Here is a 255,707-nt window from a genome sequence, read left to right as displayed (position 1 = left end):
TTAAAAGAAGTTCAGACAAGTAGATGGATGGTAGGGGTAGGGAGGGCTATGGTCCAGCTACAGGACAATGAAAGTAGGCATTTTCAATGGTTTGGCATGGACTAGATAGGCTGAAGGGCCTGTTTCTATGCTTTTTTTTTGTATGACTACAACTTTAAAAACCTCTGGACTGCAGATCCAGGTCTAGCCTACCCACTCCTGCGACGAGCCCATCTCCGTTCCTGTTCATGTGTTACCCCTTTATCACCTATTTCAGTACTCGCACTCAGGCCCTGTCGGGTTTGAAATGGTTTTCCGAAATTGCAGGCCATCAGACATGCTTGCGAGCCCTCATTTGTACCAGCCCGTCTACCCACCCCCTCCTCACTCATTCCTCGCGCTGATCATCCGATTCTCAACCCCCTCCACTGTCTTGCCTCTCCTGATTCTGTCACCCTATCCCCACTAGAACGGAAACAGAACAGCTCCCATTTGGGCCTCTTGATGATCCGCTGTGCATATTCTGGCTTTACATTCAGATCAATTTTCTTTCCTCCTTTAAATCTGCCTCTTTTGTGACGTTGGTCCTAAAATTTTCCTCGTGTTTCAGCGCCGATGAACGGTGAGAGACCTGAAATGTTCCCTGTGCACAGATACTGCCCTGACCTACAGTTTTCCTGCCCCTGGTGTGTGCATTTGGAAAACACATTACTTGTACGTTTTGAGCCTACATACAAAAGTACACAATCAAACTCCTGGCTCGAAGCCATCACCTGCTGCTGTGTGCGTGCTGCCTGCACATTCTCCCCCGACTGTGGGGGTTTCCTCCCGGTGCTCCTGTCCCTCCTTGTATCTGAAGATTGACAGGTTACTTGGCCATTGGTAATAACCGTTAATATGGAAATAAACTGAAATGGAAGAAGCTGGAAGGGGTGAGACCTGATGGTGAGAATGTGGGGAAAATGAAATGGGTTAGGTTAGAATCAGTGTACTGGTGTTTGACAGTCAGTGACCCAAATGGCCTATTTCTGTCTGTATTTCTCTGACTGAGTGCAGGTAGTGGAGACCCGTGCGAAAACCGAATCTTCACTGGACGGTTTGCGGCCATTGTGTGCAGTTCCGTGCCTCTCCGCCGTGACTCTAAACGCAAGGCTGAAGATGAGAGGAAGATCAGCCTGATAGCCTAGGATCAGCTTTGGACTCCTGGTTGTCCCTGGCGAGTGTCCGGCCCTCAACTTCCCTGGTTCCCTGAAAATGGCTAATATGAGATGACATAGTTTTAAGGAGATCGAAGTAAAGAAGGGTGAAAGGGTGGGGGGGGGGGGTGAACGTCAGCGGCAAGTTTTTTTACACAGAAAGTGTATAAAGTTCTTCCTGAGGCGGCAGTAGAGGGAGACCTTAGGAATGCTTAGATGGGCATATAGAAAAATTGAGAGCTATACAGGAGGGAAGGTTTAGATTGATCTTAGAGTAGGTTAAAAAGTCAGCACACCATTGTGGGCCGAAGGGCCTGTACTATGCTCTATACGCTAGCATGGACAATAAGTAATGCTGCTCAACTCGTGCCTAAGGGGCTGCTATTAAGTATTACCAGTAGCTCCGTGGCAACTCCCAGAAACTTGCTTGGGAATCTGGCTGGAATTTTGACATTTTTCTATCAGATCCTGTCAGACTATTCAAAAACAAAACCTAAATAAAAGTTTTTTTTAAAAACTCTGACAATGTCAGACAGCACCTGACAAGATAAAGCAGAGTAAAGTGAGAGATTCTTCTGATTATTTCTAATGGTATTGACAGCCCGTACAAAATCCGGTCCCCGCGTGAGGAACACAGGGAATGTCAGGCAGGGGAAGTGGGGTTGACATCTGCCCCTTCCATTCCCACACATGCTGCCTACGTTCCCTCTAATCTTCTTAGCAGCCATGCGGACCAACCACTGCTCTGAACTGGAAATTTTTATAAGGTCTGAAAGCTATGTGGCATTTTGTTTAAATGTTAAGATAATCCCAGCTTCATGGCAACAAAGGCTATGTACACGGGAGCATTTCAGCTACAGCACGACCATGCAGCAAAGAAGGAACAATGCCTACCACAGGCCATTCATCAGCCAATATGACGGAAATGAAAACAGATGTGACAAAAAATACCATTGGGTCCGAGATGGGAGAGTGTCAATGACCAAAGCAGATATAAACCAAAAGCCTTGTCCACTGGAGGTGGGGAGACAGGCTGTCCTGGGGCTCAGTGAGTGGGTGTGAAGGAGGAAAGGCGCTTATTTTGCTCTTGTCGTGTTTTGTGTTGTTCTGCCGAGCGTTGTGGGCGTGCTGTGTCCTGGCATGAGCGTGTAGCAACACTTGCAGGCTGCCCCCGGTACATCTCTAGGTGATGGCTGGTTGTTAGCGCAAACAAATTTCACTGTATGTTTATTTACATGTGATAAATAAATCAGAATCTGAATGTGATAAACTGAAGAGTTAGCTATCAGCGATGTTTGCCGCCTGGGTAAGGTTCAGAATATAGCAAGCCCGGCTCCTGAGAGCTTGTGTGGTGCGTTGTGCCCACAACGGTTCTTGCAGTGGTTGGTTCTGTGGAGTGCTGGTTCGATTAGATCAGGCACCGTTTTCAGACAAGTGCTGTGGCCTGAGTTGGATATACAACTGCCAAGATTCTCATATTCACCCCAAATACACTTGTACTCCCCCAAAGTCCTACGCTGTCTCTCTTCACACAACCCTTTCCACAGGCAGCTCTGAAGCCTCTCTAGCTGCTAACAAAAACACAAGGCCCCTGTACTTCAAAGTCTTCGCTAATCCCCACCCCACATCTTTTCTCCACCCTTGTGGAGTGGAAAACCCAAATGACAAGGTCTGAAAGCTGCGTGGTGCTTTAATGTTAAGAAAATCCCAGCTTCATAGCAACAAAGACTATGTGCGCGGGAGCATTTCAGCTACTGCGCGGCCATGCAGCAAAGAAGGAACAATGCCTACCACAGGCCATTCATCGGCCAATATGACGGCAGACTACAGGAAATGAAAACAGATGTGACAAAAATATATATCATTAGGCTCTAGAATGTTTGTTTACAGACATTTTTAGTCTCTCCCTCTCCCAGTGTAGAGTGCCCTCCTGCTTCAAAACATCCACCATTGTTCCTGTACCAAAAAAGACCAGGGTAACGTCTGAACGACTGGTATCCTATCACACTCACGTCAATAATAAGCAAATGCTGTGAGAGGCTGGTCAAGGACTACATCTGCAACGTGCCACCACCCAAACTGGACCCCCTACAATTTGCCTACCGACACAACCGATCGACAGACTATGCCAGAACTCTATATACACCCTCCTTACACACCTGGAGAAGAGGGATGCTTATGTGAGAATGCTGTTCTTGGACTACAGTTCAGCATTCAACACCAGAATTCCCTCCAGGCTCAACAAGAAGCTCAGAGACCTCGGCCTTGTGTAGCTGGATCCTGGACGTCCTGTCAGATCGCCGGCAGATGTTAAGAGTGGGCTTCCTCACCTCTGACCCTCAACATCTCTCCCTCAATGTTGCAAAAACAAAGGAGCTGTTTGTGGACTACAGGAGGAATGGAGACAGACTAACCCCTATTGACATCAATGCATCCGGGGTTGAAAGGGTGAACAGCTTTTAGTTCCTCCACATACACATCACTGAGGATCTCACGTGGTCTGTACATACCGGCTGGGTGATGAAAAAGGCACAACAGTGTCTCTTTCACCTCAGACGGTTGAGGAAGTTTGGTATGGGCCCCCAAATCCCAAGAACTTTCTACAGGGGCACAATTGAGAGCATCCTGACTGGCCGCATCACTGCCTGGAATGGGAACTGTACTTCCTTCAATCGCAGGACTCTGCAGAGAGTGGTGTGGACAGCCCAGCACATCTGTAGTTGTGAACTTTGCACTATTCAGGACATTTACAAAGACAGGTGTGTAAAAAGGGCCCGAAGGATCCTTGGCGACCCGAGTCACCCCAGTCACAAACTGTTCCAGCTGCTACCATCTGGGAAACAGTACCACAGCATAAACACCAGAACCAACAGGCTCCGGGACAGCTTCTTCCACCAGGCCATCAGACTGATGAATACAGTTGCAACTGTATTTCTATGTTATATTGACTGTTCTGTTGTTTATGGTATTTGTTACAAATTTCTATAAATTACACATTTAGACAGAGACGTAAAGATTTTTACTCATGTACATGAAGGATGTAAGTAATAAAGTCAATTAAATTAAATTCTGACAGAATTGTGTCAGTGACCAAAGCTGATATAAAACTTAAGCCTTGTCAGCTGAAGGTGTGAAGACAGGCTGTCCTGGGGCTGGGCGGGCGGGTGGGTGTGAAGGAGGAGAGGCCTCATTTTGCTCTGATGTTCTGCCGAGCATTGTGGACATGCTATGTCATGATAGATAGGCAGGGTTGCCCCCAAACTTGCTCTGGAGTTAAAAAGGCGGCAACAAAAAGGGTTTGAAATCTGCCATGGATCGGTGTTGTTAATTTACTGTAATCATTTTAATGGGGTCGGGGGAGGGGGTGAGACCATGTGCAGGCACAGGGTACAGTTTGCATTGACAATGGAGGGAGTTGTTTCTCTAGGGTTCTGAATTTTTGCCCGATGTCTGTAGTGAATGCAGCTTTACTACAGACTGCATTAATGGAAATCAGGATGGATTCAACGGCAATATTTATTTATCACATGTACATTTGAAACATACAGTGAAATCAGTCCTTTGCGTTAACAACCAACATGTCCAAGAATGTGCTGAGGGCAGCCCGCAAGTGTGCGCCTACACAACCTGCCCACCGTTCTCGACAGAGCAACAACAACGACACCAAAATAATACCCTTCTCCATCCACTCACACGTAGAGACAGGCCTCCAGCCCCTGGACTTCTGGATATCGACCCCGACACTCGCTGATTACAGATTTGATCTTCAAGCCTTAACCTCCAGACTCGCACTGACCCTTGTGATTCCTTCGGGTTCATCAACTTCGCCCTTCGACCTGCAGGCTTCTACCTCTGGGTGGGTTCGCTGAGCCCAACCCTCGGGTAAAAAAACTTCCCAGCTCTTTACTTCATCCCTCCCCCGCCTGGTTTCACCTATTACTTTGTGGTTCTCTCTCCGCACCTTTTAAATCTACTCCTCAGCTTGTTTTTCCTTCAGTCCTGCTGAAGGGTTTCGGCCCGAAAAGTCGACTGTACTTACTCTTTTCCATAGATACTGCCTGGTCTGCTGAAGTGTTTGTGTTGACTCGATAGTGAAAAAAAACAGCAGTACGAATGCCAGACATCCGAAATAGAAAATAGAGGAGTGAGTTAGGTCGGGCAGAAGGTGTGGAGTGAGGAAGAGAATGAACACTTAGGTTGATAAAAGATCACCAAACAAGACATTAACATTCTCTCTCAAGATGCTGCCTGACCTAAGGTCTATTTCCAGCAATTTGATTGTATTTGACATCGTTATTGTTATTAGAGGAGGGAGATTGTTCAAGAGATCCAAACAGCCTAGCTGGAATGATGGTTGAAATTGACACTTTAATGAATATAAATTTACGTTGAACTCAGTGGAAGAGGAATAGGAGGTTCGCCAGTTGCTGAACAACCATGGATCTACACATAAAATGGCTGTAAAAAATATAACCTGAAAAAGGGCAACCAGTTATTGACAAACACTCCTCACGCCTGGTAAAATCTGATCGTTTAGGCATTGATTCAAATGAATGAAAATTTCTAGGCAGGTGATGCGACTGATGAGATCATGGATCTCGGAAAATTCAAACCACACATACCACGAAACATGGAGATGTTGGTAAGACCTCACATGGGAAACTAACTTAGGAACCAAACTACTGAGCATGGTATGACTAGTTTCTTGAGCTGTGTATTTTTCTATGATAGATAGATAGATACTTTATTCATCCCCATGGGGAAATTCAACATTTTTTCCAATGTCCCATACACTTGTTGTAGCAAAACTAAGGGTATTGCAGGAAAGGAGGACGAGCTCAGGGCATGGATCAGCACACAGAATTATGATGTTGTAGCCATTAGTGAGACTTGGTTGCAGAAGGAGCAGGACTGGCAGGTTAGTATTTTGGGGTTCCGTTTGCTTAGACATGGCAGTGCAAGAGAGATTGAAGGAGGAGGAGTGGTATTAGTCAGGGAAAATGTCACGGCAGTTCTCAGTCAGAACAGACTGGAGAACAAGATTAGTGAGGTGTTATGGGTGGAACTGAGAAATAAGAAAGGTATGACCATGTTAATGGGTCTATATTACAGACCACCCAACAGTCCATGGGATTTAGAGAACAAATTTGTAAAGAGATCGCAGACTGTTGCAAGAAACATAAGGTTATTATAGTAGGTAATTTTAACTTTACACATATTGACTGGGACTCTCATACTGTAAAAGGACTAGATGGGATAGAGTTGTCAAATGTGTTCAGCAAAATTTCCTTCATCAGTATGTATAAGTTCCAATGAGAAGGCATGTGATACTGGATCTGCTATTGGAATGAGATAGGACAGGTGACAGAAGTTTGACAATAGACAATAGACAATAGGTGCAGAAGTAGACCATTCGGCCCTTCGAGCCTGCACCGCCATTTTGAGATCATGGCTGATCATCTACTATCAATACCCGGTTCCTGCCTTGTCCCCATATCCCTTGATTCCCCTATCCATAAGATACCTATCTAGCTCCTCCTTGAAAGCATCCAGAGAACTGGCCTTCACTGCCTTCCGAGGCAGTGCATTCCAGACCCCCACAACTCTCTGGGAGAAGAAGTTTTTCCTTAACTCTGTCCTAAATGACCTACCCCTTATTCTCAAACCATGTCCTCTGGTACTGGACTCTCCCAGCATCTGGAACATATTTCCTGCCTCTATCTTGTCCAATCCCTTAATAATCTTATATGTTTCAATCAGATCCCCTCTCAATCTCCTTAATTCCAGCATGTACAAGCCCAGTCTCTCTAACCTCTCTGTGTAAGACAGTCCAGACATCCCAGGAATTAACCTCGTGAATCTATGCTGCACTTCCTCTACAGCCAGGATGTCCTTCCTTAACCCTGGAGACCAAAACTGTACACAATACTCCAGGTGTGGTCTCACCAGGGCTCTGTACAAATGCAAGAGGATTTCCTTGCTCTTGTACTAATTCCCTTTGTAATAAAGGCCAACATTCCATTAGCCTTCTTCACTGCCTGCTGCACTTGCTCATTCACCTTCAGTGACTGATGAACAAGGACTCCTAGATCTCTTTGTATTTCTCCCTTACCTAACTCTACACTGTTCAGATAATAATCTGTCTTCCTGTTCTTACTCCCAAAGTGGATAACCTCACACTTATTCACATTAAACGTCATCTGCCCACTCACCCAGCCTATCCAAGTCACCCTGAATTCTCCTAACATCCTCATCACATGTCACACTGCCACCCAGCTTAGTATCATCAGCAAATTTGCTGATGTTATTCTCAATGCCTTCATCTAAATCGTTGACGTAAATTGTAAACAGCTGTGTTCCCAATACCGAGCCCTGTGGCACCCCACTAGTCACCACCTGCCATTCCGAGAAACACCCATTCACCACTACCCTTTGCTTTCTATCTGCCAACCAGTTTTCTATCCATGTCAATGTCTTCCCCCCAATGCCATGAGCTTTGATTTTACCCACCAATCTCCTATGTGGGACCTTATCAAATGCCCTCCGAAAATCGAGGTACACTACATCCACTGGATCTCCCCCGTCTAACTTCCTGGTTACATCCTTGAAAAACTCCAACAGATTAGTCAAGCATGATTTACCCTTGGTAAATCCATGCTGGCTCAGCCCAATCCTATCACTGCTATCTAGATATGCCACTATTTCATCTTTAATAATGGACTCTAGCATTCTTCCCCACCACCGATGCCAGGCTGACAGGTCAATAGTTCTCTGTTTTCTCCCTCCCTCCTTTCTTAAAAAGTGGGATAACATTAGCCATTCTCCAATCCTCAGGAACTGATCCTGAATCTAAGGAACATTGAAAAATGATTACCAATGCATCCGCAATTTCCAGGGCCACCTCCTTTAGTACCCTAGGATGCAGACCATGTCTCCGTTATCCCAACAACATCATAGTTACCCATTCGCACCTGAGCTTCAAGCTCATCCACCTTATTTCTGACACTTCGTGCATTCAGATATAGAAGTTTTAGCCCATTTCTCCTCTCTCTGTTTGAATCGCTGCCTATTGTGCATAACCAAGCTCCCCGAACTCCCATCGGGCTATATGCCCCTAGAATTTTGTTGTCCTTCCTAAATTTACTTATTCTTTCTGCACATTTAACTCCATGTTCCGTCAGACCATCCCTCTGTACATGTGTCCTCCTTATCACTTGTTCCACCTCACCTTCCTCTACTACACACTTAATATTCCGGAACCGTGTAGTCCCCACCTGTCCTTTATTCTTCCTCTCGCTATCCTCTCTCACATTCTGGATCCCTGCCCCCTGCAAATTTAGTTTAAACCCCCCCAAGAAGCACTAGCAAACTTCCCTGCAAGAATGTTAGTACCGCTCCAGTTCAGGTGTAAACCGTCCCTTCGGAATAGATCCCACCTTCCCTGGAACAAAGCCCAATTATCTAAAAACCTGAAGCCCTCCCTCCTGCACCATCCTCTCAGCCATGTATTAATCTTTATAATCCTTCTGTTCCTTGCCTCATTCGCACGTGGCACAGGTAGCAATCCTGAGATTGTTACCCTGGAGGTCCTGCTCTTCAGCTTCACACCTAACTCCGTGAACTTCCTACGCAGGACCCCCTCACTCATCCTACCCATGTCATTGGTCCCTACATGGACCACAACATCTGGATTCTTGCCCTCCCTCTCGAGAATAACCTGCACCCGATCTGAGATGTCTCGGACCCCGGCACCAGGGAAGCAACATACCATCTGAGACTCCCGATCTTCCCCACAAAATCTCCTATCTGCCCCCCTGACTATAGAATCCCCTATCACTACCGCTCTCTTCTCTTCCCTCCTCCCCTTCCTAGTCGAGGGTCCAACCTCAGTGCCAGAGACAGGACCACTGCAACTTGTTCCTGGTAGGTCATCCCCACCAACAGTATCCAAAACGGTATACTTATTTTTGATGGGAACGGCCACAGGGTGCTCTGCTCTCTTTGTCTGCTCCCCCTGCCTCTCTTGACTGTCACCCATTTGCCTACCTCCTGTCTTTTCAGTGTGACTACCTCCCGATAACTCTTATCTATCTTTGCCTCTGCCTCCCGAATGATCTGTAGTTCATCCAGCTCCTGCTCCAATTCCCTAACTCGGTTTGTGTAGGGGAACACTCTGCATCCAGTGACCACAACGCCATTAGTTTCAAAGTAAATATGCAAAAAGATAGGTCTGGTCTGTGGGTTGAGACTATAAATTGGAGAAAGGCCATTTTGATAGCATCAGAAATGATCTGGCAAGTGGATTGGGACAGGTTGTTCTCTGGAAAAGGTGTACTTGGAAAGTGGGAGGCCTTCAAAAATGAAATTTTGATAGTATATAGCTTGTATTCATCTGTCAGAATAAAAGGTAAAGATAACAAGTGCAGGGAACCTTGGTTTTCAAGAGATATTGAAACCCTGGTTAAGAGAAAAAAGGAGGCGCATAGCAAGTGTAGGCAGATAGGAACAAGTAAGATGTTTCTGGAGTATAAGAAATGCAAGAGAACACTTAAGAAATAAATCAGGAAGTCTAAGAAAGCATGAAGTTGCTCTAGCAATCAAAGGGATTCGTCAGGAATGTTAAGAGGAAAAGGGTTACGAGGGATAAAATTGGTCCTCTGGAAGATCAGATTGGTAATTCATGTGTGGAGCCAAAACAGATGGGGAGATGTTAAATGCATTCTTTGCATCTGTATTTATTCGGGAGTTGGACACAGAGTCCATAGAAGTGAGGCAAAGTGGCATCAACTTCATGGACCCTGTACAGATTACAGAGGAGGAGGTGTTGGCAACCCTGAGGCAAATCAGGTTAGATATATGCCCAGGGCCTGACAAGATGTTCCCTTGGACACTACAGGAGGCAAGTGCAGAAATTGCTGGGGCCCTAGTAGAGATATTTAAAACATCCTTAGTGACAGGAGAGGTATCAGAGAATTGGTAGATAGCCAATATTTTTCCACTGTTTAAAAAAGGCTCCAAACAGAAACCAGGGAATTATAGATTGTTGAATCTGACATCAGTTGTGGGAAAGTTATTGGAAGACATTCCAAGGGACTGGATACATAAGTATTTGGATAGACATGGGCTGATTAAGGACAGTCAGCATGACTTTGTGCATGATAGGTCATGTCTAACCAATCCTATAGAGTTTTTTGAGGAAGTTACCAGGAAAGTGGATGAAACAAGGCAGTGGTTGTTGTCTACCTGGACTTTAATAAGGCATTTGACAAGATCCCACATGGGAGGCTGGTCAGGAAGGTTCAGTCGCTCGGCATTCGGGATGAGGTAGTAAATTAGATTCAACATTGGCTTTGTGGGGGACACCAGAGAGTGATAGTAGAGGGTTGCCTCTCTGAATGGAGATCTGAGACTAGTAGCATGCTGCAGGGATCGGTGCTGGATCCTTTGTTGTTTGTCATTTATAATCAATGATTTGGATGATAATGGGGTTAACTGGATCAGCAAATTTGCAGATGATACCGAGATTGGGGTGTACTGGACAGCGAGGAAGGCTATCATGTCTTGCAGAAGGATCTACATCAGCTGGAAAAATGGACTGAAAAATGACAGTAGATGGAATTTTATGCCAACAAGTGCGAGGATTTGTACTTTGGTAGGGCCAACCAGGGTAGGTCTTTACACAGTGAATGGTAGGGACACTGAGGAGTGTGGTAGAACAAAAGGATCTGGGATTACAGGTACATAATTGGTTGAAAATAGTATCACAGGTAGATAGGGTTGTAAAGAAAGCTTTTGACATACTGGCCTTGATAAGTCAATGTACTGAAATTGTATAAGGTGTTGGTGAGGCCTAATTTGGAGCACAGTGTGCAGTTTTGGTTACCTACCTACAGGAAAGATGTAAGCAAGATTGAAAGAGTGGAGAGAAAATTTACAAGGGTGTCGCTAGGTCTAGAGGACCTGAGTTATAAGGAAAGATTGAACAGGTTAGGACTGTATTCTTTGGAACGTAGAAGACCGAGAGGAGATTGGTTGGAAGCATACAAAATGATGAGGGTAAATGCAAGCAGTTTTTTCCACTGAGGTTGGGTAGAACTATAACCAGAGGTAATGGGTTAAAGGTGAAAGGTGAGAAGTTTAAGAGGAACATGAGGGAAAACATCTTCACTCAGAAGGTCATGAGTGTGGAATGAGCTACCAGCACAAGTAGTGCATGCGAGCTTGATTTCAACATTTAAGAGAAGTTTGCATAGGTACATGGATAGCAGGGAGATGGACGGTGCTGGTCAATGGGAGTAGTCAGTTTAAATGGATTTGGCATGGACTCAATGGGCCAAAGTGCCTGTTTCTGTGCTGTACTTCTCTATGACTCTACATTGAATAAAGAGAATTACAGAGGCATGAGAGAGGAGCTGGCCCAAATTAATTGTAAGGGGACACTAGCAGGGATGATGGCAAAGCAGCCAGAACTGGAGTTTCTGGGAGCAATTTGGAATCTGCAGGATAGTTACACCTCAAAGAGGAAGCTAAAGGCAGGATGGTGCATCTGTGGTTGACAAGGGAAGTCAAAGCCAACATAAAAGCTAATGAGAGGGCATATATTAGGGCAAAAATTAGTGGGAAGTTAGAGGATTGGGAAATCTTAAAAACCAACAGAAGGCAAGTAAAGCAAACCATTGGGTGGTGGGGGGGAAGATGAAACATAAAAGTAAGTTATCAATAATATCAAAAATAATACCAAAAGTTATATAAAGAGTGAAAGAGAGGCGGGAGTAGTTATGGGACCACTGGAGAGATAGTAGTGGGGGACAAGATAATGGCGGACAAACTTAATCAGTACTTTGCATGTGTCTTCACTGAGGAAGACACTAGTATACCGGAAGTTCGTGAGTGTCAATGGGCAGAAGTGAGTGCAGTTGCTTTTACTAGTGAGATGGTGCTTGGGAAACTGAAAGGTCTGAGGGTAGATGAGCGAACAGGACCTGATGGAATATGCCCCAGGGATTTCAAAGAGGTAGCTGAAGAGATTGTGGAAGCATTAGTAATGATATTTTTAGAATCAATAGAATTCTAGTATGGTTAGGGAGGACTGGAAAATTCCAAATGTCACTCTACTCTTCAAAAAGGGAGGGAGGCAGAAGAGAAGAAATCATAGGCCGATTAGCCTGACCTCAGTGGTTAAGAAGATGTTGGGAGTCGATTGCAGAGGATGTAGTTCCAGGGTACTTGGAGGCACATGACAAAAAAAATGTCGAAGTCTACATGGTTTCCTTAAGGGAAAACCTTGCCTGACAAATCTTGTTATAATTCTTTGAAGAAAAGCAAGGAGGATAGAAAAAGGAGGATCGGTGAATGGTGCATACTTGGATTCTCAAGAGGCCTTTGGCAAGGTGCCGCACCCGAGGCTGGTAAACAAGAGCCCAGGGTATTAGAAGAAATATAAGAGCATGTGTGGAGGATTGCCTGATTGGCAGGAGGCAAAGAATGGGAATAAAGGGATTCTTTTTGGATTTGGTGCTGGTGACTAGTGGTGTTACCATTTCAGAGGACCTGCAATTACTAGGCCCAACACCTAGGCGCAATTACAAAGAAAACACTGCAGTGTCTTTCCTTCCTTAGGAGTTTGTGAAGATTGTTATGACATCTAAAACTTTGACAAACCTTCCATTGATGTTTAGTGGAGAGTATATTGACTGGCTGTATCACCACCTCATATGGAAACACCAATGCTCTTGAATGGAAAACCCTACAAAAAGTGGTGAATACAGCCCAGTCCAGCACGGGTAAAGTCCTCCCCACTAGTGAGCACATCTACATGGAATGTTGACACAGGAACAGCATCCATCATCAGGGATCCCCACCACCAAGGTCATACCCTCTTCTCGCTGCTGCTATCAGAATCAGGATACAGGAGCCTCAGAACTCACACCTCCAGTTTCAGGAAGAGTTATTATCCCTCAGCCATCAGGCTCTTGAACCAAAGGCAATAACTTCATTCAACTTTACTTGCCCCATCGCTGAAATTTTCCAACGACCTATGGACTCACTTTCAAGGACTCTAACATCTGATATTCTTGATATTTATTGCTTATTTATTTCCTTTTGTATTTGCACAGTTTGTCTTTTGCACATTGGTGCAGTCTGTAATGTTTATTCTATTATCAATTTATTATGTCTGCAAGAAAATGAATCTCAGGGTTGTATTTGGTGACATATATGTACTTAGATAGTAAACTTACCTTGAACATGGAGGGAGGCAGGATTCAGATTCTCAACTGTCTCTGCTGCAACTGTATGAAATGCCACAACTAAAGCTTGCTAGGATCACTGTTCCCAGTTCAATTAAAACACATCCATTTGGTTGAGCTATCAGAGGATATCTGCTGCCTAGAGTACAACCGTGGTTATAGAGGACACTGCATTTAACAGTGGTTAAAAGCAGCTCACAAACCCAAACATCACATGGGTGCACATTTCCATAATTATTTGGACATTAAGTTATGAAGCTTTAACCTCCTGCGTAGCCACATTCTAACTCAATGGGTTCCTTAAGGTTGTCATAAGCCGGGGGTGGGGGAGGGGTTGTTAATGGGGCCAAGCTCCCAATAGTGTGCGTCTCAGACAGCCTCCAACAACCGTCTGGCTCCTGACCGTCACGTGTGCCTTTGCTACTAAGCGGTGGAACAGTTTCTTCACATAGGAAAAGGCAGGTTACTGGTGCCTTAAAACCAGTTGCATCAGGACGATGAAGGCTTGTCACTGTGGTTAGCAGCTTATCTAGAAGAAGGAAAACTATGATGTCAAACCTTCCCTGCTTTGTGGTTATACCTACTCAAGGCTTTGGGCATAAAGCCCGAAGAAACACACAGAGCTCAAGTCCTTAAGTCACTTCTACGTTGACTAGCAACTCGTGTGACGTCACTGGTGCCAAACTTTATTTGGCTCTGCCATTACTTTGGATTCATCAGATGCGAGGGGAAGGGTAGCCTCCTGCATGGGCAACAGCTTACTCTTCACGTTTTACTGTGATGGCTTGCAATGACTCATTGGTCATCTCTGACCAAAAGAGGGACTCTCTCTCTCTACTTAGTGGCCACTTTATTAGACACCTCCTGTACCAAATAAATTGGTAAATTGCATGTTGTTTGTGATCTTCTGCTTCTGTTGCCAGTTGTAATGCATGGTTATTTCAAGAGAGCGTCTTCTTCCTGTCAGCTTGAACTAGTCTGGCCATTCTCCTCCGACCTCTCTCACTAACAAGGTGTTTTCACCACTGAACTGCTGTTCACTGGACTTTTTTTTGTTCTTCGTACCTTTCTTTGTAAATTCTAGAGACCGTTGTTCATAAACCCCAGGAAATCAACAGTATCTCAAACCACCCATCTGCTACCAACAATCATTCTACTGTTAAAGTCATTTAGATTATATTTTTTCCCTATTCTGATGTTTGGTCTGAACAGCAACTGAACTTGTTGACTATGTCTGCGTGCTTTTATTCATGGAGTTGCTGCCATATGATTGGCTGCTTAGATATTTGCATTAATGAGCAGATGACTGAATGTAGCTTCTACAGAAAACAGATGTTTTCACTGATGCAGTGCAAAATTACACTGGATAATTTATAATTAAAAGCTTCCTAACAAATCAAAGCAACATAAAACATTGGGCCAGGAGGGAGAAAACTGTATTGTACTGTATGTCTGCATTCACATTCTCTGATCAAAGGTGTTCGGTACCTAGTGGAACAAATACCTTGCAGGGTTCAGTACAAACTCAGAAACTTGGGGCCCAGTGGGGGGGTGGGGGGGGGGGGGGTAAGAAAATCAGGGATAAATTAGATCACAAATTAAACAGCACAGCACAATAATCTCAAGGGCGCTCTGGACTACTGAACAGCTAGAAATTGTGCCTAAAGATGAGTGTTTTTAAAATTAGGGCATTATCTGACTGGAGCAAATGTGGCCCATGGACAGTGGAGTCTCCAAGATGTTTGATGGAACTCAGCTGAGAGACATTCGGGATAAACAAGTCATCTTTGATGAAGTGTGAACCATCCAGTTGAGTGTGATGCTCTTCCAAGGGGATTCTGTTGGTGAGACTTCAGGTAGCTGAAGAGGCCAGTTGAGGATCCACATGCAGTGTGGGCTTCCAGACCTCACAATCCTGTCTTCTTCGCCGCTTGCTGATTGCCATGGGACTTAATCTGGGATGTAGGGTGGATTCCCTTAATGGAATATGCCTGTGTGTAACTTTGTTCAACATGGGAAGGCTGATACCTGAGCAGCCACCACATAGTCCTTTAGATGAGGACAGAGGGCCAGTTCTGACTGAAACTGAACAACACATACCTGAAGAACTCAGTGTGTTCTCATTTTTAATTATGCTTCTGCACAAAATTATCAATGGCCCAAGATACAGATATTGAAAACTGGATGTTTATTTTATACGCACACTATAAAGATGAAACTACAAGCAGAAATTTCCTGACAAAAATAAGTGGTGTGTTTACCATGAATTATGCAGCGAAGTACACAATTTACTTAGGAACATTCTCACACAGACACTTAGGTAAAGGATATCTCTACCAAAACACAATAGGCTCTAGACTTTATTTTTCTTTTTTTCCCCAATTTTAAAAAAACAGAACAAGAAGTCCATAGGCAGTTTACAGATTGGTAACATTTAATTACAAAAAATGGTCTCAATTTAAAAACAACAAAATTGGTTTTCAATTCATTTTCTGGGTGTGTGGTCAGTGGAAGAGATGGAGAAAAAGTGAATCGACTTGCAGTTTTATCTCCTGGCATGGGGCAAAACCACAAGGCACCATACACAGGCCTGCCTGGTGTAGCAACGGTACCATTGCACTCATTAATAGAAGAAATCTTTTTTACTTTGTACCCATTGCTCATACATGGACAGTAGTTTCCAGTAAAGTGGTTAGCAGCGTAGACTCCCTTAATTCCCAATGGTAACATTTGAATACAATGCAGCCAGACCTATTTCCACATTCAATAAAGAAAGGAAACAAACAGGCAGGGCTCTTGTCCACACCCTTATTTGTCAAATAGATGCAATACACCCAACCATTTAACAATGAAACACTAGAACAGTATGGACCAGGAATAAGTAACACATACTTAACACATACTCTGGGATGTCACCATTTCCTGCGGCAGCACCTACAAGTGTGAGGAGATAATGATATTTACATACCGCCATCTACCCAAGGCTCACCTAATAGTCTGCAGTATTTGCCTCACACTGAGCTCAGAAAATGCCTGTATGAATAACTTCCTAACACACAACCTGCAGTGGAGTTACACAGTCCAGAAAGGGAATGATGCCGTTCAGGAGTTAGTTACCCCGTGAGGATGTAACAAGGTGCCACTAGTCAAGTAACTCAGTAACTGGATTTGACACACATGACCATACTGGATGATCATAGAATGTAGCTATTACAAAGGACAACTAGTTTCCATAGTAGCAGAGAACTGCAGGCGCATACTCTCAGGACAGGCAAGCTTCCTGTGAATGACATGAGAAGTCTTTCTCTCTCGCTCTCTCTTACACACCACACACACACACACACACACACACACACACACACACACACACACACACACACACACACACACACACACACACACACACACACACACACACAGAGTTCTAGATACAACAGTCCACATTCACATCTCCAAAATTCACCTCCTGACCATGTGCTTTTGATATACTCTACAGATTATCTGTGACAGATCAACTTGAACAGTATAATGGGATAACAATAGTTTTAATGATGAAGGCAGAGTATGTTCAGAAACATGTGCTCATCATGAATTACACGATTGCACATACAAAAAGTTACTCGCACTATGTCAAAATAATGAAAAGATTAAGTATCATCTGACATCAGAACAAATGAATACACTCAGAACTCAGTGCACTGGCTGCTAAAATGAAAGATCAGCCAGAACCAAATCATGACGGGTTTCTCGGTCTCTAGAAAACCTGAACCATATTTAGCTATCAGTTTAACAAAATTGGGTGTGTCACGTGACTGTCAGGAATACAAAATGATTCACTTTCACCCACTCTCCACTGCCAATGTTTCCATTTTTCGTCTCACAACACAGGATACAATAGTTACAGGGGGGCCAGAGAGAAGGTAAAACCTTTCAAGTCTTTGGAAAGTTGATAACTTTACTACTTCTGGCCGACAGATGGTGATGCCTTCTCTAATGATTTGACAACTTATTAAAGGCCCCTTACTCATATTTGTGATATGCCTTAACAAAAAATATTTTTAAAATCAAAACTTGCATAGCTAATGTTTCTAAGGCTTCTATCAATTAATATTTATCTCATATGGCAATTCGTTCTAGGTAGGTGTCTTGGGATTTATGGAAAATTAATAAAGACAAAAATAAATACCTATTTGAAGTTAGCTTCAGTGCAGATCAGAATGATACACCATTAGATCAAACCACATTCTGGCTCCTTTGATCCTACTGGTAAATTGTTTAGAGTTGTTTCAAAGAACAGCAACAGATACATTTATCCTGAGTGCTCACATTCAGAAAGCAGACTTAGTTTCATAGGACCGTGGTTCAGTTATCTGGCAGAAAAGAGGGACTGTGAATGCCGTGGTTGTAAGAAGAGAGATTACTGTGGAAACTGAACAACCGGGGCAGAATTGGTGCATGGGCCAATTTCCAAGTCACCTCTGCTTTAATGGCAGTGTGTAAATGGTAAATTTTAGAAGTGGAGGGTCAAGGTCAGCATAAACAATGTTATTTTTAAATTCAGTCAGTTTCCAGGCTGTGCACAACAGTGCAAAGTCACTTGTCTCAAGTCCCACTACATCGCAAGAATGTACCTTGGCCAGTGCAAGGTTTCAGTCACTGCCTAGGACTAACCCATTCAGATGATTTTTTAAAACATTAATTTGGATTATCTCGCTCAAAAGTCTTGCATGTGCTGAAAGTAATTACCAACTAAATCAAAGTTTAGTGTTACAGCTCATTGTCAAATATTCTTCCTATGGTCATCGCAGGTCACTTATTGATAAATGCCAATTAAGTAGGGAATTGACTGCTACTAGTGCGCACACCATGTCTGTGGCATATACTGTGAATTAGAGTCGGGGGGGGGGGATGAGGGAGGCAGAATTCTTCTGAATGAAAAAAATGTGAAGGAGAAAACGCTTTGAACTAAAATCCAGGTTAAAATAGGGGGTTCAATGAAGTTAGGCTTCCAATTTGCAGTCTAAGTCACTACAAAGGGGCACTGTGTATAGTCATTTATTTAGTTTTGAGTGGGCTACACAATATCAACTACAGCCGCAAATTTCCCCCATGTCATCTCTCATTAACTTCTCTGAGAAGTACAAGCACTGAGTTATGGCTGAAACTAGCAAGACATAACCCAGGTGAAAGTGTACCAAACAACAGTAAACTGTAATCAGTAGCATTTAGAGCCATTAATCTAAGGAATGAAAGCTATGGCACTGTAGAAATATACAAAAATATCTTAAATTTAAGATAAACTGTTGGTTAATCAGATCCCCCTCCAGATCTTGAACTGGGTCAAGACTAGTGGTAGATGATTCCAACATGGTCAACTCTTATCCGTTGCATCATGTTTTAACCCCTGGAGCCAGAATATTTTTGGTCTACGTTGGTCCAAATGTCAGCTGAACTTTGGTCAGAATTATCAGCTCTGTTTCCATTTCCTTCCAAAACATATGCACTTTAGTTATGCTTGTGATAATAAATACCCAAGTTCATAAATAAGTTAAAGGTGTAATGTACTCCCAAGGAAAAAAGAAGCAATACCAAAGTTGGCTTTAAATTTTAAACCAAACCTCAAATTGAAATTTCTAAAAGTTGTCTTGTTTAATACTTCTGTATTTCAGGAATTGTCTGAACTTGACCCAGATGACGCAATTCACTACAGATATCCTACTGAGTCACAGTTCATACATTCCTCCTGCTGTACCAGTGCTGGTAAAACAAATATTCTGCATTAAACATCAACAGCAGTGCTTTAACACAAGTGTCCACCCCCTTTACAGCCAAGGAGGAACTTTGCCAAACAGTTAACAGCACTACATAAATCCAATCTGAGATAAGATCAAGTATCCAAAGTACTTTTGAATTTCAACTTTAACATTTCTGTAGGGACAAGATCTGGTTCATGGTAACCCACAGAACTCAAACAAGATGTCTGAGATCAAACTCAGTGCCATCTTCCACATTTAGGGAACAGCAAAAGATCCCTCTACAGGTTTTCAGATTAAAACGTAGCAGACATGGTCCTCTCAGATAATTCTCCACACTTCCGAGTTTTCTCCCCGTCATGTTTTGCACGGGTTTTTGACTGACTCAGAACCGGGAATGTGAGGCAGGAAAGCCATTTTTTACCCTCCTTTCAGATCCAAGGGGCTGAAACAACTGCAAGAGGCCATTTGGCCCTGTAGATTAGGCACAGAGCCTGTTAGGATCTCATCTACTTGGCTCAGTTTCGCACTGCCTGATGCATTCCTCCACTTAGCCCTCAAGGGCTAGTATCCAGTCAACTCTTTGAACAAATTCTGTCCAGTCACAGCCTGCTGCCTCACCATCTCCCCAAACCATGGAATTCTCATTCGTAATCTGAGGAAACAGCTCCTCCAATCCAGCGGTACCATTCCAACTTAATACTGATGATTTTCTTCCTCCCATTACTTGCTTGCTGAAAATATGCACTGCTCGCAGGGCAGATACACTCATATCAAAGCTTTAAAACACAGAAGGGTCGATGAATGTGTTATCAAATTTACGTGACACTGCCTTTCACCTGTGAAAGTCCCTTTTAAAAAAAACTCTTCCCTTTAACCAATTAAATATTGCTTTGCCTCTTTAAACAAACTCGCCCACAGAAAACAACTGCACTTCTCTGTTCATACCAGATTTTCTCATGCACAGGCAAAAACTTCTTCCAGGAAAGAAACAGAAAAAAAAAATCCAGCGCAAAGTTTTATTTAAAAAATATGAAAAACTTGGCCAATAATTTAAAAAAAATCTAAAAAAGCAACATTTACAATATGGTGGTCGTCGGCCATAAAATTCGGGAGAGTGACACGTTTATTTACTTATTTACTTTAAAAAGATTTGGATAACAGCCTTGTCCTTTCTGGGTTGGTCACCCCAAGTTACTGCTTGTGACTTCAATGACATCGTCATCGGAATTGCCCGTGGCGTCCAGCCCCGGAGGCGGGTCCATTGGTGCAGCCGTGGTGCCGAGGAGCTCCTGAGCTGAGTAGCCGGAAGATGACGAAGGCGGCATAAAGACTCTGCTGGGTTGGTCTGCGCTGGCTGGCAGACTGTTGGTGAGTAGGGGTACAGGATACGGAGCGAACATGCGGGGCTCATTCAGCGGAGTCTGGGTGAAGGGGTGAGGGAGGCCAGGAAGGAGGCCCCCAGGCACCGCTGAGGTCGGGCTGAGCATAAAGGGCACTGCGGCACCGGTCGCTGAGGTAGGGGCGGTAGGGCCGGAGGTGCTAGCAGCAAGACGCGGGTCAGTAGTCATGGGGAACATCAGCCGCGTGTCCCCCAGCAAGCCGGGCAGAGTGTAGTAGGGGCTCCCTGCGCCATACAGGGGGTTCAAGAGAGTCGGGCAATTACCAGGCAGGCCAGGTATCTCAGGGCTCAGGCCGACAGATGAAAGGTTAAACCCAGTGGGGAAGGAGTAGCTCTGCACCGGCATCGAGTGCCTTTGCTTCCAGGTGCGGTCCTCCAGAGAAGGCGAGAAAGACTTCCGCTTGCCACCCTTCACGTCAGACCCAAATGCAGCAGCGCTCCAGTCAGCATAGCGGCTCGCAGGTGGCATGTTCAAGGCCGCAGGGCGGGCCGAGGCGGGGCTGCTGACAGCCAGCAGCTGCTCCGAGGGCTGGGCTGGTCTCAGTTTGGGGTGATTGCTCTGCGCGTTGGTGACGGTCCCAGGCCGGTCTCCAGACTCTCTGGCGGCAGCTGCCTCGGCGTAGCGCTGGAGTTCGCTTATTATCTCTGGGCTGTCCGGGGAAAGAGGCCGTGCAATCTCTTCTGGGGAAAGACCCTTCTGCGACTGATCTGGGGAGGAGGAGCTATGACCTTTGTGGCCGGTTACATTAAGGGCAACTCCCTGGGAGCCTGGAAAGAATCAAACAAAAAAAAGCAGAACTGGTCAAAACAATTCAGTTTAAAGACTGCTCCTCACTGTAAAAGATGATAAGACACATAGATAGAGAGGACAGCCAGTGACTTCTTCCCAGGATGGAAATGGCTAATACAAGAGGGCAAAATTTTAACGTCATTAGAAGGAGTATAGGGGGATGTCAAAGGTTTTTTTTTAAAACAAAACACAAGAATGCCCTGCCGGGGTGGTGGTAGAAGCAGATATATTAAGAAGCATTTAGTTGGGCACATGGATGATAGAAAAATAAAGAGCAATGCAGGAAGAAAGTGTTAGACTGATCTTCAGAAGGTTAAATTATTGGCACAACATCATTGCTGAAAGGCCTGTACCGTGCTGTAATATTCTGAATCGTTTAGACTGCACCCGGGTTGAAGACTCTTTGGAACAGGCCCACAATATTATGCCAAACTAATTAAGCTAATGACACAGAACTAAACTAATCCTTTCTGCTTGCATGTGGTCCATACCCATCCATTCATTACATACTCAAATCTGTCTCCAGCACCACCACCACCCACAGCAGCACAGACTGTGGGGGAAAAAACTTGCTCTGCACATCTCCTTTGAACATCCCCGCTCACCTTAAATGCATATTCTCTCGTACAAGACATTTCACTCCTGGTAACTTTTGTCTCCCCTCAGCCCATATCACGCCAGAGAAAACAACTCCAGTTTGTTCAACTTCTCCTTACAGCACGTGCCCTCTAATCCAGACAGCATCCTGGTGAACCCTCGTTCCTCATTAATCTCCATTTGCTCCCTCTCCACCCATCTTTATCCACATTCACCTCACTCTCCCACCTGTTCACAGTTCCAATGCACAATGACAATTGACAAATCCAGTTCTGAAGTCTCTCAAATTCCTCCAGCCTTGCTCCATATTACCAATCCTTACATCTGTGCTCTTTGTTTCCAACAAACCATAAACTGTCACAATGTTTTGTAGGAACTTCTTGTGTCCTTATTGGCAATTTGTTAAAACAGCAATTGCACTCCTGATTGAAAAGTAGCAAAGAATGTCTTGAAAGTCACCTGTATTTTGTAAATAGAACAAATACTCCATGCTCCCCAAATTAAAAAGTCCCTAAAATCTTCCTTAACAACTACATGAAGTGCCTTCAATTAAAACAATGCTTCATTCTATCTGCCAGATGACTCAATGGGCAAATTGCCACACTTGGAGTAATGTGTTCATTTCTGGTCACCTTATTATAGGAAGCAGGTGGAAGCCTTAGAGAGGGTGCAGATGAGATTTACCAGGAATCTGCCTGGATTAGAGAGCATGTTTTATGAGGATAGGTTGAGCAAGCGAGGGCTTTTCTCTTTGGAGTGAAGGAGGATAAGAAGTGACTTGATAGAGGTTGTACAAAATAATATGAAGCATAAATCGAGTGGATAGCCAGAGACTTTTTCCCAAGGCAGCAATGGCTAATATGAAGGGGCATGAATTTAAAGTGCCAGGAGCGAAGTATAGGGATGATGTCAGAGGTAGGATTTTTTTAATACAGAGAATGTTAGGTGTATGGGACTCCCTGCCAGGGTGGTGATAGAGACAGACCCATTAGGGACATTTAGGAAATTCTTAGATGGGCACATGATGGGCCAAAAGGCCTCTACTGTGCTGCATTGTTTTATGTTCTGTTCTCCTCTGAACTGAACCATTCCCAACATTATTTTCCTTGTCACCGAATTCAAATATCCCTTCCCAGCTGTGAAAAAATGGAGCTCACCTCAGGGTTCCTGTCTTCTTCTCACATTCAGAACCAGAGCTTATCAGCCTTTCATTTATGAAAACTAATAAAATTAGTTTTCTTTCTAATTTTGATGACAATAGCCAAACCTGAGCCACGCTGGTTGAATTAGAGACAAGGCTGTACAGACCAAGAGCAACTGACAGAGATGCTGGAGGAATCTCAGTGTGTCAGGCTGCATCAATGGAGGGAAATTGACAGTCTCCCTTTTGGAGTAGCAACCATTTATGTGAACTGTGCATTACCCTCCATAGATGCTGCCTGATCCACTGAGTTTGTTGCTCAAAATTCCAGCATCTGTAGTCTCCTCTACTGTAAACATCAAGCCTCGTTACTCAAAGAAGCCCATATATTTGTCCCAATAGTACAGACTCGTTAACGTCATTGTGACCCCAGGTACGTCGCCGCTCTTTGGTTGGGTGAGTGTGCACGTATCCTTTCAATTCTGAGCTTGACAGGCCATTAGGTGGTTTACTCAGCTGGGTCCAGAGATACTCACCAGATGCCACTGCATGGTTTCCCTCTGTGACCTTAGGTTTATTGCCCATGCGCACTGCAAAAATCCTTCCATCACATGTGCGAATGTACATCCCTAAGAGAAAGGAAGGCACTGGAGTAGTTTAAGAAGCAAACAATCAAAATTACTTCAGCACATCTTCAAGATTTTGGAAATTTGCTTCTGTGAAATAAACTAAAATCAAGGACTATGCCGATAATGGCAAGTTGGTGCCTCTAGTCTTTCTTGGTCTCAGTTCAAAGCTCAGGAAGTTCAAAGTAAATTTATTATCAAAGTACATATATGTCACCATATGCAACCCTGAGATTCATATTCTTGTAGGCATTTACAGTAGAACAAGGAAATTAATGTAGAACTACACTTAAAGAACGACGGACAAACAACCAATGTGCAAAAGACTGAGTAAATACAAGTAAGTAAATAATGCTGAGAACATGAGTTGTAGTCATGTTGAGCCTCATTTGCCACTTGCATCTGGACTTCCTGCTTTTAGTACACTTGTAACGCTCACGGGATTTGGAAAGTTGTAAAATCAACCACACAAAATTCAGGCTGACACTTCAGCACCATTAACAGGAAACACTCTCTATTGAAGATGCCATCTTTGGACTGTGAAGTTAAGGACTAATTGTGCTTTAGGAAATACTTATGAGCCTATTCATTTTTTCAAAAAACACACTACGATGTGTTAGAATGATATGTTGAAGTTGTACAAGACATTGGAGAGACCAATTTGGAGTATGGTGTGCAGTTCTGGTCACCTACTTATTGAAAAGATATCAACAAGATTGAAAGAGTACAGAGAAAATTTACAAGAGTAATGCATGGATTTGAGGACCTGAGTTATAGGGAAAGGTTGAATAGGTTAGGACTTTGTTCCTTGGAGCGTAGGAGAATGAGGGAACGTTTGATAGAGGTATACAAAATTATGAGCAGTATACTGTAGATTCGGTAAATACAAGCACGCTTTTCCCACAGTGATTCGGTGAGACTAGAACTAAAGGTCACAGGTGAAAGGTGAAATATTTAATAAGAATATGAGACAGAACTTCTTCAAAGGGTGGTGAGAGCATGGAATGAGCTACCTGCGAAAGTAGAGAATGCAAGCTTGATTTCAATATGTAAGAGAATTTGGATAAGTAAATGGATGGGAGTGGTATGGAGGGCTATGGTCCAGGTGAGGGTTATGGGACTAGGCAGATTAATAGTTTGGCACAGACTAGATGGGTCAAAGGACCCTTTCTGTGCTATAGCGTGCTATGACTTGGGCATAAGCAACAAAATGACAAAGAACAAATAATCTACTTTAGTGTCTAATTAAGGGACAAGTAATAACTAGATCACCTAGGATCACATCAAAGCTGTTCTTTGAAATTGCATTATTATATCTTTTATGCCACTTCAGTTAGGGATGCTGCTTCTGTTTAATCTCATTTGATCTTTGGTAATACTCCAACCTGTAAATTTAGTAATTGAAAACTTTGAAAGGCAGGTAGGCAGAAGGGACTGGGTGTCTCTGTCGGAAGAAAGAGGTGACATAGGATGAGATGATGTAGAATCCTTGTGGATAGAATTAAGGAATGTAAGGGTAAAAAGACTGATAGGAGTTATGTACGGGACTCCAAACAGTAGTCAGAATGTGGGATATAAATACCAATGGGAAATTGAAAAGGCATGTAATAAGGGCCATGTTACGATAGAGATGGGGATTTCAATATGCAGGTAGCTTGAGAAAATCAGGTTGATGCTGGATCCCAAGACTGGGATGTTGCTGAATGCCTACAAGATGGCTTTTTAGAACAGCTTGTGGTTGAGCCCACTTGGGGAAAAACAATTCTGGATTGGGTGTTGTGTAGTGAACCAGAATTGATTAGGGAGTTTAAGGTAAAGGAACCATCAGAAACCAAGATATGATGAAATTCACCCTGCAGTTTGAGAGGGAGATTATAAAGTCAGATGTAAGATCCTTACAGTGAAATAAAGGAAACTACAGAGGCATGGGAGAGGAACTGGTTAAGACTGATTGGAAGAGGACACTAGCAGGGAAGACAGCAGGAAAGCAATGGCTGGAGTTTCTGGGGGCAATTAAGACGCAAGTACATCCCAAAGATGAAGTATTCTAAAGGGAGGATGAGGCAACCAAGGCTGAGAGAAGCATAAAAGCAGGTGTATGGTATAATACAGCAAAAATTAGTGGGAAGTTAGAGAATTGGGAAGCTTTTAAAAACCAACAGAGGGCAACTAAAAAACCATAAGGAGAGAAAAGATGAAATATGAAGGTAAGAAAGCCAATAACATCAAATAGGATAATTTTTTCAAATATTTAAAGAGAAAAAAGGCGAGAGTGGATATTGGTCTGCTGGAAAATGACACTGGAGAGGTAGTATTGGAGGACAAAGAAATGGCAGATGAACCTAATAAGTATTTTGCATCAGTCTTCACTGTGGAAGACACCAGCAGTAAGCCAGAAATTCAAGAGCATCAGGGGCTGAAGTAAGTGTAGTTGCTATCACTAAGAAGGTGCATGTGGAGCTGAAGGTAGATAAGTCACCTGGACCAGAAGAACTACGTCCCAGGGTTCTGAAAGAGGTAACTGAAGAGATTGTGGAAGCATTAGTAATGATCTTTCAAGAACCACTAGATCATGGAATGGTTCTGGAGGATTTTAAAATTTCTAATGTCGCTCCACTCTTTTGGAAGGGAGGGAGGCAGAAGAAAGTAAATTATAGACTAGACCAGTTAGACTGACTTCAGCAGTGTCTAAGGTGATGGGCAGCACGGTAGTGTAGTGGCTAGCACAACATTTTACAGTACAGATGAGTTCAATTTCCCCTGCTGCCTGTAAGGAGTTTATACGTTCTCTGCTCTGGTTTCCTCCCACAGTTCAAACATGTAGCGGTTTGTAGATTAATTGTTCATTGTAAGCTGTACCATGATTAGGCTAGGATTAAATTGGGAGATTGCTGCATGGTGTGGCTCAAAGGGCTTATTCTGCACTGCATCTCAATTAATACGTTACTAAGGGTGAGGTTTCGGGATACTTGGAGGTGTATGATAAAGTAGGCCAAAGTCAGCATGGTTTCCTTAAGGGGTTATCTTGCCTGACAAATCTGTTGGAATTCTTTAAGGAAATAACAGACAGGATAGACAAAGAAGAGTCAGAGGATATTGTTTAATTATCAGAAGGCCTTTGATAAGGTACATGCACATTAGGCTGCTTAACAAGTGCCATGGTAGTACAGAAAAGATACTAGCAAAGATGGAAACTAGGCTGACTGGCAGGAGACAAGAAATGGGAATAAAGGGGGCCTGTTCTGGTTGGCTGTCAGTGACCAGTCAATATTGGAACTGCTTCTTTCACGTTATACATCAACAATTTGGATGACAGAATGATAGCTTTACTGTCAAGTTTGCAGATGAAACGAAGATAAGTGGAGAGGTAGCGTTGCAGAAACAGAGAGTCTGAAGAAGGGATGGACAGCAGATGGAATAACGCATAGGAAAGCGTATGGTCATGTACTTTGGTAGAAAGAATAAAGGTGTAGACTATTTTTAAGTGGAGAAAATTCAGAAATCAGAGGTGCAAAAGGACTTGGGAGTCCTTGTGCAGGATTCCCTAGAGGTTACCTTGCAGGTTGAGTCAGTGGTAAGGAAGGCAACTGCAATACTAACATTCATTTCGAGAGGTCTAGAATACAAGAGCAAAATGTAACGTTGAGGCTTTAAAAGGAATTGACAGACCATATTTGGGAGTATTGAGAGTAGTTTGGACCCTAAAACAGAAAGGATGTGCTGGCATTGGAGAGGGCCCAGAGGAGGTTCATGAGAATGATGCCAGGAATGAAAGGGTTAACAAATGAGGAACGTTTGATGGCTCTGGGCCTGTACTCACTGGAATTTAGAGGAATGAGGGGGAATCTCATTGAAAGCTATCAAACGTTGAAAGGTCTAGATAGAGTGGATATGGAAAGGATATTTCCCACAGTGGGTGAGCCTCAGAATAAAGGTACATCCATTTTGAACAGAGTTAAGGAGGAATTCCTTCAGCGAGAGGGTGGTGAATCTGTGAAATTCGTTGCCACTGACGGCTGTGGAGGCCAAGTCATTGAGTATATTTAAAGCGGAGGTTGATAAAGGGCATGAAAGGTTACAGGAAAAGACTAAGAGCTGAGGGATAATAAATCAGCCACGATGACTGGTGAAGCAGATTCGATGGGCTAGGTGGCCTAATTCTGCTCCTCTGTCTTATGGTCTTATGAAAAGGAACATGAGCAGGAAAGTGATAGGTTAGAAACAAATTGCTTCCACAGAGAGAACTACCTTTGCTTCCCCTAATAACATGGATGCTTTCCCCAGCATTGATTCTCGCTTGGACATCAGTTGATGTATTTGTTCCAGGAATAATGATATCTGTAAAGAGATTGGAGAAAATAAATCACTAATGCTGAACTTGTACTGAATTCATGATACAGGTGTTTGCCCACTTGTCCTACTGTATCTACATCAGTTGAAATAGGCCTAAGTTACCCACCATTCAAGCACTGATTAAATCTGGTAATGGTTACCACTGCTAACCCACTTCCAGGAGTTTCCAGCTCCCTACCACCTTTGGGGTAGAAAAAATCCTTCTCCACTCCCCTGCCAATTACAGTACACGTCTAGTATTTATGCAGGCGTAATTGTCATGCATCCAGCAGAAATTAATATGAATTTAATAGAGGTATACAAAATTATGAGATGTACTGATAGGGGAAATACAAGAAGGCTATTTCCATTAAGGCTGAGTGAGACTAGAACTAGACAGTGAAAGATAAAATATTAAAGGGCAACAACTTCTCTCAGTGGGTTGTGAGAGTGTGTTATGAACTGTCAGTGGAGGCTTTGGATGCGAGTTTGATTACAATATTTAAGGGAAATTTGGATTTTATATATATATATATATATATATATATATATATATGTATATACATAAATGGGAGGAGTATGGAAGGCTGTGCTCTTGATGCACGGTGATGGGACTTGGCAGAATAATAGTTCAGCAAGAACTAGATGGCCGGAATGACCTACTTCTGAGCTGTAGTGCTCTATAATTCCAAAAATGTTAATCAGTTTGATAATGCTTTTCAAAACTAAAAATATATGTTTAAAGACATTTTTAGTTCTTTTATGTTTATGTACAGGGGCAGAACAGTTGATCAGCAACAACATTCTCTGAAGAGCTAGCACTTCTTGTGATGGTGAGTGCAGATATATTTGATTAGTTTTTGGTGTATTTTGTGAGTAATTCTAGTGCAATCAGCAAACTCTTTCCCCATAAATGCTAATTGCTCACAGTATAATATATTGTAATTTTAATCTGTTCCTCTTGTTTCTGGCCCTGCTAAAGGAACATATTCCTCGTAGTTATTCTATTTAAGCACTTCAAATTTATATAACTCAATTAGCCTTTACTATTTCAATGAAGACAACCCTTGCCTATCTATTGTCATAGCTACAATTCTCTATTTCTGGCAGCATCTTCATAGAACTCTGAATCCTTCCTTGCACGTTCATATCCTTCCTGTATTGTGAAGAACAGCTTGCCATTACTCAAGCTGTGACTCATCTACTGCTGAGTTCAGTTCCAGTGTAATGTCCTTGCCCACCAAAGTTAATTAACTGATTTGTAATTGCTTGGTTTACATCTTGCTCCATAAAAAAAAATGATAGAATTCCTCGTTGTTATCATTTCAGAGGGCCCGTCCTGGGTCCAACACCTAAGTGCAATTACAAGAAAGCATGACAGCACCTTTACTTCCTTAGAAATTAGCAAAGATTAAGCATGACATCTAAAGCTTTGATAAGCTTCTATAGATGTGTGATGGAGAGTATATCGACTGGTTACATCACAGCTGTTATGGAAACAGCAATATGCTTGAACAGAAAAGCCTACAAAAATTCATGGACACGGTCCAGTCGATCACAGATAAAGCCTTCCCCACCCACTGAGTAGATCTACAAGGAGGGCTATTGCAGGAAAGCAGCATCCATCATCAAGGACCTCCACCATCAAGTTCAGCAACAGTTATTACCCCTCAACCATCAGGGTCTTGAACCAGAAGGGATAACTTCACTTAACTTCATTCTCCCATTACCAAATTGTTCCCACAACTTATGTACTCACTTTCAAGGACTCTTCATCTCGTTTTTTATATTTATTGCCTGCTTACTGATTTATTTTATCATCATTATTTTTTATATTGTATTTGCATAGTTTGTTGTCTTTTGCACATTGGTTGTTTGTCTGTCCAGTTGGGTGTGGTCTTTTATTGATTCTATTGTGTTTCTTAAAACATTTCTGTGTATACCCACAAGAAAATGAATCTCAGTGTTGTATATGATGTATATACAAAGTATATACATACTTTGATAATAAATTTACTTTGAACATTTTCTACAGTACTTAGCAGTCTTCAAATCACCTTGCACACCCCAGCAGCTAGAGAGGATTGAAGCTTTGTTCCCTAGATTTTTAAAAAACAATAACCAGGGATATAATTCATCTGAGTCTGGCAATTTATCTATCTTCAAGAATGATAAACACTTTAATATTTCCTAATTTACATATTTCTATCAACCATTAGTTAATATTTGACTTAATTATGACACTGACATCATCCTCCGTTCTTGTGAAAAGAGTTTCAAAATATTCACTGAAAGCTTTAATCACATCCTGTCTCTACTTCAAATACAGCTCAACTTTCTAATCCCTAATAGGTCCCTTTCGAATCCAGTAATTAAGTAAGAGCAGTTTCAATTCTGTTTGCCAATTTGTAAAACTTCCTTTTTGCTTCAGTAATTTTAATGAAGGGGAGCATCCTGTGTATTCTCACACCACTGCCTTGGTCCTCCTGATGTCATAAGGAGTGGGCTGAGTCAATATTTGGGACTTTGCCAGGGTCTATATTCTCCATCAGAAAGTGTGATTATCACTAATCCCCACCCACAATAAATCACTACTGTAAAAGAAAAAAATCATAACCACAGGAGATTCTGCAGATGCTGGAAATCCACAGTAGCACGCACAAAATGCTGGAGGAACATAACAGTTCAGGCAGCAGTTATGGAGAGGAATAAATAGTCAACATTTTGGGCCAAGACCTTCATTAGGTCTTGGCTCATAACACTGACTTTTCACTGGCTTCCATAGATGCTACCTGACTTGCTGAGTTCATCAGCATTTTGTGTGTGTTATTGTAGAGGAAATAGTCAGGATAATACTCCATGTTGGGAATACTGGCAGGAATAAACTTCTAGTAGACAGTCTGGTGGGAATAATGTAAAGAAAGTTTCCCTCTCTGTACACCAACTGTTAGAATGGTGATTGAAGCCCACTTGTAGGAAATGTAGTGATTCATTTTGCAGGGGTGTCAAACTCATTTTAGGTCACGGGCCGAATTGGGCAAAATGCAGCTTCATGCGGGCCGGATCAGTCGGACGCGTGCGAACGCAGCTTTCGTTGCCTCCGTTTTTTCAGCCTGTTCTCATGTGTCTCAGTCTCTGCTATAACTACAAAGTGTTTCACTTCAAAAATTCCGTTTCTTATGAAGAAGACTGCTGAGCAAGCATTATTTTTATGATTGGTATTAACTTACAATCATAGGCTTCATATCGCCGGGCCATTAATAATTAAAATAATAGATCTATCTAAAATGATCTCGTGGGCCGGATATAATTGTACGCCGGGCCGGATATGGCCCGCGGGCCTTGAGTTTGACACCTATGATGTACAGCAAGGTCCCCAAATACTTCAGAAGGACAAAGACAATAACCCTCCCTAATTTCTTTCAAAATAGCTATAAGATCTTTTACATCACACGAATGAAGAGACGAGACCAAAGCTCAATATCTCATCTGGAAGACACCAACCCCAATAGCACAGAACTTTTTCACTACTATATAGAAATGTCTGACTGGGCTGTACACAAGTTTCTGTGACTTGAATAAATTCCAGAAGTTGAGGCTTAATGGCCAGAGCCAAGGTCTGTGAATCTCTGCAACTGCGAATCCATGGAGGCTGAAGAAGGCAGTCTGTCCTGGGGTTAGAGGACTGTGTAGGTGAGTGGGAAGGAGAAACGGCCCGTTTCACTGCTGTCACTTTGATGCTTGGTACGTTCTGTTTTGTCATGTTTGTTGTTGTCCTGTTGACCACACTTACGGGCTGCCCCCAGCACATCCTTGAGAGTGCTGGTTGTTAACACAAATGACATATTTCACTGTAAGTTTCAATGTACATGTGATAAATTAATCTAAATCTGAAGTCTAAAATCTTTTAATTCAAAATCCAAAGTTCAGCTGATCCATGGTTGACACTTAATGGTGGGTAGTAAAGCTGCTAAGGGCATCTATCCCACATCCTATCTATTCTTTGAATGTTGCTTTAACAGAAAGGCTGCCTTATTTCCATGGTTCAGAATGCCCACCTGTAGTAGTGACAATTTTCTGCACCACAACACCAGCCCGTTGAAGGTGACTGACGGGAAACATGGGACCAAATCCCGAACTAGGAATTCCCAATCCGCTTGGAACCTGCCGAGGCATCATGGGAATTGGTGTAGACTGTACAGGCCGAACACTGGCCACAGGTTTCTCGTCCAATCCCTTGACTGCGCCTCTCCTGCAAAAAGAAGAACTGTAACAAAAAATAACGCAAAGCAAACCCTGTACAGGTTCAAACAGCCTTCTGCTCAAGTAGCTTTTTGGGTTCATTTAAAAGTGATTTTTCAAGGCACAAGGTGAATTGTCAAATAGAGGTTAATATGGGGGTATCAGTAAAATGAGACTGAAACTAGAGGTCATGGGTTAAAGATGAAAGGTGAAATGTTTAAGGGGAACATGAGGGCAATTTCTTCACTCAGAGGGTGGTGATTGTGTGGAACAGGGTGCCAGCGCAAGTGGTGAATGCCTGTTTCCACTTTTCAGAGAAATCTGGATAAGTACATGGATGATGGGGCAATGGTCTGGGTGCAGATAGATAGGGCTAGGCAGAACAGATGGGCTGAAGGGCTTGTTTCTCTGCTGTAGTGTTTTATTACTCTAAGTTCCATTTTATAACGTCCTCGTGTGCCAACTTAGTTCTGAGCTTGTGCATGGGAAAAGGAGGGTGCAGGAGAGGTACTTTTAACAGACAGTTGGAAACAGTCGTCACTTTTATTGTTATTTCGACCATAACTGCTGGTACAGTGCATAGTAAAAATGAGATGTTTTTCAGGACCATGGTGTTACATGACACAGTACAAAAACTAGACTGAACTACGTAAAAAACAACAGAGAAAAAAAAACACACAACAACTACACTTTAACTAATAAACAGGACAACAGGGCAAGGTATCAGTCCAGGCTCTGGGTATTGAGGAGTCTGATAGCTTGGGGGAAGAAACTGTTACATAGTCTGGTCATGAGACCCCCAATGCTTTGGAGCCTTTTCCCAGACGGCAGGAGGGAGAAGAGATTGTATGAGGGGTGCATGGGGTTCTTCATAATGCTGTTTGCTTTGCCGATGCAGCGTGTAGTATAAATGTCTGTGATAGCGGGAAGGGAGACCCCGATGATCTTCTCAGCTGACCTCACTATTCGCTGCAGGGTCTTGCGATCCGAGATGGTGCAATTTCCAAACCAGGCAGTGATGCAGCTGCTCGGGATGCTCTTAATACAACCCCTGTAGAGTGTGATGATGATGGGGGGTGGGAAATGGTCTTTCTTCAGCCTTCGCAGAAAGTAGAGATGCTGCTGGTTTTCTTTGCTATGGAGCTGGTGTTGAGGGACCAGGTGAGATTCTCCGTCAGGTGAACACCAAGAAATTTGGTGCTCTTAACGATGTCTACCAAAGAGCCGTCGATGTTCAGCGGGGAGTGGTCACTCCGTGCCCTCCTGAAGTCAACAACCATCTCTTTTGTTTTGTTCACATTAAGAGACAGGTTGTTGTCTCTGCACCAGTCTGTTAGCAGCTGCACCTCTTCTCTGTAAGCTGACTTGTCGTTCTTGCTGATGAGACCCACCACGGTTGTGTCATCGGCGAACTTGATGATGTGGTTCGAGCTGTGTGTTGCAGCACAGTCGTGGGTCAGCAGAGTGAACAGCAGTGGGCTGAGCACACAGCCCTGGGGGGCCCCCGTGATGGTGTTGGAGATGCTGCTCCTGATCCGGACTGACTGAGATCTCCCAGTCAGGAAGTCTAGGATCCAGTTGCAGAGGGAGGTGTTCAGGCCCAGTAGGCTCAGTTTTCCAATCAGTTTCTGAGGGATGACTGTGTTGAATGCTGAACTGAAGTCTATGAACAGCATCCGAATGTATGTGTCTTTTTTGTCCAGGTGGGTTAGGGCCAGGTGGAGGGTGATGGCAATGGTATCATCTGTTGAGACGGTACACAAACTGCAGGAGGTCCAGTGAGGGGGGGCAGCAGTGTCTTGATATGCCTCATGACGAGCCTCTCGAAGCACTTCATGATGATGGATGTGAGTGCGACGGGACAGTAGTCATTCAGGCAGGACACTGAAGACTTCTTCGGCACGGGGACGATGGCAGCGGCCTTGAAGCACGTTGGAACAGTGGCGCTGCTCAGGGAGATGTTTAAGATATCAGTGAGAACATCTGCTAGCTAGTCTGCCCATCCTCTGAACACTCTACCAGGAATGTTGTCTGGTCCAGCAGCCTTCCGTGGGTTGACCCTACACAGGGTTCTTCTCACGTCGGCCACGGTGAGACACAGCACCTGATCATTTGTAGGAGGGGTGGACCTCCTCGCCGCCACGTCATTTTCCGCCTCAAAACGGGCATAGAAGTTATTCAATGCATCTGGGAGGGAGGAATCACCTGCACAGTCAGGTGATGTTGTCCTGTAATTGGTGATGTCCTGGATGCCCTTCCACATGTGCTGTGTGTCACTGCTGTCCTGGAAGTAACTGTGGATTAGCTGGGCGTGTGCACACTTTGCCCCTCTGATGGCTCGGGACAGTTTGGCCTTCGCTGTTGTTAGAGCTGCCTTGTCACCTGCTCTGAAGGCGGAGTCGCGGGTCCTCAGCAGCACACACACCTCTGCGGTCATCCATGGCTTCCGGTTAGCGCATATAGCGATGGTCTTGGACAGAGTAACATCATCAATGCACTTACCGATGTAGCTGGTCACTGATGCTGTGTACTCCTCTAAGTTGGTAGAGTCGCTATGGGTTGCAGCCTCCCTGAACATGTGCCAGTCAGTGTGCTCAAAGCAGTCTTGAAGAGCAGAGATGGCTCCTGCTGGCCAAGTTTTCACCTGCTTCTGAACTAGTCTGGAGCACCTGACGAGCGGTCGGTATGCTGGGATTAGCATAACAGAGATGTGGTCTGAGTAACCGAGGTGGGAAAGTAAGACTGATCAGATCCTAGACTGTTATATTCTGCCAAAATTAACATCCATAAAATGACACTGTGAAGACATTGCACCAACAATATTTTGTAAGTAGCACACGATGAAATACCTAACTTTGCTTAGCATTGTTCTAGATAACAGGCTGTAGCATGACCTCAGCACAGTAGCTACATTTCAGACTCACACTCTCCCTCTTTTGCACACACGAGGCCACTCAGGGCCCACAGGCTTTTACGTACCAATGCCGCTGGCTAAAGATGGGGATGTTGGTAAGGCTCTGGTCACTAGCTGGGTAATACTGGGCATAGGATGGTCTAGTGTATGGGACTGACGCTCTCTTCTCATCCTCATAACTTTTCTTTGCAGCTTTCTTCTCTGCCTTGGTCAGCTTGTACTCTTTGCGGTCCATTAGCAGGGATTCGTGCTGGAAGGGAGGCTGAGGAAAGATGCACTGGTTAGATTTGCCAGAACAATGACCTTGGTGTAAGGGATCAGAGAATAAATGCTTAGGGGCCAATTCTCCATCAGTTGTTGTGCTGAGTCTCAGAGAGGAGTGTGACCCCAGGTTTAAACAGAGTGAAAACTGTCATCATAAAAGGATGATAAAATTAGGTTTACATCCTACTTATTCACAAGTAAACAAATGGCTCATTCAGTGCTTGAATTTAGCCAGCAGTTGAACAGATAAGAAAGCAAACCAATGCCTTTATTTCCTCAGAAAGATGAGGAAATTTGGTATGTCTCCTGTGACTCACATCAATTTTGACAGTTGCACCCTAGAAAGCATCCTATCCAGATATATCACAGCTTGGTACAGCAACTGCTCTGCCCAAGACTTCAAGAAATTGCAGAAAATTGTGGACACAGCCCAGTCCATTAAATAGATCAGCCCCTCATCCACCCACTCCATCTATGCTTCCCACTGGCTTGAGAAAGAAAGCCAAATTATCAAGGACCCCTCTCCCATTGGTGGAAGGTACAAAAATTGGAAAGAGTGTACCACCAGGCTCTAGGACAGCTTCTATCCCATTGACACAAGACTCTTGAAAAGCCTCCTTATATACTAAAAGATCAATTCTTCATCTCCTACTTTTACTTTTGGTGATCCTCACTTGCACTTTCTCTGCAACTGTAACACTTTACTCTGCATTCTTTTTACCTTTTACTACTTCAATGTACTTACATCTGTGCAGATGGCATGGAAACAAAAGCTTTTCACTGTATCTCAGTGCATTAATAATAAACCAATCCTAATTAAGAGCTATATAACCTACTTGTTTACCCCTCCTCGGCTCAGCAAGGAGACCAACTGCCCTCACATAATTAATGAACACAGCAAAGACCAGCAATTAGCCTTTCTTACCTACATGGCTCAGTTAGACTATGCATTCAACCTAAAAAGCTATAAAACTAGTTTTACACAGGAAAGATGGTGGGTGAACTTGGACTCATAGCTGGGTGAAGTTGACATACCTTGGTGACGAGATGTTTATGTTTTGCACATGCTCTGTGTATCACTTCATCACATAATTTATCTGTCTCAAAGTTTGCCTCTGCTGAAACAGGCTCCTCCTCCACAAAATGCAGGAGAGATTCCACTTCCTTCCGGGTGAAATTAAGCATTGGGTTTAGATCATCAATAACACGGTCTAGGAAGTAAAGAACAAACAATTACTGCTCATTTAGCTTAGTTTTTTGTTAGTTATATGGAGTAATTGAGATGAGAGACTGAGGATGACTACATTCACAGCTAATCCTAAATTCCACACAACAATCAAGTAATAGAAAGAAAAAGCACTTCCATTTAGAGTCTTTCACAACTTCAGTTTGTAACTAACAATTTAAAAATAACTTTGAAAAGGTGACCATTGTGACACAGCAAATTAAGGCAATTTGCAGTTTTAACACAAGTTTCTACAAATGAGTAAAACGGCTCAATCAATTCCCCATGTCTCAGAATCATACAACAGGCAAACATGCTCTTAGACTGATTAGTCGATGCTGACAACCAAGCACCCATTTACTCTAACCCTATATAAACCCCAATTCATCCATGTGACATTCCAGTGGGCAATTAACCTAAAGAACCACACACCTACAGCATGTGGGAGGCAACTGAAGCATCTGGAGGAACCTCGTATCACAGGGAGAAACGTGCAAACTCCACACAGACAGCACTGGAGATCAGGATTGAACACATGTCTCTGGCACTAAAGATGAGAGCAACTGGGGAAAAAAAACACTTTATGTACATCAAAACATTGAAATGCACGGTGAAATGCTGTGTTTTGAGTCAACGATCAACACAGTCCAAGGATTGTGCTGGGGGCAGCCTGCAAGTGTCACCACGCTTCTGGCACCAACATAGCGTGCCCACAAACTCACTGCCCTCTATTCATCTTTGGAATGTGGGATGAAACCAGAGCACCCAGAGGAAACCCACACAGTCACGGGAAAACATAGACACTCCTTACAGGAAGTGGATTGAATAAGACACCAAAAGAACATCCTTTCAAGTAATACTGTGAGGTACTTTTAAATCCACCTTCGGGTTGGATGGAGCCCAAGTTTGATGTTTCAGCTAGGCAACTTGAAATTATGTTTGATGATTTTGGGAGATAAATAACTATTAAATGCAAGAGATCACAGATCCAACTATGAGAATACAATTAATTTCCTCCCATCAGCTCTCTGCTTCCTGGTATATCAATAGGGCTAGCTTAGAAGTTTGGGGAACCAGTTATACTGCAGCAGGGCAGGTAGAGCCTTACTATGAATGTGACTCAGCAAGAACTTGATTCTGACATTGGATATGTTAAACAAAAGTAAAGTTCTGTTGCCCAGCACTAAAATTCCTTGAGGACAGCAAATTTCCAATAAAAAAAACACAGTGGAAGAATGAAAAGCCACTGGATTCGATCTGAGTTCTGAATCTGAGAGTCAGAATACTGTGGTCATAATCTATGTCCTATGGCACCATGCATTGGAGAATAATCATGAGAATATACCCATTTTAAATTCTATGGACTTTAATCTCAGTTGACTCAAAAACGGTGAGGATGTTGTAAGTCTGCAATAAAAATAAACATCAGGTTTGGCAATGTAACAAGAGAACAGCAGAAATAACATTTCACACCCTCTATCAAAATGACTTGTTGATTTTTCCAAGCTAGCTGAAAAACCTAGCTCCCTTACCAGACATGCCCTGCTTGGAGATTTGCCGGTCATAGATCTTTTTCTCAAGTGTGTAGTCAGATACCAGCCGGTAAATATAACAAGGCTTCCTTTGACCATAGCGGTATACACGGCATACGGCCTGAGCATCATGACAAGGGTTCCAGGATGCATCAAACACAACCACTCGATTTGCTCCAACCAGGTTGATTCCCAAGCACCCAGCTCTGCGAAGAAATGGAACAGATCAGGCCAGTCAGATGTCACTGCCAAACTTAGGTCGATTCAAGGAGCGGTATCTCAGAAAGGCAATGTCCATTATTAAGGACCTACAGCACCCAGGGCCTGCCCTTTTCTCACTGTTACCATCAGGAAGGAGGTACAGAAACCTGAAGGCACACACTCAGCGATTCAGGAACAGCTTCTTCCCTTCTGCCATCTAATTCTTAAATGGACATTGAACCCATGAACACTACCTCACTTTTTTTTATACTGTTTCTGTTTTTGCATGATTTTTAATCTATTCTATACCTAGTATCTAATCTATATGTATATCTATTCAATATACGTATACTGTAATTGATCTACTTATTTATTATTGTTAGCTTTTTTTCCTTCTATATTATGTATTGCATTGAACTGCTGCTGCTGCTAAGTTAACAAATTTCACGACACATGCTGGTGATAATAAACCTGATTCTGATTACTAAATTGTGTCAACTAAGGCAAGAAGTGAAAATTGGGAAGAATAGACAGATGAATTCAACTGTAGTTTGGTGATACAAGTTTGAGTTTAAAATTCAGACTGGGAGGAATTCCATAGTACTTCTACCTACAGATCATCATGTTACACCATGTTCATGGTGCACAGTGTAAAAGAACAGGGTTTCCCCAATTTATACTTCACAGCTTCCTATAACATAGCTGAGCCTACACCAGATCTTGGAGCAATCCCATCCTCCCACCTTTCCCCCCTCGTAAAACATTCTCGAACTCAGGCGTGGTAACTTCCTCATTCTCCTTTCATCCATCTGCACTTGAAGTAATTTACAGGAGCCAGTTATCATGAGTCCCAGGGATGCAGAAGGAAACCCAATCACCCAGGGAACATTACACAATAGGGAATATATGCAGAGCCACACACACAGCGCCCAAGGTCTGTATTGGACCTGGGTCACTGTAGCGCTGAAACAGATACACCATCTGTAACACCATCGTACTATTTATGACACAATGACACCCAAAAATCTATAATAGTCTTCAAGGAGTCTGTAAAATTGGATTACCTAATTAGGTAGTGGCGTCACAAAGGATTTGACTCCAGCTGAAAGCTTTTAATTCTTTAAAACTGGATATACAATACGCGAAAGAGTCTTTGCCCAAAACGTCAACTCTTTATTCTTTTCCATAGATGCTGCCTGACCTAATGAGTTCATCCAGCATTTTGTGGCTGTTGCTCTAGATTTCCTGCATCTGTAGAAACTCTTGTGTGTACAATACATACATTGTATGCTTTGAAGACATCATATTGGACTCAGCAACCAACAGTGGCCTGCAGTCTGCCAGGAGGCACACCTACAGTACTGTGCACATGTAAAAAAAATTCTGTAAAGCAAAGATGCTTTCAAAAACAGTGAAAGTAAAAGTCTCTAAATATCAAAAATTTACTGTAAACAACAGCAAACAGTTAAAAAAATAAACCAAATGAATATTTGTTGTGACCACCATTTGCCTTTAAAACTGCCTCAATTCTCTTAGATACACTGTCGTGCATTTTTATGAGAAAATTGGCTGGTAGGTTGTTCCAGGCGTCTTGGAGAACTTGTCACAGTTCTTCTGCAGACTTTGGCTGTCTTGCTTGCTTCAGTCTCTCCAGGTAATCCCAGACAGCCTCAAGGATGTTGAGATCAGGGCTCTGTGGAGGCCATGCCATCTGAAACTATGTATAAAATCCAGGGTGCCTACGACTTTTTGACAGTACTGTACACTTTCTGAGTGTTGCACTGTGTGGTTGCCTAAGGCTGTCAGGAAGTATGGAATGGATAGACTGACCTTCGAGTAAGTTAAAATTTTGGCACAACATTGTGGACATTGTGTACCACGCTGTAATGTTCTATGTGTGGTTCAATCAGTGTATCTTAACAGCAGAGAACAATGTATATTCAAGGGGAATGATACTGATTGCAAGTTTTAGTGGGACTGGTTCATGAGGGGCTGTTTTGATCTGTTATATAGGATCCAATGCACATCTTTAACAGTAGGGACAGTGACGGGGAGGGGAGGGAGGGATATAAAATCAGAGTACAGGAGAAAATATAGAATTCTGATGTTATTAAGAGTAAGAGGTCTACAAGGTCTCAGGAAGATCTGGCGATGATCAAGCACAAATACATTTTTAGCACTAGTCAGAATGAAGTAGATGATTCTGAGGGGATGAAATGGGTAGGAAGGATGTGCAATTTAAAGCCAGAAAGCAGACTAGTAAAAGGACAGCTCCCAAGATATGTAGCTGGTGAGAGGCAAGGAATCCTGAACAAGTTGCTGGATGTACTATTCACTGACCCACAAAGCAAACCCAGACACAGTGTAAACTTCCACTCCCTCTCAAGTTATGACTACAGACTCAATGGCTTGATTATTATTACAGAAATGGAACCCAGTATAGCCTTCTGCTGCGGTAGCCCATCCTCTTCAAGGTTCAATGTGTTATGCATTTACAGATGATCCTCTGCACACCACTGTTGTAAAGCATGGTTATTTGAGCTACTGTTGCATTACTGTCAGCTTGAACCAGGCTGGCTGTTCCCCTCTGACCTCTCTCATTAACAAATCATTTTCACCCACAGAGCTGCCACAAACTGGTTGTTTTTTTGTTTTTCTGCACTGTTCTCTCTAAACTCTAGATACTGTTGCACATGAAAATCCCAAGAGATCACCAGTTTGATATAGACAATAATAGACAACAGGTGCAGGAGTAGGCCATTTGGCCCTTCGAGCCAGCACCACCATTCAATGTGATCATGGCTGATCATCCACAATCAGTAGCCCCTTCCTGCCTTCTCTCCACATCCCTTGACTCCACTATTTTTAAGAGCGCTATCTAACTCTTTTTTGAAAGCATCGAGAGAATTGGCCTCCACTGCCTTCTGAGGCAGAGCATTCCATAGGTCCACAAATCTCTGGGTGAAAAAAAGTTTTTCCTCAACTCTATTCTAAATGGCCTACCCCTTATTCTTAAACTGTGACCTCTGGTTCTGGACTCCCCCAACATTGGGAACATGTTTCCTGCCTCTAGCATGTCCAATCCCTTAATAATCTTATATGTTTCAATCAGATCCCCTCTCATCCTTCTAAATTCCAGTGTATACAAGCCCAGTCACTCCAATCTTTCAACATATGACAGTCCCGCCATCCTAGGAATTAACCTTGTGAACCTATGCTGCACTCAATAGCAAGAATGTCCTTCCTCAAATTTGGAGACCAAAACTGAACACAATACCCCAGGTGTGGTCTCACCAGGGCCCTATACAACTGCCGAAGGACCTCTTTGCTCCTATACTCAACTCCCCTTGTTATGAAGGTCAACATGCCATTAGCTTTCTTCACTGCCTGCTGTACCTGCATGCTTACTTTCAGTGACTGATGTACAAGAACACCTAGATCTCGTTGTACTTCCCCCTTTCCTAACTTGACACCATTCAGATAGTAATCTGCCTTCCTGTTCTTGCCACCAAAGTGGATAACCTCACATTTATCCACATTAAACTGCATCTGCCCACTCACCCAACCTGTCCAAGACACCCTGCATTCTCCTAACATCCTCCTCATATTTCACACTGCCACCCAGCTTTGTGTCATCTGCAAATTTGCTAATGTTACTTTTAATCCCTTCATCTAAATCAAACTATACTCAAACTACCCCATCTGGCACCAACAATCATTTCACAAAGTCACTTAATTACATTTCTTCCTTTTTCTGATGTCTGGTTTGAACAACTGAACCTCTTCATCACACCTACTTTAATGCACTGAGTTGCTGCCACATGATTGGCTATTAGATATTTGCATTGATGAGCAGGTGTAAGGTGTACCTAATAAAGTGCATCTTGTCATGTTTCTGCTGCACCTTACATTTGACATTATCACCCAGGATAGCATGGAAACAAAATGGATGACACAAAATTTATCCCGTCTTTGACAGAAGACAGGACGTGCTCACCGTGTAGACAGCAGGAAAAGACAGGCTTTGCTGTTGCGAGGATCATTGAACTGGTTGATCAGTCGTTCTCGCTCCAGTATAGAGGTGCTTCCATCCAGCCCTGCAAAAGTTGAGAAAGATGTAAATGTATACAACAAAACATTTAAAAACTACCGGTAGTGTTGATTGACTGGATTAATTTTTGACAAATATGAAATAGTTTCCCAACACTTGTCCTCACACAAAGGACAGGACCCTGCTATTGAGGTCACCATACGATCCATCCAGAGGTTCGTCAAAGTTGCTGCACAAGTTGGAGCAAAGGAGGAAGAGGGGTGACTTGATAGAGGTATTTAAGGTGATAAGAAGCATAGATTGAGTGGATTACCAGAGACATTTTCCCATGATGGAAATGGCTAATATGATGGGACTTAATTTTAAGGTGAATGGAGGAGAGTATTGGGGGGGAGGGGGCAGTGATGTCAGAGTAAGTGTGTTTTTTTTACACAGAGAGTGATGGGTGTGTGGAACACCCTTTTGGGAACTGTGGTAGAGGAATTTAAGAAATTCTTGGGCACACGGATGACAAAAAGAAAAATGGAGGGCTATGTAAGAGGGAAGGGTTAGACTGATCTTAGATTAGGTGAAAAGGTTGGCTTAACATTGTGGACCGAAGGGCCTGTACCATGCTGTAATGTAAATCTGATCCTATCACCATTCCACACTGTGTATTCAGATTTGTAAATAGTCTCCCCTCCCTGCTATCCTTTTGTTAATTGCCTTACATCTCTCATGCTGGTTAAATCTGTGGAATTTAGGTACGATTTTCCTTCAACATCACTTGTAGCAACAGTTTGTGCAAGCGCCCAAGAGGAGAAGGCAACTGGTTTAATTTAGACTGCCATTTACTTTGGGAAACTAAGTACCCTAGTACTCAGCAAGGGAATTCAGAAAGGAACCTCTCAGCTTTTCTGAATCTGATCAGTTCTCATATTCAGCTATCTTGGAGTTTGTGTCACTATGGGTGGAGGACATTGTACAAGCTTGCCATCTATTTCCTCCAACATACACGTGTCATGTTGGAAGAGATATGAAATTATAAGCAAAAATACACATGAATTTGAATGCTATACAAGTGAAGGACAAAAATAGAATGATCTAATTTACCTTTACCTTTAGATTCCTAATGCATTGTTTAATAGCAGTTGGTTGTTCAGACACACACTATCTGTTAAGCAATCAATGATATGAACAAATATGGAGATGAATATCGAATTTGAATGCAAAGGTCTGCAAGTTTGCTTTGGATCAACAGTGTTCACAAAAGAAATGGTATCTTGTATATGGATGTGCAAATATATCCACTAGATGGCACTGTTGCTTATTTTTAGTAAATACCTGTGGAATGCAATAAATTTTAGTGTTTTTATGTGTCAATTTAAATCTTCACTGATTTCTGATTTAATTTAATAAATCAGATCAACACACACTCCAGGGACTCTGCGATGCTTACTGTAATAGTTAACATTCCGGATCCAGGGTTGAGGGGCTTCTTCAGAGCCTACTTTTGCTGGTATTTGTCTCTTCCCAAGAAATTCTTCAATGACGGACAGTGTGGAAAGGCTCTGGCTGTAGCAGGGGAACACAAAAAGATACAAAAACAGTGAAGACCCATGGAGAATGAAAACCTTAATTACCATACTGACTGGGACCTCCACTGAGGAAGAAGGAAATCAAAAATCCAAAAAATAATGCAGCATTGGAGAGGATAAATAAAGCAAAATTCTAGTTACTTAGCATTTGAGGTGAGAGGAACAGTTCAGTGAAAAATTATCAAGCTGAAACATTAACTGTTTCTCCCTCCATTGATGTTACCTGATTTGCTGTGTTTTTTTCTGCTTTAGCTGGGAAGATTTGAAATGTTTGCATCAATACTTTAGCCAGTAACAGAATTAGAATCAGGTTTATTATGAAATCAAATCAAGTTTAATTGCCATTTAAACCATACATGGATACAGCTGAACGAGACAGTGTTCCTCCAGGGCCAAGGTGCAAAAAAAAACATACAAGCACATTCAAAATAGTGAGAAAGTGGGAAAAAAAGAACATAAAGAACTCAAGACATTTTTAGTCCAAGACCTTGAGCAACAAATCCCACAAATCGATGGTTCCGGGCAGCCCAGCCTGTACTTTCACTGATCCAACACTAGAGGACAGCACCAATGGGAGAGGCCACTCCAACTGAGCCTGGATGTCATGCTACAACACAAGCCCGGCGAGGCAACGCTGCTGTCTTGTCTTTCCACCGAACAAGGGAAGCAAGCCTGTGGCAAGTAATGTTCAACAGGGTCTTGCAATCGCAAAAGAAATGTCCAAAGTCACCCATGGTTCACTACACACTGACTTCATGCCAACTCGAAGGCACCAACTCCAGTGCCTTCGAGTAGCAGGCAGCAGCATGGTCTGCACCCAGGCCAGCTCTTCTACCGGCTCCTCCTGCGGACAGACTTGAATCCATTGGGGTGAGGAATTCGAGTTATGACACTGATGTATGTCATGAAATGTCATGTTGTTTTGGGGTAGTAGAGTGAAATACATAAAAATACTATAAATTAGACTGTATATACAGTGTGTATAAAATCAAATTAAAGAAGTAATGCAAAAAGAGAGCAAAAATAGTGAGGTTGTGAATATGAGTTCATTGTGCATTCAGGAATCTGATGTCAGAGGGGATGAATCTGTTCCTAAAACATTGACTGGGTCTCTTCAGGCTCCTGTTAACTCCTCTCTAATGGTGGAAATGAGAAGAAGGCGAGTCCTGGATGGTGGGGGTCTTTAATGATGGATGCCACCTTTTTGATATATCACTGTTTGAAAACATCCTCAATAGTGGACAGATTGCATATTTTATGCTGCAATAACTCTTCTGTTAGATTATCATTTCAAATTGTTCTCACCACCGAAGCACTGTACCTTTTGGTCTTGTTTCTGCCCTGTATCTTATTTTATAATGACAAATAGTATTCTAGGAACTGTTTTTCTACCTGGTCATCTGTATCTGACCATCTTAAATTCCTACCCATAGTTACATGTTAATTCTGTTACATACCTGTGCTGCCAATAATTCAGCAAGCAGTCTCTGAAATGAAACACTAGAAATGTGTGATAACTTTGTGTCATATTAATACTTAAACAAAGGCTGGGATCAGCACCATCACCAAAGAACTAGCAGCCCCAGCCTATTTAGCAATGCTCCAGTCTAAAAGGAAAAACTGTAATTGTGGCATCCAAGGCAATGTTATTTCAGTTAAAGCCAATCGACATAGGTCCTTTCCTCACCAACAAATAACCAAGGCCTGTTGTGAACCCTGACAGTTCAGGGCCGCATTCTTACAATTTTCTGCTGGGTTTGACTTAACATCAATTAGGCTGGTCTCAGCATCAGATGCTCTACATGACATGGTTATAGACATCAATAAACACATCACACTCCCATTCACACCAACCATTTCTTGCCATACTCATGTTAGAGTGCAATTGCTAATAAACACAGGAAGTTTATTTGTCATCTTCCTCCCCTTCCCCGCCGCACTGTTGATCATTAGATCAGTTTGGGAATGTGTCTGAGAAGGTCCCCTTTTAATTAGTCTAGGTATGGTGGAAAGCAAGATTATTACAGGTTCAGTAGCATATTTCACAGCAGAAACCAGAAACATCTCATGTTCTATTCCATCCATGTTAAATTATTAGCAGATCTCAACACTGGGAGCCGCTGGTTACAAATAACTTGACCTGGCAACCCCAGCCTGTAATAACAGGCAAGGTGAACAACATAATTACAATAATTAATGTTCCTGATGGTCACGTAGGGACAAATGCTATGTACGCTTGGCTGTCAGGTGAAGACTATATCAGACATGGCTGTGATTCTCCCGTTAATCCAGGCATTCCCAACCTAAGGTCCACAGACCCCTTGCTTAATGGTATTGGTTCATGGCATAAAAAAGGTCGTGAACTCCTGCAATAATCCTAATCCTATGGAGACAGTCTACTGCTGTCAACTGTCCAGGAGCAGAGGACACAGAATACAAGGACACCCCTTTAGGACAGAGATGAGGAGGAATTTCTTTTCCCAGAAGGTGATGTATCTATGGACTGTAAGTCATATGGTATATTTAAAGCAGAGGTTGATAGGTTCTTGATCTGTAAGGGTGTCAAAGGTTACGAAGAAAAGGCAGGAGAATGTGAAGGAGAGGGATAAAAGGTCAGCTATGATGGAGCAGACTCGATGGGCCAAATGGCCTATTTCTGCTCCTTTGTCTTATGGTCTGGGATCAGACATGAATAGTTACCTACTGAATTACGTCTCGACAAAACCCCACTTTAAGAAATGCAAATAAAAGTCACTTCCCTCGATAGAAGCTTCCACCCAACTTTCCCCATAAGCTTAAAGCTCTCTTACCTAAATACCAGGATTTTGTCCCCAAGTTTCACGCTCTCTTCAATTAGCTCAAACAAGAGCACCATTTTTGCAGAGTTTTCTAGCAAGCCAGGCTGATAGCTTGCCAATATATCCTTAGCCTAAAGACACAAATACAGCTCTATTATGCTCTGACAGATTGTACAGTACACAGTAAACAAAATAAACAGCCAGTTAACTGAGAACACGAAGGAAACATAAGCCACAGTAGGAGTCTTGGTCATCACAGAAAGATGCCTTGTAGAAGGTGATGGTGACAGTATGCCAAGATACATCCAAATCTCTTCTGTAGGAGATTCTAGACACTTCACCAATCATAGAAAGTGGTGGAGAGATTATGGAGGAATACAAGGCTGATTCACAGGAGCACCCAGAGGCAAGGTACAGAAAGGCATCAGGAAACGAGTGAGAGCAGCTCACTATAAGGAGAAGCTTGAATTACCAATGGGACTTTGGACTGAAGAAGATGATTGATGGCAAAGGCACACCTGACCCTGGTCTGCCAAACTTCAGCATAAATAAATTTACTAAAAATCCTAAATTCAGAAGTGAAAAGATACAGCACTTACCCAATCATATGTGATAACTTGATTGGCCTTTTCCTGAAAATGGTTGAATCCAACACTTTGGGTAAATTTGCTGTTTGTGGAATCTATGGTGGCAGCCACGCTCTCAGTTTTTCTTTTATTCACAACTGGCAGAGCTCGTGCATTTGGTGTGCCTGCATTAAGGTCATTTACTTCAAGGTCCAAATCTGGATCATTGGCCAGGTTCTCCTTCTGTAGTGCCTCATAAAGAACATCTGGGTGGTTCCAGATCTGGCAGAGATGGAGAAAACCAAATATAATCCAGCAATAAATAGCGTTAAACTTAAAATAGCTTGACAATTTAATGTAAGGTGAAAGAAGTCATTAACAAAGCAGTGGGTAAGGGAGTGGCGGTCTGCTCCGTGAGAGAGGGAAACAAACGTCTCTATGGTCAGGAAGCTTTGAATTTGCCATATTGCAGTAGTGGCACAATTTTTTTGGAAAGAGGGCCAGATTTACAATTCAAAACAACTTTCAAGGGCATGAAACAATACAAACATGTATAGATATACATTTTATTGTATACATAATTAACCTGGATGTCATCATAGTACATTTAGTACATTTTCAGATAATAAATAGATTGATGCTGGTGTGAGCATCATAGAAAACTGCCAAAGGATACAGTGCAATATAGATCAGTTTAAGAAATGGTCAGAGAAATGGTGGAGTTTAATCCGACCAGATGTGACGTATTACACTTTGGGAGATCAAATGTAGAGTTAGCACACTGTTAATATTGGAGTATAAAAGTTGCTCCAAAAGTTGTATTGTTTGCTGTGTGTTAATGAGAGGTAGCTAAGAGATGTTTTGCTTTGAACTTGTTTGCTGTGTAACCAAAACTATGTACTCAGCTTTGAACTTGCTATTTGCTTTGCATGTATCCAATTTAGTAGGAGAATGAAATCTTAAGAATGTACAAGACAATGGTGTGTTAATGAGAGGTAGCTAAGAGATGTAGATTAGAACATGATTAAGTCAATGGGTAGAAACAATAGCAGCAGATGTACTTGTGATACGCAACTGTAGACTCGATTGGATATGCTAATGCAACTAAACCAGGAGATTGCTATAAAAAATGCTATGTACAAGGATCGGTGGGCAATCAGCGACTAGCTCAATGACTGTCTCAGCTTTGATTTGCAAATTAAAGTTTAATACTTCTTGAAGAATCTTCTGCGTCTCCTGGTCGTTTGTGGGGCACGAGAAACCACGACAAAATTGGCGACCGCGGCAGGACCGGAAAGAGACCCGCGGAAAGGAAACGGCAGATTGGGGATACTTCCCAGTCCTCTAGGGACCCCCACAAGGCTAACAGAATTAAGGGTGCACCCAAACAAAAGGAAAGCGCTTTTTGCGACAATTTGGACTAAGAATTCTGTTGGTTTTGGGGAGGTCTTGGAGTCTCAGAAGTGTGGAACCACTGCCGAAGGGTCTCTCCGGTCCAAAGAATCTGGCAGAATTGGGGGTTAACAGGAGGCTCAGAGGATTGATCAAGAACACTGCAGTGAGGGTAAGTACAAATAAGCTAATAAGAAGTGAAGAAAAATTCCACGTGGTGTTGGTTAAGTCCCTGTGGATACCGCTTCGTATGAAACGAAGGTCTGAACAGGCAGGGAAAGGAAAATAGAGAAAATCCTCATAGATACCGCCTTAAGAAATAAGGGTCTGAATAGACGAGGTGCAAAGAGAAAGTTCTGTGGATACCGCTCTGAATAGAGGTCTGTACGGGCAGAACAGAATAGGAAACAAGGACAGTCCAATATATAGTTTAAAGCGCTGGTAGATGGATGATACACTTGGCATAGAATTAGAGTAAATATTATCATCCAGTAAACGAACTGTGAATCTCTGAAATACCTTAAAAAGAGAGAACAACATGACAGGTAAAGGAACGGCAGTAGAGATTCTGAGCAAAAAAATCCGGTAAATATATGAGATCACAAAAACTTCAGAAAAATGGGAAAAGAGAACCAAAAACCTGGTCACAAAAATGGCCAAGAGAAGGAATGTTTGATGTAAGCTTGTGCGAAGAAATGGAGGCACTAATTAAAAATTACAAACCAAAAGATAAATCTAAGAAAAGAGGGCAAAAAAGAGAACGAGAAATGGAAGTGCTAGAACTCTTCAGAACGGAGGGAGAAAGGCTGAGGAGGACAGGTAAGAATATTGATTACAAACGAGGAAGACACTAAGGTGCTGGAGAAACAGCCTGTTAGAGAGAGAGGGTACAGTGAGAAGCTGGCTTCAGCTTCATACCCGGATGCGAAAGAAACAGAAAAACCCCCTCCCTATAATGAGGAAGGAACCCCTAAGCAGTGCCCCCTGCTGACGGGAACAGTAAACATGCAGGGAGAAGTACAAGTTTGGGATAATGAGGAGGAAAAAAGACAATACGAGAAGGAAAAAGCAGCGATATGGAAGGAGATACAGGCAGAAAGGATAAAGGTGGAACAGGCAAAGAGAGAAATGAAAGAAGAGATTGAACGGATGAAATACTTGAGAGAGGAAAAGGAGTATTTCTATCGGTTATACCATAGAAATAAACAGACTAGAAAAGAAAGTGGCTCATCAGGGCAGGAAGAGATGAGGCATTCAAGAGGAAGTGGAAAAAAGATAGGAGATGAGAGTCTTGGAGAAACACAAGAGAGAAGGGAATCAAGCATGAGTAAGGATCATGAGGAGTCCCTGCCACAGGTGTACAGACACGGACAGGAAGAAAGAGAAGATGACTCATTGGAGGAGCAAGAGTTAAGTGGAGAGAGAGAGGATGTGAGAATTTGTGGGGAAGAGGTAGGAGGCAGAAGCCTAGAAGAGCAGAAGGAGGCAGTAGGGGAGCGACTTGCAGAAGTAGAGAGAGAGCTAGATAAGTTACTGACAGGAGATTGCCAGAGGAGATGCGAAAAATACTCCAGGGGCCAATCAAGACAGAAAGGAAGGACTCCACAGGGAGACCGAGGGAAGAAGAGGACCCCGGAGAAATTTGTGTGGGAGGCAGTAAAGACATTCCCTGTGACAGATGGGGAGTCAGGCGAGGAGGAGAGCCAGGGCAGGTGGGAAGAAGGAGGAAGAATGATGCCGTTGTTAGTTAAAGGATAAGGACAAGTGCAGTATATCCCTTGGGGATCCCAGGACCTAGAAGGGCTGAAAAACACTCTGCCTAATCCACATGAAGGAGCAGGGAAATGGATTAGAGCCTTTGAAGAAGAAACGGCGGGACAATTATTGGCTATGGGAGATTTGAAGGCACTATTGATAAGGTTGATAGGAACCTCCAAATTTAACGAACTAATGGAAATGGCTGGCATAGTAAACTCGAACAACCCGAGAACTGATGGAGGCGGGTTTGACAGAGTGAGGCAGAGGGTATGGTAGGCCCTCAGGAAGCTTTATCCACCCAAAGTGGACCCCAAAGCCTTAAAGGGGGACCACGTAGTCCATGCGGTTGAGAAATACCAGAAAGACAAACCAAGGTTGGCTGAGCAGCAGGAAGAGGTGCAAAGAAAGTTAATACAAATGCAGCAAGAAGAACTCAAAAAGAAGGAAAAAGAGAAAAGCAAAAAGATGCTGCCAGCAACCACCGGTCCGAGTACAGCCATCGAACTGGATGAAGCATCGCTATATGGAGGAACCGATCATACTGTAAGACAAGGGCCGGAAAACCCCATGCCAATAATCAACGTCTTTGGAGAAGCATTCCCACAAATGCCCTATCTGGAACAGACTAAATTCAAACAGCCCAGACAGGACTGGAAGTCAAAAGGAGGGGGACAGAAGAGCTATGGGCAGAGGGGACCAGTGAGGAAACAGGGGGAAAGAGAGGTAGAGAGACTGTGCTGGGGATGTAATCAGCCAGGTCACATGAGAAGAGATTGTCCGTTTACACCATGGCCTGTCACACACCAGCAGGAACCGATAAGAAGGGAACTAAAGTTTAGCCAAGGACCAACCCCCACAGGCCAAAGCGGACCTGTGAACCCCTATGCGAGGTATTAGGGGTGCCCCGAGAACTCGAGTGGGAAGGGACATTACCCAATGATAACAAGGGAGGCAGACGAGGAACCCATTGTTCAGGTTATGTTAGAAGGGCAACTGACACCAATGCTGATAGATACTGGAGCCACGTACACTTGTGTACAGCCACCTTCCCATGTCAGGAAAGTTTATTAAGACGGTAGGGTTCTCGGGGAAAACACAGTTGACACAGTGCATAGCTCCAGTGCAATTGAGAATGGGAAATAAAGGAATTGTTTTGCCGGTGCTAGTATTTAAAGGAACTCCAATTAATTTGTTAGGCAGAGATGCCTTATTGAAACTGGAATTAAAATTAGAATGCACCAGAAATGGGCTGAGTGTGGAAAGAGCAGGGGCTCAATTGATAGTGCGAGAAGACAAGAAGGCTAATGTCTTTTGGATAGGAGACCGCAGATCAGATTCAGGAAACCTGGGGGAAATGGTAAAAGGGCGTGCAGGCTGTATTACCCAGGGCTGTAATGCCCAAATCTCAGCTACATTGTACAGTGATTTTTGACGAGACTCAGAACAGGGAGTTAGAGGAGAAATGGCACCTGGAGGTATGTACCCAACAGCACCTGGAAGGGGAGGCTGTGATAATTGGAAAGCAAGGGGCAGCTTTACAAGTTAAGTGGAACACCTTTTTAGAAAAATGGTACAGGATACCGGAGGCTGCGCCCCACGTAACGTTGTTGGTAAACAAGGGATATCAGTCTAAAGACTTAGGACCTTTAGTTAAGAGTGCTGAAACCGTAACAGTGTGGAGGAAAATCACGCCAGAGGTGTGGATATCAGAAGACAACAATTGTATTAAAATAATGGTAAGTGTAGATATGGTAGGGACAGTGAGAGAGGTCGAAATAACTCCCCAACCACACATGCCATTTCTGGGAAAGGAAAGAGGCCAGTAGAAAGATAGAAGGTTAGATGAATTGCCGTCTATTCTGTGGTCACAGCATGACACGGACGTAGGGAAAATAAAAACAGCTAGTCCGGTGGAAATAAGGCTGAAAAGGGGAGCAATTCCACCCAAGAGACCACAATACCCTCTAAGACCAGAAGCAGAAGAGGGAATAGCATTGACAGTGCAGGGGTTGCTTGAAATAAGAGTGCTTAAAAGAACAAACAGTCCATGCAATACCCTGTTGCTGCCGGTCTTAAAAGCAGATAAATCTAAGTGGAGATTGGTGCATGATTTGCGAGTGGTAAATGATGTGGTAGAGGACTGGCCAGCGGTAGTCCCCAACCCACACACGCTTTTGACTAATGTTCCACCAGAAGCAAGTTACTTTTCAGTGATTGATTTGTGTTTGGCTTTCTTCAGCATTCCTCTAGCCGACCAGTGTCAGTATCTGTTTGCATTTACTTACAGAGGTGCTCAGTATACCTATACCAGAATGCCGCAAGGGTTTAAACATTCACCACGTTTCTAATCAGGTGTTGAAGGCAGACCTAGAGGGCATACCATTGGAAAGTACATTGTTACAGTATGTGGATGACCTGTTGATTTGCTCCCACAGTAAGGAACAGTGTGAGCAGGACACTATAACTCTGTTAGAGAAGCAGGCGCACGGAGGACATAAAGTATCCAAAAAGAAACTGCAATTTTGCACGCAGCAAGTGGAGTACTTAGGCAGGGTAATATCCAAGGGAATGAAGGCGATAGCACCAGATCAGATTGAGGCAATAACTAAGGCCCCAAAACCCCAGACTGTAGGGCAGATTATGACGTTTTTGGGAATGGCAGGGTACAGCTCAGATTGGATAGGAGAAAATGCTGAGATTGTGGCACCTTTGAGAAAGATAATGAAAGAAGCAGGACATACAAATTTGAAGAACGGCTTACAGTGGAATGGAGAGGCAGAGATAGCTTTCAATACTATTAAGCAGGAATTGCAGTCAGCACCAGCATTAGCTTTGCCTGACTACGAGAAGGTTTTTCATTTGTATGTATCCAACCGACAGGAGGGTTATGTCACAGCAGTTCTAACACAAGAGACAGGCACAAGAAAAGCAAAGCAGCCGATAGCATACTACAGTACAAGACTAGATGAGGTGGCTCAGGGTATCCACCCTGTTATCAGGGATTGGCGGCGCTGTACTATGCATATGAAAAGGCATCATCTGTAACCCTGGGCTATCCTGTGACTCTGTACACACACCACAAAGTAGCAGAATTGCTGGAAAGAGGGAAATTTGTGCTGACGCCAGCCAGGATAGCAGCGTATCAGATGCTATTGACATTTCCAGACATAACTATACAGAGATGCACTACCAGTAATATAGCTGATTTTGTCCCTTTGGGCTATGAAGGAGAACCCCATGATTGTGTAGGGAAGACGATGGCATTTGCCAAATTGAGAGCAGATTTACGGTCAGAACCACTAGAGGATGCAGATAAAAAGGTTCTGCTCGTAGATGGCTCTTGTTATAGGGATTATGATAGAAATCATGCAGGGTTCTCAGTAGTGCAGCAGGATCAGTCGAGCTATAAGATTATTAGGATGGAGTCCTGTCCCCAACGTGTTCCGCCCAACTAGCGGAAATCAAAGCCCTGACAGCTGCGTGTGAAATGATGGAAGGTGAGAAAGTAGACATCTATACTGATTCCGCATATGCTCATGGAGTATGCCATTTGTTCGGGGCAGTGTGGAAGCAGAGAGGTTTTAAAAAAAGCAGTGGAGATCCCATACAACATTGTCAGCAAATTCTAGACTTAATAAAAGCCATGATGAAACCTAAAGCATTGGCTATAGTAAAATGCCAGGCACATAAAAAGGGAAATGATGTAATAACAAAGGGAAATCAAGCTGCGGACGAGGCAGCCAGAAAAGCGTCCGGATGTAGATCAGCTGTCATTGCCCCCCAGGTAAGCCTAACTCCAGAACCTGTGGTAGAGGACCTAATTGAAATACAAGGTAAGGCAACTTTGGCAGAAGGGACAATGTGGAGACGAAGGGGGGTCAAGCAGAACCAGGAAGGCTTGTGGAGCACGGAAGACGGTTTGTTGGTAGCGCCCACCCCTCTACTGACGATTCTGATTTCAGAAGTGCATGGGATTGACCATTGTGCGAGGGGGGAAGTGATAAAGAAAATAAAGAAGGATGGTTTTTGGTCAACTTATTTACAGGCTTCAGTGGACTTTGTCTTGTGACAGTGTGAGGTATGCGCACAGAATAATGTTCGGAAGGGAATTACAACCCCAATAGGTCACATTCCTGTATCTGAAGGACCATTTAAACATCTAGTGATCGATTACATAGACATGATAAAGACAGTGAGAGGGAAAAGATACATGCTGGTAGTAATTGATCGATTTAGCAGATGGGTGGAGGCGGTACCTTCAAGAGATCAAGGGGCAAAGACAGTGGTAAAATTTCTGACAAATGAAGTGATCCCAAGGTTTGGAATACGTACAGAAGTTAGCTCAGGCAATGGTTCAGCTTTTATCCAGAAAGTGGTCAAATTGGTACTACAAGCGCTGAGGATAAAGGAAAGATTTGGATGTGTATACCACCCTCAGTCGCAGGGCATGGTAGAGAGAATTAATGGAACCCTGAAAGCCAAACTGAACAAAATTCGTGCAGACACTAAACTTAATTGGGTCGATGCTTTACTGTTAGCATTGATGAGTTACTGCATGCAAACTAATCGAATGACATGCCTGACACCGCATGAGATGCTCACAGGGAGGCCCATGCCAGTACCCCAGTGGAGAGGGCCGTATAAAGGACCTAGTTTGGAACAATTGGAAATAGAATTGAAACAATACATGCAGCAGCTAACTATGATACATAGGTCTATTTATGCACAGGAAAAACAGAAAGAGCCAGAGACCGTACAAGGGGAAGGACCGATCAAACCAGGAGACCAGGTTTATGTGCGAGTTTTTCAGAGAAATTGGAACGAGCCAAGAAGGGAAGGACCCTTTACGGTGACCAAGGCATCACCCACCGCGGTTCAGGTAGAAGGACGCTCCACCTGGTACCATCTGAACCACTGCATGAGGGCAGTCCCGCAAGGGCAATCAGGTGAGGTGCCCGAGGTAAGTGATGCGGAAGAGCAGTTAGCAGGAGACAGACAGGGGGAACAAGAAGCTGACACTGCACCTCAGGAGTTTGATCAATTAGTAAAGGAAATTTTTGATTCTGAGGACGAGCCTGAAGACCCTCAGGATGTGGTGGTGGATAGTAGGGCTTCTTCAGATAATGGGGATGAGCTGGGAATGACCAGTCGTGCCCCTGGGGACAAAGCACCCACATACTCCAGTGCAGACTTGGAAACCATTAGTGTGGCAGATATGGAATGGGACTGGTAAGTCCCCACAGAACCTACAGAAAAGAAGTAAGAGGAGCACAACACTTACCTCTTCGCCATGGTTACAGACACGTACTAATCAGTGGTATCAATGGCAACTTACACGGCAGGAATGATGGAGAGACAGAATTGTTACCTGTGCTCAAGGGAAAGCCCCACTCAGCATGTAGTTCCCATGCCTTATAACTCCTCCATCTGCACGTGGTGGCGAAGAGAGCACAGGGAACAATGTGAACGACAGTGTCCAGGTCCGGTTAGGGCTTGTTTCATGAGAATTTACGTTAAAGCAGATCCCTGCTATCAAAACTGTATGAACAATGCACCAATGTGCCCCTATTGGTGTATGTTATATCAGGCTTCCTCGCAGTTTGATCAAAGCAAGCTTGCCTCTGCATGCAATTACAGCAGACCACGGGCTATAAACAAAAGAAGCCAGACACCTACACTGCAACAGCTTATAATGCAGGACCATCTGAGTTATGAGTGTTTCATGCAGGTGGGCACTCACCCGGTTGGCCATTTCCGAGGCAACTGCACTCAGACGTGGGATGTAACCCCAGGTAAAAGACACTTGGTGGGTTCCCCTCCTCCTGAGGGTGCAATGGACTCTCAGACTATCCCATTAGCAGACACTTGGTGGCTGTGTGGACAGGAAGGAGGTCTGAGATCTACGCTCCCCCTCAATTGGGCAGGAACATGTACGCGTGTCATGCTGCTTCAGGAAGTTATAATGTCCCCTGAAATACAGTCCAACGCTAACTTCCCTGAGCAGTGGATACTGCTATGGCGGAAGAGAAAATATGAACCTGACCCGACAATCTGGATTGACAGTATAGGACAGCCGAGAGGTATACCTAACAAATTCAAGGCACGGAATGAGATTGCTGCAGGCTGGGAAGCTATCATACCTGTGATAGGGGTAAGCAAAAATGTTGAATGGATAAACTATATATACTACAATCAACAGAGATTCATTAACTACACCGATGATGCACTGGAGGCCTTAGGGCAACAGCTGGATGCAACTAGCAGGATGGCGTGGCAAAACAGACAGGTACTGGATTGGCTTTTGGCAGAAAAAGGGGATGTGTGTGTAATGTTTGGAAAACAATGCTGCACTTTCATACCAAACAATACTAGCCCAGAAGGGTCTTTCACCAGAGCAATGAATAAATTAAAGAATCTGCGGACGGAGGTCAAACAGAATGCAGGATTTGGACATCAGTTATCTGACTGGTTAGAAAGTAGACTCAGAGGATGGGGAGCATGGCTGACTAAAACGGCAATAACTGTCAGTGTTGTATTGTTGAGCTGTGCACTTGTGCTGTGCTGTTTTCTTCCTTGTCTCAAATCTCTTGTAGTGCGTGCTGCAACCAAACAATTTCCGATGCTCGTGGCAACTACTGAAGCAAGCTTAGTGGACAAAGAAACACCGAAAATGTATCGTTACAGCCTACAACACCTGCAGGATGAACAAGAGCAAAACGACAGTGTGGGAGTAGATTGTAAGGGCTTCTGAGTTTTTTTTCCCTGTCTCAGGTACAAAGGGACAGGTTTTTGGCTCAGCGGCCCAGGGTAACAGGGAGAGAATACTTTTGAGGTCTTGGCGCAGAAAATTATAGTTTAACCCGAGATTTGGGAATAAGTGCTTGAGTTTATTGGGGCTTTTGTGTGCATCTTAGTCTTCTTTCTCTGTGTGAGTCCCTATGGGTCTCAAAGGGGGATATATTGGGAGTATAAAAGTTGCTCCAAAATTGTTTGCTGTGTAACCAAAACTATGTAGTCAGCTTTGAACTTGCTATTTGCTATGCATGTATCCAATTTAGTAGGAGAATGAAATCTTAAGAATGTAGAAGATAATGGGGTGTTAATGAGAGGTAGCTAAGAGATGTAGATAAGAACATGATTAAGTCAATGGGTAGAAACAATAGCGGCGGATGTACTTGTGAGACACAACTACCGATTGGATATGCTAATGCAACTAAACCAGGAGATTGCTATAAAAAATGCTATGTACAAGGATCGGTGGGCAATCAGCGACTAGCTCAATGACTGTCTCAGCTTTGATTTGCAAATTAAAGTTTAATACTTCTTGAAGAATCTTCTGCGTCTCCTGGTCGTTTGTGGGGCACGAGAAACCACGACTTTAATGGCAAGACATTTAACTGTGTTGATGTTCAGAGGGACCATGGGGCTCAAGTCCATAGCCTTCTGAAGGTGGCTCCACAAGTAGACAGTGAAGAAGGCACTTGCCTTTATTCTCTGAGGGATTAAAGAGTTGGGAAGTTGTGTTGTAGCTTTATAAAACTATTTAGGCCACATTCTGGAGTACTACCAACAGTTCTGGTTGCCCCATTATAGGAAGGATGTCGAGACTTTGCAGATGGCACAGAAGAGATTTACCAGGATGCTGCTTGGACTACAGGACATGTGCTATATAAAAAAAGGTTGGACTCACTTAAATTTTTCTCCGGCACAACACAGGCTGAGGGGAGATCTGATAGACGTTCATAGGATTATGAGAGGCAAAGACTGAGTACAGTCAGTATCTTTCCCCCACTGTCTAATACCAGAGGACATGCAATTAAAGTGAGAGGTAATAAGTTCAGTGGAGATGTGGGACAAATTTTTTTTATATACAGGGGTGGTGGAGGAGGCATAGCCTTTCAGAAAGCTCGTAGATAGGTAAACAAATGTGAAGGAAATAGAAGGATATGGACATTGTGCAGGCAGAAGGTATTAATTTACAATGGTGCTAGAAAGTTTGTGAACCCTGTAGAATTTTCTCTATTTCTTCAAAATATGACCTAATATGCAATCAGATCTTCATGCAAGTCCTAAAACTAGACAAAGAGAACCCAATTAAATAAGTGACATTTTTAAAAAACTATACTTGTTCACTTATTTATTGAGAGAAATGATCCAATACTACATGTATTTGTTGGAAAAAGTATGTGAACCTTTGCCTTCAGTAACTGATGTGACCCTCCACCCCTTTTAAACAGCAGTAACTTCAACCAAATGTTTCCAGTAACTTTGATCAGTCCTGCACATAAGCTTGAAGGGATTTTTGGCTATTATTCTTTACAAAACCTCTTCAACTCTGGGATGTTGACGGGCTTTCTTGCATGAACTGTTTGCTTCAGGTCCTTCCCCTATATTTCTGTAGAATTAAGGTCAGGACTTTGACAGACATTCTGAAATATGAATTTTCTTTTTTTATATAACAATTCTGTTGTTGATTTACTCTCGTCTTTGTGCATTATCCAACTTCTATTAAGCTTCAAGTGATAAACTGCTACCCTGTCATTCTCCTGTAAAATGTTTTAATACAATTTTGAATTCACTGTTCCCTCAATGATTACAAGCTGCCCAGGCCCTGAGGCAGCAAAGCAGTCTCAAACCATGATGTTTCTTCTACCATGCTTCACACTTGGGATGAGGTTTTGGTGTTGGAGTGCAGAGTCCTTTTCCCTCCAAACATACCAATATGCATGTTTGTGAAAAGTTCAACTTTTGCAAACTCGAGACATGCAGCAATGAGACAAAGAGCGGTGGTTTCCTCCGTGGTGTCTTTCCATGAATACCATTTTTGTTCAGTGTTTTTCTTATAGTGGACACATGAACAGAGACTTTAGCATGTTCTAGAGATTTCTGCAGGTCTTTTGCTGTTACCCTCAAGTTTTTTTTCACATCCTTCAGCATTGCACATTATGCTCTTGGTGTGATCTTTGCGGGATGCCCACTCAACAGTACTGAGTTTCCTCCATTTGTAGATAATTTCTCTTACTGTGGACTGGTGAACACTTAGGTCTTTAGAAATGTTTTCGTAGCCTTTTCTAGCTTCATGCATCTCTACAACTCTTCTTCTAAGGTCTTCTGAAAATTGTTTTGATTGAGGCATGGTACACATAAAAAGATCTTTCTTGAGAAGAGCAGGCTCTGTCAGTAACCTGACTTTGTGTGGTTTTTTTTATAGGTCAGGTCACCTCTACAAACCACACCTCCAATCTCAATCTCATTGACTGGAACACCTGACTCCAAATAGCTTCTATAGAAGGTGTTAAACCAGAGGTTCAGATACTCTTTCCAAAAACTACATGTAATATTGGATAATTTTCCTCTGTAAATAAATTAACAAGTATAATGTTTTGTGTTATTTATTTAATTGGGTTCTTCTTATCTAGTTTTAGTACTTCGAAGATCTGATCACATTTTAGGTCATATTTTTGCAGAAATAGCGAAAACTCTACAAGGTTCACAAACTTTCCAGTACCACGGTAGTTGGACATTTCAATACTAATTTATCTAGTTTGGCACAACAGTGTGTGTGAAGGCCCTGCTTCTGTGCTGTACTGTGATACATGTACTTTATGCTGTCTGAGCCTTTCAGGAAAATACACAAGAACCAAGTGTTTTTTAAATAAATAATTAGCTTATCTTAAACAAGAGAAAATCTGCAGGTGCTGGAAATCTAAGCAACACACACAAAATGCTGGAGGAACTCAGCAGGCCAGGCAGCATCTATGGAAAAAAGTACGGGTGACATTTCGGGCCAAGGCCAGTCCTGCCGAAGGGTCTCGGCCCAAAACACCAACTGTACTGTTTATCATAGGTGCAGCCTGGCCTGCTGACTTAGCTTATCTGTCTTACTACTGGAAGCCACCATTAGCTGGCTAGGTTCTATCATTCATTCTATGGGGTCTCTTGTTTCGTGGTTGTCTGTGAAGAGTACGAATTTCAGGTTGAATACTGTATGCATTCTCTGATATTAAATGAACTGAAATGAATGAAAATATTTTTTTTTAAAAACTATAAATGTACGAGTCTTTTTCTGACTGGAAGGTTGTGCCACACGTGATCTTAATTTTTGACATTTTATATAAATGAAGACACTCGAGTATGATGTTCACCCAAGGGGTTGTCTAGCGGGTGGATGCAGAGGTTGACGAAGGATCCACATATTCTGGTGCAAGTGTGGAAATTAGTAAGTGGTGGCTGTGTTTACTGGCTAACATGTTCTCTGTGGCACAGTGGAGGTCAATCTCGTGTAGCACAGCTCCCTCTTGAACAGATTTCCTCCAGGTGCATCTATTGGGTGCAATGTTTTCCCAGTTTTTAGATGTAATGCTGAATTTCTTCAGACTGATGTTGATGTTATTTTTAAAGCATTTCCTTTGCCCACAAGGCCTCGCTGACTGTCCTTCAACTGGGAGGGAGTAAAGGATCTGTTTGGGGAGATGAGAATTAGGCGTTCGGATAACATGACTTATCCATCAGAGTTGGCATTACTCTATCATGGTGGAAATGCTGCTCATGTTGGTCTTCTCCAGTATGCTGGTGTTAGTTTGTCTGTCCTTCAGGCTGATCCTCAAACTCTTTCATAAGGATCTTTAATGATACTGTTCAAGGCTTCAGCTGCCTACTGTAGTTGGTCCATGATTCTGCTTCATACAGTAATGTAGGAAGGACAACTGCTTTATAGACCAAAATTTTTGTTTGGACCTGTAGGTCACAATCTTCAAAGACTCTTATCCTTAATCTTCCATAACCTTCACTAAGCACTACTCAGTCAGTGGTTGATCTTTCAGTTGATGTCTTTTTGAAGAGAGAATGCTGCCAATGTAGGGAAAGTGGTCTACATTTTTTTATATTCAAAACAACAGCCAGGGCCCTATACGCCCTGGCAAAGACATTCAGGATACACTGGAGGTCTTCTTCAGAGTGTGCTGCAATGGTGTTGTTGTCTGCATACCATGATAGTGGTGGTGCTGACCTTGTTCTTGGCCTTGAACTGGCTGAGGTTGAAAATCCAGTTGTGCATTCTATATACAAGTGAATTGAATTGATCTGACTTTATTTCTTACATCCTTTACATACATGAGTAAAAATCTTTACATTACGAATCCGTCTGAATGTGCAATGTGCAAATTATAGTAAGTTGTAATAAAATAGTGTGTACAGTGAGATACAGAACAGTCAATATAGCTTAGAAATACAATTGTGTCAGTGTGAATTAATCAGTCTGATGGCCTGGTGGAAGAAGCTGTCCTAGAGTCTGTTGGTCCTGGCTTTAATGCTGCAATATCATTTTTTGGATGGTAGCAGCTGGAACAGAGCGCAGAAGATTTAAAAAGGGAAGCAAACTTCAATGGTTCTTCTGAATCACAGCAAACAGGCAGAGGAGTAAGTCGCCGGGTTTTCGGGAAAAAGTTCAGATTTTTTTTCGAACTACTTAGGATAAAAGAGTCACGACTGCGCAGGCGCGTGACATCAGAGCACGGAAAATTTAAAAAGAACACCGCCATATCCAGCGGGCAGCAGAATGAACGGGTACAGAGTGATAGAACTTTGGCGAAATGGGAAGAGGCTTCCTGCGACGGTTGAGTCTTACAGTTAAGTGGTAGGTTACAGGTTTATTTAAATTAAATAAATTAACAGACAAGAGATTCTGCGAGCCGGACAAGGATACCCGAATGGTGTGTTGCCTCCCTGGTGCGAGGGTACGAGATATCCCGGATCGGGTCCAGAGTATTCTCAGGAGAGAGGGCGAGCAACCAGAAGTCTTGGTATATGTTGGTACCAATGACATAGACAAAAAAAGAGAGGAGGTCCTGAAGGAAGATTACTGGGAGCTAGGAAGAAAATTAAAAAGCCGGACCTCCAGAGTAATAATCTCAGGATTACTGCCTGAGCCATGCACTAATGATTGCAAGAATAGCAGAATTAAGCAGATGAATGTGTGGCTAAGTAACTGGTGCAGGGGGCAGGGCTTCAAATTCTTAGATCACTGGGGTCTATTTTGGGGAAGGCATGACTTATACAGAAACGATGGGTTACACCTGAACTCAAAGGGTACTAACATCCTGGTGGGATTGTTTAATATAGCTGTTAGGGAGGGTTTAAACTGAGTTGGCAAGGGGAAGAAAACCAGGGTGTTAGGGTAGAGGAAGAGGAAAATAGAAATAAGGAAGTCCTGCTGTTCAAGAGGATTTTAACTAATGTGGCAGGGGGATGGGAATAAGTGCAGAGAGACAGAGGGGTGTAAAATGAGGGTAGAAGCAAAAAGTAGTAAGGTGAAAAGTAAAAGTAGCAGGCAGGTAAATCCAGGGCAAAAATCAAAAGGGCCACTTTTCAACATAATTGTATAAGGGCTAAGAGTGTTGTAAAAACAAGCCTGAAGGCTTTGTGTGTCAATGCGAGGAGCATTCGCAACAAGGTGGATGAATTGAATGTGCAGACAGTTACTAATGAATATGATATAGTTGGGATCACAGAGACATGGCTCCAGGGTGACCAAGGATGGGAGCTCAACATCCAGGGATATTCACTACTCAGGAGGGATAGACAGGAAAGAAAAGGAGGTAGGGTAGCCTTGCTGGTTAGAGAGGAGATAAACGCAATAGAAGGGAAGGACATTAGCCTGGAGGATGAAGAATCAATATGGGTAGAGCTGCATAACTCTAAGGGGCAGAAAACACTGGTGGGAGTTGTGTACAGGCCACCTAACAGTAGTAGTGAGGTTGGGGATGGCATTAAACAGGAAATTAGAAATGCGTGCAATAAAGGAACAGTAGTTATAATGGGTGACCTCAATCTACATATAGATTGGGCGAACCAAATTGGTAAGGGTGCTGAGGAAGAGGATTTCTTGGAATGTAGGCGGGTTGGTTTTCTGAACCAACATGTCGAGGAACCAACTAGAGAGCAGGCCATTCTAGACTGGGTATTGAGCAATGAGGAAGGGTTAGTTAGCAATCTTGTCATGCGAGGCCCCTTGGGTAAGAGTGACCATAATATGGTGGAATTCTTCATAAAGATGGAGAGTGACATAGTTAACTCAGAAACAAAGGTTCTGAACTTAAAGAAGGGTAACTTTGAAGGTATGAGACGTGAATTAGCTAAGATAGACTGGCAAATGATACTTAAAGGGTTGACGGTGGATATGCAATGGCAAGCATTTAAAGATCGCATGGATGAACTACAATTGTTCATCCCAGTTTGGCAAAAGAATAAACCAGGGAAGGTAGTGCACCCATGGCTGACAAGGGAAATTAGGGATATTATCAGTCCAAAGAAGAAACATACAAATTAGCCAGAAAAAGCGGCAAACCTGAGGACTGGGAAAAATTCAGAGTCCAGCAGAGGAGGACAAAGGGCTTAATTAGGAAAGGGGAAAAAAATTATGAGAGAAAGCTGGCAGGGAACATAAAAACTGACTGTAAAAGCTTTTATAGATATGTGAAAAGAAAAAGATTGGTTAAAACAAATGTAGGTCCCTTACAGTCAGAAACAGGTGAATTGATCATGGGGAACAAGGACATGGCAGACCAATTGAATACCGTAGATTCCGGACTACAGAGCACACCTGATTAAAAGCCGCTGGCTCTAATTTTAGAAATAAAATCAATTTTTTAATTGTAAAGGCCGCACCGGATTTTAGGCCGCACCGGATTTTAGGCCACAGGTGTCCCACGTTGTAATATGAGATATTTACACAGAAAGATATTACACGTGAGGATTTTTTAACTTTTAATTAAATCCATATGGTAACAAACAAATATATATTGCAAATGCTTTTTTTCAAACCGTGCCTGTAATACGGCTACTTTTAAATATACATACGTATCGGTAACACAAATTACGTTGCATATACTTTTTTACTGAACAGCACGAACAACATTCCAATATCTCCTAGCGACTGGTAAAAATATATATACTGCAGCCTACCAGGAAAAGTTATTGATCGCCTTTAACTTAAAAGCAGCGTTTTCGCTCGGGTCTGATGAGCTCGCGTAACGCGATCGGGTCTAATCGGGTCTGATGTGCTCGGGTCTGACGCGCTCGGGTCTGATGAGCTCGCGTAACGCGATCGGGTCTAATCGGGTCTGATGTGCTCGGGTCTGACGCGCTCGCGTAATGCCCCCACCTTCCCGTATATATCCCACAAGACGCGGCGAAACCGGGTGTGACGTCATAGCATCCCGGGATGTAGTACAGAAAACAAATATAGTTAAAACACTTCTAACTTTAACTAACAAATGAATTACTAAGCGAAAATATTATAAACTAAGTAAATGCCATAAAGGCAGCACAATGCTTTTCTTCGAGTGTTTTCCATGTTGATGAGGGTGAGTACAAATGACTGATTTACAATAATTTAATTGTGAAAGTGCGCTTGATTTATCGTACAATTTCATTGGACCTCTGTGAACTACTCATCAATTTTATTGGTCTACTGTTACGAGGCAAAATGTTTACGAGGCGGCATGAAAAAAAACCATGTATTAGCCGCTCTGGATTAAAGGCCGCAGAGTTCAAAGCTGTTCAAAATGTGGGAAAAAAGTAGCGGCTTATAATCCGGAATCTACGGTAACTACTTTGGTTCTGTCTTCACTAAGGAGGACATAAATAATCTTTCGGAAATAGTAGGGGACCGAAGGTCTAATGAGATGGAGGAACTGAGGGAAATACATGTTAGTAGGGAAGTGGTGTTAGGTAAATTGAAGGGATTAAAGGCAGATAAATCCCCAGGGCCAGATGGTCTGCATCCCAGAGTGCTTAAGGAAGTAGCCCAAGAAATAGTGGTTGCATTAGTGATAATTTTTCAAAACTCCTTAGATTCTGGATTAGTTCCTGAGGATTGGAGGGTGGCTAATGTAACCCCACTTTTTAAAAAAGGAGGGAGAGAGAAACCGGGGAATTATAGACCGGTTAGCCTGACATCGGTGGTGGGGAAAATGCTACAGTCAGTTATCAAAGATGTGGTAACAGCACATTTGGAAAGAGGTGAAATCATCGGACAAAGTTAGCATGGATTTGTGAAAGGAAAATCATGTCTAACGAATCTTACAGAGTTTTTTGAGTATGTAACTAGTAGAGTGGATAGGGGAGAACCAGTGGATGTGGTATATTTGGATTTTCAAAAGACTTTTGACAAGGTCGCACACAGCAGATTAGTGTGCAAACTTAAAGCACACGGTATTGGGGGTATGGTATTGATGCGGATAGAGAATTGGTTGGCAGACAGGAAGCAAAGAGTGGGAATAAATGGGACCTTTTCAGAAAGGCAGGCAGTGACTAGTGGGGTACCGCAAGGCTCAGTCCTGGGACCCTAATTGTTTACAATATATATTAATGATTTAGACGAGGGAATTAAATGCAGCATCTCCAAGTTTATGGATGACGCGAAGCTGGGTGGCAGTGTTAGCTGAGAGGAGGATGCTAAGAGGATGCAAGGTGACTTGGACAGGTTAGGTGAGTGGGCAAATTCATGGCAGATGCAATTTAATGTGGATAAATGTGAGGTTATCCACTTTGGTGGCAAGAACAGGAAAACAGATTATTATCTGAATGGTGGCCAATTAGGAAAAGGGGAGGTGCAACGTGACCTGGGTGTCATTGTACACCAGTCATTGAAAGTGGGCAACCAGGTACAGCAGGCGGTGAAAAAGGCAAATGGTACATTGGCATTCATAGCAAGAGGATTCGAGTACAGGAGCAGGGAGGTTCTACTGCAGTTGTACAAGGCCTTGGTGAGACCACACCTGGAGTATTGTGTGCAGTTTTGGTCCCCTAATCTGAGGAAAGGCATTCTTGCCATAGAGGGAGTACAAAGAAAGTTCACCAGATTGATTCCTGGGATGGCAGGACTTTCATATGAAGAAAGACTGGATCAACTGGGCTTATACTCGCTAGAATTTAGAAGGTTGAGGGGGGATCTTATTGAAACGTATAAAATTCTAAAGGGATTGGATAGGCTAGATGCAGGAAGATTGTTCCCGATGTTGGGGAAATCCAGAACGAGGGGTCACAGTTTAAGGATAAAGGAGAAGCCTTTTAGGACTGAGATGAGGAGAAACTTCTTCACACAGAGAGTGGTGAATCTGTGGAATTCTCTGCCACAGGGAATAGTTGAGGCCAGTTCATTGGCTAATTTAAGAGGGAGTTAGATATGGCCCTTGTGGCTAAAGGGATCAGGGGGTATGGAGAGAAAGCAGGTACAGGGTTCTGAGTTGGATGATCAGCCATGAACATACTGAATGGCGGTGCAGGCTCGAAGGGCCAAATGGCCTAGTCCTGCACATATTTTCTATGTTTCTATGTTAACAGTTTGTGATTGGGGTGACTCAGATCCCCAATGATCCTTCAGGCCCCTTTTATGCACCTGTCACTGTAAAAGAATGATATGGCACTGTTGTTAAGTGTGCTAGTGGCAGCACAGAGGTTTATTTAGAATGGGCTGTCTTGTGACGAAAGATTGTATAGCCCAGGCTTCTATAAGCCAAAATTTAGAAGCATGAGGATCTGTGGAAACATCTAAGGTCCTGAGGAATGTTAATGGGATGGATTCAGAAAGGATGAAGTTAAGAGTTTTAAAAAAAAGCATGAGGAGGCCGAAAAGCATGAGAAGGATTAAGGAAAACTATAAGTCATTCCACACATATGTGAAGAATGAGAGGACAACTAGAGTGAGGGTAGGTACGATCAAGGATAGAAGAGGAAACGTTCTGCAGTCAAAGGAGGAAGGGGAGGTCCTTCAGTATTCACCAGTGAGGAGGGGCCTTGATATTTGTGAGGACAGCAGACAACAGGCTGACATGCTACAACATGTCAACTTTAGAAAAAGAATACATTAGAACTCTGAATAACATTGGTTTAGATAAACCCCTGGGGCTAGACAGGATATACCCCTTGTTACTATAGGAAGCAAGAGAAGAGATTATTGCACCTTTGGCAAAGATTTTTGCATCGTCACTGGCCACAAGAGTAGTACCAGATGATTGGAGGATGTCAGATACTATTTCTTTGTTCAAGAAAGGGAGCAGAGATAACCCTGGGAATTATAAAGTAGGTTAAAAGATCAGCACATTGTGGGCTGAAGGGCCTGTATTCTGCTGTAATGTTCTATGTTTTGTGTTCTAAAATGTATAATTAAGTAAATGATATAATTTAACAAAATAGTAAGAATTCTGCTCTTACTCCAATTTGCAGATGCAGTAGGTCAAATCTCAAATGATGCCTTGGAGTATAGGACAGAGTGAGAGAGTTTAATGGCATGGTTTAATAACAATAAACATTCACTCAATGCCGGCAAGACAAAAGATCTTGCGGAAGTTTGGGCGGGGGAGCTTGCGACATGGTTCACACATCCTGGTTACATCAATGGTGCTGAGGTTGAGAGCTTCAAGTTGTTAGGAGTGAACATGACCAATAGCCTGTCCTGATACAACCATGTTGATGCCACAGCCAAGTGCACCAGTTACTTGTACCTTCTCAGGGCACAAAAAAAATTGACATATCCCCTTTGCCCATTACTAGTTTTTTATAGCTACACTGTAGAAATCATTCTACCGACACATAGTAGCAAGGTATGGCAACTGCTCTGCCCGAGGCTTTCAGAAAGCGCAGAGAGTCGTGGACACAGATCAGCACATCAGAACCAGCCTCCTTCCCACAGACTCTATTTATACCTCACTGCCTCAGTAAAACAGCCAGCATCATCAGAGATCCTGCATACCTTGGACATTCTCTCTTTTGCTTCCCCCTCCATTAGGCAGAAGAGACAAAAGCCTGAAAGCGTGAAACCCCATGCACAAGGACAGCTTCTATCCTGCCCTGCTGTTATGGGCTAACCGAGTGGTCCTCCAATATAATTCAGAATCCCAGTCTACCTCATTATGATTTTGCACCTTATGTTCTCCCTACACTGCACTTTCTGTGCAAATGTAACTCTTTATTCTGCACCCTGTTATTGTCTTAACCTTGTACGACCTCAATGCACTACTGTGATGAAATAATTTGTATGAATGGCAAGCAAATCAAAGTTTTTCACTGTACCTTAGTATACTGTCCGTAACAATTATAAGCCAGAATAAATAAACCAATAGTAACTCATCTTCCATAGCACTTTGGGACGAAGAATTACAAAGATTCATAACCTTTCGAGAACTTCTCATCTCAGTCTTAAGTCTTCATTTGTCAATACATTGACCACTTTCTTCAATAAGAAAGCTGTACACATTTCATTGTCTACGACTATTGAAATTTGAGTGCACTTCTGATAAGATGAAAATCTGGGTGGGGGTGAATGGAAGGGTAGCATGTCAGAGACAGGTTTCAAAGAAGCAGAGTTCTGTGAGGCAGAGGTACTGAAGCTTGAAGTCTCACATCAGAAGGTTCAGGAACACTTTGCACCACAATGGACTTTGTGTGCTTTCTTATAAAAATTGTGTATGTATGTCTCCCATGCGAAATCCAACAATTTTCTACAGTATCACCATCGAGAGGGTGCTGTCTGGCTGCATGACTGTGTTGTACGAAAGCTGCAAGGTATCACAAGACCCTACAGAGGATAGTAAAAACTGCCAACAGGATCACTAGGGTCTCCCTCCCTCTACGGAAGGTGTTGTATACAAGGGACCTAAAGCATTGTTAAGGATACCTACCAACCACCCTACAATCTCTTTGATCATCTACTGTCAGGAAGGAGGAACAGGAACATCAGGACTAGGAATGCCAGACATGGTAACAACTTCTTCCCTCAGCTTGTGAGACTAATGAATACCCTGCCACCACCAAGGTCCCGTGAGTAGGAGAGCAAGCTGTAGTTTGCTCACAATTTTTGTACCATCAACAAACCTTTTGCTTTAAATACCCATATTATCTTCCTCTATATCGTTAATACAGACTGCCAACAGCCAATGCCGATTCCTGAGCACCCCACTAATTACAATCTTTCCAACATCCCCAGGCTGACTGCTACAGGTTACAGCTTTAAAAGCCTGATTGTCAAGAAAGGGCATGATTGTTGATAGATCATAATAAAATTTAGGATAGTATTTTAGAAAAAAGGCAATATCTCTTTCTCACTCTGATCTTTTTCTCTTTCACTTTTCTTTACATTCGTTCAAGCCTTATTACAGACCTATAAATTTTATTTTCTCCCTTTGCATCTTATTTTGTGTGACATTCCACCATGACAACGCAATTAATAATTTACTAGGATTAAAAGGTAGCTGAAAAATAAAATGTCAGCTGGGTTGAATCTTTTCTGATTGAACTCCAGTAATTATAGGCCAGATACACTCAGGTCAAGTGGAAGCAAATTCCCTCTGCACTGTCATATCAACGATACTTTTGAGGTCAGAATGGTAAACTAGTTGATAAGTAATAATAAGAGTATTACCGTACTTATTTTTTTGTCAGGCAGAATCAGCAGCAGCTTGTTATTCTGCTGTACAAAGATGTTAAACATTCTGACAAATCCACTGACATCTTTCCATTATACTGCCTGATTCTGAAAACACAGAGCCTTACCTTGCAGCAGACACAGAATGCTTTCAGGGGGTTGAGACCCAGCCAGCCACTGTTCCCTGCATCTCTGAAACGATCCATAAACTCTTTATACAGTAATCGCTGGATTTTGGAGAGACGCACAAGTAACACGTGTTCTTCTTTGTCAGGAAGGTGACCTCTTAAAACATCATGGCCCCGCCTGCCAAAGACAAAATGCAATTAAGTAATTGAAACATCATTCATAGTAAATATTTCAGATCTTTCTTACAAGATGAAATGAATTTTGAGGAACTGTTAATAAATTTTTAAAAATTCATAAATTATATTCAAACAATGCCTGAGGAAGAAGTTAGAAATAGCTGGTAGATGACATGGATGGGGATGGGGATGTAGAATTTGACAGAGATTGAATCAGGTAACCTTGTTGCTTTCACCGTGAATGACATCTATCTGGATGTTTACTATGCCAGTAAACATACTGGCATTGCGCACTGAATTACAAAATGACATACAGGTCAGTAAGTATGTGCCAGCTCTTTAAAAAGAGTAAATAATTAATCCTGTACCTTTCCCTTTCTCATTTTCCCGACATATTTTTCTTCAACTATTCACTCAACTCCCCCTTGAAAGTTATTATTAAATTTTCAAGCAATGCATTCAAAACCCCAACATTTCACTGTGTTAAAAAAAATCTCGTCTCATCTGTTTCTGGCTTGAGTTTGCTGGATAGTAACTCCTTTAATTCTTCAGAATTAGCTACATTACTGTACCTGCCTTTACAAAACCCCAACAAGTACACCACTCTGTGTACAGCTTACAGGATGCAAACCATAGAGAATTAGTTATGCAACCTTAGTCCTCTTTAATCAAAGTAAGTCATGTTTTAACTTCAAGGCACCATTGTCCATAACATTCAAACTTCACTTAGAATTTGACCTTAGATTGACTCTGGTGAATCTGTACTACATTGAGGAGAGAACCTGGAAGTGAATGCATTACTATGGAGTTGGTCTATCCGTAGTTTTACAGTTGGAGACCTCCCATCCAAGTTCTCACCTTTGTACAAACCCTTCCAGCAGGCTGTGTAAAACATGGCTGCGATACCGCATCAGGCGGACATCCTGAGGAGTCGAGTCGATACACTGCCCATTCAGGATAGGACGCTCAAACATGTTGCTGAACTCCTGCCTGGTCCCAAGGAAGTCAGGCCGGACAAAGTCCACCATGCACCAGTACTCCATAAGGTTGTTCTGAAGTGGATATCCAGTCAGGACCACCCGCCGCCGTGAACGGATGCTCTTTAAGGCCTGAGACGTACTGGCATGGCAATTCTTTATGCGGTGGCCTTCATCACAAATAACTATATCTGGTCCTGGTCTAGAAAGGGCTTTCTCGATGCCTAAGGTACAAATGAAAACTGATGAAATGACAGTAGAATGGAGTATGAATTTGAAACAATACTAAAAGACGTGCATATATGCATATTGTAGGGATTCTTTAATTTCATTAGGTAGAATTCTCCCATTGTGTTAAGGGTTAAGTTTGCTATGTATGTTACATGTTACGTTGTACATTATTATGTTTTGGGGTGGTTTTTCTCTTATATATGTAAAATAAAATGTATGTTTGATAAAATAAAATATAAGTTAGAAGTAATTACACTTGTATTAATTTTTGTCGACACTCCTACAATATCAGATAAACTCGTAACTAACTTGATTTTGCATGAGTCAATTACTACAACTGCAGAAATTCAATTTAAGTCACTATTTATCTCCTAAAACCATGATCGGTTTCCTCATTCTGGGAAAATAACCCTAACAGCAAATATATCATACCTCTCAGTACAAATCTAGTTGAACCCAAGCTAACAGGAACACTTTCCCTCTCACCTGGTTTTACCCATCACCTGCCAGCTTGTACTCCTTTTCCTCCAACCACCTTCTTATCCTGGGTTCGTCTCCCTTCCTTTCCAATTCTGATGAAGGGTCTCAACCTGAAACGTCAACTCTTTATTTCCTTCCATAGTTGCTGCCATACCTGCTGAGTTCCTCCAACTTATGCTTGTGTTGCTAATGGGAACTAATTTCTGTAAACTTGGTCAGCATGTGTTAATTCTAATTTCCTGTTGAAGCAAAGCAGTCAAAGTAGAATTTTAAGGTAGATTTTTAAATCATTAAATTTTTATGGAGTTATTAATGAGATTCCTGTTTTCTTTGGTTGGGTAAGGGATTTGAAATTCTCTGACAAAGCAAAATTGGAATCAAGGAAATTGGTTTGGGGTTGTGGGAAGCAAGGTCTCCAATAACTCTGCTTCACCCAAAAAATGACATAGAAATTACAAAATTCTCAAAAGAGAAAAATAAATTAAACAAGGTAAATAACATATACCACAGAGACTAGACTGTACCTCTCCAGTCAGGTGCACTGATCACATTGCCAGTGCTATGAATTCCTACAGTTTAATGGAATCACCTGGTTTGTTTAGTAGTATGGTGCCGAAGATAGATGAAATGTTAAGCCACAACATGACTCAGTTTAAAAGAAAGCCGGATAAATATTTGAAGCAAACAGTCTGTACAGAGCTGTAGGGAGATGGTCAATATCCAGGAATAGGTTTGCAGTGTCCTGGCAAACATTTCATGCCAGGATGTCAAGCAAAATGCTTTCCACCTATGCTCCAAATTCCTCTGACTAAATTCATCACTACTGAGGCCACTGCCTATTTTAAAGCACCATTTCAACTTCTAGTAATTTCTCCTTCCTTTCTCTATTTTTCCATTCCCCATTCTGACTCCCTTCTTATCCCTTCTCTTCTCCTCTCCTGCCTATCACCTCCCTCAAGTGCCTCTCCTCCCCTATCAGATTCCTTCTTCAGCGCTTTACTTCTTCCCCCATCACTTCCCAGCTTCTCAGTTCATTCCTCCGCCAACCACCCACTTTCCCCCTCACCCGGTCTCACCTATCACCTGCCAACTTGTACTCCTTACCCTCCCCTCACTTTCTAATTTTGGCTTCTTCCTACTTCCTTTCCGGTCCTAATGAAGTGTCTTGGTCTGAAACATCAACTATTTATTCCTCTCCATAGATGCTGCCTGACCTGCTGAGTTCCTCCAGCATTTTGTGCATTTGCTCTGGATTTCCAGCATCTGCAGAATCTCGCGTTACTACTTCTTAGTTGGCACTTTATACAGTTGAGAGAAGGCTTCTCTCCTCTGCACTAAACGATGTGGCAACAAGGGCCAGCTGGTAGGGATCCATAAAGTTGTGGATTCCAGCACCACATCCAAACATGAATGCCTTATGAAGCCAAAAAGAACGAACAGAGCATTTTTATTGTTAGAGTATTGTGTTTTGGTTCAAATATTGAAGTCCTATTTACAGATTCAGATTGGCATAAATATCCTCTTTTAAAGAACAGCACAATATTCTCAAAAATATGGCAATTTATCAGCCAATACCATCAACAGTGCTGTCTGACTGAACATGGGACCCTACTTCATGTGCACTAATTGCCTGAAGGTCAGCCTGTGAGTAGCTGTGGGACAAAATGTTTGAGGTTCTGAATGGTGGTATAAAATAGATTTTCATCATTACCTTTCAACAGTTCTTGCTGCCGATCTTCCTCATCCAAATCTATAATTACTGGTCCTGTCGATTTCTTTGTCTTCTTTCTCCTCCCACTAACAAAAGATTTTTTCAATGAAAGCAGGCGATACATCTCATACCCCATTAAGAGCATGCCACCGTCAGTTGACCATTCATTGATAACCTTGGCACGGGCCACAGTTGTTCTACAGGAGATGGAGAAAAATTATCAGAAAATGATAATGCATGTGACACTTCTAACAGTATAGCATTGTATCCATTGTAAGTAACATCAGGCTCCAGATCCAATAAAGTATCCAAATACACTGGGACTTCTGGCACTATTGTCAACAATTTAGCAACTAGGTATAAATTGTTTTATTTATCACATATACATCAAAACAATGAAATGCATCATTTGTGCTAGTAACCAAGGATGTGCCCGCAGGTGCCGCTACACATTCTGTCGCCAGCATAATGTACCCACAATGCTCGGCAGAACAAAGAATCTAATCCACAGTGTTCCAGCTTCATTCTCCAAGCTTTGGATGAGCCGTAGTCCAAGCAGTGGAAAAGACAGAGCAGGGAGATTTCTCACTGCAGCAGTCAGAATGCACTAAGTCCCATAATCAATCATTTATTACTTGCACAGTTCTAACGATATCCGTTCATATGGTTTTACAGTACTTTTACCTCCTCCTATTTGCCTGTCTCTCTCCATTATCTCATATATGGTTAGAAATCTACTTATAACATTCCTGCTGCTTTGAACGTGTGAATGAAATCCTCGTGTGTTAATGTTTTCAACTACAGTGGGGATAGAAGCATAGAAAATAGGTGCAGGAGTAGGCCATTCGGCCTTTCAAGCCTGCACCGCCATTCAGTATGATCATGGCTGATCATCCAACTCAGAACTCTGTACCTGCTTTCTCTCCATACCCCCTGATCCCTTTAGCCACAAGGGCCATATCTAACGTCCTCTTAAATATAGCCAATGAACCGGCCTCAACTGTTTCCTGTGGCAGAGAATTCCACAGATTCACCACTCTCTGTGTGAAGAAGTTTTTCCTCATCTCGGTCCTAAAAGGCTTCCCCTTTATCCTTAAACTGTGACCCCTCATTCTGGACTTCCCCAACATCGGAAACAATTTTCCTGTATCTAGCCTGTCCAATCCCTTTAGATTTTTATACGTTTCAATAAGATCCCCCGCTCAATCTTCTAAATTCCAGTGAGTATAAGCCTAGTTGATCCAGTCTTTCTTCATATGAAAGTCCTGCCATCCCAGGGATGTAACAGGTGAATACAAATAATTATTCACAAAAGGCATGGGCCTTTTTCATATTAATTGTCAGCAGGTGGGAAAAAGGCTGCATCAATTCAATAATATTAGCATGCTTTGGGAATATTACTAACACACATTATCTTGAAATATAGGGCAAAATCATGCATCATTCTGTGCACAGCAGAGTCACAAGCAGCTCTGATGTGAGCACATTATACACATTAATCGGTCATAACAGCCTTAACTAGGAGAGGAATGATGGCCAGAAGACTGGGAAAATCCCCTGCTCTGTTTAAAATTAATAAACAAGATCATTAACATTGAACCACACAAACAAAAAGGCCTCAAGTGCATTCTAAGAATGTAGTACTTAGTAGCATCTCAGGTAGTTAATATAGTGATGGGACAATAATTATTTGTAACTCAGTTTGCACAGGAGTTTAAGACAAACAATTTTCTTTGCCCCACTGAAGTTTGCAGATTTGAGCAAATTCCTTCTTTGGCCCAGATCAGGCAAGGATTTCCCTCCCTTTTTTAAGACATGCAACAGACATACTTGTGCTCATCATTTAGGATATGAACTTTGAAACTCCGGGGCTGAATTTCTTCAGGGTTGTAGTCTGCAGGAAGTGCTTCTTGGGCTGGAAGCCACATGTTAAACTCAGCCAACCAGTTCTGCAAAGTGTTTACCTGAAAATGACAAAAATGTTAACTAGCCAGCATTTTCTCTGCGCAGCGACAACCCTCCTCCCTTGTCTCCCAGCCCATACAAATTAGAGCTTCTCTACTCCCTACAGGTGCCTGTCTTTTGATCGGCTGCTCTGTACCGGAGAGGGGGGAGCTTGCCTTTGCGCACAGGGAATGTTGCCCAGGTTTTTTCTGCATTTTGGATGTGGACTTCAGGCTTTTTTCCAGTCTTATAGTTTTTAACCCGATCTTCTTGTTTTTGTTGCGTGGGGAGGGGGATTTGGGGGTTGATGTACCTGATCTGTCTTCTTAGTTTTTTTGTCTGGGGCCAATGTACTTTGTTCTTTTTTTTTTGTCTGGGAAAAGGGATTTGGGGGGTCAACACGCCTGATCCATTTTGCTCGTTTTTTGTGCAGGAGTAGTTTGGGGGTTGATGTGCCTGTTCCGTTTTTGTTTGTTGCTTTTTTCCAGGGAGGTGGGATTTGGGGGTTGATGATTGTGCTGCTTTTTTCTTTCTTGGTTTCACGGCTACCCAGAGAACCGAAGAATTTCAGAGTTGTATACTTTGATAATAAATGAACCTTTGAGCACTGAAGTCAACTATTATCTATCAGTTCAAAATACTTTCTGTTTCTTTAAATACTGGCTCTGATGATCCTACAGCCAATCCCCAATATACAATAATGGCATCAAACCCAGCATGTGGTAGAAAAATAGTGATCACCATTATACGACAATTCTGCAGATCCAATAAAAGCTAAGAACTGAAATCAGATTATTATGTAAGGTGTTGATAATATATACAAAAAAATCCTAATCTGCAGGTCATACCAACATGCACTTCTTTCAGACATGCTGACAATTAGTTCCATCTTTCTCTTCCCTCACAAACTATGACTTTTCTTTCACAAATAAAGAGAACAGTTAATAGATACTGACCGGTACAATAGCAAGGACAGTGCGTGCTTCTGTGTATCGGAAGAGTACATCCACGAAGGAGACCATTTGCAGGGTCTTGCCAAGACCCATACTGTGTGCCAGGATGCAACCAAAGCCGCTGCTGCTTTTAAACCTTTCCAGTGACTCCACCAAATTATCGTACAAGAAACGGATTCCTCCAATCTGCGTGTGAAGAAACAGAATGCAAAGGCTGAGAAACACACAGGAGGAACTCAGCAGGTCAGACAGCATCTATGGAAGTGAATAAACCATCAACCTTTTGGGCCGAGACCCTTCATCAGCACTGGAAAGAAAGGGGGAGAATGCCAGAATAAGAAGGTACTGGGAGGGGAAGGAGTACAAGCTGAAAGGTGACAGGTGGGAGAGGGAGGACGGACGAAGCACAAGCTGATGGGTGGAAAACATGAAGGGCTGGAACAAAAGGAGCTTGACAGAAGGGGAGAGTGAACCATGGAGAAAGAGAAGCACCAGTTTGGCAGGTAAAGAGAAAATAAAAGGGGTAAGAGGGGAGCCAGAAGAGGGAATGGAAAAAGAGAGAAAGGGAAGAGGGAAAATTACTGGATGTTGGAGAAATTGATGTTCATGCCATCAGGTTGGAGGCTATCTTTATACTTTACTTTATTGTCACCAAACAATTGATACTAGAGCGTACAATCGTCACAGTGATATTTGTTTCTGTGCTTCGTGCTCTCTTAAGTACAAATCAAAGTAAATATAACAAAAATTTAAATTATAAATCATAATTAGAAAATAGAAAAGGGAAAGTAAGGTAGTGCAAGTCAGGTCCAGATATTTGGAAGGTACGGCCCAGATCCGGGTCAGGATCCATTCAGCAGTCTTATCACAGTTGGAAAGAAGCTGTTCCCAAATCTGGCTGTACGTATCTTCATGCTCCTGAACCTTCTCCCTGAGGGAAGTGGGACAAAAAGTGTGTTGGCTGGGTGGGTCTTGTCCTTGATTATCCTGGCAGCACTGCTCTGACAGCGTGCGGTGTAAAGTGAGTCCAAGGATGGAAGATTGGTTTATGTGATGTGCTGGGCTATGTTCATGATCTTCTGCAGCTTCTTCCGGTCCTGGACAGGACAACTTCCATACCAGGTTGTGATGCACCCTAGAAGAATGCTTTCTACGGTGCACCTATAAAAATTAGTGAGGGTTTTAGGGGACAGGCCAAATTTCTTCAGTTTTCTCAGGAAGTAAAGGCGCTGGTGGGCCTTCTTGGCAGTGGACTCTGCTTGATTAGATCTAGTCAGGTCATTTATGATATTCACCCCGAGGAACTTAAAGCTTTTGACCTGTTTCACCTGCACACCACCGATGTAGATGGGGTTGTGTGATCCGCTACTCCTTCTGAAGTCAACAACCAATTCCTTCGTCTTGCTGACATTGAGGGATAGGTTATTGTCTTCGCACCATGCCACCAGGTTCTTAATTTCCTCTCAATACTCAGACTTATCATTACCCATGATACAGCCTACAATTGTGGTGTCATCAGCAAACTTATATATTGAGTTTGATGGAAACTTGGCTACACAATCATGGGTGTACAGTTTGAGTACAACAGGGGGCTGAGTACACAGCCTTGTGGGGCACCAGTGCTCAGAGTGATTGTAGAGGAGAGCTTGTCCCCTATTTTTACAGCCTGGGTCCTGTCTGTGAGGAAGTTGAAGATCCAGCTGCAGATCTGAGTGCTAAGACCCAGGTTCCGGAGCTTAGGAATCAGTTTATTTGGAATGATGGTATTAAGGGCAGAGCTGTAGTCAATGAAAAGGGGCCTTACATATGCGTCTTTATTCTCCAGGTGTTCTAAGGAGGAATGTAGTGCCAGAAAGATGGCATCTGCCGTTGACCTGTTGCTCCGGTAGGCGAATTGCAAAGCGTCGAGGTTGACCGGTAGGTTATGGTTGATGTGTACCATAACCAATCGCCTGAAGCATTTCATAGCAATTGATGTCAGAGCCACAGGTTGATAGTAATTCAGGCATGCCACCTTGCTTTTCTTCGGCACCAGGATTATCATTGCCTTCTTAAAACACGAGGGGATCTTAGACTGAAGCAGGGAGCAGTTGAAGATATCAGCAAACACTCCAGCTAGCTCGCTTGCACAGGCCCGGAGAACCCGTCCCGGGATGCCATCTGAGCCCGTCGCCTTCCTTGGATTTATCTTCAGGAAGGCTCTTCTAACATCTTCCTCGGTGACGATGAGTCTCGACACCACCAGGTCCGGTTCATCTAGATGGAATATGAGGTGCTGCTCCTCCAACCTGAGAGTGGCCTTGAACCAACATGTCAGAATGAGAACGGGGATTGGAATTAAAATGGTTGGTCACTGGGAAATCCTGCTTTTTGTAAATGCTGTTATCAACTGATGGGTGATCACAAAACATCAACATGACGTTACATTTTTAAAATATTGCAACAGAAATGTAGTGGATTCTGCAAAATCACCCCATGATAGGGTTAGAAACATGCATGTGTACTAGAAATGCATAAACAAAAGTTTCAAAGATGAATGGTATTGAAGAGGGTAAGTAAGAGCAAGGGTGCAAACAATGGGATGGGGGATAACACGGAACAATACAGTCCTTTCAGCCTCAATGTTGCAGTGACTTGTTAACCTAATCCCACCCCCAGAGTCCTGCGTTTTTCTTCAAGATGGCAGCGCATCCAGTCTCAACGGCCATTCCAGTTCCAACTAATGGTGTAATTGTTTGTCTTTCTTATGATTGCACGACATTGCTGCACTTTAAGAACACTGAGTACTGGAAGTCTACCTCACTAACAAGTTGTTGGACAGAGGTTGAGCTCTGCAGCATGGGCTTATTGCATTCTGTGTTGTAGCCTGCTGCAGCCACCAGTCAATGTGTCCACAGAATTTAGGCAGGACTGTTTTTAAGTTAGCTGTTGGAAGTGGTGCGCAACGAAACGGAGGCACAGAAGGCATGTTGGTACTCGTGCGAAACCCTGCATGCCAGCTCTCCTGTCGATTCTGCTTTCAAACGTTCAATCACTGGAAAATAAACTAGATCACCTGTGTCTGAGACTGAATCAGTGTGAGATGAAAGACCTGCACAGTTATTTGATGGAAATGTTACTCCAAAATATCTCTGAACAGCCATACAGCTAGAAGGTTTCACCTCTTTTCAGACTGACAGGATTCCCACGATCTCTGGTAAGATCTGTGTTGGAGGTGTACGTATCTATGTTGATAAGAACTGGTACGTGAACGCTTCGGTAGTGATGACGCACTGTTCATCACTGATATACGGTGAAGTGCAGGCCCATCCATTTACTGAGGGAGCCCACTGCTTCTGTGATTTTGTCTGCATACATCCTCCATGTGTAATGCTGGGGAGGTGCTGAGCTCTACTGCAGCATCAGTTACAGTTATAAGAAAAAGTTTGTGAACCCTTTGCAATTAGCTGGTTTTCTGCATTAATTACTCATAAAATGTGATCTGATCTTCATCTAAGTCACAATAATAGACAAACACAATCTGCCTAAACTAATAACACACAAACAATTGTACTTTTCATGACTTTATTGAACACTTTGTTTAATCATTCACAGTCCAGGCAGAAAAAAGTATGTGAACCCTTGTATTTAATAACTGGTAATCCTTTAGCAGCAATATCCTCCATCAAGTGTTTCCTATAGCAGCTGATCAGACTTCCAAAACGGTGAAGAGGAATTTTAAACCACTCCTCCCTACAAAACTGTTTCAGTTCATCAATAATTAGAGTCATAGAAATGTACAGCACAGAAACAGGCCTTTTGGTCCATCTAGTCTGTGCAAATCCATTTAAGCTGTTTACTTTTTATTGAACTCCATGATCCTACCATCCATGTACCCTTCCAAACTTCTCTTAAATTATGAAATTGAGCCTCCACAATTCCCATGCTCTCTGAGTGAGTAAGATTCCCCTCAATATTCCCTTAAATTTTTCACCATGAACACTGACGAACACTCAGGTCTTTAGAAATGCTTTAGTAGCCTTTTCCAGCTTCACGCATCTCTACAGTTTTTCCAAGGTCCTCTGAAAGTTGTTTTGATCAAGGCATGGTGCATATAAACAAATCTTTCTTGAGAAGAGCAGGCTCTGTCAGTAACCTGACATTGTGTATCTTTCTTTATAGAGTAGGACACCTCTACAAACCACACCTTCAATCTCATCTCATTGACTGGAACACCTGACTCCAAATAGCTTTTGTAGAGGCATTACTCCAGAGGTTCACATACTTCTCTGAACCTGGACTGCAAATGTGTACTCATTATTGACAAGTACAATTGTTTGTGTGTTAATAGTTTAGGCAGATGTTTGTCTATTATTGTGACTTAGATGAAGATCAGACCACATTTTATGAGTAATTAATGCACAAAGCTAGGTAATTGCAAAGGGTTCACAAACTTTTTCTTGCAACTGCACCTGCAAGCCACACGTCCCTTTATTGCTGCTGGGGATTTCAACGATGCTAATAGTCCTGCCTAAGTTCTACCAGCATGTTGATTTTTCTACCCGAGGTGAGAGCACATTAGACCTGAATTATAAACACAAGAAAATCTGCAGATGCTGGAAATTCAAAGCAACACGTCCAAAATGCTTGAGGAACTCAGCAGGCCAGGCAGCATCTATGAAAAAGAGTAAACAGTCATTGTTTCTGAGACCCTTCATCAGACCTGGATTATGCCAACATCCCTGGTGCACACAAAGCTGCTCCCTGTCCTCACCTCAGATTCTCTGACCACTTATCTGTTATGCTAATTCCTGTATGGAGACCACTGATTAAAGGAGTCAAACCAGTTCAAATGGAGATAAATGAAAAAATCTGCAGATGCTGGAAATCTACCCGCCACACCCCTCCCCGTTTCACCTATCACCTTGTGTTTCTCTCTCTCCTCCCTCCCCCCCCCCCCCCCCCACTTTTAAATCTACTCCTCATCATTTTTTTCTCCAGTCCTGCCAAAGGGTCTTGGCCTAAAACATTGACTGTACTTTTTTCCATAGATGCTGCCTGGCCGACTGAGTTTCCCCAGCATTTTGCATGTGTTGCAAAAGGAGATAAAGACCAGGGTAGATGGAGCAACCTCAGTATTGTAAGACTGTTTTGAAAACACAGACTGAAACTTGTCCATTAATGAATATACACGATCTGTGACTGGCTACATAGATAAGTACCTTGAGGATGTCAAAGCTATTAAATATATCTATGTGAGAACAAATCAGAAGCCATGGCTGACATCAGAGGTCTGGAAATGGCTGAGAGATGGGGATGCTGCCTTCAGATTAGGGGATAAGACAGCTCTCAGGCCAACAAGAACTGCGCTTTTCTGTGCCATCAGGAAGGCAAACTGGGATTATTCATAGAGAATAAAAGACATTTCCGTGACACCAGGGACATGTACCGTATGTGGCAGGGCGTTCAGAAAATAACAAAAGTATACCCTTCATATCAACGACAGTGACACTTCTTTTCCTGATAGGCTGAATGTCTTTTACATTCTGCCTGCCTGTAGCTGATGTGAGGAAGACCCTAACCAGGGCCCAATAATGTACCTGGTTGGGCACTGAGGGACTGTGCAACCCAGTTAAAAGAGATTCTAACAGACATCTTCAACATTTCTCTGGAACAGTCCATTGTCCCCTCAGGCTTCAAGATGACCACAATCATCCCAGCGCCCAAGAGGGCGACAGTAACCTGTCTCAATGACTACCATCCAGTGCCACTAACCTCAACAAAAATGAAGTGGTTTGAGTGGCTGGTTATGGATTGCATTAAATCCCATTTTTGTGCTACATTGGACCCTTTACAGTTCACTTATCACTCAAATCAGTCTACTGACAATGCCACAGGATCCGCACTCCACATGTTCTGTCCCACCTGTAAATGGTGCCTCATAAATCAAGATGCTGTTTATCAACTTCAGCTCAGCATTTAATATGATCATTGTTGCGAAACTTATTTTGTTGGGTCTCAACACCTCTCTGTAATTGGATGTTGGACTTCCTGACAGAAAGGACACAATCAGTCCATGTTGCTAAGAACATCTCTAGTCCCATCACATTGAGCACCTGTGCACTCAGCCGCTGCTGACACATGACTGTACTGCTAGATCCAGTTCAATGCATATCACCAAGTTCGCCGATAACACAACAGTGACTGCCTCATTAACAATGACAACGAGATAGCATACAAAGAGGAGATAGAGCAGCTGTGAAATCTAGGAGTGCACATAACAGACAACCTCACCTGGTCCCTCAACACCACCTCTTTGGTCAAAAAAAAAGCACAGGAGCTTTTCCACTTCCTGAGGAGACTGATGCAAGTGAGGCTTCATCACCTCCCTCTCCCCAACTTCTAACCAAGTTTTATAGGAGCACTATTAAGAATGCCCTAACTAACTACATCACCATCAGGTCTGGGAATTGCAATGTATCTGACTGCAAGTTCCTACAAAGGATTGCAAGGACTACTAAGATGATCATTGGGGTCTCTCTTCCAGCCTTCAGAGATATTTATCAGGAGCGCTGGATATGCAGGGCCCTTAGTACTGCCAATGAACCCTCCACATCCATCCAACAATCTCTTAGACCATCAGGCAGGAGGTACCGTAGCATTAAGACAAGTACTGTTAGGATGGGAAACAGCTTCTTCCCCCAGGCCATAAGACTACTGACCTTCCTGCCAACAACTGGGTCTCACAGAGCATGAAGCGCCCGTAGCATTATACTGTTTACTATTTAACTTGTGTCGTAAATCCACCTTTTTATTTGTGGTAATATTACTTATGTGTTGTGTGCGTTATATGAACTGCATTGAATGTTGTTTCATTTGGCGGTATGCATACGTATGGTTAAATGACAATAAACTGAACTTCAACTTGAACTTGATTCTTCTTTCATCCATGTGCCAAAAAGTCCCTTAATGATCCTAAGTGCCTCCACCACTACCCCGGCAACTCACTCCACACACCTACCATTCTTCTTTTAAAAATCTAATCTCCGAGATCACCACCTCTACTTTCCCCAAATCACCTTAAAATTATGTCCCCTCATATTACTAAATTCTGTCCTGGGAAAAAGTCCCCGGCTATCCATTCTACCTTATCATCTTGTACACCTCTATCAAGTCACCTCTCATACTCCTTCACTCCAAAGAGAAAAGCTGACTCAACCTTTCCTCAGAAGACATGCCCTCTAAAATCCAGGAACTTTGGTAAATTTCCTCTGCCCTTCCCCAAAGCTTCCATATCCTTCCTATAACGAGGTGACAGGAACTGCACACAATATTCCAAGTGTTGTCTAATAGAGCTGTGATTTTACCTTGCGACCCTTGAACTCTATGTCCCGACTAATGAAAGTGCTAGTCCTGAAGATGATTCTCGACCCAAAATGTAGACTGCTTGTTCATTTCCATGAATGCTGCCTGACATGCTGAGTTCCACAGCATTTTGTGTGTGTTGCTTTGGATTTCCACCTTCTGCAGAATTTCTTGTGTTTACAACATACGCCTTCTCAGCAACTCTATCAGCTTGTGCAGCAACTTCGAGCGATCTGTGGGTGTGCACCCCAAGATCCCTCTGTTCCTCCACACTGCTAAGAATCCTGCCATTAACCCTGTAACCTGCCTTCAAATCTGACCTTCCAAAGTGAATCATTTCACACTTTTTCTCGATTGAACTCCATCTGCTGCTTCTCAGCCCAGCTGAGCATCCTATCAATGTCCCGTTGTAAACTACGACAACCTTCAACACTATACACATCATCAACCTTTGTATCATCTGCAGACTTACTAACCCACCCCTCCCTTATCCAAGTCGTTTATAACATCATAAAGAGCAGGAGACCCAGAACAGATCCCTGAAGAACACCACTGATCACCGACCTCCAGGCAGAATACACCCCACAGCCACACAAAATTATAAGACAAACTTATACCCTTTGCTACACATTCCAGAGAATATCACCCAGCATTATTGTAGGAGAGTTAACACAATCTCACAAAACAGATTGTTGCATAAATCTTGTACGTGCTCTAGCCATTGCAGTTTGAGAGATTCAGGTAAGGTGCTCCTTATACAATTGAGAGAAAGACCAGAATCAGCTAGCACTTACATTTATTTTTTTATGTTTAGTGATATAGTACAGAACAGGCCCTTCCAGTTCAATAATCCCAAATAGCAACCCACCTACTTAAACCCAGCCTAATCACAGGACAATTTACAATGACAAATTAACCTATTAACCAGTACATCTTTGGAATGTGGGAGGGAACCAGAGCACTCATGGGAAGGATGTACTAACTTCTAAAGATGGCATGGAATTGATATCTGATGCCATGAGTTGTAATAGCATCGCATTAACCACTATGCTACCATGGCGGAACACTACGATGTAGTGCTTTGAACGGTTGGTCACAAAACATAATCAACTCTTGCCTGAGGAGTGACTTAGATCTGCTCTAGTTTGCCTACCATCACAAAAGGTCAACAGCAAATATCATTTCACTGGCTCTTCACTCAGCTCTGGAACATCTGTATAGTGAAGATGCGTACATTAGGATTCATTTAATTGACTACAGCTGCACATTCAATTATCTCAACTCTTCAAAACTAATCAATAAGCTTCAAGACTTGGACCTTGATAACTTTCTGTGCAACTGAATCCTCGATTTCCTCAGCTGCAGAACCCAGTCATTTGACTTGACAACAGCAATGTCCATCAGCACAGGTGCATCACAAGGTTGTGCGCTTACCTTGCTCTACTCGCTTTATAGGTTCTGGCATGCTAACAAATTGCAAATGTTACTCCACTCTTCAAGAATGGAGGGAGGCAGAAAAAAGGAAATTTGCCAGTTAATTTGACCTCAGTGGTTGGGAAGAAGTTGGAGTCCATTTTTGAAGATGAGCTTTCAGGGTACTTGGAGGCACATGATCAAATAGGCTGAAGTTGGCATTGTTTCCTTCAGGGAAAATCTTGTCAGACAAATCTGCTGGAATTTTTTGAAGAAATAGCAAGCAGGATAGACAAGAGAATTGGTGGATGTTGTGTGCTTGGGTTTTCAAAAAGCCTTTGACAAAGTGTTGTTCACAAGGCTGCTTAACAAAATGAGAGCTCATGGTATTACAGGAAAGATACTAGCATGGATAGAGGATTGGCTGATTGACAGGAGGCAAACAGTGGGAATAAAGGAAGCTTTTCTGGTTAGCTGTTGGTGACAACCTGTTCCTCCGTGGTCAGTGTTGGGAGCACTTCTTTTTATGTTATTTGTCAACGATTTGGACAATGGAATTGATAGCTTTATGGCCAAGTTTATTGTTGATACGAAGCTATGTGGAGAGGCAAGTAGTGTTGAGGAAGCAAGTTTACGTGGCTCTCAGCACTTTGCTTCTGTCCCGCTTGCTCACGTTTTTTCCACTCAAAAAACTCAGTGGGTTTGTCTTTAAGTGCAGGGTGCTTGGACTCAAGGTGCCGAAGCAGTTTTGAGTGCTTCATTGCCTCATTAGACAGCCTCCAGACCCGAACTCCAGCCTTCTGCCTGTCCGCCACCAGACACCTTGGCCAGGTGTGGCTGGGGTGAGAGGACAAGGTCAGGGCCGGAGGTCCCCCTGCCAGGGCCGTGGCGGTCGCAGTCTGGAGTGAGCGACCAAGCGAGCGAGGAGTGTGACAGGGCGCGCGCCCGCCCCTCTTGTAGGATCTATTGGCTGACAAATAGCCCTGCTACTTATGAAACCCTGAGCCCGAATTAGGTCGTCTGTGAATATTTTAGCACCGGGCTCCCCACAAATATTTGGTGTGCTAAACAGGTTTAGAGGCTCCGCCCATCTGTCCACGCTCCAGGCCAGTAGCAACGGCACTCCTACTGGCCGGTTACCTGAGGCCAACCAGTGATCCCTGGTGCAAGGGCATCACTGCGTTGAGGCGACTGATGACCTCGCGTGTATTCAAGTTCAACAGTGGGCGTGACAGGGAATGAGGGAAGGTGCAGCTGACTCATATCGTTTCCTCGCGGCCCGGTGGTTGGGGACACTAAAGTACACTGTAGTGCGTGGCGGGGGAGCTACACGCATGCGTACTGGGCAGAAAGAACGGAACTAAAACCCCGCAACCTTGAAACAATCTCTCAAAAGTATTTCAGTATTTATTTTTCTTTTTTTTTTGCGATCTACTGGGAAAGTCTCAAAGATCGACTAGTCACTCGCGATCGACGGGTTGGCGACCACTATACTACATTGACTCAATTCCAATCTACATCAATTAATTGATTTGTTAGTTTATTATTGTTATATGCACATACATAACATTTCATCACGTTAGTGTACTGAGTTAGTATGGAGAAAATAAAAACTGAATGTAGAATGAAGTATTAACAGTTATAGAGAATGTGCAGTGCAGACAGACAATAAGGTGCAAGGCCATAACAAGGAAGATTGTGAGGTCTTGAGTCTATCTTATTTGTTCAATACTTTATAACAGCATGATAGAAAGCTATAAGTACTAAGACTGATGTTCCAAGTCACAAATAAAGTACGCCAAGAAGGCTACTGAAGTTCACAATATTTGTGTCAGTTTCATTAGAAGTCTTCAGAAGGTTCAAAACTCCTATGATCAGAAACAATAAGAGTCATACCTATATATCACACATTGGTAAGATATGCTGTTACAAAGCAATCCTTAGTAGTACTGATAAAATTTGATCCCATTACCTGGTGTGATTTGACAGCACGTGCCAGTTGGGGTGCCAGGAAAATATCTTGCTCATTTGGAGGATGATTTATGTTGACAAGTACACGACCTAAATCATCTGGCTGGTTCAAGGCATCATTCACGTGAGCACCATTGCTTTCCTCGTTCACCTCCTCCTCTTCATTGCTGGATCCACTATCAAGAATTTGGAGTGAGTCATCTTCCCCTGAACTCAGCTCAATCACATCTTCCAAGCCAGAAAGAAAAATAAGGTGATATGTCAAATAAGGCATTACTACAAAATGGGAACTGTTTGCTGTAACAGTATGTAGATGCTAATTCAACAGATAATGCTGTTCTTTCAACTGAATCAAAGTAGGTTTAATATCACAGGCATATGTCGTGAAATTTGTTGTCTTTGCGGCAGCAGTATATTGCATTACATAATAACAGAAACAAGGTGAATTACAGAAAGTATATACAGTTGCAAGAAAAAGTTTGCGAACCCCTTGCAATTACCTGGTTGTCTGCATTTACTCATAAAATGTGGTCTGATCTTCATCTAAGTCACGATAAACACAGTCTGCCTAAACTAATAACCTACAAACAATAGTACTTCTTCTCATCAGTACTGAGTTTTCCATTTAAACAATCACTGTCGAGGTTCAAAAAAGCATGTGAACCTCTGGGTTAATGCCTTCTACAAAATCTATTTGGAGTCAAGTGTTCCAATCAATGAGATGCGATTGGAGGTGTGGTTGTAGAGGTGACCTGTGCTATAAAAAAGACACACAAAGTCAGGTTACTGAGAGTCTGCTTTTCTCAAGAAAGACCTGTTTATGTGCACTATGCCTTGATCAAAACAACTTTCAGAGGACCTTAGAAGAATTTTAGAGATGCATGGAGCTGGAAAAGGCTACAAAAACATTTTTAAAGACCTGAGTTTTTACCAGTCCGCAGAAGAGAAATTGTCCACAAATGGAAAAATTCAGTACAGTTGCTACTCTCCCAAGGGGTGGGTGGCCTGCAAAGATTACACCAAAAGCATTGCATGCAATGCTGAGGGAGGTGAAAAAGAAGCCAAGGATAACAGCAAAAGACCTGCAGAAATCTCTGGGACTTGCTAAATTCTCTGTTTATGTGTTCACTATAAGCAAAAAAGTGAAGAATGGTGTTCATGGAAAGACACCAAGAAGGAAGCCAATGCTCTCAAAAAATAAAAGCATTGCAACACCTCTCAAATTTGCAAAAGACCACCTGGATGTTCCGCAAGGCTTCAGAACAACGTTCTGTGGACAGATGAAACACAAGTTGAGTTCTAGTAGAAATGTACACTGCTATGATTGGAGGAACAAGAGCACTACACACTAACACCAAAACCTCATTCCGAGTGTGAAGCACGGTGGGAGGAATATCATGGTTTAAGACTGCTTTGCTCCGTCAGGGCCTGGACAGCTTGCAATCGTTGAGGGAACAATAAATTCAAAATTGTATCAAGACATTTTACAGGAGAATGTCAGGGTAGCAGCATCTGAAGCTTAATGGAAGGTGGATGATGCAACCAGACAATGATTGAAAACATAAGAATAATACAACAACAAGATGGTTTAAAAAGAAAAAAAATTGTATTTTGGAATGACCAACCTAATTGAGGGCTGTTCATCAAGGTAGACCAGAGATATTGATGAACTAAAATAGTTTTGTCTGGAGGAATGGTCAAAAAGTCCTTTTTGCCATTGTACAAGTCTGATCAGCAGCTACTGGAAACGTTAGGTGGAGGTTATTGCTGCTAAAGGTGGTTCTATCAGCTATTAAACAGAAAGGTTCACATACTTTTTTCCAGCCTGGACTGTAAATGATTAAACAATGTGTTCAATAAAGACATGAAAAGTGCAACTGTTCATGTTAATTAATTTAGGCAGATTGTGTTAGTCTACTTTTGTGACTTAGATGAAGATCAAACTACATTTTATGGGTAATTAATGCAGAAAACCAAATAATTGCAAAGGGTTCACAAACTTTTTCTTACAACTATAATTTATATAATTTAAATAGTTAAGTAGGTAGTGTGAAAGCTTGTAAGGAATGATTGCAGGTACATTGTCAATTGCCTATAGACACCACAACGCTTGTGCAAAAGATTGGATAAGTGGGGCAATAATTTCACACAAATAAACCTTGAGTTCCTTTCTTACCATTTTTCTTGCAGCTTCTTGTCATCTAATTCAGTAAACTGGAGCAGTTCAGAAAAATAGAAGTATCTTAGGGAAACAATGCAAGCAAGTTTCACTCATTTGATAACAAAATTTATCCAGACTGTCGTGGCTTTGAAACCATGCTCCAATGTGAGTTTGTATCTATTTTGTGGGAAGTACAAAGGTATATATGGTGCAAAGGAGGGGGAGGGGGAGAAATTATTAGCATAAAAAAATCCACTTATATTTGTGGCTCTCACCATCTTTTGCAGCTCTGTGTACTCTCCCTGCATCATCTTCACTCCCACTGCTTATGTCCACACAGATGACCTCCGATTTGGAGAGTCTTGGTGGGGCGGACAGAACCTCATCTGCTTTCTGAATAGTTTCCTCTGGAAGGACAAAGTTGTAGAGTCAATGCAACAGCATTTTTTCATTCCTATGTTGTTGAATTCAACATGTCAACAGATCCTGACCCAAGTACTCAACTTTCCATGAAGTCCATGCATGACCAATACTAGGAGAAAGTGCATTCATAAATGCCTTCTCAGTCTACAAAACTGATATTTCACTGATACATTGTCTCAAGGCTACATCTAGAGGCCATAAAATAGTAGGATACTTGGTTCCAATGAAGCTGACACCTTTTAATCACCTTTCCTAATAATGAACATAACAAAATATACTTCACGATTATTTCAAAAATGTTTATTGAAATGTGAGTAAATAAAACTAGTCAGTTTCACAGGGCATAAATATTTCAGTACCTTTGATAAATCACAGAGTCAAAGAGCATGGGAACAAGTCCCTCAGCCCAGCTGTTCCATCCTGAACAAGATGGCTCAACCATTGGTTGTAAACCTAACTAATCCATGTACCTCATTTTTTTTCTCCAGTCCTGTTAAGGGTCTCAGCCCAAAAGTCATTTGTACTCTTTACCATCGACGTTGCTTGGCCTGCTGAGCTCTTCCAGCATTTTGTGTGAGTTGCAATCCATATACCTGCCCAACTGCCTTTTATAAGCCGTTACTGTTCCTGCATCAACCACTTCCTCTGGCAGTTGATCGCAAATAGATATAACCTTTAAGTAAAATAAAAGTTACCCCTCAAATTCTTCTTAAATCTTTCATTTTTCATCTTGCACCTATGGCCTTTAGTTCTTGATTCTGTTGAAAAAGACTGTGTGAATTCACCTTATCTATGCCCCTTCTTGATTTAGTGCACTGTGTCGACCCACTTTCTGCACAGGTGAACCGGCTCACAAATAGCCAGCGCGCGGGGGGAGACTTTGGTAATGCACCTCTGACGTCATTTCCGCCTGGAGTGGGCGGGCGCCAGGGATTAAATGCCAGCGCCGCGAAGTTTGAATAAACTAGTCTCGAAATGACTTACTGACTGCGTGTCGTTATTTCAGTGCTGTGTGTAGCACATCGCTACATTGGTGACCCCGACAGTCCAAACGGGATTTGGACCAAAGATGACCGACTCTTCATCTGTTCACGCAGTTTCACCAGAACTGCTAACTTACTGGACACTGCGACCACGCGTGTGGTTTAGCCAAGCAGAAGCCCAGTTCCAGATTTGGCAGATATCTTCTGATTCCACATGTTACTATCACGTGGTGAGCGCCCTTGACCAGGAGACGGCCGCCCAGGTTGCGGATTTCATACAGTCGTCCCCGGAAGAAGGCAAATATGAAGCATTCAAAGCACTGCTCATTGGGACCTTTGGGCTCTCACGGCGTGAGCGAGGTGCCCGCCTGCTTCACCTGGACGGTTTGGGAGACAGACTGCCGTCAGCATTGATGAACGAGATGCTGGCCCTGGCTGACGGACACAAGCCCTGCCTCATGTTCGAGCAAGCGTTCCTAGAGCAACTGCCCGAGGACATACATCTGCTGCTGGCTGACGCAGATTTCAGCGACCCCCGGAAGGTGGCGGCCTGGGCAGACGTGCTGTGGAAAGCCAAGAGGGAGAGCGTGGCGTCCGTCGGTCAGAATACCAGGCCACGCGCCCAACAGCAGACCAGACCAGGCCCGGCAGGGGGGCGCACACAACACAGAGGCTGGAATGAGGAGGCCAGCGAACAGTGGTGTTTCTACCACCAGCAGTGGGGCACAAAAGCCCGCCGTTGTTGCCCGCCCTGCAAGGGCCAGGGCCAGCTGCCGCTAATGACTATGGCGGCTGGCCACCAGGACAGCCTCTTGTACGTCTGGGACAAACAGTTGGGACACCGCTTCTTGGTCGACACCGGAGCGGAGATCAGCATCTTGCCCCCGACGGAGTACGACACCCGCAACAGGAAGCCAGGACCCATCCTGAGGGCCGCAAACGGCAGCACGATACGGACCTACGCCACCTGCACAGTGCAGCTGCAGTTCGGCGCCAGCCGGTTCACGTGGGACTTCACACTGGCCGCCGTGGCCCAACCACTCCTGGGGGCGGACTTCTTGCGAGCTCACAGCCTGCTGGTTGACTTGCAAGGGAAAAGACTGGCACATGCCGAGACTTTCCAGACGTTCTCCCTGGGTGAAGCCAAGTTGCCGGCCCCACACCTGGACTCCATCATGCTGTCGGACAATGAATTCACCAGAATCTTGGCGGACTTTCCATCGATTCTGGCACTGCAGTTCACGGCAGCCATGCCCAGACACGGGGTACAGCACCACATTCCGACCCAGGGACCACCCCTCCAAGCCCGTGCACGAAGGCTCCCCCCAGAAAAGCTCTGCCTGGCGAAGGAGGAGTTCAAGAGGATGGAGGAATTGGGGATCGTACGGAGGTCCGACAGCCCATGGGCCTCCCCCCTGCACATGGTGCCCAAAGAAGCCGGGGGTTGGAGACCGTGCAGCGACTACCGCAGACTGAACGAGGCTACCACTCCAAACCGCTACCCCGTGCCGCACATACAGGACTTTGCAGCAAACCTGCACGGGGCAAGAATCTTTTCCAAAGTAGACCTCGTCCGGGGATATCATCAAATCCTGGTGCACCCTGAAGACATTCCCAAAACAGCACTCATCACCCCATTTGAGTTCCTCTGAATGCCGTTCGGCCTGAAGAATGCCGCACAGATGTTCCAGCAGCTAATGGACGTGGTGGGACGCGACCTGGACTTTGCGTTCATCTATTTGGACGACATCCTTATAGCTAGCAGTAGTCGCCAGGAGCACCTGTCCCACCTCCGCCAGCTCTACTCCTGCCTGGGTGATATCGGCCTCACGATCAACCTGGCCAAATGCCAGTTCGGTCTCGATACCATCGACTTCCTGGGCCACAGGATTACCAAAGACGGGGCAACCCCTCTGCCCGCCAAGGTAGACATGATCCGCCACTTTGCCCAGCCCAACACGGTCAAAGGCCGGCAGGAGTTCGTTGGTATGGTGAACTTCTACCACCGTTTCCTCCCCTCAGCAGCCCGTATCATGCACCCTTTGTACACCCTGATGTCGGGTAAAGGCAAGGACATTACTTGGGACGAGGAGGCCGCGGCCGCTTTCGTTAAAGCCAAGGAAGCCTTGGCAGATGCCGCGATGCTGGTGCACCCCAGAATGGACGTTCCGACTGCCCTCACTGTGGACACATCCGACACAGCAGTCGGTGGGGTGCTGGCAACCCCTGGCATTCTTCAGCAAGCACCTACGACCACCTGAACTCAAGTACAGTGCTTTCGACTGGGAGCTGTTGGCACTGTATCTGGCAATCTGGCATTTCAGGTACTTCTTAGAAGGCAGGCTGTTTACCGCATTCACGGACGACAAACCGTTGATGACCTTCGCATTCACGAAGGTGTCCGATCCCTGGTCGGCTCGCCAGCAGCGACATCTGTCCTACATCTCCAAGAACACAACGGACATCCAGCATGTCTCGGGAAAGGACAACATCGTGGCGGACGCATTCTCCAGACTAGCTGTCCAGGCCCTGTCACTGGGGGTGGACTATGCAGCACTGGCGGAGGCGCAGCAGGCAAGACGACGAGATGCCCAGCTACAGGACCGCAGTCTCGGGTTTGCAGCTGCAGGACTTTCTCGTAGGCCCAGGTGAGAGGACCCTCTTGTGCGACGTGGCTACCGGCCAACCTCGCCCCATCCTCCTGGCAGCCTGGAGGCGGCGAGTTTTCGACTCCATACATGGTTTGGCACACCCATCTATCAGGACTACCGTCCGGCTGGTCTCCAGAAAGTTTGTGTGGCACGGACTGCGCAAGCAGGTCAGTGAATGGGCCAGAACGTGTGCGCAGTGCCAAACAGCCAAGGTGCAGCGACACACTAAAGCCCCGCTGCAGCAGTTCGAACCCACCCACCCGAGATTCGACCACATTCATGTGGATATTGTGGGCCCCCTACCAGTGTCCCGAGGAGCGCGGTACCTCCTAACTATGGTAGACCAACCAGTTCATGAGGTGGCCAGAGGCAGTCCCGCTCACCGACACATCTGCCGCTTCCTGCGCCCGAGCACTGATCGCAACCTGGGTAGCACGCTTCGGGGTACCAGCCCACATTACCTCCGACAGAGGCGCCCAGTTCACCTCCAGCCTGTTGGGAACGCAGCTACACCACACAACTGCCTACCACCCACAGTTGAACGGACTGGTGGAACGCTTCCACTGTCACTTGAAGTCGGCTCTCATGGCCTGCCTGAGAGGACCTAACTGGGTGGACGAGCTTCCCTGGGTCCTGCTTGGAATTCACACAGCGCCCAAAGAGGATCTGCACACCTCGTCGGCCGAGTTGGTGTACGGCGCACCCCTGGCCATCCCAGGAGAGTTCATACTAGCCTCAAGGGGGCAAGAGGAAGAACCCGCAGCAGTCCTGGACAGGCTACGCGAAAGGCTCGGCAACCTGGCCCCTGTACCAACTTCACAGCACGGACGGACCCCGACCCATGTACCCAGAGACCTGCGGAATTCTAAGTTTGTGTTTGTACGAAGGGGCGGACACCGGGCACCGCTACAGCGGCCGTACGAGGGGCCATTCAAGATGATCAACAACAACGGGTCCACGTACGTTCTGGACATTGGGGGGAAGAGGAGGTTTTCACGGTGGACCGACTCAAACCAGCCCATGTGGACTTGGCGCAGCCAGTCGAGGTTCAGGCACTGCGGCGCAGAGGCAGACCTCCCAAACAGAGGCTGATCCAGACTGTGGACATTGGGGGGGTGTATCACCAGTTCTGGGGGGGGGGGGGGGGTGTTATGTGGCGACCCACTTTCTGCGCAGGCGAACCGGCTCACAAATAGCCAGCGCGCGGGGGGAGACTTTGGTAATGCACCTCTGACGTAATTTCCGCCCGGAGTGGGTGGGCGCTAGGGATTAAATGCCAGCGCCGCGACGTTTGAATAAACTAGTCTCGAAACGACTTCCCGACTGCGTGTCATTATTTCAACGCTGTGTGTAGTACATCGCTACAGCACCTCCATAAAAACATGTCTTAGTCTCATACACTCTAGAACAAAACCCTAGACTGTCTAACCTTTCCCTAAAACAGAGTCTCTCAAATCCTGGCAGCATCTCTGTAAATCTTCCCAGTTTAGTAACAGCTTTGCTCTATCAGTGCGACCAAAACTGAACACAAAGCTCCAAATGCAGTCTCACCAGCATCTAATAGCACTATACCATGACCTCCTAACCTCTATTCTCCATGCCCTGTCTTACGAAAACAAGTGTGCCTAAAAGCTTTCTTCAACACCCTGTCTGTCTGTGATTCTACTTTTGGAGAACCAAATAGTCCAAGATCCCTCTTTTCTACAAAATTTACCAGGACACTGCTTTTCACTGTAGAAACCCTACTTGGATTTGACTTTACAAAATGCAGCAGCATGCATCTATCTGAACTAAACTCAATTTGCTGTTCCTCCACCCACTTACTCAGCTGATCAAGATCCCCTGTAATTTTTGATAATCTCTTCATTGTCTACCATACCACTTACTTTAGGATATACTATCTACTTTCGGCCAGAAATGTCGGCTGTACTTTTTTCCATAGATGCTGCCTGGCCTGCAGAGTTCCTCCAGCATTTTGTGTGTGTTCCACCTATTTTAGTTTCATTTACAAACTTACTAACCAAACTTTGTTCATTCTTATCCAAACTATTGTTATCCAAATTCATGACAAAAACATTGGCCCTGCTCCAACCCCTAAGGCATACCATACTAGTCACAGGTCTCCAGTGCAAAAAAAACCTTCTAACATCACCCTCTGATTTCTACCATCCAATTGTATCCAGCACCTCCTGGATTCCATGCCATCTAACTTTATGGAACAACCTACCATGTGGAACCTCATCAAAGGTCATACTGAAGTCCATATAAACCATGTCCACTGTCCCACCCTCGCCACTTTTATCAGTCACCTCTTCAAAATAACTCAGTCAAGTTCAGAAAAATAATCCCCCATGCATAAAGCCATGCTGATGACCCCTAATCAACCCCACTCATTCCAGATGTACATTTATCTTCTCCCTAAAATACCACAGATTTACTGGCCTAGTTTTTCTTTGCTGCTGCTCTTAAATAAAGGCATATTTGCTACCCTTCAGTATACCAGCAGCTCACCCATGGCTAACAATTATCTCAGTCAGAACTCCCACAATTTCTTTTACAGCCAACTACAATGTTTGGATGTACCTGGGGGGTTTCTTTTAAGGGGATTTCTTCCCCTTAATAAGAAATACAACTCTCTCTTCTCTTTCCTCAGCCTCTATCCCTAAAGCACCTGTACCCTAGAATATTAAGCTTCTAGTCCTATCCATCCCATAGCCATGTTTCTACTAGTGGCATCAATTTCTTGGTCACACATAATGCTATCAATTTGAATGGAATGCTAGTTAAGTGGGAATATGCTTAAAGGAACTGCAAATCTGGCTTAAATAGAAAATGCTTATAGTATTGAATTTTACCATGCACTGGCACTTCTACCGAGCATATGCGCATGCATAGAACAAAGAGCATCACCTCACGACCCAACACCCATCTTGTGGAAAAATCAATTAAAAGGAACCTATTAATAAATATTCCAGAGAGGGACACAGCATAACCATTTCTAGCCACCTAACCATTTCTGTGTGCATAACTACAACAAGTGAAATGCTTTGTGAGGCCCAAGGGGTTTATTGTTTCGCTCTCCTACACTTCACTTCCTACGGACCTGACATTTTAAAATATGTTTTAACTGGCTTAACTGCAAAGGGATAAGAAAGAGTATCAAACTGTATAAAGAAGTCATATTTGTATAGTTTTGTTTTTAAAAGTACATTTGCTTACCTTCATTCCAAACAGGTTCATTTTTTAAAGTTTGGGCATTAGACTCTGAGGATGATTTAAAAAAAAATAGATTTTAGAAACATTTAAAACTTAAGCTGATTTAAGATTATTATTTTAACATGATTATATCCACCACTCAAAAACCCCTGGGCTCATGGCCCACACTCTCTGTATTATCAACCTAGATTGACTCTCAGAATTCTGTATTCTATTTCTGGCCCCATCCATTTCTAAATCTTTGACTATCAAAGCACACCTGGGATTACCTCCTGGAAAGCTTTCCCTTTTAACATCTGCTTGTCCTATCATCTCATTTAAAATAACAATAATTTTGCTTTAATACTGCCCCATTGAAGCACCTGGTAGAATTTTACTATGAGACCTTTATACATTTGTAATATTGATGATCAGGCATCTGTTTGAAGTAAATTTAGAACAAATTATCAAGTCAAGAAAAGTTGGATTTGTTCAATGCTCAACGCACACTGGTTGATAGGGACGGAAGGAACCACTGACCACCGCATGACACCTTCCTATGTGACTACAGGCGATGCAGAACCTGTCCTTGCATCTCTTCCCTCCCCATCATCAAGACCCAGTCTTTCCAGAAGCAGCAACTCTTCCAATCCAGTGAACTGCATTTCATGTTCAAAATATGGTCTCTTCCACATTGAAGAAAACAAACATAGGTTGCTTGCTTTGTGAACCATTGGTGTTCCACAGTGAATCTGAGTTTCTGTTTGCACAGCATTTGCATTCTCCATCCAACTCTGACCTGTCTGGAGCCTCCAACATTGCCTTCACCAGCCTTTCATCTAATCACCAGTCCTTCAGCATTACTGAATAAAATCCTGGAACTTTTTTAATACTTCATTTCTTATTTAGAGATACAGCATGTTAACAGGCCCTTCTGGCTCAACAAGCCCGTGCTGTCTAACTACACTCATATGACCAATTACTCTACTAACCTGCATGTCTTTGAGATGTGGGAGGAAACTGAATCACCCAGAGAAAACCCATATGGAGAATGTACACACACCTTACAGACAGTGGAAGAATTGAACCAGAGTTGCTAGTGCTATAATAGCATTACGCTACCGTGCCTCCCACTTAATATCCTCCAGCAGCCACAATATGGCCCACTGCAGGCATAAGGCAAAATACCTTATATGATTGGGTGGATGGCTGCTATCAGGATTCAATGTTGAATTTTCCAGATTTAGGCAATTTTCTCTTTTGCCTTTCTGCGTGCCTGTGATTTTGGGTAGTTTTTTGCAACTCACTTACACAACAACATCTCACATCCCTGCTATCAGCAACACAATGCAAACAAAATAGCATAAGCTGTAAGTCATATCTTCTCATTTGGTCTCATCCTAACAGAGATATTCCCTCCCCAAACTTCCTCTGAATCTAATTATGTTTCATCTCTTGCCAAGTTCTGATAAAGGATTTCAGATTGTGAATGTTAATTCTATTACCACAGGTGCTACGTGACCTGTTGACTCTTTTGGCATTTACTATAAGGTTAACATCTTAATCAAATTGACCAAGCATGAAACAAAACCTTGTCATCTGAAAATTTCCTCAGGAACACGCAAACAAGTAAATAGACTAATTTGGCAGTCATCATCCTAATCTTACCTTGTAATAGTTCAAATGGCAAGGTGGGTAACACAAATTCCTTCCTTTGTTGCTCGAGCCTTTTTAGGCGCTCTAATTCTTCCTGCTGCGCTGCTTTGGTTCCAGCTTCAAGTTGGTCCTCCCGTAGTAGCTTTCTGGGACACCAACAAAAAAAAAAAATCAGACATGGGTTCAGTGAACATAGTCCACACTTGACTTATAATCCCACGAATAACCAATACACATCACTGTAAAAGTGCATGTGGTTAAACAAAAACCAAAACCCCAATTAATCAATCTATGACTTCTTGATGTTGTTCCAATAAGGGAAAAAAGAAATGAGTGTTAAAATAACGCCAGCAATATAATCCACCCTGCTTATGGACTGTTTGCCCCACTCTCATCAGGGAAGAGGCTATATGGAGCACCCACTCCAGGACCATTAGACTCAAAAAAGTTACTTCCCCCAGCTGACAGGCTGATCAACACCTCCATCCATTAACCCAAACCACCACCATCACTACATACATATCACCGAGTGTTACTTTATGTACATCAATCAATGTATAAAACAGTTACTTGTACATTGTGGTTTATAGGATTGCTTTCATATTTATAGTTATTGTGTAGTTTTTTATTGTATTCTTTATGATTTTCGTGTTTTTTATGCTGTATCGGATCTGCTGTAACAACCACTTTGTTCTCCTTTACACTCATGTACAAGAGAATGACAATAAATAATCATGAATCTTGAATATCAGTTATATTGTTGTTGGACTTTATATAGAATTGGCAGGGAGGACACCAGGCTCATTACCTGTGTTGGTACCAACTGTTACTGGTTGAGTCCCATTAAGTACTCATTATCTGTGAGTACTTAATGGAGTAAATGCCTGATCTACATTTAGATTTTGTTGTGCCCTTCATATTTTGTCCCCTACATCAAATAAGAAAGAATATAAGCTTTAACAAGTCTGTATTTCCTTATTTTCCATTTATTTTACCTGCGTTTGCTTTTAATTTCCTTATATTCTGTCATCTCTATACATATACTTACGTAAAACTTTTACTGTCACCTTTAACATCTCTGTCAAGGCTTTGCTTATGTCCTTTTATCTTGATCCAATCTCTTGCCTTGTTCATTTATTAGAACTACACAAGTGGAACTGATGCATTTATGGGGTACGTTCTGGTTTTGTATTACACTACACATCTCATCGAAAGATTTCAATGAGGTGCTTGTTGTAACACTTAAATCTGGAGTCTCAGCTGTTCAGTATAGTTTAGTTCATTTGTTACCTCAAACAAGATTTGTTCATATAAACGATTCCCTTCACCATAGGGCATTTCAGATTCAGTACTATAATGGTCACAATTTGTAATCAATCTTTTTACTACTACTTTATTAACTAATCACTTGGGTGTCAGTTCCATTCCAGACTTCAGCCCATAACCATGCTACAAATTGTTAGCAGTACATAAAGAACATAAAAATAATAGCAGGGTAGGCTACTTGGGTGTCAAGGCTGCTCTGCTATTCAATTAGATCATGGCAGATGTGACCAAGGACTCGGTTCCATGTACCTGGCTTTTCCTTATAAATGTTAGTTCCCCTGCTACGCAAAAACCTACAGTATATCTTAAATGTATTTAATGAGGTATCCTCTGCTACTTGACAGATTCACTACTCTCTGGGAAAAGTAGCTCCTTCCCGTCTTCATTCTAAACGTACTCCCCAGAATCTCCTAGTTCTTGTCTCACCTATTAGTTCAATAACTTTCATGCCTATATCTCATCTATACTTTTCAGAATTTTACATGTTTCTAAAAAACATCTTCTGAATTCTAGTAAGTGTGGTTCCAGACAACTCAATCTCTCCTTGTAGGCTAACCTCTTCATTTCCAAAATCGAACTGGTAAACCTCCTCTGTACTGCCTCCAAATCCAATACATCTTTTCTCAAGTAAGGAAAGCACAAATACATACAGTACTCCAGGTGTGGCCTCACCAGTACCCTGTAAAGGTTGAAAACATAACCTTCCTGCTCTTAAATTCAATCCCTCTAGCAATGAAGACCAACATTCCATTTGCCTTGTAAACCAATCTTTGGCAATTTGTATACCAGCACTCCCAAGTCCCTCTGCACAACATCACACAGCAATCTTTCAACATTTAAATAATAATCTAAGATTCTATTTTTTTCCCTTCCAAAGTGGGTGACCTTGCATTTACTGACATTGTACTGCATCAGCAGCCCCCTGCCCACTCTCATATCCTATTTATATCACACTGCAGACTCTTCACATACATTGCACAATGTGCTTTTCCACTTGGTGTGGTGTCATCATGGGTAGCAGATTCCTCTTCCAAAGCGTTAATGTAAATTGTGAACAGTTGCAGGCCAAATACTGACTCCTGTGGAATCTCGCTCACCACTGACTGCCAACCATAGTAACACCCATACAGAACGCAGAATACATTAAAGATGAAATGCCATACTTCACGATTCATACAGCACATATTTTTAATTTTATCTATCATCCTGAGGCCACTTTCCTAGCAACTTAGTTGCACAGAAACTCACTAGTCCATCATTACTGAATAAAATCCTAGGACATTTTAACTTAATCATTGTATCAAAATATATCATGAAATTTGTTACTTTGTGGCAGCAGTACAGTACAAGGCATAAGAAATACTGCAAGTTACAATATAATACAAATGAAAGCTGTAAAAGAGTAACGAGATACCGTCGATGAACTTGTGGACTGTTCATATATCAGATGGCAGAGGGGAAGAAGCTGTTCCTCCATCACACAGACTTCAGCAATTCAAGAAAGCAGCTCACCATTGCCTTATCAATCCCGATAACAGAGGCAACATGATAGTCTTTCAGTAACACACAGATTCCAAGAATGAAGTTTAAAAACAAACAAGAGAAAATCTGCAGATGCTGGAAATCTAAGCAACACACACAAAATGCTGGAGGAACTCAGCAGGCCAGGCAGCATCTATGGAAAAGAGAACAGTCAACATTTCAGGCCCAGACCCTTCACAGGACAGGACTTCTCTAGTCCTGCTGAAGGGTCTCGGCCCGAAACATTGACTGAAATGAAGTTTAAAGAAGTGCTTTTCTACAATATACGGGTGCCCAAAAGTTAGCAAGTGTAGTCTAACCATTTTCTCTTCCAATTCAGTTCTATTCCTTTCATTGTTATGACTTCAATATCAATATTTTAGTACGTTAGTGCTAAATTTAATTTATTGCCTCTATTATAAAAAGCCTTCAATAGCCCTTTTCCTCGAGTTGTCCAACACCCGCTACTTACCTTATTTTTAGTGAAGTCATTGAACAGAAACAGGCCTCTCATTCCATATAGTCTGAGCTGAACTATTACTTTGCCTAGTCTCATCAACCAGGACCATATCCCTCCATACCCCTCCCATACATGTACTTATCCAAACTCCTCTTAAATGTTGCAATCAAACCTGCATCCACCACTTCTGCTCACAGCTCTTTCCACACTCACACTACGCTCTGAGTGAAGATGCTCCTGCCCAGGTTCCCCTTAAACATTTCACCTTTCACCCTTAACCAGTGACCTCTAGTTCTAGTCTCACCAAACCTCAGAGGGAAAAACCCTGCTTGCATTTATCCTATCTATACCCCTCATAATGCAGGATTACCTTGTACTTGGAAATCTACAATCTTGACATGGATCTAATCACAAACACTGAGCACCTTTTTCAGTCCCAAGTCTGAATGCATACATTTCTGTATCATTTCCTCTTTCTTACAAAATTCTCATCCAGCTCCACATTCTGGCCTGCAGCTTTCAATTCTACATCACCTCTTGAAAGGTATTCAAAACACTTTTGTTAGTTCAAAAATTCCAGTGGCTGTTTCACCATGCACTTTACCTGTACTTTCCTTAAAAGGCATCCTTATTTTACTATTTAGTTTTTTAGGATACTAGCATTATTAGCAAGCCCAGCATTTATTGTAACCCTAATAGATGATGGTGGACAACTACTTTCTTGAACCACTGCAGTCCTTCTGCAGAACGTACTTCCACTGCTGTTGAATGGAAAGTCCCGGGAATTAGACCCAGAAAACAATGAAGGGACCAAAAATTATTTCCAAATTCAAACAGTATGAAACTTAGAGGGAATTCAGAGGGAACTTAGTGTTGGTGTTCCGAAAGTACTAACTGCCTTTGTCCTTCACTGCAAATGTTATGGGTTTGGAAGGGCCGTTAAGAGTACCCTGAGCAGGCTCCAATCTGTTTTATGGATGGGACACTGTTGGAGAGGAAATAAATGTTTACAATGGTGAATGCGATGCCAACGCTGGTGGGCTGCCACGCCATATAATTGTGAAATTTCTCATTCACTCAACCAGGAAAGTGGCTAGAATTCCACCACGTCCTTGACTTGTGTTGGTAGAGTTAGAACACAGTGTACAGAACATTGCAGCAAAGCCCTTTGGCCCATGATGTTGTGCTGACTTTTTAAACCTACTCTATAATCAATCTAACTCTTCTCTGCATTTTTCTATCATCCATGTTGTTGTAATGTTAGTATTATTAAAAGTAAGTTAATACTAATCAGGAAGCTGTTGGTAGCAAGAGACGGGGTCTTTACTTCCGCTCTTTTTACTCCCAGTATGCACTGTATATAGTTCCTCCACCCATACCGCACGAGGTACCTGGAAGCCTCTGTATTGTAAATATCATTTGCCGTCCCAGATAAAGAAGCTCTTTTGGCCATCAAGTTGTTGAGTGGTCTTTTTGTAAAGTAGAAGTTACCACACATGTTTTTGATGTAGCTGCTTCTTCCAGCATCCCTGGCAGAGTGTTCCACACAGCCACCACTCACTATATTAAAATCTTACCTCTGACATCTCCCTACACTTTCCTCCAATCACCTTAAAATTATGCCCCTTGTATTAGCCATTTCACCCATGGATATTCACTCTATCTATGCCTTTTATCATCTTGTACACCTCTACCTAAAGTCACCTCTCATCCTCCTTCACATCAGAGAGAAAAGCCCTAGCTCGCCCAACCTATGCTCTCTAAGCCATGCTTTCTAATTCAGGCAGCATCCTGATAAATCTCCTCTGCACCCTCTCTAAAGTCTCCACATCTTTCTTATAATGAGGTGATCAAAACTGAACTCAATACTTCAAATGTGGTTTAACTAGGGTTTTCTAGAGTTGTAACGTTACGTCTTGAACTCAGTGCCTTAACTAATGAAGGCCATACACTTTCATTGAGTCTCACATTGCAGGATACCCCACCAGTGATCTACTCACACCCACACTATTCATGCAACTGATTCAGGGGAATTTCTGGTCAATGGTGATGGAGACTTTTGACCTGATCTGTCGGCTGTGGCACTGCTCACTTCGTCCACTAGTTCTTTTGTTGTCACGCATACACAAAGTGCTGTGATGCAGCTTTGCTCATTTTCATACATGCCTGGTGCTAATCCCCGACCACCTCATTGAATCATGCTTGACCTCCTACCTTGATCTCACACAAAATGCTGAAAAACTCAGTAGGTCGGGCAGCATCCATGGAGGGGAATAAACAGTCAACATTTTGGGCTGAGACTGTCAAGCCAGTCCTAATGAAGGGCCTTGGCCCAAAACATCAAAGCTAGTCCTGACGAAGGGTCCTGGCCAGAAACGTCAACACGTGGATTGATATCCAGCTTTGAGATGCCAGATCTAACCAGCATTTAGAATGGTTATCATACCACAGAGTGCCACACACACAGTACAGGTTGATACTGCCCAAATTCCATCTCTTTTGAAAACACTTCCCATAATTTCACATCATCAGGGAAATGGGCTCACTTTTACTTATAGGTGATTTTGCAACTTTAAAACAAACAAACAAACACACACACACAAAACTATTTGTTACAATCCAATGAAATTTAGGGCACTTGAAACATTGAGTACAAGTAGCAACTTTGTACAAGCATGACTCAAAGTCGATGGTTAAAATGCTTCCCTTTCTAATACGTGCTCTTCTGTTGGATTTCATATTCAATCATTCAGAACTTAAATCTTTTTGACTAACACACACCTGTACATCTCACAGGATAAACACAAGGACAATTCAATACTTGAACTTGCTCTGACATTCGTCTGACCTTGGATCATTTTCCTGCCTGTGATATAATTCACAGTGCCCTTGTAGCTGATAAACCTATCACAGCATTTACATGAGTCAGCATTCTCATCTCCTAGGAATAGAGAATTCCAAAGATCGACAACCATTTGGCCACACATTTACCATTTGTGATATTACATTATTTTTAACTCCCCCCCCCCCAGTATTTTTAAAGCCTAATACTAACAATGTTAGGAATGTTTTTAGTGTGTCCTACTGTGACGAATAATGCAAAATTTTAGCCTAAAAACTAACTGTTCATTAGTTACCGTTTCAGCTAAGGGACCACTGTTCACTCTCTTCCTCTTGACGTACAATCCTTTCAAGTTTACACAATATAACACGCACAACACACTGGAGGAACTCTGCAGGTTGGGCAGCATCCGTGGAAACAAACAGTCAACGTTTCGGGCCGAGACACTTTGTCAGGACTGAAGAGGGAGGGGAGGGTGGGTAGGAGTAGGCTGGTAGGTGCCAGGTGAAAAACCAGTAAAGGGAAAGGTCAAGAGTTGGGGGAGGGGATAGGCAGGAAAGGTGAAGAAGGAATGTAAGGGGAAAGCACTGTGTAGTAGGAGGTGGAACCATGAGGGAAGTGATAGGCAACTGGAGGAGGAGGCAGTGAAACTGGGATGGGGGAAGGGAGGGGCAGGGAATTAACAGCATGTTGTGCATGTTGCTTTGACTCCAGCATCTGCAGAGTATTTTGTGTTTACACTCAATAAATATACTTACGCCCACTCTTCCAATTTTGAAGCTAGCTTCTAAAAGTTGTCTCCAATGGACTGCCCTTGCTTAAATTCTAGCTTCTGACTTTGGCTTGTGACCTATAAATCTCTTGTGAAATTCTATTCTATGATCATTTGACCTCCTACAGAAATCCTTTACCAGCTAGTCCTGTCTCATCACACATGGTGTCTCTGAATTTGCTTATTCCCAGTTCTGTTCACAATCCTTTGTCCCAGGAAACTTGCCTTAAATGCCCTCAATGAACTTGTCCTCAAGACTGTATGAGTTTCCTAGTCTATATGGAATTAGTTCCCTTCAGTAATGTTGCATTGCCTTTGTTGAAGCTCCTAATATTTCCCAACTAGCATTCTAACTCTGTAGCTATTGTTAGAGACCATAAAGACTACTCCCATAAGGCTTTTCTAATCATTGTAATCTCCAAAGCAATACCACTACTTGATTTTCTAAGCCAAAATCATTTCTCCATGCAGTGATATTATCCTTTTCCAAAACTTGTACTCATAGTCAGTTCTCTGCTATACTATGCAATCAATGTTATATAAAACTATTAATTTCTATTTGTGATACTAACTTATCTCTTATAAATATGTCACACATTCAGACATTGGCAATTTTCTCTGGTTTTTATCATGGGCTTGTGAGAAAACAAAACAGGTCAGCCAGGATTCTTGCTGCTTTTTACTGCATAGTGATTAAAGATCACTTGTACTGTTCCAGATTCCAGTATTTGCAGTCCCTCGAGTCTCTTTGTGATTAAAAATCACACAGCTGTGAACAATGGATAGACAAACAATTTAGTCTGGTCACATATTATGACCAGTAGGAAACTCACTCTGGTGATCCATAGAATCACTTCCAGTTGTTACATTCAGCCCTTTATCTCATCCACCTATCACATCCCAGCTTCTTACTTCATCTCCCCCCTACCTCACCCAACTGGTTTCACCTATCATTTGCCAGTCTGTGCTCCTTCACCTTCCCTACCTTCTTATTCTGGCTTCTTCCCCCTTCTTTTCCAGTCCTGATGCAGGGTCGCAGCCCAAAACGTCGACTGTTTATTCCCCTCCATAGATGCTGCCTGACACATTCCGTTTTCCAGCATTTTGAATTTGTTTACTAGTGAAAGTAGTTTTGAAGTTGTGAATTTAATGTTCTGATCAGGTTCTACAACAAAACTGGTAATACTGCTCACTGTCGCTGCTGGATGATATGCATATATTCCTCATAAATTTTCATGGTATTTACCAGGTTCTATGTTACATATGACTCTGCTCTGATTCAAGCAGCAGAGGCCAACTTGCTTCATATTTGCTGTATCTAAATGGTTTCACATATTCACAGGACAAAGCATATGACTTCCTTGCTGTCTCATTGACACAGTGAAACTTCCAAGTTACACTGCTCAGTTACATCAGAGTTTTAAAGAAATGGCTTGGTGAAATCAGGGAAAATTGCAGGCAAGTTAAAATCAGGACTGATAAATGCAGACCCAACAATTCTCAACACAATCCATGACAAAGAAACCCATTTGACTGACATCGTAACCATTCATTCCTTCCACTCAGCTCTCAGTGGCCGCAATGTGTACCACCCTACATACTCTAGCTCCTTCTAGGCTACTTAACTAACTCCAACAACAAATCTCAAACCCACGACCACAATCAGTGAGGTCAATGCAGCAAATACATAGGACCTTCACTGTCTGCACATTCTCTGTCCAGATACACGCAATCCTGGCTAACAATACGGAAATATATCCCAGGCCCTTTGTCGTTGTTGGATCTAAATATTGGAACTCACTGCCCAATAGCACTATGGTAATAATGAATATAGAAAATGCTGGAAATAATCAGGTCAGGCCATTTCTCTGGGAGGAAAAACACAGCTACTGTTACAATTTGAAGACTCCTCATCAATAGGGTATTGTGGTAGAAACTTCACCAGAAGGACTGTTGCAATTGAAGAATTGACAATGGCAAAGTTGCTGCCCCACAAGCCAAGTGTTGCAGGTTCAATCCCAACTTCTGGTGTCACCTGCATAGGTGTCTGTGCTGTATCTGTGACCTTCTCATGGGCATTTAGAAATGGACAATAAATGCCCAGATCCCAAAACTAAGTATGAAAAATCATAAACACATACTGTGAAAGCACAAAATAGGTCAAGCCAACAATAAATTATTGCAAAAATTCCAAAATAATTTGCTCCTGCTTTTATGCTTACTATAAACAGAAAACAGGCAAAACCCTCCCAACCATTGAGCACATCTACATGAAACATTGCCGTAGAAAAACAGCATCCATCATCAAAGAGTCTTAACACCCACGGAATGCTCTTGGCTCACTGTTGCCATCAGATAGAAGGTACAAGAGCCTCACCACCAGATTTAAGAATTGTTACTTAAACAAAAGTTGTTCAAGAACAGCTCTGAACAAGAGGGGATAGCTACACTCATTTAAGTGCTCTGTTATATTATTTCATGCTCATTATTTATTGAAATTTATTTATATCTGCATTTGCATAGTTTGTTTACAGTTACTGCTCTATAGATTTGCTAACTATGCCAGCAGAAAAAAGAATTTCATGGTTGTATGTGGTGACATGTATGCACTTTGGTAATAAATTTTACTTTGAACTTTGAATCTATATTATTTCAAGTACACCTATAATAAATCCAGATTAAAGCTTTATCTAATGCTTTAAACATAGAACAGTATAGGCCCTGGAGCCCACGATGTTGTGTCAACCTTAAGCCTACTCTAAGATCAATCCAATCCTTCTCTCGTTCATGGCCCTCTGTTTTCCTATTATCCATGTGCCTAAGAATTTCTTAAGTGCCTACTGTATCTGCTTCTACCATCACCCCTGGCAGGGAGTAACACACATTTATCACTCTCTATGTAAGTACATTCTCCAAACATCTTAATTATATCCCTTTGTTTCAGCCATTTCTGCCCTGGGCTTAAAAAAAGTCACTGGCAATCCACTTGATCTACTGTATGCCTCTTATCATCCTGTACACCTCTATCAAGTCACTTCTTACCCTCCTTTATTCCAAAGAGAAAAGCCCTAGTTTGTTCAATATGCCTTCACAAGACACGTTCTCTAATCCAAGCAGCATCCTGGTAATTCTCCACTGCACACTAACGCTTCTGCATCCTTCCTGATCAGAAATGAATATAATATTCCAAGTTTTGACAAAAAGTTTCTTAAAGTGTTCTATATTTAGTGCATTACATAAGGGACCTTCAACCTTTACAGCTTAGTAATTTCTGAACACAGTTTGCTTTCCTAATCAAACTGCTTAATGTCTTCAGAACTAAACCTTCTGCAACATCTCCTATCCTGATACAAGTATCCGGAATAAAGAACAAGCTTGCACAGCTAGCTCCACAGAACTTTACACCAGAACCTGTGTGCATAACAGAAAATTACTGCCTGTGCTTTACCAGAACTTAAAGATCAAGGAGGCAGAACTTGCTGTACCGGATGTTTCTTCTCATGTGGACAGACTTTGTTGACCTTTTCCTCTTGCCATTCACTGAGCCCGTCTGTTTCTTTTCATTCTGTGATGAGGTAGTTGAAGTGGAACAGTTCCATCCCCTGGTATCAGGCTGTGGGGAATGCTCAGAACTGACAGGAGTGAGCTCAGAATCATCTGAAAGAAAGAATGGGAAGAGGAGCTGAAATCTATTAACAACACACACAAAATGCTGGAGGAACTCAGCAGACCAAGCAAAATCTATGGAAAAGAGTACAGATGATGTTTTGGGTCGAAACCCTATGGCAGGGTGGAAATCTATTAACTCAGAGTTTCTCTTTTCATGTGCTCAAGGAAAAAGCACAAATTTTCAAAGGGCTTTATGCTTTATCCACAGTTTACTCTGCTTAGTGGAAAAACACAATTAAAAGCAATAAACAAAGAAAATGCTGGAAATACTCAGCAAGTCAGGCAGAATCTGTAGAAAGAGAAGCAATTAATGTTTCAGGTCCATGCCTCTCCTTCAGAACCATTGACAACAAAACTGATTTCAGAAAATAAAATACCAAACCACGTTAGAAGCTTAGAAGCCTATGGCATTAAGATGTTTTGATGCTTTTGCACAATTTTCAAACAGAATTTTCTGAGACTAAAACAAAGTATCTTGAGATTTTTATTTGTGGAGCAATGGTGTTTTATTAGTCTGCTACAAGAGACCAAAACACGCATGAAAAAAAGTTAGATAGCTGCTAAGGTCACTGGGGAATGCAACAGTTACTGTATATCAAGTCAAAGTAAGGAGGTACATCATTCCAGTAAGGCAATGGGTAGATTGATCAGTATAAAAGGTTAAATTGCTAATGTTAAGAATGCAAACATATTAATAAAACATTGAAGTCACTTTCACTTCTGGTACTATTTTCCATTATACAGCAGAGGTACTCCACCATAAATAATCAAACCTGTGGAGGGAATGAACACTGTAAGTGTTGAGAATAATCATGGTGGAGATGTTCCTGCCTACCCTTACTGATCGCGGTCTACTGCTGCTAGAGGCATGACAGAGGTAAGCGATGACAGGGTGTGGATGTTTTTGATAAGGGAGTACTTAGAGATTACATTCTTGGAGGATTGTCCAGTGAGAGCATACGTGTAGGTTAGAAACAAAAAGGGGAGAGTCACTCTTGTGGGGCTGTATTTTAGAGACCCTCATAGTTGTAAAAATAATAGGGTTGTAATTGGTGAGAGATTTTAATTTCCGCAGTAATGACTGGGCCACCCAGTGCTAAGGGCCTGATTGTGACAGAATTTGTGAAATGTGTCCAAGAAAGTTTCCTCTGTCAATTTATAAAGGGCCTGACTCGGAAGGGTGCAATTTTAGACCTCCTCTTAGGGAACAAGGCAGGGCAAGTAAAACGGCAGTCAGGATACACTCCAAAGCATGGCTCCCAACCTCTTCTGTGTCATGGAGCCTTACCATTAACCGAGGGGTCAGTGCATCCCAGATTGGGAACAGCTGCTCTAAAGTGAGGATACACTCCTCATGGGATCAGCAATGGAGAAGTACTGCAGTTTAATTTGAGAAGGGTAGATTTAATCATGCTAACTATATTAAAGTTTGTTAAAGCTGCCTGACTTGCTGAGTTCTTCCATCATTTAGTGTGTTGCTCAAGCCTTCTAACATCTCTTGTGCTTAGCATATTTTGCAGGCTTTAGGTCATTGTATTATGAAAAACATTTATAGGCAACGGAGAGGTCACAGGAAGGATTTTCAAGAATGTTACCAAAAATGTGAGCTACACATATCATGAAAGGTTTAAGAGAAAAATCTCTTTTCTACTACAATTCTTTAAAATGTTTAGGAATTTTTCTGTGAGGAAGAACATAAGTGAAGGCCATCATTAAAGGAAAGTAATACTGATACAGAGAATTCACAATATACTCCTTTTGGAAGAAAACAGTGTAAATGTATTTGAGGGAACACACATATGAGGGATAAGGAAACAAATATGAAGACGAGGACAGAAGTTGTGTTGAAAGGCATATTTCTGCACTGTATACAAAACTATCTAGTACCTCCTTCCAACATACCAAAACTCGGGAAGAGACGATGTCTTAAACCTTCATACCTGGGTAAATAAGGGCAATACTTTCTTTCCTCATTCTCCCACTTAATTTTAAAACAAAGCTTTAAAATCAAATTTGTTTTGCATTAACAACACACTTCAAAATGATGCATATTACATAATCAGAAGGAGAAGCTTCATTTGCTTATTAGTAAATAAACAGTTCAATCCAGGTTACACTGATGGAATGTATTCAGTCCACTATTTTGTGCTCAATAAAGAGTCCATTTTCAATATTTAACTATTATATATTTGTCACTGCCCGATTTTGTTATTTAGTTGTTAAAACAAAATCCACCCAGAACAGCTGACAACAGCTTTTCCTCAGGTTAAGGTTTGGCTGGGCGAAGAGAGATCACTTTTTCTCATTTTAAAATCATTTTATTAATTATTATTGGAGATTAACAAAAAAAGATACATTAAGTCAATATGTCATTATATACAATAAGGAATTAAATTAGCAAATAACTGATTAACAAATCTAAGCAAATATCTATAAGTGAAAATAAAGTGTTAATAATATTTTTTTGAAAGAAAAAGGAAAAAAAACCCCTACTAACTAAAAAATACCCTACTAACTGAAAAAAAAACACAAAGAAAATAAAAACCCTATTGGGAGCACAACCCCAGAGCTATACGTCATACAAGCTTCCATAAAAAAACACCAATCTGCCAACTCAAATCCACTTAAAGAAAAATCGGAAGGAAACCATATCCAAGATGGCGGCATGACGCAGCTTGCAGCGGCCACTCCGGAACTGATTATCTGTTATTTGTGAAGTGGGGTGCCGTGCGCAATCATAAGCGATTGAAAATGGACATGGAAGCACGGAGAAACATCCGGAAATTCCAGGAAGACCTTCTTCGTTGCTGCTGCTGCTGTGAGGTTCGGGACTCTGCTGGGAAGAACAGGCCCCCAGTCCTCGGGGTCGCACTGCCGTTGGCGGGGCCATCCTAATATGCTCGGCAGAGGATGGTGCTCAGAGAAGCTGTGCCGGAGGGGATGGTCGTCGGCTCGGAGGTTCAACGGACTCGGAGTCCTTTCGACGGACTCAGGTTGCTTTCGATGTGTACTGCGTCTGTGAGGCAGGTTTCGACGGAGCTTCCATTATGTGCTGCATTTGCGAGGCTGAGTTGGGCGGCGCCTTGGAAGTCGATAGCGGGGGTATTCCCTTCTGCCACCGGCATGGGATGGCAAGTCTGTCGGGACCCTGGGGACTTGTGGAAACTGTGGTGATTTCTTTTGAACTTACAGTCCTTTAACATCTTGGACTATTTTTACTGTGCCCATAGTCTGTTTTTTTTTTATCAATTATGCTATCGTTTGCACTGTTGTAACTATATGTTGTAATTATGTGGTTTTGTGCAGGTCTTGTAGCTTTAGCTTTTGGTCTTGTTTTTGTCTGGTGGTTTTGGAGCTCCTTTCTGGGAAACACGCTAGACGGTAGCGCTATATTAATACGCAGCAGCCTCTTCGGACTCTGGATTGGGGATTGCCAAACGTTATGTGGATTTTCTGGTGTAGTCTGTTTTGTCATATGCTTTTGTGATATTCTGGGGGAACAATGTCTCATTTTTTAACTGCATTGCATTTGTGGTTTCTAAAGGACAATAAACTGAATCTGAATATTAATTAACTCAAATCAAATGATAGTCGCGGCCAAATGAACCCCACCTTTTCTCAAAATCAAATCGAGGATCGAAAGTTCGATTTCTGATTTTCTGCAAACTAAGACATAACATCACCTGAGAAAACCATTGTATCAAAGTAGGATCAGAAGCATCTCTCCATTTCAACAAAATAGCCCTTCTGGCCAATAATGTAACAAATGCAATTACATGTTGGTCTGATGGAGAAATACCTTGAATATATTGAGGGACTATACCAAATAAAACTGTCAATTTATTGGGTTGTAAATTCATTTTTAAAACTTTAGTTCACTTTTTCTGAGTTTCTGTACTCCTTACTTTAGAAACACCCCACCATCTTCAATAAGCAAGCAAGCAATTCAGTGATTGCAAAGGGATTAAGGCAAAAGTAAATTGAATTGTGTGCTCAGAAAGGAAGCGCATCATTGAAATCAGAAATGTTCACCATGATTAATCGCAAGACTGTTCTCTCGAAGATTTGACGATCATCAATTAAAAGGTTATTTTCACTTTATTATATTATTTTCTCTGAGTGAACAAGTCAAGCTCATATTATGTCACTCTTACATCTTGCGGTAGATTAAGGGACAGTTAAATGAAAACAGTGTAGAAATAAATTAAAAAACAAGAGTGCTAGGTGACGCCAAAGTTTGTTTTTAAATGGTTTCAATGAAAAGGAAGTAGTGCTGAGGCATTTCTAAATGGATTTCACTGAAGTAAGGTAAGTGAGGAAGAAATATTTTTTAAAGAAATATCAAACACGAACATTGCACTACCTTGTCCATTTTATCATCCACAGGGGATGTTTACAGAGAAAAATTAAAAGTGGGTGAGATCCAAACAAGATCATGACCCTGCACTCAATAACAGAAATTGCTTGAGATACTCAGGTCAGGCAGTATCAGCAAGGGAGAAATTGAGTTAAGGTTTCAGGTCGATGACCCTGAGAATCCAGTTGACAAATGCTGCTAGTGTTGAATGGTTGTTAACTGTAGATGATCTTTCTGGTGTCGTCTGAAAGCTCTTGGTTTTCATCTTCCACATACATTCTCGCCACCCATCCCATCTCACCTCAGCAGCTGAGAATACATTTATTCTCTCCACCTTTTCAAAACCGATGAAAGGTCTTCAAACCAAAATATTAATTCAATTTCTCTCTCCAGAGATATTACCAATCCTCCAGCAATACCTAATTTTAATATGAAATTTCCAGCATATACAAATTTTTTATTTTTGTCCTATCCATATGCATACCCAAAAAGAATGTACTGCATAAAAATAGTCTTGAACTTGATAGATGAAATCCAGCATAGCAGCAACACCTTCACTAACTCTAATCAGGTCATGGGTTAACCAGAATGAAGGTGTGGACAGAACTTTTAACAACATAGTTGTGGTCCTAGCTTTACTATCTGTTCTTTTATTTGATGTATTTGTGAATGTACTTGTATTTTGTGCACTGGGTCTAAGTCAAGAGCATACTCTCAAGCCAATTGCTGGTAAATTCCAGCACATTTATGTTCTACTTCTGGACTCCATGTAGGGTCCAAAAACAGAGCATAATGACTGATCCCTGATGGCATTTGCAGCTAGTTCAGGATTTCTGCATTTGAAAGTGTGAAATCTTGAATGATAGCATTATATGGCTGCAGATAATCTTTGATTTAAGAACGAACAATTAATATTTTTTGTTGCAACTCCATTGACCCTTTAGGATACATTTGTCATTTGAACAAATGGTGCAAGGGGGAGGGATTCAAATTTCTGGGGCATTGGAACCAGTTCTGGGAGAGGTGGGACCGGTATAAACAGGACGGTCTGCACCTGGGCTGGACTGGAACCAATGTCCTAGGGGGAGCGTTTGCTACTGCTGTTCAGGAGGCTTTAAACTAATGTGGCAGGGGGATGGGAACAAGTGCAGAGAGACAGAGGGGTGTAAAATGAGGGTAGAAGCAAAAAGTAGTAATGTGAAAAGTAAAAGTGGCAGGCAGGCAAATCCAGGGCAAAAAGCAAAAAGAGCCACTTTTCAACATAATCGTATAAGGGCTAAGAGTGTTGTAAAAACAAGCCTGAAGGCTTTGTGTGTCAATGCGAGGAGCATTCGTAACAAGGTGGATAAATTGAATGTGCAGATAGTTATTAATGAATATGATATAGTTGGGATCACAGAGACATGGCTCCAGGGTGACCAAGGATGGGAGCTCAACATCCAGGGATATTCAATATTCAGGAGGGATAGACAGGAAAGAAAAGGAAGTGGGGTAGCATTGCTGGTTAGAGAGGAGATTAACGCAATAGAAAGGAAGGACATTAGCCTGGAGGATGTGGAATCGATATGGGTAGAGCTGCATAACACTAAGGGGCAGAAAATGCTGGTGGGAGTTGTGTACAGGCCACCTAACAGTAGTAGTGAGGTTGGGGATGGCATTAAACAGGAAATTAGAAATGCATGCAATAAAGGAACAGTAGTTATAATGGGTGACTTCAATCTACATATAGATTGGGTGAACCAAATTGGTAAGGGTGCTGAGGAAGAGGATTTCTTGGAACATATGCGGGATGGTTTTCTGAACCAACATGTCGAGGAACCAACTAGAGAGCAGGCCATTCTAGATTGGGTATTGAGCAATGAGGAAGGGTTAGTTAGCAATTTTGTCGTGCGAGGCCCCTTGGGTAAGAGTGACCATAATATGTTGGAATTCTTCATTAAGATGGAGAGTGACATAGTTAACTCAGAACCAAAGGTTCTGAACTTAAAGAAGGGTAACTTTGAGGGTATGAGACGTGAATTAGCTAAGATAGACTGGCAAATGATACTTAAAGGGTTGACGGTGGATATGCAATGGCAAGCATTTAAAGATCGCATGGATGAACTACAACAATTGTTCATCCCAGTTTGGCAAAAGAATAAACCAGGGAAGGTAGTGCACCCATGGCTGACAAGGGAAATTAGAGATAGTATCAAGTCCAAAGAAGAAACATATAAATTAGCCAGAAAAAGCGGCACACCTGAGGACTGGGAAAAATTCAGAGACCAGTAGAGGAGGACAAAGGGCTTAGTTAGGAAAGGGGAAAAAGATTATGAGAGAAAGCTGGCAGCGAACATAAAAACTGACTGTAAAAACTTTTATAGATATGTGAAAAGAAAAAGATTGGTCAAGACAAATGTAGGTCCTTTACAGTCAGAAACAGGTGAATTGATCATAGGGAACAAAGACGTGGCAGACCAATTGAATAACTACTTTGGTTCTGTCTTCACTAAGGACGACATAAATAATCTTCTGGAAATAGTAAGGGACTGAGGGTCTAGTGAGATGGAGGAACTTAGGGAAATACATGTCAGTAGGGAAGTGGTGTTAGGTAAATTGAAGGGATTAAAGGCAGATAAATCCCCAGGGCCAGATAGTCTGCATCCCAGAGTGCTTAAGGAAGTAGCCCAAGAAATAGTGGATGCATTAGTGATAATTTTTCAAAACTCCTTAGATTCTGGATTAGTTCCTGAGGATTGGAGGGTGGCTAATGTAAACCCACTTTTTAAAAAAGGAGGGAGCGAGAAACCAGGGAATTATAGACCGGTTAGTCTGACATCGGTGGTGGGGAAAATGCTAGAGTCGGTTATCAAAGATGTGATAACAGCACATTTGGAAAGAGGTGAAATCATCAGACAAAGTCAGCATGGATTTGTGAAAGGAAAATCATGTCTGACGAATCTTATAGAATTTTTTGAAGATGTAACTAGTAGAGTGGATTGGGGAGAGCCAGTGGATGTGGTATATTTAGATTTTCAAAAGGCTTTTGACAAGCTCCCACACAGGTGATTAGTGTGCAAACTTAAAGCACACGGTATTGGGGGTATGGTATTGATATGGATAGAGAATTGGTTGGCAGACAGGAAGCAAAGAGTGGGAGTAAACGGGACCTTTTCAGAATGGCAGGCAGTGACTAATGTGGTACCGCAAGGAACAGTGCTGGGACCCCAGTTGTTTACAATATATATTAATGATTTAGACAAGGGAATTAAATGCAGCATCTCCAAGTTTGTGGATGACACGAAGCTGGGCGGCGGTGTTAGCTGTGAGGAGGATGCTAAGAGGATGCAGGGTGACTTGGATAGGTTAGGTGAGTGGGCAAATTCATGGCAGATGCAATTTAATGTGGATAAATGTGAGGTTATCCACTTTGGTTGCAAGAACAGGGAAACAGATTATTATCTGAACGGTGGTCGATTAGGAAAAGGGGAGATGCAACGAGACCTGGGTGTCATTGTACACCAGTCATTGAAGGTGGGCATGCAGGTACAGCAGGCGGTGAAAAAGGCAAATGGTATGTTGGCATTCATAGCAAAAGGATTTGAGTACAGGAGCAGGGAGGTTCTACTGCAGTTGTACAAGGCTTTGGTGGGAGGTTCTACTGCAGTTGTACAAGGCCTTGGTGAGACCATACCTAGAATATTGTGTGCAGTTTTGGTCCCTTAATCTGAGGAAAGACATTCTTGCCATAGAGGGAGTACAGAGAAGGTTCACCAGATTGATTCCTGGGATGGCAGAACTTTGATATGAAGAAAGACGTGATCGACTAGGCTTATACTCACTGGAATTTAGAAGATTGACGGGGATCTTATTGAAACGTATAAAATTCTAAAGGGATTGGACAGGTTAGATACAGGAAGATTGTTTCCGATGTTGGGGAAGTCCAGAACGAGGGGTCACAGTTTAAGTATAAAGGGGAAGCCTTTTAGGACCGAGATGAGGAAAAACTTCTTCACACAGAGAGTGGTGAATCTGTGGAATTCTCTGCCACAGGAAACAATTGAGGCCGGTTCACTGGCTATATTTAAGAGGAAGTTAGATATGGCCCTTGTGGCTAAAGAGATCGGGGGTATGGAGAGAAAGCAGGTACAGGGTTCTGATTTGGATGATCAGCCATGATCATACTGAATGGTGGTACAGGTTCGAAGGGCCAAATGGCCTACTCCTGCTCCTATTTTCTATGTTTCTATGAACAACATGCCAACTCAGCCCATAATGCTTTTCATTCTTTCTACCACACTTTCTGATTCCATCAAGATCAAAGTGTTCTGCTTGCTATTGGGATTCATAATTTATCTGCAATCTTTTAAGATGGTTTAATATCCCAGCAGCTCTTAAAACTGTCCCTCCAGTAAGAATTACAATAGCTACAACCATTAATATTAAACTGAATATTATGAATAGAAGTGAAAAATGTTTGGCATCACATAGCCGTTAGCACAATCACTATTGTAGCGCCAGCGATCACCAAAGTTTGATTCCAGCCACTGTCTGTGAAGAGTTTGTCTGTTCTCCTCGTGGCCGCATGCATTTCCTCCGGTTTTCTCCCATGTGCAGTTAGTGTTAGCGAGTTGTGGGCATGCTACGTTGGTGCCAGAAACATAGCGACACTTGCAGCCTGTCCCCTACACATTCCTCGCTGATTTGATTTAATGTAAACGACGCATTTCACTGCATGTTTCGATGTACGTGACATCTAAAGCTAATCTTAAAAATCATGATGGACAACCAGCTTCTTGTTAATTCTTGCAATATCAACAGTGCAATTAATCCTTAATTTGGACAAAATAAGTGCCCAAAATGTTACTTCCCAAAGGTTTGGATGTTTAGAAGGGTAAAGATATAAAAAAAGGGAAAATGATTGAGCATGTCCCTAAAGGTCAGAATCAACAATGTGATACAGTGTTTGATGATCAAGGAAAAAATGAGGTTGTGGCAAGCACAGAGAGATACATAGTGAGTTCTGGATGTTCTGCAACTACTGATACTTTCAAGGCCTGCAATGGCTGGTTTGAACATATAAAGCCTACATACTACTTGTCTATAATGGGAGGTAGCAAATACAGATAACAAGTCGGCAGAAAACTTTCAAAGTTCAATTTTATTGTCATTCAACCATTCTGTACATAAGCATACCGTTAAATGAGACAACATTCCTCTGGATCAAGGTGTACAATACAGTACATGTAACTGACACACATAACACAACAAATAATATTACCACAAATAAACAAACGAAAATTAAGGTGCAGATATGATACAAATTAAAAAGTAAATAGTAGAACACTACTGGTGCTTTGTAAGTGATGGGACTGTCTCCGCATTACATTTTATTAGTAATGAAGTTAGGCATTATTCAGTGGGCCATTTACATCTTGTATACTATTAGTGTTCTTTTTAAATGCAGAACCACATGCACAAATGAATTGACACTGCATTACTTGTTTGACACAGGTGTTTTATCATCAATGCTTGGGAGAATCAATCGGCCTCCTCCACTTTCTTCCAGATAACAGGGTGCCTATTACTGGCTACACAATAATTTCCTGTAACCATGACCAATATGCAAGCCCACTGACAGAAATTAAACAGTTTAGAATCTTTTCTTTCACATCCTTACATACTTTGGTCTTGTCAGTAATCATGATTTGCCTGAGTGTAGTGAAAACAGTGTCGGTGCTGTGCAATTGCTCAGCAAAAGGAGGTGTAAGGCGCTCCTTCCGTCCAATAGCCTACAGGTCACCCTTGGGCAAGGTGTAGTACCTGTTTAGCCTCCCAATCAGGGTCACATGAAGCCATGGTTTGCAGGTGGGGGATGGTTTTTACAAGCACATTCTACAAATTTGAATTTATGGTTGTAGAACTAAAAACGCTGGGCAGATGAATCTGATATCAATGGCCAGGGTTACCCGTCCAGTATGGACACTGCAACTGAAGAAGGCAACAGGAAACCACTTCGGTATTCCTCCCTTGTACAATCATGAACTCAAATTAACTACGGTCTCAGCTCAAAGATGTGAATGGAGCCTTCACTGAAGGAGCCTCATCCGGTAGAGGATCTCATGCGCCACAGGTGAACCTCGACCGTTATCCAGCGACTGTCGGCAGATTAAAAGCAAAGAAGATCAGACCAGCAACCTGGAATGTAAGAACCCTTAACCAACCTGGTAAACTAGACAACATCAAACAGGAAATGGAAAATGCCTGGGAACAAGATTTACAGATTTCAATTTCTGAGGAGACTTGGAATGAAATTCTTAAATTGGTTAACACCTCATCACTATGTGCTCACCACTCCGTCCTATAATTTAAAGTAGTCCACAGGGCCTACATGTCCAAAGACAAGCTATCTCGTTTTAATCCGGATATATCTCCCTATTACGATCGATATAACAATGGAGAGGCCTCACTAATCCACATGTTTTGAACATGCCCAAGTCTTGAAAAATACTGGAAGGAAGTATTCCAAACTTTTTCTGTACTTTTTAAAGTAAATTTTAAGCCTAACCCTTTGACTGCCTTGTTTGGTATTGTTGGAGAAAAAGGCATAACTTTGGAGACATCTGATTTGTATATATTGGCTTTTATTTCTCTTATAGCTAGGAGAGCGGTGTTGCTTAAATGGAAGGATGTTGCACCATCTACTCACACTCAATGGTTACGTGATGTTATGTCATGCTTAAATTTAGAGAAGATCCATTGTTCAATTTCTGATTCTAACCAAGACTTTCAAACATTGTGAGAACCATTCTTGAACCACTTTCGAAACCTTTGATTTGGTGTTAAAGTACAGATGTTGGCTTTTCACAATGTGATAAGGATTTTTTCTCGTCTTTTTTTCTTTACCATACAGCTTCAACTTTGGTAGTGGGTTTAGATTCTTTCTTTATAATAAAATTATTATAATTCAAATTACAATTTAATTAATGTATGTGTTTGATTATGAATATAGGGTACTGCTATTGCAAGTCTGATTTAAATATAATGTATTTGGTATTATTCAATCTTTTTTTTGATTCATCATATATATCCTCAAGTACACTGTATTCTTCTATGTGAAAATTAATAAAAATATTGAAAAAGGAAAAGAAAAGGAAATGGAAAGATTCAAAATCAACATCTTGGGAATGGGCCAGATGAGATGTAAAGGAGCTAGTAAAACAAGCTCAGAGGGATATACCGTCATTTACTCAGGAGGAGAAATACATGAAAAAGGTGTTGGAATTATGTTAGATGAAGAACATGCAAAATCAATAAAAGGCTATTGGACAATATCAGATCGAATGTTACTTGTGAAACTACATGCAAAACCTTTTGACATTAACATTGTTCAAGTTTATGCCCCAACAGCAGACAGCAGTGAAGAAAACATCGAACAATTTTATGACGAACTAGAAACAGCATTAAGACAATGTAAGAGCTCAGAAAATACCATTATTCAAGGTGACTTCAATGCAAAATTAGGCAAGACCAGGGATGAGAACGATATTGGGCATTATGGCATAGATGACAAAAATGAGAGAGGTGAACGACTAGCTAGATGGGTCACAGAAAAAGATTATCTAATTGGTAATACTGTCTTCAGGCAACACCTGAGAAAACTATGGACATGAAAACTATGAAGAGCCCAGGTATAACACCAGAAACCAGATTGATTATGTGTTTATAAGGAGAAGGTATAGAAATGTTCTGAAATCATGCAAAACATATCCAGGTGCAGACTGCTACAGTGATCATGTACCAATAATCAGCATGATGTACCTGAGACACAGAAAGCTTCAGAGACCAAGAGTAGAGCCAAAGCTGAATTTGGGACTTTTGAGAAAAAACAGTGATATCAAAAATGAATTCCAAATAACAATGAAGAACAAATTTGAGGCTCTACAAAACATCACTATTATAGAACAGCAATGTGAAAACCTCAGAGACAGCATAACACAAGCAGCACAAGAGGTGATTCCTAAACAACAGAAAAAAGCTAAAAAGAAATGGATGACAGAAGAAATTCTGAATCTTGTGGAACAAAGAAGAAAATGTAAGGAAAACGAAGAAGCCTATGTATTCTTGCATACACAGATAACAACCAAGTGCAAGGAAGCAAAAGAAAAGTGGCTTAAGGACAAAGGTGAGTTAATAGAACAAGATAGATAGATAGATAGATACTTTATTCATCCCCATGGGGAAATTCAACATTTTTTCCAATGTCCCATACACTTATTGTAGCAAAACTAATCACATACAATACTTAACTCAGTATAAATATGATATGCATCTAAAATCACCCTCTCAAAAAGCATTAATAGCTTTTAAAAAGTTCTTTTTAGAAAGTTTTAAAAAGTTAAAAAGTTTAAAAACAATTGCAGAAGACCAACAACAGCAAATGTATGCACGACGAGATCAAAAAGGTCACAAATCCCAACAGTGGTCCACCAACAAAAATCACTCCAAGAGCAAGATGTGTAATATTCCAGGAGCTACAAGCCTCTCTTACATTGGCTAATGTCAGTGTTCAAGAGTGTACCATCAGGCAAACACTGAACAACAATGGTGTGCATGGCAGGATTGCAAGGAAAATCTTGGGGAGAGTAACAGCAGTGTTGAATTTCTTCCATTTGTACACCATTTGCCTAAATGTGGATTGGTGAAGCCCAAACTCTTTAGAAATGGTTTTGCATCCTTTTCCAGCCTGGTGAGTATTAACAACTTTTTATCTGAGGTCCTCAGAAATCTCCTTTGATCGAAGCATGGCACACTTCCAAAAACCTGTGTGGTGAAAAAGAAAACTGCTGCCCATCTAAAGTTTGCTAAAGAACACATGGCCATAAGCCAGAAGGCTATTGGAAGAATGTTCTATGGACAGATGAGTCCAAAATCAAACTTTTTGGCTTAAATCAGAAGTGTTATGTTTTGGAGAAAAGCAAACACTGCATTCTAACAGAAGAACTTCATCCCTACTGTGGAACATGGTGGTGGATGTGCCATGGTTTGGACCTGCTTTGCTGCCTCAGGACCAGGAACTATGAATTCTGAATTGTACCAGCAAATTCTACAGGAAAATCTCAGGGTAACGGTCTGTGAACTGAAGTTCAAGAGAAAGTGGGTCATACAGCAAGACAACAACCCTAAATACACAAGTCAGCCTACCAAAGAATGGTTACCAGAATAAATTTCGTGTTTGGTACGGCTGAGTCTAAGTCCTGACCTTAATCCTACAAAAATTTTGTGGAAGGACCTGAAGAGAGCAGTTCATGAGTTCATGCAAGGAAGCCCATCAACATCCCAGAGATGAAGCAGTATTGTAAGGATGAATTGCCTAAAATTTCTCCAAGCTGATGTGCAGGACTGATCAACAGTTACCGGAAAGTTAGTACCACTGTAGAAGGCTCAGTAGATCAAAATAAAGTGCCCAAAATATGCAGACTTGTCATTTTTCAACAATGCCGCACAGACCAAAGTTTTAATGTATCATACAGAAATTTAAGTTATGTAATTATAACCTAGGTAATTCCTATAATGCCTGGCATGCAAAGTCAGCTTTGGCGCACCAGGTGGATGAGATCAGCAGTGAAATCCAACAGCCAGGAAGGTGCTACTACAACGCTCCGTAGAGAGCGAAGGGCATGACAAGGCACAGAAGTTGTCATGGTCATCCATGGCAACCAAGGAAGACCCCAGTTGTAACAACTACTCGTACCACTGACCCGGACTTCAGAAGTTGAGGAAGTGGAACTACTCCTGTTCAAACAGCTTTTCCACTTTTAAAACTCTCCCGTACAGGTTTCAGAAACTGTCATCACTGGCTATGATAGAGAATCAAACAATAAATCAATCATGTACAATACTTCCTAATGTAATCATTAGCCTTTTTTATTTGTGAATGTTATAGTTGAGCCATATTGGATATATGGCAAATCACAGAAGTTTCAAAAACAAAAGTGCAGAAGGCAAGTCAGCGAGAAGCGCAGCTCATAAAGTGTAGTCTTTGAAGAGATGTAGTAAAGGCCCATCATAGACAGATGATGGAGAGGCATTGTGCTGTGTTCCGATGGTCATTCACACTTGCTGATAAACAAACAGACTGCATTATGTAACACTAAGTTAGAACTGCATGTGTTTGATGAAGTTTGAGTACATGGTTTAGTTGTTCATTTCAGCATAGTCCTGAAAGAGTGCTACATTATAGGTTATATCACCTGTTGGATTAGACTATTAACCAGTTCGCCCCTCACAAAATCTCATGTCACTACTTTGAAGGATTATGATGCTCCCTAATAACCTGCCCAAAATGTACTTCTCTACCAGAAGTCACAAAAAAGATCTATTATTTATTTCATTATGTGAAACTTTATTGATCACAAATAAACAGTATGCTCCCATATACTGACTAGCAACTACATTTGCAAAAGTCCTGCATTGCTTTGGGATATTTAGAAGTTATAAACAGCATTTTGCAAATAAATACCATTCACATCAAATAATATTCTTTAACATGATAAACAAAATCCTAAGTCATTGAAGTGCTAATATTTCTAAATTACAGATGGATTCCTTCCATTTTAACATATTCAACAACACAAATACTGAATGCTTTTACACTACGTGAGAAAACTCCAAACTTAGAAAAAAAATTCCAGAGTACATGAGACATATTAAGCAAACATCCTAAATGTTTTTTCTTGTGAAAAGGTGTCAACAGTTGCTTAACTACTCAGTAAGATTGAAGAAAATAATGCACAAGGACAAAACAGAAGTTCACATTGTAAAACCTTCCCCTCATTGAACAGAAAATCCTACAAATGGCAGTAGATAAGGCCTAGTCCATCAAAGGTAAAACCCTCCCCATCATTAAGCCGTTGTTGCAGGAAAGCAGCATCCATCATCGGGGATGACCACCATCCAGGTCATGCTCTTTTCTTGCTGCTGCCATCAGGAAGAAGGTTACAGGAAGCTCAGGACTCACACCACCAGATTCAGGATTCACCTCAACCATCAGACTCTTGCGCCAAAGGGGATAAAAAAGTTCACTCAACTTCACTTGCCCTATCACTGAAATGTTTCCACAACCTATGGTCTCACTTTCAAGAACTCATCATCTCATGTTCTTGTTAGTGATTGCTTATTTTTATTATTATTATCACTTTCCTTTTGTATTTACGCAGTTTATTGTCATTTTGCATATTTGTTGAATGCTGTAGTTGGTGTGGTTTTTCATTAATTCTATTATGGACTTATTGAGAATGCTTGCAAGAAAATGAATCTCAGGGTTGTATATGGTTACATATATGTAGTTTGATAATAAATTTACTTCAAAATTGCTATCAATCCAAGCTCTTCTTCAATATTGATACATATAATAAGCAGTACAAAAGACAGAAAAGACGAGGATTCCTGGTATCTAGAATTGGAACGCTACCTATTAAATGTGCCTTACCTGTCAAATGTTGAGTATTATCTAGCATTAACATGCAGTCTGAAGTGTAACCTGCCAAGTCCATACTTCCTGCAGGTTGGTAGCTGCTTTAATATTTCCTCAAAGCAGGTAATTGAGCTGATCATTAGCCAGAACGAATGACTAAATAACCATTAAAGTGCTAGCTGAAATCCAGGAACATATTAATGCAGAGCAACCTCAGCCACTCGAACCCAACAGCTGCAATTAATTCAAGTAAACAGGAACAGCACGATGTGAACAAAAGGACTTATATAACAATTCACACTCAAGCAGGGCTCTGCCAAAGGAAATTCATACATATGACATGCATGGTAGATATTCTTGCAACAGAATTTTTTTCAATATCCCACAAGACCAAGTTTCTAATTGAATCACTTACCTGAGAATTCCATTGAAGTCATCCAAAAAATAAATTTATTTTAAGTATTTATCCCTTAAACAACCCTGTTATCCTATTGATATCACTGTGGTGTTCATGGAGGCTTGCTGTGTTCAATTTGGCAACCAGATTTCCTGCATTACACTTCAAATTAATTTCAAAGATATTTCAATTGCAGAGGGATCACCCTTAGACAACAAAAAGTACTATAAAAATGCACCCAAGGGAACAAACAGTCAAAAATCTCAAAAGTAAGTTTTTTAAAAAAGAGAAAAGCCTCAAAGCGTTAAAGATTCTCTGGAGGCTTAATGGTTGAAGTATTCAACTTGGTCTCAAGTCTTCACTTGCTTGAAGATTCAATTTACAATCTTTTTCTTCCCATGGCGATGAACTCTTATAATAAACAATACAAGTGCAGTATTAACACATTACTTTGTTGCTGTGTACTACCACTAATGTCACACAATGTACAAACTATTTAAAGTCACTAACAAGGCAAAATCCAACTCTATACCAATGTTCCAAGGTTGTCAAGCTGAGGAGTGTCAGTGGGGACAAGCTCCCACTACCTAAAAGTGCTCCTCACAGTGTGCCCCTCAAATAGCCTCTGACGACCAAGTCCAACTCCTGGCCTTCTCGTGTGGCTTAGCCTCTAAGCCCGGTGGAACTGTTTCTACTGACAGTAGAAGGGGCGAAGGCGGATCCTGGCGCCTTAAAACCAGTGCTTCGGGTAGCCTGGGAAGGCAGTCCGACATTGCCTTCAACTTCGCTCTGGCAACTCCTGCGACATCACTGGTGCCAAGCTACATCGGCCGTTGCCCTTTCCTTGGACAATATTGGTGGCATTGAGAGGGGAATCCGGTCTTCCATACAACCTTGCCGAGGCCTGCGACCTGGAGAGGCTGAAGCAAGACCTTCCAGGCGCAGATCCATGGTCTCGCAAGACTAATGGATGCCATCATCACCACCACCACCAATGTCTGGAGAGACTCTCTTCCAATACCAAACCCTCCTTATCCGCGAGCTCCGCATGTGTGAATTCACCCAACCGCGAATCACGAAAACCCAGAAGTGCTCTTCCAGCACTTGTCGTTGGAGCATGTACAGACTTCTTTTTCTTGTCATTATTCCCTAAACAATGCAGTATAACAACTATTTTACAAAGCATTTACATTGTATTAGGTATTATAAGTAACCTGGAGATGATTTAACGTATACGGGAGGATGCGTGTAGGTTATTGTGGATCGGGATCGAAAAAATCGGAAGTTCTCTTACTAAGTTGGAACAGGCACATCTGGTATTATTTAGCGTCAGTTAGTCAAATGATTGTCTTAGTATATAGTATGTATTTTACCTTTCTATGCATATAAAACACTTAAGAGCGTATGTTTCAGCGCCGGGCTCGGGAACGGAAGCTCCCGAGTTCGATCCAGTGACAGACCACTATCGAGTGCGCTCTCCATTCGTGCTGGGTTGATGTGGAGGATAGGATCAAAAACCCAAAACCCCAAAACCCAATAATTAAACCACTGCGTTGCTTAGTAATAATTGTAGCTTTCATCAGGGCAGAGCTTTTCTCACTTTATCCTTTAAAATTGTTCCGATCTTTGACCGACTGTAGCCTAACACTTTTCCAATGACTAATGGTGTTTTACCTCTTTCCAATTGCTTTATTATTTCCACTTTATTTTCAATCGCGATCGTGATTATTTTTGTGAACAGAAACACTGCAGATTCAGAGCTCCACCGCTGGGTCCTAATGTCCATCGCACTGAGACAGGTTAAATAAGGTCTGGGGTTCTGCTGGGTCCTAAGGACCAGCGCATTGAGACAGGTTGAATAAGGGAATTGAGCATCCGTGTTTTTTGGTATCTGCGAGGGGTCCCAGAAGCAATCCCTCACGGATAAGGAGTGCCAAATGTAATTCGATTTTGTTCTTGTTATTTTAGTGGATTAAAAATATGATAAAAATTACTTTTACAAATATTAAAATATTACTTCCTATAAAATGTTTAACTCTTAACCTGACAAACCTTAACTGAAATGAGTTTTGTTGGCTGCAAAATCTGGGTTGCAGCACAGTAGCATAGTGGTTAGCACAATGCTGTACAGTACCAGTGACCGGGTTCAATTCCCGCTGCTACCTGTAAGGAGTTTGTACATTCTCCCTTTGACCACGTGGGTTTCCTTCATGTGCTTCTGTTTCCTCCCACAGTCCAAAGATGTACCAGCTGAAGGGTTAACTGATCATTGTAAATTGTCCTGTGATTGGGCTAGGGTAAAATTGGGGGATTGCTGGGCAAGCAGCTCTAAGGGCCAGAAGGGTCTGTTCCATGCTGTATCTCAATAAGTTTTAAAAAAACTCACCAACAGAACCCAATCTTGATTCGCAATATAAACTCCAAGTACCACCACACATATTTGCCCTCCCTAGTAGAGACTTCTGTTATTTAAAAATGGGAATGACAGTACAGACAGTACTTGGGTCCAACTACATGAAGTCTGGAACCAGTTCACCAATCCAACACAACTTGATTGCTTGAAACAGACTTAAAGGATTCGTGGCTATAAAATTTGCAACTGTTTGACACAGTTAGAAAAAATAACCTTTCCCCTTTAGAAAAGAAAATATACCAGTGATATCAAATATGATTCCGATTCTGAGATTTTATGTTCACACTCAAAATGCTGGAGGAACTCAGCAGGTCAGGCAATAGCTGTTAAGATGGAGGTGCACTCAGAAAAGTGGCCTGAGTCCAAACAAAGGATTAATTCTTCATCATTTACTGCTTTTTCATGATCACAAGACACGGTTAGACATTAAGAACACCAAGTACTGTAGATCTACACCACTGTGAGTTGCTGGATAGTAGTAGAGCTGGACTGGATATGCATGGTGTTGCAGCCTGTTTCAACAACCCAGGGAAGAAGGCATCAGAGGCAGTGCGCGGGCCAATGGGTGATTGTTTTGGATGTTTTTCTTTTGCTGATCACATTAGGAATGTAGAAAACTGCGAGTCCGATTCACTGATTCATTAGCAAGATCAATGGCAGGGGAGCTGTGTTGCCCCATGCCTCAGAGTTGCCCGTTGGGGCAGACAGGGATGGAGAGGCCAGAGCTAGCTGTGTGCTACTGGATTGGGGCTGGCCCCTCCCAATGGAGCTTCCCTCCAGAGTTTGCTCAGTGGAAGACAAACTGGATTGTGTTTGTCTGTGGCTGTACTTACACAAGATGAAGAACTTGTCCTTGCAGAAACGTGGCTCCAGGGCAACATCCATGTACCATCAATCTAAGGCCATGACACTCAGGGACTTGGTCTACATTATTATTATACTTTTGTAACTTCTTTTTCTACTATCATAAATATATGTGCTGAGTGTGACCATTGTTACTGTGTTCTGCACCTTGGCCCCAGAGGAATGCTGCTTTGTTTGGCTGTATTCATATGTATGTTTGAATGACAATTAAACTTGATCAAATTAGCCGCATTTCTCCAGCATTTTCTGTGTGTTCCTCAAGATTTCTAGGACTTGCAGAATCTTGTGTAATATTTATTTTATCATGTTCAGCATTAAAATTCTGTTTTTTAAAAAAGATAACAATGACAGAACATTCTCAGACTATCACGTGTCTTCTCAAAAGTTTCCACTGTTTCATAAGCTAGGAAAAATTAACAGGGCCAACCTCTGCCAGCCCTTCCCTGCATCAGGGAGAGGGAAGAAATTTTTCTACAACGTAATCCATACATAATGATAGATTGTTTAGCACAGTGCTCTATCAATTCTTACATAACTCAGTTATGAAACAATGCAAACTTCACCCAAAATCAGAGCAGGAAATGAAAAATGCCAAAAACTGAGGCAATGAATTCTTTAAACCGTTCTGGATCAACTTTTCCTGTTGCCTCAGGTAGCATTCTGCAAGCTTTACTGTACATATTACAACAGTTCTCAGGATATGAAACAAATTACAGGTCGATGAGAAAAGGACTTCACACTTTGACAAAAATGGCAAAACAATTTAGAGCAATGAAGTCCAAGCAATGCAAGCTGATGGAAAATAGCAACTTTGTTTCTCCACAGATTATTTAAAGCATTTTTCTAAATACAACAAACACATAGGATTTGCCTTTTAAAGCACGATTTTCATTGATATATTTTAAACTTCATTCTCTTCTGATTTAATCTCAAGTTTTCCAAATCATTTTTCTTTTCTACTTTGACCAGCACTTTATGAAAAGGAATTAAAATAAAAGATAAATTAAAGCCAAAAGAATTTAATTATGGATTTAACACTGAAAATCATTCTGTAACCCCCAAGATCTAGAAAAGTTTGAGCTTGATTCAGTTTTCTGTGTGAAACTAGTTTATCACCAAAGGGTATTGCAAGACTTTTCACTTTTTCATGAACAGAAACTCTACCAGTCCTACTCTGACATCACCCCCACCCCTCCTTTGGTCCTACTCCAGATTATCTCCCTTATCTATTATTATACATAGACAACAACTGGAGCCACTTCATATTCTTTCGCAGAACTAAAAACTGTCATAGAACAAGCACTACAGCACAGAAACAGGCTCTTCAGCCCAACAAACCAGTGCCAAACTATTATTCTGCCTAGTCCCATCAACTTGCACCTGGACCATATCCCTCCATAGCTCTCCTATTCATGTACTTACCCAAAATTGTCTTAAATGTTGAAATCACACCCGTATCTACCACTTCTGCTGGCAGCTCTGGTTTCACCTCTCACCGCCTAAGAGAAGTTTTCCTTCATGTTCTTCTTAAATATTTCACATTTCACCCTTAACCCATTACCACTAGTTCTCATCTCATTGAACCTCAGTGAAAAAAGCTTCTTTGCATGTACCCTGTTATGAATGAGGAGCAATTCTGATGGGCAGAAGGGTGCAAAGTCACCCCCCCCCTTTTTGAGAATCGCAAAATCGCTATTATTTCGGGTCTGATACCCAGGAAATGAGAGAGATACACAGCATGTCAGTAATGAGAGAGAGACAACGCAGGGATACACAAAAGTTGGAATGTCTCCTATTGACAAAGAGAGAGATTACTGCTATTGTCTCTTGAAGAAGGAATTGTGTATTGAGTACTGTTCTATTCATTGAAACCCCTCAGGGGGCAACCAGAGTGGTCTGGTTGAGGGATTGCATCATCCCAACCTGATTGACACCTGAGACCCCGTGAGTGGGGATAAAAGTAGGGTCTGGGGAACACCCCTCAGACGCACCAGGAGAGACGCTACGAGACCGGTGGGGGTTTGTGTGTGTGTCCACCCTTGCCTGGGTGACTAGTCCTCCATGGAACGGTTTAGCTAAAGGACGCGGAGGGGTCATACGTGAATGGCCACAACAACAACGCATCGAAGGATCAAGATTGTAAAAGGAAAGTCGGCAAGTTAATAGCTGTTACTGCTTTTTCTCTCTCTCTCTCTCCAACAATTGCAACACAGTGATCAACAACTACCGCAGCCTGCATGAACTGAACTGAACTTTATATTTCCATCGGACAATTCATTATCCCCTAGACAACGATAGAGCTTATTTCTTATTGATTATTATTATACCCGCACTTTTAGGTTTAGTATTGATGTCGTATATTATCTGTATATTTGCATTGATATTATTTTTGTGTATTTTTACTAATAAATACTGTTAAAAATAGTATCATCAGATTTCAACGGATACTCCTATCTTTGCTGGTAAGATACCCAGTTACGGGGTTCGTAACAACCCTATCTATACCCCTTTTAACTCTGTATACTCTATCAAATCTCCCCTCATCCTCTTGCACTTCAGGGAATAAAGTCCTAACCTATTCCAGTGTTCCCTATAACTTTCATCTTTACTATCAGTTTCTAGTCTGTGCTCACTTTCACATGGTCTTTCTCCAACTATTCCAATCGGTTTTTCAACCAGCTTTTCAGGGAACAGCTGAGATTATCAGCTACAAGGCTACAGACTCCTACAGTTATCCAGATTAACCACCTCCTACTCAGTCTTCTGAAAGCCATTCCATTCTCCTACTTTGAGTCTCACATCCAGTCCAACAACTTACACACCACTACTTCCAAAATGTTCTCCTTTCTCCACACATGTTGGAAGAACTCTCAATGGTGTTTGTCTACTTACATTACTGTCTCCCAGGCAGAATAAGCACTGCCACCTGAAAGCAGCATCCAAGGACCCCCACCATCCAGGCCATGCTCTCTTCTTGCTACTACCACCGGGCAGGAAATATAGGAGCTGAAGGTCCCTCAACACCAGGTTCAGGAATGGTTATTATCAGACTCCTGAACCAGTATGGATAACTTAACTGACCTCAATGCTGAACTGATACCACTACCTAAAGACTCATCTTCAAGGACTCTACACCTCAAAGTTCAAATTTCAAAGTACTTTGAACTTCGAGTTGCAGAGTCCTTGAAAGTGACTCTTTAGGTTGTGGAATCAGTTCTTGACAGACTCACTTTCAAGGACTCCACAATTCATGCTCTCACTATTATTATTTTATTTATTTGTGCAGTTTATCTTTTGCATTTTGGCTGTTTGTCCATCTTTATTTATGTATAGATAGAAACATAGAAAACCTACAGCACAATACAGGCCCTTCGACCCACAAAGTTGTGCTGAACATATTCTTACCTTAGAAATTACAAGGCTGACCTGTAGCCCTCTACTTTTCTAAGCTCCGTGTACCTATTCAAAAGTCTCTTATCGTATCTGCCTCCACCACTGTTGCTGGCAGCCCATTCCACGCACTCACCGCTGTCTGAGTAAAAAACTTACCCCTGACATCTCCTCTGTACCTACTCCCCAGCACCTTAAACCCGTGTCCTTTTGTGGCAACCATTTCAGCCCTGGGAAAAAGCCTCTGACTATCCACACGATCAATGCCTCTCATCATGTTATACACCTCTATTAGGTGACCTCCCATCCTTCGTCGCTCCAAGTAGAAAAGGCCAAGTTCACTCAACCTATTTTCATAGGGCATGCTCCCCAATCCAGGCAACATCCTTGTAATATCTCCTCTGCACCCTTTCTATGGTTTCCATGTAGTGAGGCGACCAGAACTGAGCACAGTACTCCAAGTGGGGTCTGACCAGGGCCCTATATAGCTGCAACATTACCTCTCTACTACTAAATTTAATTCCACGATTGATGAAGGCCAATACACCGTACGCCTTCTTAACCACAGAGTCAACATGCGCAGCTGCTTTGAGCATCCTATGGACTTGGACCCCCAAGATCCCTCTGATCCTCCACACTGCCAAGAGTCATACCATTAATAATATATTCTGCCATCATACTCCACCTACCAAAATGAACCACTTCACACTTATCTGGGTTGAACTCCATCTGCCACTTCTCAGCCTAGCTTTGCATCCTATCAATGTCCTGCTGTAACCTCTGACAGCCCTCCACATTATATACAACATCTCCAACCTTAGTGTCATCAGCAAACTTACTAACCCATCATCCACTTCCTTATCCAGGTCATTTATAAAATCATGAAGAGTAAGAGTCCCAAAACAGATCCCTCAGGCACTCCAGTGGTGACCGACCTCCATGCAGAATATAACCCGTCTACAACCACTCTTTGCCTTCTGTGGGCAAGCCAGTTCTGGATCCACAAAGCAATGTCCCCTTGGATCCCATGCCTCCTTACTTTCTCAATAAGCCTTGCAAGGGGTATCTTATCAAATGCCTTGCTGAAATCCATATACACTACATCTACTGCTCTACCTTCATCAGTGTGTTTAGTCACATCCTCAAAAAATTCAATCAGGCTCGTAAGGCACGACCTGCCCTTGACAAAAACATGCTGACTATTCCTAATTATATTATACCTCTCAAATGTTCATAAATCCTGCATCTCAGGATCTTCTCTATCAACTTACCAACCACTGACTCACTGGTCTATAATTTCCTGGTCTATCTCTACTACCCTTCTTGAATAAAGGAACAACATTCGCAACCCTCCCATCTTCCAGAACCTCTCCTGTCCCTATTGATGATGCAAAGATCATCACCAGAGGCTCAGCAATCTCCTCCTTTGCCTCCCACAGTAGCCTGGAGTATATCTCATCAGCTTAATGCTTTCTAAAAGCTCCAGCACATCCACCTTCTTAATACCTACATGCTCAAGCTTTTCAGTCTGCTGCAGGATTTCTTACATTTAATTGTATTTCTTTATTTTCCTGTAAATGCTTACAAGAAAATGATGACATATACAAACTTGAATAATAAATTTACTTTGATTTTGACAATATTCTCCCTGTACTCACCTTCTAGCCCACATTTCAAACACTTCATGCACAAGGCCACCACTAACCTGATAAATCGGTTTATTATTGTCACATATACCGAGGTGTAGTGGAAAAAATCTTTCATTCATAATCATTTCATCATATCAGTCATGACAAGGTAGATTGTGAGGTCAAGAGTCCATCTTATTGTACTGCCTGATAGGAGGGGGAGGAGATAATGTCCAGGGTGAGTGGGGTCCTTGATTATGTTGGCTGCTTTACCAAGACAGCAAAAGACCGACTTTTATGATGTGCCAAGCTGTGTCTACAACCGTTTCTATACATCTTATTCTCCACCAGGCCAGTGCTGCTCAGAACTTTGACAGGACCATTATCTCTGGTAAATTCCTTAGCATCATTTGCACCTTAACATCAGTATTTATCTTTTCACAATACCTCCCTGCAACAGATATGCTTTTTCTCCTTTCCTACAATCCAAGACTTAAAATAATTTCCAAGTGGCAATTTACACTGTAAACCTTCAATCTGCTAAATAATGCAAAAAGTCTTCAAGTCAACTGATAGCAAAACCTAAGCTTGCAACCCAAGCCCCATCCTTCCTTCAATTTAGTAAACCATTCACTGCTTATATTAGATCCAGATCCAGTTTTCCCTCCGGCACATATTTGAACCTCCTTGTCATGCTCACCTAGGACAGTGATTGAGCTTAATTTCATTTGGAGGCTTGATGACTGGTCCACCCTCCACATATGCATATCCAATGCTATCACCAAGATTACAACCAGTTTTGTTGCAGGTCCTGAACCAACAAAGTACACACAAATCAAAAACTACTTGAACAATTTACATAAAATGTTTTTAGTACCCTTACAACCCACTTGATCAATATCAGAGACACCAAAGGATAATTACAAAGATCTGAATTGCTTCTCTGCTGGAAACTTAAACCAACACTGTAAACCTTTAATCTGCTAAATAATGCAAAAAGTCTTCAAGTCAACTGATAGCAAAACCTAGGCTTGCAACCCAAGCCCTATTCTTCTGAATCCAGCAGCTAGATCTACTTACCAGGCCTACAAAAATAAAGAATTTGAAAAATCAAGAACAACAATAGAAAATACTTTTACTGCAGCACCCAGCGCATACCCTTTTCTCACAGTTACCATCAGGTAGGAGGTACAGAAGCCCGAAGGCACACACTCAGTGATTCAGGAATGGCTTCTTCCCCTCTGCCATCCGATTCCTAAATGGACATTGAAGCTTTGGACACTACATCATTTTTATTAATATACACTATTTTTGTTTTTGCACATTTTTTATCTGTTCAATATAGGTATTTGATTTACTTGTTTAATTATTATTGTTTTATTTTATTTTTATTTTTTTCTCTGCTAGATTATGTATTGCATTGAACTGCTGCTGCTAAGTTAACAAATTTCATGCCGGTGATAATAAACCTGATTCTAATTCTTTTGGGAGGACTCTCTTCTGTTCTCATGATTCAGTAATTGAAGTGAAAACATTAATTTATCTGAGCTCATAACTTAACAGCCGCCAATGACCTTTGGGACAGTGAAACAGAAGGGTTCTATACCACCTTCATCAATGAAATGCTATGACAAAAACTTCCCAAGATTCACAAAATATAAATGTTGTTCAGTTGTGCAATTGAAGTGAAATCACAATGCTGGTAGTCCTCCTAAGTAATCACTTTAACACTTGCTAATACACTGCAGAATTGAGAAATTTTTCACGTTAGCTGTTGCTCTGTTGGTTGATGCTTGCTTCCAAGGGCCGAAATAAAAATACCTGAATTAATAGTTTTACAGAACTGATATGGTACTACTTTTGGACATTAGAGATATCATAGGACTGTTACAAGCAGCTTTCTCTTCTATACTATCCATTATCTCAACCAGTATAGATAACAGGAGCTGAGGGCCAGATTTTTCTTAATAAGAAAACTTGTGGGTGGGGCAATATGGGAGGGAGGAAATGGTCTTGTTTTCTGTTGTTTTTTTTTGTTGCTTGTTGTTTGGTGCTGTTCTGCCAAGTACTATGGGTATTCTATGTTGGTGCGAGAACGTGTGGCGACCCCTGTGAACTGCCCCCAGCACATCACTAGGGTGTATTGGTTGTTCATGCAAACAACACATTTCACTGAACCTTTTGATGTACACGTGATAAATGGAGTTGAATCTGATGAGATATCCAAAACATAAAGCTCATAATTCAAAGAGCTCTGGCCATTAGGTGCTGCTTAACCAATATCGCAAAAATAGACTAATTATCAAATTGTTCTGAGTGGGCGATTGCTGTCTGGACACTTACTGTATTATACAAATTATTAGGTGAATGTTTTTAAAAATGTGTGATGGTGGTAAAGGTCTCAGGAATGCTGCTAAATTTTGACAGCATTAAGAAATAAAGGCAAAATAAGCCCATGCTTACAAATGTTTGGAAAATATACTCACTAAACACCTATAATTGGCATGTTTATAGTTCATCTATGATAGTGGTTAAACCATTAGTGGTAGTTGACAATTGTTTTATGATGATGGTCACCATTGCAACTTTGTATCCTGCAAGTAAACTATCAGTATTCCAACTGGTACTGTAGTGAATAAACCTCTTTAAGCTCCAAAGACGTTTGAAATGGTCATTTATGACATTTTCAGAGGCAATTTAATTCTACCTGAAAACAGCCTTACCAAAAGGATCTCTCATAATCTGTGAGATAGATCCAAGTGTTCAATATTTTGCTGTCTTGGTTTTTTTATCTCCAAAAATAGCTTTGTTTGAAGTGAATATCAACCAAGCAAACCTCTAGGCAACATTACTTTTCATGATTATAAACATCATTATTTTTCCTTGGTTCTACAAATGAGCTTACTGAAGGGACAAAAACAGTAAAGAATAAGAGGGGCTTCCATAGCCTTTGGTAGCTTAATCACACTGTCAATAAAAACAATATGTCGTGTTTTTAGGAATAAAACAAATTAATAATTTATACGTCAGCTGACACTCACTAAATAGTAATGGACACATTGTCTCCATTATGAAACTGCAACTCAAGTTGAAGAGAGAACAAGGTAAATTAATGCGATAAAAAAAGATTATCGGAGAATGAGTCCATTAGGCCACATGGCCTATGTCATAAGAAAATATGCAAATCTCTGAAAAATCCAAAGGCAATTAGACAATTGTGTCTATTCATGATTTGTTTCATATGTATTAAGATTCTAATTGGTTGTTGTGGATACATTTGGTGCACAATAGTGCCTCAGCTTAAAAACTCACCTTAAAAATGCATGATTAATAATCTAGTAAACCTTGAGTAACTACACTGAACCATCAGCTCAGTGTCAAACACTTAACATGGTGTACAAACCCAGTCTCCTCAGTTATTTCTGCCAATAGCTAAACTGACACTCAAAATTAAAGGAACACAAAAGTACCTAACAGCATTACAAAAATTTTAATCAAAATCTCACAACAATCTTAACTTCTTTATGCTTAACTAGAATTGCAAGGGGTCACTGGCTGCTCACCATTTTCTTCCAGGTCATCCTCGTCATCACCATCATTGTCCTCCATCTCCTCCTCTTCCTCTTCCACATCCTCCGACTCCACATCTGGATCACTCCCTGAGATAGACTCGTCCTCCATGGCCCAGAACAGCAGACACTGTGCATTACAAATTCATTATCCCTCCTCTGTGGACCTGCAACAACAGCAGCACAAAGCATGGGGATTAATTGCATTCAAGATATCACATTTAGCAATTACAAATGTCAACATCATGTGATAATGAAATGTTACATAATGAAAACAATCTATTGGATGGAAACACTGACATTCAAAATCCATGCCCTCTTCCTGAAAGGGCTTACTGTGCTTAGAGAAAGAAATAACACTGCCAATTTGGCTGGTTATTATTAACTTAAAAGCATTTAAAGCTATGAAGCAATGCTGGATGTTCAAGGTAATACTTCACAGCTCTCAAAGATACTGGGCAGACAAAATTTTCATCCAAGGCTTACTAAGGAAGTTAAATTGAAATGAAAGTCCTGTTGCAATAATTTGTAGTAATCCAGAAGTCTGGGAAGAATTCAGAAACCAGAAAGACAAAAACAAAAAGGAAGAAATTGATTACAAGCTTTCAAAAAACATAAAAGCTTTAAAAAGCACTTAAAAGGGAAACAAGAAATTAAGGCAAACATTAAATCTTTAAAGGATGTGACAAAGGATTTAATAACAGGAAATAAGGAAATGGTAGAGACTCCAAATAAATATTTCACACCCATAGAAGACACTAAAAGCATCCCAATAATGGTAGAAACTCAGTAGCAATAGAGAGGGAACTACTTCAAACAACTTATAAAGAGGTACTAGAGAAGCTGATGGGCCCAAAAGCAGCCATCCCCTTGACCTGATAAGCTGCATTTCAGGGTCTTAAGTAGCTGCAGAGATGGTAAGTGCATTGTTTGAATGAAAAATACAAAGCAATTCAAGACATCACATCCTCCAACAACCACACAAAATGCTGGGGAAACTCAACAGGTCAGGCAGCATCTATGAAGAGGAATAAAGAGCTGATGTTTTGGGCCAAGACCCATCATCAAGACTGGCTTTTGGATTTCCAGCATCTGCAGTATCTCTTTGAGTTTTATGACATCCTCCAACATCAGTATTTTCTGACTGAAGCAAAATGTACTGCTGTTAGTCACCAAGACAATTCCAATAGCACATCACAAATCCATGAAGTCTACTGAATTGAATTGAATTGACTATTTCTTACATCCTTCACATACATGAGGAGTAAAAGTCTTTATGTTAAGTCTCCATCTAAATGTGCAATGTACAATCAGAGTAATTTACAATAAATAGAACAGTTATTGTAATATAAAGTATACTCAAATCACCGTAAGTTCATCAGTCTGATTGCCTGGTGGAAGAAGCTGTCCCAGAGCCTGTTGGTCCTGGCTTTTATGTTGCGATACTGCTTCCTGGATGGTAGCAGCTGGAATAGACTATGGTTGGGATGACTCAGGTCCCCAATGATCCTTCGGGCCCTTTTTACACACCTGTCTTTGTAAGTGTCCTGATTCATGGGAAGTTTGCAACTACAGATGCGCTGGGCTGTCCGCACCACTCTCTGCAGAGTCCTGCGATTAAGGGAGGTACCGTTCCCATACCAGGCATGCTCTCAAGTGTGCCCCTGTAGAAAGTTCTTAGAACTTGGAGGACCATACCAAACTTCCTCAACTGTCTAAGGTGAAAGAGGCACTGTTGTGCCTTTTTCACCACACGGCTGATGTGTACAGATCACGTGTGGTCCTCAGTGACGTGGATGCCGAGGAACTTAAAGCTGTTTACCCTCTCAACCCCAGATCCATTGATGTCAATAGGGGCTAGACCGTCTCCATTCCTCCTGTAATCCACAACCAGCTCCTTTGTTTTTGCGACATTGAGGGAGAGGTTGTTTTCTTGACACCACTGTATCACAGAGATGACTTCTTCCCTGCAGGCCACCTTGTTACTGATTGAGATAATGCCAATGAATGTAGTGTCGTCAGCAAAGTTAATTAACAGATTGGAGCTGTGGGTAGCGATACAGTCATGGGTGTACAAGGGGGTAAAGGAGGGGACTCAGTATGCGGCCCTGAGGGGCTGCTGTATTCAGAGTCAGATGGCTGGAGGTGAGGGAGTCCACCCTTCCTGCTGGTGATCTGACGGGAAGTCCAGGATCCAGCTGCACAAGGCAGGGTCAAGGCCAACGTCTTTGAGCTTCTTATTGAGCCTGGATGCAACTATGGTGTTGAATGCTGAACTGTAGTCCACGAACAGCATTCTCACATGAACACCCTTCTTCTCTAGGTGTGTAAAGACGGTACGTAGAGCAGTGGCTATTACATCATCTGTCAATCAGTTGCCTCAGTAGGAGAATTGTAGGGGGTCCAGTTTGGGTGGTAGCAAGCTGCAGATGTAATCCTAGACCAGCCTCTCAAAACATTTTCTTATTATTGAGGTGGGTGCGACAGAACGTTAGTCGCTCAGATATGTTATCTTGGTCTTTTTTGGTACAGGGACAATAGTGGATAATTTGAAGTACTGCTCGCACGGAACTACTGATCCAGGATTTCTGGTTCGGGAAGACCCTGATCAACTTTTGGGGGACAACATCATCGATGCACTTCCGGATGAAGCACGTAACTCCATCAGTGAACTCGGAGACATCCGCATCATGGAAGACATTCCGGTTAGCGTCAGTGAAGCAGTCCTGCAGCACGGAAGCCAACTGGTCAGAACAACACTGGAAGTTTTTAACTATGGTTGCCTCTTGTTTCAGCTTCTGCTTGTATGCCGGCAAAAGCAGGATCAAAGAGTGATCTCATTTTCCAAAAGCTGGGCGAAGGAGAGTTTTGCAAGCATTGTGGAAGGGAGGAAGGGAGTATAGCAGTGGTCAAGTGTGTTATCTCCATGAGTGCTCACTTGGACGCGCTGACAAGACTTCGGAGAGACTTTGCTCAGCGACGCTCGACTAAAGTTATCGGCGACAATGAAGGCAGCCTCTGGGTGTGCAGTCTCCAGCATGTTGATGGTCTCGTACTGTTCCTCGAGAGCCAGATCAGAGAGCCTGCGGCGGAAGGTACACCGCTGTGATGATAACAGCCGTGAACTCCCTAGGCAGCCAGTAGGGTCTGCACAGCAGCACCAGGTATTCCAGGATCTGGGGGTCACACCAAGCATTGGTGATCATGAACCATACCACTCCTCCTTTACTCTTCCCAGTGAGGTTTTACGACCTGTTTGCCCGGAACAGGGAGAACTCAGAGGGCTCAGTGTCTCCTCCGTCAGCCAGATCTCCACAAAGCACAAAACACTGCATTCCTTCGTTTCCTGCTGATAGGAGATTCTGGCTCTCAGTTCACGAAGCTTGTTATCCAGGGACTGAACATTAGCCAGGTGTATGCTTGGGAGCGGCGGTTGATTTGCACGCCGTCTCAGCATCACCAGGATACTAGCCATTCTCCCTTGCCTCCAGCACATCTTCTGAGGTGGTGGTGGTGTAAGAGATGAGTCTCCCATGGATCACGCAAGCAGGGGATCTCAGTGTAGGAAAAGTGGAACATAGTGGGTAAATGTCATCTTTCCGATGTTCAGAAGGGTCAGTCTATTGTATCTGATGTGACTATCAGCTACTTGAACAGAAAATGCTAAGAAAATGCAGGATTTAGCAGATATATCTAGGCCACCATTTGTTAATTCCCCTTCCAAATCACACACTAATTGGAGTTCAAAATATATTGCATTTCTGTCATCTTTAGTGGTACCAAATCCAGAACTTGCCCAACAGTAGGTTAATCTTCATAATCTGGATGCAGTAGTTCAAAATTACAGCTCGCCACCACCTTATTAGGAGAGTGGCAAGTAATATTGACTTTGTCTGTAATGCTTACAACCCTTAAATAATGTTACAAGATAAACAGTGGTGGGACAGACAGAGGCAGAATATACAAGACAGAGTTCAAATATTCAATCTTACATAGAGAAATGTCTAATCTACTTCCTCCAGCATTGTCATTTTCCCCATCCATTGATTACAGTTCTCTGCACCAAGTACTTATTAAAAGTATCAACAAAATGAGAAGGATTTACACTCTTCAAAATAACAAAAGCTTCCTCAGAATTAATCTGGTCTCTGAGGCCAAATGCACCTATCACTAAATGGTAATATCCATTTCAGATGAATGCCATCAGAACACAAGAATAGTAGAAGGCAATTGCCCCTCCCTGGCTCACCCCACCGTTGAACATGTCTGTACATCTTCCCCCAGGAATGTGTGGGTTTTCCCTGGATCCTCTGGCTGCCACCCACAGAACAAAGACATCCCAGATAGGTTAACTGGTCATTTTAAATTGTCCCAGAACTAGGTTAGGGTTAATCGGGCATGTTGGGGGTTGCTGGGTGGCATGGCTCGAAGGGTCTACTCCACACTGCATCACTACGTAAAATAAGTAAGCAAGCTCACGCAACACACACAAAATGCTGGTGGAACGCCGCAGGCCAGACAGCATCTATAGGAAGAAGTACAGTCGACGTTTTGGGCCAAGACCCTTCATCAAATAAGTTCACCTTTGATCTTCTACCTCAATGCCATTTTCTTGTCATAGACCAATGTCCCTCCATTCTTTAATGTCTAAAAATTAAAAAGATTCACCATTGCCTAGGCAATGAAATTTCTTCCCACATCTGTCCTAAATGATCGATCCCTGGTCTGAGGCACCCTGGCAAGGGAAATCATTCCTGTATCTATTATGATGATCTCAATATGACAGTTGTACATTTCAATAAGACAACCATTGTTCTGAACTCTATAGACCCAGACAGCTTAATTCTGCCTCCTTTCCTCACAAGGAGGATCTTATCACCCCACCACCCTCCCCACCAAAAATCCAGGAATCCTTAAGTCAAGCAAGCTAGACCTTACACATACTTCAGGTGCAGTCTCATTATGGCCCAATATAAGTGCACTAAGAGGTTTTGTTTTTGTACATATATCCTCTTCTGTTAAAGGTCATTATAACGTGAATGCAGGCCCTTCAGCCCAACCAGTCCAGGCAGCCACATCACCCAGTTGGCACAAATATCCGACGTTCAGCCCTCAAGTTCCACTCATCCATGTACAGTTGGCCCTCCTTATCTGTGAGGGTTTGGTTCCGGGACCTCTCGTGGATACCGAAATTCACGGATGCTCAAGGCCCTTATTCAACCTGTCTGAATGCGGTGGACCTTAGGACCCAGCGGAACCCCAGACCTTATTTAACCTGCCTCAGTGCGGTGTACATTAGGACCCAGCATCAGAGCTCTGAATCCACAGTGTTTCTGTCCACGAAAATAATCACGATCACAATCGAAAATAAAGTGGAAATAATAAAGCGATCGGAAAGAGGTGAAACGCCATCGGTCATTGGAAAAGTGTTAGGCTACGTCGGTAAACGATCGGAACAATTTTAAAGGATAAAGTGAGAAAGGCTCTGCCCTGATGAAAGGTACAATTATTACTAAGCAACGCAGTGGTTTAATTATTGGGTTTTGGGATTTTGATTTTCTACATCAACCTGGCACAGTGGAGAGAGCGCTCAGAAGTGGTCTGTCACTGGATCGAACTTGGGAACTTCTGTTCCCGAGCCCGGCGCTGAAACATACGCTCTTAAGTGTTTTATATGCATAGAAAGGTAAAATATATACTATATACTAAGACAAACGTTTGACTAACTGACGCTAAATAATACCGGATGTACTTGTTCCGACTTACTTAGTAAGAGAACTTCTGATTTTTTTCGATCCCGATCCACGATAACCCATGCACATCCTCCCGTATAGTTTAAATCATCTCTAGATTACTTATAATACCTAATACAATGTAAATGCTTTGTAAAATAATTGTTATACTGCATTGTTTAGGGAATAATGACAAGAAAAAGAAGTCTGGACATGCTCCAACGACAAGTGCTGGAAGAGCGTTGAATTCGCGTATGCAGAACTCACGGATAAGGAGGGCCGACTGTACTCATCCCACTTGTATTCCAAGTGCTTCTTAAGTGGTACTATTGTACCTGCCTTAGCCACATCCTCTGGCAGCTGATTCCACATATTCACCACTTTCTGTGTGGAAAAGTTGCACCTCGGGGCTCTTAAAATTTTTTCCCTTTTGCTCTAAACCTCTGCCACTGGACTTGTGGAAAAAACTGTTTCCATCGTATCAATTCCTCTTATAATTGTTAAGACTTCTGTAAGAGATTTGTATTCTCATATGTTCCAAGGACTAAACTGATCATAATTGCTTCAAAATTATATCAAGATATTCTGCAGGAGAACGCCAGGGTGCGGTCCATCACTTGAAGCTTAATGGAAGTTGGCTGATAGAACAAAACAATGATCCGAAACTCAAGAGTAAATCAACAACAAAATGGTTTAAAAAGAAAATACATGTCTTGTAATGGTCAAGTCAGATTCCAGACCTTAACTCAACTGAAATGCTGTGGCATTACCTGAAGAGGGCTGTTCATTCAAGGTATCCCAGAAATTGATGAACTGAAACAGCTTTGTATGGAGGAATGGTATAAATTTCTTCCTGCCATGTGCAAGTCTGATCAGCAGCTGCAGGAAACATTAGGTGGAGGTTATTGCTGCGAAAGGAGATTCTACTGGTTATTAAATACAAGGGTTCACATACTTTTTTCCAACCTGGACTGTGAATGATTAATGTGTTCAAGAAAGACATGAAAAGTACAATTGTTTTGTGTGTTATTAGTTTAGACAGATTGAGTTTGTCTAATATTGTGACTTAGAAGAAGATCAGACCACATTTTATGAGTAATATATACAGAAAACCAGGTAATTGCAAAGGGTACACAAACTTTTTCTTGCAACGGTGGGTAGGAAAGGTGAGGAGGTCCTGAAGAGAGATTTTAGAGAATTAGATAGAAAGCTAAAAAACACAGGAACTCAAGGGCAGTAATCTCTGGATTGCTGCCTGTGCCACATGCCAGTGAGAGTAGGAATAGGAGTATCTCTGGCAGATAAATTCATGGTTGAGGAACTGTTGTAGGGGGCAAGGGCTCAGATTTCTGGATCATTGGGATCTCTTCTGGGAAAGCTATGATCTGTACAAAAGGTTACAGTAGAAGATGAGGGGAGGGTGGGTGGCAATATCCTCATGGGCGGGTTTGCCAGAGCAGTTCGGGAGTTTAAATTAATTTGGCAGAGGGATGAGAACTGGAATGATAGGGCTGAGGATGGGGTAGTTAGTTTATCCCAATGTGTAGTAAGACTGCTAGCAAGGACAGGCTGAGGACAAGGCAAAACTGCAGTCAATGGGATGAGCTGCAATGTAAAAGGGGGACAAAATCAAAAAGGATGATGAATACAGGACTGAAAGTGTTATATTTGAACAGATGCAGAATACCGAATAAGGTACTATTGATGAATTCATAGCAAAGTTAATAGATTGCCATGCTTGAATGACGTTGTGGGCATCACTGAATCGTGACTGAAAGAAGATTATAGCTGGGAGCTTAACATCCGAGGATACATATTGTACTGAAATGATAGACTGATAAGCTATGGGGGAGGGGGCCGGCAGCATGGCTCCATTGGTAAAATATGAAATTAAATCCTTACAAATAGGTGACATAGAATCAGAAGGTGTAGAAAGAATCATTGTGGCTCGAGCTAAAGACCTGCAAGGGTAAAAAGATACTGATGAGATTTAAATATGGACCTCCGAACAGTAGCAAGTATTTGGCTGCAAATTAAACGGGAGGTAGAAAATGCATGTCAAAAGGACAATGTAACAATAGTAATGGGGGATTTCAATAGGCAAGTAGATTGGGAAAATACAAAATGGCTTTTTAGAGCAGCTCGTGGTTGAGCCCACTGGGGGATCAGCTATTTTGAATTTAGTATTGTGCAATGAACTGGACTTGATTAAAGAGCTTAAGTTAAAGGAACTCTTAGGAGACAGTAATCATAATATGATAGAATTTACCCTGCAATTTGAGACAGAAAAGTTCAAGACAGATTTATCAATATTATAGTGGAGTAAAGGGAATTAGAGCCATGAGAGAGGAGTTGGCCAAAATTGATTGAAAGAGAATACTAGCAGGGATGACTGCAGAGCAGCAATGACTGGAGTTTCTGGGAGCAATTCAGAAGGTGCAGGATAGATACATCCAAAAGTAGTAGTATTCTAAAGGCAGGGTGGCGCAACTGTGGTTGACAAGGGGATTCAAAGTCAACATAAAAGCCAAGGAGAGGGCATATAATAGAGCAAAAATTAGTAGGAAATTAAAGGATTGGAAATTTTAAAAAACCAACAGAAGACAACTATAAAAATAATAAAGGGAAAGATCGAATATGAAGGGAAAGCTAGCCAATAACATTAAAGAGGATACCAAAACTTTCTTCAGATATATAAAGAGTTAAAAAAAGAGGCAAGGTTAGAGATTGGATCACTGGATTATGATGCTGGTGAGGTAGTAAAGGGGGACAAGGAAATGGCAGACAGATTACATAAGTATTTTGTAAAGGTTTTCACTCTGGAAGATATGAGCAGTATGCTGGAAGTTCAAGAGTATTAGGAGGGAGAAGTGAGCGAAATTCCCATTACTAGGGAAAAGGTTCCAGGGAACCTGAAAGGTCTGATAAATCACCTGGATCAGATGGTGTACACCCCAGGGTTCTACAAGAGGTGGCTGAAGAGATTGTGGGGGCATTAGTAATAATCTTTCAATCAGATGCTGGCATGGTTCCAGAGGACTTGAAAATTGTTAATGTCACTCCACCCTTCAAGAAGGGAGGGAGATGCAGAAGAAAGAAAATTACTGGCCAGTTAGTCAGACCTCAGTGGTAGGGAAGATATTGGAGTCAATTGTTAAGAATGAGGTTTCAGGGTACTTGGAGGAACATGATAAAATAAGCCAAAGTCAGCATGGTTTTATCAGGGCAAATCTTGCCTAACATATCTGTCAGAATTCTTTAAGGAAATAACAAGGACAAAGAATTGATGGATGTTGTGTGGATTCTCAGAAGGCTACTGACAAGGTGCCACACGAGGCTGCTTAACAAGTTGGTATTACAGGAAAGATACTAGCATGAATACAGCATTGGCTGATTGGCAGGAGGCAAAGAGTGAGAATAAAAGAAGCCTTACAACACACACAAAATGCTGGAGGAATTCAGCAGTTATCTATGGTAAAGAGTACAATCAATGTTTCGGGCCGAGACCCTTGGCAGGACTGGAGGAAAAAAACTGAGGAGTAGATTTAAAAGGTGGGGTGGGGCAGGGTGGATAATAACACAAGGTGATAGGTGAAATCGGGAAGGGGAGGGGTGAAATAAAAGAGCTGGGAAGTTGACTGGTAAAGGAGATACAGGGCTGGAGAAGGGAGAGTCTGATAGATGAGGACAGAAGGCCATGGAAGAAAGTAAAGAGTGGAGGAGCACCAGAGGAAGGCGATGGGTGGGCAGGAGATAAGGTGAGAGAGGGAAAGGGGGTGGGGCACTGTTAAAGGGGGGGGCGGCATTATCTTTATTGAGGAACGTCCATTTAGAACGGAGATGAGGAATATCTTTGATCAGAGAATGGTGAATCAGTGGAATTCATTGCCACAGGTGGCTGTGGGTATATACTTAAGTCACTGGATATATTTCAGGCACAGGTTGATAGGTTCTTGAATAGTCAGAGCATGAAAGGTTACAGGGAGACAGGAAACTGGGGCTGAGAGGGAAATGGATCAGCCACGATTGAATGGCAGAGCATACTCGATATGCCAAAAGGCACAATTCTGCTCCTAAATCTTACAGTCTCCAATCTTCCTGAGTGAATGGTCATATACTTCTCCACTCTGTTTTCCATCTGTCACCTCTTTGCCATTTTCCTAATCTCGCCAAGTCTTTCTGCAAACTCCCTGCTTCCTCAAGACAACCTGCCTCTCCATCTATCTTTGTGTTACCTATAAACTCAGCCACAGAGCCATCAATTTCATTATTGAGATCAATAAAAAAAAGTAATGGACCCAACACTGAATCATGTAGGACAGCTGCTCAACAGCCTACTAGAAAAGGCTCCCTTTATTCCCACTCTTTGCCTTCTGCCAGTTAGCCAGACTTCTATCCATGCTAGTATCTTTCCTGTAATACCATGGGCTTTTATCTTATTTTAACAGCCTCATGTGTGGCATCTAGTGAACGACCTTCCGCAAATCCCAATAAACAACATCCACTGATTCTCATTTGTCTATTTGGCCCAGTATTTCCTCAAAGAATTCCAATAGATTTGCCGGGCAAGATTTTCCCTTAAGGAAACTATACTACCTATTTTATTGTGTTCCTCCAAATACCCTGAAACCGCATCCTTAATAATGGACTATCAGTGACTATCAGCCACTGAAGGCACACAAACTGGCATATAATTTCCAATCTTTTGCCTCCTTTCCTTCTTTAAAAATGAAATGACATTTGTGATTTTCCAGTACTCCAAAACCATTCAACCTAATGGTTCTTGAAATGTTACTGTTATGGCCTCCACAATCCCTTCAGGTAACTCTTTCAGAAACCTGGGACTGAGTGGGTTACTCACCTTCTAACTTTTCAGTTTCCAAAACATATTCTCCATAGTAACAGCAACTATATTCACTTCTGCCCCCTGACACTGACAAAATCTACTGCATCCTCATGTGAATACCTTGCAAACTACTTAATCAGTTCATCCAACTTTTCTTCTATATATATTCTATCAAATTATGATCCCTGTCTCAAGAGTTTCTTTATCTTAAGTTCCCTAATCAAACCTGATTCACTACACAAAATACAATTAAGAATTGCCTTTCCCCTGGTGGGCTCAATCACAAGCAGCTCTAAAAATCCATCCTGTGGCATTCTACAAATTCCTTCTCTTGGGATCCAGCACCAACCTGATTTTCCCAATGTACCTGCACGTTGAAATCTCTCATGACCATCATAACATTGGCCTTTTTATATGCATTTTCAATCTCCCGTTGTAATTTGTAGCCTGCATCCTGGCTACTATTCAGAGGTCTCTATATATCTACCATCAGGGTCTTTTTATCTTTGCAGTTTCTTAACTCTACCCAAGTATTCTACATTTTCTAATCCTATGTCACCTCTTTCTAAGGATCTGACTTCATTTTTCACCAAAAGAGACACACCACCCCTTCTGCCCGCCTGCCTGTCCTTTCTATACGTGTATCTCCCAGCTGTGATCTTCTTTCAACATGACTCAGTGATGCCCACATCATACATGCTAATTTCTATCTGCAGTACGAAATCTACCTTATTTCATATACTACGTGCAATCAAATATAACACCACCCTTATCATCAATTAAGTCTCCGTGTTGCCTGAAGTTTTTTCTTCTTTATTCTGGAAATTTCATTAACCTCTCCTGCATTCTCCTTCTTTCACTTTGTCCATATTTTTCCAAGTTGTTGAACCCACCTGCTTACTATTTAGCTTAAAGCCCTATCCACAGCCTTACTTATTCGCCAGAACCCTGTTTCAGCATGGTTCAGGTGGAGCCAGTCCCATTGAAATAGCTCCCTGTTTCCCCAATACTGGTTTCAATGTCCCATTAATTCAAACCCACTTCTCCCTCACCAACCTTCAAGTCACGCTTTTAACTCTCTGATCGTGTTAACCCTATGCCAACACAGGGCTCAGTTAACAATCTAAAAGATTTTTATCGTTTTGATTCTGTTTTTAATCCTTAGCAGCAGAGTCTCTTTCCTCATTCTTCCTACGTTGTTGGTACCTGCATGGAGCATTATCTACTGGATCTTTTCCCTCCTACTCCAAATTCCTTTTCAGGTGAAATGAGATGTCCAGACAACAGCACCTTCAGGACCCTTGATCCTTGTAACACAGAACTGTGTCTATAAGCATGACTATACTATCCCCAATTACAACTAGATTTCCTTCTCTCCCCCCCACTTGAATAGTTCTCTGGACTACACTGCCATGGTTCCTTCCTCATCCGTCCTACAGCTCCCAATCTCATCCTCACAGGAAGCAACAATCTTTGACCTGGTGGGTAAGCTCAAGGCTAAGGCTCCTCAAGCACTACCTCTTAGATCCTCCTACCTACCTCACTCGCAATCACACACCCTCTTGTCCCTGGCCAGCGTGGACACAGATTATGCTGCACCCAATCTTATGGACAACCAAGTCCCTTCAAATGCCTTACAATCTTTCACTGCTTCACTCAGTTTTTCTCTTTTTTTTCTGCTGCCATCACATTTTTCCATTTTCTATTCCATCTGTCACAGGCTCATCTGTTCACTTCATCTATCTGTATTCCTATGAAGTCTCCCTGCATTCTCCCAGCAACATATACTATCAACAAATTTTTCATCATCAGTAAACATGGATACAGTCTCTTGGGCCCTCATCTAAATCATAAATATAGATCATTAACAGCTGGGAGAAGAAAAACTGGACAATGAAAGAAAATCAACGAGATTCTGCTAAGCTACAAATCCCAAATAAACAATTCAACAATCACTTGCAGGATCTAAGCAACTATACTATCTGAGGTCCCTACTAAATATATCTGATGGCAAGAGGGCCATGGCATTTACATTTCACTCCGGAAGAGACATGAAGATAAAGATTAAGATTAGCTTTATTTGTCACATGTACATTGAAAAACACAGTGGAATAATTGCATCAAAGCAAGTCAGCAAGGATTTTTCTGGGGGCAATCTTCGAGTGTTTCCATGCTTCCAGCGCCACCCCCACACTACTATCCCTAAACATACATTATTGGAATGTGGGAGGAAACTGAAGCACCAGGAGGAAACCTATATGGTCATGGGAGAACATACAAGCTTCTTACAGAGAGCGGCAGGAAATGAACCTCGATTGGTGAATGCTTAAAGCAAATGCAATAACCACTGTGCTACCATGCCGTCCTTTGTAGGCAAAAATCTCCATTCTGTTGGTTAGAATTGCAAAGAACTCAATGGACCACTTTTGCTTGTGGTCTGGAGCACTAGCTGATGTACTGATTACCACTATCTCTTGGGAAGAAACACATGATCACTGAGAGATGCTTAAGTTATCCCCACTGCATAGCAGTGTAGAGTATAATGTGGGACTAACACAGAGACCTGGAAGTCAATCTTACGTGATTCTTGATTCCAGAGGATCTATAGCTACAAAGTCAGGTCAAAAATAAAAGACTTCACCCTCAAAAGGAAATAGAGTTTACACAGAATTGTATAATCAGTTTATATTTCCACTGCAACTTTTCTGAAGAAATTCTTAAATAATAAGTGTGTATTTATGAAGTACAGCTGCAGTGCTAACAAAATGGTGCATGGAATTTATTTTCAATACTTCTGGCCAAGAGGATATTTGCTGTTGTAATCAGAATTGATTCTCACGACTGAGTACATGCTTTGGCAACACTGTTTCAGCAGAGACTTCACAAGCAAACGTGGTCCACTGAGTTCTCCATTGGCACAGTGTTGCAACACTTTTTATCATCCAAGCTACAGCTGACCAATTAATTGTGCTCTCCAGTGTCCAGTAATCTACCAGAAAATTGGACAAAGATAAAAACTGATTGCACAAAGGTACAAGCAAGAAAATGGTTAAAAAATAATGTATTTAACAAGAGAGATGCAGAATATTGGGTCAATATTGAATGAAAGACTTATCAAATGTTGCAACGCCCAGTTATACCTTGTAGAAAGAACAGTTTAATTCCACAACAAGCAATACAGAATCACAAACTACAATTAAGTTCCCAGTTGGCAGGGAACAACTAACCACTGAAAGCTGCCTTTGGGAAGTTACTGTTTTGCCACTAATATTGAACTGGCTTTAGACTCACCGTAACATTGTTACAGGGGTTCCAAGTAAGGCTCTCTGTAGCATTTCAGGTGCAACCACACAATTCATCTGCCTGTTTACATGAATGTACACGTATATAAACTTTCAATTTATTATATTTTCCTTATAGTAGCACTGACTCCTTGTGACCTCATTCTACGAAGCTATTTTTCACCATAATAAAAAGAGAAAGAATTTGAGGAGATTTGCTGTGTCACCAAAAACTTTAACACATTTCTACAGATACAATATCCAGCTCTTGGCCTTCACGTGTAGCTTAGCTACTAAGCCCAGCAAAACCATTTCTACTGCCAGGACAAGGGGCAAAGGTGGGTTACTGGTGCCTTAAAACCAGTCACTTCGAGCAGATGGGGCTTACCAGCCGAGGTTGGTAGCTCACCTAGGAGATGGAAAACTCTGATCTCAAACCTCCACTGCCTTGCGGCTATACCCACTCATTGGAAAGGATTCAGGAGTAAACCAGAGGAAAAAATCCAGAGCTGGAGTCCCCAAGGCAATCTTGTGTTCAGAAAGAGTTCCAAGCACTTGCTCAAAGCTTGCCTCATCAATCTTAAAAGACAACCCTATTTTTAAACAATGACCTGTATGTCCAAGTTCTTTAGCAAGGCCATATCCTCTCCACAGTGGATCTATGGAACAGTTGTAGTGAGAATTTAAAAACATGCACCACACTTAACAAGTTTAAAAAATTATTTAAAAAATAATTTAATGAATATAAAATACATGATTTAAAATGAATGGGAGTAATGTAAATAAATGATACCTGAAATTGGATTTTGTGTTAAAAGATTATGAAATTTTTTTGTTTTGATGTGACGATTGACACCCAATATGCTTTTGTAATAAGTAAGAGGGGTAGGCAATATAAGCTGTAGCTTCAACCTGCACCCTTTCAGTCTGTTTTAAAGAATTTTATTATTTAATTTTGTCTTATGAAATCGTTATGAAATCATTGTTGAAAATGATGCTTTTGTTATGTTTGTACTGAATTTCATTCATTCATTCACATTCGCATTGTTAAGAACACTCAGGCCAATACATACTACACTTGGCAAGTACCCAGAATTATTAGTTTTATATCTTAATTTAAAATTCAATTGCTAATAAAATAAAATTTATTATTTCATATATTTTTCCTAATACGTAATTCTATTTTGACTGAAATTCTTGAACCCTGAAGTACAATGAGAATTTTTACATTTCAATAAATAAATTTTTCTTTAGTGAAATGCTTTCCATGAACACAACTCTTTTGTAAATTGATGCATCCCTGTACATACAAGTGAAGCCAAGGATTTTGTATAGTATTTCAGGTGCAATGTAATAGAGCTGTATGCTTTATGTGTATGCAAACAAACAGTTTCTAATTAATAATGAGGCCTTATGTACCCAGGAGCAAAATATATCTTTTATTATTTTAAAGCATTTGTACTGTCTGTTAAGCAACTCACACAAATCTCAGTTGAATCTGACAAATGTTAGTTTTAAAGTATAGCTGGTAGTATTCACATGGCAAAACTATCATTTGTTCCAAATTAATAGTGACACTACACTAACAATTATATATAATTTACATTACTGTGATTGTACTGACTATGCTTGTATTGTTTCACAAAAGCTGCTTCACAACCTAATCTTTAACAATGTGTAACAAGACAAATATTAAGGCGTAAGTTAAATGCATTGCTTCTGTCGCCATTTTCTTCAGTTGTAGTGGCTAGCCATCTGTCTTCCACTCTCTGCACCTTGCAACCTGTTCTGTACAGTCTCATCACTCCTGTATTTACTGATTTCTATTTGAAATGGCCTTGTCTTGGAAATTCTGTCAGAAGTTTGGGAGAGCTGTTCAAACTTCTCTCCCACAACCAGGCACCTTTATATCATCATCGTCGTTATTATGTGCCATGTCGTATGATGCAGGGAATCAAGTCTCATGATTGTTCTTGCCAAAATTTTCTACATAAGTGGGCAGTGTCTTGACCAGACGGGTGACCCCAGCCATTATTAAAAACTCTTCAGAGATTGTCCGCCTGGTGTCAGTGGTTGCAAAACTAGGACTTGTTATATGCACCAGCTGCTCACATGACCATCCATCACCTACTCCCACGACTTCACATGACCCTTCTGGAGGGGCTAAGCAGGTGCTACACCTTGCCCAAGGGTGATTTGCACGATGGCGGAGGGAAGGAGCACCTCACACCTCCTTTAATGGAGACATATCTCCATCCCGCCATCCAATCTTTATATCATCCCCAAAATACTTACTCAATTCCTATGTGGGAAATTACCCTTTTAGGTCATAACTGGCAGGTCCAAAGAAATTATTGAGTAAATTATTTTCAACTTCTATCTGGTTATTTTCACAATTACTTTAAATATAGTTGCAAACAGAAATGTGCCTAAATGTAGCACCTTTAACATATTAAAACAAGAGCATTATTGGGGGAAGAATGACAGTTATATTAGGAAAGAGGTCAAAGACGCCATGTACTTTAAAGCATGGCTGCTATTTATTGAACATAAAAAATTACAGGCCCTTGGACCAATGTTGGACGTTGTGCCAACCCTTTAACCTATTCCAAGATCAATCTAACCCTCCCCCCCCCAACATAGCTTTCCATTTTCCCATCACATTATCATTCAACTATTTAAGAGTCACTTAATTTGTCCCTAATGTATCACCTCTATCACCAACCCTGATAGCATGTTACACGCACCTACCATTTTCTGTATAAAAACACATGCCTCTGTCACCCCCCACCCATACTTTCCTTCCAACACCTTAAAGTTATATTCTCCACCCTGGTGAAAAAGTCTTTGGCTGCCCACTCGATCTATGCCTCTTAACATCTTGTACACCTCTATCAAGTCACCTCTCATCCTTCTCTCCAAAAGTAAAACCCTAGCTTCCTCAACAACCTATCCTCAGAAGACGTGCTTTCTAATCCAAGCACCATCCTGGTAACTCTCCAGTGCTGTTCACTCAAGCTTCCACATCCTTCCTATAATGAGGCAACCTGAACTGAACACAATACTTCCAAGTGTGGTCTAACCTAGGTTTTACAGAGCTGCAACATTATCTCCCGACTCTTGAACTCAATCCCCTGACAAATGAAGGCATGTCACATAAAACTCTGACAAACCTCTATAGAAGCAAAGTGGAGAGTATCCTAACAGGGATGGTAACACCAATGCCCAGTCCACCACAGGCAAAGTCCTCCCCACCATTGAGGTATTTACAATGAGAGCTGCCACAAGAAAGCAGCACCCATCAAGGACCTCCACCATCCAGGCTATGCTCTCTTCTCGCTATTATCATTGTGTAGGAAGTACTGGAATCTAAGCTCTCAAACCACTAGGTTCAGGAACAGTTATGCCCTACAACCATCAGGCTCCTGAACCAGCGTGGATAACTTCACTCATCTCAACTCTGAACTGATTCCACAATCTAAGACTCACTTTCAAGGATTTGCACAATTTGTCTTCATTTGCACATTACAACCCATTGGGAGCATAAATTGGGAATAGATCAAGGAAATGTACAGAAGAAATGTGGCGAATGTTCAGGGGATACTTGTGTGGAGTTCTGCACAGGTACGTTCCAATGAGACAGGGAAAGGATGGTAGGGTACAGGAAGCATGGTGTACAAACACTGTTGTAAATCCACTCAAAGAGAAAGGAAGAGCTTACGAAAGGTTCAAAAAACTAGGTAATGATAGAGATCTAGAAGATTATAAGGCTAGCAGGAAGTAGCTTAAGAATGAAATTAGGAGAGCCAGAAGGGGCCATGAGAAGGCCTTGATGAACAGGATTAAGGAAAACCCCAAGACATTCTACAAGTATGTGAAGAGCAAGAGGGTAAGACACGAGAGAATAGGACCAATCAAGTGCGACAATGGAAAAGTGTGTATGGAACCAGAGGAGATAGCAGAGGTACTTAATGAATACTTTGCTTCAGTATTCACTACAGAAAGGGATCTTGGGGATTATAGGGTAACTTACAGCGGACTGAAAAGCTTGAGGATGTGCTGGAGCTTTTGGAAAGCATCAAGTTGGATAAGTCACCGGGACCGGAAGAGATGTACTCCAGGCTAATGTGGGAAGCAAGGGAAGAGATTGCTGAGCCTCTGACAATGTTCTTTGCATCATCAATGGGGACAGGAAAGGTTCCAGAGGATTGGAGGGTTGTGGATATTGTTCCCTTATTCAAAAAAGGGAGTAGAGATAGCCAAGGAAATTATTTGCCAGTGAGTCTTACTTCAGTGGTTGGTAAGTTGATGGAAAAGATCCTGAGAGGCAGGATTTATGAACATTTGGAGAGGCATATTATTAGGAATAGTCAGTATGGCTTTTTTGTCAAAGGCAGGTCATGCCTTATGAGCCTGATTGAATTTTTTGAGGATGTGACTAAACACATTGATGAAAGAAGAGCAGATGTAGTGTATATGGATTTCAGCAAGGCATTTAGATAGATAGATAGATACTTTATTCATCCCCATGGGGAAATTCAACTTTTTTCCAATGTCCCATACACTTGTTGTAGCAAAACTAATTACATACAATACTTAACTCAGTAAAAAATATGATATGCATCTACATCACTATCTCAAAAAGCATTAATAATAGCTTTTTAAAAAGTTCTTAAGTCCTGGCGGTAGAATTGTAAAGCCTAATGGCATTGGGGAGTATTGACCTCTTCATCCTGTCTGAGGAGCATTGCATCGATAGTAACCTGTCGCTGAAACTGCTTCTCTGTCTCTGGATGGTGCTATGTAGAGGATGTTCAGAGTTATCCATAATTGACCGTAGCCTACTCAGCGCCCTTCGCTCAGCTACCGATGTTAAACTCTCCAGTACTTTGCCCACGACAGAGCCCGCCTTCCTTACCAGCTTATTAAGACGTGAGGCGTCCCTCTTCTTAATACTTCCTCCCCAACACGCCACCACAAAGAAGAGGGCGCTCTCCACAACTGACCTAATAAGGTACCCCAAGGCTTATTGAGAAAGTAAGGAGGCATGGGAACCAAGGGGACATTGCTTTGTGGATCCAGAACTGGCTTGCCCACAGAAGGCAAAGAGTGGTTGTAGACAGGTCATATTCTGCATGGAGGTCAGCGAAAAGTGGTGTGCCTCAGGGATCTGTTCTGAGACCCCTGTTTTTCATGATTTTTATAAATGACCTGGATGAGGAAGTGGAAGGATGGGTTAGTAAATTTGCTGATGACACAAAGGTGGGCGATGTTGTTGATAGTGTGGAGGGCTGTCAGAGGTGACAGCAGGACATTGATAGGATGCAAAACTGTGCCAAGATGTGGCAGATGGAGTTCATCCCAGATAAGTGTGAAGTGGTTCATTTGATAGGTCAAATATCATGGCAGAATATAGTATTAATGGTAAGACTCTTGGCGGTGTGGAGGATCAGAGGGACCTTGGGGTCCAAGTCCATAGGACGCTCAAAGCTGCTGTGCAGATTGACTCTGTGGTTAAGAAGGCATACGGTGCACTGGCTTTCATCAATCATGGGACTGAGTTTAGGAGCCAACAGGTAATGTTGCAGCTATAAAGGACCCTGGTCAGACCCCACTTGGTGTACTGTGCTCAGTTCTACTCGCTTCACTACAGGAAGGATGTGGAAGCCATAGAAAGGGTGCAGAGGAGATTTACAAGGATGTTGTCTGGATTGGGGAGCATGCCTTATGAGAATAGGTTGAGTGAACTTGGCTTTTTCTCCTTGGAGCGACGGAGGATGAGAAGTGACCTGATAGAGGTGTATAAGATGATGAGAGACATTGGTCGTGTAGATAGTCAGAGGCTATCGTGTGGATAGTCAGAGGCTTTTTCCCAGGGCTGAAATGACTAGCACGAGAGGGCACAGTTTTAAGGTGCTTGAAAGTAGGTCCTGAGGAAATGTCAGGGGTAAGTTTTTTTTTTTTTTTTTACACAGAGAGTGATGAGGGTGTGGAATGGGCTGCCGGCGACAGTGGTGGAGGCAGATATGATAGGGTCTTTTAAGAGACTGTGTGGCGCATGGCCAAGTGGTTAGAGTGTTCAACTAGCGACCTGAAGGTTGTGAGTTCGAGCCCAGCCAAGGCAGCGTGTGTGTCCTTGAGCAAGGCACTTAACCACACAATGCTCCAGTTTACCCAGCTGAAAAATAGGTACCGGCAAAAAATGCTGGGGATAAACCTTGTGATAGACTGCCATCCTATCCGGGGGGGGGGGGTGGAGTCTCGTACTCTCAGTCGCTTCACGCCACAGAAATCGGCATAAGCATCGGCTTGATAAGCACATAAGCACAGGACTCTGACTTTTAAGAGACTCCTGGATAGGCACATGGAGCTTAGAAAAAGAGAGAGCTATGGGTAACCCTAGGTAATTTCTAAGGTAAGGACACATTTGGCACAGCTTTGTGGGCTGAAGGGTTTGTATTGTGCTGTACGTTTTCTGTGTTTCTATTTGTTTTGTCAGTTTTTATTTATAGTTTTTGATAAACTCTATTGTATTTCTTTATTTTCCTGTAAATGCCATCAAGGTAGTATATGGTGATAAATAATAAATTTAATTTGACTTTGAGAATTGATAGGTTACACAGTTACAAAAGCTACAAAGTAAATTTATTATTAAAGTACGTATATGTTGCCATGTATCTTGTAATCCTGAGATTAGTCTTCTTGCAGGCATACTCAGTAAATCACAAGAACCATAAAAGAATCAATGAAAGACAGTACGCAACAGGATGGACAAGTGACTAATGTGCAAAAAGACAACTGTGCAAATACTAAAGAAATATTATTAATAAGCAAGCAATAAATATCAAGAACATGAGATGAAAAGTCCTTGAAAGTGATGCCATAGGTTGTGGGAACAGCTCAGTGATAGGGAAGTTGAGTGAAGTTATCCCCTTTGGTTCAAAAACCTGATGGTTGAGGGGTGTTAACTATTCCTGAACTAGGTGGTGTGAGCTCTGAGGCTTCTGTACCTTCTTCCTGATGGCAGCAGCAAGAAGAGAGTCCCTGATGATGGATGTTGCTTTCCTCCTGAAGCCAATTATCAGCTCCTCCTTGGTCTTACCGACATTAGGTAAGAGGTTGTTGTTGTTGTGGCACCACTCAGCCAGATCTTCAAACACTCTGCTATATGCCCATTTGTCACCACCTTCGATCCGCCCAACGAATGCAAACATTTGAGCTGTGCTTAACCACACAGTCATAATGTAAAGCACGTAGAGCAGGAGGCTAAGCACGCAGCCTTGTGGTGCACCTGTGCTGATGGAGATCGTGGCGATGTTGTTGCCAATTCAACTGACTAGGGACTGCAAGTGAGGGAATCAAGGAACCAATTGCACAAGGAGGTATTGAGGGTAAGGTCTTGAAGCTTATTGTTTAGTTTTGAGGGGATGATTGTATTGAACGCTGAGCTGTCGTTGATAAAGAGCATCCTTATCTTTCCTGTTGTTCCGGTAGACAATTTGGAGTGGATTCAAGTTGCTTCTCAGGCAGCGATTGAAATGTTTCACCACCAACCGCTCAAAACACTCTTCAGCACAATGGATGTAAGTGCTTCTAGGCAATAATCATTGACGAAGCAGGTTACCATATTATTCTTAGGCATCATTATAATTGAAGCAGGTGGGTACCTCAGACTGCCGAAGCGAGAGCTTAAAGAGGTCGGTGTGCACACTGATCAATTTATCAGCACAGGTCTTTAGTACTGAGTTTAAATTCAAAATTTAAATACAAAATTTAGAATTTATACTAAAAATTTGCAAAGCTACTCTCCCCCGACTATAACATACCTCCAGCGAATCAGTTCTAAGTATACACAGCAAGGCTGATTGATCAGTCTGTTGGGTTTTAATCAAATACCAACTTCTCCAGCTGATATAATTATTGGGCTTATACTGACCCTGCAATCCAGCCCAATGGTTTTTAAATCCTTACAAAATCAAAAGTACTAATCTATTACAGATATTGAATTTCAGCTCACCGAAGGCACAGTTCACACGGACACAAAAACATACTGTATTCAATTCACTCACTATCTGTTGGGTTCGGAAGACCAACAGCTGCAGAAAGAAAAGACCATTAAATCATTCCAGTTTTCAATCCATGCTGTGGGTCTATGGAGACCGAGTTTCACTGTCACTTTTTAACTTGCTTTCTGAATGTTTTTCGGTTGTACTTATTTATTTAATAGGTACTGATATCAGAAAACCCCAGATAAACAGCTCCCCAGGTGATTCCAGAACTCAAAGAACAGTGAGTTACTGGAATAGCTGACTGCAAGATTAAATGCATCATTTAAAATGAAGCTGTTGTTGTCATCTGATGACTCAATGAGAAGTGGTCCTGCACCTGTGCCAGAGGCAACAAGATCAGGAATCTCTAGCAAGAGAGACTTGGAGAAGGGGAAAATGAATGGAAAATAAAACAAAAACTTTTTTAAAATACTTTATTTTTGCAGAATCTGAGCATTAGTGACAGGCCTGTATTTATTGCTCATCCCCAAAAACCTTTGTGGAACTGTCTTCTTAAATTGTTGTACTCCCTTTAATGAAGGTCTTCCCACAATGTTAGCAGCAGGGACATCCAGTATTATACTGGCAATACATTTTAAAATCAGCTGAGAGAGGAACCTGCAGACAGTGGTTCCACACTCCTGAAGGCTCTGTTCTTCTTTCTGATGGAGGCAGCAGGTTTGGAAGATATTGCTGGTGTAATCCAGACAAATAACTGTACTGTTGTTTGCAAACATGCAGTAGCTATTGTGCCCTGGTCATGGAAGGAAGAATGTTTAGGATGATGATAGGGTGGCAAGCCTGCGTCCTGCATCTGAATATGTTTAGGGCAGCCCTAACCTAAGCAAGTGTAAAGTATTCCATGTTCCTGGGTTTATAGCAAATTTTAACGCCAATTGGAGGTCCAGAAGTCAAAACTGTGGATCTCTGTGAATCCACTGGGGAAGTCAGCCCAATGTCTGTAAATCCATGAATCCACTGGAGGTCAAAGATGGCCTGCCCTGGGGTTAGAGGACTGTGTATGTGAGTGGGTGGGAGGGAGAGAGAAACGGACTTGTTTTGCCATTGTTGCTTTTGTTGATTAGTACCTTCTGTTTTGTTGTGTTGTTGCGCCAAGAGTTGTGAGTAAACTCTGTTGGCATCTAATACGTGGTGACACTTGCAGGCTGACTTCAGTACATCTTTGGATGTGATGGTTGTTAACACAAATTATGCATTTACTGCACATTTTGATGTGTGTGAGAAATAAACCTGAATCTGAAATGCCTTGTAGATGATAAAAGGTTTGAATGTTATGAAATGATTCACTTTCCACCGAACATCTAGTCTCTGACCAGGTCTCACAGCTTTTATGTGACCACTCCAATTCAGTTTACTGGCAGGGGTCTTGTGAATACTACTTGCCACTTATTCACATATATGAATGTTGTCTGGTTCGTGCACACAAAAGGATCCTCACTTATGACTTTATGAAGGAAAGAAAGTGGCTCATTGGTGAAGCAGATGAAGATGGTTAGGTCAAGGACATTGCCCTGAGCAACTCCTGCAGTAATTTATCGAAGATGAGATGATCGATCTCCAGCAATCACTTGCTCCTTTGTGCATGTTATCACTCCATATAGGGGAGCATTTTCACCTTTATACCCAATGACTTTGGTTTTAGCACAGATCCCTAGTGCTTGCAAATTCAGAGATGCCTACTACAGAAATAGAAAGCCATACTAAAATTGCTTGGGCAATGAGATGATCATGAATATGGGTAGGAGTATACAATTACTGAAGGAAGTCAGGAAGGAAGAAACCACAAAAGTTAGAGCAGACAGCCAGAAGAGCAATGAAAGTTAAGATGACAGGTCATTCAGAGCTGATGGAAGAAACCGAAAAAAATCTAAGAAATTTATGAAAATGTTGTGCTTGACAAAGAATAAGGAATTTAAAGGACAGCACGAAATGTGCTCAATGATGGGGAAGGAGATTTGCTGCCTTGTGAGCATCAGTACCACAGTGCTATAAACTCCAGTGCTGTGAGTTCTTTCTGTGACTGGACTTCCTTCTGGTAGTAGTTTCCCCCACAACCCCAGCAAGTGTACTTATCTGTATAGGTAGGTTAACTGGCCATTGCAAATTTCCCCAGTGTGTAGCTGAGTTGTGGAACCTCAAGAGGTCATTTAAGGTAAAATTGGATAGGTATATGGATAGGAAAGGAGTGGAGGGTTATGGGCTGAGTGCGGGTAGGTGGGACTAGGTGAGATTAAGAGTTCGGCACGGACTAGGAGGGCCGGAATGGCCTGTTTCCGTGCTGTGATTGTTATATGGTTATATGGTTAAGAGAGTTAATGGGAATACTCTGAAAATAAAAAATGATTAGTGTATTGGGTGCCTGATGGTTGATATGAACTCGATGGACTGAAGGGCCTCTTTTGTATAAAAATGTGAGACAAGCAGTAAAGATAAGGTGTAGGATGATTCAGATTTGTGGATGTAGGTGTTTGGAAAACATAAAAATTGTAGGAGTGGTATTCATAAGAAAATTAAGTAGTGAAATTTTTTAAAAATTGGCAAGGGAAGTGCAAAGTGCATTTTAAATACATAAAGAACAAATGGATAATGAAAGAATTAGCAGAACCTATGAGGAATCAAAAAGGTATTGACAGAGTTGACTTCTTTGGTCAAGAAGAAAAAGGAAAAGTATATAAAGCTTAGGAATCTAGAATCAAACAGAACCCTTGAAGACTATAAAGAAGCCAGAAACGAAGTTAAGAAGGGAATTAGGAAAGCCAAGAGCGACCATGGCAAGTAGGATTAAGGAGGATCCCAAATATTCTACAGATGCATCATGAGCAAGAGGGTAACTAGGGAGAGGGTGTAAAGTACTCATGTAAATGAGTACTTTACATCAGTGTTAGCCAAGGAAAAGACTTTTGAGGATAGAGAGATCAGTTTCCAGCATATTGATATGCTAGGGCATTTTGAGGTATAGGAAGAGTAGTGCTGGGTCTCTTACAGAGCATTAAAGTGGATAAGTCTTCAGGGCCTGATGGGATACATCTCAAGTTATTGAGAGGGGCAAGAGAAGAGATTGCTGGGGCCTTGACCAATATCTTTGTGTCCTTTTTACCTACAGGTAAGGTCCCAGAGGACTGACGAGTAGCTAATGGTGTACCATTATTGAAGGGAACTAGATATAATCCTGGAAACAATAGACCTGTGAGGCCCACATCAGCACTAGGGAAGATATTGAAAAGAATTCTTTGGGATAGGACGTGAGTATTTGGAAAACCATGGCCTAATTAATATGAGCCAGCATGGCTTTGTGCAAGTCAAGTTGTGGCTGGGCTTCCTAACAAAATTGAATTTTTTGACTAAGTGTGACGGATATCGATGGCAGTAAAGCTGTGGATATTGTCTGCATGGATTTTAGTAAAGTCCCTCGTGGGAAGTTCATCTAGAAGATTAAAATGCATGGGATCCATGGCAAAATAGCTGTTTGGATTCAGAATTCGTTTGTCCATATAAGACAGTGGGGTAGTGGTTGAAAGGACTTATTCTAACTTGAGGTCTGTGATTAGTACTATCCTGCAAGGATCTGTACTGGGACCTTTGCTGTTTGTGACGTATATAAATGACCTGGAGAAAAGTGTAGATTAGTAAGTTTGCAGATATTGAGGATTGATAGTGTGTATAGCATAGAGGACTGGCAAAGATTACAACCGGATACAGATCAGTTGCAGATATGGTCGGAGAAATGATGGATGGAATTTAACTCTGCCAAACCTAATGTGTTGCACCTTGGAATGTCAAGTGTAGAGATGGTACACTGTTAAAGGTAAAACCCTTAATGTTGATGAGCAGAGCGATCTTGGGGTCCATATTCATAGCTCCCTGAATGTGGCTACAGAGGTTGATAGGGTGGTTTCGAAGGCATATAGCATGTAGCATGCTTGCCTTTAGTAGTCAAGGCACTGAGTTCAAAGAGCAGGAACTTATGTTGCAGCTTTACAAAACTCTAAGTAGGCCACATCTGGACTGATGCATGCCATTCTGGTTGCCTCACTATAGAAAGGATGTTGAAGCTTTGGAGAGGATGCAGAAGGTTTACCAGGATACTGCCCGGATTAGAGGGCATGTGCTATAACATGAGGTTAGACAAATGTGGGCTGTTTTCTCTGGAGCAGCAGAGACAGAGAGGAGATCCCTGATGATGGATGCTGTCTGCCTGCAACAGTGTTTCATGTGGATGTGTTCAGTATTTAGTATGTGGATGGTGGGCTTTGTCTGTGATGGATGAAGCCATATCCACCAGTTTTTGTAGGATTTCCCATTTAAGGGCACTAGTGCTTGCATACCAGGCTGTGATGCAGCCAGTCAATAAACTTTCCACTTGGCATGACATGTTCACAAACTCCTATGGAAGTAGAGGTGCTGTCATGCTATTTTTGTAATTGCACTCATGTACTGAGCCCAGGACAAGTCCTCTGAAATAATAATGCTTAGAAATTTAAAGTTGCTGACTCTCTCCACCTCTCATCCTCTGAGGACTAGCTCATGGACATTTGGTTTTCTTCTGGGTGTCAATAATCAGCTCCTTGGTCTTGTTGCTATTGAGGGAGAGATTGTTATGACAGTACTGAGCCAGATTTTCAGTCTCTCTCCAGTATGCTGATTCATCACCACCTTTGATTCAACCTCTGACAGTGGTGGCATCAGTAAACTTGAATATGGCATTAGAGCTGCACTTAGCCACACAATCATAAGTGTAAAGCCCATAGAGCAGGAGGCTAAGCATACAGTCATGTGGTGCACAGTGTTGATGGAGATCCTGGAGGAGATGTTATTGCCAATCTCAACTGACTGGGGTCTACAAACCTTTCACTGCAAAGGCATTAGAGTAGGGGTTCCCAACCAGAGTTCACGGACTCCTTGGTTAATGGTAGGGATCCAAAGCATAAAAAAGTTGGGACCTTTGCACTTGAGGCAGAAACCCTAAACACATTTGAAGTGTACTCAGAGAGCCACAACTTTCAAGGTTGGAAGATAGGTTTTGGCTACTATTTGAATGACAGAGACGATTGCTTCCTGTTTTGTGAATTTCTTCTGTTTCAAAAGAATCCAAAACACAGAAAAGAGGAAGACACAATTGCAGAGGTGAGAGGAGAAAATACAGAATAGGAAGAGGTTACCAAAGAGGTCAAGGATAGAGCAGCTGTCAACTGTGCACATGACTAAACCCAGGGCAAAAAAAATTACCTACAAATGGTCACATGCTAAACTCAAATACTATAGCTGTAGGAACAAAACTAAGTTCCAAGTCAATGGTCTAAATGTTGACAGAGGTTACAGACTCAACCAGAGAACTATTAGACATTAACTTATGTGGTCATCAACACTCCCTCTCATTTCCTTTTTTATATATATGGCAGTGCGGACCAACCATTACTCTGAACAGGATTTTTTTTTATATACACGGCCTGAAAACTGCATGGCACTTTAAATGTTTTGTTTTGTAACATGCATATTATAATTGAGGTTTGCAAGTGAGGAAGTTGAGATCCAATTGCATAAGGTGGTATTGAGGCCAAGGTCATGGAACTTATTGTTTTGTTTTAAAGAGGTGATGGTTTTAAATACTGAGCTGTAGCTGATAAAAAGCATCCTGATGTATGCATTTTTGCTGTCCAGATGCTCCAGGGTTGTGTGAAGAGCCAATGAGATGGCATCTGCTGTGGACCTGTAAAGTAGGCAAATTGGAGTGGATCTTAGTCACTTCTCGGGCAGGAACTGATACGTTTCATCACCAGACTCTCAAAACACTTCATGATTGTGGATGAAAGTGCTACTGAAGGGAAGTCATTAAGGCAGATCATCATGGTCTTCTTGAGCACTGTATAATTGAAGCCTGCTTGAAGCAGGTGGATACCTCAGACTGCCAAAGCGAGAGGTTAAATATCTCAGTGAACACTTCAACCAGTTGATTAGCACAGGTTTTTAGGACTTGTCCAGGTACCTCGTCAGTGCTGGATGCTTTTTGTGGGTTCGCCCTCCTGAAGGTTGATTGCATGTCAGCCTCAGAGACTGAAATCATGGGATCGCTGGGGGCTGTGAGAGTTTCTGATGATTCCTCAAAGCAAAAATTGAAGGCATTGAGCTCATCTGGAAGTGAAGTCTTGCTGTTGCTTGTGTTGTTTGATTTATAAGAGGCGATAGTATGCAAGACCCGCCATAACTTTTAAGCATCTTTCACTGATTCAAGTTTAGTCTGGAATTACCACTTCACCTGTCAGATGTTTTTCTGGAGATCATACCAGGATCTCTTGTAAATTTCTTGGTCACCAAACTTGAAAGGCCTCTGATCTGGCTCTCAGCAGATTGCAATACATAAAATATACTATAAATTATAATAAAACATGTATGTAAAAAATTACATGAGTGTGCAAAAATGCAGCAAAAAAAAAGGTACTGTTGTTGAGTTCATTTTTTGCTCAGAAATCTGATAGTGGAGGGGAAGAAGCTGTTTCTAAAATATTGAGTCTATCTTCAGGCTCTTGTACCTCCTCTCTGATGGTGACAATGAGAAGAGGGCTTGTCTTGGGTGGTGGGGGTCCTTAATGATGGAGGCTCCTTCTTGCGGCATCACCTTTTCAGGATGTCCTTGATGCTGGGGAAGCTAGGGCCAGGATGGAGCCAGCTGAGTTTACAGTCTTCTGCAGCCTTCTCCGATCCAGTACAGTGGCCCTTCCATACCAAATGGAGATTCAAACAGTTAAAATACTCTCCACAGCACATCTGCAGAAATTTGCTAGAGTCTTTGGTGACAAACCAAATCTGCTAAAACTCTTAATGAAATTTAGCTGCTGGCTTGCCCTTCTCACAAATGCAATAATATTTTGGACCCAAGACAGACCCTCTGAGATCTTGATACCCAGGAACATGAAACTGCTCAGCCTTTCCACTGCTGACCCATAGATAAGGACTGGTACGCGTTTCCTCGACTTTCCCTTCCTGCAGTCCACAATCAATTCCTTACTCTTACTGATGCTGAGTGCAAGGTTTTGTTGCAATACCACTCAACCAGCCAACCCATCTCACTCCTGTGTGCCTTTCATCACCATCTCAGATTATGCCGACAAGTTGTGTCATAGGCGAATTTATAAATTTTGCCCAGCCATATCAGCATTGGTGTAGAGAGAGTAGAGCAGCAGGCTAAGCATACAGTATCTGGCAGTGTTAACTGTCAGTGAAGAGATGTTATTTCTATTTGGCACTGACTGTGGTCTCTCAATGAGAAAGATAAAGATGCAGTTGCAGAAGAAAGTACAGAGGACCAGGTTTAGAAGTTCATTGACTAATTCTGAGAGGATAATTGTGTTGAACACTGAACTGTAATTAATAAACAGCAGCCTGACATATGTATTGCTGTTGTCCAAGTGGTCCAAGGGCAAGTGGAGAGCCAATGAGATTGCATCTGCTGTAGACGTATTGTAGTGGTAGGCAAATTGCAGCAGATCCAAGCCCTTGCTTAGGGAGGAGTTAATTCTAGCTATGACCAACTTCTCAAAGCACTTCATTACAGTGGACGTAAGTGCAACTGTGTGATAGTCAGAGACAGCTCACCCTGCCCTTTTTGGGCACTTGTGTGATTGATGCCCTTTTGAAGCAGGTGGGAACCTCCAACTGCAGTTCGTTAGCAGAGGTTTCCAGAGCCGTAACAGGTACACCATCAGTGCCTGACTTTGCAAGGGCTCATCCTCTTGAAAGGTGTGCTGATGTTGTCCTCCAAGATAGCTATTAGAGTCAACATGCTACAGGGATTCACACAAGATCAATGATAGAGGTGCAATACTGCTGTTGTAGTTAGGGTAAACAACCAGAAATATCGCATGTGCTAAGCATAATAAAAGCTTTATCTTTGGAAATGGTAACTCACTAGTCCTGGGTGAAATGCACTGAATATTTTAAAAGGAACAAGGGAAGAATTGTGGTAACTGACTAATTTTTCCATCTTCTGGTTATAGGAGTGGTGCAAGGAGTTGGAGAGCTGCTCACGCTATATAGTTGCTGAAAAGGTAACAGCTAATTACAAGCCAGTTACTTTAATTTCAGTGATGGTCAAATTATTGGGATCAGTCAACGTATTTATTAAAGTTTGAACTAACTTGACAATTTTTTAAGGAGTTAACAAGAAGGCTTTTGGGAGTAGTGTATTTATTGTAATCTACGTGATTTTATTGAATGGCGGTGCAGGCTCAATGAGCCAGATGGCTCCCATTTCTTATGCTCTTATGTTATTATAAAAGCCTACGGGATCCAAGAAGGTGGCAGATTATGGATCCAGAATTGACTCAGTAGCAGGAAGCATAAATTATGGTAGGTGGATGTCTTTCTCACTGAAAGCCTGTTACCAGTGGGGTTCCACCAGGTAGATAATCATCTTGTTGCTTTTTGTATAGACATTAATAATTGAGATGCAAAATCAGAAGGCAGTTGAAAAAAGATTTTTCTGATATAATAATTAGCTGTAATAATTAGAGGATAATATAGACACCCTGGTCAATCAGACAGGACAATGACAAATGGATGGAGACATGCAAGGCTGCAACCCCTCATCTTACCTGAATACCATCAGTGTCCTGACCAGCTATATCACTGTCTGTTATGAAAATTGCAAGGCATCTGACTGCAAGAGCCTGCAATGGATTGCGAGAATCCGCTGAGAGAATCAGAGTCCCTCTCTCACACTCTATCCACGACATACACCAGAAGTGCTGTGTTCACAGAGCACTCAGCATCGTCAAGGACAGTTATCAAAAATATAAGAACAGGGATTGCTAGGCTGGGTAATAGCTTTATCCCCTAGGCAATGACAATTCTGAACATCCTGCTACCACCCAGTTCACATTTATTTAGGACAGCGCCAGTAGTATTATACTTTTGTATATTTTACTACATGTTGTATATGCACCTTAGGTCAACTTGTGCATCTACAGAATACTTTTTATCTGTTGATACTATTGTGTTAATATTATGTTATGTGCTATATGTGATATATAGTGTGTTTTGCACCTTGGTCTCTGAGAAATGATGCATTGTTTAACTGTATATATGTGTATAGTTGAACAACAATAACTTAAACTTGAAACTTAATTCAGAAGTGTGAAGTAACACATTTTGGATGGCAGCAATGTACAGCAGGTTGGAGGAACAGAGTGAACATATCCTTAAAAGCCAAAGAGAGGACATAAAATAGAGCAAAAAGTAGTGGGAAATTAGAGGATTGGGAAGGCAACTAAAAGAAGGTAAAGATGGAATACGAAAGTAAGCTAGCCAGTAATATTAACAAGGATACCAAAAGTTTCTTCAGAAACGAAGTGTAAAAGAGAGGCAAGAGTGGATATCAGACTGCTGGAAAACGATGCTGGTGAGGACGTAAAGGGCGACAAGGAAATGGCACGTGGACTGAGTAAGTATTTTGCATCAGCCTTCACTGTGGAAGACACTAGCAGTATGGTGGGAGTTCCAGGTGTCAGGGGTCATGAAGTGTGTGAAATTACCATTACCAGGGACAAAGTTCAGGAAAACTGAAAGATCTGAAGATAGATAAGCCACCTGGACCAGATGGTGTACACCACAGGGTTCTAAAAGAGGTGGCTAAAGAGACTGTGGAGGCATTAGCAATGATTTTTCAAAAAATACCAGATTCTGGAATAGTTCCAGAAGACTGGAAAATTGCTAATATCGCTCCACTCTTCACGAAGGGAGAGAGGCAGAAGAAAGGAAATTATAAGCCTATTATAAGTTATTCAGTGGTTGGAAAGATGTTGGAGTTGATAGTTAAGTATGTGGTTTTGGGGTACTTGGAGGTACATAATAAAATAGGACATAGTCAGTATGATTTCCTCAAGGGAAAATCTTGCTTGACAAAACTGTTGGAATTCTTTGAAAAAATAACAAGCAGGATAGACAAAGGAGAATCGTTGATGTTGTGTACTTGGATTTCAGAAGGCTTTTGACAAGGTGCTACACAAGGCTGATTAATAAGCTATGATTATGGTATTACAGGGAAGATTTTAGCTTGGATAAAGCAGTGGCTGATTGGCTGGAGGCAAAAACTGGGAATAAAGGAAGCCTTTCCTGGTTGGCTGCTGGTGACTAGTGGTGTTCCACAGGGGTCCATATTAAGGCTGATTTTTTTTTACATAATGATTTACGGTAGATGATGAAATTGATGGCTTTGTTGCAAAGTTTGCAGACGATATGAAGACAGGTGGAGGAGCAGGTAGTTTTGAGGAAATAGGAGGTACAGAAGGATTTAAGATTAGAAGCGGCAGGTGGAACACAGTGTTGGGAAGTGTATGGTCATGCACTTTGATAGAAGGAATGAAAGGGTTGACTATTTTCTAAATGGAGAGAAAATAGAAAACTCTGAGGCGCAAAGGGGCTTGAGAGTCCTTGTGCAGGATTCCCTAAAGGTTAATTTGCAGGTTGAGTCTGTAGTGAGGAAAGCAAATGCGATGTTAGCATTTATTTCAAGAGGACTAGAATATAAAAGCAAGGATGTAATGTTGAGGCTTTATAAAACACTGGTGAAATCTTACTTGGAGTACTGGGAGCAGTTTTGGGACCCTCATCTTAGAAAGGATGTGCTGATACTAGAGAGGGTTTAAAGGAGATTCATGAAATGATTCCAGGATTGAACGGCTTATCATATGAAGGGATATAGAGGGAAGGCAGGAGATTGACACTGAGAGGGAAAATGGATCAGCCATGATGGAATGGCAGAGCAAACGCAACGTGCAAAATGGCCTAATTCTGCTCCTGTATCTTATGGTCTTAAATGAAATAAGGCAGGTCAATAAAGAGTTCAAACATATTCTGGATGCTCTCCTTTAATAATTGAAAAAAGCAAGGACAGAATAGACGCTACAACTAAATGCAGCATAAACTATTTACTGCATACAATTCTGGTCACTACATTGTGGAGAACTGTGATTGTACTGGAGAGCATGCTGGAGATTCATACAGATATCACTGGGACAGGAACATTATAGCTGAAGAGAGATTGCACATGCCACAGCTTTCACCCTTTGGAATAGAAAAGACAAGGGGAAACTTAAATGAGGTGTATAAAATTACCCAAGGCCTACATAAACAGGAATAGCTTAATTCTCTGAGCAATGGGGTCAAAGATCAGGGAGCACAGGTTTAATCTGTAGGATAGAAGGGAAATTAAGAAAAAGTTCAAAGTAAATTTTATTATAAAAGTACACGTCAACATATACAACCCTAAGATTTTTCTTGTAGAAATACTCAGCAAATTTATAAAATGGTAATTATAACAGGATTAATGAAAGATGAACCAGAGTGCAGAAGACAACACACTGTACAAATATAAATAAGTAGCAATAAATAACGAGAACACGAGATAAAGAGCCCTTGAACGTGAGTTCTTTGATTGTGGGAACATTTCAATGATGGGACAAGTGAAGTCAAGTGAGGTTAAGGATACCTTCTACCTGATGACAGCAGCGAGAAAAGAGCATGGCCTGGGTGGTGAGGATCTTTGATAATGGATGCTGCTTTCCTATGACAATGTTGCATGTAGATGTGCTCAATGGTTGGGAGGGCTTTAACTGTGATGAACTGGGCCGAATTTTCTGCTCAAAGGCATTGGTGTTTCCATACCAGGCCGCAATGCAGCCAGTCAGCACACTTTTCACCACACATCTGTAGAAGTTTGTCAAGGTTTTTGATGCAATGCTGTATCTCCACAGACTCTTAAGTAGAGGCACTGTTGTGTTCTCCTTGCAATTATATTTATATGATGGGTCCAGGGCATTTCCTCTGAGATAGTGACAGTCAGGAATTTAATGTTTCTGACTCTCTCTATTTCTGATCCTCTGATGATTACTGGCTCATGGACCTCTGGATTCCCTCTTCTTAAGTCTACAATCAGTTCCTTGGTCTTGCTGACATTGAGCAAGACTCAATGTTTGTTTGTTAAGGCAATACTCAGTCAAATTTTCAATCTCCCTCCTGTATGCTGATTCATCACCACTTTTCATACAGCTTACAACAGTGGTGTCATTAGCAATCTTGTGGAGCTGTACTTAGTCACACAGTCATAGGTATATAGCAAATAGAGCATGGGGCTAAGCACACAGCCCTGTGGTGCACCTGTGCTGATGGAGATAATGGATATGTTTTTGCCTATCTGAACTGACTGGGATCTGCAAGTGAGGAAATCCAGGAACAAATTGCACAAGGGGGTATTGAGGCCCAGGTCTTGGAGTTTACTGATTAGCTTTGAGGGGATGATAGCATTAAATGCTGATATATGCATCTTTATTGTCCAGATGTTCCAGGGTTGTGTGAAGGGCCAACAAGATAGCATCTGCTATGGACCTGTTGCTTCAGTAGGCAAATTGGAGTGGATCCAAGTCACCACTCTGACAGGAGCTGATATATTTCAACAGCAGCCTCTCAAAAAACTTCATCACTGTGGATGCAAGTACCCCTGGGTGACAGTCATTGAGATAGGTTACCATGCTTTTCTCGGGAACCGGTATACTTGAAGCAGGTGGGTACCACACACTGCCGGAGAGAGAGGTTGAAGATAACTGTGAACACAACAGCCAGTTGGTCAGCACGTCTTCAGTACTCAGCCAGACCTGATGGATTTCCTTAGATTCACTCTTAAAGGCAACCCATGCGTAATCTTCAGATACTGAGAACAAAGGAGCATTGGGAGGCATGGGTGCGGGGAAGTCTATAATCAGTACCTTGGTCTTGCTGCATTAAGTGAGAGGTTATTGTTATGACACTACTGAGCTAGATTTTCAGTCTCTCCTATATGCTGATTCATCACCATCTTTGATTCGCCCTACGTCAGCAAACTAGAATATGGCATTCGAGCTATGCTTAGCCACACAGTCATAAGTATAAAGCCTAAGCGCATAGCCTTGTAGTGCATCTGTGCTGACAGAGATTGTGAAGGAGATATTGTCGCCAATCCGAATTGACTGGGGTCTACAAACCTTTCACCAGGAAGGTGATAGAGCAGGGGTTCCCAACAGTGGTTCACAGACCCCTCTGTTAATGGTAGGGGCCCAAAGCATCAAAATGTTGGGAATCCTTGCACTCACGGCAGAAACCCTAAACACATCTGAACTGTACCTAGACAGCAATGACCTTCTAGGTTGGAAGATATGTTTTGGCTACTATTTGAATGGCATAGAGACAACTGCTTCCTGTTTTGTGAATTTCTACTGTTTCGAATGAGCTTAAGGTACAGAAAAGAGGAAGACAATTGCAGAGGTAAGAGAAAAAATAGAACAGGAAGAGGTTACCAGAGAGGTCAAGGACAGAACAGCAGTCAACTGTGCACATTATTGAACACAAGGCAAAAGAAATTACAAGTGATCAAATCAAATACAATAGCAGTAGGAACAAAATTAAATTCCAAGTCAATGGTCTGAATATTTTTTAATTATTTATTTATTAAATTTGAGAAATTACAAAGGATAAATGTGATGATAAAATAGTAAGAAAAATAATATTAACCCTCCCCCCCTTAACCCTTATCTAAAGAAAGAAAAAAAGGAAAGAGAAAGATTGCCTGGATATCGGAGGATCCCCACATGCTCCATGGAGTTCAAAATAATTTTGATATTTATTTTTACTTTCCCCAATTACTTTATAATTTTATCTTCAAAGGACCTATGTATTTAATCCTATCTTTTGTAAGTATGGGAATCAAATTTTCAAAAATATATCATATTCATTTCTTAGATTATACGTAATTTTTTCAAGTGGAATACAACTATGTATTTCATTATTCCAATGATCCATAGTTAAATATAAATCAGATTTCCAAGTAACTGCGATAACTTTTTTAGCTACTGCCAATGCAATTTTTATAAATTTTTTCTGATACTTATTCAATTTAAGTTTCGGTATCGTCCCTTCAATGTCTCCTAATAAAAATAATAGTGGACTATGTGGGAGTTGTACTCCAGTAATTTGTTCCAATAAAAGTCTTAAATTTATCCAAAATGGTTGAATTTTAAAACAAGACCAAGTAGAATGTAAAAAAGTACCAATTTCTTGATTACATCGAAAACATTGGTCAGACATATTTGAATTTAATCTATTTATTTTCTGTGGTGTTATATAATTGATGTAAAAAATTATATTGTATTAATCTAAGTCGAACATTTATTGTATTTCTCATACTATCAGAACATAATCTTGACCAGTTTTTTCCATCAATTTTAACATTCAAATCAGATTCCCATTTTTGTCTTGATTTATGAATTCCTAATTTAATTGTCTGTTTTTGAATCACATTATACATACAAGATGTAAATTTTTTAATTTTTCCTTTCTGAATTAATATTTCTATTTCACTAGGTTTTGGTATCAACATTGTTTGACCCAGCTTTTCTCGTAAATAGGCTTTTAATTGAAAATAACAGAAAAGAGTGTTATTTGATATTTTATATTTATTTTTTAATTGAACAAACGACATCAATATACCTCCTTCAAAACAATCACCTATATATTTAATCCCCTTTTGGAACCAATTATGTAAAACTTTATTATCCATTGTAAAAGGAATAAGCCTATTTTGAATTAAAGTTCTTTTTGCTAATAAAGATTTCTTTATCTCATCGTCCATATTTACCTTATTCCAGAAATCAATCAAGTGTCTTAATATAGGAGATTCTTTTTTTTCCCGTATCCATTTGGATTCCCATTTATATATAAAATCTTCTGGTATGTTTTCTCCTATCTTATCTAATTCTATTCTAATCCATGCCAGTTTTTCTTCATCAAAAAGACACAATAAATCTAAGTTGATTTGCTTTATAATAATTCTTACAATTTGTAAGTTGTAACCCTCCTAAATCAAATTTACATGTCAATTTTTCCAATGATATTCTTGACATCTTTCCTTTCCAAAGAAATTTCCTTACATATTTATTCAGTTCTTGAAAAAACTTCTGAGGTAATTGTATTGGTAAAGTTCGAAATAAATATTGCAATCTAGGAAATATATTCATTTTTACAGCATTAACTCTACCTATTAATGTTATTGGTAACATCATCCATTTATCAAGATCCTCTTTTTTTTAATAATGGCAAATAATTTTGTTTATATAAATTTTTTACATCATTATCAACTCTAACACCTAAATATTTTATCCCATTTATTGACCATTGAAATTGAGTTGCTAATCGACATTGATTATAATTTCCTTTGGTAAGGGGTAAAATTTCACTTTTATCCCAATTTACTTTATACCCTGATACTTTCCCATATTCTTCCAATCTAAAAGATAATCTTTGCAAAGATTGCAATGGGTTTGTTAAATAAATCAAAACATCATCAGCAAATAAATTAATCTTATATTCTTCTTGATTAATTCTAAAGCCCCCAATATCTGAATCTGTTCTAATTAATTCAGCTAATGGTTCTATTGCCAATACAAATAAAGCAGGTGATAATGGGCAGCCTTGTCTAGTTGACCTCGTTAAGCAAAATGGTGTTGAAATCTGACCATTTGTAACTACTTTAGCTTGAGGATTAGTATTTAAAGTTTTAATCCATTGTATAAAAGATGTTCCAAACTCATATTTTTCCAATACCTCAAATAAAAAAATCCCATTCCAATCTATCAAATGTTTTTTCTGCATCCAAAGCAACTGCCACACTCATTTCCTCTCTTTTTTGTGCCAAATGAATTATACTAAGTAACCGGGTTATATTATCCATTGATTGTTTTTAATAAAAACCTGTTTGATCCATATGTATTAATTTTGGTAAATATTTAGATATTCTATTAGATAAAATTTTTGCTAGTATTTTATAATCTGTATTCAACAAAGAAATAGGCCTATATGATGTTGGTTTTAAAGGATCTCTATCTTTTTTTGGCAATACAGTTATGATTGCTGTTAAAAAAGATTGTGGGAGTTTATGCAATCTTTCCAATTGGTATATTAATTCCATAAAAGGAGGAATTAATAAATCTTTAAATTTTTTATAAAATTCAGGAGGAAAACCATCTTCTCCTGGGGATTTATTACTCTGAAGTGATCCTAAAGCTTCTTCAACCTCTTTTAATGTAAAGGGCATATCTAATCCTTTCTGTTCTTCCAAATTTAATTTTGGAAGGGTTATTTGTGATAAAAATTTATCTACCTCAGCAATCTTATTTTGTGATTCTGATTGATATAGTTCAGTATAAAAAAAATTTTAAAGTTTCATTAATTTCTAAAGGTTTATAAGTAACCTTATTTACACTTGTTCTAATTGCATTTATTGTTTTAGAAGCCTGTTCTGTTTTCAACTGCCAAGCAAGAATTTTATGTGATCTTTCACCTAATTCGTAATATTTCTGTTTAGTTCTCAAAATTACTTTTTCTGTATATGTCTGGAGTGTATTATATTGTAGTTTTTTATTAACAAGTTGTCTTCGTTTTTCTTCTGTCATATATCTTTGAGATTCTTTTTCTAACTTTATGATATCTTTTTCCAATTGATCCATTTCTGCTGTGTATTCCTTCTTAATTTTAGATGTATAACTTATAATCTGACCCCTTAAATATGCTTTCATCGTTTCCCATAATACAATTTTATCCTCAACTGAATGTAGATTTGTATCCAAAAAAAATTGAATTTGTTTTTTCATAAAATCACAAAAATCTTGACGTTTTAATAAAATTGAATTAAATCTCCATCGATAGATCGATTCCTCCTTATCCATCATTATCACTGTCATTATCAAGGGGGAATGATCTGACAGTATTCTTGCTTTATATTCCACACTTTTCACTCTATCTTGAATATTTTTTGATAATAAAAAAAAATCAATCCTTGAGTAAGTTTTATGTCTATTTGAATAAAATGAATAATCTCTTTCTCTTGGATTAATTTTTCTCCATATATCAATCAGGTTTAAATCTTTCATTAATGATAAAGTTAGTTTTGTTACTTTTGATTTTGTAGCAACTTTAGTTGACCTATCCAAAACTGGATCTAAACAAAAATTAAAATCTCCACCTATTAATATTTTATCATGTGCATCAGCCAAGTTCAAAAACACTTCTTGTATGAATTTTGCATCATTTTCATTTGGTGCATAAATGTTCATAAAAGTCCATAATTCTGAAAAAATTTGACAATGTATAATCACATATCTCCCCCAGAATCAATTATTACATTTTGTATTTTAATTGGTAAAGATTTATTAACCAAAATTGCAACTCCTCTCGATTTTGAATTAAATGAAGCTGCAATGACATTTCCAACCCAATCTCTCTTTAATTTATGTTCTGTTTCTGTTAAATGTGTTTCTTGTAAAAAGCTGCATCTCCTTTCATTTTCTTAATATATGTTAAAACTCTTTTTCTTTTCACAGGTCCATTAATTCCATTAACATTAAAACTTTAAAAATTAAGTAAATTAATCATTCATAATACCTTGGGAACTCTTTAAAATTCTCCATGTTGCTATGAGTCTCTCCCCAACCAACCAGGCAAAAAAGAAAAATAGAAGATAACTAATATATAAGAAAAAAAACAAAATACCCCCCCATTAATGTTGCGAATAAAAAGAACACAACATTATCCCCCCCCCCATTTTACGGGTCATGGCAATCGCCATGATTGTACACGTGAAACTCGCAGCCATCGATCAGGAGCTCCTCCAGCTCCCCCGCAAAAACAAAGAAAATATATTTGTGAAGGAAAAAAAGAAAATAATTAATGTCTCTACTCCCAATTAATACTCCTCAACTATTTTTTTTTCCTTATAAATGTCCATCAAGTCCAACCTTGTTTGTCTTCATCATTAGTCCATTTCATTTCTATAATTCTTTACTTCTCTTCATGGACATCAGGTAATTCTTGTACAAATTTCTCCGCTTTCCGGTAGTCAACGAAAAAACTTATTTCTTCGTTATCCAGGAAAATTATCAATTTTGCTGGGTAGCTCAATAAAAATTTATAGCCCTTTTTCTGTAAAGATTTTTTCACTGGATTAAATTCCTTCCGCCTCTTCAAAAGATCGTAACTTATGTGTGGATTAAAAAAAATCTTTTCCCTTCTATGAAATGGCCCATTTCTCTTTTTAGCACCTTGAGTAGCTGCCTTCAAGATCATTTCTTTATCTTGGTACCTTAAGCATTTTATCAAAATTGATCTTGGATTTTGATCTTGTTGAGGTCTTGGTCTTAAAGCTCTGTGTGCTCTTTCAATTTCAATTACCGTAGATGCCGGATTATAAACCGCTACTTTTTTCCCACGCTTTGAACAGCTTTGAACACTGCGGCCTTTACTACGGTGCGGTTAATGCATGGTTTTTTTTCATGCCGCCAAAAACATTTTGCCTCGTAACAGTAGACCAATAAAATTGATGAGTAGTTCACAGAGGTCCAATGAAATTGTACGATAAATCAAGCGCACTTTCACAATTAAATTATTGTAAATCAGTCATTTGTACTCACCCTCATCAACATGGAAAACACTCGAAGAAAAGCATTGTGCTGCCTTTATGGCAGTTATTTAGTTTATAATATTTTCGCTTAGTAATTCATTTGTTAGTATTTTCTAGTTAAAGTTAGAAGTGTTTTAAGTATATTTGTTTTCTGTACTACATCCCGGGATGCTATGACGTCACATCCGGTTTCGCCGCGTCTTGTGGAAAAATACCGGTTTGCAATAAACGGAATGGTGGGGGGGGGAGGGCATTAGACCCGAGCGAAAATGCTGCTTTTAAGTTAAAGGCGATCAATAACTTTTCCTGGTAGGCTGCAGTATATATTTTTTTACCAGTCGTTAGGAGATATTGGAATGTTGTTCGTGCACTGTTCAGTAAAAAAGTATACGGAACGTAATTTGTGTGTTACCGATACGTATGTATATTTAAAAGTAGCCGTGTTACAGGCACGGTTCGAAAAAAAGCATTTGCAATATGTATTTGTTTATGTTACCATATGGATTTAATTAAAAGTTAAAAAATCCTCACGTGTAATATCTTTCTGTGTAAATATCTCATATTACAACGTGGGACACCTGCGGCTTAAAATCCGGTGCGGCTTGTACAAGTACAAAATTGATTTTCTTTCTAAAATTAGAGCCTGCGGCTTTTAATCAGGTGCGCTCTGTAGTACGGAATCTATGGCACTTGACTTCCTTCTTTCATTTCCAAAATTTTCGGAATCCATTCTTGAAAGAATTTTATTGGATTTTCTCCCTCTGTACCTTCCATAAGACCAACAATTTTAATATTATTTCGTCTACTAGAGTTCTCAAGTGCATCCATTGTTTCCAACATCCATTTTCTTTCTATTGTCCAGGCAAGATTATTGTCTTCTATCTTATCTATTCTTTCAGTGTTTTCTTCCACTTTTACTTCCATCTCTTTAACTGTTATCCATCTTCTTTTGTTTTTCCACCACATTATCGAGTGTATTCTGCATCCTTCTTATATCTGTTCTTATAGCTTTTAATTCATTTGTCATATATATCAGGATATCTTTTATGTCTCCTTTAATCTCTTCCTTCTTTTCCTCTTCTTCTTCCTCTGAATTTCCCAATGAGTCTGTTTCTATTTCCGATCCACTTCCAATTTCACTTCCAGCCGTAGTTGGGATTTGTAGTTTTGTTAATATCTGTTCATGCATACTTTCGCGCATGCGTTGTTCTTGCCGTTTCTTCTTAGAGACCGCCGACATTGCTGCAACTTCCTGTCCCGCATCATCAGAAGTGCCATGCACTTCGCCGGGAGGAGATCCAACTTGAGTCCGAGGCTTTGCCGAGACGGTTAGGCCTTTTTCCCCGCCGATTTGCGCAGTCTTCGAAGTAGTAGCTTTCTTCTGTTTCAGTTTAGGAGCCATATCAAAAGATAATCCTGAGTTGCTTATAAATAGTTTCTAGTAGATATTTGTTAACTCTTCTTCATTTAAACCCTATTTCATTACTTTTTACGAGGGAGCTGGATTCCCAACGTCTCGATCCTACGTCATCAGGTGATGCCCCCCCATGGTCTGAATATTGACAGAGCTTACAGAGTCAACCAGAAAACTGGTAGGGGTCATTCTCTTGTGTGGTCAGCAAATTCCATTTTTTTTTAATATAAAAACAGCTGTGCAGACCAGACCAGTCAGATTTTTACACGACCTGAAAACTGTGTGGCACTTTAAATGTTTTGTTCTGTAATATGGATACTATAAATATTTATAATGAAAATTGAAAAATCACATACTTTTGATTTTATTAATTGAAGGGTATAATGAAAGACAGTACAAAGAAAATCTTTCACATCTCAAACTTCTTCTTGTCTGCCTTTATTACACATCTATTTTCTATAAACACTGTGCTGATTAATTTCACATCCAGATGAAAGATGCATCTTAATCCTCAATAGATCATCCAAACACAAAATGCTGCATTCCACCAGCTTTCCACCAGCATTTTGTGTGTGTTGCTTGAATTTCCAGCATCTGCAGATTTCCTCGTGTTTGCGTAGATCCTCCAAATATTCCACTTCTGGTCTGTTTCTGGATTTACTTTGATTGAATTCATAAGACTGAATCCATGTTTGCAGTCAGCACCAGAAGCTTGAAATGATTCAACTATGTCAACAAGAACTGACAGCTCTTTTTTAAATTAATTTTTTTAATCAGTTTCTACACTACAACAGAAAAAACCCAACAAAATGGAGATTTATACAGTGTAAAACAAACGTGTCTAATATACAATTCATAACAATACAGAAACAGCACCCAAAATAAAATCATATAAAGTTAGTATCCTCCCCACCCTCCCACTACAAACCTCCAGGCCAACCATTAAAATGTAAAGAAAAGTTAATCAAAGCTTTCATCACCACAGAGCCGTAAATATAAAAGTATAATGCCTACTACCCAAACTATAATGTACTTCACATCAAAAAAAGTCAAACTTAACCAGAAAAAAAACTGAAAGGGATTGTAGCACAAAAAAGGATAAACCTTTATTCTAAAGAGGAATTGTGAAAAAATTCAAGAAAAGGTCCCCACACGTTATGAAACTTTTTGTCAGAATTAAGAAGTGAATAATGAATCTAAGCAGGACATAATGTCTCTAAGCCATTGAACATGAGTGGGTGAGGCAACATCCTCTCTACCTAAGAACTAACCGTCTAGCCAAAAGAGATGCAAAAGATAATGTTCTACGTTTAGTCGGACTCAATTGTATGCCAACTTCACCCAGGGTACCAAAAAGAGCAATCAAAGGGTTAGGTTCTAAATGGCAATTAAGAATATGGGATAAAGTTAAAAAAACATCTCTCCAAAATTTGTCCAAACTAGGACAGGCCCAATACATATGAATAAGAGAAGCCTCGCCCCCTATACACTTATCACAAAAGGGACTAATATCAGGATAGAACCGCAATAATTTAGTTTTAAACATATGAGCCCTATGTACAACCTTGAACTGCAAAAGACAGTGGCAAGCACCTAAGGAGGTTGAGTTAACTGATTTAATAATTGAATCCCAAACCTCTTCACATAGAGAAATATTTAAATCATACTCCCAAGGCAGTTCTGATTTTATCGAAGGAGGCATGCCTCAAGGTCACTAACTTATCGCGAATAGTAGATATTAAACCTTTACCCAATGGGTTTATACAAAGAAACAAGTCCACAACATTTTTCTCAGGCATCTCAGGAAAGTTTGATATTAATGGGTTAATGAAATGTCTAATTCAAAGATATCTAAAGAAATGAGTATTAGGTAGGTTAAACTTCACAGACAGTTGAAAAGTTGCAAAACGATTATCTATGAAAAGATCTTCAAAGCGCCTAATGCCCTTTCTGTACCAATCATGAAATGGCGAGTCTTGCATAGGTCGAAAAAGATGGTTATGTAAAATGGCACTAGAAAGACAGAAACTGTGAAGGCCATTATATTTTATGAACTGAGCCCATATTCTCAAAGTATGTTTAATAAGAGGATTAACAATTAGTCTAGGCACATGACAAGGAAGTGCGAATCCAAGAAGTGCAGAAATGGAAAAATCCTTACGAGAGTTCAACTCCATTGCCACTCATTTTGGGCAGTCAGGCTGATTATGAAAGAAAGACCAAAAAGTAAGTCAGCGTATGCTGGCTGCCCAGTAATATAAAAGAAAATTGGGCAAGGCCATACCACCTACCCTTTTAGGTTTTTGAAGGTGAACTTTAAGTCTGGAACATTTGCTCTTCCATAGATAGGACAAAATAATAGAATCTAACGAATCAAAAAAAGCTTTAGAAATAAAAATTGGTAAAGACTGAAATAAGTATAAAAAAATTTAGGAAGGATATACATTTTAACAACATTAATTTGACCTACCAGAGACAAGGCCAGATTAGTAAAATTTTCTCGAAAAAGACTCTTGAAGTTCCTTGATACTGTAATGCCGGGGTAAGTAAATTTATTATTTACTACTTTAAAAGGGAGGTCATGAAATTCTAATATTTGTGTTTCTCTATTAATTGGAAAGAGTTCACTCTTATGTAAGTTAAGTTTGTATCTGGAAAGCTGGCTAAATTTATTAAGTAAAAACATTAGGGGTAAGGAAGTAGTCAGATTTGATATAAAAAGTAAAAGATGAATTGACAGCTCATCAAATTCTGTTTCTAATCGCGTAGTTGAATGTCTTAATTGAAACAGTCTTAACTTTCAGAGAAACAAATTCATAATCATAGTACCACTGTGATATTTTTGAAACAATGATTTTGTTGTATATAAAAGAAACTTCCAGCTGTGCTGCAACAAAGACTATGTACGTGGGAGCATTTCAGTTACTACTCGGTCACACAACCGTGCAGCTTAGAAGAAACAATGGTGGTCAACATTTAAAGACTGAACACTAAATTGCAACAGCTTTGGAAATTAGGAATTGCTTACAATATCTTTAGCAGGAATTCTTTAGAATACAGTCGGCCCTCCTTATCCATGGGGGATTGGTTCCAGGACCACCCCCCACCCCCCCACCCACCACGGATATCAAAAAACGCGGATGCTCAAGTCCCTTATTTAACCTGTCTCAGTGCGGGTGGACTTTAGGACCCGGGGGGAGCTCAGATCTACCGCCCACAGCTGCTGCTGAATCCGCAGTGTTTCTGTTCCTTTGACGGAAAACGATCACAATTGAAAATAAAGTGGAAATACCGACTGGAAAGAGGTGAAACGCCAACGGTCATTGGAAAAGCTTTAGGCTACAGTCAGTCAACGATCGGAACAATCTTAAAGGATAAAGTGAGAATGGAGCATGTGAAAGGCCCTGCCGCAACGAAAGCTACAATTATTACTAAGCAACCCAGTGGTTTAATTATTGAAATACATATGTTTCTTAAGTGTTCTATATGCAAGGTAAAATAAATACTATATACTAAGACAAACGTTTGACTAACTGATGCTAAATAATACCGGATGTACCGGTTCCGACTTACGTACAAATCCGAATTAAAGACTGCCTGTACTTTAAATCATCTCTAGATTACTTATAGTACCTAATACAATGTAAATAGTTGTTATACTGTATTGTTTAGGAAATAATGACAAGAAAAAAAGTCTGTACACGCTCAAACAATGAGTGGTGGAGAGAAAATTACAGGCTTTTTTTTCCTTCGATCCCCGATCGCACATCCTCCTGTATACTTTAAATCATCTCTAGATTACTTATAATAGGTAATACAATGTAATGCTACTTAAATAGTTGTTATATTGTATTGTTTAGGGAATAATGACAAGAAAAAAAGTCTGTACATGCTCAAACAATGAGTGGTGGAGAGAGAATTTCCAGATTTTCCCGATCAGCAGTTGGTTGAATCTGCGCATGCGGAACCCGCGGATAAGGAGGGCCGACTGTATATAATTTCAATTAGACTATTCATTCCTCCCAACTCCAGTGCATTTCAATCTTACTCAATCTAAAAATAATCAGATATTTATAAATTATAAATCCAGGATATTAGGTGATAGAAAATAACCCTTAGTTATTTCTGCCAATAGTTCAAAACTCAGTTTCAAATGTTTTGTTACTAAAGTTCTCTCAGAATGACCACACTGAGAGTCAACCTGAGACCGTCAAACCATCTTAACCTCTGCAGTGAGCAGTGAACCAACATGGGACAGTCTGAAGCTCAAGCACATGAACAGAGATAAATCCAGATGCCCATTGCTGCCATGCTAATGGAAACAACCAGAATGTTACTTCCTAAGTGCAATAAGAACAAGGTGAATGGTATGGTAGCAGGGAAATACTGGCAACTACCAAATCTGAAGCAGACGCAGATATCACAGATAATCAGACTTGAGGCTCAATGAGCAGAGAAATTTAAAAACCATCGTAGGTGCTGACTTAACACAAGGAATCTCAAAGCAGAAGCATGGGAATATTGATGTCTAATGATATTGTGTTCAGAAAACATATTATAAATCATCTCAAAGAAAGTACAGGATTCCCCCGATATTTGAAGGTACAGCGTTCCTATGAAATGGTTTGTAAGCTGGAATGCCGTAAAGTGAAGAAGCAATTACCATTTATTTATATGGGGAAAATTTTTGAACGCTCGCAGACCCAAAAAATAACCTACCAAATCATGCCAAATAATACATAAAACCTAAAATAACAGTAACATATAGTAAAAGCAGGAAAGATCAGATAAATACACAGCCATATAATGTAGGAATACTTTTCTACAATTATTGCAGCACTGTCCACCGCAGTGAAAATTTCACGCAAACGCTCTTGGCAGCACTCACGGCAAAAACACACAGCACCAGCACTCCCAGCAGAAACACTCTTTCCAGTAACCTTTGAGCTATGAAGCTACCAAGTAACACATAAAAATACACAGCCTATATAAAGTAGAAATAATGTATGTACAGGATGACAGTGATCACACTGATGATGATGTTTTAGGCTGAGTCATCGGAGGTTGGGGTGGTGGGAGGTAGAGGAGACTGGGGTGTCATCTCATCATCATCTGTTTCCATCAGGACAGGCAGATCATCTTCTAGGTCTGCCTCTCGATGTCGAAGGTCGAGTTTTGTCATCTGCTCTGGCTGATGTAGAAGGCTTGAAAAACAACAGTGTGCTTGATTGCTTAGCCTCGCGCATTTTTCTATCACACAGTTCTTCATAAGCACTCTTGCAAATAAGTCCTAAACCTACGTACCCCTTCAAAATTAAAGTCATACTTTTCTGCAATCATTGCAGCGTTGTCAATCGCAGCGAAAATCTCACTCAATTGCTTCACGTTCAGTTCCTGGACAACTTCACTTTCGGGCCATTCGCTACTGTGTTCGGCTTCAATTGTTAACCTTTCCTCTTCATCAGCTCTTCATCTGTCAGTTCTTGGTCATGGGATGCCAAAACCTCTTCAGCATCATTTTCGTCAACTTCCACAAACCCTTAGCCAAACTCACTATGTCCTTACTTTGTTCATCACGATTGAAACGCTTAATTATGTCTAGTTTTACGCTGTGTAACACCCTTACGCGCTCTTTTAGGCTTTTCCAATACCGTAGAACTCATCTTGCTAACAGATGCACAAAATAAATGGCCATAAAGCACAGATGCTCACAGGCACGAGTTTAAGCAATGCCGGCTAGAATGCAGTTCCGGGGGAGGAACTTGGCTGCTTGGCGCGCGTGCTGCCTTTTTTTGTAACAGTGAAAACACCTTCTGTTAGCGAAAACAGGTAACTAATGTAGGCCCTTCGTAACAGCGAGGTGTCGCGGAGCGAACGTTTGAAAAATTGGGGACACCTGTATCACAATCAGGGATTGGTGTAGGAACATTAACCACATTGAGAAAAGAACATCAGTTTAAAGATCAAACTTTTAAAATCACAAATATAATGTGGAGAAATCTAATGCAGTATGAATCCTAGTTACTCATGGAACAAGTACAGCAAGGTTGGTGATTGAGGAAAATAAATAACAAGAAATCAAATGATGTTAACAATGAAGAAAATACCTCAAAAGATACTGGTGCATAATGTCAATGTGGTTTATTACATTATTGTCAAGCAGAATTAAATTCTAGAAAATGGACACAAATCCAGATGAAGTGTGTCAGCCCAAAATGTCAACTATTTGCTCAGTCCATAGATGCTGCCTAGTCTGCTGAGTTCCTCCAGCATTTTGTGTGTGTTGCTACAAATATGGTGGTGGCAAAATATTAGATGATGAAAGCTGAGAAATACACCATTGCAGGAAACCACTGCTATTTAAAATTCTTTACTAGATAATAATTCTACCAATAGGAGAGATTGACATATGTATACTCAACAATATGAAAGGTGCAATCACTATGATGGGGTTACACTACGGGCCTCCCCACTAGTCAGCAGGAGCTAGAGGAAGAGATTGGCAGATCACTGAAAGATGTGAAAAAACAAGAGGGTTATTGTAGTGGGTGACTTTTAACTTTTCCAATATTGACTAGGAGTCTTTGTGCTAGGGGCAGATTTAGTTAAGTGCATTCTTGAAACTTTGTAGATTGCCCAACTAGGTCAGATCATGCTCTCATCAATAGACTGAAGCCTCTCTCTAATCAGGGACTAAGGAACACAAGTGAAAGATAAGGAACATGAAAATGGCAAAATAAAGGCAGGCTTGTGGGAATGTTCAACTTGCAGAAGCAAAAACGATGTAAAAACTACAAAACAAAAAAGACATCATCTGTGACCAAAATCAAGTGACAAATGACACAAAACAAATGGAGATAAGAATTCAAAAAAAATCACAGGATAAAACAACCTCTGACAAAGACAATGAAATATCTGCCCTAACATTAAAATGATAGTATCACTGATGCCTTTTTATGAGAGAATTGTGGATATTGGAAACTAAAATGGACTTGAACCAGAATAATGTAAAATCAAATCAGAAGCATTCATTGTGATTTATGTGTTGTTGTTCGCCCTTCGGAGTCGATGACGACCACGACTTCTGTCAGGTGGAGGGTTTGTGACTGTGGGTCCGGAGGTGACTGGTGAGGCCAATCCAGGCCCTGAAAGCTCGCCCACATGTGGGACACATGAGGGTAGGTGCTGCAGTGGAAGTGGAGTTAGTTCGAGCGCGTTTCCTCTGAGCCTCTGCAGTGCATCTGATTTCTGCTGCATACCTTTAGACCTTTAGTGGTCCTGCTCCACCAGGTTGGGCGGTCCAGAGCAAGCGATTCCAGCTACTGGGATTGACGTTGAGGTCTTTGAGGGACACATTGAGGCAGTCTTTGAAACATTTCTTCTGCCCTCCAACTGAGCACTTGCCCTGGCTCAGCTCTCCATACAGCAGCAGTTTTGGTAGTCGGCTGTCAGACATCCTGACGACATGGCCAGCCCATCTGGCTTGGGCTTTCTGTAGGAGGGTGTAGACGCTGTGGGTGCTAGCCCGCTCCAGGACCTCCGTGTCTGGGACTTTGTCCTGCCATCGTGCGTGGAGAAGTCTGCGGAGGCAGCTCAAGTGGAAGTGGTTGAGCTGTTTAGCGTGTCTGCTGTAGACAGTCCAGGTCTCGCTGGCATAGAGGAGGGTGGTGAGAACCACTGCTCGGTAGACCTTCAGCTAGGTGGTAAAGCTGAGTCCTCTCCGCTTCCATACATTCTCACGGAGTCTCTCAAAGGCAGCACTGGCTTTGGCAATTCTGTTGCTGATCTCTGCATCTATGTTCACCACTCGTGATAAGAGTACTGCCCAGATAAGTAAAGCTGTTGACTGCCAGTAGCTTCTGCCCCTTTACTGTGATGTGTGGTTCCTGGTAGGGCTTTCCGGATGCGGGCTGGTACATAACTTCCGTCTTTTTGGTGCTGCTTGTAAGTCCAAAGTTGTCACAGGCTCGTGAGAAGCAGTCCATTTCTCGCTGCATCTTCTGCTCTGTGCTGGCGTTGAGGGCACAATCATCAGCGAATAAGAGGTCTCTGACGACGGTCTCCTTTACCTTTGTAACAGCCTGTAGACGCCGGAGGCTGAATAGCCCACTGCCAGTCCTGTATCTGACGTGTATACCATCCTGACAATCGTGGAAGGCATCATTCAGCATAGCAGAGAAGACCATGCTAAAGAGTGTAGGGGCGAGAACGCATCCTTGCTTCACACCGTTTGTCACTGGGAAGGCTTCTGACTTGTCACCGTCATCCAAAACTTTCACCATCATGCCATCGTGGAACTGCCGAACAATCGTTATGAACCTGCTAGGGCAGCCAAACTTCTCCATTATCTTCCATAAGCCATCTCTGCTGACCGTATCAAATGCCTTGGTCAGATCAACAAAGGTCATAAAGAGGCCACTGTGCTGCTCTTGACATTTTTCCTGGAGTTGGCATGCAGCAAATATCATGTCGACAGTTCCACGCTCTGCAGAAAAGCCACACTGGCTTTCTGGGAGGAGACCTTGCTCAAGGTGTTGGAGAAAGTGATTAAGCAGGACGCGAGCCAAGATCTTCCCAGCTATGGACAGGAGGGAGATGCCTCGGTGATTGTCACAAGACTGGCGGTTGCCTTTCCTCTTGTAGATGTGGACTATACTGGCATCATTAGGGTTGCACAACAGATTACAACAGGGATTCAAGTAAAATTCTTAGCTAGAATGGTAGTTGGAACAGTCCCAGGCCAATTTAGATATTGTGCCTTCCATTAGGGTTGAAACTATTCATATTCAACACAACTTGACGGTCGAAGCAGACTATATGCAATGAAGGAACAATCCAAAAAAATGACATGTCACAAATACATTAAATGAAAATTTCAGAGTATAAAAGTAGTATCTTTATAAAAATATATATCCACAGGGTCATAACATAAATCGTTACAAATGCCTTTTCTTTCAGGCAGACCTTGTACCAGCCAAGGGGTTTGAAATCAAAAACAGGAAAATGATAAATTTGTTTGTACACAGCTTTGTTCAGATTCTGGAAATCAAGTCTGATCTGAGACAAGGGTCAGTACAGATTCACCAGGAATGAAACAGGACGAATTTTAAATAATCGGCTAACTATTCCTCAAGTTTAGAAAAGTCAAGAGCTGGCCTAATTAATATATTTGAAAAGACAAATCTAATAGAATTAAGAGGAGTGTGAAGTAAAGATTATTTGAATCTGTTAAACTTTAGTTTCAAACAGATTAGAAAACTGAACTGCAGTAGAATAAAGAATATGAACAAAGTAGTTTGCATGCACATACACAACTGATGGAAATGCTCAGCAGGTTTAGACAGTGCCATGGTAGCACAGTGACAGTATTACAGCTCAGGATGTTCTGGAGTTCAATGCCAGCGCCATCTGTTAGGAGTTCATGCGCTCTCCCTGTGAGCCACATGGGTTTCTTCCAGATGCTTCACTTTCCTCCCATAATCCAAAGGTGTAGGTTAATTGGTCATTGCAAATGCCCTGTCATTAGGCTAGCATAAAATAGATGAGCTGCTGGGCAGTACAGCCCATTGGGCTTGAAGGGCCTGTTCCATGTTGTGTCTCTAAATAAAAAATAAACATCCATGGAAAGAGAAACAGAAGTAATATTTTTGGTTGAAGAACCTTTGTCAAAACCTAAAACATCAACTCTGCTTCTCTTTCCACAGATCCTGACTGACCTGCTGAGAATCTCCTGCTTTTTCTGTTTGTCTTACAGTTACAGCATCAGCAGTGTTTTTCTGATTTTCGTTTTCAAAGCAATACATTATCGAGCCAACCCAAGGGAGAAGGCAATTTTTATCCACATTGTGTAGTTAGTGAGGAAGGGATCTCCTCTAGAGAAAATTGATCACAGTATGCCACTTAAGTCAGAATACAGAACTGAATTTTAATAAAGCCAATTATGTAGGACAGAAGAGTAAATAAGTTAAATTAAGCTAGAAAAAAGATACTTTAAAGAATTCAGTAGGTGAAAACTAAGAGGAGTTTAAAGAACTATTTCAAAATTCTCTAAGGATCCATCTACTGTCAAGTAAAATTAGATTTAAAAACATGTCTATGGAGGGTCTCAGTCATCCAGGCTTTTTCCACTGAAGTTGGGTGAAACTAGAACTACAGGTCATAGGTTAAGGGTGAAAGGTGAAGTTTTTAAAAGGAGGGTGAGCCTCTTCACTCCGGTCAAGATGGCACCAGCGCACAACACTCCCTCTGTCGACATCTTCCAGATAGTTTACAAAAATGTCATTTTTGCTTCCTTTACATCTGTTTTTCACCTTAAGTGTGTTTCTGCAACTGATAGAGCCTGTGATTTACAGTTTGGAGACTGTATGAGTGACCCAGTGCTTCGCTGTCTCCGAGAAGATTCTGGGAAGCGATCACGTAATCAGAGAGCCTCGATGTAAAGAAACTTGATGTTCCACTCCATTTCACCAGTTAAAGCGTCCATCAATCAATAATTAAAGCGCTGAGGAAGATTTAGACAACGTGGAAGGCAAGCAGGAGTTCAGCACTGACTGCCTTTCTTTTGATCGCTGCCAGAGAGGATTGGCTGTGTGGGTCACTATGGCAGGCAGATAAGCCTCTGCCTGATGTGGTGTCCCTCCCTTTCGATGAATGCTGGTGATATCGTGCTTCTGTATTTGTGGTTTGGATTATTACATTTATGGACTGTGGACTTTTTCAGAAATATGGTTTTTATATTCTGTGTTTTTTAATCGCCGTTCCTTTTCTGTTTTGTTGTGTGAGAGGAGGGTATTTGTGAGTTGATGTTCTCTTAATTTTTTTGTGCAGGGGGAGGGGGGCTTTGATGTTTCTCTCAAAGACTTTCACGTTCTTTCTTTGTTTCATGGCTATCTGGAGAAGACAAATTTCAGAGTTGTACATGGATACATGCTTTGATAATAAATGAACCTTTGAACTCAGAGGCTGGTGAGTATGTGAAATGGGCTGCCAGTGGAAGTGGTGGATAATTTCATCATTTAAGAGAAATTCAGATAGGTATGTGGACAGGAGGGGTATGGAGGGATATGGTATGGTTGCAGGGCGATGAGACTAGGCAGCATAATGGCTTGGCATTGACTACATGGGCCGAAGGGGCTGTTTCTGTGCAGAAGAGTTCTATGACTCTGTGTGGTTTCCAGATGCAATATATAAAAAAATAATCTCAGTATACAGAGGGAAATAATCAATTGAATACATCCTCATTACAGTTGAAGCTCATCATGTGGCAACCACTGACTGTATGGTAGATAGAAATCAAAGGGGAAAGTGGCTCTTTTTGATGCCTGGCACACATACTGTCAATCTCCATGTATGGAAGAAATGTGGCAGAATGGACCATAAGCAGCTGTCAAACAATATTGATGTGCTTTACATAGAAAACAAAGTTGCACTGACGTTTTCTAGGACATAATCTGAAAACTTCGGAGATTGAACAAACTTAATACTAATTATTAATAAGAAACCAAAAATAGATACAGCAGACAAATCTCAAGGTTGTATAATTTATACATACTTTGATAATAAATGTACTTTGAATCTTTGAGAATAACCCCTTTGAAAAAATAAAAGCTGCAAATTCTTAAATCTAATAAAATTTGCTGTAAATGCAGGTCAGGTAGCATTGTGGAAGACAAAAAGAGTTAACAGTTCAGATGACTGACCTAACATCAGAACCAGACAGTGTCAATAATCAAATATGTATTAAACTGTACTGGTACGCTGACCAGAATTGGATGCAAAACTCGAAACCCAATCAATGTTTCCCTCAAATTCAACATAACATTCCTGTTTTTGTACTCTATGCCTCAATTTAGCAATCCCAGTGTCTCATAAACTTCACCAGCCATTTTCTCAACATGCCCTATTAAACTAAAGATTATGAACAGATATAGCTTTGTCTGGTACAGTCATCATGATTACATGGAAAAATGTTTCTTTTTGATAGTCAAGAAGATAGCTAAGGAATGTAGCAGATCCGGATTTTCAAAAGAATATTTGATACATAAGCTGCACTGTACCTAAAGTAAGGAAATAAAAAGATGATTTTCAGGCTGGACCTACAGGTGTGCCATCAGGCTTGCTGGTGGGTCAATAGTTCTTTATAATCTATATAACAATGCAAATAAAATGTGTTACACAATGGAGTTTAGGAAGAGAGTGCCAATTTTATCAAAACATTAGAGTTGGAGAAGGATTGAGACTGGTTTCCTGACTGGTGGGATTTTATTACCAACTGGAGCACTGAATAAAACCATCCTTTAAGAATTTATTTATTTATTAGAGGATGTATTTATTAGAGGACTGTAAATCTCTAGAATTCTCTACCTTAAAGTTGTAGATGTTTATACTCTGAGAAACTTTTTCAATAAGCGATTTAAGGATTACGTGCACTTTGCTAGAACATGGAAAAAAATCTTATTGAAGGATAGACTTGGCTCAATTGCCTTGTAAATCTTGAAGTTAGCTAGTGGAGTTAACAAATCGATGAGTGAGTACCAAAGGTTCCTCATGAGGAAAACCTGTTCTCAATTGTCATGGCCTGGTCATCCCCTACATGCTTAATTCAAGGAATATGGAGATACTGACTGATTATCACATTTAAAGTGTCCATTTGCATCCACTCTTGTGACTGGATATTCCAGATTAGTTTATTTCAAAATATTTTTCATTGAACAGTATTAATTAAATGCATAAGAGAACGAATCTTGAATTTTAAATGGGTGCCCTACATAACCTCTTGTATTCTTGGGACTATTTACAGATTCGTGATCTACTCAGCCAGTAGAGACAGGTCTGAACCTTCAGATTAAGCACTGGCAGACACCCAGCGCCTACTACTGTGTGCATTAGAGTCCAAGGGCCTTTGTGATAAAATCAATTTGAAATTCTGCTGGTAAGAAACTTGGGCAAACCTATCCTACGAGCATCTGATTAGCAGGGAAACATTTGAATCATTTTATTTTCCCAGCAGTCCAAAGCAGTCATTAATTCACTGATAGTTCCCAAAGGACAGGAGCAAACAAAACAACCTCCCCTAATTGAACACTTCCTCAACATTCAACTGAAATGAAAGCATAGATTACCAGCTGCAGTAGGGTTTGAATTCCTGACTTCCTGACTCAGGGACACTTAATTATGACGAAGCATCTGTTGTCATGTTTACACCTGTTTTTACACAGTAGTTTTGCATTAACATAGTATATAAAAAAGCAGCACACCACCAGAAAATTGGACTAAACTGGTTCTATTGAATAAATTCATCATCTATACTATAAATGTTGACTTGTGATCTGACAGCAACTCTCATGATACCTTAATTGCCATGGGTAATTCACAGCTACATTCAAGGCAATTCCTTGAAGTTGTAAAGCTCAAAAATATTTGGATTTTAAATGATGCTTCTTATGTTCTGGGACCACCTTAAGTATATAATTTAATAGATTAATATTTCAAGTGTACTTACGGTATGTGAGGTAGCATTTAAAAGGATTATGATGGTGCAATTTAAAACATAGAATCAACAGGCACTCTGGAGCAGCAATTCTTCATAAGTCAGTAACAAGAGGACACAGACTTAAGAGGCTCAAGCTGGGAACTCCTTCACTGTAGTAGGTCATGAAAAGTAGCTGTAAAAATTGATATAATTTCCTGAAGGAGGAAAAACTGCATGGATGAGAAGGATAGATCTGGCAGCTCAGTAGTCATCAAAGACGTGCTGCCATAAGATCCTGTGATTGTGTCTTTCTAAAGTCATGCTGCCATAAGATCCTGTGATTGTGTCTTTCTAAAGTCTCCTTCCATCACTAAAGATATTTCCATGTCTTGGTCTTTCTCTGGTTACATTTTTGATTTCTCTGGCCTTAAATGGGCAACAACTGAAACTGAAACAGAGCTGGCTAACAGGATGCCAAAAGGCTGAAGGTGAGAACCACAAACCAATGGAATGAAAACTAGGGAAAGCGTCAGTACTGTTATGCAATTAAACACATTATATTCAATAAAAGTTAATATGTTTCTCCAAAGCTTGTTGATCAGTGTTTTCAGAGTTGGTCTATTGCTCAAACAATGGATGTGCAATAGACAATTTGTGCAAATAAAATTAAACAAATAATGCAGAAATCATGAATTACAGTCCTTGAAAGTGAGTCTGTAGCCATGGAATCAGTTCAGAGTTGAGGTGAGTGAAGTTGTATGAAGACAAGAAAAGCTTGTCTTGCATACTGTTCATACAAATCAGATCCCATTACACAGTGCATTGAGGTAATGCAAGATGAAACAATAACAAAGATTCAAAGTACATTTATTATCAAAGTATGGATGCAGTATACAACTCAGATTCATCTTCCCAGACAGTCATGAAACAAAAACATCATGGAACCCGTTCATAGAAAACATCAAATACCCAGTTCCTGAAAAAAAAATCACATAGACAGCAAAAAGTGAATAACACATAGAATATGAAATATTAAACTGCAAAGTCCTTAAAACAGTCTAGTAATGTTCAGTGTAGTTCAGTTCAGTTCAATTCAGCGCTGTGTTGTTCATTGACTACAGGCCATAGTGCCCTGATCAAAATTGTGCAAAATAGCAATAAAAGTGTAACCAGAAACATATGTAACATGAACTGCAGAGTCCTCTAAAAATGAGTATTATCCACAAGCCATGCTGATCAAGCCTTGCTCACACCCAAGACCCCTGAACCTTCTTACACAACAGGGAGCAAGAGGGAGACAAATCAAACACAGGCAGACTGCACTGAACACCTACTCACTTTTTGCTCTCATCTTCATTGATTTCAATCTTATGTGACTCTTTGTGAGATCGGAGAGTAATGGAGCCAATCATGGGTTCACGCTCCACAATTAGACCACATACTCCATTCTCAACCATGTCGAATACCCTCAGAGATAGCAAAAGCCCCAACACATTAAGAAAGTGTGAATGACAGGCTTCAATCGCACACAGATTAGTAGAAGCATATTTAAAAGAAGTAGTTTTGTGCCGTGTCTGCAGGACATTGCTATTAATTGCTGGCAACATCTTGCATTTTTGAATCTTTGAATAGTCTTACAGCAGCAAGAATAACTCTTGCTATGACTGTTAAGGAAGTAGATCTTCCAAAGGCCAATTGCAATCTGGCGTGTGATAGAAAAATTATAGAAAAAATACTTTCTTTAATGCTTTACTAAATTCACATCTTTCAATTAGGGACAACCCCAGAGCAGCTCATCCAAAAGAATTTACTCTACAGCTTGGAGCTAAAGAAAGTACTAGGTTATTTTAACTGCTTTATACTATTATTCTCCAATCTTGGAAATGAAGCTAAGGTTATCAAATGGAAAAGGGAGGGAGAAGCCTCTGAAACATTTGTAAATTTGAAAGGGATAGACTGCTCCACAATTTAACATTATTGAAAGACGTGAAACTGTCATTGTTTGGTGAAACTGGTCACAAGTATATTAAACGACGCTACTTATCACAATATAAAGGTATCGAAAGGAGTGGAACCTGTCATTTAACAGTAGTCTATGGGGTGAAACCTGTCATTATCAATATACTGTAAAGGGTGGATTCCATCACTTTTTAAGTTATCGTAAGAGATGGAATGTATCACTATTTAGAGGTGGTGTCAGAGAACAACCTGTCATTATTTAAAGACAATGAAGTGAACTGAACCTGTCATTTTGCCTTTATTACAGCAGGATGTAATTACATGGGGCCTTAGTGAAGCTGCACCTGGAGCATCATGTACCACTTTGATTTCTTTACCTAAAAATAAGATATACTTGCCAGAGAGCAAGCTCAGCAAAGATTTCATAGGCTGATTCCAGAATGACAAGCATGTCACAAAAGGAGAGATTTGGTAGGCTAGGCTTGTTCTCTAGAGTTTGTAAGAATGAGAGGAGACCTTGAACTTAAAAAGTTCTTACAGGCTAGCTGACTCCTCAGACTGAGGAGTTTTGAACCAAGGATTACTGTCTCGGAATAAGGAAAACGACATTTAGGAGATGTGGAGAAATTTCTTCACTTGGTGAATTTTTGGAACTCTTTAGCCCAAAGGGTGCTATTATTGAATTCATTCAACAAGGTGATATTAAGAGATCATGTGGGGACACCACAGAAAAATGGCACAGAGGTAGAAGGCAGACCACAACCTTAATGAATGGTAAAGGAGGCTTGAACAGCAAGGTATCCTACACCTGTTGCTGAATCATATTACTTAAATTTAATATACAGCATTGAACTGGCTCTGTGAGTGAATGAGGCCTCTGTCGGTCAGGGTCAAGCATGGATATCGCATCCTATCTATCTAGTACATCAGTCAGTGAAAGCAAGCATGCAGGTACAGCAGGCAGTGAAGAAAGCTAATGGCATGCTGGCTTTTATAACAAGAGGAATTGAGTATAGGAGTAAAGAGGTCCTTCTGCAGCTGTACAGGGCCCTGGTGAGACCCCACCTGGAGTATTGTGTGCAGTTTTGGTCTCCAAATTTGAGGAAGGACATTCTTGCTATTGAGGGAGTGCAGCATAGGTTCACAAGGTTAATTCCCGGAATGGCGGGACTGTCATATGTTGAAAGATTGGAGCGACTGGGCTTGTATACACTGGAATTTAGAAGGATGAGAGAGGATCTGATTGAAGCATATAAGATTATTAAGGGATTGGACACACTGGAGGCAGGAAGCATGTTCCCGCTGATGGGTGAGTCCAGAACTAGAGGCCACAGTTTAAGAATAAGGGGTAGGCCATTTAGAACAGAGATGCAAAAAACTTTTTCACCCAGAGTGGTGGATATGTGGAATGCTCTGCCCCAGAAGGCAGTGAAGGCCAAGTCTCTGGATGCATTCAAGAGAGAGTTAGATAGAGCTCTTATAGATAGCAGGGTCAAGGGATATGGGGAGAGGGCAGGAACGGGGTACTGATTGTGTACGATCAGCCATGATCACAGTGAATAGCGGTGCTGGCTAGAAGGGCCAAATGGCCTACTCCTGCACCTACTGTCTATTGTCTAGATGCACAAGCCTCCTCAGTACAATATGGAGAGCAATCTATTGCCCATATACCAAGCTCCTCCTCTCTGACAAACACAAAGGAACAGCAGACCGATACAATTTGGTACCAGCAGTGCCTCAGGAGTTGCCAGTAAGGATTGAATTCAATGTAGCACTGCTTTAGGAACTCCATCTCAGGATTTTTCCCCCTCGGAGTTTACCCATAAGCCTTCCCCATGACTGGGTATAGCTGCAAGACAGCGGAGATTTGAGATCAGTTTTCCTTCTCTTAGATGAGCTGCCAACCATGGCTGACCTGCCTGAAGCAACCTGGTTTTAAGGCTCCAGTAACCCACCTTTGCCCCTTCTATCAATAGAAACTGTTCCGCCGGGCTTAGAAGCTAAGCCACACGTGAAAGCCAGGAAGTGGACTTGGTTGTCAGAGCTATTGAGGCGCGCACCTTCGGGAGCATTTAATACGTAGTGGGAAGTTGTCCCTATTACCATCCCCAGCTACAACAACCTTAAGCAAGTCACTCACTCAGGGTTCAGCCTATCACCATTGGAAGGAATGACAGAGATAAAACCTCTCACTCTTTAAGGTAATGGGGTGGGGGGGGGGGGAGCTTGTCTCTATTTGAAAGACACAATTAAGGTAACTAAAAAACTGGGCAGATGATGGGAAAAAAATATTCCTAATCAGTGAGGATTATAATTTTGTTTCCATTGCCTGCAAGAGTGCTGAAATCAGATTCAATTTTAACTTGAAAATTTGAAGATAGGATTGAATTGTTTAGTTTTAAAATTTTGTATTCGCCTGACATTTTTTTAAGTCTTTAATAAGACTTGCAAAATGGATTAATTTTGGTTTATTAACTCCATCAATGATATACATCAACATCTGGTCTCTGCAAACACAATTTAACTGAAATAATTGACCTAGGCTGATACGATTATGCCTTGGCACACAATCTACAAATTCTATAGTGAAACTGTTCTATGATTTGAAATTAAATAACGTTGTCGTAGGAGCCATGTATCTATTTTCTGCCTGTATTGTACATTGTGGCATGTTTATTATGGTGATTTGTCACATGGGTTGGGGTGTAGTAGAAGCAAATGAGTACAATTATGTATTCCTGCTTTGTCTGGTCCAGCTTACAGGGGTGAGCCACAGGGAATGGTACTTTGTGTTGATCGCTAACTGCATTTAATTACATGAACGAGATCACTAAATTTGATTGAATATGTTAATGCATTAATTGAAGCGCTCACTTTCTTCATATCATTGAGATCATTATTAGACCGTTATATCACTAATTTAGTTTGTTAGGTTTTTAAAAAATTGCTGTAAAGTCGTTCGTCTTTGCTGGTTTTGTATAAAGGATTGAACGTACTTTTTTGGATTCAGAAATTTGTTATTCGGAAGTGCCAATTATCAGTGACAAAAATCACTGTTTTTGAACACAAGCACAAACAACTGAAGCCATTTAAAAATTTTGTGCTCTAAGCATGGTATAGTATCTAATGACCACACAAGTGCACATGACTGACGGTAGTTAGAAACTACTTAGCAACAATTTGCTGTCTCAATTAAGTGGCACAGTGTCCCAAATAAACAAAGGGAAATTCCAGATATTTTCTTGATTACTTTTTGTTCTTTAAGAGTTCTCCCAAAGAAGCAGCTAATCAACACAAGAAATTCTGCAGATGCTGGAAATCCAAAGCAACACACACACAAATGCTGGAGGAACTCAGAAAATTAGGCAGCAACTATGGAAATGAATAAACAGTCACCGTTTCGGGCCAAGACCCTTCCTCAGGACTGATTAATTGGCGACTGCCCCGATTAACCGATGGCCCAATCAACCAGAATCCACCCTATACAGAGAAAGATTTCACATGTAGCATTCAGAAAGGAAAATGTAAAAGCCAATCATACAGGGTTTACAAGCCTGTACAGAATTTATGAAAAAAAATAAAAGTAACATTTCAGAAGCCCTATTTGGAAATTTTACACCAAAATTCAAACCCCAATGATAAACATCTTAAAGGAAAACTGAAGAGCTTTGAGAAAAGAGTGGGAGCAGAACTAAGTGGGATGCGATTTCAATCAGCAGGCAGAATGAAGTGAATGGCCCTTTTCTGCAATTTAATTTGCTCACATCATAGCTATTTTGATGAACATTTGAAAATATAATATATACACGTACTCCACAACAACAACCTGGGCAGTTACAAAATTATTCAATAAATATAACCAACAGCCATTAATGCCACAACTCCCAGTCAAAGGAAACAGCCATTCCAAAATAAATCAAATTCAACTTGTGATTCACTCTGATGATACAACTCTTGGCCATGGATATTAGGTTTCCACACAGTACATTCAAACCTTGCAGCTTGCATGGGAAACAGTGACAGTCAGAGAATAACAACAACTCACTTAGCAGAGCCTTGTCAAATTTCTCTACCAAAAGCTTTATAACATGTTACATATATCATCGATACTACGCTTATTCTTAACTCTGGGCTCATTCTCATTGTCGAGTGTTTATGTAACATTTATATTTAGTACACAAATCTCTGATAACTTTCGAGCAGTATTACAAAAGCTTTCTTTGGTTTATTTGTGGGTGGGAGGGAGGAACTGGGCTTACTTTGCTGCTGTTGTTGTGTTGTTTGTTATGTTCTGCCGAGCATTGTAGGCATGCTATGTTGGCACTAGAATGTGTGATGATACTTGTGGGCTGATCCCAGCACAGCACTGGGTGTGTTGGTTGCTAATACAAAGCATTTCCTGTATTTAAATAAAACAAAATCTTGAATGGACTTAGTTGATTTTGCTGACCACCTCTTCCTCGGTCTCCCTCATGTCCTCACTCTTCTTTGGACAATCCCCTGGCTTCTTCCCATTTCCCATATCACTCCCACCTCCTTGTATGCCCCACACACAATATTATGACTGACGAAAATCTTGGGTAAAATGATTGGCTTTAAGGTGACGAGGTAGACATAGATTTTGGAAGGAAATTGGGCAGCTGAAGACATGGTTACCAATGGTAAATTAAAATTGGAACATGCAAGAAACCACTATTAGAACAGTGCAAAGTTCTCAGCAGTTATAACATTGAATGAAAGTGAAGTGGTAGGTAAGGTAGCAGGAAGGAAAACAGAGGTGCACATCATGTGTCAGGGGAGAAAGATAGGCGTGGGGTTTTAGGAATCAAATTGAAAGAATTTAATGGAAAACGTGACTGGACTGACGCTGATAGGATGGCAAATCAGAATGACACTATAAAAATTACAGAATAAAACTACAGGAAAAAGTCATCTACAATTTTTTCAATTGAACAGACAACCTAGCTACAAGTAGGGCCACAGACGCACTGAAGAGATCTTGGCACAGCCATAATAGCAGGAAGTGCTTACTTAGGGGACCAGATGGTAAAGATGAATTCTAAACTGTTGAAAAAGAATTCAGCTGTCCCATGAGCATGGGGGTCAGGTAAAGCTGGAAAAACAATCTGAACATGTGTCACTGAATTTATCATTTATTAAACAGCCAAAGCTTTCCACAAAAAACACAAATACTGGGTTCACCACATTTGTCTTATTAATCTGCACAATATTCATTTCACACCATCATTCCTTAAAAACAATTCCTTCCACAGAGCGCCAGTAATTTCTAATTGATAAATATTCACATTTGCAAATTTGTCCATTGGAGTTCTTTCAATAAATATCTTATGTTCAAAACCATCACCTGATTCCTGCTGTTACTTTCCCTAGCACCCTACAAGCCCACATCACCCAATTACACCGATGTGACTGATTAACCTACTAATCCATACACCTTTGAAATGTGGGAGTGAACTGGAGCACCTGGAGGAAAGTTGCATGGTCAAGGGAAGATCATATCTACTCCTTACAGACAATGGCTGGTATTGAGCCTGGGCTACCCGTGCTATAATAGTGTCACTAACTGCTGTGCAACCATGCTGCCTCTGACCTTTGTCTTGAGAATTTTTTTCCTGTCTTCACCGATTTGGTATGTACTCTGGATACATAATACCTTTAATGGTAGCTCATCTCCACTGTGTACTCAGATACTCTTCTCGGACTGTCCCTGCTGGTTAGGGATGATTTGTCTCCACGCCAGTTCTGAGGAGTGCAAGATGCTTGTGGGTGGATTCTTTAAATATGAGATGCCGTTGTCCACCAGTGGCTTGACAAATGACATCTCGGTACAATGACAAGGAGAATCCGGATGTTTATAATGCAGACTCTGTTGTTCAGAGTTTATATACACATTTACACTAAGCACGTACATGCACTCTAGCTTCATACAGTTACATGACCTTGGACAGCCCTCCTTCTCCGCGAGGGATTGGTTCTGGGGCCCCTCGCGGATACCAAAAAACGCAGATGCTCAAGTCCTTTATTCAGCCTGTCTAAAACCTTAGGACCCAGCAGAACCTTGGACCTTGTTTAAACTGTCTCAGTGCGGTGGACATTAGGACCTGGCGGCACAGTTCCTAATGAATCCCTCAACACCCTTCTCTGCTTTGTTCCACCATCAATCCCTGCCCCTGTCCCTTCCCCCTCACCTCGATTTCCTCCACTGTTTGCTCCATGCCCTGCAGGGCTTCTCCCCCCCACCCCCACTTAAATGCTGCTGGCTACTCATGCTCTCCAAGAGCAAGGCTCCTCTCCTGACTGCTCCTGCGTGCCTTTCTGACAAAGGCACTATCGATGCAATGCTCCTCAGACAGGATGAAGAGATCATTACTCCCCAATGCCATTTGGCTTTACAATTCAACCGCCAGGAGTAAGATATGTTAAAGTGCCGGGGTTAGGACTGAGCTTAAGTTACCATTCAATGTATTTTATTTTAAGTATTTTATTTTATGTATGTATTTTAAGTATTGTATGTAATTAGTTTTGCTAGAATAAGTGTATGGGACATTGGAAAAATATTTAATTTCCCCATGGGGATGAATAAAGTATCTATCTATCTTCATGTTCCTCACGTTGGCAAGAATTCCTCCACTGCATACCCTGATATCAGCAAGAGCTCCAGGTCCTTAAAGCATAGTCATAGAGGACAACAGGAGAGAAGCAAGCCCTTCTGCCTATTCTACCTAGTCCCATCATGTCCCTCATATAAACCAGCAACAAATCCACAGATTTGGACTACATATTCTGTATTATTCTCAGTAACTTCCTTGTGTACACCTGTCCAAGCAGGAACCTTACAGCCATATACCTTGATACTAACAGAGAAACATGTGCCTTGGAGTATAATACATCACATACCCCGATACCGATAGGTATGATCTCCTGTGTACCCTCATGTTATTTTGAATTTGGAGCAGGCTGACACATCTGGACAGCCTATTTGTAACATTCTAAAAAGGATTTCTATTTATTCAGCTCTAGATTCTTAGAACATTACAAAGCTGCTTTGATGGCCTCTGTTGTGATGAGATTTTCTGCATAGTTATAGTTATTACCGGTACTTCGTGCCTTTTGTTTTGGTGACTGCTGCAGCAGAATTTCACTTACCTCAGGAAGTTGTGTTTCTATACCATATTTATCGAAAGTGTCATGAACCTTCAAATTTAAGGACTCACTGCACTTGACAAATTGTAAGCTTAATCAAATGTTAAACCTGGATTTGTGCCCCAGCTGTTCAAAACTTAGTCCATTTTAAGCAACTGAATGAGCACAGTTAAGAGGACAAGTTAGGAGTTAAGCAGCCAGAACAGGTTAGGGCTTTTATTCCTTGGAATGTAGAAGATTGAAAGGAAATTTGACACAAAATTATGAACGGTATAGATAGGGTAAATGTAAGCAGGCTTTTTCCACTGAGGTTGAGTGGGACTACTAGAGGTCATGGGTTAAGGGTGAAAGGTGAAAAGTTTAAGGGGAACATGGGGGGAAACTTCTTCACTGTGGATGTGAGGATGTGGAATGAACTGCCAGCACAAGTGGTGCATGCAAGCTCAATCTGAATGTTTAAGAGAAGTTTGTATAGGTACATGGATGGTAGGGGTATGAAAGGTTATGGTTTGGGCAGGTGGATGGAGTAGGTAGTTTAAATGGTTCAGCATGGACTAGATGGGCTGAAAAGCCTGTTTGTGCTGTACTGTTCTATGACACTATAACATGGTAATGTAATGGCTAGTGTAACTTAAATACACGACCAACAACCAGGTTCAATTCCTGCCACTATTTGTAAGGAGTTTGTTTCCCCTTCGACCACACAAGTTTCCTCCAGGTGCTTTGGTTTCCTCCCATATTCCAAAGACATATAGTTTAGTTGGTTTATTACACACAGTGCAGGCCCTTCAGCTGCAATGTTGTGCCAACCTCTTAACCTACTTTAAGATCAAATCTAACTCTTTCCTCCTACGTAGCCCTCAATTTTTCTATCATCCACATGCCTAAGAATTTCTTAAGTATCCTTAATGTATCTGCCTCTACCACCACCCTGTGTAAGAAACTTACCTCTGACATCCCTTTTATACTTCCCTCAAATAATGTTAAAATCATGCTCCCTCATATTAGCCTGGGAAAAAGTCAGATATCCACTTGATCTATGCCGCTTATCATCTTGGACTTTTCTATCAAGTCACCTCTCATCATCCACTACTCCAAAGACAAAGAAGCCCCAGCAATGCTCAACCTAGCCTCATAAGATATGAAGCATCCTGGTGAATCTCTTCTGCACCTTCTCTAAAGCTTCTCCATCCTTCCTATAATGAGGTGCTCAAAACTGAACACAATATTTCATGTGTGTTCTAACCAGGCTTTCAGAGCTGCAATATTACCTCTCAACTCTTGAAGTCAATCCCACTGACTAATGAAGGACAACACATCATTCACCTTCTTAACCACTCTATGGTTTTAACAAGTTATTCCAAGTGTGCCAGATAAGCATGATAGAAGTTGATTTGTATAATAATACTCGATTTGAGCTGAACAGTAGTTTGCTCTGGAATCAAGATGCTATAGTATCACAGGGCACCACAGTATTGTGGACCAATAAAAAAACTGCCAAATGATTTACGTGCACAGAATGCCATGTGGATCATTATCAGGCTCTCCGCTCCCAGTCTACCTCACTCTACCAGGGCCTGCAACAGGTTTGAAGGTACAATTCTCGCTTCACTCTGCCAATGTAATTGTGTGTAATCTCAGTGCCAAGAGAATGTTAGTACAGTGAAAATTTCCTTTGAACCACTTAACATTAAAACCTAAAAAGTGTTTAGAATCACAGGAATAAAACAGAAACACTAAATGTTTCAAGGCTAGCCAAGGGTTAAGGATATTGGAACAAGTTTGATTTTCTGCCATATTTAGTGCAGCTCCCTGAATGCCAGAAAGGAAAGGTATGATAGGTAAATCTTACAAACGTCCACCCACATTGATGACGTGACCTTCGGCAGAAATCCAAGCTTCCCAGAAACTCAGGCCTATTGAAAGTTACTAATCATCACTAGAGTCAAATAATCAAGTTATCGCCTTGTGGAAAGCAAAGTTGCCTTGCATCCTTTTGATTTCTTTTCTCTTCATTCTAAAAGCCAACAATGGATCAGAATGCAAAAATGAGCACTGAATCATGGGCTACAATTTTGCAAATTACCTGGTTCATCAGATTTTAGATAGAATCTCTTATTGTACAAAAGATCTGAACTTCAGTTTTTTCTAAAATATTTACAGATTTTTACCACTTTGTAATGAAACTAACACGCAATTCCAATGCAACACGAGTGAATCTGCAGGTGCTGGAAATAAATAAAAACACAAAATGCTGGCAGAACTCAGCAGGCCAGACAGCATCTATGGGAGGAGGTAGTGATGACGTTTCAAGCCGAAACTCTTCATCAGGAGTCACTGAAGGGTTTCGGCCCGAAACATCGTCACTACCTCCTCCCATAGATGCTGCCTGGCCTGCTGAGTTCTGCCAGCATTTTGTGTTTTTATGCAATACCGATATAGACTTTATTGCAAACCTTAAATATCAGTTCAAATGCTAGGCAAATCAACTCTGACTTAAATGAAGGTAAACTATCAAGTCTAAGAAGATGACATAAATAATTGATAATGAAAACAGCTAAGAAAAAGGCAAAGCTAATAATTAGCAATCGATTTGTCGTACCATAGGACCTACATCTGACCACGTGTCAGACAGAAGTCAACAAAATGGACACAATACACAAAATAAACATGAGCAACACACACAAAATGCTGGAGGAACTCAACAAGCCAGGCAGCATCTATGGAAAAAAGTACAGTTGATGTTTTGGGTCAAATCCCCTCGGCAGGATACCTATTCTGGGTTTAAACAGGCAAGTCCATAACACACATTTGAAAAAAAAACCTTGTTTTTAAAAGTAACACCTTGCAAAATTGCCTGTGAAATTTGATGGAAATACTTGTAAACATGTATTCTCTCTCAGCTTAGCTTCTGTGATTGCTGATTGATCAGTTTCTTTTGCTATTTTTCTTATGGTGATGTCATAAATAAAGTTCTTTGCATCTGTCACCAACCAACAGGTCACAACTTCAACAAACATTAACACTAGTGTCCAATGCAAATATAACCCAGTCATGGTCAATGGCAACTGCGTATATTTGCTGTGTAGCACTGAATTCTCAGTTCAATCTCTAATGCTGTGACAGAGCTTACCCTTGTCAAATCTCTTGTACAACGATCAAGAAAGCATTTATCCAATTTGTATGAATAGTATTATCCACTGGCAACTACTTTCCTTCAACCATTCAGTTACTGAAAACCCCAATTACTACCATTTACAGCATGGACAACCTTGACCACTTTGTAGGAAAAAAATAGGCTTACTGTTCTAATTGTGTTCCTTCTTGTAAAAGAATTCAAATAACTAGTTTTCATTAAGAAAACTGTTTCTATACTACATGGTTGTAATGTCACAAGTTGTTCTTTTGCATTTGTGCCTATATGTAATTACATATGACTAATGAACAAAACTCTGATTTTATTGCCCGTCTAGATTTAGAAGCTTGAATCCAGTCAACGCTGCGTGCACCATGGCATCAATGGGTTTACTTGGTCTCCAAGTACTTTACGAGTTCTGTTCCAGTGACATCCAATGCCAAACAATTTGTAGCCCAATTCTGACATTTCAATATGATGCCAGCTTCTTCCTTTCTGCCATCCAATTTCTAAATGGACATTGAGTCCATGAACACTATCTCATTTTTTTTTACTTGTTTTTGCACTTATTTTAACTTTAATTGTTTAATATAGATATATATTTTCAGTAATTCAGTTGATTTCTAAATTTATCATGTACTGCATTAAACTGCTGGTGCTAAGTTAACAAATTTCACAATATATGCTGGTCATATTAAAGCTGACTCTGATCTCCTTTGAACAGAGAATAGCAGTTTTGGTTATGTAAGACATTCAAATGAGAAATTAACTGATACAAGGATGCCACTAAAGTCCATTGGGAACAATGTAAAATAATGATCTTCAGATATTACAGAGTACAACATTTTTCATGTCTTCCTAAAATCAAAGTATCAAGTGTCAGCTCTCATGTTGAGGTTAACAGAGATACAAAGAGTCAAAAGAGAGGCAGAGTACAAATTGAGTTGTTACCCAGTAGCAATTCTCTAGACTGTAAGCTACCTGTAAATTATTATTTTCTGCCTATGATTCTCAACCAGAATATCAAAGTCAAATGTAGACACAAAATAGCTTGTTATTTAATAGAACACTTAGTTAGTATTACTGCTTTTTTTAAAGCCTGATCTAGGCCTGAAGAAGTCTATTCCTCTGAAGAACCATTGTTGAGATGAGTCTTCAAAGTACCAGATAAACATTAAAAAGCCCAATGCAGTATTCAAAGAAGAAATTTATTCATCTTCAGCAAACAATGAAATACCATATCTGGTAATCTCATTGTAGGATGTTCCTACTACACAGAGGGATGCAACTTCTACGCTACAATAATGACTACAATTCAAAATGAATTGCATGTCATTTGAAGTGCCTCAAACACATAGCATGGACAGCATCAATGAAAATTCACCCACAAGTGTAACACACAAATATTCACATCAATAGATGCAATGACTTTCTGGTACTACATATGCTACACTATACAGATACTTGAAAAGAAAACAGAATGCCGATAAATCAGCTGATTAAGTTCAAAAACACATGCAGCACATCATAAAACTATACGACACAGGTAGCACCATTTGGCCCTTCAAGTCTGCTCTACCGTTCAATCATGGTGCATTTATTGGCCCTCACAGCTCAAATTTCCTGCAGGACAGGCAGGAGAGAGGGGGAGCGAGACTGGGAGAGGGGGAGCAGGACCGGGGGGGGGGGGAGGAGCAGGACCGGGGGGGGGGGAGGAGCAGGACCGGGGGGGGGGAGGAGCAGGACCGGGGGGGGGGGAGCAGGACCGGGGGGGGGGGGAGCAGGACCGGGGGGGGGGGGGGAGGAGCAGGACCGGGGGGGGGGGGGAGGAGCAGGACCGGGGGGGGGGGGAGGAGCAGGACCGGGGGGGGGGGGGGGAGCAGGACCGGGGGGGGGGCAGACAGGGTGGTTGGAAGGGGAAAGAAGAAGGGGAGAGAGGAAGGGGAAGCTGTACCGGGGGTGGAGGCCGGACAACGGGGTTGCGGGGAGGAGGGGGAGCCAGGGAAAGAGTGGATAGTTGGACTTTGGGGAAGGTGAGGGAGGGGGAGAGCGCAGGGTGGAGGGTGGGAGGACTGAGGTGGGAGTAGAAGACCCGGGATGGGGGGTGGGGGGAGGGCCAACCAGACAGGGGGAGGGATGGGGGCGGGGACAGAGAGCCGGACGGGAGGTGTGCAGAGTCGGGGGGAGTCGGGAGGGGTAGTTGAACTGTGGGGAAGGTGAGGGAGGACTGAGGTGGGAGTAGAAGACCCGGGGTTGGGGGTGGGGGTTAAGGAAAGGTGGTAGAGCAGAGTGGAAAACGCCAGGCAGCGTATCGGGGAAGAAAGGAGTTAACCGTCGCCCTTCTTGCGATCTCAGGACTGGTACTCGCCTGTCAAATTATTAAATAGTTTCCTGTAAAAACCACCCCGCCGCCTCCTTCTCGTCTAGGCCCTCTCCATTCCTCACCCCCAGACCCGTCCACTCCTCGGGCCCGGCGCCGCCTCCTTTGTTCCCCTCTCTACCTTTGTCTGCAGCAGGGGCCGCTGCGGGTTGGCGTTCCCCCACGTCCGCCAGTTTTGCGACTCCATCCCGGCCCCTTTCACCACCCCTGTCGTAGCCCGGTACCCGCACACCTACCTCAGGCCCAGGACCAGTTTCCTTCGGCAACAGAGACGCGTTAATCGATCACAAGATACGGCTCCGGTGCCAGCCTCAACCTCCCCGGGAAACACTGAACTCGGACAAATGGTCCGGGGCTGCGAGTGCGCCGCCAGGCGGGCCACCATAGGCAGGTAGGGCACTTCCCGCCGACACCGCCCCCTGCCGGAGCCTGGGTGCAGTGCCCAGCGAATCCGCCATCCGATTGGGACCTGCGACAGTTCCCTCAGCATCGGCAGTACCTCCTTCTGACACTGGAGCCCATGAGCGCTCCCCAGACCCATGTCATCATTCAAGAATCAGTGGGATACACCCATGGTTAACCCATGCAACATTCCCTTGCACTTTCTCCTTCCAACTAACACCTTCTCTCACCTTCATATTCGCCCTGGACATCGACACCCACTGGATATACAAAGCACATGGCTTCAGTTTCTAAGGAGGTGGGTGATTGATTTGAAATGTCAACTGACGGATCTACTAAATATTTACAGCAACTATTCGCTTCAGTGTCCAATATCTGCATTTTTTTTTGTTTTCTGCAACCAATGCAATACTCATATAGACTAACACTTACTGGCTTTACAGGGATACTCTCCCTCGCATCTATTGGAAACAATACCCAACTCTCCCAAGATATCGACTCCTACTGGAAATAAATTAAAATTCATTCAGAAGACGTAAAGCTGCTGGGAACAAAAATATCAAACCACAGCATTAACCCACAGATACAGACTGCCCCGGCATACATTTTAGGTTTCTAGAAAACGCAGTTGGTAATGTTCTTTAAAACACAACTGTCCCTCGACACTGGCAGCAAATAACCAATATTAAGCTCTCCCTGGTCTCTAACTCCTACTGTAAATAACGCCTTAGGTGCTGATTCTTACTGGAAAAGAAATTAAACTCTCTCTGGAGAAAGTCACTAATGGAAATATTTCGCAATATTCCCTCAGCACCGAGTCCAACTGCAAACACAACGCAAACTCTCTGGACACTGATACCTTCTGTTACCAAAATACAGTAAGTGTTCACTCCAGAAACAATGTATGTGTCGTTATTGTCTACCTGGATACACTTTCTCTATAACTGCAACACTTTAACTTATATCTCATTTACACCCTGTTATTGTCTGTCAATGCACTGCTGTGATGAAATGATCTGTATGGATGGCATGCAAAGTTTTCCACGGTATCTCGGTACGTTTGACAATAAGTGTAACCAACGTCGAACACATCTGAGGATGGGTGTCTAATGGAGCAGCAAACAACCTGCTGGAGAAAGTCAGTAGGTCAGGCAGCATCTGTGGGAGGAAAGAAGTCATTGACATGTTGAAATCCTGCATCAGGACTGAGGGAGACCAGATGATCTGCACAGCAGGTCCGATGGCCACCCCACATCTCCACTCAATAGTTCCATTTAATATCAGAGTATATTTATATATACGACATACATCCTGAAATTCTCGTTCTTCGCAGACATCCACAAAAACAGAGGAGTGCCCCGAAGAATGAGTTACAGTTAAAATGTTAGAACCCCAAAGCCCCTCCTTACTCCCCCCTCCCATGCACAGGCAGCAGCAAAGCAACGACCCTCCCTCACCCCCTTCCACAAAAAAGCATCAGTGCCCTCCACCCTCCAAGCAAGCAACAGCAAAGCCCCCAGTAAAGACCATGATCCGCAGTACTACAATAAAAGATCATCCACCTGACAATCTGACATGCCACAGGCGCTCTCTCTTTCTAATAAAGGGGGGAAAAGGTGTCCCCCTTTCTCTGCGACAGGGGAGACATAACAAAACAACTCGCTAATTTACAATGTTAAAACCCCATTGCGCTGTTCCCCCTCCCGTCCCCTCGAGTGCTCTGCCCAGAGAATCGGTAAAAATCTCTCAGAGAGAGAGCACAATTCACCGAGCACGGAGCCTCCGACAGCTGATCCGATATTCCATCCTCTCCTGTCATGCTTCAGTCAGCAGCACTTCCTTAGAATCAGTCCGTCCCCGGGGCCGTGAAACCTTGGAACCTCATGGTTTCCTGATGTGGGGTTGCAACCCAGAACATGAGCGGTTTCTTTTCTCCCAGAGATGCTGCAAGTCCTGCAAGTACGATGAAAAAGTTGCTTCAGCAGGATCATAGGCATGTAAGTACAGACGTGATAAACTAGAGGTGCCATAGATCTGTACCACTATAGAATACAGAATAGTACAGTACAGGCCCTTCAGCCCACAATGTTGTGCTGACCCTTAAACCCTGCCTCCCATATAACCCCTCACCTTAAATTCCTCCATATACCTGTCTAGTAGACTCTTAAATTTCACTAGTGTATCTGCCTCCACCACTGACTCAGGCAGTGCATTCCACACACCAACCACTCTCTGAGTGAAAAACCTTCCTCTAATATCCCCTTTGCACTTCCCTCCCCTTACCTTAAAGCCATGTCCTCTTGTATTGAGCAGTGGTGCCCTGGGGAAGAGGCACTGGCTGTCCACTCTGTCTATTGCTCTTAATATCTTGTACACCTCTATCATGTCTCCTCTCATCCTCCTTCTCTCCGAAGAGTAAAGCCCTAGCTCCCTTAATCTCTGATCATAATGCATCAGAGATACAGTGTTGGCGCATGGCCTAGTGGATAAGGCATCTGAAGGTCACTGGTTCGAGCCTCAGCTTAGGCAGCGCATTGTATCCTTGAGTAAGGCACTTAACCACACATTGCTCTGCGACGACACCGGTGCCAAGCTGCTTGGGTCCTAGTGCCCTTCCCTTGGACAACATCGGTGGCGTGGAGAGGGGAGGGCTTGCAGCTTGGGCAACTGCCGGTGTCCCATACAACCCTGCCCAGGCCTGCGCCCTGGAAACTTTCCAAGGTGCAAATCCATTGTCTCATGAGACTAACGGATGCCTATAATGCATATATGTCAAACTCAAGGCCCGCGGGCCAAATCCGGCCCGCGGTGGAATTATCTTTGGCCCGTGAGATAATATCTAATTACTATTAAAGCTGGCCCCAGTAATCAAAGCACCTATGGCGTATGATATGGCTAATGCTGAGTTTATTCAGGTACCAGGTTTTCAGGGTTTTTAGTGTTTATTCGGCAGTCTTCATAAGAAACGGAATTTGTAAAGTGAAACACTTTGTAGTTATAGCAGACTGAGACACATGAGAGCAGGCTGAAAAAACGGAGGCAACGAAAGCTGTGTTCGCACGCGTCCGACTGATCCGGCCCGCATGAAGCTGCATTTTGCTCAATCCTAAAATTTGCCGTGACCTAAAATGAGTTTGACACCCCTGCTAATGCATACTCTCTAAACCAGACAGCATCCTGGTAAATCTCCTCTGTACCCTTTCCAATGCTTCCACATCCTTCCTGTAGTGAGGTGATCAGAACTGGACACAGTACTCCAAGTGTGGCCTAACTAGAGTTTTATAGAGCTGCATCATTACCTCGTGACTCTTAAACTCTATCTCTTGACTTATGAAAGCTAACACTCCATAAGCTTTCTCAACTACTCTATCTGCCTGTGAGGCAACCTTCAGGGATCTGTGGACATGTAACCCCAGATACCTCTGCTCCTCCACACTACCAAGTATCCTGTCATTTACTTTGTACTCTGCCTTAGAATTTGTCCCTCCAAAGTGTACCACCTCACACTTCTCTGGGTTAAGTCCATCTGCCACTTCTCAGCCCACTTCTGCATCCTATCAATGTCTCTCTGCAATCTTTGACAATCCTCAACATTATCCACAACACCACCAACCTTTGTGTCATCTGTAAACTTGCCAACCCACCCTTCTACCTCCACATCCAGGTCGATAATAAAAATCACGAAAAGTAGAGGTCCCAGAACCGATCCTTGTGGGACACCACTAGTCACAACCCTCCAATCCGAATGTACTCCCTCCACCATGACCCTCTGCCTTCTGCAGGCAAGCCAATTCTGAATCCACCTGGCCAAACTTCCCTAGATCCCATGCCTTCTGACTTTCTGAATAAGCCTACCGTGTGGAACAAGGGGTCTGTGGGAAACCCCTGTTATAAACAATGTATTAAATAATAAATAAATTAAATTCAAAATATTCCTAATATTAGACCATGCAGTGCAAAAAGACCATATGAAAACAAGACATCAGCACAAAACAAAGACACAACTGATGATCTCCACGATTTATTTTCATGTTTCTGATTGTAACATAGTAATTTTTATGTATTGCACTGTACCACGGCTGCAAAACAATAAATTTCATGATGATAATAAACCCAATTCTGTTTCTGGAAGAGCTGTGCTCCATTGCTGAGGCAGGGTAAGGGTTGTGCAGCTCAGTTCATGAACCTGATGGCTGGACGATGGTGTCTATTTCTATTCCCGAACTTGGTGGTGTGGGACTTCAGGCCTCTGTAACTCCTGCCTCACGGCAGAAGCAAGAAGAAGGCGTGACCCGGGTGGTGGGAACCCTTGATGATAGATGCCATTTTACTGAGGCAGAACTGCATGGAGATTATGACAGAGCAGTTCTGCCACAAGTAATTTCTTCCTCTTCCTCCCCCCTCGCTTGCCCTGTAGTTCTCATTACCCTTGTCTGGCAGCGCTGATGTTATGCTTACCGGGTGCACACACGAGGCTAACGCACAGCACGGACACTTTGGTTTGGACTTGCAGACTCCAGGACAGTGGCATTTTTTTAATGTGTCCTGTTTGTTGTTGTTTTCAGTTTCGGGGGGGGGGGGGGCTTCAAAAAAAAAGGCGCCTGTTTGTGGCACAGGCTCAGTGGAAGAGTTCACTTTGGGGGATGGGGGACAGTGTGACTGGTTTGAGCTCACTGGTGATGGATCTGACGACGAGTGATGGGACACGGTAGAGTCAGAGAAGAGGGGTTTGCGGTCCCTGGTGTCCCTTGCTGACCCAGATGTCCGATCTCATGACTCTCCTGGATAGCCTCCCATTTGGCTAGCAGGAACGGGAGGAAAGGCTGATCCAGGAGCCGAATACCCGTCTAACGCCGCCGCCCCAGCCAGAGGATGTGAGGAGAACCATGTAGTCACTGCTATGGGGACACCCAGCTTTCGCTCAAGATCAGCAGCAAGTTCCAGCAACCCCTACCAGGTCCTGGGTGCTCTCTACAGGCAGGCGGAGGTGCAATGCAGGAGGCCATTGTGAGACCCACAGACCTTTCAAGATGGAGAGGACACTGAAAACTATTTGCTGTGCTTTGAGTGCCTGGGCATTGCCCAGAGGAAGACTGGGCCTGTTGGCTCATCCTACTGCTGATGGGGAAAGCACTTGAGGCCTACTCTGCAATGGATGAGGAGGTATCCAACCGTTACCCTCAGCTGAAGGAGGCTCTCCTTGCCAAGTTTGACATCTCTCCAGAGAGCTACCAGTTGAAGTTCTGAGCCCAGTCTGCACCACCAGGGGAGTCAGCAAAAGAGACGTACCACTGCCTGAAGGGATGGCACTGACGCTGGGTGAAGCCAGGGCTCTGGTCAAGTGCTGCCAGGAGATGTCCGTACATGGGTGAAGGAATGTGAGCCTGCAAATGGCTTAGCTGCAGCCCTGCTGGCTCAACAGTACCTGAATGCCCGGTGAGGGTTGGTCCAGCCAATTTCGATCCAGCCACAGGAGCAGAGGGCAGCTGCTGTAGGTAAAGGTACTCCGGGATCTATGGAAGTTACACCTGTGTCTACACAGGAAAAAAGACAGTGGGAAGACCGAGCCTTTAATTTGCTTCTTCTATCAACAGCCAGGCCACAAAGCTTCTAGTTGTCCACTTAAGCCCTCAAAGCTGTCCAACTACTTTAATGTTCCCCCGGGGGGGGGGGGGGGGGGGAACAGAGCTGAAGGCTTGTAAACGTTCTAAAGGGAACATAAGAAATAGGAGCAGGAGTAGGCCATTGATGATCAGATCTTTCTTTTGTGGGTGGGAGTATTCAGCAGCTTGCCCAAAGATATGGTCACTGGGCGGGATTTGCCTGTGTTGTCTGACTTGATGCAGCAAGTTTAATCTGGTAGCACAGTTAAGCTTTCATGTCCTGTGTTAACCCAGGTTCAGACAAGGGCCGGACTTGAATCTTTACCTCTTGTTTGTGTCAGCTTGTTTGAGGGAGGTTGGAGGGGCACTCGGAAAACATGTAGTCAGCACCAGCTGGAGAAAGCCTTTGGTGCACTCTCCCTATGCCAAATACCACCCTCCCTACACCAGATACCACCCTCCCTACGCCAAATACCACCCTCCCTACACCAGATACCACCCACCTCAGCACTGGTCCATGTCAGGTTTCCAGTAACTGAACTCCAACAAGAAAGGTGGGGGTGGAGACAGTAAGGGACATTGGCTGTTAATGACAACAACATACTCAATTTACCTAGCTCCCCTGAAAACAGCCTGGTTTTTCCAATAATGTGCAGACTCCTTGTGCTCCAGCTAGCACATACCCATCTGGGTCAACAGAAGACCTACCTGAGAATTAGGTGATGGTGATGGTTCCACCGTGTCCACCATGGACACATAGAAAACCTACAGTACAATACAGGCCCTTCGGCCCACAAAGCTGTGCTGAACATTAGGGTTAGAACCTATGTAGGGTTACCCATAGTCCTCTATTCTTCTGAGCTCCATGCATCTGTCCAGGAGTCTCTCAAAAGACCAGATCCACCACGGTCGCTGGCCGCCCATTCAATGCACTCACCAATCTCTGCGGAAGAAACTTACCCCTGACATCTCCTCTGTACCTGCTTCTGTCGTGGTTTCTCGTGCCCCACAAATGACCAGGAGACACAGAAGATTCTTCAAGAAGTATTAAACTTTAATTTGCAAATCAAAGCTGAGACAGTCATTGAGCTAGTCGCTGATTGCCCACCAATCCTTTGGACATAGCATTTTTTATAGCAATCTCCTGGTCCAGTTGCATTAGCATATCTATAGTCTATAGTCTATAGTTGCGTATCACACGTACATCCTGCCACTATTGTTTCTACCCATTGACTTAATCATGTTCTAATCTACATCTCTTAGCTACCTCTCATTAACACACCAATGTCTTCTACGTTCTTAAGATTTCATTCTCCTACTAAATTGGGTTACTTTTATACTCCAATACTTCCAGGCACATTAAAACTGTGCCCTCTCGTGCTAGCCATTTCAGCCCTGGGAAAAAGCTTCTGACTATCCACATGATAGCCTCTGACTATCCACACCATGTATACAGATGTACTGCCACACTTGCCCAGAGTATCAGAAGACAAGTCTAGTCTTGAAGTCTGACCAAGCACCTCCGACCGGGCACCAATTTCACTTCCTGCTGACGTCCCAGCTACACCAGCAGCTTGGCATTCGTGGCATCTGCACTAGTCCCTACCATCCCCAGACTGATGGACTTATAGAAAGGTTTGACCAAACCTTGAAGTCCATGTTGAGGAAGTTTGTTTCTGACACTGGAAGGGACTGGGACAAATGGGTCCCAATTCTCCTTTTTGCTTACCGGGAAGTTCCTCAGACTTCCACTGGGTTTTCACCTCTATGGGTGGACTGTCCAAGGTCCTTTGGATCTGCCCTGCAGCAACTGGGCAAAGAGCCAAGATAAAGCAGGAGAAACATTATCTCCTACATTCTACAGATGTGGGATGGTCTTGACCAGTATCGTGTAGAAGTCTACCAGATAAAGGCACAGAAAAAAACAGAAGCTCTGGAATGACGCTAAAGCCTGACAGAAGGGGCTCCAGCCATGTCCAAAGGTCCTGCTTCCTGTACCCCAAGGTCCTTATGAAGTTTTGAGGAAGACAGGTCCTGTGATCAAAGAAGTATCCCATCTGGAGAAAGGCAAAAGGTCCCAGGTCTACCATGTTAGCCACTTGAAGAAATGGAAAGAGAGGGAGGAGGCTCAGATGTCTCTCATAATCCAGCGGGTGGAAGCGGAGGAGGACGATAATCAAGATCTCCAGCCATTGGAAACTTCATCTCAAGCTCATCTCACCTTGAGCTTCACCAAAGACAGCCTACAAGGTTTAAACTGCAGTCTGGGTGTACCAACGTGATCAAACACACCATCCAGGTAAAGGACGACCTGGATGTGTCAGAGAGACTACAGAGTGCTTGAGTGTCTTGTCAGTGCCTTCAAGACAGAGATTTGCATCATGTCAGAACTGGGCATCACCAAGCTGTCAAAATGTAAATGGTGCAGATCAGTTGTTCATGTGCCTAAACCTGGGAATCTGTATCAACTTTACAAAGATTAGTTTGATGCTTATCCTGTGCTAGGGATGGATGAGCTACTGGAGAGGTTGACCTCATGCTCAGAATGTCACCACACTGGATCTATATAAAGGGTACTGGCAAGTTCTGCCGGATGAAAAGTCCAAAGGATGCACTGCTTTCCGACCCCACGTGGCCTTTTCCATTTCACGGTCATGCCATTTGACCTGCATGGAGCTCCAGCGATCTTTCAGCTCCTCATGGTCTGTGTAGTGAGGGCCTATGAAGAGTTCAGTGCAGCCTGCCTCGATTTTCAGCACGTTGGGAAGAAAATCTCCAGCATGGCAACTAAGCCCTGGGTCAACTAGCCTCAGCAGGTCTTACGCTCAACCTACGGAAACGTGAATGGGTGAAAACAGAGACCCTTTACTTGGGATATCAATTTGGGAATGGGCTGATATCAGACATCCCACCCTGAAAACTCATTTCAGGGAGGTAGCACTCCCGTCCCCCCCAAGTCGACCTCCAAAGGTGTATGTAGTACTTTGTTTAGTGATTTTGTCTAATCTGTAAATCAAGTTGGGTATATGCAGAAATATTGACATTAAAATATGTACTTATGTTATTTTTATTATATTATCATGGAGTTGGTTTTTTTATTCTATTACAACTTTAAGCAAACCTACAGGGAGTTTGGCCTCATCACACTGGACATCAATAGAGTAGCTCCTTAGCAGCTAGCCAGCTAGTTTAAATAATGTTAGCTATGCTAATAAATGAAAGACACCTGTTAAACTCACCTCAACATGTCTTTGACATTTAACCCACCATGGGCAATAGAAAAGTCACAGTTGCAAACAGTGCAGTGAGCAACACTGTCATTATTTTTGAGGTTGACTGTAAAGCCCGCCCACAGAGAAAACTGATAGGTCTACTTAGCACAAAGAGAGACCAATCAGGATGCTCTCCGCCCCCCTCCCCCTCCAAAAAAAATCGATTTTCAGGATATTGTATATAATTTGTGGGCATCAGGGAGCCGCTATCAATATGCGGGAGACTCCCGGAAATTCCGGGAGAAGTGGGATGTCTGTGATATGCCCTTGTGGACAAGGTATAAACAACTTGGGACAGCCCCCTGTCCTCACACAAAGAAGCAAGTCAGGTCTTTTCTTGATGGTATTGATGTTTCATACTATGGTTTGCTGAAGTGGTAGCTCCTCTGACCAGTTTGACCTGGTCTGCAAGGAATCCTGTACGTTGGACAGAAGATTGTGAGCGGACTTTCTTAAGTTTAAAGGGGCACTCTGTGAAGGAACTGTACACATTACTCCCGATTTCAACAAGCCCTACCTGGTGTAAGTGGACACTTCAAGAGTAGGAATAGGTGCTGTCTTGGCCCAAGCAGAAGAGGACAACAAGAAGCCTGTGTTAACCCCGAGTAGGAAGCTACTACCTAGGGAATCTCAGTATTTGACTGTTGAGAAAGATGACACTAGACAGTCTATGCTATTACCTCCTTGGCCAGGAGTTCGTTTTGATGAACAACCACTATACCTTGACCTGGATCCACACCAGGAAGGATCAAAATACTCACATTACCAAACAGTATCTAGCCTTTCAGCCCTTCCACTTCACAACCCATAACAGAGCAGGCAGCCAGAACATCAGGGCAGAGCATCTCTCCTGTATACCCAGCTTGGGTAAACTAGAAGAGAGAGGAGGGCAATGCGACAGAGTGGGTCTGCCACAAGTGATTTCTTCCTCCACCCCTCCCCAGACAGGCCCATAATTCTCATAATCCTTGTCTGGCAGGGTTGATGTCATGCTCACCAGGTGCACTCGACAGGCAAACACGCAGCATGGACACTTTTGTTTGTACAGGTCCACAATCCCTTATCCGAAATCCTTGGGGCCAGTTGTATTGCAGAATTCAGAATTTTTCCGATTTTCAGAATCCCTCCTTATTGGTTCACACCTGAGTGACGTCAGCTGTTGGCAAAAAAGACTTCAGTTTTCATAGCTTTTTGGATTTCAGAATTTCGGATAAGGGATTGTGGACCTGTACTTGCACGCTCCAGGAGAGTGGCATACCTTGACATGTCCTGTTTGTTGTTGCTTCTAGTTTCAAGAAGGGGATTCAACTAATGGGTGGGGTGTCTAAAGAAGGGTGCCTGTTTGTGGTGGCACATGCTCTATGCTGGCTCAGTGGGAGTCTTCATTTTGGGGGATGAAGAAGAGTGTTGGCTCCTGGAAAATGGTTAGTGTTGTTCGATTTTGTTGCACAATGCCACGGTGATCTTATTGTGATGAATGTATTTGTTGATGGTTGTGATTGTGAAAGAGGATGTGAATCTGTGTTTTGGTTTTTGTGTAATTGTTCAGACTTCCCCCGCATTCCCACGAATGGACTATCTTTTCTCTGTTAGAGTAAAGAGATGCTTACTTCAAGGCCCACTTTGGTGTGAATGAAGAGAGAGAGAGTGTGGTACTTCAGAATGATGTTTTGGAGCTGTAGTCCTAAAAGTCTGATGGTATATATCCCCATTTTCTCTTTTGTCATTTTTATTACTTTGCCCCTTTTGAGCTGTAGTTTTGCACTTTTTCTAGAAGTTTACCACCTCTGATACACATCTTTGCACTGAACGTATGACTGTGGCCTGCTGTCTGATTTTTAAAGTTCACACTTTCATAAGTCTCACCATTAACTCTCACCAAAACACAACCATATGACAAGATGCTTTCAAATGTGGGGAGGGCTGTGCCCATGATGAACCAGGCTGTGTCCATTACTCTCTGCAGTCTCTTGCATTTGAATTGCCATACCAGACCATGTTGCAACCAGTCGGTATACTTTCAACAATGTCTCTCTGGAATCTTATTAGAGTACACACCAGTGTAGAAATTCTAGCATGCCTTTTTTGTTATGAATTACTGTACTAGATTTTTAAAGTTTAATAGCCTTTTCACAGTCTCCGATTTTTTTTTCAGTAAGTAGTTAAATTACTTCAAAATGCATCAGTGGTAAATGTAAAAGTTGAGATGATGCTATCCAGATTCGAAATGTGGTTTCTGCTATCCTGAATCAAGCTTAGAGCTAAATCCTGGGATTGAAAGGAAGGTGCTTAAGGGCTGGAGAAGAAGGAATCTGGTGAGAGAGTGGACCATGATAGAAAGGGAAGGGGGGAAGACCGGGGGGGGGGGGGGGGGGGGAGGTGATAGACAGTGAGGAGGAGAGGTAAGAAGCCAGACTGGGGAATAGAAGAAGAGAGAAGGGGGGGAGGGAATTTTTTTTAAACCGAATGTAGAAGGCACTGTTCGCACCTTCAAGCTGGAGGCTACCCAGACGGAATATGAAGTGTTGCTCCTCCACCAAGAGTGGCCTCATTGTGGCAAAAGAGGACTGACATGTCAGAATGGGAATGGGGATAGGAATTAAAATGATTGGTCACCAGAAAATTCCTCTTTTGGTGGATGAAGCAGAGGTGCTCGACAAAGCAGTCCTCCAGTTTATGATGGATCTTACCAATGTAGAAGAGGCTGCATCGGGAGCACCAGAAACTATAGACAACCACAACAGATTTGCACGTGAGGTGCTCCCTCACCTTGAACAACTGTTTGAGGCCTTGAATGGAGGCAAGGGAGAAGGTACGTGGGCAAGTGTAGCATTTCTGTTGTTTTCAGGGATATGTGCCAGGAGGGACGAATAGTTAAGAGTGCGATCCCTGTGGAGAGTGGGGGAGGGGGAGGGGGAAGATATGTTTGGTGGCAGAATCCTGTTGAAGATGGCTGAAGTTGCAGAGAATAAAAATAAATGTGGTGAAGAAATGTTAGCATTAATTTTGAGAGGACTAGTATATCAAAACAAGAATGTGATGCTGAGGCTTTTTAAGGCACTGGTGAGGCCTGACTTGGAGTATTGTGAGCAGTTTCAGTCCCCTTATCTAAGAAGGGACATGCTGACATTGGAGAGGGTTCAAAAGAGGTTTGTGAAAATGATTCCAGGAATGAAAGGCTTATCATGAGAAGCATTTGATGTCTCTTAGTCTGTACTTGCTAGCATTTAGAAGAATGAGATGGGATCTCATTGAAACCAATCGAATATGGAAAGGCCTAGATAGAGTGGATGTGGAGAGGATGTTTTGTATTGTGGGGGAGTCTGGGATCAGAGGGCATCATCTCAGAATCGAGGGATGTCTATTCAGAACAGAGATGTGGAGGAATTTCTTTAACCAGAGGGTGGTGAATCTGTGGAAGTCATTACCACAGGCTGCTGTGGAGGCCAGGTTATTGGGTGCATTGTGTTTTGTGTAATAATCCAGATCTTATTCGGGAGCTTAATGTAAAGGAATCTTTAGGAAACAGTGATCATAATATGGTCAATTTCATTCCGCAATTTGAGAGGGAGAAGCACGTCACGTGTATCAGTATCCTAATGATATAAAGAGAATTAGAGGCATGAGAGAGGAGCTTGCCCAGGTGGATTGGAGGAGGATACTGGCAGGGATGACGGCAGAGCAGAGATGACTGAAATTTCTGGGAATAGTTCACAAGGCACAGAATAGATATGTCCCACCGAGGTAGTAGTAGTTCTCAAACGGCAGGGCTAGTCATCCGTGGCTGACAAGGGAAGTTAAGGACTGCATAAAAGCCAACAAAAAGGCATATAAGGTAGCAAAAGTGAATGGGAAGATATATGATTGGGAAGATTTTAAAATCGAACAAAAGGCAACTAACAAAGCTATAAGAAGGGAAAAGATGAAATATGAGGGAAAACTAGCCAATAATACAGAGCAGAATACTAAAAGCTTTTCCAGGTCTATAAAGAGTAAAAAGGAGGTGAGAGTTGATATTGGACCACTGAAAAATGTTGATAAGGTAGTAATGGGGGACAAAGAAACGTCAGATGAATTCAGAAAGTGCTTTACATCAGTCTGCACTGAAAAAGACACGAGCAGTGTGCCAGAGGTCCGTGAGTATCAAGGAGCAGGAGTGAATGCCATTGCTATTACAAAGGAAAAAGTGTTAGGCACACTCAAAGGTGGATTGTATCCCAGAGCCCTGAGTGAGATTGCTGAGGAAATATCGGATACATTGGTCATGATCTTTCAAGGATCACCTGATTTTGGCATGGTCCCGAATGACTGGAGGATTGCAAATTTCACTCCACTCTTTAAAGGAGGAAGGCAAAAGAAAGGTAATTATAGGCCAGTTAGCCTAACCTCAGTGGTTGGGAAAGTGTTGGAGCCTACTATTAAGGATGAGGTTTCGGGGTTCTTGGAGAATAATAATAAGTCAAAGCATGCTTTCTGTAAAGTGAAATATTGCCTGACAAATCTGTTGGAGTTCTTCAAGGAAGTAACAAGCAGGGTGGACAAAGGAGAGGCAGTGAATGTCACTCATTTGGATTTTCAGAAGGCATCTGATAAGGTGCCACACATGAGGCTGCTTAACAAGATAAAATCCTGTGGTGTTACAGGAAAGATACTGGCATGGATAGAGGAATGGCTGACAGGCAGGAGGCAGTGAGTGGGAATAAAGAGGGCCTTTTCTGATTGGCTGCCAGTGACTAGTGGTGTTTCTCAGGGGTCAGTATTGGGACTGCTACTTTTTGCATTGTTTTTCAATGATTTGGATAATGGAATTGATGGCTTTGTGGCAAAGTTTGCAGGTGATATGAAGATAGGTGGAGGGGTAGGTAGTGCTGAGGAAGCAATGTGATTGCAGCAGGACTTAGACAAACTGGAAGAATGGGCAAAACAGTGGCAGATGGAATAAAGTGTTGGGAAATGTATGATAATACATTTTGGTAAAAGGAACAATAGTGTGGAATATTATCAAAGTGGGGAGAAGGTTCAAACATCAGAGGTGCAGAGAAATTCGGTGCAAGACTCCCAGAAGGTTAATTTACATGTTGAGTCTGTGGTAAAGAAGGCAAATGCAATGTTGGCATGTATTTCAAGGGGAAAAGACTATAAAAACAAGCAGATAATGAGCCTTTATAAGACACTAGTCAGGTTGCACTTAGAAAATTGTCAACAGTTTTGGGCCCCAATTCTCAGAAAGGATGCACTGTTATTGGAGAGAGTCCATAGGAGGTTCACAAGGATGATTCTGGGAATGAAAGGGTTAACATATGAAGCGTGTTTGGCAGCTATGGGCCTGTACTCACTGGAATTTAGAAAAATGCAGGGGGATCTCATTGAAACCTACCAAATGTTCAAAGGACTAGATAAGATGGATGTGGAGAGGATGTTTCCTTTGGTGGGGGTATCTAGGACTAGAGGACAACCTTTTAGAACAGTGATAAGGAGGATTTTTTTTTAAGCCAGAGAGTAGTAAGTCTGTGGAATGCTGTGCCACAGACCGTGGTGGAGGCCAAGTCTGTGGGTATATTTAAAGCAGAAGTTGATCGTTTCCTGATCGGTCAGGGCATCAAAGGATGTGGCAAGAAGGCAGTATGGGGTTGAGTGGCATCCAGGATCAGATTTGATGGGCTGAATGGCCTGCTCCTGTGTCTTATTGTTTTATCTGCTGTCAGGATGAGGCTTTCCATTACAGAACAACTGAGATGTCCTCTTCCCTCAAAGAAAAGGACTCCCCTTCCTCCACCATCAATGATGCCCTCACTCGCATCTTTTCCATTTTGCGCACATCTGCCCTCACTCCATCCTCCTGCTGCCACACCAGGGATAGGGTTTCTTTTGTCTCCACTTACCACCCCATCAGCCTCTGCATCCAGCACATAAATCTCCATAACTTCTGCCATCTCCAACAGGATCCCACCACCAAGCACATCTTTCCCTTGCCGCCACTTTCCGATTTCCATGGGGATCACTTCCTATGAGACTCCCTTGACCAGTCGTCCCTCCTCACCGACCTCCCTCTTGGTACTTATCCTTGCAAGTGGAACAAGTGCCATACTTGCCCCTACACCTCCTCCCTCACTACTTCTCAGAGCCCCAATCTGCCCTTCACCTGCAAGTCTGTTGGGGTCATCTACTGTACCTCGTGCTTGTGGTGTGGCCTCCTGTATATTGGTCATCATCATGGCTTGTCACACCAGACAGCCAGCCACTCTAGTGTTGTTTGGTTGATGTTGAGCAGGTCAATGTCAGCTAAATCAGGTGAGAGTGGGAAGTTGCGCAGTAAGTGTTCAATGTTCTGCACCCTTTCGCCACACTCACAGGATTCGCTGGTCTTTAAACCCCACTTCACCATATTGTCTCCCGTCCTACAAACTCCCGCTCTCGCTCTGTTGAGAGTGCACCACTTCCATCTGTCAAGCAGTGCCCCCGGGGTCTGGCAACGTTACTGTGGGTCTTGCACTGTATTGTTTGTTGCCAGAGGTCAATCCTGTATGTTTGGGGGGATGTTCCGTGTGGTAGTCCCTCCACTGTAGCAAAGCTTTTCCTTGATTTTAGGTGGTTGCAAACTGGCACATGATGATGTAGTGGGTGCCGTGGATCCGAGTTCTGTTTACCTTTTTCAATTTTTGTTGTAGTGTGTCTTCAGATCTTTGAAGGAGCAATGCCTGCAAGAGTTTAAATGATGTTAGTGGGTGTGGGGCGCGGTGTGCTCGCGATTATTCAGCAGGCTTTGTTAAGCAACGGGTCTATTTTCTTCGCATGGGCTGATCTGCCCCACACAGGTGCACGGTATTCTGCAGGTGCATAGCAGAGTGCTAGGACAGTTGATCTAAGTGTGTGAGCATTAGCTCCCCATTTTGTGCCTGCTAATTTTTTCAAGAGAGAATTGTGAGAGCCAACTTTCCCTCAGAGTTTTTGGATGTGGGTGGCAAATGAGAGCATCCTATCCAGTGTCACGCCCAGGTAAGTTGTTGGATGGTGTTCGAGCTCCTTCCCACACCAGAAGATCTTGAGTTTCCGAGCTGCTTCTCGATTCCTCAGGTGGAATGCACACACTTGAATTTCTGATGGATTTGGGTTCAGAGACCATTTTTCATAATACTGCTTCATTGCTTTGAGGACTGCTGTAAGTCGTACTTCAACTTCTTGGAAGGAGTTGGTTGGTCGTTTGTGTAAACATTAAATAGTAGAGGTGCCAGGACTGATCCCTGTGGTAGTCCGTTCTTTTGTGGACACCACCTACTCTTAATTCCATTCAATTCTACGTAAAATATACAATTTTCTAGGAGGCTTATTACTTTGACTGTGGTTTCATTCTTTAACATTTTAAATAATTTCAGTAGAAGGCCTCTGTGATTCACAGTGTCGTATGCTGCTGTTAAAGTCAACAAATATTGTCCCTGTAATTTGTCACATTTCAAAGCCATCCTCAATATACTGGGTTAAGATCAGGACTTGACTGCAGCAAGAGTGTCCTGGCCTGAACCCAGCTTGGTCTGGTGATAGAAGATCTTCGACTAAGGGGGATATTCTTTTCAGTATGAATCTCTCGTAGAGTTCATAGAGGGTGCAGAGCAAGGAAATCGGTCCGTAGTTTTTAGGAATGTTGGGGTCTTTATTGGGTTTTAGGAGAGCAACAACTTTGGCTCTTCTCCACTTTTTAGGTATCTTTAATTATCTTAGGCAACAGTTAAAAAGGGACAGAAGCCAGTGGAGTGCTTTAGGTCCAGATGTTTAAGGAATTCATTAAGAATCCCATCTATGCCAGCAGCTTTGTTGGATTTTAGCTGTGATACTTCATCCTTTAATTCTTCTAGGGTGAGAGGTGGGAAATTGTTATTCCCGTTTGAGAGAACGAACTCCATCTCCTGATGTTGCTTTTTCTTTTGCCTCCATTCCCTATTATTTGGTCGACCATTTAGTATTAGTCAGTGGGCAACCTGATTGGGTGTTACGTCAGCAATTCTCTGTGATGGTCTATTGTCTGAGTTGAGTTTCTGAACAATTGCCCAAGCCTTCTTACTGTTCTTGGTCATGTCTGTGTTTTCTATCGGTTCCTGCCAATGCTGTTGTCTCTCTTGGCTCAGTAGGGACAGAACTGACTCTCAAGGGTCTTGGACCGAAACGTTAACAGTACTTCTCCTTATAGATGCTGCCTGGCCTGCTGTGGTCCACCAGCATTTTGTGTGTGTTGTCTCCCATTTCAACTGCGTCTTAACCAAACACATCTTGGTCATATAAGTTGACATACTCATCATAACTTTGCTTGATATCACTAGTCAATCCCTGAATATATTTGGTTCTGCAGCCTCTAGGTATGTTCTGCTGTACTACTTTCCAGATTAGTCAAACAAATTCATCGTAATGATCAGGTTCTGGTGGTATGGTATCGAAAAGTTGATCAGGGGATTCTGCAAAATATGCCCAATTCGCTTTCCTCAGGTTAAATCTTGGTAGGTACTTTGATGGTACAGATCTCAGAACTGGAAGGGATTCTACCTGGACTGGATGGTGGTGGGATTTGGGTATATATTGGAGGACTCTTCGTGTATATTGGTGAGATCAGATGTAGATTGGGAGATCGTTTTGTCTGGTTCCGTCGCTCTGTCTGCTGCAAAAAATGGGATTTCCTGGTGGTCAACCACTTCAATTCTACTTCCCATTTCCATTCTGACTTGCCAGCCTATGGCCTCCTCTACTGCCACAGTGAGACCACACTCAGGTTGGAGGAGAAACACCTTATAATCCATTTGGGTAGCCTCCAACCTGATGGCATGAACATCGATTTCTTGAACTTCCCTCTCCTCCCCCATTCTCCATTTCTGTTTCCCTCTCACACCTTCTCTTCCTACTTGCCCAACACCTCCTTCTGGTGCTCCCCATCCTTCACTTTCTTCCATGGTTTTCTATCATCTTCTTTCAGAATCTCCTTCTCCAGCCAATCTCTTTCACCAATCTCAGCTCCCTACTTCACCCCTCCTCCTCCCAGATTCACCCCTCACCTACCAGCTACACCTTTATAGCTTTACTATCACCGGCATGTGTGTGAAATTTTTGAACTTAACTGTAGCAGTTCAATGCAATACATAATATAGAAGAAAAAAACAAATAAATCAATTACAGTATATGTATATTGACTAGATTAAAAATCGTGCAAAAACAGAAATAATATATATTAAAAAGTGAGGTAGTGTTCATGAGTTCAATGTCCATTTAGGAATCGGATGGTAGAGGGGAAGAAGCTATTCCTGAATCGCTGAATGTGTGCCTTCAGGCTTCTGTATCTCCTACCTGATAGTAACAGTGAGAAAAGGGCATGCCCTGGGTGCTGGAGGTCCTTAATAATGGACGCTGCCTTTCTGAGACACCACTCCTTGAAGATGTCCTGGGTACTTTGTAGGCTAGTACCCAAGATGGTGCTGAGTAAATTTATGACCCTCTGCAGCTTCTTTTGGTCCTGTGCAGTAGACCTCCCCCTCATAACAGACAATGAAGCCTGTCAGAATGCTCTCCATGGTACATCTATAGAAGTTTTTGAGTGTATTTGTTGACAATCCAAATCTCTTCAAACTCCTAATGAAGTATAGTTGCTGTCTTGCCTTTTTTATAGCTGCATTGATATCTTTTAGGACCAGTTTAGATCCTCAGAGATCATGACACTAAGGAACTTGAAACTGCTCAGTCTCTGCACTTCTGGTCCCCCTTTGAGGATTGGTATGTGTTCCCTTCATCTTACCCTTCCTGGTTCTTCTACCTCCCTTCCTCCCACCTTCTTAGTCTAACCCCTTCCCCCTTACTTTCCAGTCCTGATGAATGGTCTCGGCTCGAAACCTTGACTGTTTACTCTTTTCCATAGATGTTGCCTGACCTGCTGAGTTCTTCCAGCATTTTGTGTGTGTTGGTTTGGATCCCTGAGATGTTGATACACCCTTGCTATTCCTGATCTTTTAATGAGGACTGGAGTGTCTTTCCTCAACTTTCCCTGCCTGAAGTCCACAATCAATTCCTTGGTCTTGCTGATGCTGTTGTTGTGATACCACTCAACCAGCCTATCTGTCTCACTGCTGTGCACCACCTCATCACCATCTGAGATTCTGCCAACAAAAGTGGCGTCATTGACGAATTTGTGGAAATTTACAGAAGCTCGGGTTTTGAAACGTTGATTAGTACTAAGGGGGTGATGGTGTTGGATGCTGAGCTGCGTGGGATCTGGTTATTTTTCCATCCCCTGGTTCTTTCAGGTGTCCAAAAATGAGTGAAAGCTTGCTGCTATCGTGTACAGAATTGGATTTGAGTTCAATGAAGGTTCTTCTTTATGGTAATCTGCATCTTCTTGGCATGTTATTATTCTTGCACTGTCATCATCGTCATGGTCTTCCATGTCCACTGGCAACAGTGCAACTGGATTTGCAGGACTTGCTCGTTGGATGATGATATTAGATGCCTCAAGAACAGTGGACCTCTTGACCACCAAGCAGGTGTCACTTGAGAGGCTCTGCTCACAGTCAGTGAAGTATGCAATGAATGCGTACGTCTGACCCAGTACGATGTTAGAAACAGCTATGACTGCCAGGTAGGTTGCCTTCACTGCTTGTAAACATGAAACCCATCCTAAGGCTACATTAAAAACACAAAATGCTGGCAGAACTCAGCAGGCCAGACAGCATCTATGGGAGAAGCTAGTGACTACGTTTCGGGCCGAAACCATTCATCAGGAGGGCTACCTAAGGCTACATTGTCCAATTTGGCAGAGTGATAACCGAAAGGCTGCCGTTGATCTCCATGTTCTTGAGTTAAAACTGCTGTCATGTAGCCACACTTCTTGTTGGCATACAGGAAAAAGGCAAGTCTGTGGTAAAGAAGGCAAGTAAAACTGGCATTTATTTCAGGGGAATAGAATATAAAAGCAAGGAGATAATGCTGAGGCTTCATTAGACACTGGTCAGGCTGCACTTGGAGTATTGTCAACAGTTTTGGCCCCGTATCTGGGAAGGATCTGTTGTCATTGGAGAGAGTCCAGAGGAGGTTCACAAGGATGATTCTGGGAATGAAGGGGTTAATGTAACACCTGTGTAGTACCGTCTTATGGTAGTCACTGCACTCTTTGAGAAAATCAAATTACACTAGGTGCTAGTAGGAAATCAGAAGATTCTAGGTGTGGGAAGGAGGCAGTGAATAGAAACCCTCACTTCTGGAGATGAGTTTTGTTTACAAGAAAAAAACAAATGTACTAAAATACTTACATGAGCAAGAACAATTCAAAATTCCAGCATTCTGTTTAGGTTCCAAATCTTAGACACCAAACTAAAACAAATTTCTTTTTAATTAGAATCAGTGAGATTCCTTTACTACTCTAATCTCTTTAATTAGATCTCGTGTTGTTTAAAAGTTTACAGACTAAACTTTCCTTTTTACTTTTCCCTAGTTAGTTAGAAAACCAAATGTAATTCCTATTCTCAAGTATTATAGTTAACTTCAGTTTCAGTTCCAGGCAGTATATCTACAAATTTAGATTCAAATTTAAAAATTATGTATGTACAGTTTAACTTTCATGACAATTCTCTAACATCACAACTTTTAAACAAAGTAAATCTCATTCAGTAACTTACCAAACTCTTTGCAAAAATAATTAGTTCTTGCCGAAAATCAAATTTGGATCCTTTGAATGAAAATAAACTGATACATCCAACCGTATTAAATCCACTGCGTCATTACACATTTCATTCCCGCGGTGGTTCTTCAGCTTGGGTGGCTCTTGGTTCATTGGATGAAATAGTTGATCATCCGCAACAAGTCAATTCACAAACTTGTACCAAAACTTGACCAAATTCCTTGGTATGATTTTACAGAAGTAATTCCCGACTGCTCTTAACAGTTCATGTCTAATTGTCGCTGTGTTTCTCTCTTTGTCCGCACTGCGTCAGCCACGTCTCTTCTCACATAGCGTTTTTTTCAAATTCTTTTTAATTGGTAGACCTTATTTTCATCCCCCCCTGGGTGGAACTTCCTAACATTACATCTTTGGGTTTAATGAACCTGGGTTACATTAACATATGAGAAACATTTCGCAGCTTTGGGTCTGTACAGTACTCAGTGGAATTTAGAAAAATGCAGGGGCATCTCATTGAAAACTACTTAATGTTGAAAGGACTTGATAAGGTGGATGTGGAGAGGATGTTTCCTGTGGTGGGGCTATCCACAACTAGAGGGCACAGCCTCAAAATTGAAGGGACACCTTTTAGAACAGAGGTAAGGAGGAATTTTTTTTTTAGCCAGAGTGGTGAATCTGGAATGCTCCGCCACAGACTGCAGTGGAGGCCAAGTGTGGGTATATTTAAGGTGGAAGTTGATCATTTCCTGATCAGTCAGGGCATCAAAGGACATGGAGAGAAGGCAGGTGTATGTGGTTGAGTGGGACCTGGGATCAGCGATGATGGAATGGCAGAGCAGACTCGATGGGCTGAATGGCCTAATTTTGCTCTGTCTTATGGTCTATTCCTAATGCATGCGCAGTACTTAAGAAATAGTATTTTAAAATTTGGAAAGCTTTCATCTGTTCTTCATTAAGAGTCACTGGGTCATCAGAGTGCTTGCTGCCTTTCAGCAGACTAGAGAAGTGTAGACGCTCTGTTGTAGTTAGAAACGTAGAAAACCTACAGCACATCACAGGCCCTTCGGCCCACAAAGCTATGCCGAACATGTCCTTACCTTAGAAATACTTAGGATTTAACCATAGCTCTCTATTTTTCTAAGCTCCATGTACCCATTCAGGAGTCTCTTAAAAGACCCTATCGTTTCCGCCTACACCACCGTCGCTGGTAGCCCATTCCACACACTCACTACTCTGCGCAAAAAACTTACCCCTAACGTCTATTCTGTACCTACTTCCAAGCACCTTAAAACTATGCCCTCTCATGCTAGCCATTTCAGCCCTGGGGAAAAGCCTCTGACTATCCACACGATCAATGCCTCTCATTATCTTGAACACCTCTATCAGGTCATCTCTCATTCCCCGTCTCTCCAAGGAGAAAAGGCCAAGTTCACTCAACCTATTCTCATAAGGCATGCTCCCCAATTTAGGCAACATCCTTGTTAATCTCCTCTGCATCCTTTCTATGGTTTCCACATCCTTCCTGTAGTAAGGCGACCAGAACTGAGCACAGTAATCCAGGTGGGGTCTGATCAGGGTCCTACATAGCTGCAACATTACCTCTCAACTCCTAAATTCAGTCCCATGATTGATGAAGACCAATGCATCGTAAACCTTCTTAACCACAGAGTGAACCTGTGCAGCAGCTTTGAATGTCCTATGGACTCAGACCCCAAGATCCCTCTGATTCTCTACACTGCCAAGAGTCTTGCCATTAATATTATGTTCTGCCATCACAGTTGACCTACCAAATGAACCACCTCACACTTATCTGGGTTGAACTCCATCTGCCACTTCTCGGCCCAGTTTTGCATCCTATCAATGTCCCGCTGTAACATCTGACAGCCCTCCACACTATCCACAACACCCCCAACCTTTGTGTCATCAGCAAATTTACTAACCCATTCCTTCACTTCCTCATCCAGGTCATTTATAAAAATCATGAAGAGTAAGGGTCCCAGAACAGATCCCTGAGGCACACCACTGGTCACCGGCCTCCATGCAGAATATGACCCATCTACAACCACTCTTTGTCTTCTGTGGGCAAGCCAGTTCTGGATCCACAAAGCAATGTCCCCTTGGATCCCATGCCTCCTTACTTTCTCAATAAGCCTTGCGTGGGGTACTTTATCAAATGCCTTGCTGAAATCCATATACACTACATCTACTGCTCTACCTTCATCACTGTGTTTAGTCAATCAGGTTCATAAGGTACGACCTGCCTTTGACAATACTGACTGTTTCTAATCATATTATGCCTCTCCAAATGCTCATAAGTCCTGCCTCTCAGAATCTTCTCCATCAGCTTACCAACTACTGAAGTAAGACTCACTGGCCTATAATTTCCTGGGCTATCTCTACTCCCTTTCTTAAATAAGAGAACAACATCCACAACCCTCCAATCCTCCAAAACCTCTCCTGTCCTCATTGAAGATGCAAAGATCATTGCCAGAGCTCAGCAATCTCCCTCATTGCTTCCCACAGTAGCCTGGGGTACATCCCATCCGGTCCCGGCGACTTATCCAACTTGTTGCTTTCCAAAAGCTCCAGTACATCCTCTTCCTTAATATCTACATGCCCAAGCTTTTCAGTCCGCTGTAAGTTATCCCTATAATCCCCAAGATCCTTTTCCATAGTGAATACTGAAGCAAAGTATTCATTAAGTACCTCTGCTATCTCCTCCAGTTCCATACACATTTATCAACTTGTCACACTTGATTGGTCCCATTTTCTCACATCTTATCCCCTTGCTCTTCACATACTTGTAGAGTGTCTTGGGGTTTTCCTGTCTGCCAAGGCCTTCTCATGGCCCCTTCTGGCACTCCTAATTTCATTCTTAAGCTCCTTCTTGCTAGCCCTATAATCTTCCAAATTCCTATCATTACCTAGTCTTTTGAACCTTTCATACGATCTTTTTTTCTTGACTAGATTTACAACAGCCTTTGTACACCACGGATCTTGTACCCTACCATCCTTTCCATGTCTCATTGGAACGTACCTACTCAGAACCCCACGCAAATATCCCCTGAGCATTTGCCACATTTCTTCGGTACATTTCCCTGAGAATATCTGTTTCCAATTTATGCTTCCAAGTTCCTGCCTGATAGCCTCATAGTTATCCTTACTCCAATTAAACGTTTCCCTAACTTGGCTGTTCCTATCTCCAATGCTATGGTAAGGAGATAGAATTGTAATCACTATCTCCAAAATGCTCTCCCACTGAAATGACCAGGTTCATTTCCCAATACCAGATCAAGTACAGCCTCTCCTCTTGTAGGCTTTTCTACATATTATGTCAAGAAACCTTCCTGAACATACTTAACAACTCCACCCCATCTAAACCCTTCACTCTGGGGAGATGCCAATCAATATTTCGGAAATTTAAATCGTTCACCACAACAACACTGTTATTATTACACCTTTCCAGAATCTGTCTCCCTATCTGCTCCTTAATGTCCCTGTTACTATTGGGTGGTCTATAAAAACACCCAGTAGAGTTATTGACCCCTTCCTATTCCTAACTTCCACCCACAGAGACTCTGTAGACAATCCCTCCATGACCTCCTCCTTTTCTGCAGCCGTGACACTATCTCTGATCAACGGTGCCACGCCCCCACCTCTTTTGCCTCTCTCCCTATCCTTACTGAAACATCTAAAGCCTGGCACTTGAAGTAGCCATTCCTGCCCCTGAGCCATCCAAATCTCTGTAATGGCCACAACATCATAGCTCCAAGTGCTGATCCACGCTCTAAGCTCATCCGTTTTATTCATAATACTCCTTGCATTAAAGTAGACACATCTCAAACCACTGGTCTGAGCACGTCCCTTCTCTGTCACCTGCCTATCCTCCCTTTCACACTGTCTCCAAGCTTTCTCTGTTTGTGAGCCAATCTTCCTTTCCTCTGTCACTTCAGTTTGGTTCCCACCCCCCAGCAATTCTAGTTTAAACTTTCCCCAATAGCCTTAGCAAACCTTCCTGCCAGGATATTGGTCCCCCTGGGATTCAAGTGCAACCCATCCTTTTTGTACAGGTCACATCTGCCCTAGAAGAGGTCCCAAAGTCCAGAAATCTGAATCCCTGCCCCCTGCTCCAATCCCTCAGCCAGGCATTTATCCTCCACCTCATTCTATTCCTATACTCACTGTCACGTGGCACAGGCAGTAATCCCAAGATTACTACCTTTGAGGTCCTGCTTCTCAACTCCTTTCCTAACTCCCTGTCATCTTCTTTCAGGACCTCTTCCCTTTCCCTACCTATGTCGTTGGTACCAATATGTACCATGACCTCTGGCTGTTCTCCCTCCCACTTCAAGATATCATGGATGCGATCAGAAACATCCCGGACCCTGGCACCTGGCAGGCAAACTACCATCCACGTTTCTTTTCTGTGTCCACAGAATCGCCTGTCTGACCCTCTAACTATAGAGTTCCCTATCACTGCTGCCTTGCTCTTCCTTTCCCTATCCTTCTGAGCTACAGGGCCAGACTCAACACACCTGGTGCAGATGTGGTTGTCTGGGAGACCGGGAGTCTCCAGGACCTCCCACATCTGACACCGAGCACAGAAAACCGGACTCACACACATTCCTTGTCTATATTCTAAACAGATAACCTACCTGGTCTCGACCCTTTATCACCGAAGCCCTGTTGAGCCAAAACCTTCCTACTCTGTCTCCCGCTCCTCTGACGCTCGCTCTGTAAATCTGTCTTCTTTTTAAACTCTTCCCACTGTTCTCACTGGCCGACCTCCACTTGCTTGCACAGTCGTGCCCTGTTCAAAAAACTGAAGAAATAGTTGCACAAATCCAGAAATGACTGAAGTTGCTGAATCGTTGTAGTGTAGTGATATGCTACACACAGCACTGAAATAACAACACGCAGTTGGTAAGTCGTTTCGAGACTAGTTTATTCAAACTTCGCGGCGCTGGCATTTAATCCCTAGCGCCCACCGTCTCTGGGTGGCAATGATGTCAGAGGTGCATTACCAAAGTCTGCCCCCGTACGCTGGCTATTTGTGAGCCGGTTCGCCTGCGCAGAAAGTGGGTTGCCACATAACCACCCCCCCCCCCCAGAACCGGCGATACACCCCCCCAATGTCCACAGTCTGGATCAGCCTCTGTTTGGGAGGTCTGCCTCTGCGCCGCGGTGCCTGAACGTCGACTGGCTGCGCTAAGTCCACATGGGCTCGTCTGAGTCGGTCCACCGTGAAAACCTCCTCTTTCCCCCCAATGTCCAGAACGTACGTGGACCCATAGTTGTTGATCACCTTGAACGGCCCCTCGTACGGCCGCTGTAGCGGTGCCCAGTGTCCGCCCCTTCGTACCAATACAAACTTACAGTTCTGCAGGTCTTTGGGTACTTGGGTCAGGGTCCGTCCGTGCTGTGAAGTGGGTATGGGGGCCAGGTTGCCGAGCCTCTCGCATAGTCTGTCCAGGACTGCTGCGGGTTCTTCCTTTTGCCCCGTAGGGGCTGGTATGAATTCTCCCGGGACGGCCAAGGGTGCGCCGTACACCAACTCGGCCGACGAGGTGTGCAGATCCTGTTTGGGTGCTGTGTGAATTCCAAGCAGGACCCAGGGAAGCTCGTCCACCCAGTTAGGTTCCCTCAGGTAGGCCATGAGTGCCGACTTCAAGTGACGGTGGAAACGTTCCACTAGTCCGTTCAGCAGTGGGTGGTAGGCAGTTGTGTGGTGCAGCTGCGTTCCCAACAGGCTGGCCACAGCCGACCAGAGGCTGGAGGTGAACTGGGCACCTCTGTCGAAGGTAATGTGGGCCGATACACCGAAGCGTGCTACCCAGGTTGCGATCAGTGCTCAGGTGCAGGAATCGGCAGATATGTCAGTGAGCGGGACCGCCTCTGACCACCTCATGAACTGGTCTACCATAGTTAGGAGGCACCGCGCTCCTTGGAACACTGGTAGGGGGCCCACGATATCCACATGAATGTGGTCAAACCTCTGGTGGGTGGGTTCGAACTGCTGCGGTGGGGCTTTAGTGTGCCGCTGTACCTTGGCTGTTTGGCACTGCGCGCACGTTCTGGTCCATTCACTGACCTGCTTGCGAAGTCCGTGCCATGCGAACTTGCTGGAGACCAGCCGGACAGTTGTCCTGATAGATGGGTGTGCCAAACCATGTATGGAGTCGAAAACTTGCCGCCCCCAGGCTGCCAGGATGATGGGGCGAGGTTGGCCAGTAGCCACATCGCACAGGAGGGTCCTCTCACCTGGGCCTACGAGAAAGTCCTGTAGCTGCAAACCCAAGACTGTGGTCCTGTAGCTGGGCATCTTGTCGTCTGCCTGCTGCGCCTCCGCCAGTGCTGCATAGTCCACCCCCAGGGACAGGGCCTGGACAGCTGGTCTGGAGAGTGCGTCCACCACGACGTTGTCCTTTCCCGAGACATGCTAGATGTCCATCGTGTACTCGGAGATGTAGGACAGATGTCGCTGCTGGCAAGTCAACCAGGGATCATACACCTTCGTGAACGCGAAGGTCAACGGTTTGTGGTCCAGGAACACGGTGAATGGCCTGCCTTCTAAGAAGTACCTGAAATGCCAGATTGCCAGATACAGTGCCAACAGCTCCTGGTCGAAAGCACTGTACTTGAGTTCGGGTGGTCGTAGGTGCTTGCTGAAGAATGCCAGGGGTTGCCAGCGCCTCTCGATGAGCTGCTCCAGCACCCCATCGGCTGCTGTGTCAGATGCGTCCACCGTGAGTGCGGTCGGAACGTCCGTTCTGGGGTGCACCAGCATCGCGGCACCTGCCAAGGCTTCCTTGGCTGTAACGAAAGCGGCCGCGGCCTCCTCGTCCCACGTAATGTCCTTGCCGTACAAGAGGCTGTCCTGGTGGCCAGCTGCCATAGTCATTAGCGGCAGCTGGCCCTGGCCCTTGCAGGGTGGGCGACAACGGCGGGCTTTTGTGCCCCACCGCTGGTGGTAGAAACACCACTGTTCACTGGCCTCCTCACTCCTGCCTCTGTGTTGTGCCTCTGCTGGGCCTGGTCTGGTCCGCTGTTGGGCGCGTGGCCTGGTAATCTGACCGACGGATGCCACGCTCTCCCTCTTGGCTTTCCACAGCACGTCTGCCCGGGCTGCCACCTTCCCGGGGTCGCTGAAATCTGCGTCAGCCAGCAGCAGATGTGTGTCCTCGGACAGTTGCTCTAGGAACGCTTGCTCGAACATGAGGCAGGGCTTGTGTCCATCAGCCAGGGCCAGCATCTCATTCATCAATGCTGACGGCAGTCTGTCTCCCAAACCGCCCAGGTGAAGCAGGCGGGCACCCCGCTCACGCTGTGAGAGGCCAAAGGTCCCAATGAGCAGCGCTTTGAATGCTTCATATTTGCCTTCTTCCGGGGGCGACTGTATGAAATCCGCAACCTGGGTGGCCGTCTCCTGGTCAAGGGCGCTCACCACGTGATAGTAACGCGTGGAATCAGAAGATATCTGCTGAATCTGGAACTGGGCTTCTGCTTGACTAAACCACACGCATGGTCGCAGCATCCAGAAAGTCAGCAGTTTCAGCGAAACTGTGTGAACAGATGAAGAGTCGGTCATCTTTGGTCCAAATCCCGTTTGGACCGTCGGGGTCACCAATGTAGCGATGTGCTACACACAGCGCTGAAATAACGGCACGCAGTCGGTAAGTCGTTTCGAGACTAGTTTATTCAAACTTCGCAGCACTGGCTTTTAATCCCTAGCGCCCGTCTTCTCCGGGCGGAAATGACGGCAGAGGTGCATTACCAAAGTCTCCCCCCACACGCTGGCTATTTGTGAGCCGGTTCGCCTGCGCAGAAAGTGGGTCGCCACAGTAGGTTATTTTGCTGATATAATGGCCTTTGTACATTCTTCAGTGACTTCTCGTTTCCCTCTGGAAATTTTCTGTCCCAAGTAAAGCTCTTCCTCTTATTTCAGTTGTGCTTTGTCAAAATTCACTTGGTGTCCAGTGAAGGCCTGATAATTGAAATAATTGCATCATGTTCATTTCCAACTAGTAAATTAACATATTGCTGCGAATGCCAGTTCCACTTATTCTGTTGGTGAACAGGTGTAGATAGTTGGTCCATCTGTACTGATCTTAAGCGGACGTTGATATCTCGCTCCACTCGTTTGGCAGTTTGCACCAGATCACTGTAGGAAAGGGCAGATTCACTCCAATGTGCTTTTGTTAGCTTCACCACTTTGACAACATCTAGTTTCAAACAATCCATGAAGGTCGACCTGAGGGGGCCATATGTGTATTCTTCAATTATTCCTTGAACTCCTGAGTAGCTGTTCCAAACTGCCTTGTTATGGTCTTCATATTCAGAAACATCCTGGAAGCCTTTGTCTGCAGTCATCCACTTTCCTCCAATCAATCTGTTTTGGGGATTGTCATTTTAACCATTTCTTAACTGCATCCCAACCACCTGATTATTCTCTCCTATACCATCTTCAACTCAATGTGTTATCTGTCTTATTTGTTGGGAAAACAGCATGGTAGTTAAAATTTGGATACCGTTATGTGGATGTAATTTGTAAATATTCTTAATTCATTGAAGTTCAGCCCAAATCTTTAAGCTTCCTTTTCTAGGATGTGGTATTTCTTTGAACAAATGGTTCAATTTGTTAATTTTTCCCAGTTCTGGTGGACCTCCTGTCTCCTTTCATAATCTCTGTTTTCATTCCCTTAATTTTTATTGGGACAAATCGTGGCATGGCTGTCAGACCAATTACCTCCTCACTGTCATCATTACTTAAGTCTCTGTTCAGTCAGTTTTGTATTCGTTTTGGAGTTCCTTGGCGTTCCCAAGGTGTCGTTGTTTCTAGGGATTATTCAGTATTGGCTGCTTTCCAACAAAGGGGACAGAATTGTTAACACTGGGCACTGGGCTGGCAGAACCTCCCACCAAAAGCTGTTAATGCACAGTGCAAATTTGTGTCAGATTGCTCTCTAAACCGATTATGGACTCATTCTTCAAGGACAACTTGCTCAGTTAACAAAGAGATTCATTTGCTAGTCCTTTTACTGTTTCTATCATACAGTTCCTTCACCATGTTACACATTTCTCCCTTTTAATTAGGTAAATTATTCCCGGTCCTCAGTTTACCGTGATTTAGTTCACTTTTATTTCCTAATTCAGCACATTCACGGTTAAATTCTTGTAGCTTGGCATGTCTACTTTTTTTCAGCTTTGACAAGTCTACTGGCTTACAGACTTTATTTTTCAACAGCATTAAGGATCTTACTCTATATTTTCTCAATTTTGGTTATTGTTTTAACTTTGAGGACACTTCACCAACATCAATCACAGTCGTTAGACAATATAATTATGGGGTTATAAGTTAAATAGAGCTTACAGCCTGAATATTTTTATTAGAGGTTACAGACCAGCTGCACCTAAAATTAAAGCTTATTAACCCAAAAATTATACTCGACCCAAAGTATTTTCAATAGCTTATGAGCCGAGAAGAGAGTTGCAACCCAGAATATTTAGCACAGATCCTCCACCAACAAAACAGTAAAATATAGTTTTCTTCTCACTCTTAAACTCCCTCTAGATGGTGTACTGAAGCAAAATCAGATGATTTCTCTGACAATTCAGGAATGGTGAAACTTCTTACCTCCACCAGTTAGGTGCACAGTAAAACTTCCTCTTTGAATTCTTCAAACTCTGTCTTTCCATGTAACCATCTCATGTTTGGATACCAAAAATTGAGGGAACTAGTTATTTTTTATTCCCTGGGTTCCTTTAGGAGTCCAATACTGAGTGAAAATTTGTTGCTTCATGATTGTTTATTTTAAAGTTTAAACAAAGGAGCAAGTACAGTGCATTTGAAAACGAGTGAGGAGGTAAGAAACAAAAATGGTGCCTTTACATAGACTGCCACTTTTATACTCAGAAAACACAAATTCCTGCGATAAGGAGGGACTAATTAAAAGGTGTCACAGCACTTGTGTAATGTGCTGACACATAGCCAATGAAATATGAAAAGGTGGTAACCCAATATGTAACTGCTATACTGCCTTTCCACCAATAGGTGACTAACATCATATATTATGAAAATATACAAGTTTCAAAAAGTGCAATTTGTGTGTTTTTCCCAGCTCAAGCTGGTTAAACATGAAGCACAGGCAGAGCCAAGCAAACTCATTTCTCAATTGCTAGGAACTTTTGGGCTATTCTAGCTGTGTTTAGCATTGTAGCTTTCTTGAGATTTACATAAACACTGCTGTGTTGGCCTAATTGTTTACTGCTACTCTGTAGTGCCTTTGGGATGATACCAGTTGCAGATATTACTATTTGGACTATGTATAACCTGTTCATGTTCCATAGTCTTTCAATTTCCTCATTTAATTCAGCATATTTCGGGTTTGCTGCTTCCTTTTTGACATCTAGTCTATTCAAATCGTGGGGATGTTTTCCGTGGAGGGTCATATTCTTTCATTGGTTAACTTTCTCTACTGTAGTGATGATTTCTTCATTTTTCTAGGTAGTGCTGTCATTTAAATTTTAGTGGTGTGCACGTGTGGAGAGCTGAATCCTGTTTTTGTTGATGAAAATATATCTTCAGAAGTTTTATCTGAATGTTGTGTAAATCTTTTATGTCTGTTATTCCCTCCTTCTGTGCTAGGTAGAGTTACTTTAAATGTGTTCAAGTGTACAGAGTATTTTCTAAAATTTGTCATTTCAGTTGTTATTTTTTTTTGTAAGTTTTCCAGATTGGTTTCGAACGAAGGCATTATGCCAAAAGAATACATTAATATAGGTATAGTGAAAGTGTTTATTGCCTTTGTTATATTTTTACTGTTCAGCTCTGTTCTTAAGCCTCGAAGTAAATTCTGTCCAAAGTTTTCCCTTTATTGCACTTATGATCTATTTTCTTTGCTTGTTGATGTCCCAAATGTTTGTATGTTCCATATTCAAGCAACACACACAAAATGCTGGTGGATGAAGGGTCTCTGCCCGAATCATCGACTGTACTTCTTCCTATAGATGCTGCCTGGCCTGCTGCGTTCCACCAGCATTTTGTGTGTGTTGCTTGAATTTCCAGCATCTGCAGATTTCCTCGTGTTCCATGTTCATCCAGGTTTTGTATTTTATTAGCCTATTGCACCCAAAGTTCGTGTTTATATATTTTGAAAATAATTCTGTTATTTTAATTGTTCTAGCTTTACTGATGAATGAGCATATAATTTCAAATTGTCCGTATATAGAAAGCGTGTCAAGGTATAATTCATTTTGTTGTTTCTGATTTGATACCCAATTTATTGTTGTTATTATTATTATTATTATTATTATATCGAATCTGCTGAAACTCCCAACAAAGTCTTGCTACTTTTGAGTGCATGGTTGTCATTCTACACAGAAATTTGGGAAGAGAGCATCACCAAAAAATAAAAGTGAAGTTATCTACTGGGTTAGGTAAACAGAAGGATTCAGGTTCAGATTCGTCGTAGTCATAGTACACAACAGCACAGAAACAGGTCCTTCAGTCTATCTGGTCTGTGGCAAACCGTCATATTACCGAGTCCCATTGATCTGAACCTGGACCATACCCCTCCAATCTAGATACGTATACAAAATTCTGTTTCTGATTTGATACCCAATTTTTGTCCGGTTCAGTAAATTAGTCTGTTAAAGCTAGACAAATCCATAGTGGGCTTACAGTCCTCCTGGAAATTATTAATTTTTATTTAATGGGGAGAAAAGTGGGCGGAGCTACGATGGCACTAGAGAGCGGCTTCTTCAAGTGCATCTGTGGAAAGAGCTTAATTTCTTCCTTTTAACGTCTCTTTTTTACCTTTTCAAGGTGGATGGGGTTCTGTAAGTGCCCTTGCACTCAGACTGCAGATCCTTATGGTGATGGTTGCAGCTCCCAAGGCTCACCGGCCCACTGTTTATCGATATCCCCCCCGAGGGCCACGAACGGCAGCTACAGTTCGGCTCCAGCCAGTTCACGTGGGACTTCACACTGGCCGCCGTAGCCCAACCGCTTCTGGGTGCGGATTTTTTGCGAGCTCACAGCCTACTGGTCGACCTGCCCAGGAAGAGACTGGTTCACGCCGAGACCTTTCAGACGTTCTCCCTGGGTGCAGCCCAGTTGCCAGCCCCTCACCTCGGCTCCATCACGCTGTCCGACAACGATTTCACCAGAGTCCTGGCGGATTTCCCATCGGTTCTGGCACTGCAGTTCGTGGCAGCCATGCCCCGACACAGCGTACAGCACCACATCCCGACCCAGGGCCCACCCATCCATGCCCGTGCTCGGCGGCTTCCCCTGGACAAGCTCCGACTGGCGAAGGAGGAGTTCAAGAGGATGGAGGAATTGGGGATCATCCGGCGGTCCGACAGCCCCTGGGCCTCCCCCCTGCACATGGTGCCAAAGCGACAGGGGGCTGGAGACCGTGCGGCGACTACCGCAGGCTGAACGAGGCTACAACACCAGACCGCTACCCTGTGCCACACATTCAGGACTTTGCAGCAAACCTGCACGGCGCACGGATCTTCTCCAAGGTAGACCTCGTCCGGGGATACCATCAAATCCCGACGCATCCGGACGACGTCCCCAAAATGGCTCTCATCACCCCGTTCGGCCTTTTCGAGTTCCTCCACATGCCGTTCGGCCTGAAGAATGCCGCACAGACGTTCCAGCGGTTAATGGACGCGGTGGGACGCGACCTGGACTTCGCATTCATCTATTTGGACAACATCCTCATAGCCAGCAGCAGTCGTCAGGAGCATCTGTCCCACCTCCGTCAACTCTATGCCCCGCTGAGTGACTACGGTCTAACAATCAACCCTGCCAAATGCCAGTTCGGGCTCGACACCATTGACTTCCTGGGCCACAGGATTACTAAAGACGGGGCAACCCCTCTGCCCGCTAAGGTAGATGCGGTCCGCCATTTCCCCCGACCCACCACGATCAAAGGCCTTCAGGAATTCGTAGGCATGGTCAAATTCTACCACCGCTTCCTCCCTTCAGCTGCCCGGATCATGCGCCCCCTGTTTGCCCTGCTGTCCGGTCCGGGCAAGGACATTGCCTGGGACGAGGAGTCCGCCATCGCTTTCATTCAAACGAAGGAAGCCTTGGCAAACGCCACGATGCTAGTGCACCCCAGAATGGACGTCCCTACCGCCCTCACAGTGGACGCATCTAATACGGCAGTCGGTGGGGTACTGGAGCAGCTCATCGCGGGCCGCTGGCAACCCCTGGCGTTTTTCAGCAAACACCTGCGGCCACCCGAGCTCAAATACAGTGCTTTCGACCGGGAACAGTTGGCGCTATACCTGGCAATCCGGCATTTCAAGTACTTTTTAGAAGGTAGGCCCTTCACCGCGTTCACAGACCACAAACCGCTTACCTTTACGTTCACGAAGGTGTCCCATCCCTGGTCGTCCCGCCAGCAGCGCCATCTGTCCTACATCTCTGAATACACGACGGACGTCCGGCACGTCTTGGGTAAGGACAATGTCGTGGCGGATGTGCTCTCTCACCCTAACATTCACGCCCTTTCCCCGGGGTAGACTTTGAGGCGCTGGCAGATGAGGAGATCCCGAGGTACAGGACCGCAGTCTCCGGTTTGCAGCTCCAGGACCTCCCCGTAGGCCCAGGTGAGAGGACCCTACTCTGTGACGTCGCCACCGGCCAGCCCCGTCCCGTCGTCCCGGCACCTTGGCGGCGACGTGTTTTCGACTCCATTCATAACTTGGCGCACCCCTTCATCAGGACAACCGTCCGGATGGTCTCCAGCAGGTTTGTTTGGCACGGACTCCGCAAGCAGGTCCGTGAATGGGCCAAAACGTGCATGTACTGCCAGACGGCCAAGGTGCAGCTGCACACCAAAGCTCTGCCGCAGCAGTTCCACCCCACCCACCGGCGTTTCGACCACATTCATGTGGATATCGTGGGCCCCCTGCCAGTGTCGCGCGGGGCGCGGCACCTCCTCACTATCGTGGACAGGTTCACAAGATGGCCAGAGGCGGTCCCACTCACCGACACCACCTCCGAATCTTGCGCCCGGGCACTGATCGCCACCTGGGTGTCCCGCTTTGGTGTACCGGCCCACATTACCTCCGACAGAGGCGCCCAGTTCACCTCCAGCCTGTGGTCAGCTATGGCCAGCCTTTTGGGGACACAGCTACACCACACCACTGCCTACCACCCACAGTCGAATGGACTGGTGGAGCGTTTCCACTGTCACCTAAAGTCGGCTCTCATGGCCCGCCTGAGAGGAGCTAACTGGGTGGACGAGCTTCCCTGGGTCCTACTTGGCATCCACACGGCACCCAAAGACGATCTGCACGCTTCGTCGGCCGAGTTGGTGTACGGCGCACCCCTGGTCGTCCCCGGGGAGTTCATACCAGCCCCTACGGGGCGAGAGGAAGAACCCGCAGCAGTCCTGGGCAGACTACGCGAGAGGCTCGGCAACCTGGCCCCCATACCCACATTGCAGCATGGGCAGAACCCGACCTGCGTACCCAAAGACCTGCAGAACTGTAAGTTTGTGTTTGTACGAAGGGGCGGGCATCGGCCACCGCTACAACAGCCCTACGAGGGGCCGTTCACGGTGCTCAGGAACAATGGGTCCACGTTCGTGCTGGACGTTGGGGGGAGAGAGGAGGTTTTCACGGTGGACCGACTCAAACCGGCCCATGTGGACTTGGCGCAACTGGTCGAGTTTCCGGCATCGCGGCGCAGAGGCCGACCTCCCAAACAGGGTCCGGCCCAGACTGTGGACATTGGGGGGTGTATCGCCGGTTCTGGGGGGGGGGGGGGTTATGTAGCGACCCACTTCCTAGCGCACTCGAACCGGCTCACAAATAGCCAGCGTGCAGGCACAAAGGCCAGGTCCGCAACAAAGGGAGAAAAGCCTGCGGGGGTTTGTGAGTATGTGTCTCTTAGAGCATCCGCGCCCGGGGAGGGCGGGATGAGGGAGGCTTTAAAGCAAGGCTGTGAAGCTCGAATAAAACATTCTTTGATTGCAGTTTACCGACTCCGTGTCGTTATTTTAGCGCTGCATGTAGCACACCGCTACAACCTCTCATTAACACACCATTGTCTTCTACAATTTCATTCTCCTACTAAATTGGATACATGCATAGCAAATAGCAAGCTCAAAGCTGACTACATAGTTTTGGTTACACAGCAAACAATTTTGGAGCAACTTTTATACTCCAATATATCCCCCCTTTGAGACCCATAGGGTCTCACACAGAGAAAGACTAAGAGTCCGCGCACAAAAGCCCTAATAAACTCAAGCACTTATTCCCAAATCTCGGGTTAAACTATAATTTTCTGCGCCAAGACCTCAAACTATTCTCTCCCTGTTACCCTGGGCCACTGAGCCAAAAACCTGTCCCTCTGTATCTGAGACAGGGAAAAAAAACTCAGAAGCCCTTACAATCTACTCCCACACTGTCGTTTTGCTCTTGTTCATCCTGCAGGTGTTGTAGGCTGTAACGATACATTTTCGGTGTTTTTTTCTCCACTAAGCTTGCTTCAGTAATTGCCACAAGCATCGGAAATTTGTTGCAGCACACACTACAAGAGACTTGAGACAAGGAAGAAAACAGCACAGCACAAGCGCACAGCTCAACAATACAATACTGACAGTTATTGCTATTTTAGTCAGCCATGCTCCCCATCCTCCGAGTCTACTTTCCAACCAATCAAAGAACTGATGTCCGAACCCTACATTCTGTGCGCATACCCCCTCGCACTGTGACAAGACAAAGTCCACTGAAAGCTGTAAATAAGGTGACCAAAATCCATCCTTCTTTATTTTCTTTATCACTTCCCCCCTCGCACAATGGTCAATCCCATGCACTTCTGAAATCAGAATCGTCAGTAGAGGGGTGGGCGCTACCAACAAACCGTCTTCCATGCTCCACAAGCCTTCCGGGTTCTGCTTGGCCCCTCTTCGTCTCCACATTGTCCCTTCTGCCAAAGTTGCCTAACCTTGTATTTCAATTAGGTCCTCTACCACAGGTTCTGGAGTTAGGCTTACCTGGGGGGCAATGACAGCTGATCTACATCCGGACGCTTTTCTGGCTGCCTCGTCCGCAGCTTGATTTCCCTTTGTTATTACATCATTTCCCTTTTTATGTGCCTGGCATTTTACTATAACCAATGCTTTAGGTTTCATCGTGGCTTTTATTAAGTCTAGAATTTGCTGACAATGTTGTCTGGGATCTCCACTGCTTTTTTAAAAACCTCCCTGTTTCCACACTGCCCCGAACAAATGGCATATTCCATGAGCATATGCCGAATCAGTATAGATGTCTACTTCCTCACCTTCCATCATTTCACACACAGCTGTCAGGGCTTTGATTTCTGCTAGTTGGGCGGAACACGGTTGGGGACAGGACTCCATCCTAATAATCTTATAGCTCGACTGATCCTGCTGCACTACTGAGAACCCTGCATGATTTCCATCGTAATCCCTCTAACAAGAGCCATCTACGAACAGAACCTTTTTATCTGCATCCTCTAGTGGTTCTGACCGTAAATCTACTCTCAATTTGGCAAATGCCATGGTCTTCCCTACACAATCATGGGGTTCTCCTTCATAGCCCAAAGGGACAAAATCAGCTATATTACTGGTAGTGCATCTCTGTATAGTTATGTCTGGAAATGTCAATAGCATCTGATACGCTGCTATCCTGGCTGGCATCAGCACAAATTTCCCTCTTTCCAGCAATTCTGCTACTTTGTGGTGTGTGTACAGAGTCACAGGATAGCCCAGGGTTACAGATGATGCCTTTTCATATGCATAGTACAGCGCCGCCAATCCCTGATAACAGGGTGGATACCCCTGAGCCACCTCATCTAGTCTTGTACTGTAGTATGCTATCGGCTGCTTTGCTTTTCCTGTGCCTGTCTCTTGTGTTAGAACCGCTGTGACATAACCCTCCTGTCGGTTGGATACATACAAATGAAAAACCTTCTCGTAGTCAGGCAAAGCTAATACTGGTGCTGACTGCAATTCCTGCTTAATAGTATTGAAAGCTATCTCCACCTCTTCATTCCACTGTAAGCCGTTCTTCAAATTTGTATGTCCTGCTTCTTTCATTATCTTTCTCAAAGGTGCCACAATCTCAGCATATTCTCCTATCCAATCTGAGCTGTACCCTGCCATTCCCAAAAACGTCATAATCTGCCCTACAGTCTGGGGTTTTGGGGCCTTAGTTATTGCCTCAATCTGATCTGGTGCTATCGCCTTCACTCCCTTGGATATTACCCTGCCTAAGTACTCCACTTGCTGCGTGCAAAATTGCAGTTTCTTTTTGGATACTTTATGTCCTCCATGCGCTAGCTTCTCTAACAGAGTTATAGTGTCCTGCTCACACTGTTCCTCGCTGTGGGAGCAAATCAACAGGTCATCCACATACTGTAACAATGTACTTTCCAATGGTATGCCCTCTAGGTCTGCCTTCAACACCTGATTAAAAACATGTGGTGAATGTTTAAACCCTTGCGGCATTCTGGTATAGGTATACTGAGCACCTCTGTAAGTAAATGCAAACAGATACTGACACTGGTCGGCCAGAGGAATGCTGTAGAAAGCTGAACACAAATCAATCACTGAAAAGTAACTTGCTTCTGGTGGAACATTAGTCAAAAGCGTGTGTGGGTTGGGGACTACCACTGGCCAGTCCTCTACCACATCATTTACCGCTCACAAATCATGCACCAATCTCCACTTAGATTTATCTGCTTTTAAGACCGGCAGCAATGGGGTATTGCATGGACTGTTTGTTCTTTTAAGCACTCGTATTTCAAGCAACCCCTGCACTGTCGATGCTATTCCCTCTTCTGCTTCTGGTCTTAGTGGGTATTGTGGTCTCCTGGGTGGAATTGCTCCTTTTTTCAGCCTTATTTCCACCGGACTAGCTGTTTTTATTTTCCCTACGTCCGTGTCATGCTGTGACCACAGAATAGATGGCAACTCATCTAACCTTCTATCTTTCTGCTGGCCTCTTTCCTTTCCCAGCAATGGCATGTGTGGTTAGGGAGTTATTTCGACCTCTCTCACTGTCCCTACCATGTCTACACTTACCATTATTTTAATGCAATTGTTGTCTTCTGATATCCACACCTCTGGCGTGATTTCCCTCCACACTGTTACGGTTTCAGCACTCTTAACTAGGGGTCCTAAGTCTTTAGACTGATATCCCTTATTTACCAACAACGTCACGTGGGGCACAGCCTCCGATATCCTGTACCATTTTTCTAAAAAGGTGTTCCACTTAACTTGTAAAGCTGCCCCTTGCTTTCCAATTATCACAGCCTCCCCTTCCAGGTGGTGTTGGGTACATGCCTCCAGGTGCCATTTCTCCTCTAACTCCCTGTTCTGAGTCTCGTCAAAAATCACTGTACAATGTAGCTCAGATTTGGGCATTACAGCCCTGGGTAATATAGCTTGCACGCCCTTTTTCCATTTTTCCCAGGTTTCCTGAATCTGATCTGCGATGTCTCCTATCCAAAAGACATTAGCCTTCTTGTCTTCTCGCACTATCAATTGAGCCCCTGCTCTTTCCACACTCAGCCCATTTCTGGTGCATTCTAATTTTAATTCCAGTTTCAATAAGGCATCTCTGCCTAACAAATTAATCGGAGTTCCTTTAAATACTAGCACCGGCAAAACAATTCCTTTATTTCCCATTCTCAACCGCACTGGAGCCATGCACTGTGTCAACTGTGTTTTCCCCGAGAACCCTACCGTCTTAATAAACTTTCCTGACATGGGAAGGTGAAGGGCATACTGTGGCTGTACACAAGTGTACGTGGCTCCAGTATCTATCAGCATTGGTGTCAGTTGCCCTTCTAACATAACCTGAACAATGGGTTCCTCATCTGCCTCCCTTTTTATCATTGGGTAATGTCCCTTCCCACTCAAGTTCTCGGGGCACCCCTAATACCTCGCATAGGGGTTCACAGGTCCGCTTGGGCCTGTGGGGGCTGGTCCTTGGCTAAACTTTAGTTCCCTTCTTATCGGTTCCTGCTGGTGTGTGACAGGCCATGGTGTAAACGGACAATCTCTTCTCATGTGACCTGGCTGATTACATCCCCAGCACAATCTCTCTACCTCTCTTTCCCCCCGTTTCCTCACTGGTCCCCTCTGCCCATAGCTCCTCTGTCCCCCTCCTTGGGACTTCCAGTCCTGTCTGGGCTGTTTGAATTTACCGTAGATGTCGGATTATAAGCCGCTACTTTTTTCCCACATTTTGAACAGCTTTGAACACTGCGGCCTTTAATACGGTGCGGCTAATGCATGATTTTTTTTCATGCCGCCAAAAACATTTTGCCTCGTAACAGTAGACCAATAAAATTGATGAGTAGTTCACAGAGGTCCAATGAAATTGTATGATAAATCAAGCGCACTTTCACAATTAAATTATTGTAAATCAGTCATTTGTACTCACCCTCATCAACATGGAAAACACTCGAAGAAAAGCATTGTGCTGCCTTTATGGCAGTTATTTAGTTTATAATATTTTCACTTAGTAATTAATTTGTTAGTAATTTCTAATTAAAGTTAGAAGTGTTTTAACTATATTTGTTTTCTGTACTACATCGCGGGATGCTATGACGTCACACCCGGTTTCGCCGCGTCTTGTGGGAAATACCGGTTTGCGATAAACGGGAAGGCGGGGGGCGAGCGGCATTAGATCTGAGCGAACGCTGCTTTTAAGTTAAAGGCGATCAATAACTTTTCCTGGTAGGCTGCAGTATATATATTTTTTACCAGTCGTTAGGAGATATTGGAATGTTGTTCAGTAAAAAAGTATACGCAACGTATATTTAAAAGTAGCCGCGTTACAGGCACGGTTCGAAAAAAGCATTTGCAATATGTATTTGTTTATGTTACCATATGGATTTAATTAAAAGTTAAAAAATCCTCACGTGTAATATCTTTCTGTGTAAATATCTCATATTACAACGTGGGACACCTGCGGCCTAAAATCCGGCGCGGCCTAAAATCCGGTGCGGCTTGTACAAGTACAAAATTGATTTTCTTTCTAAAATTAGAGCCAGCGGCTTTTAATCAGGTGCGCTCTGTAGTGCAAAATCTACGGTAGTCTGTTCCTGATAGGGCATTTGTGGGAATGCTCCTCCAAAGACGTTGATTATTGGCATGGGGTTTTCCGGCCCTTGTCTTACAGTATGATCGGTTCCTCCATATAGCGGTGCTTCATCCAGTTCGATGGCTGTACTCGGACCGGTGGTTGCTGGCAGCATCTTTTTGCTTTTCTCTTTTTCCTTTTTGAGTTCTTCGAGCTGCATTTGTATTAACTTTCTTTGCACCTCTTCCTGCTGCTCAGCCAACCTTCGTTTGTCTTTCCGGTATTTCTCAACCGCATGGACTACGTGGTCTCTAAATTCTTGTGGGGTCATTGACGTCAGCCCAACTACTTCCTCCAGTTTGGATTTTACTTGCGGAGGCATTGCATCCAAAATGCTATGTCGGAACAGTGTGGTGATAAATAAGCTATTTTCCACCTCTTGCTCAGTCTCCAGTCTCCACCTTTTCAACTGGTTTTCTACGTAGGCTGCTGGGTTTTCAGTGTCTCCCAGTGGATCCCGCTTTAAGGCTTTGGGGTCCACTTGGGGTGGATAAAACTTCCTGAGGACCTGCCATACCCTCTGCCTCACTCTGTCAAACCCGTCTCCATCAGTTCTCGGGTCATTCGAGTTTACTATGCCAGCCATTTCCATTAGTTTGTTAAATTTGGAGGTTCCCATCAACCTTATCAATAGTGCCTTCAAATCTCCCATAGTCAATAATCGTCCCGCCGTTTCTTCTTCAAAGGCTCTATTCCATTTCCCTGCTCCTTCATGTAGATTGGGCAGAGTGTTTTTCAGCCCTTCTAGGTCCTGGGATCCCCAAGGGATGTACTGCACTTGTCCTGATCCTTTAACTAACAACGGCATCATTCTTCCTCCTTCTTCCCACCTGCCCTGGCTCTCCTCCTTGCCTGACTCCCCATCTGTCTCAGGGTATGTCTTTACTGCCTCCCACACAAATTTCTCCGGGATCCTCTTCTTCCCTCGGTCTCCCTGTGGAGTCCTTCCTTTCTGTCTTGATTCAATACTTGGTTGGCCCCTGGAGTATTTTTCGCATCTCCTCTGGCAATGCCCTCTCAGTAACTTATCTAGCTCTCTCTCTACTTCCGCAAGTCGCTCCCCTACCGCCTCCTTCTGCTCTTCTAGGCTTCTGCCTCCTACCTCTTCCCCACAAATTCTCACATCCTCTCTCTCTCCACTTAACTCTTGCTCCTCCAATGAGTCACCTTCTCTTTCTTCCTGTCCGTGTCTGTACACCTGTGGCAGGGACTCCTCATGATCCTTACTCGTGCTTGATTCCCTTCTCTTTTGTGTTTCTCCAAGACTCTCATCTCCTATCTTTTTTCCACTTCCTCTTGAATGCCTCATCTCTTCCTGCCCTGATGAGCCACTTTCTTTTCTAGTCTGTTTATTTCTATGGTATAACCGATACTCCTCATACTCCTTTTCCTCTCTCAAGTATTTCATTCGTTCAATCTCTTCTTTCATTTCTCTCTTTGCCTGTTCCACCTTTATCCTTTCTGCCTGTATCTCTTTCCATATCGCCGCTTTTTCCTTCTCATATTGTCTTTTTTCCTTCTCATTATCCCAAACTTGTACTTCTCCCTGCATGTTTACTGTTCCCGTCAGCAGGGGGCACTGCTTAGGGGTTCCTTCCTCATTATAGGGAGGGGGCTTTTCTGTTTTTTCCACATCCGGGTATGGAGCTGAAGCCAGCTTCTCACTGTACCCTCCTCTCTCTCTAACAGGCTGTTTCTCCAGCACCTTAGTGTCTTCCTTGCTTGTAATCAATATTCTACCTGTCCTCCTCAGCCTTTCTCCCTCCGTTCTGAAGGAGTTTTAGCACTTCCATTTCTCGTTTTCTTTTTTGCCCTCTTTTCTTAGATTTATCTTTTGGTTTGTAATTTTTAATTAGTGCCTCCATTTCTTTGCACAAGCTTACATCAAATGTTCCTTCTCTTGGCCATTTTTGTGACCAGGTTTTTGGTTCTCTTTTCCCATTTTTCTGAAGTTTTTGTGATCTCATATTTATTTACTGGGATTTTTTTTGCTCAGAATCTCTACTGCCGTTCCTCTACCTGTCATGTTATTCTCTCTTTTTAAGGTATTTCAGAGATTCACAGTTCGTTTACAGGATAATATTATTTACTCTAATTCTATGCCTAGTCTATTGTCTATCTACCAGCACTTTAAACTATATATTGGACTGTCCTTGTTTCCTATTCTGTTCTGCCTGTACAGACCTCTACTCAGAGCGGTATCCACAGAACTTTCTCTTTGCACCTCGTCTATTCAGACCCTTATCTCTTAAGGCGGTATCCACGAGGATTTTCTCTATTTTTCCTTTCCCTGCCCGTTCAGACCTTCATTTCATACGAAGCGGTATCCACAGGGACTTACCAACACCACGTGGAATTTTTCTTCACTTCACTTCTTATTAGCTTATTTGTACTTACCCTCACTGCAGTGTTCTTGATCAATCCTCTGAGCCTCCTGTTAACCCCCAATTCTGCCAGGTTCTTTGGACCGGAGAGACCCTTCGGCAGTGGTTCCACACTCCTGAGACTCCAAGACCTCCCCAAAACCAACAGAATTCTTAGTCCAAATTGTTGCAAAAAGTGCTTACCTTTTGTTTGGGTGCACCCTTAATTCTGTTAGCCTTGTGGGGGTCCCTAGAGGACTGGGAAGCATCCCCAATCTGCCGTTTCCTTTCCGCAGGTCTCTTTCCGGTCCTGTCACGGTCGCCAATTTTGTCGTGGTTTCTCGTGCCCCACAAATGACCAGGAGACGCAGAAGATTCTTCAAGAAGTATTAAACTTTAATTTGCAAATCAAAGCTGAGACAGTCATTGAGCGAGTCGCTGATTGCCCACCGATCCTTGTACATAGCATTTTTTATAGCAATCTCCTGGTTTAGTTGCATTAGCATATCCAATCGGTCTATAGTTGTGTATCACAAGCACATCCGCCGCTATTGTTTCTACCCATTGACTTAATCATGTTCTAATCTACATCTCTTAGCTACCTCTCATTAACACACCATTATAATCTACATCCTTAGCTAGCCTCTCATTAACACCCCATTATCTTCTACATTCTTAAGATTTCATTCTCCTACTAAATTGGATACATGCATAGCAAATAGCAAGCTCAAAGCTGACTACATAGTTTTGGTTACACAGCAAACAATACAACTTTTATACTCCAATACCATCAAACTGCCTAGTCCCATTGACCAACACCCAGACCATAGCCTTCCATACCCCTCCCATCCATGTACCTATCCAAACTTCTCTTAACTTTTGAAACCACACTCACATCCACCACTTCTACGGGCATTTCATTCCATGCTCTCACCATCCTTAAACATTTCATCTTTCACCTTTCACCCATAGTTCTAGTCTCACCCAAACTCAGTGGAAAAAGCTTGCTGACATTTACCAATATCCCTCATAATTTTGTGTTCCTCTATCAAATCTCCCCTCATTCTCCTACACTCCAGGGAATAAAGCTCTATCCTATTCAACCTCCCTATAACTCACTTCCTCAAGTCTGGGCAACATCCTTGTAAATTTGCTCTGCATTCTTTCAATTTTATTGATATCTTTCCTATTGGTAGGTGACCAGAACTGCACACAGTACTCCAAGGTAGGCCTCACCAATGTCTTATACAATCTTACCATAACATCCCAACTCCTGTACTCAGTACTTTGATGTATGAAGGCCAATGTGGCAAAAGCCCTCTTAATGAGCCTATTTATCTGTGATGCCACTTTCAAGGAATTATGGATCTGTTTTCCTAGATGCTTCCATGTCCATGCTCCTCAGTGCCCTATTGTTCACTATGTAAGCCTAGCTTGTCCTCCCAAAGTGTAACATCTCACACGTCTGCATTAAATTACATTTGCCAATTTTCAGCCCGTTTTTCCAGTTGGTCCAGGTCACGCTGCAAGCTTTGATAGCCTTCCTGACTGTCCACTACACCTCCAATCTCAGATTCATCTATTTATCACGTGTACATCAAAACATACAGTGAAAAGCAGAGTCCTGCCAAAGGGTCTCGGCCCGTAACGTTGACTGTACCCTTTTCCATAGATGCTGCCTGGCCTGCTGAGTTTCTCCAGCATTCTTTGTGTGTGGCTCGGATTTCTGGCATCTGCAGATTTTCTCTTGTCAGTGAAACACATCGTTTGTGTTAACGACTAACACAACTCCTGGATGTGGTAGGGGCAGCCTGCTAGTGTTGTCACACATCCCAGTGCCAACATATAGCATGCCCACAATGCTGAGCAGATCAACGCAAGTAACAGCAACAGCAGCAAGGTAAAACAAGAGCAAAACAAACCCACTCATACGCACACAGCCAGGCCTCCACTCCCAGAGCAGATGGGGGTCGCCATGCAGTGGTTCCAGTGGGGCGTGAGTCACCCAGCCGAGACTCTCAAAAGTCTGTAGAGTTGAGGTGTGGCCATGCTCCTCACTGTTCACTATCCTCACCATCTTCTTCCTCCTCGGAGCTGCAGACAACATGGACAACTTGCTTGTTGGGATCTCTCAGGAGAGGTGCTTGCCCTTGTCCAGCTTCATGCAGATGTTGATGAGACGTTGAAGGATGGACCAGGTACTCTCCACGCTCAGGTTAACCTGCTGGAGTGGATGGCTTCATGGCCACATTTGCAGACAACACAAAGACAGGCATGCTCAGGGAGCAAGAAGTCTGCGGAAGGATTTGGACAGAAAAGGAGGATAGGCAAAGAAGAGACAGTTGGAAAATAGTGTAGGAAAATGTATAGTCGTGCACTTTGGAGAAGGAATAAAGGTGAAGTCTATTTTCTAATTGAGGAGCAAATCCAGAAATCAGAGCTACAAAGGGTCTTGGGAGTCCTTGTGCAGGATGCTTTGTAGGTTGAATTGGTAGAAAGGAAGGTAAATACAATGTTAACATCATTTTGAGTTGACTAAAAGCGAGGATGTAATGCTGAGGCTTTATAAGGCATTGGTTGGACTGCATTTGGAGTACTGTGAGCTGTTTTGGGCACATACCCAAGAAAAGATGTGCTGGCATTAGAGATGGTCCAGATGAGGTTTACAAAAATTATCCAGGAAATAGAAGGGTTCACGTATGAGTGTTAGACGGCTCAGGGCCTGTGCTCGATGGGGTTCAGAAGAATCAAATATTGAAAGGCCAAGACAGGTTAGACATCGACGGGAATTTTCCAACAGTGAGTGAGTGTAGGATCAGAGGGCATATAGATATGAAATTTCTTTAGTCAAAGGGTGGTGCATCTGTGGAATTCATTGGCACATTTGACAATGGAGGTCAAGTTACTGGGTATATTTAAAGCAGAATTTGATAGGTTATTAATTAGTGAGGGTGCCAAAGGTTAGGGAGAGAAGGCAGGAGAAAGGGGTTGAGAGCCATGATGGAATGGCACAGCAGACGTGATGGGCCGAATGGCTTAATTCTGCTCGTACTGTATGTTTTCTGATCCAACTCATTGGGCTTGAACTGCTGCCTGACCAGGGTGACATAACAGGAATCAGGACACGTAGCCTAGTTTGAGATATTCTGATCCAGGCCACAAATCACAGCAGGTCCATTGAGCCAGCTCGTAGCTGTTGTTCTTCAGCTCAGTGGCAAAGCCAGGTTCCCTCTGTGAGTCCAGTTTCTGAAGCCAATCCACACCATTGCAGTATTGTAAGTTGCACTCATTTGGGTCTTAATACTGATGATTGATACTTCACCACTGGCACCTGTCACGACACCATCAGGTCAAGGTCAGCTCCTAGTTTCCACCTTTACCTGTATCCCACCGGAACCAGCTCATCCTCCACAAAAGGGTTTGGATTTGAGAACTTGTACTTCTCAGTGCCCATCTTCAAGCATTGCTGGGAGAAGATGTGTCTGATATAGGTGGCCTCCCTGGGAAGATTACGGGGAGAGCTGTAAGAATTCCGTTCATCTTGAGGGGGCTCGTTCACAGTCTCACTGACCATCAGTAGGTCGGAGTCAAAGTGGTCACGTTTTATCAAATAGAAGCTTGGAACCGACTCACTGTACAATATCGCAGGAGTACACAGATCTGGTGCAGAGCATCAGTGTGGTTAGTATGCTGTCCCTGGCAAGTATGTACATTTCCCTGAGTCATGGCAAACTTGTGAATTACGGGTCACCTAGACCAAAGGGTGTATACCCCAGAGTTCTGAAAGAGGTGGCTGAAGAGATCTTGGAGGCATTAGTAATGAACTTTCAAGAATCACTAGATTCTGGAATGGTTCCTGAAGACTGGAAAATTGCAGATGTCCCTCCACTCTTCGAGAAAGGAGAAAGGCAGAAGAAAGGAAAACGTAGGCCAGTTGGTCTGACCTCAGTGGTTGGGAAAATGTTGTAGCTCATTTCTAAGGATGGGGTCTCAGGGTATTTGGAAAAACATGATAAACTTGGCCATTGTCAGCATGGTTTCCTCAAGAGAAAATCTTGCCTGACAAATCTGTTGGAATTCTTTAAAGAAATAACAAGCAGGATTGACAAAAAGAGAATCAGTTGATGTTGTGTACTTGGATTTTCAGAAGGCATTTGATAAGATGCCACACACGAGGCTGCTTAACAAGCTACAAGCCCATGGTATTACAGGAAAGATTCTAGCATGGATAAAGCAGTGGCTGATTAGCAGGAGGCAAAGAGTGGGAGTAAAGAGAGTCTTTTCTGGCTGGCTGCCAGTGACTAGTGGTGTTCCACAGGGGTTTGTGTTGGGACTGATTCTTTTTACAATATATGTCAATGTATGGATGGTAGAATTGATGGCTTTGTTGCAAAGTTTGCAGATGATGAGCAGGTAGTTTTGAGGAAGTAGAGAGGCTACAGAAGGATTTAGACAGATTAGGAGAACGGGCAATGAAATGGCAGATAGAATGCAGTTTTGGGAAGTGTATGATCATGTACCTTGGGAGAAGAAATGAAAGGGTTGACTGCTTTCTAAATGGAGAGAAAATACAAAAACAGTGCAATGGGACTTGGGAGTCCTTGTGCAAGATTCCATAAAGGAATCAGAAGTAGAGAGAGTGAGCAGCTTCAAGTTCCCGGGTGTCAAGATCTTTGAGGATCTAACCTGGTCCCAATATTTTGATGTAGTCATAAAGAAGGCAAGGCAGCGGCTATACTTTATTAGGAGTTTCAAACGATTTGGCATGTCAACAAATACACTCAAAAAATTTCTATAGTTGTACTGTGGAGAGCATTCTGAAAGGCTGCATCACTGTCTGGTATGGAGAGGCTACGGCACAGGACCAAAGGAAGCAGCAGGAGGTTGTAAATCTAGTCAGCTCCATCTTGGGCACTAGCCTACAAAGTACCCAGGATATCTTAGGGAGCGGTGTCTCAGAAAAGCAGCATCCATTATTAAGAACCTCCAACACCCAGGGCATGCCCTTTTCTCACTGTTACCATCAGGTAGGAGGTACAGAAGCCTGAAGGCACACACTCAGCGATTCAGGAACAGCTTCTTCCCCTCTGCCATCTGATTCCTAAATGGACATTGAAGCTTTGGACTACCTCACTTTTTAAAAACACACAGTATTTCTGTTTTTGCACATTTTTAATAATCTATTCAATATATGTAATTGATTTACTTGCTTATTTATTATGTTTTATTTTATTTATTATTATTTCTCTCTCTCTCTGCTAGATTATGTATCGCATTGCACTGCTG

General features: G+C 42.4%; 1 protein-coding gene and 1 pseudogene across 3 annotated transcripts; both read right to left on the bottom strand.

Annotated features, from left to right (window-relative positions):
- Positions 1-15,594: 15,594 nt before the first annotated feature.
- rad54l2 (RAD54 like 2) lies at positions 15,595-207,386 on the bottom strand. Of its 3 annotated transcripts, none has more exons than XM_073072525.1 (23): positions 207,232-207,386; positions 137,063-137,235; positions 108,812-108,983; positions 98,418-98,551; positions 96,774-96,818; positions 89,773-89,904; positions 87,338-87,564; positions 76,612-76,794; positions 75,542-75,675; positions 73,712-73,908; positions 71,171-71,513; positions 70,136-70,313; positions 47,468-47,716; positions 46,881-46,999; positions 43,932-44,047; positions 42,440-42,539; positions 38,242-38,447; positions 36,520-36,695; positions 35,286-35,482; positions 32,123-32,316; positions 27,981-28,070; positions 23,643-23,735; positions 15,595-21,346 (listed from the first exon to the last, which is right to left on the bottom strand). In XM_073072525.1, exons 2-23 carry the CDS (start codon positions 137,178-137,180, stop codon positions 20,361-20,363), a joined length of 4,389 nt encoding a protein of 1,462 aa, XP_072928626.1. In that variant the 5' UTR covers positions 137,181-137,235; positions 207,232-207,386; the 3' UTR covers positions 15,595-20,360. The 3 variants fall into 3 exon arrangements, with proteins under 3 accessions (XP_072928626.1, XP_072928627.1, XP_072928628.1); XM_073072526.1 differs by lacking the exon at positions 207,232-207,386 and adding an exon at positions 143,571-143,681; XM_073072527.1 differs by lacking the exon at positions 27,981-28,070.
- A 19,156-nt stretch (positions 207,387-226,542) lies between these two features.
- LOC140742089 (eukaryotic translation initiation factor 3 subunit D-like) lies at positions 226,543-254,165 on the bottom strand (annotated as a pseudogene).
- Between the last annotated feature and the right edge of the window lie 1,542 nt (positions 254,166-255,707).

The sequence above is a fragment of the Hemitrygon akajei genome, chromosome 19, assembly GCF_048418815.1.
Source record: "Hemitrygon akajei chromosome 19, sHemAka1.3, whole genome shotgun sequence".
Lineage (NCBI taxonomy): Eukaryota > Metazoa > Chordata > Chondrichthyes > Myliobatiformes > Dasyatidae > Hemitrygon > Hemitrygon akajei.
The sequence above is the reverse complement of the archived record's forward strand: the minus strand, read 5'-3'. Positions and strand labels throughout refer to the sequence as shown.

What these genes read in the sequence shown, in the direction of transcription:
- rad54l2 (XM_073072525.1), bottom strand. Translation starts at nt 137,180, where the DNA reads ATGGAGGACGAGTCTATCTCAGGGAGTGATCCAGATGTGGAGTCGGAG. An exon ending in CACATGAGAAGAAACATCCG is followed by an intron (nt 98,552 to 108,811) that starts GTACAGCAAGTT and finishes TTGGTGTCCCAG; the next exon opens with AAAGCTACTACGGGAGGACC. An exon ending in ATCTTTAGCCAGCGGCATTG is followed by an intron (nt 32,317 to 35,285) that starts GTACGTAAAAGC and finishes TTCTTTTTGCAG; the next exon opens with GAGAGGCGCAGTCAAGGGAT.